This window comes from Camelus dromedarius, chromosome 12 (genome assembly GCF_036321535.1).
Source record: "Camelus dromedarius isolate mCamDro1 chromosome 12, mCamDro1.pat, whole genome shotgun sequence".
Taxonomy (NCBI): domain Eukaryota; kingdom Metazoa; phylum Chordata; class Mammalia; order Artiodactyla; family Camelidae; genus Camelus; species Camelus dromedarius.
In genome coordinates, this window is record NC_087447.1 from 60303428 (window position 1) to 60591785 (window position 288358).

Genomic DNA, 288358 nt, shown 5'->3' on the forward strand with positions numbered 1-288358 from the left:
AGGTCCTAATTGTGCAATTTGGTGGGGTAGATCTAATGGTGGCAATTACACTCTTTATTTATCACAGGGATCCTGGGATCCCCAGGACCATCAGGAGCTGCTCGGGAAAAGACGGTTGGTTTCAAATGGCCAATCAGAAATTGTGGGTTGTGATGAGGGCTCAGATTTTGGATGAAATAGTTTAAGAGATAAGAAGATTGAGTTTGTGGATGCACTTTATTATCTAAAGCTATTAAAAAAAAAAAGCAGTAGCGTATTAAGAACCTTTTGTAGTAAATAAAGCAGGCATTACCACTTTCATTTTATAATTGTGAAAGGTTAAAATCAGAGAGGTTGGGTGCTTTCCCCAAAGTCACACAGAACATGGCAGCACCAGAATTAATGTGAGCTAATCTGTGGTCCAGTGCTTTCCACCTTCCTAGGATGACTCTTCTAATCCAGAGTTGACCAGTTGTTTATCTGACTTTATCATAGACTCGTTTTCCAAAGCCTTTCTTTTTTCTAAGAGTTCTATATGTTAATTTTTCATTATAATGAATTTAATTTATTTAAATAATTTTGACACTTTTAGGAGAACTTTTTGACAATAAGAGACTATATGTTTCTTGATAAAACACTTAGAGATTGATCATATGAACCTTCATTTTGGTTTGTTTCAGTATCCTCCTGGACGTTGGCCTTGAAAACACACACACACCTGCTGGATAATATTACCTGTGTCAGTGATTCCCAGCCCATAAGCCACAGAGCCCTTTGAGAAACTACTTAATGTATGGAGTCCTGAATGTTCAAAAATAACCTGTGTTATGTGTAGACTGAGCAATTTCTGTAACTTAAACGTATATGCTTGGTATTTTACAAATGCATGCGCACACTGCTATGAAAAAGAAAACACACATTTACATAAGAGAATTGTTAAACCAACAGTTTGTGTTATTTATATTCAATAAATACTAAAAAAAAATGTACTTTCTCCTAGAAGATCTACACAATTTACTGACATTAAAACAAATTTCTTTTCGTTTACAAAGGCTATGAGGACCAGTTTTGAGGGTGGCTTTAGTACATAATGGAGGGCATCTGTCACAAAAGGCCACCTTAAAACTAGAGCAGGAATGGCTAGGATTCCTCTAGACTCTAGAAGCCCATCAACATATGGCTAAGTACCCGAAGCTGACCTCCACTCTACATCTAACAGAGATACACATAAAGTGCCAGGCACTGGACCGGGTACTCAGGGTATAAAAGCACATTTTTACCCTCAAAGGACTCTTAGTCTGAAAAGATCAGAAGAAAAACTAATAGCTTATTCCAGTGCATTGTGATGAGGGCAGTGACAAAGGTGGACCCAGGGTGCAATAAGAGAAGAGAGGAAAGTCCCCCAGCCCATCGCTGAAGGAGGCGTGTGGGTTTGCAAAGGTTTCCTTGGCATCTGAGCTGAATCTTACAGATTCTGGAAGTGAATAAAAAAGGGAAGCCTTCTTAGGAGGGAAAGAGCATGTGCTAAGCTCAGAACCCCAAGGAAGCATGACATCTCAGTATGATGGCAAAAGTTCCATATCTTGGAGAAAAAGGGTTTAATTGGAGGAAAAGGGCAAGTGAGGATGCTGGGTAGAGAAGAAGGGGCCAATTTATAATAATGATATTTAATTGCATCTAATAAAACAGCTACTTCCTAGCTGTTTACACTGAAAAGACCCAGGTGCAATGAGAACCCCGTAGCGATGAACACAGCCAGCACCCAGCTTGCGGTTTTTAATAATAACAGTTTTCACATTTATTGAGTTAACAGGTGTCAGACCTTGTATTGAGTGTTTAACATGTATTATGTCATTTAAAACTCAAAAGAGCTCTGTGTGGTGTGGCTGAGTACAACAAGGCTACGGTAAGTGAAATTCTTGAACATGTCCCAAGTATATGCTTATTCTTTTCTGCCTTTTGTCTTCCCATGGAGTCTAAGAACTAAGAGTTCATAAACTTTAGATGAAAATTTAGAGTCTGACTCCAGAGCATCAAATCCAGGGGCAGTTGAGACCTGTGACTTGTACAACTTTGCAGCCCTCAGGTATTTAGTACAGGGTCTCGGGCATGCCAGATGCACAATACTTACTGAATAAATGGATGAGTTTAAACTTAAACTGTAGAGGGTTAGTAGGTACAATGTATTCCCTTTAACTCTACGTGTGCATACACCTAAACACAATCATAATAATCATTGTCCAGCATAATGTAGCTTGGCTAATGTCCACTAATCAGCTGAATATTGAGCAAAGATGTGTCAGTTTTTACTGACACCAAATACATAAAACTCTAGGCATCTTCATGATAGTTAAATATATATATAGGTTCTGTTTAGAGATTGTTAGGGCACCAAATCATTATTCTGAAAATTGATGAATAAAGGATAAGAACTGGACATTTCCCCCACTTTTCTCATACAGAGTAACCAACTGGTGGATGAGGAAAAGTTATTATTTACAAAAGAATCACAGTTAATAAATGCAGATAGAATGGTAGAATGACAAAATTCACTCTTCTTGTAATCTTTAATCAAAATGATGGATGTAGGAAACAACTATCAGTAAATGGTAAAGCCATGGGGTAAAAGTTTGTTGGAGAACTACGTAATAGACAAAATGGTCTGACATCATCTCAACCACTGATCAAATTTAAAAACTAGTAGTGCAAAAACCAGACAAAATGTTCCCCTGATGTCTTTGAATGAGTAGTATGCAGAAACACCTGTGAAGTATTTCTTAACAGAAATGAAATCAAAATTGAACTTGAAACTAATCAAGTCTCTAGATCCAATTCCCTAACTATAGAAAATATGAGATTACTATTGAAAAATCTGTGAAATTATAAAAAAATAGGACAAAGAAACATGTCAAATGATGCCACAAGGATAAAATTAGTCAACCCTGAAAATCAGGGAATTTTAGAGGACAAAATTTGCTTTCTTCTTTAACTAAATTACACTTTAAAAAAAAAAAGAGAAATATTTATTTTTAAAAAAAAAAAACACTTAAATATATCAACCAAAAGCAATATATAGGCACTGTTTGGATCTTGGGGGGAAAAAAAACACTTTTAAGATTATTAAAGTAAATTGAACATAGACTTGAAACCAGATGATATTAAGGAAGTACTGTTATTTTTAAAATGCTAGCTATTCAAACTGAGTTCATTATGTTACACTCACTAAATGGTAGCTACTGTTACAATCAAGAGAAGTGGGGCTGAAAAAGCTGGAGAAGAAGGTTCCAACTCTCAACAAATAAAGGAGCAGTGGGAGGATACAGCTCAGTGGCAGAGTACATGCTTAGCATGCATGAAGTCCTGGGTTCAATTCCCAGTACCTCCATTAAAATAAAATTTAAAAAAAAATTGTTTTAAACTTTTACTACCTCCCCCCAAAATAAAAATTTTTAAATAAATAAGTAAATAATTTAAAATAAACAAATAAATAAAGGAGCAAAGACAAGTGAACAGATTAAGGGAAAAGAGCAAGGTTGGCTAGACCAAAAGCAATGAATAGGTGATTGATCAGTGCAAACAGTGGAAATAGAGGACAATTGTTTGTGGCTAGACCATGACATAAACTCTCAAAATCAACATGTCTAAAATTGAACCCATTTTCAATTCCCACAAACACTGTAGCCTCTATTGTTCCTTATTTTAGTGATTGGCACAAACCAGAAACCTAGATATCAACCCCAATTGTCTTTCTCTTCACCTCTCCCTCCTCATGAATGCATCAATTATACAGCTCTTAAATCCATTCACTTCTGTTTATCTCAGGGATCATCACTCTAGTCCAGGCCACATAATTTATTGCCTGAGTTACTCCAATAATATCCTAAGTATTATTTCTACATTTACTCTTGCTCCCATCTCCACATCTGTTCTCATCTCAGCAGCTTGAATGAAATGTTTTAAAATGTGTATACGATTACTTCAAAACTCTGCTTCAAATGCTTCAAAGACTGCAATCCCATCTACACACACACCTCTATGTACTACATCTCCACAGCTTCGGGGGTGACGGCCACCTTGACACCTCAGGATCCTTGCACACGCCACGGTGCTTCCACCGTGGAACCTCTGCATGTTGCATTCCCTCCACCTGGCATGCTCACAATCCCACTGTTCTCTTCACCAAGCAGACTTCTACTAATCTTTCAGCTGTCACTTGAAAGATAACTTCTGCCAGGCAGCATTCCTTGACTACACTTCGTAAGCCTAAATAGGTCCGTCTGTCATCTTTCCTAATAGGTTTTTAAATTTTCTTCTATATCAGCTTAAGAAGTAGATTTGCCTACTTGCTAAAACTGGAAACCCTTACGTCAGTACTTTCAACATTTTCACACTCATTCATAGACATACACAGAGCTGCAAAGAATTTTGAGTCCCTCAGTGAACATGTCTACAAAGTGATGCTCTGCCTTCTCACTTCAGCTCTCATAGTGTAAACAAATGTCCTTCCCATGGTCTACTTAGTGCCATTTGGGTGCTCTTGGTTGGTGATTCTGTGGTCCAAAATTGCCTCTAAGTATGGTGCTTATGTGCCGTCTAGTGTTTCTAAGCGCAAGGAAGGTGCCTTAAAGAAAACACACGTTGGGCAAGCATTGACAGGAATCATAAGCTGTTGGCCATGAGTTCAATGCTAACAAATCAACAATATATAGTAAATTTAATTAAGCAAAAAAGTTATTTTAAATATGCAGTTATAAACATTATTACAGTTACTAAAATTAAAATATTATTTTAATAGGCAATATGAGTAATGAGGGTAGAAACCTCTCTGTTGTCCTTACCAGGGCATCCCCATCTCTTGGCATATGCCTGATAACTGATGCTCAGTAAATACTTGCAGGATACTTACAGAGGCCCTGATCCTGGTTGATCATGTATTACATTAGCTCAGGTGGTAACGCATACAATGATCTTCCAAGGTAGGACAGAATACTTGCAAATTCTGTAAACTAGAGACACCTAGAGAATGGATATCTAGAATTTAAGGACGAACCGATCTAAATGGGGTTTGACATTTAGGAAGTTTGTATTAACAAAAAGACTCTAATACAAATGGGACAGAACAAATCGTGTCTTATATTTGAGAGTAATAAAGAGGTCTGTCAATTTAAGAAATTTAACGTTGTGAAGGAAATTAAGAGGACAAAGTACATTTTAGGCATTCCTCTAAGCATGCTCTGAAGATTATGAATAACAGACCTGGGAGAGCAGACACAGTAGCCCAGTGGTGTGATGGAGACTTTCTAGGTTATTAACTGGGAAGTATGACGGGGGGAAAACATTAAACAAAATTCTTAATTAAATTGAACATGAGAAGTTAAATTTCCTCTGCAAGTAGACAGAACAGAATTACAGAAGACCACATGTGGTTGTCAGTAATACAGAACCAAGACTCCTCAGGGACAAGAAGCCCCCTGTTAATCTCTCTGTGGCTCTGAAAGAAAGAAGAAAAAAGATTAACCCTCCTTGTGGAGATCATGTGATGACTCCCTGATCCCAGCCAGAGGCATTTCCATGGAAACTTCTCTTCTCTTCCTCTGCACCCACACACTGCTCCTTCCACCTAAAAAGGCTGCTTTGAGTGTCAAGGAGGTTGAATGGAGGAGCCTTGATTTTTTTTTTTTAAACAAAGGGACAAATTCCAACAGATAGGAAGAGAGTAGAAAGGCTGACATTCCAGCATCACATATAGCATGACCTTCCCTAGATCCCAGCAGCAGAGAGTCCAGACACTGCTGCTTCCCTCACAGCTTTCACTTTCCCTCACTTGTTCTTCAAATTCAGGGGACTGCCAGTTTTAAGTACAGAGCAGCAGGATAAGGAAGGATGTCTCACAGATGCAACGTTGACTTGACTACCCTCATCCTCTAACTCCTCTGCTCACCTTAGTTCAAGCCACTTAGTGGTTAAGCCCCTGCATGGATTGGTCCCAGGTTTAATTCCCTAGAGTGTGGGGGTGTATCTAAAGCTAGTGCTCCAGCTCAGCAGATGAAACAGCTCTCACCTCTGCGGTTTCCCCTACCTGAAGTAGTGTCTCCATGCTCATTTCTCTTTCCAACTTATGCGCATGCTTTAAGGTTTGACTCAAGGGGCACTCCTTTAATAAAATTTGCATACCATTGCCCAAAACTATGCAATCCTTTCCAGCATCCTCAGTTCACAAAGATGCCCCTCCAGTAAGAATCTGATGCTCTTATTACCTCTACTACTCATTTGAAAACTAGCATTGTGGTAAAAGTATATTTTTATCATGCATTTCAAATTATCTAGCTCACTACAGACACAGAAAAAAAATCCTAAAAAATGTAGGTTATCAATTATTATTTGTTGAATAAAAATATTAATCCTTATTCACTCACTCACTAAATTGAGAACTCCTTTGCAAGATCATATTGAAAACAAAATTTCAAATGAATTCCTGGTTTCCAGAAATTATGGGTGAAACAAGATGGCTACAGCATTCAAAAAAAAAGTACAAACTACTAAATATAAAATAAATAAGCTACAAAGATATATTATACAGCACAGGGAATGTAGCCAATATTTTATAATAAATTCAAATGGAGTATAATTTATAAAAATACTGGATTAATATATTATACACCTGAAACTAATATAATACTAAAAATCAACTATACTTCAATTTAAAAAAAAAGTTTCCTTTCAAATATTAACTAATAAAAGTTCCCCAAATAAAGCAGACCACCCAGCTTAGTAACAGTCAGAAAATGAGTTATCAGACAGCTGGCAAGCTGCTAGCATCAAGATAATCAGGGAAGAGCATCAGAAAGGTTTTTTTTTTTTTTTCCTTCTGATACTTTGTACTTGATGAATAAGCTGTAGATATAAGAAATAATCTCTAAGCTCTGAAAAGTATCTCTCCCTGCAAAGCTGAATTCTACAGACGCTGTGACCTATTTATGGTCTCTGGGAAACAACCTACCTTGTGCCCAAAATCTCTAATACTTCTTGACTTTTCTTAATAAAAGAAGCTCTATTCCTGGCACAACATCTCATTTTCAAATTCAAATTGTCAGTAATTTTATAGTCAATTAACTGGGTTTATTTAGATCAAGTACTATTAATATTATTATCATTATTATTACTCTTATTACCATAAGAATTAAACTGTTAATGGTGAATAGTGTTTCTCACTTTATCATAGGCCTATCCTACTGGTGGGTTTCATGCCAACTCCAGAGAAAAGTTAGTCATGTGGTTTTCAGAAGATGAAAGCTTAAGATAAAGACTGAGAGTGTTTGATGCTGGAGCGGGGAGTGGTATTATATAGGTCTTAGCCAAAACATGTGATAGTCACTGAAGGGGTAGCTGAAAAGCGAAGTGTGTGGCTCAATTAATCAGCTCCAGCAGACCTCGTGAGAACCAGAGGAAGCATGCTCCTGGCTGCTTTGTACTGCCTGCTGTGGAGTTTCCAGACCTCCGCTGGCCATTTCCCTCGAGCCTGTGCCTCCTCCAAGAACTTGATGGAGAAGGAATGCTGCCCGCCGTGGGAGGGTGACGGGAGTCCCTGTGGCCAGCTCTCAGGCAGGGGTTCCTGTCAGGACATCAATCTGTCCAAGGCACCACCTGGACCTCAGTTCCCCTTCACAGGGGTGGATGACCGGGAATCTTGGCCCTCTGTCTTTTATAACAGGACCTGCCAGTGCTTTGACAACTTCATGGGATTCAACTGTGGAAATTGCAAGTTTGGCTTCCGGGGACCCAACTGCAGAGAGAGGCGACTTTTGGTGAGAAGAAACATCTTTGATTTGAGTGTCCCAGAGAAGAACAAATTTCTTGCCTACCTCACTTTAGCCAAACATACCACCAGCCCAGACTACGTCATCCCCACGGGCACCTATGGCCAAATGAATAATGGATCAACACCCATGTTCAATGACATCAACGTTTATGACCTCTTTGTATGGATGCATTATTATGTGTCAAGGGACACGCTGCTTGGGGGGTCTGAAATCTGGAAAGACATTGATTTTGCTCATGAAGCACCAGGCTTCCTGCCTTGGCATAGACTCTTCTTGTTGCTGTGGGAACAAGAAATCCAGAAGCTGACAGGGGATGAGAACTTCACTATTCCATACTGGGACTGGCGAGATGCAGACAACTGTGAAATTTGTACAGATGAGTACATGGGAGGGCGCGACCCAGCAAACCCTAATCTACTCAGCCCAGCATCCTTCTTCTCCTCTTGGCAGGTAAGGTGGGCGGGACATACTATCTCCAGCATGAAAGAACCTTAGCAATCACCTCTTCTGGCAGGTCTTCATAAACCTCCTTTCTCTTCTCTCCATCTCCTGCCAAGTATAGAAAATGTCCCCTGTCAAGAGCTCAACAAGCCTTCCATTTTTCCTTTATTGCACACTTCACAACTATAGTTACATAGGCATGTGTGTGGTTATTTGTCTACCCTCCTTCACTAAGTCCCTAAACTTTAGTGAATAAAAAGTACCTGGTTTATCACTGTACCTCTCGGCACACAGGATGGTGCCTGGCAAATGGTAAGAGCTGATTAAGTACTTGTTGAATGAATGAATGAATGAATGAATATTTAGATGATTCAATAAATAGATGATTTAGGTCAATGTTTCTGAAATTTTCTTTGCAATAAAATTTATGCAGTGTACCAATTAAAAACACAAATTCCTGGCCCTATCCCAGAGTCATTGTTCAGAATTTTCAAAAGAGGGTCCTGGGAAGACATTATTTACTAAATGTCTCTGGTGATTATTATCATCAGGGAAGTCTGGGGAATATTACTTAGATTAAATCTTCCTTTAAAATTGTAAGAAAAATACCACATGACATCGCTTATCTGTGGAATCTGAAAAAAGAGACACAAATGAACTTATTTACAAAACAGACATAGAGAGCAAACTTATGGTTGCCAGGGGGTGAAGTGTGTGGAAAGGGATAAACTGGGGGGTTGAAATTTGCAGACACTGACTATTATATATAAAATAGTTAAACAGCAACAACAACAAATATGAGGACTCTGGGGTTCAAACAGGTAAATAATTAAAATAGCTAATATTCATTTGAGCAATTAGCAGGTGTGTAGCCCTGTTGTGTTTTTGTACATTAACACATTTAGCACTCTTATTAACCTTTCCCCATCTTAAAGATTTAAAAAAAAAAAAAAAAAGGAAAAAACAACCTGCGGTATAAAGGTATCAGGTAACGTGTGCAAAATCACAGAGCTAGTATGTAGCAGAGGCAAGATTTGTTCTCAGATGGCCTGGCTGCATGACAACCCTATACTATTTCCAGGGACATGACTGCTATGATGTCTTTAGCCAAAGGATCTGTTCCATTCTGTCTCACTTTTTCATCAGGCTGCAGAAGAAATGAGCATTTTTCCTAAATATGTGCAAACTTTAGACATACAAGATAAGGGATTATTATTTTGAAATTTAATTTCTAATTTTCCTATTCTGATTTTTTCACACTGGATTTGGGGCAAAAGATAACCAAAGACATACACTTTTAATTGTCATTTTAAAACCCTAAGGTGGAAGAAATGCTTTTCTGCCTGTATTCCAAACATTTCTAATGCATCACTGCTATCTAGCAGTGCTTTATGGACCTAAGCTCAATATTTAAGTGAGATGGGAGGAATGTGGCATTTTCGCCTGGCACTCTGCAGTTTTGAAATGTGAGTGGCTTCCAGCCCACGCTTCCACTAAGTTCACACACCATCCAAATGGGCCCTATAGAAGTTCACTGAAAAATAGCCACTGTAATATCTAGTGTCACTAATGTCAGCTATTTACCAAGAGTAAAGACTATATTTGTGCAGGAAAGGCTGGAAAAAAATGTGCTTGAAAAAAAGATCATTTCCATAAGACTTCAGACTTCCTACCTTAATTGAGAAAGTACAAAACTTTAAGTTTGTAATTTTTTTTAAATGGAGGTACTTGGAATTGAACCCAGGACCTCGTGCATGCTAAGCATGAACTCTACCACTGAGCTATATCCACCCCCATGTCTGTACTTTTTTTCTAATCATGTATTGATTGTTGAATGAATTTTTTTTCTTTATGATTGTGTTCAATTTTATTTCTAACTAAAAATTTGGGGGGTCTAGTAGGTAAACACTGGATTGAAATTGTTGCATTAGGTTCAAAACTGTTCCATGATTAAACTGTTATGTAGTAACTGGCATTAAAGATAAAACTAAGAAACAGAGTGGACAAAGACCACTGAAGAAAAATGAGCAAATAAGAGTTTAAAAAAGGAAGGTGAAATGAATCAGCATCTGTGCACACCTACCGGGAGCGGAGTGAGTGGACTCACTGTGCCAGGTGCCAGTCAAGCCCAGCTCTTACTGGCTCTTTCCACTCCTTTACACAGCCTCTCTGGTGACAGTCCTTTAATAATGAAGATTAGTTGTTTATATTGATTTAATTCAGCAGTTCCCAGTATCTAAATCAGTTAGGGAACTTAAAAATATTACATGTATTCTACCTAACTACCCTCTGCCAGAAAATCATATTCAGGGGTCCACTGTGAAGTCCAGGAATCTCTATTTTTGGAATCTTCTAGCGTGGCTCTAGTGCACGGCCAGCACTGGGAATCACTGATTTAATTAGCATGGAAATTGACTTGGTATCTCCTTCACTTTACAAACTCAGGTTCTATAGTAAACGCGCCACTAGTTTAAATGCTTTTGCCTGAATTGAACACTCCAATCAAGAACTAGACTATTTTGTGTGCGCTGATGAGATCGAATAGCTTCCAGACTTGGTGAATGCATTCATACCTTCCAAATTAATTAGACTCATTAGCCCCTTTGATACAAAGTCTCCCCTCCTTGATTTCAGATATCTTTTACTTGACACAAAAAAATAGAGGTTTTAGAACTCTATAGCATTCATTAACTCTGAGCCAAGAGACCCTTAGTTGTGTACAGTGTAGTGCCCACATTTTGTGAAAGAGGATGCTCCTACAAGGTAGGATGATTTGTCCAAGGTCACACAGCTGAGGACTAAAACCCAGTGCCTCCGACTCCAATGCTATCTCAGGTCAACCAGGTTGTTCCCTACTCATAAGGAGGCCTTTACACTCAGAAGGGATCAAATAAGCCACTAATTGATGGATGTAAATTCTGACTCGTAGTCACTTTAATTCTCTTAAAATTCACTTGCACAGACAACGGGGGTAGATATTCTGATGTGGTCCTTTCCATTCACGTTGCAATGAAAATATTCCATTGACATTTATTGGTCTACATCTCTTACTCAGGTAGAATTGACCCTCATCATTTTGCACAATCATTACCCTTTGTACAGATTTATAAGATAGCACTTCTAACTCTCCAATATACACAATTGTTTTCAAACCTGTCTTTGTCTACCAGACTGCCAGCTGCTCCAACGTAGAAACCGTTTCTACTTTATCTTTATATCCACAGAGCCCAGGAACCTATTATATACATGGAATGGGCTTTATCAGTGCATGCTGAATTGAACAAAATTGAAAATCATAGACATGTTAGCTCCAGTGCTAACATACAAAAAAATGAGACTCTGCATGGCTAGGTAGAAAATTAGATCATACTTTATAGCACTGGATCCTCGAGACCAAAGACACAATGATGCCAAAATAAGCAGCAACTTACCCAAAGTCTCGAATAAAACATTTTTGTGTATTCTCTCTACGCTTGTGTGTGTATATGTTTGTGTGTGTGTGTGTCCGTGCAAAAAAGAGAGCAAACAATATAGAAGATCAAGCAAGTTACAACCCGAGTGTCATTTAAGTGAGATTAATATTACCTATTGGTAAGTTTTTTAATTAAACAAAATAATGTATTAAAAGTTACATGCTTAATTAATGTCCGTTTTCTTAGAAAGCACATATTCAGAATTCACATCCTTTTTTGTTTATTTGTTCATTTATTTGTTGGTTTGTATACTGCCAAGAGTTCTTAATAGAAGCATGTTTGTCATCATTTAAAACAGCCCATTATTTTTGGAGGTGGGGGGTGCTTCATAACATTAAAGCACAAATACCTATGCTCAACACGGTTAGATCCAGTGCTGTGCAAGCAGCAGATAAGCTAGCCATAAAAGAAAAGGTGTATCAAGGGAAGCTGTCATGACAGATCAAAATAAAGAGGAAAAAACATTTCCTAGATGATAGACATGAGTGCAGTGTGGTCAGGGAATTCACTCATCAGGTGAAAAGCACATCACATGGAGGCAAACTGTGGGAAGAAAAAAAAGTTACATTTCAGCAGAGAGTCATGGGTTTTAGGTAACCACGGCAACAGCTCAGTGAAATAACAGCTTCTCTTTTTTCTTCATGAAAAAGATTCTGTGGAATGTCATATGGTTTACATTTTTTCCCCAGATGAAGCTTCTAATACTATAATAGTACCTTTGCTCCTGAAGCTTTTAATAACTGGTCATATGTTGCATTTCTTTAAATTTAGGAGAACAACTATCTATGTTCACCTTCTCCATGAACACTTGTTTCTTCTTTCTGTCTCTTTTTTTTTTTTTTTTTTCACTTGACTTGGGACACTTGATTTCCACACCCCCACATCGTGCTTTATAGATCACCTGTGTTGAAACAGAAAAAGAACAAACTTCTCATTAGAAAACTTCTGCCACTTACTGGATTCTACCTCTGTCACTTAACCAGATGATAATGGATATGCTATTTAAAATCTAAAAACCTTTGCTTTTTTCCTTAACAGAAATTGTCCAGTTATCATATGTATGCATTTTCTGTATCCATGAAAATACTAAATGGAATGGAAAGCAGAATAGTGCAGTGGAAAGGGTACAGTCTTTTGAGTCATGAAAACATGAGTTACAGTGGACTTTTGTAACTTACTTATAAGATCACCAGTTACTTAAATATTCCAAGACCCTTTTTCTTTAAAATTAGGGTAATAGATCTTAAAGCAGTATTGTGAAGGGATTCAATGGAATCTGTTAATACAACATGACTAATTTAGTATCTGACGTATTCTTTGAGTTCGCTGTATGGAAGCTATTATCATAATAGATCTTGATATACTGATGTTAGTTATTATAATAATGACGATTAACCCAGTGCTACAGAGCCAGAGTTAACAATTTGGTGGCTTGCCCAATAGTCTCATATTCAATAATAATACAATAGCTGTCACTATTAAACATCCATACTTGGCACTATACACTAAGTGCTTTACATAGGCAAAATTATTCGATCCTTCACAAAAAGTTGTTATAGTCCCCATTTACAGACGAAAAACCTTGATCCTCTGAGAGCTTAAGTAATTTGCCCAAGGTCACGTAGCTAATAAAGAGTCAGTACTGGAAACCACGTCTGACTGCCGTCTCCGTGATCATAACCACAGTGCTAACCATTTCTCCTACCCTGCCTCCCCTCCTGTATCAAATATAAAGACAACGATTTGAGATTAAGTGTTCCATATTACTTCTGGAAGTGGGGTAGACTTCCTCCTTGTTGCTAATACGTGCAGTCATCTGAACACGTAGTCACTTGGCAGTTCTCATTTCAGCAAAAACAGTTCCATTCAGACCTCTCTAATTTAACCGAGTCTGCTGTAGGAGTCTTTTAGACAGTAGGCTCTTTTGAAAACATCCTGAGATGGTTTATTATTCAAACAGGAATGAAAGTGATTTCGTCTGTGTACCCGCTGTGATGTCTAGTTTATCGACATCATAAAGGAATCCAATATATTACGTTCGATGCAAAAAAGTTCGGTTAGCTTTATTCAGCCATTCCTAAGCCGTGCACAGGCAGTCATAAATGTACTGCATGTAGCTTCGGAATCAGGAGGACTGTGAACTAATGGTCTCCCCCTGACTCGACAAGGCCTATGGAATTTAGTCTACTTTCCTAAGTGGTAGATGCAAGACTCGGACTCCGTTCTGGATTTTAACTTTCATGGCTTATTCTGCAACTCTCAGGAAGCTGCTTCCTCCAACAATTTACTTTAAAACGTTAATCTCCTGGTGATTAGAGATCCAAATACGGTCATCAGGAATGCCCATCTCCCTACCTTTCCCGTCTAACCTGGAGGAGGAGACAGCACTGCTTTAACACAGAGGTGTTTTCGCGCAGATCATCTGCAGCCGGCTGGAGGAGTACAACCGCCGGCAGGTTCTGTGCGACGGCACGTCCGAGGGGCCCTTACTGCGCAATCCCGGGAACCACGACCCAGCGCGGACCCCGCGGCTCCCCTCCTCGGCTGACGTGGAGTTCTGCCTGAGTCTGACCCAGTATGATTCGGGCGCCATGGATAAAGCCGCCAATTTCAGCTTTAGAAACACCCTGGAAGGTAATCTCTTTCTTCATTCATTTAAACTCTTTTTCCTTTTTTTTCTTTCTTTTTTTCTCTTGAATTCATGCTTATAATCTCTTATCCAAAACCCTGGGCCCAGAAGTGTTTGGGAATTCAGAATTTTCTGAGTTGAGTCTGGGCAGGTGGCATATATACATCTACAGCCAATAACCCTAGCGGGGTGTGGGCGGCACGCGTAACGCAAAGCATGGCTAGCTCCGCAGCGGAGCGGATGAGGGTACCCACCACGGCAAAGAACAGAGACGGTAAGCGGCCAAGTGGAGAATAAAGTCGGGATTTTCCACTAAAAACGTATTGGTGCCAAACAAAATAATACATTTTCAGACCTTTTTCTATTTGGGAATTATAGATTTAGGACTGTGGACCTGGCATACTTTTCTACGTTTTAGTGTTTGTCTAGTTTAAAATATTCTGGACTCTAGCCTCTTTGAGACAAGTCCATTATTATTCAGGATAAACTCCGTATGTCAGGTTGAGGCCCCATTTGTTATCCCTCAGAATGTCTGTGCTTCGGCAGACTCCTTTGTCCAAAGACAAAGATCGAGAGCATGTTTTGCTCCCTGGAGAGACACATTTTATCTCAAAACTAGGATGGGGTGGAGCTATGGAATGTCTTGGCATAAAGGCATGCTCAGGTGAATACAGCCACCGGAGGGCAGGACTGGAGAATCAGGAGCGCAGGCAAGCGCTGCACTCTGCTGTCTCAGTAAATGCAGGTGGATTGAATTGCTGGGTTTTTTCCCCTATTTTATCTATTATTCATTCAATCATTCATTCATTCATTCATTTAAATTGAAGTATAGTTGGTTTACAATGTGTTAGTTTCTGGGGTACAGCATAGTGATTCATTTGTACATATATATATTCCTTTTCATATTCTTTTTCATTATAAGCTATCATAAGATACTGAATATAGTTCCCCTATACAGCAGGACCTTGCTGTTTATCTGTTTTATAGCTCAGTGATAGAGCATGTGCCTAGCATGCATGAGGTCCTGGGTTCAATCTCTAGGACCTCCATTAAAAATCAATAAATAAATTAAGTGAATTGTTGGTTGTGATTCAACCTCACAGTTATCGCTGCCCTTTTTTTCTTTTGGGTCTTGTGAGAGTTATGTAAATGTACTTCCCATAGAATGAACTCCCACAGCCAGTGCTGGGATGGAGGAACTGTTGCATTTTTGTCTACTGAAGTCATTTATGTAACCTCAGCTTTCCTCTTAGACTCAAATGCTGAACTAAAGACTTGTGCGATTTGTGGATTACCTGAAAGAGAATCATATTCTCAGATAAAGCAAAGAAAATTTAGTAGACATTGTAAAAGGTAGTCTTCTGATGACGCTAAATAGGTGGTCCCTGTGGAGTATGGACTGTTAGACTCAGTGAAGAATCTTCTCCTGTGTAAATCTCTGACTACCCATGGTGTCCTGTATTTCACAGTTTATAATAGTGCTAATGCAAAATTAGTAATGGTATGTATATTGGGGGATGGGGGTGGGCTGGCGGTTTAGTGAAGTGGTTAAAGGCAATCAACCAGACTGGGATTTGATCTAAACGCTACCATTTCTTAATCTGTTACCTCGGGTAAGCTATTTAACTTCTTTGGGCCTTAATTTCATCCTCTGTGAAACGTAGATAAGAGTAATAACTTACAGGGTTCATGTAAGGATTAAATAATATAATACTTGTAAGGAACATGTAACATTTTTCAGTAAGTGGCAGCTATTACTATGTTAAACTGGAATTAGTTTTTGACAACTCAGTTATCAGTCATTAATTTTTCTGACAATTAGCTTAGGAACTAAGTATAGACTGAGTCCTGAGAAAATAGATCGTGAGGTACTAAGGTTTAGAGAAAAATATAGGAAGTAGGAAGAATAGAAAAGGAAAATTTCTTAAGTTAGACCTAGAGGGAGAACATTTCTGGAGATAAAAGCTACTGCTTTTCAGGGAGAATTCCCAAAAGCAAGGAGACAAGAGCAAAGATAGCTCCTGTTACCCCAAATGGAAGAAGGTGCAGGAACAAAGAGCATCTCTGATTTAATGAAATGCTCCCAGCCCCAAGCACAGTGCAGCTTAGGACGGTGGAACTCATAGTTGGAAGACACTTCTCAATGTCCTCAGTTCAACATCCCACACTTTGCTGAAGTGCCTGCTATGGTAGTGTCTCTATGTAGTCATCCAAAGACAGAGATCAACCTGCTTCACAAGGGAGACAGGAAGTTCTTTAGGTTAAGATGAAATCTAATTGCATTCAACTTAGAGAGCTCTCCGTGAATCTGGTACTCTGGGAAATTATGGAAGTACAAAGACATACCAAAATGGCTGTTACACAGTTTCTGACCTCGAGGAGCTCACCATTTAGGGGAGCATCATTCATCCAGAGAAAACATCATGCAAACACATAAGGAAAACACAGTATGATGGTCAGAATGAAATGAGATAAGAACCAAGAGCTAAGCCAGACGTATCTCCCAAGGTGGTGAAAATGGAACTGTATCTTGAAACATCAATAATTTCTCACCAGGAAGAGCAGAGAAGGAAAGGCATCTCCAGCAAAGAACAACATATGCAGTGGAATAGAAGTATGAAAGTGTAAGATTAGATAAAAGAAATTACAAAAAGAAATGAGAAGTTGTATATGGCTAGAATATTAAGTCTGTAGTGGTAAATAACAGAGGTATAGAGAGTTTAGAATATACCATGAATGCCAGTGTTTTTGCGTCTTCTCTGGAGTAAATAAAAAAAAAAAAAGTGTAGGCTCCTAGGAGTATGTTCACAGATCCCTAGGAAATTAAGAGACTGAAGTTTACTCTTTGTAAATGTCATTCATATCTTCCCCGTAAAAGAGATAAGTTTGAAGACCCAGTGTTTAAAAATCATGATATAATGTTCATATCTTCAAGAACACATCGAAATACCTTTGGTGAAACACTGCTGTAGACACTGGGAGTCAAGAGAGGTTTTTAAGTAGGAAATTGACATGATTCTATCTGTATTTCAGAAAGATGTGAAACTAGTGCCCTCAGCAGAATGCAGAAAGACTAATCAGTGAGCTGTTGGGAGGATGCTGAACGGTGAGGGCTTTATCTGAGGCAGGGAGAATGAGATGAAATGAGTTGGTGAGAGAACAGAAACGCTTGTGTATTCTAGAGTATGGAGTATCAGAGATACTTGGTGACTAAATATGAGACAGAAAGGTAACACTGAAGATGATTATGAAACATCTACCACTGACTTTTAATAATTGGTCCTTATTTTGTTCTCAAACTATACACCACTAAAAAATCTATTTATCCTTATCCTCCTACTATGATTCTCTAGAACATTTTTCCTGCTGCCCTTCCACCCTGTCTATTTTACTGTGACTACCTCACACATCACTGGGAAGCATCTTGCCTCTTTATTTGCTAGAATTTCTCGAGGAGCTGTCTAGGAAATGGTAAAGGAGCTCTGGGCTTTAATGAAAGGTAATGGAGGTTTTGACATTTTGAATGAAGTCTTAAGGTGATAATGTGCATACTGGAAGAGAAAGGCCAGTGGCCAGTCACCGTGAATTCTCAAAGGATGATTTAGTTTCCAGTCTTGCCTCCTGCGCAATGGACTTTCTTAGCATATCCAGAAATGATCACACAAACTGAAGAACTAGATTAAATTAAGACTTGTGTAAACCAGAATGCCAAGGGAGTTATTTAAGTGGGGTGAGACATTCTAATGATTGGGAAGGCTCAAGCCTTCCCCCATGCATCTTCTTTAGCAATTCTGAGGGAATCAGAAAGCTGAGTAGCCTGGTACAGACTGGGGTACACTGACTCAGAATGAGGTGGAGGGTTTTGAGAAAGGGTTCAGCCAGTCCAGGAAAACCTTTGTGAGCCTGGGTTACTGAACTCCCCGGAATTACCACCTTGCCAGCCTTGTTGGTAGTCTGAACACGCAATGATCCTGACCGTAATAATAACAATAAAAATCCCTATCTTTCAAACATTCTCATTTCCCACATGTTCTATTATTTAATCCTCACAACAATCCTGTGATGTTTAATATTCACTGATTAAGCGAAGGCACCATCTTCAGTTACATAGTTATTCCAATGAGTTTAGGAGACAGTCTTTCTCCTTCTACTTAAAGGAGCTGATTCAGCCCATCTGACTTGAAGAATACCCTTTTTGTTCTTTACTCCAAGTTCTCAGGGCAAATAGGACCCTACCTATTACATGTAAGAAATTCAGACAAGCGTCCTGCCTGTTACTTTCCAAGTGGGTTTACTTTGAATTACAATTCTTTTATCAGGAGATAATGTTACCTTTTTATAAAGTCTGAAGTAATAGGGAGTGCTGGATTATGGAGAAGGCTTTGTGGACATGTAAGCCTGTTTTTAAGAATTCTAAGGCAGAAGCTGCTCTCAGGGAAGAGTTAGTACTTATGTATTAGGTTCACAAGAAACAAGTCAAGCATAATTCCTATCCATACAAATGTATGCCTTTTAAATCCTTAATCAGTGCTTTGCTTTCCAAAGCTGAAGAAGGATGGCAAGACCAGACTATATTCATTTTATCTGGCCACTAGAAATTCTCTAGTCAGGATGTGGTGAGAGCCTGCTAGAAACTATGGATGTTGGAGCATTAGGGAGCACTTTAATTTTGCAAAGACAATCTTTTTTAGACCGACTGGCATTGTGCAGACACCTGGGTGGTGGAAGCTCACAGTTTTCTTTTTTTTTTCAGAAAAAAAAAAAAAAAAAACTCTTAAAAACAGTATAAGTAGTTTAAAGTTTGGGGATATTACTGCTTAGTAAACTCTTAGCAACAAATGTGGTCATGATATAACCTGGAGCTCTCTCTGTTAAAAAAAAAAAAATGGAGTGTCAGTCCCCATGAATTTATACATTTTTAAATGTCTCTTCTGCTTCTTCCCTCCTCTACCAGTTGTTCTGGCATGCAAATTGTTCTTGCCAAATGTGAATGCTGAGAAAGTATTTTATTTAAGGCATATGTCGCCTGAGCTATGAATTAAAGGGTGCTGGCAAACACCAGTTTTGAAAGCTACGCTGGAGAAACAGAGAGCGAAACATCCCATGTTGGGGCAGGGCCCTTTAAAGTGGATTGAAATACTAATTTTGAAGGCATATAGCACTATATTTGAGCATCAGTTCCAGCAATGTATCTTCTTACTCATTTAAAAAAAAATGTATTTAGTAATTATGTATTTAGGCTATTGTGAGGATATCCACATACCTGGCTCCTATTACGTATACAAGAAGTATTTTCTTTTCCCCCACTCCTGTCTTCTCTGCAATCTTCAGTAGTCATCCCGATTTCCCTTATAATTTAGCATGGGTTATTAGTCTTCATGACATTTATTTACTCATAATAGATAGCTTTTCATTTAGTTTTTTATCATTTGAATTCACTGCTATGGAAAATGGCTGTTTGCTAAAGGATAATGTCATTTTCCAATCATTCAACTTAAGGTCCTAGAAGATCTTGAAGGAGCAAATTAATAATGCATTAATTCCAAGGATAGGGTCAGGCATTAGGTATATGGAGATTTCACTTCCTTGGGACAAATCTTGGGGAAAATGCCACCACTCATTAGTAATAACCACTGCAAAGAAAAAGCAGAATTCTATTTTTATGCATTCATTCATTTAGCAAATATGAGTTAAGAGACTTCAGAAAGCAAAGACAAATTGGCTATGCTGCATGCATATGTAAGACTGCTTTGTACAAAACAAAGACACAAACCAAACTTTTAAGACTAACATTTGACATTTATTTTTAAATTGACGGATGAAATAAAAGAGCACAATACTAAGAACTTTCTTTTGGTCGAGCAATTGGTAATCCTTTTGTGCATTAACATTTATTGATTCATAAACATCAAGAGATACAATGTGTAGCACCATCCGAAATAACATTACAGTTATTAATATGCAGGAAAGCAGGCTCAGGGAAAACATAATATAGGTTTTATTCTAAGAATAAAAACAGGAAGATACAGAGAACAGAGGGAAAGGGGTTGGAGGAGGACAAAATGGGTAAAAGGGGTTAACTGTATGGTGACGGATGGAACTAAACTTTGGCTGTAGTGTGTACAGAAGTTGAAACATAATGTACAATTGAAAGTTATATAACATTATAAACCGACGTTATCTCAATGAATTAAAAAATAGAATAAACTTTTGATTTATAAATTTTAAGAAACTTACTCAGGAAAATCTTGTCTTAAATTAAAACGTCACAGCTACAAATCCAGGAGTTAACTCTAGCCTTCATCTTTTTAGAGCCAGTCAGCTTCATACCAGGGACTGTGAATACTTATCTTTCCCTTCTTCACAGTTTAATTTAGGAGGATCAAAGTCATTATTTATGTAAGTATCAATTTCAGCAGAAGTTTCAACTACAGCTTTAGCTGGCCCCAAGGGAATACTTACGAAATAGAAGCTTGTGTCCAAGGTTGAGTACATGGTGAGATACCACTTTCCTCAAGATAAAAGCCATTCAGTTGGTTAAAAAAATTCATTAAGGTCACTGCATTGTATAACTCTAGGGACATCATATAGCTTTTATTGTATTGTGCTCCAGCGAACGAAATTATCATAAAGTGTAATCTAAATGGTAGTCCCTAGGGTTGTATATTTTTACTGTGCTATAAATCTGTCCTCCTTTAAAAATTAACACTTAAAAAATGAATAGCTAGCACTTACTGAGCAGTTACTACATGTTGGGTATCTCAGTACACAATTCATCTACCTTTAACCAACCTTATCCTAAGTGGTAAGTTCTATTTATTATCCCCATTATATAGATTAAAAAATATGTCAGAAAGGTGAAGTCATCTGCTTATAGCAACAGAGATCATAAGAGTTGAAATCCAAACATAGATCATAAATGCTGGAATCCAAAATCAATACCAAATTCTGAGCGCATAATCTCATTGGAAAATGTTTAGAAACATGATAAGGACACTATGGTCCTCAAAGAGAGATCACTTGAACTAAAGACATGAGACCCTATGTAAGTCATTTAACTTCACACAGCACATTTTTTTCATCCATAAAGTGGAGATAATATTTCTGTACTATTTATCTCTGAATGTTCATGTGTGTATTAAATAAGATACTGTTTGTTAGTTGCAGGAAACCTCTGTTATATTATAATGAGTGAAGAATTTTTGGGGGGATGTATTCAAAGTATTAGCATTTTGTCATCTTTTGTCAATAATTTTAACCCAAACTATATTTTTCTTTTTCATCCTAGAGTTCATTAAGAATCTTGTGATAGTGACTGCACAGTAGATAACTTAACAGTAGAAGTTTTGAAAGCTTGTGAACTTGGACTTATAAATTTAGTGATTAAATATGTAGAAAAGAATGTACTGATAAAAAGGATCAGTTTTAATAAATCCTGAGCTATGGTAATTAATCAGGATAAGAAGCACCACTTGTATATACACCAAAGGCAACTGTGGTTCTAAGCAGTCCTTCCAAGATTCCACGCACTATTAGTTTCATAGGATATTACTGAAGTAGTCTATTTGTTCTTCTGTTAAAATATTGTAAGAAAGAAAACCCAAATAATGTGGCTTTAAAAAGGTAGATGTTTATTTTGATCTATGAAACAGTTCAGTTAGATGATCCAGAACTGTTAGTGCAGTTCTGCGGTCCTCAGTTCTCAGCTTGCTTCTCTGCATCTTCGTTCTAATGTCTTCATTCTAATCAGCAGGAAGAACACAAAGTGGGAAAAGGAGTACGTGCCCATTCTTCTTTAAAGACAGGTCAGAAGTGTCTCTCAGTAATTATATTTTATCCCTGTGATCAAACAGACATTGCCGTCCTTAGCTCTAAAGGAAAACTGCAAAATGCAACCTCCAGCTAGTGGCCATGTGCCCCCCCCCCCCCATTTACTGTCATCATTATTAGGAAAAGAAGAAAATTAGTATTGGTTAAAAAAAAAAGTAACATTCTCTGTTACAGTCCCTTTTTCTAGTATTCATTGAAATGTGTGAAATTAAAATCACATATCTTTACCACAGTGTTCAGTCTACTGAGTTTCATATAAAACAGTAATTCTGCAGTGGTAAATGAAGTGTCAAAATATTCTTTTATTCCAGACCTTTTAGTTATTAAACTTACGAGCATTTATTTTATAACTTGAAAAAGTTTTTTATAACATGTGTCAGAGTAACATGCTAGGATGTTATGGACTGAATGTTTTGAGTTCCTTCCAAATTCATATGTTGAAACCCTCTCCCTCCCCCTACCCATGTGATGATATTAGAAAATGGGCCTTTGGGATTTAATTAGGATTAGATGAGGTCATAAGGGTGGAGCCCTCACGAGCAGGATTCGTGCCCTTATAAGAGTCACAACAGAGCTTGCTCCCCGTGTCTGCTCTCTGCCTTGGGAGGATTCAACTAGAAATCAGTAATTTGCAACCTGGAGGAGGGCTCTCACCAGAACTTGACCATGCTGGCACCCTAATTTCAGATGTCCAGCCTCCAGAACAGTGAGGAATAAATTTCTGTAGTTTATAAGCCACTCACACCATGGGACTTTGTTACAGTAGCCCACACTGTCTAGGACATAGAAGCTGTAACAAATGAACCCGCAAATCTAGTGGCGTAACCCAATAAACACTGGTTGATTTCTTACTCATGCTGGGTCTAGTTTGGATGTTAATGGTTGGTGAGTGGCCTTTCACATGATCATTTTAGTGACTCTACTGTTCCCCCTCTCTCTGATGCATCTTCTGCATCTTCCTGGGAGACAAGGGAAGAGAGGGTTTGGAGGGTCCTACAGGAGAAAAATATGGGTCAAGCCTGGAAGTGGTCTATCCACCTTCTGCCCACATTCCACTGACCATGATTCATTCACCATGCCATACTAAATATGAGCTTGGTTGTGCACAGAGGAGTTTGAGAAAATGGGTTGTGACCACATTAAATGGATGTATGTTGGGTCTTTCTGTTTGAGGCTTTTCAACTTTTTTTTCCCCTTCTAGGATCCATACTCACTGGGGACTTTTAGTTTTGAGATAGGATGCCTCACTTATACTGAAGCCCCAATTCTTGGCTGAGAAAAGAATTTATTTTCTCTCACTTGCCATTGTTTTATTTTCCCCATTTTCTACAATACTTTTTTACCTTATCTCATTTTCCACCAAGTATGAAAAGGCCGTGAAATTCCATTTTCCCTAGCCATTCCATATATTTCTTTCCCAATGGCACCTCCCAAAATATATTTCATGTTTTAGGGATGAACAATTATTTCTATTAATATGCTTTGTTCAAATGAAGAATTGCCTCTCTCTTCTCTCCTCCCATCTATTGTCATCTCCTCCACGCTAATCAACACCGTAACTATTTTTCATACAAGCTGCACAGGTCTTTATATATAATTAATCCTTCCATCAGAAGAATATTGAGAGAATCACCTACTAAATGAAAACATAAGAGCCAGTTTCAGGGCCATGATCCATTTTACTCAGTCATGACCCTTGGAACATGATGGGCATGTTCCAAATAATTTTAGCTTAAATGATTTTAAAATTATGCTAGCAAGTGAAGTTACATGTTTTAGAAAGAGAAATAAATATCTCATATTTATTTATTCAACAAACATTTATAAAGCATTTACTGTGTGCAGGCACTTTGCAATATACTAGGAATAACTAGTGAATATGATGCAGATCCTTCTGGCTTGGAATTTACAGTCTAATTAATAACTGGACCATGAATAACTATAATCCAAAGGAAATAAATGATTAAAAAGAGGGAATTATAAGTATTACTAAATAGAGGGACCTAATCAAGTGTTTATTGTTAAAGAAACTCTGAGGATCTGATATCTTCAAGGATGAGTTGAAATAGGTCAGGTAAAGTACAAAAGGAAAAAGGGGGAAAACATAAATTCTTTCCAATATCCTAACAAAATCGTCTTACAAATTCCCAGAGTCCTGGTAGTTAATAACAACTGCTGACATCAATACAGCCCTACTTTTTCAGTTCCTAAAAACCTTCCACACCCTTTATCTTAATTACTCCTCTCAGAAGTCCTGTATCATATGTGTTATTATATTCCTAGATGAACGAACTGAGATTCAGAGAATTTAAGTAACTTGACAAGATCACATAGCTAATAGGTAGCAAAATTAGATCATCAACGGGGGAGGTCATGTCCCCAAGTCTTATAAACAGAGGAAGTTTTAGAGGAACCAGACAGTAGTGGTCAACACTCAGATTACCTGGGTTGAAGTCCTGATACTGTCACTTAACTAACCAGATGCCTTTTGGTCAGGTGAACCTGTCTTTACTTGAAATCCTTCATTTACAAAGTGAGGATAATCACAGAGCCTGCCTTATGTGTTATTATTAAAGACCGCATGATCTTTACAAATATTTGTAAATGATGTACAACCATCTCTGTAATGGAAAAATTTCGTTAAATTATAAAGTCACTGCCGTTCATGTTGACGCATAGTCTAATTTTCTAGCTCCATATAGAAACCAGATTCTAAAGAATGGAGTAGACCAGTATTTGAGACCTCCAGTGGACAAAAATGTTTCAGAAAAGCATTAGTCCTAAATTAAGCCAATATCCGAAGTGTAACAAAATGATAATACTTCCGACTTAGAATGACTCTCAGAAACAGCCTTTGAGATGCAATTGTATCTGTATTCTACAAACTTCTGAAGCTCTGTAAGGGGATTCAATTTGGCAAAGACAAACATTGGACTTAAGGAGGTAGGCAGCTAGCCTTCTCTATCGGTGGCACCGCCAAAGAATTCCAACTGTTGCTGTGTTTTACGAAAGGAATCCAACTGATCCAGCTGACTGAATGTCTCTGAAGCCCTGGGATAGGAAGCTTGTGAGGTACTCATCCAAAAGAAGAGGGAGAGTGGGAACCACCATAATAGGGCCTTCTCTACCCTAAAGTGGTATATTACAGAAAAGTGGGCTGTGTAAGATGCCTCGGGTTTTTTTTTTTTTAGCTTTTTTCATGAAAAGAATTAAGGGAAGCAAGGGTACTGCTACAACTAGAAAAGATCTATTGTCATCTCAGTGGTTTAATGTTTTAGTACAACTAATAGCTCTACACCAACTATGAGAGTGTAACAGAATGATTCAGAGCAGAAATCTCGTAGATAATTAGCCCAGATGCTGGCTCCAACACTTACCAGTTGAATGACCTTGGGTGAACTACCTAACCCTTTTGAGCTTTCATTTCACCACCTGAAAGTTGCTCTAATGGTGTCTTCTTTACAAAGTTACTATGAGGATTAAGTTCTATAAGAATATAATGAAACAGTCTAATGTCTACCACCGAGGAGTTGATAGCATAAAAATAGCAGTAATCTTTGTTGCCAGGTGGTAATTAAGTAGTAACAAAGAGAAATAAGAAAGTGTATGAATCATATTTCCACTTATAATTCAACTCTGATGATGAGCTTTGTGATCTATACACATAGGGGAAGTCCCTATTTGAAATTGAAGGTGGATGAAGGCAAACACATAAATGAAGAATTCAAACATATTTTCAAGTGATTTTAATCAAAGCATCTTAAAAATAATTACCCTTAATTTAAGTAGAATCTTTATTAATTATGCTTTATTTGAAGTTAGTTTTTTTCATTCATGCATATGTACACTCTCATTGTACATTTATAGCAATAACCCCATGTACAAATTTATACATATGAGAGATAAGAAAAGCAGAGTGATATAAGGAGAAAAACATGGGATTTGAGTGAGATGATTGTTATAGTTTTGGCACTAGCCTCTCAGAAGACATGTGACCTTTAATATGTCATCTAGATTTCCCCAATCCCAGTATCTTCATTTGTAGTATAATCATGCTGAAATTTCCTCTCTCTTCCTTATGTGAGGAACATCCAAAGGTATGCTGACTCATATCTAATGTGAGAGCTGACAGTATCTTTTCCCAGCTCTTTACTCAATGACATCAAGTTGGTACCTTGAAATTAACAATCATGGGAATAGCTACACCATGGAAATTGACAGATGCTACAAATCAACGTTCTCTCCATCACCACCCCCATTTCCCTCTGAGATCTGGTTATTAATCTTTTGCTAGTGTACTACTGGGAATGTCAAAATGAGAAAATGTGCCAGAAAGTGTTTCATGAACTATAACATGCGATGAAAATATGTTATAATATTCATTATGGAAAATTACCAATATACAGAGCATCTGTGACTTGCTTATGAAAATATCATTAAATGATCTTGTCTAATTAAAAAGCAAAGATGTAAATGAGCTTGTAGGACACATTTAAATGATTCAATTGACTTGTGTATTTTAGAAATGCCCTATCAAATCAAGCCAATGAGGGGATGTTATACAGAACTGTAATTGGGTGACTAATCATTCTTGTTTGCTCCTCACTATGGGGTTTCCCAGGACTAGGATGAGCTATATAATTTTCAAGGTCCAGCACAAATTGAAAACATGGAACACTTTGTTCAAAAATTATTAAAAATTTTAAGTAGCAATAGCAGAGCATTAAACCAAGTATGTGCAGGTTTGGGTGGGGAACACTCAGCTGCATGCTTATGAAGCTGGTTCTGACGCAGGAAAAATGGACGTAGGGCATGAGGACGGCCATGTCCCAGGTCTCAGTTGAGCCCCTGGGAAGGCATGCCCCACCAAATGTGCGTCCTTGGCTTCGCGCAGGAAAGAATTCAAGAGGGAGCCACAACTGAGTAAAAGGTAGATTTATTTGGAGAGATACATACTCCATAGAATGTAGGCTATTTCAGAAGGTGAGAGGAAGGCCATGAGGTGCGGGGATTGGGTGCTCAGATTTAAATAAAAAATAGGTACACACTACAGACAGAGTGCAGGCTGTCTCCAAAGAGGAGGGAGTGAGAGAGACTGCCACAGCGTGGTGCTGCCAGTTTTTATGGGCTTGGTAGCTTCACACGCCTACAAGTGGGAGGACTATTCCAGCTGCCCTGGGGGAGGGGCTGGGATTCCCAGGAATTGGGCCATTGCCCACTTTTCGACCTTTTGTGATTAGCCTTGGCACTGTCGTGGTGCCTGTGGGTGTGTTACTTATCATGCTAATATGTTACAGTGAGCATATGATGAAGCTCAAGGTCTACTAGAAATCAAACCTCAGGCCATCTCAATCCTCAAGGCCTACTGGGAGTTGAATCTTCCACCATTATGGTGTTAATTGCAGTCATTTCTTGAATAGCTGTGCCCTGCCCCTTCCCTCCTATCTCAGTTCTAGCCAGGACCCAAGACTTTCAGTGCTAAAATCAGAATAGTCTGGGGCAAATAGGGACTAAGTTGGTTGGTGACCCTACCTTTGCTTCAAAAATAGTTAGCATTAATATTAATATATTGTCAAAGTTTTAGCCCACCCAGTGCAATATACCAACTGTAGCAAGTACTGTCAGTTCAGTCATAAGTGAATGAAGAGCGGGGAAGAGAATATAGGTTGAGTAACACTTTGTCTATAAAGATGTTTGCTTGTTTCAGTCTGTGTGGTTTAGTGAACTAAATGACTCTGCTGTGACTCCCAAGTCTTCCCAAACGCACAAATCTAATATTAGAATACAGAAAGCCATTATACAATTTCACCTTAAAACAACTTTCAGACAAATTTTAAATGAAGAATGGACAATTATCCTTTTTTTTTCTTTTTTTTTGGACCATTATTCTTAATGTGTAAGATTGCTTTATAGATGTGTTTATAAAGTGGAGATAAGGTCTATGAAATGTTGAAAAAAAATCACTGGATGATGTAAGTCATGCATATTCTGTGTATTTATAACATGTATATAAAGAATATGATTACACATCATTTTCTTTACACACACACACACACACACACACATAAACATTGATGTCACCAAGAGGAGAAATTGGTCTGATGTTTAAAATAACAAACAATTTAAAGTGATGAAACATGAGATAATTCTGTTGCTCTTTTTTATTGAGTGTATGGAGATGAGCACAACTAATTACCACTGATTCATCGTTGTCTTCGTGCCCACAATGAAGACAATTAGAGCAGTGGTTCTCTAATGCAAACTTTAGTATCCATTAGAACCACCTCACAGTCCTGTTAACACCAGTGGTCCATCCGTCTTACTTTCTGATCCAGTAGCTCTTTGGTAGGGCTAGAGTATTTGCACTTCTCACGAATTTACAGATGCTGCCGGCTCTGGGACCACGCTTTTGAAAACCACAGAATTTGTGGAGCATTTGTGACCTTAACTGTCATCTGATAATTATATGGTAAGAAACAATTTCTTGCCACTCTATTTGCTTCATTGCTCTGCTCTCCGTGTAGTTGAAGGAATTTTCTCGAAACTATTTTCTAATAAACATAAACGCTAATTAATTACATCTTTGTCTGTGGAGCTAGCTAGCATTTTATTTGAGAAAACTTGAAATTGGAGTGGAAATTAATGCTTCCCTTTTACCGAGGGACTTGCTTATATCCAAAATCTTTTTATTTTTAATGTACAGTATTATATTTCTGCCACAAGTAGTTTAAATTACAAGCTTTTTAGAAGTACTCAGCCATTAAATACAACCTCATAAAATCATTGTGTGTAACCTTGTGAGGCTATGCACTTCATAGTTCCAGAATAAAGTTGTACATTAGAGAGTGAATTAGAGGGAACATAGCCAGGGGGCCTAGGGCCTAACAGTTCCTTCTCTTCAATCTTTAGATGCGCTGATGTACATTTTTTTTAATCTTCTTTTAGACTTCTTTTCTCCAATTAAATCTCTGAAACTCTATGAATTGTTAAAATAGGTTAGAGATGCTCTTAAAATAAAATTAAATCAAATAAATTAAACACACTCTGTTCTGAAGATTTAACCATGTACTTGTTCACATTTTAAACTCCAACAGGCTTGATAAAGTGCAACATCTACTGCTCAGCTTCCTAGCAAGGAGCATACCGAATTAAGTAAGATGATATGTGTGAAAATGCCTCCCCAGTGCCTGCCACACAGTAGTTGCTCAATTTTTTAAAACATCATTTTCAAGGGTACACATTGGAGCAGTTATCAACATGACAATATTTCAAGGCAGAAGTTCATGATGTGGAATTTTAAAGGCAGAAGCATTTTTGGACTGTCAGAATACAGGAAGAGAACATTTCAGTTGAAGGAAATATTATATTCAGAGGTAAAGTGTTTAAAGTGTGAGTTCAAGTTTAGAGGATAGAGAACAATTTTGCCTAAATCAGGGAATTTTAACCCTGGCTGCACTTTAGAATCACCTGGGGTGTTTTTAAAACTCCAAGTGCCTGAGCCTCACTCTGTACCAATTAAATCTGAATCTCCAGGGGTCGGAGCTAGGCATCAATATTAAAAAACAAACAAACAAACATGAAAACTCTCCGGAGTGCTATTGGGGAAGAAACAAAGGAGGAAAAGGCATGGATTGACAAGTTGACGTTTCCTGTTGTTATCATCAGCCTGGAACTGTGTTTATTAATTTCCCATAGGAATGTAGCACGGAGACTTGAAGGCGTAACACAGAGTAATTCGGGCAACTGTCACTGCCCTTCACGAAGAACTTCGAGCCGTCTTGGCATCTGTGATTGCTAACAAGCTCCCTGCTGGCTTATTAGACTCCCCTCCATGGGGAATCCTTGGACAGGAGAGAGGCAGTAATACGTTCTGTTCCTTACTGATCTTCAGTGGATGAAAAGAACAGGTCACTAAATTCATTTCATTCGTTGCTTAACTGAAAGAGATTTTCAAGGGGGTGTCAGCAAGTCAGTGTAAGCACTACCCAACTCTAGTGTACAGAAAAGAGCATGGGTTTGAAATCAATAGAGCCATGTTCAGTTCCTTGATTGTCTCAATTTTTGGCTCGAATTTAGGTGTTTTTTAACTTCTGTAAACTTACGTCTTCTCATCTGTAAAATGAGGACAATGATATTATTCATATCACAAGTAGCCCTGGGGTTTAAATGAGATGATATACACGAGAGGCATTTGATAAGTTTGATGTATAAATTATTATTTGTGCCTAGAATTTCCTCTTTGACTTGCTTTTCCAAAAGAGAATCAAATCTCAGTGAGAGAAACTACTGCTGTGGCTGTGACCATTTCTATTTTTTTCAAGGTAACCTACCAGCCAAAAAAGGACTTGCACGAAGAAGTAAAATAGAAAGTAATCTATTCACATTGTAATGTTATTCACGTATGTGACATTTTCTTTGTTTTGTCACTTAACAAGTAGTAGAGTAGAGCTCTTTCAAGGTCCTTTATAGAGTTAATGGAGAGAAGTGTTACCTTTTCTACTCCCAGTCTTTATAGGACGGTGTAAGTGAAGGACTGAGAAATATTTTATATTTCCTATTCTTCTATTTTGTTTTATTTTATTATTTTTGAGTATAGTCAGTTACAGTGTATCAATTTCTGATGTACAGTGTACTGTCCCAGTCATGGATACATATACATGTATTTGTTTTCATATTCTTTTTCATTAAAGGTTATTATAAGATGTTGAATATAGTTCCCTGTGCTATACAGAAAAAAAAATTTTTTTACCCATTTTTATATATAGTGGTTAACATTTGCAAATCTCAGACTCCTAACTTTATGCCTTCCCACCCGCTTTCTACTGTTTTGTATTTGAAAGAACACAAAGTTGGGCAAGGCTCTATTTTTAACTATGGAAAATCAAAGCCAAGGTTTTTGTCCCTATTTCTGAGGCATTTCCAGTCTCTTTTAAAGACAAGATACACAGAGTTCATGTAAAATTGTTAATGTAATCAGCCTGTCTATATCAACTATCTGGTATCTATCACAAAGAAGTTGGGTATTTGTTGCACCTGTATCTTTGGGCTATTTCTGAGAACATAACACAAGGTTTCCTGACAAACGCCAAGTGCTTCTTACAATCAGACGTCCTTTGTAACAACACTGGAGACTTTCCTAGGAGCAACATCTGGCAAGCTAGTGAAAGAAGTGAGGAAAGAGACCTGGCCTTGCTGGAATCACTCTTAGAATGGCAATCCCAGCATCACCCCGAAGCATCTCATTCATGTTGGATGAGGGCAAGCAGCCGGCAGGTTTCTGCAGAGAAATGGGGTTGAGGAGGTGCTGGGATGAACCCTGACGGTGGACATTTGTGGCAAAAGAAGCTCTTCAGCAGTGGGCATGTCCCATATTCTTGATTATCAGCTCTCATCATAGGCACTCATTTATCAAATGCAATGAACTTATAGAAGTTATAGCTGCTACTCAGGAAACATTCATTCTGTGCCAGATTCTATACGAGGTGCATCACACCTGCGATCAAAATTAATCATTGCCAGAGTCCTAGAGATGGAATTAATTATCCCTTCTCTTACCAACGAAGACACCGGTACTCACAAAATATAACTTGACAAAGGTAATGCTTTCAGTAAGTAACACAGAATTTCAACCCAGGTTCCTTAGTTCTGCAAATCTTGTTCTCTCTAGCAGTGTCGTCAAACTAGGACAGACACAAAACTACAGCTTCACTAAGACTCTCAAAAGGGTACGTGGCACAGATTTTTAAAGAACTTGATCTCCGGATTCTCCTCCCAACTGTACTTTTCTGCAGTGTATGCTTCTGTACTTCTCTAAAATCTGAGTGAAAAGTTTCCTGAAAGTTCTCCTTTGCCACCTCCCTTTTACAATCTCCCTTTGAATTTTCAGAAGACAGGCATACCTCTGAATCCATTCTCATCACAGTGCATTTCCAGGTGGGGTAAAACTTACAAGGTACCAAACAAGCGGAGAACTCAAGATACTGGTGCCAGTGTCGCTAATGTAAATGATTTTAATGACCAGGTAGCAAACTTCTTGAAGGTCGGGTGCTTTGTAAATAAATTCATAATTTGTAAGGTTGTTTTCATCAAAGAATTCTTGATTGAGTTGTCACTGATGGACCAAATTATTCTGATGCTGAATCAGTTACATCATTTTTAGCATACATAACTGAAAAGGAGTTCAAATAATTAAGTAAAATTCCCATAAAAAATCTTTTCATTACCATCTCGTTTTTTTATGAGAATAAAGTTTCTTAGGACTCTGATTTACCTTTAAAAATGTAGGATAGAATTCATGCTGAACCTTATCCTTTCTAGCAATGCATAATATCCATCCATGGGTACATGAAATAATTTTAAATTAACAATCTTTCATGAATGTTATTAAATAAATTTTCAATGAAATTTTACATTTTATATTTAACAATAATGTACCTTGTAAGATATTTAATATGTTTATGACATTCTAATAAGTTTTGTATTAGTAAAATTTTCACTGATAGCAATTCAGAAGATTACAGTAATGGTCACATGAAATTTTTCAAAGGTAATTTTAACTTTTACACATATTTTTGCTGAAGGAAAGTATGATAGGCTAAAGAATTTTTAAAAACATATTTCAAGCATAACTTACATAACATTTGGGTATATTTCCATGAGAAAATAGAATAAAAACATGAGATCAAGTGAAAAAAGGAAATCCTATAAAATTTTAGACCATAATCAAAGAGTTTGTTTAGGTATTTTGATATCAAATCATTAAGGTGGGTACATTTTTATAAAGTGATATTAAATTTTTATTTAAAAATTTATACTCTTTGCAATAGCTATACCTGAACTTTTATCCTCTGAAATGATTTGCAATTATGATTAAAGCAATTTAGAATCTATTTAAAAATATATGAGTGTATGTGAAACGTGGTTTTAAAACTTTCATTTGGTGCCACTCAAAGATAAAAGCTTGAAGACCATTGATCTACAGAACGTTTGCCTCCATGACATGTGATTTATTGCTACATAGAAAAGACAGTGAACCATTGCATTTAAGAGCTTAAACTCTGAAATAAAACAGGCTTGTATTCCAAACTTAACTTCTCTAATTTGCTTTTTAATCTTAGACAGGTTACTTAACCTCTCTAAACTCCTTTATCCAAGCCTATACAATGGAGATTTTAAAGGTACCTTATTTGTTGAATTACTCCAAAGGTTATATGAAATTCATCATGTTAAGCCTTTAGAAAAAATCCTGCACATAGTAAGTGCCATGTATATATAATCACAAAAGCTGTCATAGACAGGAGAGTTCAAAGGGGAGAGCAGTGTGTGTTCTTGGGCTAAGTTTCCAGAGAGACTCAAATTCAGTATAATCTCTGAGAATGAGTACAAAAAAATCAAAAGAAGGGGAAAAAAATCATACGTGAGGGGGCAGAAATGCCGTGAGCCACAATGGTGGGAGAGCACAAAGCTTCAAATGCAAAAGTCAAGAGCTGCACCTTTAAAAACAAAGAGCTTGACAACAAAATAATCCTAACGGTGTGAGAAGAAATGAGACTTCTCCTGCAGAGTCCTACTGCCTCACTGTTTCTTGCTTATTATTATCATTATCATCATCATCATCTTATAGTTCCTGCTTTCTTGATATTTCTGAATTTTGAAATTTAGTAATATGTCCTTGACCATATTTCCTCAATTTTGTGCCCACTTACAGTTTAACTCTGTTCACTTTGGTTCTGAATCTGAGATCTGCTTATGTTTTGTCCTTTCCCTGAATGGACTCTGAAATGGTATCTTACTCTGCCTCTTCCCCAGGAGTGTGTGAGAGAGACGACAAATTATTAAGAGCTCAGATGTTGAAATCTAAATGCTGTGGGTTAATATCCTAACTCTTCCACTACCTGTGTAGGCTTGGGAAACTCAGAACTTCTTTGAGCCTCAGTTTTCTCTTCTTTCCAATGGGGATAATTTCTGATCAACAGAGTTGCTATAAAGGCTGAAGGTCTTATGTCACAAAAAGCATTCAGCCCAATTAATGTTATGAAAATTATAATTATTACTCCCAGCAGCTAATGGAGCCATTTAATGGAGGCCTGTTTAATTTTGAAATGAATATTTTACAAAATCAAATACATTACCTGATGTCCTCCAGACTGTTGCAGATGAATTGTAATGTCGAAGGTCACAAATTTTATGCTTTCTCTGGAACCAGAAACAAGAGTTAAAGTAATCACCAGAACTGGAAAGCAAGGGGATGCATGACTGGCTGGAAAGATCTACTTCTAAGTGATGTTACACACTGAACTGAGAATGGCTGTGCTGGTTATTATAAAAGGGTCTTACTACTTTTCAGGATCTAAAGGAGGAAAAATAGGCAGAAGCAACGGGATGGAAGCACAGATTGGCTTGCCTATTCCAGCTGGCTAATCAGTCCATTGTGACCAGATAAATACCATTCAATTCCACTAAGATTTATTAAATACTCACTGGGCACCTAGAATGTGAAGAATCCCAATACGGAATGAATTTCATGATTGATTTTACTACTTTGAGTCAGGCTTTCAATTGTAGTCGTAAACCAAATGAGAAAATCACTAGATTTTCCATCATGAAGACAAACTAATTTTTTTTTTTCGATTTTCTTTTTGCCAACAGGATTTGCTAGTCCACTTACTGGGATAGCAGATGCCTCTCAAAGCAGCATGCACAATGCCTTGCACATCTTCATGAATGGAACGATGTCCCAGGTGCAGGGATCTGCCAACGATCCCATTTTCCTTCTTCATCATGCATTTGTTGACAGGTTGGTTGGCACTTCTTCATAAATTATGTGTTTATTGGTTTTAAATGCAGTAGATGTCAAGAAGATATAGGAAAAGCCAACTGGTTCGTAAAAAATGCTCAACATTGCCAGTCGTTAGGGCAATGTAAATTAAAACCAAACTGAGATGCTAGCTCCTATCTGTTAGAATGGCCATCATCAAAAAGATAAGTGCTAAATGCTGGCCTGGATGTGGTTCTCCCTTTTCTAAGGGAATCCTTGTGCATTGCTGTGAGATTGTAAACTGGTACAGCCACTGTGGAAAACAACATGGAAGATCCTCAAAAATTGTAATAGAAGTGCCATATGAACCAGCAATTCCAATTCTGGGAGTACATCCAAGGGAAACAGAAACACTAACTTGAGGACACCCTCATGTTCCCAGCAGCATTACTTAGGATGACTAAGACATGGAAACAACCTAAGTGTCCATCCATGGATGCAAGGGTGAAGCTGTCACCATTTCCACCTCACTTATATTCTGAGGAACATGGACATAATATCACATAATAAGTGACCACTAGCCAGGAAGATTATTAGGCAGATTTTTATTGCCTTCCTGGCAACTCTAATATTATAAAAATTATGTAATATACCAAGTCAGGTTTATTTAGAAATGAGTTTTTAAGAAAGTACATAAGTACCAAAATTATGATAGCAATGTAACATCGTAACCACCTATACCTGTACATAAAGATGGGAGGGAAGGGTGCTGGAAGAAACATCTTACCAGAACAGATAAGTTGAACTCTTTTTACTGAGTCACTTTTATATCATATTGTCCTTGTGACGTTTTGTGATCTTTAGTGCGATCCTCTGAACTTTTAAGAATCTGTCTTCTCCATACCTTAATGCTCCAAGCAAGGAATACGCAAACTGTGGCTTGCAGGCCAAATCACCTTACTCGTAAATGAAGTTTTTTTTGGAACACAGCCACAATCATTCATTTACATACTGTCCCTGGCTGCTTTCACGCTGCAATGGCAACGTTGAACCGAGACCACGTGGCCCACAAACTAGAAAATACTTAGTTTCTGGCCCTGTGTAGAAATGTTTGCTGACTCCTGGCAAACCGCAGAGTTTCATATTTATATATCAGGTAGGAGAAAAAGGTTATTCTTTGTCTAGTCCACCTAGATCTATGTTTATGGAAGATGCTATAGTTTGATTCAGTGATTTGGAGGCCTTTTTTTTTTTTTTTAGCAGAGATAAAGCTATTATGAAGATATACGGCTTTCAGAAGCCACTCTCCCACCTTTGAAAATTAAGATTTTCTCCTGTCTTAGAATTCTCCGTTAATCCTGTACTATTAGATATCTGTATGATTATTAAAGTGACTCCAGAATAATAAGCAAATGTCAAAGTAGTTTCTCGTTTAGCCTGCGCAGCCAAGCTGATAAAAATGCTGGGGATGGAGGTGGAGGAAGAAGCATCGTTGGAAGGGAGGAGGGAGACTTGTGGATGCCACAAAATACGAGGCACCTGGGCCTTCCTCTCAAGTCTTTTCTTACAGAGACTCGTTTCTCCAATCAGATGGTCTATTTCCAACTGTTCAATTATTCACAAATACATTTATTGAGCACATACTGTGTGCTGAGTTCACTTGCCTGAATATTCCGCATCCATTACTGCTGCTGTGCATTGATTTACCACTTTCCAAATCAGGAACATATTTTCCTTGACTTACCTAATTTCTGTGTCGTCAAGACTAGTTTCAATTTTTAGTTCCTCCATGAGGAGTGACCAGACCATGCCTATCTAAAACCATCTCTTCCATCCAAGGCTGTGTTGGAGCCAGCCCAAATTGGCTAGTGAGATCAAATTATATACATCTTTTCCCAACTTTGCATTTAGTGACCTCAAGGTGTAGCTTGAAACTAGCATTGGAGACGGTACTTACAGCAGGGAACTAGCAAGTGCTGCAAATCGAGGCTTTTCTTCTGAGAGAGGTGGTTGTTAAAATAACGGCCAGCACACTGCTGCTCCCACCCGTTAACTCACAGCACATTCTCTCTCTGCTTCTTATTTTGGATACATCATTTACATTGTTCTTATTTACTATGTCACTCGTTTGTGTTTTGTCTCTACCGCTAATCAGTGAGCTGCTCAGTGGCAAGACCCATGGCTTGGATTATATTTGCTTTTCTCTGTGCTTTGTCTAACATGTAATTAGTAGATGTATAATATAAATTTCTATCAAATAAACAAATGACTCAAAAAACCCTTAGCAAGTCACATTTACCACAGCTACAGAGAAGCCATTTTAACTTAAAAAAATTGTTTTTTCAAGTCTTGTAAAACACAAGTCATTTAATGCGGTAAACAGGTTTTAAGATGTTTAGTGTGTTTCTAGACCATTAGACCTTGTTCTAGGCACTAAGGACACAGAATAATGAGGCAAGATCACTGGCCTGAGAAAGCTTTGTCTAGTGGGAAATGTAAACAAGCAAACAAGCATAGTACATTATAATTCATGCCCACTGATAGGAGACATTTTTGGAAAGCTACATAAAAAGGATGATATATGAATGGAGCCCTGAAGAACAGCAGGCCTACAAGACAGGAGCATAACTCCTACCTCATTGAAACCCAGCACAAACTGGAAATATGAAGTGAAGAAGAAAATGGAAGCTTGGCGTCCAACAAGGAAGGAAGCCTCAGTGCTCACATGCAGAGACAGTGATGCGATTCCGATGGCCAGTCAGTCTGCAGCCAGAACGTGCCATTGTTGGGCAAATAAAGACACAAGCTAATCAAAATTCTCTCTAATAACTTTAACTTTAAAAAAAGGAAAAAAGAAATATCAGAGAATGGATCTAATATAACAATTTTAAAAGATAATATGTATTTAGAGTTACTATGCGATAGGCACTGTTCTAAATTCTTTACAGGGTTTATTTCATTTAATCCACATACCACAAGTCTCTAATGTTCTAGTATTATCTCTACTTTATAGATTTAAACAGAGAGATGGAGAAGTCCCATGATGGTACCAAGGTCACACAGCTGGTAAAGGGCAGGGTTGAGAGTCGAACGGTGCAGTCTTACTACAGAGCCACGTTCTTAACCATGGTGGAGGATTCCTTGGATGTCCAAAGTTGAGTTTTCCTTCTGACTGCTCTTAGATTAAGGATAGAGCATTTTCATTAAAAATTCATTCATTCATCAAACATATTAAGTTCTTACTATATTCTAGATACCATGCTGGGTACCATGCCTTTTGATTTATTGAAATGAATAAAAAGGCCTGACCTCCCAATGCTTACCATCCTTCAAAAAAAGACGGGGGGAAAAATGTAGCAATGTAGCACTGTCTGTAAAAGAAGAGGCGTATGACTCCAGAGGGAAGAGCTTAACTCTGTCCTGAAAATTAAACGCTTTCTAGAGAAGGCTATGCTTAGATTGGTTCTTAAAGATGAGAAGAAATTACAGACACGACAGGAAGGTAAGGAAGTGGATGTCATACTTAGGGAACAAAATAGGCAAATCATAAGACAGAGGAAAGTAAACTGAAGAAATTCTAAAATATTTAACCAGTCTGGAGAACAAGTTCCCATAAGCAAATATTGAGAAACTAGGATCAGATTTGAGGGAACTGATATGTTCTTGGTTTCTTTGAAATACTCCCTTTAAAAAAATGATATTAAAAATTTTTAGTTTGTGTTTTCTTTTAAATATAAAATATTTTTTAAAAACATAGACATACTAAAAAATTGAGGAGAATTTCCTAAAACCTATTATTCTACCATCTAAAAAAGGCTTAGAAAATTTAGAAAAGTAGAGAAAGGAACAAATTAACAAAATAAGAGAAATCTCATATCACCATTCTGCTCTTGTATTTCCAGAAAAACAAATATTTGTCTTATATACACAAAATTGCATTTGCACGTGATTCTGTACTTTTCCCTCTACTTAATAATCTGTATTAGGTATGTTTCTACATCAATACATGCAGATCTATCCCTTTCCTTTTAAAAGCTTTATAGAATCCATTGTATGTCAACAGAATGAGTAGGCAAACCACAGATTGGGAGAAAATATTTGTAAAACACACATCTGATAAAGAACTGTTCTCCAAAATGTAGAAGGAACTCTTAAAAGTCAACAATAAGAAAATGGACCTGATTAAAAAATGGGTCAAAGTCTTAACAGACAACTTACCAAGGAAGATATACAATGGCAAATAAGCATATGCAAAGGTGTTCCATATCATATGTCATCAGGGAAGTGCAAATTATAACACAGAGATACTGCTCTACACTCAAAAGAAAGGCCAAAATTGGGAACATCTGACAACACCAAATGCTGGTGAAGACATGGAGCTACAAGAATTCTCATTCATTTCCGATAAGAATGCAAAATGGTACAACCACTTTGGAAAACAGTATGGCGGCTTCTTATGAAGCTAAACAAACTCTTAGCATATAGTCCAACAGTTATGCTCCTTGGTATTTACCCAAAGGAGCTGAAAACTTATGTTCACACAAAACCCTGCAGATGGATGCTTATAGCAACTTTATTTATAATTTCCAAAACCTAGAGGCAAGTAAAGTGTCCTTCAGTAGATAAATGGGTAAATAAATGGTGGTACCTCCAGACAGTGGAATACTTTTATGTGCTAAAAAGAAATGAGCTATCAAGCCATGAAAAGACATAGAGGAAACTTAAATATTATTACCAAGCAAAAGAAACCAGTCTGAAAAGGCTATGCATTGTATGTTTCCAACTATGGAACATTCTGGATAAAGCAAAACTATGGAAACTCTAAAATGATCAGTGGTTGTCAGTGTTGAGGGCAGGAGGAATGAAAATATAGAACACTGAGGATTTTTAGGGCAGTGAAAAAACTCTGTATGATGTTATAATGATGGATATGTCTTTATACTTTTGTCCAAACCCATAGAATGTACAACATCAAGAGTGAGCCCTAAGGTAGCCTGTGGACTTTGGGTGACTGTGCTGGACATTGTAGATTCATCAGCTGTAACAGGTGTACCTCTCTAGTGGGGGTCTTGATAACGGGGGAGGCTGTGCATGTGTCGGGGCAGGGAGTAAGTGAGCAACCTCTGTATCTTCCTTTCAAGTTGGTCGTGAGTCTAAAGCATCTCTTTAAAAAGTCTTTTAAAAAAGAGATAAATATGGCTGTGGCCTACTTAACATTTTAAATAACTGAAATTATGACTGATGACACTCTACTGCTGTTGCCTAGTATCAGGCAAAGCACCATCAGGCCTCTGATAAATAGAAATGTATCACGGACAGTGAATCTCTAGGAACTTGTCATAAAGCATGTAAGTTAGAAAATATTTATGTTTATTAATGACGTTTACTTATACAAGTTTCACCCAGGAAGGCTGAGTAGCTCTTCTCATTTGAGTACCCTTCCCATGTAACTCATCAGTGAACCTAATTATTTCTAGCATGTCTCTTTTTGTAAGGTGAGACAACAAATCTTTGTGATTTTCCAGGAACTTTCCAAGAAATCACAAAGATATTCTTCAAGATTTATTTAACCTTTTCTGTACTTAGGATCTGATTGGAGCAAGGCAAAAATCAAAGTATTTGTCAGAGGAAACTTGAACACAATTAAGATAGGTTTATGACTACCTGAGAAACAATATTTCATTACATTTTTAATCAAAGATGTCAACAAAACATTTTAAAATAAAAAAATAAGGTAACAGGATTATAAAGAATCTTAGTTCTTTTAAGTGGGGAACAAGAAAGCTTTGATCTTTTTTTCTTTCTTAAATTGTCAAGGGTATAATAAAGTCAACACAAAGCTCAGGAAATTATTCTGGTTAAACACAAAATCTTTGCTATCTAGAAAGAAAAAATAATAACAGTCCTTTCTATTATAGGCAAGGGATGTAAGCAATAAACCTAGTCAATAAGGCCCTCAAAATTGAGGGCACTTCAGGATTTTTAAACAAATTTTATAACTTGTTTTTCAAACTTATTATAAACCAGGTCAAACAGAATTCACTTTTCAAATTTTGGCCTTCGTTAGTACCCTCATATCCTGGAACATGCTGGCACCTTAAGACAGATTTTAGGGGCTCCACCAGGTCATCACTAATTTTATTATAATATTAAGGTGTTATTAACACACGATGGTAATAAAAATTATCATTGTTTATCTTTAAAAAAATCAATTAAAAGAAAAGAATTCCATTGTATGAATGCACCATTATTTAGTAATCACTTGATCACTACTAACAAGCACTTTGGTTGTTTATTTTCTCTCTTTTTTATTACACAAAGTTTATATATATAATTGTGAACATTTGTGAATATAGCTAAAGAAAAAAAATTTCACATTGGAATTGAAAGGTGAGAGGTTAAGCACATTTAAAATTTGGTGATATTTCCAGACTGCCTTCCAAAATGACTGTGCCAGCTACATTCCCACAAATAGAGAAGGAAGTGTGTCTGCCACCCTGTACCCTCATCTATGCCAGATGTCTTCAAACTTATTATTTTTTCTACTCTGAAAAGTAGAAAAAATATTCAGTTGAATTTTTCTATTTCCTATGCATGTTATAGATTAATTATATTTTTTCTAAAATGTCTTTTTACATTTTTTGCTATTTTATATTAGGTTTATTTGCCTTTTTATTGCTCAATTGTATAGGTTTGATATAATTTTTATTTGGCCTCTTCTGTCAAACATTGCAAATATTTTCTATAGTTGTTGATTATCACTTAAATATTAATGGCATGTTTCTTGGTTTCCAGAAGTTACTTGTTTTTATATTATCTTTTATATTAAGTTGTCTATTTACAGCTTCAGAGTCTTTAACTCTTCGTTCCTCAGTATTCTTATCTGTAAAAAGAATGCATTGATCTTAAGCTCCGTGATTCCTTCTGGACTTTACAATCCTCTGGGTAATCTGTTTTTGGAGAAAAGACAGTAGAATGCATTAGTACAATTACAGGGCTTTAGCGGGTTTCTTAGTGACAGCTTAATCATGCTTTTAGTTATGATTAATGGGTAACTGACAAACACATAAGTCCAATTCATAGTTTAAAATTATTTTTCTCTGCTATTCAGATTAAGGTCTGACAAGGGACTCAGCTGTTGTCGGATTTGTTGGGGGTGTGGGTAAAAAACCTTTCTGGCAAGCAGAGAAGGTTGAAGAATGATCACCCTAAAAGAAAGAATAGGTTGGAGTGTTGTTTATTCCCTAGGATCAACACTTCCTCGGTGTCCCTGTAGCCTGCCACTGAGCACATGGGAATCCCAGCTAGGGACAAACCTGAAGCACACCGGTCCAGGCATGGCTGGCCTGCCTTACTCCTCAGCTGCAGGTTAATTACATCTTTGGGCATGACTGCTTGGCTGTATTTGCCGATGAGGCTTCCCCTCCATTCTACTCCCCACGCCTCCCCTGGGCCATCCTGCTGAGAAGGCTGCCCCAACACACATGCCTGCAAGCCAGATGCCTTGCCAACTTGGCAGCTCAGAGATAGTCCAGGCAGGTCCCTGGAGCTTCAGGAATGAGCAGCAGATTGCCTGCCTGCTGGTGACTGCAAGGCTGAAGCTTGCTCAGAAAACCAGAAATCCCAGGGTTAGGAAAGGAGGTGAACTCAAAAACTGGAGAAATTTTTTTAAATCTCCGCTTGGAATCAGATGGGAATGGAAGAGGGGGACCTCTCTGTTTCTTGAGCTTTCTTCACACTGTTAGATTCTCACTACCTTTAAAAATGGTCCCTTTAACTAATTCCCTAGAGCAAGTAGCAGTTACACCAGTATAGTCGTACTTACCCATGTTGTCACTCCCGATCCTGTTGCTATTGTCATCGGATTCAGCTCTGACACCAGTCTGCTTTGGCCAGGCTTACTTGTAGGTTTGTCTGTCTCTCCCACTCGATCTTGAGCTCCTTTAAGGCAGTGTCTGTGTATTGATCATCTGTGGCATCTAAACGCGGTCTCAGGCACCTACCAGAGATGCTGGCATACAGGAAACCATCATTAAATACTTGAGACTGAAGTGTTGTTGCACTTGGTTAGTTGGTGAAGAGGCCATGTACTGTCGCTAATAACCTAATGAATATCCTCCTACGATGCGGGGATCTCCCGGCCCTGCAGGATTAATGTGTCTCAGTCCTAGGAAAATTAAATTGCTTAAATTAAAATTTTTATAACTTAAAAATCCCAAATGAAAGAGGATAAGGAAACATGAGTTATCATCATTTTTGCTGAACTTTTAAATCTGAAATAGAATTTTAAGATCATAATCAAACTCCTCATTTAACAAATAAGGAAATTAGGGCTCAGAGAGGGTAATCTGCCCAAGGACACAGTTTTCCACAAAGTAGAGGGAGGAGTGTTTCAAAGCCTTGTGGGGCAGGGTAGGGGCTTCTAGAGGCAGAATGGAGTACGTAACAGTGGGTATTTAACCAAGGAAGGCAGAAGCAGTGTGACTATGGGAAGTCACCATAATTACTTAGAGATCCAAAGTTCAGGCCTGCTGAGATAGTACCAAATATCAGGTTCACGGGATGAACATGACTGTAAAATTAATCACACGGCCAGAAATCAGGAGACCAGGAAGCAATAAACCATGTGATTGGGATCACAGAATTTAGCATCAGACACACCTCATTTTGAATCTCAAGGCTGCTGCATCTAGCTACGTGATCTCTGGCAAGCTGCTTATTCTTCCCTAAGCCTTCCTTTTCTCAGCCATATAATTCTGCTAATATTAGTAGTATCTGAAGTTGTAGCTTTGATAATTATATGATTTTTTATAAATACATTTTAAAGTTCTTAGCACACAATTACAAGACAGACAAGATCCTTGCCACTAAGATGCCTACATTCCAGTAGGGGAAAGCAGGTAAACCAGGAAGTAAAGAAATGAACATTGCATTTAATTAAGCATTATAGTGTGATATTAAATATTCATTTTATTAAAAAGTTGGTTGGAAAGGCCCCAATTTAGATAGACTACTCACAGCTGGCTTCTCCAAGAAAGTGAGCTATAACTTGACACTGGGTTCATGAACCTAGTAGGTGAGTCACAGGAAAACTTTTCAAGAAAGTATTTCAGAAAGCTAGAGGGAAAATGCAAGGGAACCTGTGCAAGATGAGGTTGAAGAGACGAGCAGAGATCAGCGGAGGACGAAGTACAGTGGACAGACTTTAAATGATTTTATCAGGGTACTGAAATAATTTTAAGAAGACTGACATTTTTGAAACTTTTCCTGACTGTGGAGGTAAATGGATTATAGGGATGAGAACTGAGTAGGAACGTTGGATTACTCTATTGCACTGGTCCAATGGGAGACAGTGATTTCAACCACGCATGGGTGACACTGGAGCTGTCGGAAATAAGACCGAGTCCACGCGTATTTCAGAGGGAAAACCAACAGGAAACATGTCAATGGGCTAGGTGATGATACAGATACAGCTGAGGCTGAAAAAAAAAAGGTGGAATCAGAGGATTAGGAGCATTAGGGAGGACAATGGGGCTGTTTACAGAAGCAGAAATGACTAGGCGAGAATACCCTGAGTAAAGAAAACTAAGTCAAGAGATATCTTTTGGATATATCATGGTCTTTTCTCTATCTGGTGATTAGACATCGAAGAGAGGTTGCCAAGTAGTTGGATCTTGGAGTAGGGAACCCGAAAGAAAGAACACAGCTGGAGACATCTATGGTAATCTTTAGTCTATAGATGAACCCGGCCCATCGGAGGCTCCTAACCTCCTCCCTGTCCTTGGAATGTGCAGTCTGCCTACCACTCATTCCCACAGGGAGTCGTACCAAAAATCTAGCCTTGAGAGAGAGAGGTACTGTTGAGACCGTATGGACAGTGTGTGTTACTGAACCCAGTTAAGACCTCTCTACCAACCTTTAACACTCTGGCGGGCAGGTGCCAGGATCTACTGGTCTTACAGCTACCCAAGACGAGGTTCAGATGTAAGTTCCCTTGCTCATTAAAACTGCCACCTACCCATCTGGAGTGGTCTGCCGCTCTCTGCTGTCTCTCCCTGCCCTCAACTCGGGGGCCGATCTCAGATTACACCCGGGAAGCTCCCAGGATGGCTTGTGAAGTCACACTTCGCACTTCCCAGCAGCTGATGTCTTTTCTTAGTGTGAAAGAAAGATCTGTGGTCTGAGCAGGTTTCCAGCCCATCCTGAGCCAGCAGCCAGTTAACACCCTGTGCTCAGGAGCACAGGGGAGCCTCTCTGGGTCCAGCTGTTTCCCTTCTGACCGAGGCAGGCCTCCCCATCTTTCCATGGGTGTCCAGCCAAGCCCGGGGAAAAGAACACAAAAGTGGTTATGTATTTCTCTGTGTCTTGGATTCTCAAGAATCCTAAACTGTTCCACAGCCCACATACAGCTTAATTGATTTGTTAAAATTTCAGCTGTTTCCTTCTTCCCCAGTATTATGGCTTTTACCCTTTCTTCTCATATTCTGCCAACGTTGAAACACTTCACGTATCCTGTCTCTCCTCAACATGTTTTGTCACCCACTGGAATCAGTTTGCCTGGTTTCATATTGACTCCAGCTCTTGGATGAGGCAGAAATATGTTGCTTTTTTAATTATGACTTTTTCTTACCATTCGATTGGGAATGACATTCTCATGCAACATTTTTGCCTCTTAAGCGGAAACAAACCTGACTGCTGACAAGGAATAATCTTCTCTTCTCAGTCACAAAGTGAAGGCAATACTAGTGTCAGTGGTAAGTGTCAAGACAGAAGCAGTCAAGTTAAAATCTTGGGGCAAAGAATAGGGAGTGAGGAACAGATTCTGAGAGAGCGGCGGATAATAACTAAGACGTAAATGTGTGTTCAGATACAGAGACAGAACTGATGTCAGAGGAACTGCTGAATCAGAGTGGTATAGACCTAAGAATCAAAATTCATAAGTAAGTATCAGGGCTCAGAAATAAAGAAATTTTTTAAAAAGGCTCAAGTGCTGCTGGGGTCCCATTTTCCATCCAGAATCGCTCTTGTGGTGCACCCTTAGTACTCTGGGTTTGACGTGGGAGAGCCGTGCAGCACTTCCTGGTCAGTCCTGTGGGCACGTGTAAAGTCAGAACAAAGACCAAAATGGAAATATTATCGAATAGTGGTATTTTATTTGTATTCTGATCTTTGGCATCATGCAACTTCCACAAATGACTCAAAAATTACATCCATATGTTATTACGTCATCACAGTCTAATAATACGAGTGAGAAAGCTGATGATCTAGGTCTGCAAATGTGACTGGTGAGCACTTGGAACTTTACTAGTGCAACTCAGGGACGTAATTTTTAATTTTAATTCAACTTTTAAGTTTAATTTAATTTAAAGCAGATATGTGATTCTCTTATTGAAAAATTCATAAGTATGTTTGGAACAATTTGAGTATGTGACTATACATTTTCTTCTATAAAATGTATGAAACCAAATACATCTCAAGTATTTCTGGTACTATCTTATGTCTTCAAAGTATGCTCTATAATTACTGACTAGGTTTTTCTTAACATTGTACCAAAAAAATTAACTCATGGCGAAGAACTTTATTTTCTGTAGTTTATTATAGAAAATGACAGGGATTTGTGTGTGTGTGTGCACACGTGCATATGTGTGTGTTTGTGTGTTTCGTATCAGCTGTGAGGATTCCATGAGAGAAAATGGAAACAGTGCCAGTTACCTTAACAGAAATAATTTAATCCAAATAATAGGTTAAATAGATTAGAGAATTAAAAAGTGAAAAAGGAAACTGAAAGAATACAGAGAGAGGAACTGGAGAAAGCAGTAGCCCCTCTAGGGCTGGGGAAAGATGAGAAGAGTGAGGGGACATTGTTCAGTCAGTACAGGTCCCTCGTGCTACTTTGATGTCAGAAGAGCGGCTTCGTGGAGCAGGAATTCAAACCTCTTGAGTTGGAGGCTCTCATCGGCTGGTACTGACACTTCAGATGTCCTGCAGCATCTTACAGAACTCGCTCTCAGACTCCTTTGGGAGGACATAGCCCAATTTATGTTGAAACTTCTGAGAGGAAATGACGGCGATTCTGAGAGTGCTGATAAGAAAGCTGAAGACTGGGCTCTGCTGCCCTTCTGAGAGTAAAGAGCAGCTGGTGAAAGAAACAAAAGGGAGTAAGTCCCTCAAACTTCTAGTCTACTGCCGGTGTCTGTCCAGGGTCCAGCTAGCAAAGGAGGTAAGCGGCTAACAGAGCTTCAGCCCGAGGATCACACAGAGGAGCAGAGTAGGACATCTTTGGGACTGAGAAACACCAGTTAATAACTAGCAGAGTCCACCCACTGGCTATTTAGCCTCCAACGTGTATTCCTAGAGGATCTGAATTCTGAGTTATTTGGCCTTTCTTTGGTTGCTGTAGTCTTCCATTAAATTTTACTGTTGAATATAGAAACACTAAAAACTCCCCAGAGAACTCTCTCAATTTCTTACAGAGTGTTTCCTATACTACCGTGTGGCAGGAACCCAGACATAACTTGATAATTAGGATCATTCAGCATAGTGTCAGCAACCAATACCATTTTCCCCTTTTGTATGCATATGCTCAGGATTGAAGATCTAAAATATTCTCCAGTTAAATTTCCAATTCTATGCAATGTTTCTGTGTACCCAAGTGGAGGCAGTTCTTCTATTTTGGAAAATCATATCTACAAATCAGACAATTTCAAAATTGTGGTGACAGGAAAAAAATATAGAAGTGGATTAAAAGATGTTATTGTGAAAGGAACATTCTCATTTCCACTTATTTCTAGCACCTGTAGAGAATGCCCATGGGGGAAATATTGGTCAGTAATTCAAAGCATATACTGTCTTTGTAAGACAAGATCACAACTCTTTAGGTTGTTTTCCTCCAGCTGTTGCCCTAACTGAATCTTCAGTGGGATAATGTGACGATGAAGAAACACTTCCTGGGTCCGTGTGTGGTGGTGCTGGCAGAAGTAGTGCCCACAGAGAATGTAAATCCATATATAGATATTCATCTATTCTGATGAAAGCAGTGGTGGTATATTTTATGATGATAGAAGCTTAATATACTCAATGTACAAAGTGAGTGAATTATCCTTTGCTTCAAAAGGCTGTTGTTTTACCAGAATCTCGTAGCTGATCTCTGGTGTTAGCAGATTTGGCACTCCTTGATGGTGGTAGCTAGATCAGCCTTTGTGAGAAGGAAAGCGATGCTATTGAACCCATGCTTGACCTCCATCTTTGTGTCACTGTGGCTACTTTGTACATGGACTTATTAAGCAAATGTTGTTGAACTGGGGAAAGAGGCTGAGTGACATTAACAGAATGTATCAATGTATCCACCTTATTATTGGTAATGGTAGGGTGTATTTGAGTCTGTAAAACAATAGCTTAGTAACTATTATAGGTTCTAAATATAAAATTTTATTATTCTATAGCATGTGTTTTCCCCAAAAAATATAACTGTTTCCCCCTCAGAAACTCTTCCCTTAAGAATTCCTTCTTTAGAGAAAGGCAAGTAAAGTATTTTTCAAAGTGTCTTTTACTCTCAGACGGACAGACCCCAGAGATGTTGGGTATGCCATGATGAATCATGAGGCCCCTTCCTATTTGCATATAGACCTCTAAGCACAGAGAAGGACAGTATACATCCCTTGAAGAGAGAATGAAAAGTAGATACTTTAACTCAAGGCACTGAAAATTGAAGGCAAAGTATGCCCACCTACCCCTCAGTTATGGGAAATCAAGATACCCCTAAGTGGAATCATCTCAGATGTGCCCCGCTCCTAGGGGCCTTTGTGCAAAGTGTTTTCTCTTCCTTGAAGTTCTCTATTGGCTTCTCTCTCCCTCTTCATTCACCTCCGGGGATTTTGGCTACCCTTTGAGCTCCAGCTCAAACATCGCTTCTTATCTTTTCCTTACCTTCAGTCAAAGCTGATCACTCTCTCCTTTTTACTGTCTCTTACTTATGTCTATCCAAGTGTATACTAAAATTGCATGTCCATGTATCTGTCTTCCTCTTCAGCTGTGGTGCTTTTAAGTGCAGGGACAATATTTCTCAGGTGTTTGTGTGCAAGAATCATAGTAGCCATTCAGAAATATTTGCTGAATTTTGAGTGAGGACTTTGATTGTGGGGATTACCAAACATTAATGCTTGATTTCAGAAGGAGAATGTGCTGAATATAAGACTTCTGTTCTATGCAGAGGATGGCCAGATACCAAACTGTTAGCTGCAGTTGAAAGGGACGGTCTGTTTGGAAAGTAACATTGCTTACTCAAATAGGTTCAGTTTGGGGCAAGACACTCAACTGTCAAGAGAAGTTTTATTTTGATAAATAGAAACTCAATTCTAGAAGAACTTCACAAAAAGGTTAGTAAGATCAAAGATCAAAGAAACATGGCAGAGAAGACGAAGCACAGTTATTAGAATGGCCATGAGTGGTCAGGGTCAGTCCACGATCAGGGAAGACTTTAGTACTGTTGTGGAGATCCACCAGTCCTTCCTACTGAGATCAAGATCAGTCCTCAAAACTGGGACAAGGCTGAACCTAGGGTGGACGGTAAGCAAGATGTGGGTGAAAGGGGCTTGTAGAGGCTGGAAAAGTAGGTCCGTGCATATTTACTTTGTATACAATTAACTTTGTAACATATAGTTTGTGCACAATAAAAACAATTTGTTTTTTCTTAAATCCATCCAGCATCCATCCACTTATGTTTTGTTTTATTGGTTTATTTATTTATTCATGTATCTGTTATCCCAATTATAATTTCATAAGATTTTTTCCCCCAATATAGTCTGTGATGCACATCATCAAAGGTGCCAAAGAGGTGACACTTAAATCCTCATTTTTTTCTAGTCTAATATCTAAGTTTAAAATCTTTTCATTTTTCACACTAATTAAGCAGCACCCCCAACTTATTTTACTGGTTTTCCATTTCGCACAGTTTCCTTTGGTCAGATGTTGGCATATAGGTGATGGAAATTTTTCCTTATTTTCTTCGTTAAAACAGGTTACTGTATCCGTGAGACTGCTAGCAAAGAAATCAATTTTCTTTTTATTCTTGCTTGATATGATGCAGACAGCTAATATGAAAACACAATTTTTCCTCTTCATAGCTTTCAAGATATCAGGTGTCATAATTCTTCAAATTATAAATAGTAAAATAAACAAAGACAAAAAACCAACTTTTCTTATCTATGTTCAGGTAAAGCCCATCTGAGATTTTTTCACTTTTCACCATAGCATCAGTATATACCCCATTGCCACAATGCCACACCCTCAAAATAAATTAAATTACATAAAAATAAATACTGTGGAAACAATTAGAGCAATCTCTTGGGGGTTTTGTTTTCACAAAAAAAAAAACAGTTAAAATATTGTTAATTTTATGAGAAATGTGAATGGATTTTTTTTAAACAATCAATTAGCCAGTAGCTTTGCTGACTGCACTCAGCTTGAGATACTTAATACATCCCGCTCAATGTCTGTCTCATTCATTTTCTAAATCAGACCTGAGAGAACAGGTAATCTACTATGAAAGTGGTTCTCAGTTCTTGCTGCCTAAACCCATGGGATGCATTTTTTTAAATGCCTGGGTGCAGGTCCCAGACACAGAACTTCTTATAATAATAAATATGGAGGCCTGGGCATCAGCATTTTAATGGGTTGCAGACCACTGTATTCATGCCCATGATGAGTGGGTTAGAATTAGCAACATTTACATAACACAGACGTGCCAAAAGTAAATTTTAAGAACACAGATATCCACTAGCTTACAGCATTCTATTAACCTCTTCTCTGCACAGCTGGGTTTTTTTCCTTCAAGCTTAGCACTCTTCGTATTGAGAAACAAACTCTGTCCTGTTGTGCCTAGTACCTCGCCTAACTCTTCTTAGCCTCTTTTCCCAAGAAGGTTGTCACTATTTAAACGTCTGATAAAGAAATATACTGATACTGATAAAGAAATACCAAGCAGACTACCTAAAATGATAAACTTACCACCCATCTGTCCCTGAACCACAGATCTCACACTAAATCAGGTCCTTCTGCAAAAATAAGAATTACAAATTGTACCAACTGGACTATACTGAAGTACCTAAGGTAGCTAGGTTTGGGGGGAAATGTCATTCATGTGAAGAGTTGGAAGAAACAGGACCAAAGAATGAAGTCTTAAGACCCGTGAATCTGGGTAAGGCAAAGTCAAGCCAGAGTCCACCACATCTATTCGAATGCTCATGTTTAGATCCCTGGAGTCTCTGTTCAGGGCTTTACCTACCCAAAGCCTGGACAATGTCCAAACTTGTTTTGCTTGTGATTCTGCATTCTTTTTTCTTCCAAAGTATAATTCTACCAATTTCCCAACATATCTACTGATCCAGCCTCAATGAGTAATGATAGAAACATTTACAACTTCTTAAAATATATTCTACTCTTGATATACTGAATCTCTCCTAATGTTAATTTACAATCATCCCCATCTCCCAATTTATGGTGGTTTGACTTACGATTTTTCAGGTTTACAATGATGCAAAAGCAATATGCATTCAGTAGGAGCTGTACTTTGAATTTTGATCCTGTCCCCAGCTAGCGACATGTAGTGTGATACTCTCTTGTGATGCGAGGCAGCAGCAGTGAGCCACAGCACCCACGCAGCCACACAGTCACAAGGGTAAAAAATGACGCACTTACAACCATTCTGTACCCATAAAACCATTCTATTTTTCACATTCAGTACAATATTCAATAAGTTGCATAAGCTATTCACCACTTTATAGTGAAATAGACTTTATGTTAGATGATTTGTCCAGCTATAAGCTAATGTGCGTGTTTGAGCATGTTTAAGTTAAGCTAGGCTAAGCTATGATAGTCAATAACTTACATACAGTAAAGGCATTTTCAACTTAGGAATATTTTCAACTTACAAAGGATTTATCAGGACATAACCTTATGTAAGTTGAGAAACATATGTAATATAATGATAAGAGGATTAATCAATCAAAAGATAAGATTTTTAAGCATATATACATCTAACAGCAGTAACAAAATACATGAAGCAAAAACAGACCTAACAGAAGGGAGAAATTCGCAATTCAACTATAATGGTACTTACTCATTATTGAAGAATAATGGTAGAATGACTAGAACAAACATTAGCAAGGAAAAGAAGATTTGAACAGTACTGTATTACCAATGAGAGCTAACAGAGATATACATCGTTCCATCCAATCGTAGAAAATGAACATTCTTCTCAAGTGCACATGGAATGTTCTCCAGCATCAGCCATATGTTAGACCACAAAAGAAGTCTCAAAACTTTTAAAAGATTGAAATAATAAACTTATGTCATCAGACCACAATAGAAAGAAATAAGAAGATAATAACAGAAATGTGGAAAATCTATAAATATGGGGAGATTAAGCAACACACTTGTAAATAACCACTGGGTCAAAGAAGAAATTACCAAGAAAACTGGAAAATATTTTGTGATAAACAGGAAAAAAAACAAAACAAAACACACAAAAACATATGGGATGCCGTGCTTAGAGGGAGATTTATAGTTATAAATGGCCACATTAAAAAAGGATAAATATTTCAAATTCATAACCTAACCACCAACATTAGAAATTAGAAAAAGAAGAGCAATCTAAACCCAGTTAAGAAGGAAACAATAATAAACTTCGAATAGAAATAAAATAGAAAATGGGAAAATAATAGAGAAAATTAATAAAACCAAAAATTGATTCTCTGAAAAATCAACAAAAGTGACAATCCTTTAGCTAGATTGGCCAAGTAAAGAAAAGAAAGAAGACTCAAATTATCAAAACCAGGAATGAAAAAGGACATTACTACTAACTTTACAGGGTGAAAAACAGATTATAAGGGAGTACTATAAACAATTGTATAGCAACAAATTAGAAACTTAGATGAAATGGGCAAATTTCTAGAAACACACGTATTACCATAACTGACCCAAGAAGAAATAGAAAGTGTGAACAAACCTATAGATCTCTTTGTTTGCTATAGCAGATAAAGATACTGAGCTAGCAATCCAAAAACATCCAAGCAAAGAAAATCCCAGAGCCAAATGGCTTAACTGATGACTTCTACTAATTATTTAAAGAAAAACTAACACCAATCAAAGTCTTTCAATAAATAGAAAGGAGGCAACATTTCCTAATTAATTCTGTAATGCTAGTATTACGCTGATAGCAAAGCCAGACAAAGCAATCACAAGAAGAGAAAACTATAGAATAATATTCCTTATAAATATAAATGAAAAAAAATCTGCAACAAAATGCTAGAAGTTAGAGTCTAACAATTTATGAAGATTTACACCATGACCAAGTGGGATTTATTTCAAAAATGCAAGGTTGGTTCACCATATTAAAATCAATGTAGTGTACCATATTAATAAAATGAAAGGAGGAAAAGCTCCATGATCATCTCAGTAGATGTGGAAAAAGCCATATCCTCCAATAATTAAAAATAAAAACACTTAGGAAACTAGGAACAAAAGGGAATTTTCTCAATTTGTTGAAGAACATCTATGAGAAATTCACAGGTAACATCACACTTAATGGTTAAAAATTGAAATTATTTTCCCTAAGTTCAAGAATAAGACAAACCTGTTTGTTCTTGCTGCGCCTTTTCAACACTGTACTGGAGGTTTTAGTCAGGGTGCTCAGGCAACAAAAAGAACGAAAATTGTCCAAACTGAAAAGGAAGAAGTAAAATCATCTCTATGTATAGATGGCATGATCTTATACATAGAAAATTCTAAAGAATCTTAAAAAAAAAAAGTAGAGCTAATGAAGGAGTCTGGCAAAATTGCAGATACAAAACCAATATATAAAAATTAGTTTTATTTCTATGCACTAGTAATAAACGATCTGAAAATGAAATAATAAAATAAAGAAAATAATTCCATTTGCATTAGCAACAGAAAGAATATGATACTTGGAAATTAATTTAACCAAAAAAAGTTTAAGACTTGTATACTGAAAACTGCAGGACATTGTTGAATGAAATTAAGGATCTGTATATATGGAAAGACTTCCCTTGTTTATGAATTGAAAGGCTTATTGTTAAAATGTCAACACTCTCCAAATTAATCTATAGGTTCCAAACAATCTCTGTCGAGTGAGAAGTGAGAGGGTCATGATTCAAATGCCACACACTCTCACTGTTCTTATCATTTTAGATTTTCTCGTGTGTTTCTCCATTAGTGGTCTGCTCGTAGAAAAATTTCCAGAGACGTTAAATAGTTGGGGTTGTTTTTCATAATCTTCACCAATTGTTTGTTTTTCTGGGGAGCAGGACCGAAGAACTTCTGCTACTGTGATTCTAGAAGCAGAAATCAAGAACCCTTAAAAAAATTAAACTAAGGCATTTCAATATATAAAACAGGTATAAATAGAACTGGTCTAATTTTGATTGAGCCTGTTTGGATGGCAAGGCTTTAAACACTGCAGTGACTCTAAGCTACTCATTTATTAACTCTTGGGTTAGATCACAGCATTCGTTCAAGTCCCAGTATGTATTTGTATTAACATGGGTGTATTACATGATTTCTACATTTATGAACCCTTCTCTCTCCTTTCTAAGGGAAGTTGCTCTTCCTAAGTGCCGTTTTATTTGCACTGCTTCGATAAATCAATTAAATACATTTTTCTTCCCTTCTCATTCATATGAGTCTTCAGTAAATATCTATGTATGTTTAATTTTTTTCAACCTTCATTGATCCTTCTATTTAGTTTTGAGTCCAGACCCATTAGGTAATCAGGTCTCTGAGAAATTTTATTTTTGAATGATTATATCTAGCAATATTTTCTTAATAGCTAGAGATTCTCAAATATTTGGGGGCACAGAGGGAAAATGATAAACCCTCACCTACACAGGCAAGTTCAAGTTCAACTTTTAAAAGGAAACAGGAAAATCATATGAACTCAGGGACATGAGGCTATATGATGAAATTACCAACCCTCGTGGTTGAGAAGCATGTTAGTGGTTGGAGGAAAGGCTTCAAACAGGAAGTTTATTATTCTGACCTTTGAAAAAAGAGACGGCTTGTCAACTGGGGGCCCACAGAAGAGTCTGCAAATACGGTGATCATGCTCATTCCATCCCACAGAATTCCTCTCTGCCACTCGGCTGTGGAGTAGAATGTGTCTCCATAGCTTCTGTTTCCCTTGATGCTCCCTAATGAAGTCCTTCTCATTTCATGAAGTTTCTACTAATCACTTGGGGAAAGTAGGTAATAATTGATAACCTGGAACATATATAGAGATTCCTTAATTTTTGCTGTCATAGACACTTTGGTTGATATTCCTGACTCTTACTGAGATTGATTGTTTGCTGCTTTGGTCTTTTATATGCTTTTATTCATTGTTTTCAGAAGCTGGTTTCTCTAATATCAGACCTTTCTGTAGGTCACTGCTTGGTGCAGAAGACAGGGGTGGTTTTCTTTGTGTTAGCTCCTTCCCCACAGCGAAGATCCAAGATCCAGTAGCTTTCTCCTTTGTCTAACGTGGCAGTTTCTATTTTTGACCCCAGATTGAGTGACATTCAGATCACTGAACTTTGTTAGAAATACATTTGTCCAATTTTCCCAAATGGAATAGAAAACTAGAAGGGTAGTGAAGGAAAGAGATTTGGAAATATTCGTAAATGAAGATTTTGGCTACAGAAAAAAAAAAGTGACTAGGTGGGACTATAACTACTATTTTAGAGAAAATCACACAGCAAATAATCTCCTTTTCAGCCCTTGACCTGTCTTTTCTTGAGCTCTTTCCAACAGTCAGAATCATGTGTGCGGTTAAGATGTCAGGTTGTCGGCTCCAGGTGACTTACCTTTCTGAAGGATGTTTTGCATTATCTTCTTTGTTCATTAAGCTAGACTTGAGAACATTACATTTTTTTCTCATCTAAATGTCTAATGATATTAGTATTATTACTTCATAAATTATTCATGTATTTGTGCTCCATATGTTTCTGTAATTGTACAACATCATAAACATTCGTAGGCATGCATGGAATATTTGCTGTTCATTGAAAAGAAGCATTTGAGCTCATACGGCAGCCCCAGTGTTCAAACAATTGTGACCTTTGTTGTTTGTTTCATTTACAGACATTACTTTTGATTTTTCTTACATTTTTAATATTGGCTGTAGATATTTAACCACCCCTAAGTATGGGCACCCTTGCCTCTAATCTCACCAATAAAAAATCCTCTAATTTCTCCAACTAAAAAAAAAGTATGACACTTTCATATAAATCCTTCTGTGCACAAGATTTTTTTCAAGTCATACACCTTCTCAAATGGCAACAGTGACTCTCATTACACATGGAATAAATTCAAATGCCTTCTGCTGACACCCATAGATTTTGCTGTTTTGTTTCTGGCTGCTCACTTTCCTCACTGCTCCCTTTTTTATCCATTGGTACCAAATTAACCTCTTCATTTTTCTCATTATATGTTCTGGAGAAGACATGGAAATCAGAAGATATGCAGGCCAGGTATGGGTACTGGTAAACTGACAAATGTCCTATTAGTGATCCAAGATGAAGAGTGAGGTCCTAGTGGTTTCTATTAACAGGGACTCTTCAAGGCTGCAAGGAAAATAAAATTGATCAATGGAATTATAGCCTTGGGTAACTGTGAATGCAGATTATCTCTAGGTTGTGATGTAGGTTATTAGGTGAAGGAATAATTCTATAACTTCTCTGAATTCCCATCAAACCCAATACCAATTTCTTGCAAGGCTGAAAGTGTTAGAGTTGTGTCTGAGGGCCAGATGCCAAAGTGGCAGTGATCTCCTTTCACCTGGGGAAGGAGTTATCATCCCAAACAGAGGCGTTCTCCATCTATACAGGTAACAGAGATGTGACGGACTTTCCACTGTAACCGTCAGAATCAGGTGAATTCTGTCATGACTGGGGGAAAGCAGTAAGGCTGTTAACATCATATTGAAAGTTGATGCTTAGGACCCAGAGATACGGTATTAAAAGCATAATTTATAGAGGATGTTGGAAACCGCAGAGTCTGGTGCTCACAACAGGAATGTTGGGTCAGCGAAATGGTATTTGTGCTAATTACACCCACCTTGAACTTATTTGACTGTTATAACCATGAATGATGACTTTTACTCTAAAGTACCTAGAAGTGCCTTTCCACGTCAGATACAGGTCCTAGCGTCTTGGCTAAAGTAAAGATACAAAATATGTGTCTATAAATGATGTAAATGGCTCTCGTCCCTAAACATTGCTCATGGGAAGGACTCTGCTTTTTGCCACCTTCTGTCTCGCACTTTACCATGTATACTGCCTGTACTTGCCTGCATGGGCAGGTGTTCAGTGACTATTCACTGAATGGATGTAATAGAGCTTCCTTATTCCCAGGGGACAGATTCTAGACTCCCTCTGGGGCAGCTGTTTATCAAGTATTTATTGAGTACCAACTGTGTTCAGGCACTATGCTAGGTTTTATGAATGTGGCAGTGAACAGACTGAGCTTGAATTTCTAATACAACATGCCACAAGGTTTTCCACTCAAAGGCTCTTTTCCAACAGTCTTTGTCTTTTCCTGACTGTGCTGGAAATGTGCAAGTCATGCAGGTTTACTCTGTGTGTGTGTGTGCGCGCGCGTGTGTGTGTGTGTGTGTGTGTGTGTGTGTGTGAAACACACAATTGGAAGCACTTGTCATGCACAGCACTGAATGCAGCAGACCCGGGTATAGTCCTGCTGCTACATTCGTGAACTAAAGGAGCTGAGGAAGGTTGTGTAAACTCCTGCTTTTTGTCTGCCTGCTCTTTGTGTTTTAACGTGAATACCATTCTGAGGCCGCGCTTTGCCGAGGCTGAGAGCAGGTACAGTGATTAGGCGGCCGGGTTCTGAGCCCTGCCACTTGCCATTTACTAGCTGTGTAAACTTGGGCAAATGTTAACCATTTTGTGCCTCAGTTTTCTCATCTGTAAAATAGGGATAACAACGGAACATCCCTTGTAGGATTATTTTAAGGATTAAGTGAGAAGTACTTTGAACAGCACCTGACATACCGTGTCTTATGAGCTGATTCTCACAACTGCTACCATTACCAATACCTCTTGTGCAGTATTACTGGAGAAATAACATACGTCAAAATCCCCAGCATAGTACCAGATACATAACTACCTAATAGATGGGAATTATTGCTGAATTGATTAGTTGTTTTTCATTATTTAATGAGCCTCAGAAGCATCACTCTAATGATGAATGATAGAAAGTGACGGAAAACTTTAAGCTAAAGGAAGAGAAATCTTATATGGAAGAGAGGCGGCATAGCGATCTTCAGAAAAGCAACAATCGCTGTGTATGTTTTACTGTTGGCCCACTGATCTCTGTGGTCTCCAGTAGATGGAAGTCACACATGTTGACTTATTAGCATTTAAGTTAATGCATATTATAATAGACATGATCCACTATAATCATATTTCTAAAATTCATATTCAATCATGGTCTCTCTTTACCTAATGTACTTAGATGGCAAATTAACTCTGAGGATCAAGTTCAAGCTACCTCCCCACCTCTACAAGCCTCCACCCTTGGTATGTAGATGGCCTTTCACAATCTGACCCTTCTCACCTTTCTGGTCTCCCTTCCGATTGGTCCTGCACTTAGCTTTACATTCCATTCGACCCACCAAACCACTTTCATTTTTCAGTTACATCAGTGCCCAGGCTGTCTGTGGATCTGTGCTTTGAATGCGATGCCTTTCTCATAATCTACTCATTTCAGTTTAAATGCCATCCCTGCTGTGAAGCTTTCCTTGACTCCAGCAGTCAGTACCTGCTTCTGCTGTAATCCTATAGGTTTTCTACACATGCCCGAGAGTACCATTTACATGGCTTTGAAACTTTATGCATTTCTTTATCACGACATGGAGTGAGATCTGTGAGGGTAAGAACCATTCTTATCCATCTTTGGAGCTTGACATATAGTGGGTTCAAGGCAGAATGTTTAATGAGTAAGTAAACGGGCAACTTAGTGAAGGGAGCAAGGTAAGCTTTATCATCATCACTGCACAGGTAAGAGCACGGAGAACTTGACGGTCAGTCGGTAACATCCACTGAGAGCCAAATGAATAGCCTGCCTCCCACTTACACTGAACGTTGTCTGGGAAGGCTGGCCCTTTAGGATGCCTTTTCACAGGCTAACTCTGGCTGGCTGTGGTCTGTGAGTGCAGCCTGGCTCATTTGATCCAAGTCAATTTCTTCCTAATGCAGTGGCTCACAACGCTGAGGGCACCTTACCATCACATGGGAAGAAGCACTGTGGCTGAGTTTTAGTCCCCTCTCGAAACAGTTCATAGTAGGGTGCCTTCCACTTAATGCTACCCATAAGTGTTTGTGGGAAAAGAAGAAAAACCTCTGAAGCTGCCTTTCTTTCTTAGACTTCTAATCTTTGGCTTTTTTTAGTTTTATTATCTTTGATACTTTGGTTCTTACACTAAGTTCTGGGTATAATTGTAAAACTCACATAAATCTGACACGAAATACCAGATTGTCTATTACATTCTAGTTGAGTGAGCGTTGATAACCCTTCAGCTGTTTGCCCCAAGGTTCTCTCCTGTAAAACAAGATCAATAAAAGAGTTACCTCCTTGATTTGCTGAAGCTTGGAGAAATAAGTGAGATATACCAAGAGGCTGTGTTCCAGAAATGTCTTTACTACTAACTCATTCTCCTGGATTAGATGATAAACTCAAGAGAGCACCAATTATCGTGTAACTGTTGAACACCTACTCTGTGCTAGGCAAGGAGAAGAGGAAAATAAAAAAGATGTGGTCCCTCAGCTAGTTGGCAGCACTGCTATCCTCCAGTGTATTTGTGCTGCTCTGGAAATGTCTCTGCCTCCGTTTGCATTTGTTCTTCCCACAGTGAAAGAAAACAGGGTGATGAGAGAAGGTTTCTGAAGTAAGTGGAATGTTTAATTGATATTCAAGCATCTATTCTTCTGTCCCTTTCCAGCCCTGTTGACACACCCTGCCTCCAGATGAGAAGCTTAGTCAGAGAGGAACAGAAGTAATGTAGGATGCACTCAGGGAGACGCAAGAAGGAGAAAACAGAATTCCAGTCTGGGGTGGCTGGAGTGTCGGAGGAGGAAGCCCAGATCCATCAGCCAGCACACCTGGGTTCTCATCCACCGCAGGCCCCTTCCCAACTTTGTTCACGGTTTCCTTTTTTCCTGCTTTCTTTTTGATTATGATTCCATTTTCTCTTTCGTGTTTTAGTTCCTATCCTAATGCGCGTCCTCTCCTGACCTTGTTGCGTTGTGTTCATTTCTGTTCCCTGAGTGTAAACTGTGGGAGTCTTTGTGAGTCCTTAGTGCAGAGGAGCTCTGGGGGTAATTACTGTATAATTAATGCAGGTGTCTATTGAGCCAGAGAGCTTACATCTCAAGATGAAGGGCAAGCAGGATCCCTTCCTTGGAGAACTGCCGTAGAGAGAGATATTCTGTCCATCAGACCTTGGCAGGAGCACATGCATTCTCACAATGGCAGAAGCATTGCCGTCACCCTGTGTGAGCAGGCAGAGGGCAGAGGCTTTTACTGTCATTAGCAATGGAGTGCCGGTCAAGGCCACCCAATTCCAATCTTTTTTAAAATTTTTATCTTGTGTTGAAGTGTTGTAAATTTACAATACTCATTTCAGATGTACAGCAAAGTGATTCAGCTATATATATACACACACACACATATTTTTTCAGATTCTTTTCCATTATATATTATTACAAGAAACTGAATCTAGTTCCCTATACCACCCCGAATGCATTCAGTCTCGTCTGATTCCAGTCTTGGTTGTGCTATTAACTAGCTGTGATGTTTAGATTTGCATTTTTTTTTCCCACTCTGTAAAATGAAGGGTTCGGAAGGAAAGAAAACAAAAACTACTATTGCTTTTCAGAGACTGGGCCAAGCACTTTATGCATACTGCCTCATTTTATCCTTAAGGGTTGTTACTCTATTTTTCACTCCTTATTTCATTTCTGTTCTCATAATGACGTTAAAGTAGAAAGCACCTTGGTGCCGCCTCCATTCTGCACATGAGGACGCTGAGGCTTAGGGGATTTCTCTGATTGTGTTTAAATGAAGACATTAATTGTCATTTAATAACTAAGATTTTTTTTCAAAAGGTAACTATTTCAAAACTAGAAAGAAACAAAAAATCCAAAAGAGTAAAAAGATAGGAAACCACTGGCCTTGCTGTTACATAGCTACAGTTCAGTAAATTTTGAGCGACTAGACTTTTGACTGGATGGCTGCAGGCATCCCAAACAGTGGGTTCTCAGAGACAATGCGACTGTGTGTTCTGGCCTTTCAGAAAGATGATATCTGAGAAAAACGATCCCAGATTTTCTTATCTGCCTCACTACTCCCATAGCTTCACCTGCTATCCACAGGCTGAGGTCTTCTCAGTTTATATTTACAGAGTCTGTCTCACTCTGGCATCTAGACCCAATTATCCAGATGCCCCACTGGCATCCCCATTGGAATGTCTCAAAAGCACCTCCAAGCACAGCACATCAAAAATCACGATGATAACATCCCTTCTTCGTGTTACACTTCTCCACTGATCTATGTCTTTGGGAATAAAAATGTGGCTTCTTCTGTGACGCCTCACCCCCGAGTTCTACTGCTTGATGGCCACACATCCTCTTTTTACCTGGGCATAGTTTTCTTGCTGATTTCTGCACCCCTGTTTTCTGCCCATCAATTCTTACCATCCCCCGGGCCCTTCTCCACAGTGCAATGTGTCATCTTTAAAAACTGTGATCTACTCATGGTGTCTCCCACCATCACAGATACAAACAGTGACCCACCTCTAGCTCTTAAGAAAAATCATAAGTATTTCTCACATGTCCTCAGATGCCCCTCAGGATTTGACCCCCGTTTCCTCTCCAGCCTCATCTCAAACTATTCTCTCTACAGATACATCCGTCATTTTTTAGTTCCTTGAACTTACCGGCCTCCCATCAAAGGCCCTTGCAAATTCTATTCTCTTTTTCAGAAACACTCTTATACTTCCCTCAATACTCATTCCTCAGCACCATCAGAGACTTTCCCAAAGGCAACAGACTAAAACTGCAGATGCATTTCTGAAATGACCAATTAATATCTATCTTCACCACTAGGTATAAATACTACAAGGACAGGGAAATTCACCAAGATATGGCACAGACCCAGTGTATTATAGATGCTCATAGTATACATATTCAACTATTTGTGAAATAGTTGACTAAATGAAAAGGAATTCTATCGTATTTGTGCAGTTTTTGTTGTAGCAGTGAACGCACTAAAACAAATCAGTCCCTAATATCCAACTACATTAAAACTTCCTTGTTAGTTGTTCTGTGTTTAAAAATAAACTTTGAGAATAATTTTCAATTTACACAAACAGCTCAGAGTTCTTGTATACCCCACATCCAGTTTCCCCTATTCTTCACAACTTAAGTTAGTATGGAACATTTGTCACAATTAGTGAAACAATGTTGATATATTATTATAAACCAAAGTCTGTACTTTTATTAAGATTACTTAGTTACTATGCAATATCTTTTTGTGTTTCAAGATCCCAGCCAGGATGTCCTATTACATTTAGTGACCATGTATCCTTAGGCTCCTCTTGGCTGTGGCAATTTTTTAAACTCTCCTCGTTTTTGAGGACCTTGACAGTTTGGAGGAGTACTGCTCAGATATTTTATAGAATACCCCTCTATTGGAATTTGTCTGATGTTTTTCTCACGTAATCAGGAGTTACATGTTTGGGGGAGGAAGGTGACAGAGGCAAAGCACCGTTCCCTCCACATCACGTCGAGGGCACGTGCCACCGACATGACTCAGCGCTGCTGATGTTAACCGTGATCACCAGGCAGATGTCATATTTGTCAGGTTTCTCCAGCTCCTAAATGTCTCTACCACTCTTCCATACTGTACTCTTTGGAAGAAAGTTACTGTGCACAGCCCACACAGAAGTGTGTGTTGCTGCTGTATGTATTCAGAATATCTACATAATTATTTGGAATTCTTCCACATGGTAGATTGATATATGCATGTCTGTATTTGTGTCAGTATGGACTCATCTATATTTTATAGCTTTGGCTATACTCAAATATTTACTCTGTGGCTCAAACTGATACTGTTCCTCAGAGACTGTCTGTCTTGCAGATCCTTTAGCTATAATCTGCTGTTATACTAAAGCCCTGTTGGTACCATAGTCAAGTATAAGGGAGGGAAACTGCTCTACAATAGTCTGATTAAATTTCAGCCTTCTAGTTGGCCAGTGTCTTGGGGCTGTGACCTTCACGAGTGCTTCTTCAATGGTATAACTTTTTGTTTTTTCCCCTTTCTGTCCTCTACTCCCCTTTCCAGTCATCCCAATCTATTTCCTTGAAGCACTGACCAATTGGTTTATATTTTATTTCCCCTTACGTGAGACAGGAAGGCTGCACCAGGCTGGATTGAGAGGAATTCCCTTCCCCTAACTGGGATAAGCCTCTGGAAGTTATTTCCCCTGGATTAAAGGGCTTTGGTGTGGAGAAGACTTTGGGCACATTTCACAGTGGTCACTCTCTCCCTCCCTACCCTCTGACAGAACCAAGAGAAGATCTCTCTCAGATCTTCATTGTGAAAATCTGGCAGAGTTCCTGGAGATAAAAACCCGCAAATGCACGGGAATCCCCGTAAGACTATGACTGCCAGGAATTTCTCACCATCACCAGTAGTCCAATCTCAACCTCCAGCCAGTCATCAAAGTGTTTAAGTTTATGCGTCCAGCTGCTTCTCAGTTGAGTTCCTCCAGACACACTTATCTCTGCAGTTTTAGGGGAAGCAGTTTGCCCTGTGACCTCTGTTTTCTCACAGGTCCAAGAAAAGTTGGTGAGTTTCCATTTCTCCAGCTTTGTCTTGTTGTAAGGATGGGAGTGACCAGACTTCCATGTTGCTTTTATGTATGAAACACATCTCTTCTTGCTTCCATCTGTGCTCATCTTAACCTTTTCCTAAACCCTTTATTGTGCATCTCATTGTTCTCAGACTTCCAGAAAGCCATCTAGATGCAGTTAAAATGAATCTTTGGTAAGAGGATAATTTTCTTCCCAAAATGTCAGTGTGATTATCCAAGTTAAAGTTAGTATTCCGACGTAAGCCATCCTAGGCATGGTTTGATGAGATTAACTGAAGATGAGAACCACTGATGAAGAATTTAAGCAAGATTAATATCTTCATTTTAAAAGGTTGATAAGGTGGGTGGGCACATTAATGGTTTCATCCAGTATATCTTTTGGTGCTAAGAATTTATGTCCTTGTCCCACCTAGGTAAAAAAAAAATTTTATTTCTTGGCAGAAACAAGATTATTTATAAATTGTACTGTAGCAGTAATTTTTCTCAATTGACAAAGGGCACAATTTTTGCCTCAAGCTTCCATCTAGTAGCTCATTGGATATTGGGCTCTTTCTAAATCAGTCAAAGTTTAACAGGGATCAGGGAGAGATTAATTATCAGAGGGCCTCCTTCTCTTTATAAAAATAGATTCACCACTTGAAAACTGGTAAACATTGTTTAAACCTGTTTAAATGTTGTTTAAACATTGCTTAGTACAAATAAAATGTCTTATAAAATACTGTGTATAACACAGAGTTTTTTGTTAAAATATATACGTAATGAAATATATACATATTTTAAAAAACTGTAACAAAAATAAGGAGCATGTGATTTTTTTCTTATCTCCTTTTTGCTTGTTTACATTTTCTGAATTATATATAATGAACAAGCAATACTTCATGAAAAGAAGATAACTGTAGAAGTTAAAATAAATAAGAATTTTTAAAAATATATTAAATATTAAAATTTTTTTAAATTTAAAAATTTTTTAAATAAAAAGACTAATTCATAAAATTACAGATCTTGAATAGAATTTGGGGTTTATTTGTTAAGCCAATTCCTAAAATCTTCATTTGAGGAAATGGAGGTACACACAGGGAAATCTTGATCTCCTTGAATCCTCTGTTATCCCATTTCTGCTTAAAGAATAATAACTGTTTTTGAAGACCGAGCTCACATATACATGGCTTTGGTGTTTCTATTATAGCCTGTCTCACATCTCCCAGTGATGAATTTCTTCCAGTATGACATGAATCGTTAGGAGAAGGAGCAAGAGGAAGAAATGTTACCGGGATGATGATAGCTTTTGCTCACCATGTGTCTACCGCACGTAGCCGTATACCTTACTTGATGTTATTTCAGTTAATCCTTACAATACCCTCAGGACATAAGGATCACTCCCATTTTGCAGATGGAAAAAAGGAAAATTAAACAGGTTAGGAGATTTTTCGTATTTCCCTTGTCACAACCCACAGAACTTGGGTTTTTATACAGATTTACGTTTCTCCAAAACTTGACAAATGGTAAGTACTCAGTAAATGTACTTAATAATTGAGCTATTTAGGGAGCATTTGGTATTCATGGACCAGATCTGCAGTGTTTATCCGCACCCTGATGATCCCACAGTTAATTCACAATGAAAAACAACTTTGACCGTAAGTAGTATTTGAAGTCGAGATTCACTAAGCAAATAGAACTGTTTTTCATCATGGAAAATGTGCTCACCACTGCTGCCATGTGGCTTCCTTGTTCTCTTCTTTATTATACTTCAAAGTGTTTTTCAAAAGCATTATTCGTTTGTTTGAAAGGTTATCACTTTCTTTTTTAGACACCACCCTCTCAACGTGCACTGCCTTTTACCTCCAGCTTAACTTCTAGAGTGAAGCAACAACAGCTCATTTATTTAGCATTTTCATAACAAGTATCACCTTGGATAATCCCTTTGGAGATGGACAGGGCAGATATCCTTACTTGCATTTTTAAGGATGAGATGGCTAAGTCTTCAAGAGTTTCAGTGACTTGCGTAGAGCCATGATGACTCTTAACTCACAGGGCTCAGACTCAAGGGGAGTTCTCTGACTCCAGACCTGGGGTTCTTCCCTCTATGTCAGTTATATGTTCTGATCATTCAAAGCTATTCTCTTGGTCACACCTTTCATTTTCCACTACAAACTCTGCTTTGGCTTAGTCTCACTTCCATTCTTACTGGAATTTTTGATCCCTTAGTTTTTTTAGGTTTTGTTCCAGTCAGAGTTTTTAATTGCATACAACAGAAACTAACTCTGGCTGATTTAAATGGGAAAAAAATTTTTGCTGAGAAGATATTGGGTAGGTCAGAAGATCATGGAAAAGCAGATTGAGAAACAAGTGGGAACAAGGGAGGAAGGCAGCAGCCAAGTCATCTTCCAAAACCATGCTACAGAACACAGCCCTGCACCCCCACCCCCCGCCCCGCTTCCCTGTTACAGTGGATACCTTTACTGGCACTTCTGGCCTGGCTGCCCTTAAAAACTGGATGTTCTTAGCACAATGTCATTGCCACTGCTAGGATGGTTTTACATTGTCCTTGCTTCTTTGTGTCACTGTCTCCTGTTTCCAGGTCTTGGATGGGTATGACTGATTGTCTGAGTATTGACCATACGGTCATACTCTAGTTTTTGAGGAAGTTGGGAAGCCACTTTTTTTTTTTTTTTTTTTTGCCTCCACCATGGAAGATGGGCTCTTTCTCCCACGAAGATTCATTAAGCATACACTTCCCCAAACATAACAAGGAGGTTGAAATGACTGAAAGTCTCCTACCATAACAAAAAAATGGCCAAATTCCAGTACTGATTCCAACTTAGTTTTGTATGTTCTTTCTTTGGGCGAACTTCCTTTGAGATAAGAAACATATTTTATTTATGACTATGGCTTAATTGTCACTCAACCAATAATTACACTTGCTCTGTGGCATTCTGAAGGGTCTAAAATTGTCATGTCAGTTTCACTTATCTTCTAAGAAATTCCTTTTTCAAAGTTATCCTCTAATATTTCTCACAAATGAGTGAGCTTCATCAAGGCCTGACAGCATGAACTGGCGCTTTACAAAATATTTTCGAAGCATGAAAACTGTATTTGGCATCTGTCCAGGGCTTGAGATTTTAAGATATGCCTTGTTATTTTACTTCAAGAACTCTAAATATTTCTTTTACAAATGATGTTTCTGACTCTGAATAATCCTTTCCTCTGCAGTATTTTTGAACAGTGGCTTCGAAGGCACCATCCTCTTCAAGAAGTCTACCCTGAAGCCAATGCACCCATTGGGCACAACCGCGAATCCTACATGGTTCCTTTTATACCTCTCTACAGAAATGGTGATTTCTTTATTTCATCCAGAGATCTGGGCTATGACTATAGCTACCTACAAGATTCAGGTAAAGCTCCGTTTCTTTCCTGTGAATTTCTGACTCTAGTGTGACCAATTTCTTTCAAGAGAGCACAAAACCTTATGTTTTTACAATGTTATCCCCAAATTCTTTAAGTTAGGAAAGTGCACTACAATCCTTAACTCATCACTGGTACATTACTACATGATCCAAGTTGCAAGAATCTTTTCACATTCATCCTGCTTAAGAGATGGCATTTCGTGTATGGCAACCGTGGGAAGAGCACTGGAATTAAAACCACAAAAACAAAATGGGTTTTACTCATGACTCTATAAATTGACTTCTGGGTGATCTTGGGAAATTTTACTTCAATTCCCTGAATCTCAGTTTCTAAACCTAAAATATTGAGAACAGGATACCTCAAAGAGATAGTGTGGCAATTAAATGGATGTTTTGTGTTAACAAGCCTGGTGCAGCGTGGCACGCGGTAAACACCTAGCAGGTTTGAATCATCTTTGGGAATTTCCTGCTAGGGTCACCAAAAAAGTTGGTCAACATTTTGATGTTAAACCTGATTGATAATAATAATGATAATAGCTGTTACAATGATAATTGCTATGACTCTGATTAAGGTGCTAACATAAAACTCTAGGACTGCAATTAGATCTGGGCTTTACATAATCCCCCTGAGTAGAACCGGCAGTACCTTCTCGATAAATGAGGAACAGATAGTAATGTCTCCTCCTACTGGAGAGCCGGCTACATACCATACGTGCATTTTTTTTTTTATTCCATTCTCTCCTTTGATTATTCTTATTTATTTATATTGAAGTACAGTCATTTACAATGTGTCAATTTCTGGTGTGCAGCATAATGTCCCAGCCCTGCATATATACACATACCTGCATTATTAATCAACCATATATTAGGTAAGTATTATGATCCCTAGGATGAGATGAGGACACTGATGCTGAAATAATTTATGTGGCTTCCCCAATGTCAAACACCAGTATGTGGAAAAGCCAGATTTCAACACTACGGGATCCTCTCCATTGTAACACAAGATGGTCAGCAACTAAAAGCCAGTAAAACAACACACAGCTTGTGGAAAAGAGGAATTCAGCAAACATTGATGCTTCATTATGTTCATTGATAATTCATGGGAACAGATTAGTAAAACAAAATGGACAAACGAATGGCATTTACCAACTTCCTACCTCTTGCGCTAGACTTTAGTGGCACATAAATGACTGACATAGTCCCAGACCTTGGAGGAGCTCAGAATTCAGTGTGGAAGTCAGACAGTTGTGCAGGAAAGCCTGAAACATCAGGCTGTGTTGAGTGCAGTAAAGGAATCTTAAACGGAATCCGACAGGAGCACAGAAGAGGTAGCAGTGTTTTCTGAATATTTCAACCTAGAAAGACAAGACCAGGCCTTGAAGAACAAGCAGGCAGGTGGCAGGTAGAGAAGGACAGGGAAAATTCTAAACTAATAGAATAACAACAACAACAACAACAACAAAAAATAGGGGTATTTCCAGGATGCTAAATTCTCCTGTTTGGAGCAATGGAAAACTGCACCGAGGAGATGAGTTGAGTCATTTCATAACAGCTGACACATAATGAATATTCTTAGGTGCCAGGAACTCTTCCAGGTGTGCTTTGGGCATTATTTCCTTTCCTCTTCATAACTACCCTGTGAAGTGGCCACTGTTATTTCATTTTCCTGATCATAGATGAGAAGAAAGTGGCTTAAAGAATATAAATAACTTGTCCCAGGCCATCTGGCTAGTACGTGGCAGAGCAGAATCTCATTTTAAGGCCAACAGGAGAACCTGTGTTCTATCAACCTTTCCTTGCCCTTTGGGAAAGCATTAGCTGGACAGATACGGGTTTGATTGACCTGTTTTGCTTGATCTGAAGATCACAGCCGGTGGAAGGAATGCTAAAGCGGCCTTGAAAACATAGAGATCACCGAGAACAGGGGGTGTGGCGGCGGGTGGGCGTGGGTAGGGCAGGGGCTTCCCATGAGTCAAAATGAGGAGTGGCCTCAAGTAACATTTCCCCTTCCCTCTAAACCCACCCACAGAACGTAAAGAAAGGGGCATATTGGTAATGATTTTTCAAAAATTCACCACTCGAGTTTTATGGCTTCCATTTCAAGAACATAATAGACTCTTTCATGGGCTCCTGTTTCTGATGGTGCTACTCTCTCTGGCTAAATTCTGACCCTATTTATCCACTTGCCACACTCTCAGATATGAAATCATTTTTAGACATCCGTAGTCATGTTTACTCACTTCCTTATATGAGTTACGTGGTACTCTTTCTATATAGTGAATCTTTCCCCTCCCTACCTTGGCTGTGAGCCCTACAAAATCGGAATTGATATCTTGCAAGCTTCTCCAGGCTAAGTACCAAATGGTATCTGGTACGGGGTGAAATCAATGAATTAACTTGAATGCAAGTGATATTTACCATGAAGGATGGTATCTCTTAACCAATCCATGTAGGTAAAGCTTACTGGAAAAAATGTCACCCCTTTTAATACCAAGGTCATTTTAGATATTTTTTAATGCATTTCAAGTCTTCTATCACACTAGGTATTTTCTAGTGATTTGATTGGTTTATTTATTCTTTCTTCATACATATATTTAATGTCTACCTTGTACAAATCATTCTCTTAGGTACTATGGGTTTGATGGTAAACAACATAGTCTTTATCTTCAGAGTTTATATCCTAATAAAAGAGAAAGACCTTACACGACTACTTACCTAATGACTCATTTACTTAGAGATGTGTCTATCTCTAGGGGTCGATGAAGTGACATTTCAGAGAGCATCAGCATGACGGGAAGAATTAATTAGTGGAAAAGCAGGTCTTGATTATGGATGTTGGCCCTATTGCTAGAATAACAGAGCCATTAATGGATTTTAAACAGATCAGAGTCAAGTTTGAGTTTTTATAAGGTTGCGGTTGTTGCGGCCTGTAGGAAGTTTTGTAGTGGCTGCAAAGCACCTTCAGGGAGACCAGTGGAAATGTTGTTGCAGACATCCTGGGGAGAGGCAAGGAAGTCTGAATCGCAGTGGTGGTGGCAGGAGGCAAGGTGGAAAGGGCCAAAGAATTTGATATCATCGTGTAGATACAATTTACAGAACTTGAGAAATGATTTATATATTAGGTGAGAAAGAAGGAGATATTAGAGATACCTTGAAGCTTCTGGCCTGTGGAAATGATGAATGGTGATCAGATTCACTGAGATAGTAGCGACAGGAGCAGGGCCAGACGTGGAGGGAACGCCGAGGTGGTGTCTGTGACACAGTGAAATGGGCTGGTGTGGGACGCCAGGGTGGGCGTGTCTCTGAGGCAGTTGAACAGCCTTGACCTCAGAGGAGAGTCTGGCCTGCAGAGACATCGCAATGTGCGAGACATCAGCACATCGATTGTCATCTTTGCCCATCTTTACAATAGTAGTGATTTTTATTCTGTTTCATGGGTAAGTAGATTGAGAGCCGACAGACAAAGTGACAAATTCAAAGTCACAAAGCTCGTAAGTGGCAAATATTGAATCCCCAACGAATTCTCTCTCCATCACTGCACAGAAGAGAGGGTTCCCTTTATACCTCTCTGTCCTTCCACATAGGTTCCACCTCATTGTTCCTTCCCTAGTGTCCAAATGCGTCCTTTTTACTGAAAAGGCAACAAAAACCATTAGAGGGGAAAAGGGAGGGGAAGCCCAAAGAGTCACAATAGGGTCTTAAAGGTATTTGTTATGTAGTCTAGTTAAATTTTAAAAAATAAAATCGATTTGAAGTGTTGTATCTATTTAGAGTAGTTCTCATTCAGCTGTGGATCTACGCCGTTAATTTTAGAGACATTTTACTTTAAAAGAAGCAGCAGCAATTGCCTATTTTTTTCTAATTTATGAATTATTCTATAGCTTCTTCTGTTGTACCTTCAAGGAGTTTACTTGAAAAAAAGATAAATTTTTATTCATTGGTGAGATTGAAGCTTACTAAAAAATTCTTTAAAATTTCTTGACATTATTTGGTTCAAGCAGTTAATTGCTCAACATTTAGGCACTCGTGTTTATAATTACTTGTATCTTCCATAAAAGGCAGCTGATGTCTTTTCGCTTTAGTCAAACGTTTCTCTTAGAGTTAAATTTAGTGATGCTTTTAAAAATTGAGTAGCAAGTGATTTTGTTGTACGCAAAGCTATTTAAAAGGCGAGACCAAAAAGCTTTGGCAATGAAAGACTGAGTCCTTGATGCTGCTGGAAAATGGAATTCTGCTTTCTATATGGTACTGTTTTGTTAAGAGCTTCCTTCCTCTAGTATATCTCAAAAGATCTGGACATTTGATTTTAAAAATGAGGAGACATTTTCACAGTAACTGGAGTGTCTTATTCTGCACATGGGGTTTGATGGGAACTTCACGGATTTGTTCACCCGCCTATGTGTATATGCAGGTGCATTCCTGTTCCTTCTACCTGGGATGGCTTGCTGTCAGCATCCCACACTCAAGTTTTAGCTCATTCTTTTAGTCAGTGGGACAGTCTCCTGGGATGCCTTCCCCAGACAGATAGAGGAGGTCTTCCCCCCTTGATCCCATTGTATCTTTCACATACTTTCATTAGAGCGGCTTTCCTCTTACCGTGACTTGTTTTCCTATCATTCTCCTCTTCCACTATTGCTTCCCTCAGGCCAGAGGCTCTGCTTACTCAGCCTTTCATACGCAGTGCCTGGACCACCTTCTGGCATGTGACGGGCCGCAGGGAACACTGCCGTATGGATGCATAAGTGAATGAATAGGAGGGCGAAAGGTAAACATGATACTCACTCTCAAGGGTTTGTGATCACGCCTGAAAAATAAGGCATACATAGAAATAATGACAACACAGAGACAATTGTGCTAAGTGTCACAAAGGAGTAAAGAAAGAGTCTGAGAATCCAGAAGAGAGAGCTGAGCTGAATCAGTGATCAAAGCAGGTTTGAGAGAGAAAATCTCTCACTGGAAGCTGGTTCAGTTGAAATATTGATGGGATTATTGTGGAATAACAAGAATCAGTAACAGTTATAAATTGCAAGGCATCATACCAGGGGTTATACATACATTGTAGGGTTTAAATATTACAGGCAACCTTTCTAAGTTACAGATTTCTAATTCATTAAATTAGGATAATGATTTTGAACCACCTCCTGCATTTGTTGGGTGGACAAATAGGCATGTGAATGTGCTTTGGAAATGACAGAGAACAAAACAAACAGAAACCTACATGGTTGTTCTGAAGAGGATGGGCAACAAGAAACACTGGAATTCTAAGTAGGTAAAGATGATAGAAAACTTACGATGTTAAGAAATAACTTAAAGGTACACTATTGAGGCTGAAAACCAAATAACTGAGAAAGAAAAGCCTAAATTTTAGGGTGAAGCCATTGAGAAATATGAAGAGTGTTTCAAAGGAGACAGTCCATTCGTGACAGTAAAAATTGAGACCACGTGAAACAAACTGAAGTGGATAAATTATAAGAGAAGCTGCATAACGGAAGGACAGACATAGACATAGTATTTAAAACTTGTGAAAGCACTTGAGCTGAGCCTTAAGCAATAAGAAAATCGTGTTTAATATGGAACCTCTATGTAATCTGCGTTTTGCCAGACAACTTAAGTGTACTATACATTGAAGTGACTAATAGCAATGTAAACTAGGCATTTGTAGTCTCATTTTCAAAATGATTTTTAAATGTGTTAAAAACAGTAACTTAAGTTACCGCCCCAATTTTCTGCAAGGTAAACCCAAGATGCACTCTCTTCTTTCCTTTGTATCACAAAATGGATATAGAGTATCTTAGAATGTCTTATAGATAGTGATGGGCACATTAAAATCAAGCAAATGGATGTAATAAATTATTAGCTCCAAGGGGAAAATAATTTAAGAAAGGAAATGTAATCATAGAATAATATTTGGTTCAATTATGAATAATATTTAAATGCTAAAAGCATGAGGTGGGGAGGGTATAGCTCAGTGGTAGAGCATGTGTTTAGCATGCACGAGTCCTGGAGGTTCAGTCCCCAGTATCTCCATTAAAAAATAATAAAAATCTTAGGTGTGGATTTGACCCCAAATATACTATTATACTGAAAAGATGGAAGAAAGAAAAGGGAAGTTGTAAGAGAGCTTCAATCATTGCTTATATATGAGGAGCTCCAGAGATAAACTTGATGAATAGAGAGAGAGTGATGTTTGCCTGTTATTTAGAAATTGGAGGCCAATACCAGAATAAATAGCCAACAGAGTTACAGTGGCTGACTTGGGGGCAGGCAGTGTACAATTTACAGATCGGATATTATCAATAAACTGTAAAGCATCCCAATAAGGTGACATTGTTTTTCCTATTTCCCTGATGAAGAAACAGACGTGTTAGGAGTGTTAGCGGTAACTTTCTCAAGCTCTTGTAGCTCGTAAGTAGCAGAGCTGGCCAAGCGTCTGACTCCAAAGTGCGATGTTAATTAAGGATGATGATGATGATGATGATGATGATGACGACGACAGTGACAATAGTAGGAACACTGAGATATCTTTCTATTTCAGACCCGGACTTTTTTCAAGATTACATTAAGCCGTACTTAGAACAAGCAAGCCGGATCTGGCCGTGGCTCGTCGGGGCAGCCCTGGTGGGGTCTGTCCTCACGGCTGTGCTGGGCGGACTCACTCGCCGTTTATGTCGTCGAAAGAGAAAGCAGCTTCCTGAAGAAAAGGAGCCACTTCTCATGGAAAAGGAGGATTACCACAGCCTGCTGTACCAGAGCCATTTATAAAAGGACCAGGCAATGGAGTAGGGTCAAAAAGCCTGACCTCGCTTTAACGCAAGTGATGTTCAAGGCCCCAGGGGTGGTCCCAGCAGACATCCTTGGCCTTCCTCTGGGAAGACCATTCTCAGAATTTTAATCTAGTACAGAGTGTGCCCTTCCTCCAACTCAGGTAGAAGCCCCTATGCTCGCTTTGCTATATTTTGATCATTCCCTGAACAGTTTCCCTCAAGCCCATATTTCCAGGGAAAGGGTGCCATTTGGTAATGAGTAGCTGCTAGCTGTAGCTGAAAAAATCAGAATGATTCCAGCTCTTTCCTGCCATAGTTCTGACTGTACATTTGAAGGTCACTGAAAACAGAGGCCCGTCCCTGCAGCAAGTTCCACTAAGTGCCTGTCTCAAGATGTGCTCGTTAAATATGTTGACGGTGGCGATAATAATCCTATTAAGAATTTTTTTTAATCTCCTAGAAAACCGTATCAGAGAATGTTTAAAATGCTACAAAACATTTGAAGTGTAGAGAACAACTGTGTGAATATCAGCCTGTCTGTAGTTCTAGTAAAATAACTTATTTCTGTTTTTCCTGGCTGTTAAGACCTTAAATTGGTATGTCTAGATAATCTTGCTACTTGAATTTTTAGGTCTAGTTGGATTTCTAAAAATAGTTGAATTGATATTCCATTTGTATTATGGCAATGTAGAGCATTAAAAATTAGGACCAGGGGGTGGAAGTTATAGGGGATCCATTTTGGTGCAATGAAAGGAAAAACTGTCCAATACTCAGAGCTTTCCAACACTTGGACATCCATGGAAGATAATAAGTGGCTGCCACTGGAATTCTTCACATACAGGTTGGATGGCTAATTTGACTTGCATTCTATAAAGAGAATTTAAGTAGTCAGTCTATAGTCATACCTATTTAAATTGTCTCGGGGCTTGTAACAACGCCCTACTCAGAAGCAACGCCAAACGTGCTCTATAAAAAGTCTCTGTGAGCCTGCCACAGTATTTCAGTGTGTTTCGCCAGATTCCAAACTCCTCCCTCTCACCCAAACTCAACTGCTCTGTCCTGGTATCCCCAGTCTCTTTAGTTCCTTTATGTCTAGTTCGTATTTATCTGCTCAGTGTTTCCGAATACATACCTCAGTTTGACCACCTGACTTCTATTTCTACCCTCCTTTCTAAACAATGTCTTTTCACTCTCTCATAATGGCCATGCTTTTAAGACAGGTTTGTTCAACCCAAGCTCCCAGAAGCCTGCCTGGGTCTGGCAACTAAACCTCCACATCTCTGGGATGATATTTAAGAGGAAATCCACTGACCTGTATGGTACACTTCAACTAAAATATCCAGTAATTCCTATAAGGCCTGGAGTGTAGTGTTCAGATTGTTTATGAATGCAGCTAGAAATGATCCACGTGAAAAAGTTTGAGCTCCTAAAAATGCCTTTATCTAGAAAAGACCTAAAATCAAGACCAAGTAATCTTAAATGATTACATTTTGCTTAGTCCCAGTTTGAATTTCAAAGAAAAGTAAACATCACCCTATTGTATGCATTGGTCGAGTGATTTTGGCTAACTGTCATCTGGGACAAATGAGAATTTGCAATTCTTGTTGAAGTCATGTCATCAACTCTCAGAGATTACTAATAGCTAATAAACTCAGTTACAGGGCAACATTCATCTTCCAACCCCTTTTAGTGATCAGACATCAGTTGCTGGCTTATCTAATTTCTGATCCTAGAGGGAAAAAGTCAGGCAAGGGATGGGGAGCAGCATGTTCATTGACAAAGAGGAGGTCTGTGGAATCAGAGGGCAAATACTAGAGATTATATCCTCCACTTGATACATAACCAGAAATACAAGATTTAAAATAATTTAGCAATGGCATTTGAGGACTGGATTCAATTTAGTTGGGAGTAGGAACTAGTAAAACTGAGAGCAAGGAGTGGGAAAAGAAATTTGGATAAGTCTGAAAAGGATTCTGGAGAAGCAGTAACGGTGATTGTGGTTGCCTTTAATCTGATCTCAGAATGTAAACAGTTACTTAGGTTTTTTTTTTTTCTTGTTTGAAGTTACAGTTTCAGTCCAGATGGTATTTATTTTATTTTATTTTATTTTTATTGAAATGTAGTTGATTTACTATGTTAGTTTCAGGTGTACAGCAAAGCTATTCAGTTATACACACACATACATATTTTTTTTCCAGATTCTTTTCCATTATAGCTTATTACAAGAAATTGAATATAGTTCCCTGTGCTACACAGTAGATCCTTGTTGTTTATCTATTTCATAGATAGTAGTATCTGTTAATCCCAAACTCTGATTTATCCCTCCCCTGCCCTTTCCCTTTTGGTAACCATAGTTTGTTTCCTATGTCCTGGAGTCCAGGTGATATTTTAAATCATTTCTACAAAGCATCAGGAACAAAAGTCTACCCAGGGGATCTGTAGAAAGTCATCCTCTTCCTTATCACAAGGCAATTCCTCCCTTTATCGCTTAACTTCAACACAGAATAACATTTTGTTTCTCCAGAGGCTCAAGTCATCCACTTGTGTGGCGGCAATATCTGTGATAAGACCACCACCACGCTGGTTCCATGCTTTTCTCAATAAGGTGCCAAAATTGCATGGATGATATTTCAAGATACTTGGCAGTTTCATTAAATTCTAATGAACATTATATTCTGTGGCATTGTTTTATAGTGTGAATTTTATCAATTGCTGTTTTCCGCTCTGCTCTGTTTCCATTGCTACATTGTTAAGTCACATTTTGTTACAGAGAAAAAAATAAGCTGCTGCCGCTCTTTTTGTTCCTCTTTCTGTTTTATTTTATTTTTAAAGAGTATTTTTAGCACCCGACCTTTCCAACAAGTCAATTCTATAATTCTCCATCTGTAGAAATAAATATGTGATGGGTACAAGTCATTTCAACCAGTGTCTCTAGCAGGCTGACAACTGGCACTGATTGTGAGTGTTTTTAAATAGCCTTTTCCTTGTTTATATGGGCTTTCATCTGTAGGAACAGTTTTCTTTGTCATCATCAAAAAAGGCCTCACTGGGGCCACCTATTGTGAGCTTGTGCTATTTTGAAGGGCACGTCAGTAGAACAAAAGTCCACTCACCTTCTGATTAGACTCTTTCTGAAAGCTGCTAAAATGCATTTTTTTTTCTTTTTTAACTTTATGTTGCTGATTTTCAAAAGCATTTGCCAGTTTGTACAATATAATGAATATAAAATTGCCTTCGGAGGTCTTAAGGGCTTTCAAATCCTTCAGCTATTTTAAACTATATAGGAATACTTTAAGAATGTTCTTTTAAATAGAAGCCTTATTAAAACTCGATATAGCCCATGTGTTACCTAATTGTTTTATGAGTTCCTTTAATAGCAGTGTAAGAATTTATTCTTGTAACTTCATGTTAATCTACCAATTCTTGCACATCTCATACTCATTATTATGGTGATTTCTAATTCCTTATTTAAAAATAAAAGCAAAGATGTTAAATGTAGTGAGTGATTATGATGTTCTAAGAACTGTGCTAAACATTTCATATATGTTAATTGATCTTTAATCTTCGTGTTATCAGTATAAGTGTTATTCGTGTTTTTAAATGAGGAGACTGTGGCTTGAATGGGAGCTGGACCTTGTCTATTCTCAGCTGTTCTGTAGTTTAGGTAATTTAGCTGGGATTTGAATCCAGTGCTTCCTACATGATTCATGATTATCAATGTCATTGTTTTTCAATTATGTTGAGATGTCGTATCTTAAACTTGTTACTGAACATTTAGGTTTCATCTAGCTTTTAAATTATTTTTAGTGCTGTAACGAATATCTTCGTGCACTTGGCATCTGATTTCATTTGAATTATTTTCCAGGAGTAGAACCTCTGGGTCAAAGCAGATGAATATTTGCGTGGCTTTTGTAACGAATTGCCACAGTGCTTTTGAGAAGGGTTGCGTAGATTTAAAAATGCAGAGATGGAGTCCACAAATAAGAGATCCAAAGGAAAGCAGAAGAAGATGTGCAGGTAGAGAGCCTAGAAGGAGGAGGAAGGGGTGCAGTTCCCTCCGAGAGGAACTCAAGGCCTTAACTGCTGTTTGAAGTACTGCTTCCTTTCATAAATCTTCATTGAAAAAGGTTGCTGCCCTATGGCCTAACTCAAATCAAGAAATTCAGAGCAGCTGAAGAGAGATAAAGGTAGCTATAAAATCACAAAACAGAATTCTTCCTTAGCAGTTGTGACAACGTTAGTTCATTAGTGTTCTTGTTATTCTACTGTTTTGCCAGTTTATTAAGGTATAAAGTCCTTTGGTACAGATAGAAATATAGATACAGCTATATATACAATTACAGACGCAGGTTTTATATATATATATATATATATATGTGTGTGTGTGTGTGTGTGTGTGTGTGTGTGTGTATATGCAGGTGCAGATGTATGTAAATAAACATACATGCACATGTGGATTAGGGACTATTGATAACATTGCAATGCTGAACTTTGTGAATAAATATGTGAAACTGCCAAATAGGAAATCTATTTTTCTGCCAGAAAAATCTATAAACTTCTTATGTTTCAGTTTTACTCATCTTCTTTGATTCCCTGCTACTTCCATATAAGTGTCCTTCCTGTCCCATCGCTCTGTAATTTTGGTATCACAATCCTTCTGAACTTCCCGGGGCCCTGACTTCATTGGTTTTCCGCTTTTTCTTTCTTGCATCTTTATCACTTCCCACTCTGTAGAATCCTTAACACGTCAGCATTTAGTCACGCTCATCTTAAAAAAAATTTGCTCTCCACTGATACCATCCACTCAGCTTTCGCCCTATTTCTGGGTTACACTCAAGCTTCTTAACTGTTTTAAGCTTGTGCTCTCTATCTCTTTGTCCCCTATTTACTACTCAACCCACCCCAACCTGTCTTCTGTCCCTATCTCTCCATGAAAGTTTTCTTACCAAGATCGCTAATGGTCTCTATGTTGACAAATCAGATGACATTTTGTTACACATTTACTTGATCCCTGGGCACCATTATAAACTTCGTATTGCTCTCTTCTTTAATGCTTTTCTTGTGGTTTCTGAGAGGTAATCCACTTATGGTTTTCCTTCTTCCTCCTTGGCTTCTCTTCCTTCTCAGCATCTCTTATAGATTCAATTCTTCTACCTCTAAATTTGGAGGGTTCTTGTTTGGGGTTCTTTCAGAAACAGACCAAGGCAGAAATTTTCTTGCAGGAGGTTTGTTAAGGAGTCCTTGCAGGACTAACACCTCTAAGGGAGTAAAGGAAGCAGGGGGTGGAAGTAAGAGAAAATGTAACATAATTGAGTTCTCAGCCAACCCTGCAGGAAGCTCTGCACCTAAGATGAATACATACATATATATATATATATATATATATATATATATATATATATATATGTATTATATATATATTTGTTTATTAAATATATATAAATATTTGTTTATTTAAAGGAATCATCTACATTATGAGAGGCTGGTGAAATAAATCTGAAGTCCTTAGGGCAAGCAGTTAGGAAGGGAAGATAAGCAAACTGGAACCCCAAGAGCATGAGGAACAACCTGGTCACCAGGGGGAGTCTCTGTACTCAGGAAAGGTCAAAACCCAGTTTCAAAGGCTTTACAACAATTGTCAGGCCCACTGAGAATAATTTCCTTTTTGATTTCCTTAAAATCAGCTGATTAGAGACTTCAGTCATATCTGCAGAATCCCTTCACAGTATCACTTAGATTAACATTTGACTAAATAACTGGAAAAAATGTATGTATGCTATAAAATCCCTCCTATAGGTCTTGTGAGAGAACATGCCTCGAGGTCCATACTAGAAAGATACTAGAAAGGAGACTCCGGGAACTGTCATTCACCAGAGCCAAGCTGACATAGCAAAAACCATCACAAATGGTAAAACCAGACCCTCCATACTCCGAGCCATTCTCTGGCCACAGCCGCCGTTCATGTTCATTTACCATCAAATGGACAAACCAGCAGCTTCATGGTGGGGGACCACTGGATCCCATGGTCATGTGCCCACTGTCCCATCCTTTTTGCCATACAGTGTTAGTATCCTGTGGTCCCCACTGGAATCAGTGATCCCAGTTCTAAAGCTACATCTCCTGCAATTAGCCCTGACTTACAGAGTACAGACACCACCGAGCTCCTTAAAAATACGGGTGCCCTTCTCATCAGTAATTCGTTATCACTTTGGTAAACAGTAGTTTCTTGAAGCCTTGCCATGGAACATGATCAGCCGGCGGTTTTCCCAGCCTTGTCTATGATATCCATTCCGACCTGCTCTTTGATCCCCCCTCCAGCATCAGCCATCGAAGTTCTGACCTTGCTCCTTCACTCAGTGCGGGCCGTAAAGTTCTCAACTCTCCAGAGTGATCCTGTGAGCATGGAAGCACCATCTTCTGGGATTCATTCAAAGATATTAAATTCTGTATAATGGGAGATATTCTGATTTCCATAAAGTCTTCCTTACTCAACTTTATGGTTCTTCCCATCTTGACCAGCTCCCTCAGGATCTAGACCAATATACATTCTTACAGATCTTCCTGGGTATGTATTAGCTAAATCCTGTATCTTTTTTGGTGTATATACTTTTCCCTCTTTTAACTGACCTAGTGACTTCCCCAAGCAGTTTATGTTGTCACTTGACTGTAATAATTGGTCTGATGTCCATGAAGAGAATTGGGGACAATAATCAAAGAGGTGTATGTAGTCTTGCAAAGCAAGTTTGGTATCATTTTCAAGGAAGAGGGGAGGACCAACCTTTCAAAGGGATGAGTAGGTCACTTCTGCAGCCCAGACAGTTAAAGGGAGCTGGTGGTGCAAGATTTCCAAGTGTATCAACCCTCACATCTCCATCTTGACCCACTTAGTTCCAACCAGAGCCCTGACCTTCATGTATCAGAATAACTAAGTTTGAAAATTCAAACTTGTAGCAACTCAGCTCCCCATATAATTAAGTCCTGGACTGATCATCAGGTGTTTCTGTCCCGTAGTTGCAGGAGATGAGATACTCTTCAGAGTCTGTCAAGAGGATTTCTGGCTTTCACATTTCAGCTTAAATTGTAGGTTTGTTGACTTTCGCAAGTCACATTAAAATAATTCACCCCAGGCTTTCCTTGTCTTTTTTTCAAAGTGTCAACAGTTCTTAACAAGAGCCATCTGCCTTGAACTTCTCTAACCCTCAAGTTATGCTTTAGTTATAGGTACATTCCATTCTCCAGGCGGCTTCTTCCAGCAGAGGCTGGTGAAGTGTGTAACCACTGCCTAGTGCAGCATGTTAGGAGCTACACACACTCCAACCACTACTAGTGATGGAGTCTCCATTGCCAGTTAATTGGTAGGTTATCCAGGAGCAAGATCCTATTTCAAAGGCTGCCTCCTGAGACCATTTCCGGCACCGGCAGTCGCCATGTGATTTCCCCAGAGGTCCTTCCTGATCCAACAGCTACCTGAAGCTGGGATAGTTCTTTAAAAGAAGCTTCAGTTTTTGTTTTTCCATACCACATGTGGGCTGTCCAAGGGTAAGAGGTATAAACTGGGACAAAGGATTCCATTAGTGAGCACAATTCCTGGGGAAGGACTCAGCTAGGAGCAATTAACAACCAACACTGATGGGAATTGAAAGCATAATGATGTGATAAATCTGCTAGTGGCTCTAGAAGACAGTGTTCTTAGATGCAGATGGTGAACATTCCCATTAGAGCTTCCATAGCATGATAAATCATGATGAAAAGGCCATTCATGATAGACTATTGTGGAATAATTTATAAAAATAGTGTAGTTCAGAACAATTCTTGGTAGAAAGTGATGGATGAAAGCATAAGCTGGAATTAGGCATCTTCAGACTGGGACTTGTGGGGCTACAGAAGTGAACAGACAGAAGTCTGCCCTTCAGATGCTTAGCGTCCAGGAAGAAATGTAGAAAATATTTACACACATAAACTACAAAAAATACAGCAGATTTGGCCTATGGTCAATGGAGAAGAATTATAGACACCGAAAGATTTAATGGGCTTAATATTTAGGGAGAATTTTATCATATGACATATCAGAATCTGGGTGTTTAATGGATTTGATCTCTGTCCACTGCCGCTAAAATTCTGAGTTTAGTATTATCCTTACTTTCCTTGGAAGATAAGGAAGCTCGAATGCCAAGGGGCTAAGCAGCAAGCCCAGGATCTTACGGCTAGTGTGAGGCCAAACCTACATCTGAGTCCAAAGTTCATGTGGTTTCTCATATACCATATTGGTATAGTTTATTGCCACATGTGTGGGATTGTATGTTGTGTATGTGTGTGCATCTGATGGTAGCATTAAGTTCAAGGAAGAAAATATATTTAACTGATTTAAATATATTTCTGGTTATTCAGATGACAAGGATGTCTTTAATCAAGGTTTGAAGGCAAGACAGAAGAGTGTGTTGGAGAGTGCTGAATTGTTTCCATTGATATATGAGACATTTTCTAGCAAAGCAAAAGGAAACCCTGTTCTTCTGCTCTTCAAATGACCGTTGATCACTGGGGTGAGCGTCCTGTGAAACTTTTTATTGAGATCCATCTTCAGTTGCTGCCTAAAAGAATTTTGAGTATAGCCATTAAGTAAAAAAGAATAAAAAAGAAGTAAAAAGGAAGGCTAGAGCTAGCGATATTAATTTTTAACAAAAAATGTTTTCAAATACACATAAGAATAATTTCTATTTTGTAATGTGAGCAGTCTCAAATTTAATGCTATACTATATTTTGACCAATGAATCAACGAGCTGGTGTTGAGGACGACTCTACAAATAGGATGCTGGACATGGAAAGAGAAAAGGACAGAGGACTTGGTGGCATAAGTAACAGAGAGAAATAATCAAAATTAATATTCAAGTTTTGAAGCCTGATACTACCTTTTCCCTAGCTAGTCGAATAATTAACGTGTAAGTGCTAAAAACAAAAATCTTTTGATCGTGTAAATTCTTAACTGATTCCTTCTACTTTTTCTTTATAATATTTTTTCTCTTGAGAACAGACATTTTAAGATTCTTTCTATGCTTGTAAGTACCTCTGACAATACTCAATACTTCCTATTAGTTATGCTCCTCAGTTGTAATAGCACACTGAGAATTAGATTTAATTTAGCAAACAGTTACTGAGAACCTATTGAAAACCAAGTATTTCACCAGGAACCAGAACGTAAAGATGATTAGGACCCTAAGACTGTACACTTCACTGAAGAAGTGAACAATTATTGAAGCTGACAGGCAAGCAGACAAATAACTAGGAAACTGTAATAGAACAATAATCACCTCGGAGCAATATTTTAAGACACATTTTCATAAATAAGATCATAATACAGAAAAAATAATAAATTATCCATGGCCTACTACCCAGTTTCTTCGGGTTGGCCTAATTTTTCCAATAATAATTATAATGGTTTCCTCTTTATATGCTAGACATAATTCTAAAACTATTATTATATAATTGCTAGTTCTCATACACCCTGAAAGTGGATATACTATCTTTATTTTAATGATAAAAAAAAAAGCTTGAAGAACAGAAACCTACTCAAAGACCACAAAACTTGTAAAAGTGTAGGATCAGGACTTTTAATTCATACCTGTCTGCTACACCACACTGTTTCTAGACTTTCATAGTTATCTTTCTCTATTTATTAAAATTATCACTGTTATTAATACCAATGAGTACTTACTTTGTGTCCCTAAATACCTTACATCGATGAACTCACATAACCCTCATTGTACAGGTAACAAAACTAAAGGTGTTAAAAGTTGTTTCTTTTTAAAAATGTCCAACATGACAGAGCTCACATTAGTGGAGGCAGGATTTTAACCTAAGCAGTACAACTCTAAAATTCAGGGAATTTGTCTCAAAAGGAATTCTATTGCATTTCATGGCCAATACTGGAATTCCGTATGTCCAGAAAGACAGCAGTCTATGAAGTCAGCTGGAACCAGCCATCAACATTCATCTTGACAGAAACCTAAAGGCTGCATGATAAAGTATAATACTAAAAATAAGACATCTCATAAGCAATCAAATCTGCATCACTGCTGTGTATTGACTCTAAAACTGCTGTCTCAGGTACAGTGATTGCTCTGTATTGAAATAAATCAAATATTGACAGGAAAAATGGTAGACTGTGGTTTTCCGAAGTGCAGTAAAGAACGACTAATGGAGCAAAGTTTGCTTTTCTTGGGAATATAACCTGTTCTGTAGGTTACGGTGGGAATTATGAGATTTGATGAAAAGTGATGGGCTGGGGAGCCCAGGAAGAGAACAAAGAGAACAAGGGATACCCTGGGGAACAGCTGGTTCTCCCGACACAGACTGCACCACCATAATCCACTCAAGGAAACCATGGGAGCAGACAAGTTGAAGAAGAGGATGGGCAGAAAAAGGAGAGAAACAGATGAGGAGTATTAGAGTGAGGGGTGGTATTTTAATGATATTAATGATATTTAACAAAAGGAACCAAAGAATGTTTGAATCTTGTCCTGCCTCACTTTTGTGTCAGGTGTTGTGTAAGAGGTATATATAATACACAGTATTCAAAGAGGAGAGAATGTGGTATTAGTAACTGAGCCAGGGTCTAACCCCAACTTGGGGTTCTCTTGTAAAGCTAGGTTGTGCGTGAGACTTAAGAAATAGTCCCAGTGGGAGAGTATAGCTCAGTGGTAGAGTGCATGCTTAGCATGCGTGAGGTCCTGGGGTCAATCCCTGGTACCTCCATTAAAAATCAATCAATCAATCAATCAATCAATCAGTCAAATTACCTCCTTCACACATGCACACACACACACAAAAGGATTTTTTAAAAAACAACAACAAAAAAAAAGTCTTAAAAAAAAAAAGTAGTCCCAAATGGAATCTTCAACTTGTAATAAAAGATGTGTACAAATCTGGGGCACTTACTCACTTACTGCCCTTGATCTGTCAAACAGAGAACAGAAAGCAAAGAGAGAAAGGAGACACAACAAAAAAGACAGCAGCCTACTTTAAGGGGTCAGTCATATGCACAGAATAGAAGAGATGGACGAGAGAGCTGAAAGTATGGGATAAGGTCCTGCATCTACTTCCCTCCCAGGTACATAGAAGGACAGTGAGAAAACAAGGAATAGCGGTCCTTCAGTATGCACAGGGGATTGGTTCCAAGATCCCCAGTGGATATCAAAATCTGCATATGCTCAAGTCTCTTACGTACAATGACGTAGTTCAATGAACACAGTCCACCCTCCAAATCTGCAGGATTAGCATCCACAGTTTCACCCAATCTTGAATCGAAGTGATCTGGTTGGTTGAATCCTCAGATGCAAAACCTGTGGCTGCAGAGGTCCAAGTGTGCTGAGTCATGCAGGTTATAGCCGGGGTGCTCAGTATGACCTAGGTTTGGTGATTCTGATGAAGGACTCACAGGACTGCACATAATTGTACTCGCAGCTAAGATTTACTACAGCAAAGGATGCAAAGCAAAACCAGCAAAGGGAGAAGGTGTGTGTGTGGGGTGAAGTCCAGCGGAAACTAGGCACAAGTTTCCAAGAGTCTTCTCCCAGGGAAGTCATACGAGGCACACACAAGTCTTCCCGCAATAAGTTGTGACAGCTTTTATGAAATGTTATCAACCAGGGAAACTCATTAGAGACTCAGTGCCCGAGGTTTTATTGGGGGTTGATCACGTAGGCACCCTCTGCCTAGTACTCATCAAAATTCCAGACTCTTGGAAGGAAAACAAGTGTTCAGTACAAACTTTATTGGTTGCACCAAAGTTTAGTTACAATGAGCAGTTCAGGTGGTGGGAATGCCCCTGAAATCTAAGTTTCCAGATGCCAGCGAGTGGCCAATCCTGCAAGAAGCTCTTCCTAAGAAGAAGAGCAGTCTCAGGCTTGGTAGGTTAACTTTTATCTGAACACAAATGTATGCACAATTTTTTACACAAAATAATTGTGTCTCCTAATAGTGAATGTGGGCCAATAGCAATGTCACCCTCTAGCCAATCAAGTAAGTATTGCCTGTTCTTGAGGTGGAAGAAGGGAAAGGAGAACGGCAGACCCAGATGGAGAAGCACCTCTTACTCCTACAGAAAAGTGAGTTCAAAACCAGTAACTAGTGAAGGGTAAAGACTACAGCCACAAAAACGCACAGAATCCTCCTTCCCAGCCACCACGCCCGGGGAAAATGGATACAGCAGAGCCTCGTTATTCATGGATTCCTTATTTGCAAATCACCTACGAGCTACATTTTCTGTAACCTCAAATTCATACTCGCTGTACTTTCACGGTCATTTGTGGAACATTCACAGAGCAACAAAAAAATTTGGGTCCCTTGAGGCCTGCGTTCCCAGCTGATGTCAACTAAGGCTTCAACTCTCACAGTATAATCAAGTGTCCTTTTTTGTGGTCCATTTAGTGCCACACTTTTTGCATGCTTGTGCCTTTTGTTGGCGATTTCACTGTTTAAAATGCTCCCTGAGGGAAGTGAAGTCCTGTCTAGTGCCCCCAGGTGCAAGGTGGCTGTGACGTGCCTTACGGAGAACAGGTGCGTGTTAGGCAAGCTTCACTCAGGCACGAGTTATAGTGCTCTTGGCTGTGATTCAGCGTTAATGAATCAACCATATATATTAAATAAGAAACCATGTATATTAAACAGAAACACACATAAACAAAGTCATGTATTGCTTGGTTGATAAAAATACTGTGATCAGAGGCTCACAAGAATCTAACTGGGAGCAATGGTTCAGTATTCACTAATTCAGTGTGTCTTTGTGGCATCTAGGAATAGAACAAAACTACCAGAAAAAGCAAGACTTAACTGCAGCTTCACTTCCTATGTAAATAAACTTTACCTACAAGCCTACCACAACACCACCTGGGCTGGTAGCACACCGCGTGTGATGGGCAGCTCCAGCAACCACCTGCACGGAAGGGCTGCGGCTGGCAGGGCTGGGGCATGGGTGATTTCTGAAGCCCCAAGACAAAGGAAAACTCAGAACCAAGGATAAAAGGTTAAGGCAGAAGCAGAGCCTGGGTTCATCTAAGGACCCCAACAAATAGGCTATGCTAAGTATACAGCATAGGACCTTGAGATGCTAAGGTCTATAGCTGAGTTAAGGAACCAATAGGAAACCAAAACATATACAAGATTCCTGATACAGGTTCAGGTTAAAGCTGGGTTCAAGGAAACCGGTGAGGAGAGGAGCTGACGTCAGACAACTGAGAAGAGAAATTGTAGTCACACTACAGCTTCAGCGCAGAGCTGTGGCTCCCAGGGCTCATCTGCCAGCTGATCAAACTGAGGGTACCCTTCCTGTTACTAACAGGCAAGGTTAAAATGTACAGTAACTACTCCAAAGGCAAAGCTTCACAAAACCTACGTAGTTGTAACACGTTACTAGACATATTATTTCCCCTCTGCTTTGGGAGACCAAGATGTATTTTTTCCCAAGCATCCTATTAGAGATTTAAAATAATTAACCACTTCTCGCCACCATCGTGAAAAAGAAACAAGACAAGCAGTTACTCTAAAAACCTGAAGTCTTAATTTGTTGAGTAGTCAAAACCTCTGACCAAAGTCTTTTGTCAGAACAAACCTGGAATTTCATTTCAGAAATCACCTTGTCAAAATGCAATAAGGTGACACAGAGATCTGTCACAACTAACAGTCACTCTGAGTCAAAAAGTATTTTTTACACAATACCTTGGGTTCTATATCTGACATGCAAAATCAGGTTTGGCTTTTTGCTTATATCTCCCAGTTGATGACATATTTATCAGCAAGCTGCAAACAGGGCCTCGGTAACAGCAGCCACTTAAAAAGATTTCTGATGTATTTCATTGCCTAATAAAAAGTCTGATGAGAAACTTTTATTGTCCCACATTTTCATATTTTTGAGCTCTGGCAAACACAGTCCTGACAGCGAGGTCATCAATATGAATAAGGGAAGGCATTTTAGAGAAACTTTTAATCTTCAGAAGTAAGGTTTGCATCAAAGTCTCCTTGATTTGCACACCCCCACAAACATTTTTTCCCAATTATCTTTTGTGTTCTTCCCTCACTGGCCGCTGCTGATGAGTAATTTCACAACACTAATGCTACTAAAACAGGCACTCATGACCCCACTGTGACACAAAGCAAACAGTGCACATAGGGAATGCAAACACATAACTGCTAACCTTGCTGTTTAAATGCACTTGAACTTGACCATTGGAATGCCCATTACAGAACGCATGACAGCTTGGCAAAATACAGGAGGCAAGACACCATCTCAGGAAAACAGATTCACTGAAAATAAATCACTTGAAGGATCGTAAGGTGGTAGGAATTGATGGAGAACAATGCGGTTCCACATAGTGAAGTCACCTGTTTAAACCCTGAAAAGAAGTTACCTCTCCTAAAAGCTCTATAAATTAGAGCACTGTGGCATCCGATTTGACCCATGAATGACTTTTAGATTAAAGAAAACAATGAATAATAATTTAACATAAAGAGCATACATTTAGAGATGCAGGTAGCATGTCTTTTATTCTGAAGCAAATTATCTTTTCATCCTGCTGACACAAGAAGGCTTTCCAATTTTGTGTTCCTTACTAGGTATATTGTGGGACTTTACAGTGACCATAATCATGTATACTCATCCTGTCCACTCTAAAATTATAGGTTCACAGCCAACCCAGAAACGCAAAGTGGAATAAGTCTTAGAGAAAACGCTGGTCTGCATTTTATGGGGAAATCACACAGCTAGCTTTTAGATGTTACTAAACACTGATGCATCTAAAACTGAGTTTATGGCAAACTGCTCACATTCCACCTATGTGAATGTCAGGCACACCTGTAAGTTACACTCTTATTCTGCCTTATTTTATGTACTTCACTAATTTCAAAAAAGGGAGACAGTGATATATTGGAAAAAAATTAACAAACTCCTTTAAGCAGGAGTTTCTCTATGGAAGAGAATATTTACAGAATAGGCAATGTTCAGGTAAAACAGAAATCCTCGATGATCAAGTATAAAAACTCAACATTTAGAATTCATAAGGAGCATATTGTATTTTATTCATTTTTTGTGAAGAAAAATATGTAGTTTTGACATCTTAAAATCATATAAATATTTCAGTCTTTTAATGAGTCCAATTATGAGATTTGAGAATGATATCAAAAACAAAGAAATGAAAAATAAAATCCAAATGCCAAACCTAGCATAGAAAATTTAGAGATTGGAATTCCATAATTCCCAATTATATATCCTGCTGAACTCAGAGTTACAAGAGTGTCGAGAAGCTTGCAATTAGACCACGGTCAAAATTTCCCAGGGGAACATTTCTTAACTATCGTCTAATGCCTTCCCAAGTTAAGACCAGTGTGATTATTTGCTCTTTCGTTAAGATGCAAACAATATTAACCCATTCTCAAAATCTTAGAAAAAATTCTTGATTACTTGATTACTTGATTACTTATTAAAATTCTTGATTACTGCCAAAGGTGAACAATTCATTTACAATGAAAGGAATTTTAAGTATTTTTGTCCAACCTTTATTTGTTAGGAAAACAATGAAGGTTTTCTACAAACATACCATAACTCTACAACAATACAATTACATATAAAAATAAATGTATTTTTTTCCAATTCTTTACAGGAATTGAATCTGAGTTTAGTGCTTCTTCTCCAGCACTGTGTAAACTCATGCTTCAATTTAGCCCAACAAAAATCAGACACCACACCTAGAATGCCGGGGGTCTCACACTGTGATGAGTGGACTATGTTTCCTCCAGTTGAGAACCTGCCGCCACTGAATGCTTATTATGAAAGTTGGAAAAGATCATCACACATTATTGCAGAATGTAATTTTCATATAGGCAATTTTCTTTCAATCCATCATAAAAAATATTCTTTCTCTCTCACATACCTAGACAATACATATTTTAAATACAAATATTTGCAAAATAATGTAAGTGTTGATGAAAATATGTAACATGAAGTATCTTTCTTAAGAGTAAGGAAAAGATAAATTTATTTTATTCCCACCTAGAAAAAAAGTAGCTACAATGCAACGCTTTTTTCTTTTTTAGAATTATTTCTGGTCCTAAAATAAAGGTCTTGGTTTTAATTCAGTAGGGTGTCTCAAAACACCTGCTTTTTCCTCCATCAAACCTTAAATATGCTGGTTACTTATAACCCCTCTCAGAAATTCCTAGCTCACTTGTCATAGATCAACACAGCAATCTCCAGCCACGCTGAGCCTGACCAAATATAGTCAGGAGGAATTCAGAAGGCACTGGACAAACAAGGTGACTTTGTTGATGGGAACCTCAGAAGAGCAAAGAGAGACAGTGGTGCCGATCTACTTGTGGCGACTTCTTTACTTGCCCAGACAACAAATACTAATTCTTTCAGTTACAACAGACTGTGACTCATAAAACCTGTGCTTTTACTTTCTTAGAGTAGTGTTTTATTTTTACTGCATTGTCAAAAAACCTATTAAAGAAGATTTGCCCAGGAAATGCATCTTTCTTCACCACCCTTTCCCCTTCTCCCCAGATGCATTCCTGTAAGTTTAGCAGAGGTAGATCTTATTCCTGTTTTTACACTCATGCTCTAATACTTTTCAGGGATAAAGGTTACAAGTCTTCTGATTCCTAACCCAGGATTCTGTTCATCCCACACACTGGAGGAAGCTGAGCAAAATGATGAAATTGGCAGGCTCTCAGGGAAGAACAGAACAGCCGCCAATTATCCCCATTTTTTAAAGTGATTTCTGTTTTTCCCATCTCTGAATTTAAATCAAATTTTAATGAAAAGAGAAGAAACTAAAGGCAGTTTCCTGCTAATGCCATTTGGTGAGCAGGTAACTGCCATGTTTAAACAAGGATGTAATTGTACCTAGTGGGTACCCAGTTACGTGACTGAAGATGCCAAGCTGACTCAAGAGCTGAACTACCTGAACTGGGTAGTCCCTGGGAGTCTGGAGACTAAACCATGTGGCACATCTAATCACAGAGCACGGACATGTGTGGTAAGGTGCTTTACATTCCTGAAGGCTCACCTGGAGAGGGCACCCTGGAAGATTTAACTGCTTTCTCCCTAGCCAGTGTATTGGCTATCATATTTTTTTCTTAGCAGGCAAGTAAGCTCCCTGGTGGACATTTCTCACCACTAAAATGAATTATATTGCCACCCTAAAAGGATAACTAGGGTCAGATGAATGTGCTGATAGAGGTGAACAGATACACTGTTACGAGACAATAGAGAGAATGTCTTTCTCAGAGTCTGTGTTGTTAGGAAGATTTCACTCCCTGGATGGAAGGATAAGAGTTGAGAAATACAACCCTGCAATGACGAGTGTCAATGGGCAACGTATGCAGCTGACACAACGCACGGCCGCCTCCCCTTCTTTATTGCCACGTAGTCAGGAGCATTTATGGGGTGCTGGTTATCACCTAAATGCCAGGGTTGTCTCTGGGTCAACCAGCGCTCATTCAAGCTCTAATTCTTACAGAAGCCCGATATAACTCTGATCAAAAGTAAAGCTTCTGCTAAAATTCTAGTAGCCATAAAAATGTGAAAGGATTCCTCAAAATGAACCAAACACTGCAGTCTTTACATTTTCTCAACCAGAGTAATAGATAGTCTTGCCACACACTTGATCATCTATTAAATTATGAAAAAAAGCATTATCATGTCCTCGTGTGTTGAATAATTTTCGTTTGTTTGACTCCCTTTATTTCCCCTCCAAGTTTTGCTCCTATTGAGGCATTCCTCACCCTTACCAATTCTTAAACTGTAGCTTAACACTGCATTAAGGTTTCTGGGGATTTTGCTACAGTGTAAAATATAATTTAAAAAATCTATTTTTAGCTTTGGTAAATAAGAATAGCAATCTTCTGTATAGGAGAAAATAACAATTCTGTATATTCGCTTCAAAAAAAAAATTACCAGTATCTGTTCTAAAACAACATTGCTTAACTCTTTGCTAATTTTAAATGATTCACGTGGTCTTTTTTCTCTTCTCCTTTAGTGGACCCTTCTTTGCTAAGTGTTAGGAGTCTGCTTCTTTCCTTCGAAAACCCTCATCTAGCTAGCCTTTGCAACTCTGTCCTTTGAGAATACTACAGAACGGAATAAAGACATCAGGGTAATGGAAGGGAGATTTAGACAAGGAAGCGGCCAGTTCTCATTGTTCTGTGGCTGCTGAAGCAAATGTCAATCTCATTATGCTTGACTTCATTTATTTCCTGCCTCATGAGTTTATAAAAAGCTGACTTTCTTTTCCTGAACAAGAAGCATATTATGGTCACGTGAAGAGAGAACAGCAGTCATTTGTTTTAATATCAACATTTCCCTGGGTGGTTAGAAAGCTGGTGAAGTTACGACTTTTGTCTATGAATCTAAATTTAAAATTACACTATTCGCATTTCCTAGAAACTATACTGTTACGTATTTCTCCATTACAAACTTCTGGAGGACATAATCCCTTTACCACAACTGTCATATTTTAAAATTGCTAACTGGAAATAAGTTCTAATAAGCAAAGCATATAAGACGAACAAATTTAGAATCGAAGATAAATAGGGAAAAAGATGGGGATTTTCTGTATCTGAATCTGGAATTAACACTCAGCACCTTATTTTCCACCTAGCACTGAGTAGTTTATAGGGAGATTCAAACTAACAGAACTAGATATGACATATTAGACGTGTATATGACAGGGAGGGGCGAGGGCCTTTCAGTAGCAGAGTTTATGGACCTGGAGATCGTCATTCTACATCAAGTAAGCCAGAAAGAAACAAAAATGCCATATGATATCGCTTAGATGTGGAATCTAAAAAAAAAAAGGACACAAATGAACTACTTATTATTTGTAACTTAGATGACTAATTTCTTGAATATATGTAGGCACATTTGACTGTCCTTTATGATTGGATTACTGCATTCTGTTGATTCTTATTTTGTGCTTGGCTTTATCCCTTTGATAACTATGTAAGTTTAAAAAGCTAAAGCTCTAAATTGTTCTTAGAAACAATGATCAGTACATATATGTAAACTAAAAAAAAAAAAGAAAGGAAGAAAGAAAGAAGAGCCAAACTCAGGTTTCCACACAAGGCAAACTCAATGGATGACTTGAAGCACATTTTTCATCTTTCATTGTGCTTCCGATTCCTCAACTGCCAAATTACAGTCCTCCTAACTTCAGCATTTTATGTTCTGTAATATAACTGGATGTGAAATTATCTTGGCTAGCACAAGAAAAGGGAACTTTTCATCATGCGTGGCACTTTTAAATGGTCTCATGGTTTGCTTAAAAAAAAATCACTGTTCAGCTGAGTTAATCATCCTTAAGGAAAAAATATTTTTTTTTCTTTACTTAGTTTTTTCCTCTCTAATATAATGAATACTCTTCAGCACCAACATTATCTATTGATGACAACCCTGGCCCATTTGCTTTTAGCAAGCCTCTTTAACAATGCTTTATAATTTAAACCCATCACCTGTTGTGAATGCTCCAAGTAAACACTTGATTTGGGGGGGTTCTAAGGAACATGGATATATAGAGTCAATCAGTTCACGCTATGCTTTGTCCACGTGGCTTTTCTTTCTTTGTTTTAAGTGTTGTACAATCAACCAACTGGCATTTACAGTCACTAAATAAATAGCTATCAATCATTTCACTTTTAACTTGCATTAAAAAAAAAAAACAAGATAAGTAAGAAAAACCAAAAACACAATAAACATGCCCTAAATGTATGTGTAGGGGTGTGTGTGTGTGTGTGTGAATATGAGTTTATTATTACTGTTGATATGCAAAAATCACAGCGTTCTCCTAACCTAAAGCAGGAGACCCCAAGAAAGATTAAGAACTGAATGGAGGATTCTGTTGGATTCTTTGGGGGCATATAAAGAGAATTTCCTTTACTTTGTGCACACAGTTAATTTCTTAGTATAATGCTATAAAAAATTGATAGTTTCTTCCAAAAAAAAAAAAAGTCAGAGAATGGAAAGATACAGGTGAAAAAAATCTATCATGATGGTTATTTTGTTCAGAGGTTCTTAAAAATGGGTCTTCTGGAGACTTGGGGCCTCTCAAAATTGTATGTAATACTATGCAGGTATGCCACAACATTAATTTTCAACCAGGTTCTCAAAAAGTTACATTAATAAAAAAAAAATGGCTAGTAACTATTGATCTAGTCCAATAAGAAATCTTAAGCCCAGAATGAGGAGCAGTTTGCCACAGTCACACAGAAGCCAGTGCCATTGAACATAATAAACCCCTAAAGCTGAGACAGGAAGGGGGCAGGGCACAGCCATCCAAGGAATGCTACAGCGATTAACATCAAAATGGTGGAAGATTCAACCGCCAGTGGGCCTTGAGGCTCAGGATGATGAGAGATTTAACTTCTAGCAGATCTTGAGCTCCACTATACGCCCATTGTAATAGATTAACATGGTGAGTAACATGCCCACAGGTGCCATGGCAGTCCCAAGGCTAGCCACAAAATGTCAAAGTGGGAAATGGCCAACTTCCTGGGAATCCCAGCCCCTTCCCCAGGCTAGTTAAACTGGTCCTTCCACTTATTAGCATATGAAGCCACTGAGCCCATAAAAACTGGCAGCATGGTGCCTCATGGCCACTGCCACCTCTCTTTCTTTCTCTCTCCCTCTTCAGAGATGGAAAAGGAATGTCTATAGAATGTGTACCTACTTTTACTCTAATCTGAGCACCCAACCCCCATTCCTCGTGGTCTTTCTCTTGCTTTTTGATGTATCTCTCTGAATAAATCTACCTTTACTCAACGGTGGCTCGCTCTTGAATTCTTTCCTGCACGAAGCCAAGGACCCACACTTGGCGGGGCACGTCCCAGGGGCTCAACCGAAGCCTGGGCCACGCCCTCCTCACACCCCACATCCGTTTTCCTGCGTCAAAGCCACTCACAGCAGTGCATACTCAGATAGATTCCATTTCTTAAACTTGTGTCATCTTGTGAAGAAACTCTGTCTGCTTTATTGTTGCAAAGGTAAAGTAAGCTTACAGAGATTTCAAGGATAACATTTCAATTTTAACATTTATTGCCACTAAAATTACAGTTTTAAGATTGGGCTAACAAGAATTGGCCCCAGAGAAAGAATCCTCGGAAACAAAACAAAGCTCTCTTATGCACATATGATGAAGTCCTGGTATCATTCCTACTTACAGAAGCAAACATTTCGTGTTTAACACTCAGTGTTTGAACATTAAAATAGGCAAAGAGGCTCACCTAGAAAAGAAGACTTATTCGGAAAGATCATTCTCCTTGAAAAATCTTCCACCAGTTTTACTCAAAGTACGTATATTAATATAATCACATAAATAAATTATAACTATTAGAGACTATCATATACCAAGCCTGTACTAACTCAAGTTTCTTCTGAACAGTTCTCTCTGTTCAGTGTTTTTATGAAAATTATTTTTATTTTAGAAAGTGTGGCCAAGATGTGCTTACTGGTTATTAAATATGCCTTCAGAGCTAAATCTGCAGAAACATTGCACATTCCCCGTATCTTTTTTCTGACTCGCTTTCCTTCCACAGAAGGGAAAAGAAAGAGGTCCAAGGAGAGGAAGAACTAGCTGTACGTGATATGTTTCTGGGCATTTAATGCTAGATGGGTTAACATGCTTGATTGCTATCGGTGAATCAGAGCAAAAAATGACAGCAGCATCTATCATATTATGTTCTATACTGCAACCTTTTAACGGAGGCAAGACAAGCTACACTGCTGATTTCAGCAATGGGCACTGTCTGAGAGCAACAGATGTCTACAAAACAAAATCACTAAATCGTAGAAATACCTTAATTCTTAAAATAGCAAAGTGGATTTTTCCTCTGAACCAAGGGTATGACCAGGGAGCATAAGCTGACAGGATCACACGGCACTGCCCCAACAGGGACTTTATGCTCACTCATTCTTCATCAAGACTCAGAATACCTGACAGCGTAACAATAATAATCTTGATTCTGAACTTAAATTTGAATAATCAACAAAGTGTTGTCTCTTGTATAAAAAGTCAAAGAAACGCTTCCTATTCAGGAATGTGACTATACTCTCAAAGTCTCCAGCATAAACCAACGTGCGACAAAAGAGAGAGAACTCCTATCTCAGCGACCACAGATGACACAACACTCTTTGGTCTTCCAAGTGCAAATTACATAAAGCACCTTAAGAGGCTAAAATGAAGACAAATGACACTAGGGGGAATAAAAGAGTAAATAAAAATAACAGAGGCCAAAATGCTGAAAAGGAAAAAAAGTTATTAGTCTACATGTCCCTTTATAATTTACAGGAATGATATCTTCCTCACTACAATGCAATCATAATAGATTAAATAAATTGGGGATGAAAAGGACCGATTAAATCATTGTGTCTAACACATGCCAAGGGAGGGTAGACTTCTCTAGACAAAAGAACACAGAAGAGAGAAAAATATAAAAACAGATATTATATCAACATCTGCACGCAGTTCACTGCGTGTAAAGTCTACAGATACCAAGCAGAGGTATGAGCGTCAGTAGTGAGCAAGGTTAGACGTTGACTCAAAGTACCCGTATCAACACACAGTCCTGTGCTGCATTTTCAAACACCTAATACATTTGCCTGGAGCTCTTCTAAATCAAAGCTACTCTGTTTATAGTCACGTAGAAAATGTAATCTGGGTTTCAATGAATTTTTAATTTTGTTCAATCTTGCATCTTGTTCAACCAAAAACAATTTAAAGAGGACCAAGGCTCTCAGCCTCACAGTGAGCGGATGGAACTCCTCACCAGGGAGTTCTTGAATCTGCCATAAAAATCAACAGCGTGCATCTGATAGTTTTCTTTTAATTTGAGCAGTGAAAAGTGAGTAATCACATCAAATATTCTTCAGGGCCTCTTTGGTTTCCAGATTAAACATGTAATGTGACCTGTCATCTTGCCACATTCTCTGTACTTCCATTTTAAATAATCATAAATAAGAAAACCTTGTTACTCTTTGGCATGACACAGTTGTTTGATTCAGCTGCATTTCAAAGTCTTAGAAATTGCACTCATTCCTTCTTCAGAGTCCTGGTTCATCTCAAAGGTTTTCAGCTGAAAGATTCTTTATTGTATTCAAATCTCGTCCCATATGAATTGCTTCGGTTACTCAGTTTATGAAGAGTCTTAGAGATTGAACTGGGTCCACAGCAAAATACACCAACTGTTTTCCTGGAAAGGGAAAGGGAGAAAATGGAAAATCAGGTGGAAAATTAGGCAGAACATGACAAGAAGTCTGCTTTAGGAGTATGTCTAAGGCGTTAACAAAGTTAATTTGCTGCTTTGCATACTGAAAGTAAGTTTCCAATTATTTCCAAATGTAAGTGACCACCAGGCAGATTTTTTACTGACCTCATGCTTTTCATACTAGAAATCAAGATAATTCAAAGAATATAACTAGGAGCACACATCTGCTTATTATCTGCAGTCTGCATGTCATTGGAAAGGGCAGAAACCAAATCAAGAACAGCGACTGATAAATGTCAGCTGCCCCACATATGTGACACATAAGCAGATGTCCACCCACTCTGGGCCATCTCAGCCCTCCTCATACTACATGTTTTACAAACATTTTCTTCCCTAAAGATCCCATGGATTTTTCATGAGCAGCGGTGAATAAGAGAAAAGAGAGGAAAGCTAATACCAATTTGAAAGGATAATTTTAAGTGACTAATTTACATCCACATTGAAACAAACAGCATATTAATCTGAATACATTTTCCATTTTATTCATGCACTGCAATAATTGTAACAAATGCCAAGCAGGTTTTATTATTTGCTAGCATAAAATTTTAGTGAATAAATTAGACACATTCCTAACAAATAGAATAAATAAATCCCAGGAAATAACTAGTATTTCACATTGATCTTCCCCCAGAGTTTGTTGATTTGCATCGAATTCTTCCTAAGATAGCAAAATGATTAACAATTCTTATCCTATCCTGAACAAATACAGCATGTACTCATTACCTGAGAATAATTGGCGCTGAAACAAAGGCAGTGAATCCATTTAAATGGATACCAAAATTTATAATAAACACTGAGAAAAAGATTTTATTAAAACTTTTTACCTTGAAAAATGAAACAAAGAACTATAAAATAAACTTTTCCTTACAGCCATGACGGAGTAATAGAGACTAGATTTACCCTCTTGCATTAACAAAGTAGGACAAAGTGAATAATATATGAAACAAGTATTTCCAGATACTAGACAACAGTCAGCACAGAACTGTGATCCCTGAAAAGAAAAAAAAGAAAGAAAACAAACAAACAAAAAAACCTAAGGTGAGTCCAACAACTCTCTGCTTATTGCCTGAAGGCAATTTACAGGCTGCAGCACAGAGGAGGGAGACTCATGCAGAGGCTGGTGGTCTTACTGAGTTAAAGATAAGAATGGAGGTCATGAAGGCCAAAGAAGCTAGAACTTGTGGAACAGAATATGGAAGGGAGGCTATATCCAAAGAAAGAAGCTCTGGAGATCTGCAGAGGAGTACCCTCACGTCTGGCTGAGTCCTAATCTCCTCGTGCGTGAGAGGAAACCACGTGAAACTGGGTAAAGAACTCCCAGGGAGCAGTAAGCTAAACAGTTCTCAGAGTTTATGCAAGGTTGTCAACAATTCAGATTCCCACAAACCAGGATGGAAAGATCTATATGTAATACACTGGCAGTGGGTAATGTCCTCAGAAAGGTATTACGTTGTTTGCAAGGAGTAGGAAGGATGTTGGTAAAATCAGCCTTAGTTCGGAGGCTGCTCTGGACCTATACTAACAAACCTTAAAAGCAAGCCTTGAAAAGATCAAACTGAACCCAAGTAATAAAACTGCATGCCGGACACAAGTCCAACAATATTAAAAAGAACAAATAAAATAAAAGTTATTACTCATATATGAAATCTAAAAATTAAAACGAATACAACAAAACAGAAACAGACTCACAGATATAGAAAACATACCAGCAGGTACCAGTGGAGAGAGGGAAGTGGGGAGGAGATTAACAGGTCAAAACTGCTATGTATAAAATAAATAAGCTACCAAAATATATTATATAGCACAGGGAATATTGCCAATATTTTATAATAACTTTAAATGGAGTATAATCTATAAAAACTTTGAATCCTATGTTGTACGCCTAAAAATAATATAATATTGTAAATCAAATACATATCAATAAAAATAATCCAATTAAAAATAGGGAAAAGATCTGAATAGACATTTTTCCAAAAAAAGATATTGAAATGGCAAACTGGTCTGTGAAAATGTGCTCAGCATCACTAATCATCATGGAAATGCAAGGGAAAACCACAATGAGATATCATCTCACGCCTGTGAGAGTAACTATCATCAAAAAGACAAGAAGTAAGTGCTGGCGAGGTTGTGGAGAAAAGGGAAGCTTTGTGCACTGCTGGTGGGAATGTAAACCGGTGCAGCCACTGCGGACAGTAGTATGGAGGTTCCTCAAAAAATTAAAAACAAAACCATCATATGACCCAGCAGTCCCTCTACTGTGTATATATCCATAGGAAATGAAATTACTATCTTGAACAGTTATCTGCCCTCATGTTTATTGTAGCATTATCTAGAATAATCAAGACACGGAAACAACTTTAATCTCTATAGATGAATAAATGAACAAGGAAAATGTGATGTGATGTGATAACAAACACACACACATACACACACACAGAAATATTATTCAGCCATCAAAAAGAAGAAAATCCTGCCATTTACAACAACATGGATGAACTTTGAAGGCATCGTGATTAGTGAAATAAATCAGACAAAAGACAAATACTGTATGATCTCACTCATATGTGGAATCTGAATAAAAAAAAAAGCTCATAGAAACAGAGAGTATATTGGAGGTTGCCAGAGGCAGGTGGGGGAGGTGGGGTTTGAGGGAAGACCGACAAAGAATTACAAACTATAAGAGGAAAAAGTTCTGGGATGTAAGGTGCAGCGTGGTTAGCAATATTGCACAGTACATATGAAAGCTGCAAAGATAGTAGATCTTAAAAGTTCTCACCACACACACAAGATCTGTAATTGTGTGAGATGAGATACGCTAACTAACATTATTGTGGTAGTCATTTTACAACATACACATATCAAATCATTACATTGTACACATTAAACTTACACAACATTGTATATCAATTATATCAAATAAAGCTGGAAAAAACTATTTTTAATCCATGTAAAAGTAAAATGTAATTTATTTTCTAATGAATACAATGTAATAATAAAACATAATGTACGTAGTTTAAACACTACAATTAAATCCTAGAACTAAAAACTTCAATATACGTGTATCAAGAATAGATAGGACTGTAAAGACAGGTACATCTAGAATTATAGTTGATGATTTCAATATTCTTGTCTCACTAATTGATAGAACAAGTGGACAGAAAATCAGGAAGTGTATTGAAGACTTGGACACCACTATCAACCAATTAGAACTAACTGATACTTGTAGGGTGATCTCCCCAAAAACAATGGAATACAAACTCCCTTTTTCAGTGCACATGGAACATTAATCAAGACAGACCACATTCTGGACAGTGAAACAGTTGTCAATAAGTTTTAAAGGACTGAAGTCAAAAGGAGCATGTTTTCTTAAAACCCGTTTGAACAGGAAATCAAGAACAAATAGATATCTGTAAAATACCCATGTATTTGGAAATTAAACAGCGTACTTCGGAGTAACTAATGGATCAAAAAAGAAATCTTTTGGAAAATTAAAGATTTTTTTGCTCCGTAAAAAAATGAAAACAAAAATATCAGAATTTGTGGTATGTAGCTAAAGCGGTGTTTAGAGGGAAATTTGCAGTATTAAAATACGTTCATTAGAAAAGAACAAATGTCAAAAATAGCGACCTCCAGTTCCGCCTTAAGAAATTTGTGAGAGAAGAGCCAAAGTGAGCAGAAGGAAGAGAATAACAAAGAAGTACAAAAATTAATTCTTACATTTAATAAAACTCAGATTACTATTAAAACCAGAGCTAGATACAATGGATTACTTAAAATGACTATAACTTAACTACTGAATTTATACCACCAAAAACCCACAAAAGCCTTAATGTAATTTTCTATACATTTTGTCTATTTCTATGCATTCTCTGTTAACAATGCATTATGACAATAAGATACTGTTATTTTCTTTCTTGGTTTCACAGGGCAACTATAGAGTTAATTTTTTTTTAATTCTGCAGATTTCCCAAAGGCTTATCTTAAGTACTTCATAATAAAATAATTATTTTCAAAGCACATGCATGATTTTTTTTTTTTTTTTTAACATTTTGCCTTCCAGTTGTTAACTACTTTAGCTCCAGGAGAGCCTTGTAGAATTTGAGGAGTTCCCCAATGTCACTTTCACTAACAATGAAATCCTACAACTTTTCAAGATCTGCAATGAATCTTTGCAATTCATTTGAATTAATTTTCATTAGGTTGCTGCAATCCAACGATCATCTAGAGATTTATCTACAAACACTTTGTTGAGATGGGTAAACACAGACTTGGATGCTAACAGAAAATGTTGTTTGGGAGCAGATGTTGGGAACTAGTTCCATAAGTGTTCAATACATTTGTGCATATTTTCCTATTACACCAATACTTGTTTTTTCACGCATTTTTAAGTGTATGATCTCATATAATGAAAGCTTATTCACTCATTAGAGATTATTCACTCCTTGTATTGGAGACTCAGAAGGTTTGAATGACTCGACTCAGGGACAGAGAGACCAAACCTAGGTATTCTTAATCTGTATTGTTTTGAAAACACCATGAGGCAGCAAAATACAGATACAGTTTCAGACATTTAGTCCAGTCCCGGAGTTTTCTCTACTCCAAAGGCCACATAAAGTTAATCCTCTATTTCTCCTTTTGCCTGATGCATAAATTCAACTGACTTAAGCTATGATATACATTTCTATCATAAATAATAGGAAACTGGATCTTAGGTATAATAAACAATTTTAAAAAGACATGCAAGGAAGGGACCAGTCTCATACATAGGTGCAAATTTATATATCTCTGTTCTCTATTTCTCTCTCTTTATATTCTCTCAGCAATTTGTATACATGAAGTTAACCAAAATTGTACATCTAAAATGAAGACTTCTATTTAAATAGTGCCTTCTTTGAGTTAATGAACCCTTAAGATGTTGATCCATTCTTTTCTTAACTATGCACCATAAAAATCCTTTAAAAAAAATAATGCATCTCAGGTGCCTGCCCAGAGCAAATACACAAAATGACAGAGTTGTACGAATGTCAACAGTAGATGGTGCACATTTGTTCTTCTTAATCAGCTTTGCTGTTTAAAGAAAATGAACAACTAAATAAACACACAAAATCTCTCTCAATACGAATATTATATAACAAATGAGAACTCTTAAGAAGCAGCCAAAGACGCCAATGGTCCCAAACTAATTTCTTGCAAATGATCCTTTACTGTTTTGGGGTTTGGTTTCAGAACTGAGCAAAAACAAACAAAAACCCAAACTATCAAAGTTTCCAGCACTCTACTTTGAAAACTAGTAAAACGACGCTTGTCAGAGGTCAGTTAAATGTCATTAAAGAGGAAGGAGTCTGGTGCGTAGCAAGATCCAGGTGACTGTGACAAGATTCTCACATCTAAGGTGGATGATTTTGGAGAAAGAAAGAAAAGAAACATAACCAAGACTGGGTTGATTTTATTTTTCTTTATCCTATAGTTCACCTTTAACTAGGGCCCTGAATATTACAAAGGACCTTTGCTTTCTAGATAATGCTTCCCTCTTCAACCCCAAATTACTTCATCATGGGAAAGAAACACAGAAGTGTTTTCCAACATGGCTGCTATATGAATTACATGGGCAGCTATATTCCTTTTTAGATTTTGCTTCTGGGGTTTCACACCGTGATTCCTAGAACAAAATCTCCATAGATGAAGCCAAAGGCCATGATGAATCAGTGATTCTTTCAATAAATCACATTCACCCATAAATTTACACATTGGGGCTTTTACAGACAGCTCTCGATCTACTAAGCTGCCTCACTGATTAACAATCAAATATCCTTTTTATATTTATCAAAATGTATTTTAAAAATTATGAATTAATCAACTATATGCTAATAATTTTAATAACTTGACCCAGAAGAAAAAAAATCGCTGGAGCCTTAGAGTCAAAGGAAATTTTAAAAATTAAATCATCTATTTACATATTCTTATTGCAGAAGTGTGTTTAGTTTAGCAACAAAAGTATTAGTTCAAGTGCAAAACTATATTGAATCTTGATAAAATTCTGCAGGTTAAATAGGACAGAAATACAAGTTCAAATAGACAAAATAGTGACATAAAATTTCCAACTGCTAACGAAAGCGACAAAAGATGCAAATATATGAGGCTGGTGCCTAGAAACTATGATGTTTGGATTCTAGTAGATATCTTAAAAGAGTTACATTAATTTTAAAATGTCAGTATCTGCAATGTGTTAGAAATCACAGCCTTTGGAATTATTTAAACTTATAATGAAACTTTTTCAACGCCAACATTAAAACGTGTGAGTGGGTATATGATTTTCAAAATGCTTTTCGAACTCTTAACAGACCCTCGCTCTGCACTACGGTAATTTTACAGAAGACAAATGGGCTCACTAGTCTGTGCCCTAAAATGAATGTCATCCTTCAGTAGCAGTTTCTTCAGATCATACACATATAGTCCATAATGCTAAGATTCTTCACAGAATTATAGCTTCCAAGAAAAGAAAACGGAGATATTTCTGAGTTAGAGACTGCATATAACAGTCTCTATGAGTTTTAAAAAATGTATTCATTCTGGTACAAAAGTACAAAAAAGCTGATTTTTCAGCACATTCACGTTAGAACTATTAGAAGAACTCCCTTGTTTGCCAACATGACTTTTAAAAAATTTCCAGTGATCACCTGATTTATACTGTGGGAGTGAACATCCATTTTAATACGGGTCCATGCAAGTTTAAAAGTGGGTAGGAGAGTCTCGTTCATAAATACCTTATAGACTATTTTTACACCTAATTTTAATTATTTGGCATTACAGATACGTTAGGTGTTTCCCGCCTTGCTTCCTCCTTTGACAGTGATAATTGAGTGTTTAAGCAACTCTGTAATTTGTAAACCCATTACTAAATGATCTTTAAAAACTTCATGTAATGACTTGGGAATATTTTAATTCGATCATTAGCCATGTGTCAAATTTTTTGAGGAATAGGACTTACCCTCTATTACATTTTGCTATTTCATCAAACAGAAGTTTCCACCGAGGACGTCCAATAAAAAGTCTTGAATTCAGTGCTTGATATTTTTCTCCAATTATCTTCTGCCAGAAAGAAAGTGCTACATTTTATATGACACAGAGTTGGACAAATAACCCATTTCTCTAACATCATTTCTGCTGGCGTTGTGGCTTCCTACCAAACTGCTGTGAGGCAAAGCATGTAAGTATCAAATGGCAACCTATTAAGCACAGTCATTTAGAAGCATCATTTCCTCCCTCTTTCCCTTTAAAATCCATTATCTTCTTGAATGCCATCATTACAAATGGCTGATTTCCCTAGACTTCAGTTAGTTGCTTCATTTGTAAGTAACTGCCATGTTAAAGAATGCCTTCTAATTGCTTACTCTCAAAAAGGGTGCAGCATGTAAGTTTTATGGAAGCGTTTTTGTACTGCAAAGTTGTCGTATAATGGCTCATTGTATGAGTAAAATACTATGAACTGTCATCATAAATTTGGGGAAATGATCCCAGACATGACAGCCTAAAATAGAAAAGCTCCAAATTTGGGATCTATCAACAAACAGCTTCTAATGAATGGGCTGGTGTTTACAATGAACAGAATATGAGATCTGAATTGGCGGCGAAGAGTCAAGAGTGAGATGAGAAGAGAGGAGAAAGCGTCTGAGTCCCAGGCAGACAAACTGAGAACCAGATGTAAGTTATGCTCCGTACCTTAATTACAGGGAAACCATGAGGAATAATGACACTGACTTGCTTCATGAGAGCAGCAAAATGAGATACTTTTTACATACCAAGTATGATAGAAATCTGACTAGAAAAAATAGGGTTAGATTAGTTTTGAGGTAACTTGCTGGGAAACAAGCTGCTGGGAAACAAGCTGCTGGAAAACAAGCTGCTGGAAAACAAGCAACTAGAAAACAAGCTGCACTTAAATTTCCAGGAGTTTAAAATATTATATTCACACTTACTTGCTTAAAATGCACATGCTTGCTTCGTTTTAATGTTTTATGCAGCAGATGACCTATAGCACGTATTATGCTGAAGAAAATTTGTGAGGGGCAATCCTAAGATTGACCATAAGGGCACGAAGGAGGGCAGATATTGTTAGAGCAGGCAGATAGCTAGATATGAGCAGAGAAAGGGGGACACAGACCAAATGGCAGGAATTGGGCAGAAAGAAGGGGCACAGGCCAAGTGCAGGAAACCACACATCATGTGAGCAGCAGGGGTCCCTGGGCAGAGAAGGAAAAGCTGGAATCTTTGGGCTGATAAGGGGCCACACCTTTTGGCCTGGAGACCAACAAAGAAAGGTCAGAAAAGGCAGGAATTTCCAGTGTCCGAATGTAACCTTTTACTCATTATGCCCTCATTTCAATAAAATTAGCCTTGCAGATTAGAAGTATCCATCATGAACCGACGCCATGACACTTCTGACCCAGACTAAATAAGGACAAAAATCCCTCCTCCCTTTGGGAAGGTGGAGTTGGGATGATAATCAGGGAATATGATACCAAACCCTTCCCTCCCCAATGAATATTCCGCCCATTCATTTTTACACCCTATGTAAATAACTTGCCAAAGAAACTCAGGGCAGCTGCTCACCTGAGCCTGCCCACTCTCCCCTGAGAGTGTACTATCCATCCTTTAATAAATCCTCACTTTACCTTTTTAACCTCTAAGTCTTGTCTCTGAATTCTTTCTGGGACGGGACAAGAACCTGGAACACCAGTTGCATCTATCAGCGACAATATTTCCTTAGGGTAAAACAATGGAAGGTCCTGGAAAGCCAGATCATCCATTCACAGAACTTTGTTCTGGCATGAAAGCGAGCGGTTTGACCCAGGGGAAATACGTGCTATCTCAACATTGTCCCAGAGGCAATAACAGGATAGACTTAGAAATCTTGCATACCCCGAGGAGGGTGATTGTTCCTGGAAGGGATGGGCCTGAAATTAATCAGTTAACCAGCAAGCAGAATTTAGGGCTTATCGGATATCTGAAGCCCCACCTCTTTGATGGCATTTTTTTCTGAGCTGTGTACTCCTAATAAGTATGATGTCGACCATGCTGTCGGTGCTCTAGATCCACGAGATCTTGAGTCCCCCTGCTCCCATCTTTGCTCTTTACTTTGTCTCTTTGTTTCTGAAGTCTTACGTTGCCCATCCCCAGACACAGTCCCAAGCTGCGCTGGATGCAACAGTAACTGACAAGCATTCATATTTTGTATTCAAAGTCTTACAGAAAATGGATGAAATAAAACTTGCGGGAGCATTCACACCCAGGTTTCTACACCTATGCAGCAATTTGATGTAAATACTAGTTTCTTCACCTATGGCATGGGGCTCACAATATCATTTACCTCTTGAATCTGTTGGAATTACATAAGAAAATGTATATGAAATGCTTAGCGCAGCGTCTAGCAGTTAAGTAAATAATACGTGATGTCTGTTAGATTTTTTAGTTTCCCTTAAAGAGATATAAGCTTCATTTTGTATGACCTTATCTTCTCTCCCCGCATAAAACCTCCCCTCCCTGAACACAATCACAAAACTGTTCACGTCTGTTCTGATCTCTAGATGAGGCGACAGAGAAGAGGAGAGAGGGGAACTCAAAGGTCTGTTTCAGCTCCCTGTGAGGAGGACAAGTGAAAGGCAGAAAACAGATGACTTCAAGGACGAGCCACGAGTTTGCTGGACACGTTCCAGAAGAGGCATTCCCCCTGGGAAGCATCTCTTCAAACCACCTGCAGACATCTTCCTCCAGCCCAGCCCCTACAGTAAATCTTCTATCCTCGAGAGCCTTGTTTAATTTACAAGAACATCCAATCACATACCTGCATCCCATCTGTCTGACTGAGGTACAGCTGGATGTTGACATAGTCAGGTCTGTTCTCTTGCCAAAACTGGGAGGACATGAAAGTAAACAGACATTAAAATTGATTCTGTATACACAGACTTTCTCCTCTTCGAACATATGTGATTCTACAATTTGTTAAAACGGGTCTCGTCTTATCACAGCCAACATCTACGAGCAAATGTATATACACATGTACATAAACACGGACCACATACACGGCAGATTCTGACATTAATAACCTGCTGCCTACTGTCTATAGGTTTGATTAGTTACGATGAAGGTTGTGGAAGGGATTCGTTCCCTGTTACCCTCAAAGATACAAAATCAGGCATGCTAACTACTCCACTAATATTCCTTTAAATCCCTCCTACATAGTTCTTATTTTATTCCCTAAGAGCCTCTAAATTTTACCTAAGAGTTCACGCAGAAAGAACATGATTTTCTAAAAAAAAAAAAAAAAAAAAAAAAAAAAGTCAAAAGTGATATATAATATACATGCTAGGAACAAAACAAAACAAAACAAAACAAAACAAAACAAAACAAAACAAGAAAACCCCAAATGACTCGGTTCAAGCTCCCACCTTCTTCCTATTCAGCACTGGGTTCCCGGCTAAAAATGTATGAGGAGGGAACGTACCTGCCAAAATAAAACATCCTAGGAAAAAACCTCAAACATTTTGATATCTTGAAAAATAAACTGACAAAGAAAAATATCTAAAGGAAAAGAAATCCAACAAAGGGAGAAAAGGGTTTTTGTCCCCCTGTGCTTCCCAGTGAATTCGCTCATGACTGGCCCGGCTCTGATTGAATCCTGACTTCTAAAATCTACGTTTAAATGCATTACTCTTCTTAGGGTTTCCTTGCACCACCCTGAAAAAAGGAGAAGGTGAAAGAGAAAGAAAAGGAATCAAAAGTGGAAGAAGAGAAGGGACACAACAGGTGTGCTCTGGAGAACAGGGGTGCGTATCTGATGTGTGGACTCTGAGGAAAGACCTGGAAAGCGACCAGCACTTCTTCAACAGCCAGACTATTTCTTGAGCATCAGGGGGCACAGTAGGTTTGCCTGAGACGGTATGTGTGCCTTTGCTGGACCTTATTACGGCAAAAGGATCCACTGATTTCAAGCACTGTTTCTATGTAGCATGAAAGCAATCACTTTTTCATGGATATGCTCGGGCTCAAAGTAGAAGTTTCAGGAAAGCAAAAGAAGTCATTCTGCAAGTCGGGAGTGACTAAGTGACGTTTCCTCACTCCTCTGGCACCCGTGTCATAGTAAGGGCTCCCGGCAGGTAACTAAGGGAATGACTTCTATTGCCTTCGCTATCTGACCCTGAGATGTCTAGGGGGGTTACTCAACGTATATAGGCTTATATAGGCTTCTTCATCAGGACGACGACAGGGTTGAAAGACCTAATCTCACAGGCTTCTTCCAGCTCTAAAATTACATATTTTCTGACAGGCGGCAGCTCCAAATGGTAAAATCCCAATAAAAACATATTTTACGTTGACGGTGATAAATGAAGATTCTCTCAGCACCCATAATACTCTTAAAATATAAATCGCTAGTTAAGCTGCCTCAAGTTACGTCCAAACCCTAAATTCATTTTAAAGCCCTGTAGGAATTGAATCAGGGTTTATGAATTTTAATTGTGAGGCCAAACTGAGGAATTTCCAGATGCCAGTCATGGACAGCACCTCACAAAGCACGTGACTTGCATTTGACTTTTGTCTTCAAAAAGAAAAATTTTTTTTTTGGCAGGGGGAGGTAACTAGGTTTGTTGCTTTGTTTGTTTATTTATTTATTTATTTATTTATTTATTTATTTACTTACTTACTTACTTACTTATTTGGAGGTACTGGGAATTGAACCCAGGACCTCGTGTGTGCTGAGTATGCATGCTACCACTGAGCTATACCCTCCCCCTTTGATTTTTGTCTTAAATGTCTACCAGGATGCTGCTCTGAGATTAACCCAATAACTCTTGCATCATCAGGTGTTTGATGCCTGTGACCTCCAGAGAGAAGTGTGCAAATTTAAATAATGTATTTAATGAATTCAATGTCTCTATTTTAATTTCTCCCTTACTAAAGACAAGCAATAATATCTACTGAAGAAACACACACACAAACATACACACTCCCACATACTGAACCTGGTAACACAGTTGCAAACACAGAAAATAATAAAAGACTTTCCTTTTTTAACATCATCGTCAGAAGCACCATTGAAGAACCAGTGTTCATCCTTCTGATGTGAAAAACCAAAACAAGTATGCTGGGCTGTGTGTAGAAGATAATCATCACCACATTGTTTATACTAGCGTTAAGTTTTCGTGTTATTTACTCCATGGAACCCTAAGGGTAAAGCATAACCTATCAAAAAAACTTGAAAAGAAATATTAAGATTCAACTGCTTTGAAGGTGCAGCCATTTATGTTTTTCTTTCCTTCATTCCTTTCCTACCCTGCTGCTTGCCTTATAAATCATCTTTTATTCAAATGTGTTTTTCTGTATCTTGGATCCAATTATAGCCTGTTATTAAAAAAAAAAATGTACGGGCTCTATATCAGTTCAAGAAAGATTTTTTTTTTTTAATTAGAAAAAAAAAGCAAAGGTAGAATTAGGAAATCCAAGAAGTGAGACAAGTGGTTGATAATCGTAGGAAGAGAGGTTCAATCTCCCTAGCTTGTAGGGGAAAATACAATGAGACCGCACTCTTTCAGAGATGGGTAGATATGTAAAAGATTGGTAATAAAATGTTTGGAAGAAATTTCTCTCATGTTCTTTGGTGGAATGTAAATTGTTTCAGCCTCTTTTGGGGACCTTTTGTCAGTATATACTAAATTCATTCACATCTCCTCACAGTCTCCAACTTAGAGAGTTCAGTCTCAGGTATCAACCTAGAAAAAATACTCATAAATTTGAGAGTGCTGATTTCGCTCTTCCTGAAAGAGTTTCCTCCCTTAACCTTAAGGACAGAGCCACCTCTTGCTTTTCCTGCTACCTCACTGGCCACTCGGACCGATCGCCTTTATTGGCCATCACCCATCTTCTGTTCCTCTAGAAACTGAAGTACCCCAGGCTTGGTATTTTCACACACGCTCCCAAGATGATCTACAGTCGTTATCAGACTGCTCAAATCTAAATCCTTTCCATGGCTTCTCATCATCCCTTCCCCCAACTCCCCTCCTGATTTAGCAGGCTCTTGGTGAGTCCCAGGAATCTGCACTAATTTTTTCATTGTGGTAAAATATACATAGCATATAATTGATCATTTTAACCATTTTTCAGTGTACAGTTGTTTAGCATTAAATACATTTACATTGTTTTGCAACCATCTCCACCAATCCATCTCCAGAACTTTTTCATCTTCCCAAACTGAAACTCTGTATCCATTAAATATTAACTCCCCACTTGCTCTCCTTCAAAACCTCTGGCAACCACCAGTCTACTTTCTGTCTCTATGAAGTAGACTATTCTAGGTCCCTTATACAAGTGGAATTATACAATACTTGTCCTTTTGTATCTGGTTGCATAGTAATACTTTTTTTTTTTTAAAGCAATTTACAGAGCAATACAAATAGTATGATAGAATTTATAGAAAGTTTGTGAGTTACATCTGGTTACGTATTTTGGGTGAGGATTTTGCTTCATGTGGCTTATCTGACAAATTTGCAGCAAAGATGAATAGGTGTATTACTTGCATAACTTAAAAAGACAAAGATAGATATATTCTTAGAAAAATAAAAGGTTATCTGTAAAAAAAAAATGCTGCCTTTCACCCCTGGAAGGAATTAAACTTAGATTTTGGGATTTTTGAAATTCTGTATACTGTGCCAAAGGTCTGCTGACAACCCACTTGGAATACTGAAGGTGGAGATAAGAGATAAAGAGCTACTAGAACAAAGGATAGAAGGTGTAACAGCAATTGCTGTCTGTGATGTTTTCCTCTCTCTGTCTTCCTTCACCATCTCATGTGCATACATTTGCATCCACATATGCATATATATATGCATCCTATATGCATACATCACGAGCCATATGTATACATTTCTATGTTAAAATATCCTAGGTCAAAACTTGTCCTAGATATATACACAAATTCACAGATACCAATATCTGAAAAGGTGTGGACCAAATTATTAACAGACGTTATCTCTGTTTATTTAAGGGATTTTTTTTTCCCTCCTCACTCATCTGCACATTTTCTGGTTTATCCTATAGTGAGCACTTATTACTTCAATAATTTGAAATAAAATGGCTATCTTTTAAAATTTAAACAATTGCAAAAGGAAAAACAAACCTAATTTTACCTTGTTATACAACACACAGAGTAAGTCTGCAAACCAACGGAAGGACTGGATGTCTCTGCACACCCAAATAAAATACAGTCTTCTCAGCTTGTATGGTTTCCAGTCATCCCTTTAAAATTAAAATAACACCATAGCGATGAGGACGGCAAAAACAATTAAGAATCTCTATATCCCTGAATATTTGCTTCTCATTAGCAAGCAATCTTTGGAAAAACCAGTTATTTACATTCCAGCATCTGACATAGCACGTACTTTAACTCCCAAATGAATTTAAAATGCAATATACTGACTCAAAGATGTGGGGTATTCCATGAATTTACGTGTTCAAGCTTGTGAGTATTGTATACATATCACCCATCTCCAGCTGAATGTATCAAACTGAACAGAGTTTAGAGTCAGAGCAATGTCAGCTCTGCATCTCAGAAAAGAAAAAAAAAAAAAGTTCTCTGTTTTCAGTGAGTTCTATCACTCAGCAGGACTCCAGTGATCACCCTGCCCTGGCTTCCAGGCAAAAATGAGCCCAAATCATTCCAGAAAGTTGGCTGTTTACCCCTTCTTAATAATCATTAAAGAAAGAGATTTCACAACCACCTACTATGTAATGCATTCCAGCAACTCGCAATTCCAAGTCTGGATTCCTCCTTATAATTACGAAGTAGGCTTGAGGTTAAGAAAATATTCTTCCCTTTTTTAAACTTTAGGGGTCCAAACAATGTGCAATAAGTTTTCAGAAACAAATAATTTCTGGTTTCGAATATAGTTATTTTTCTGAGAACCTCCAAAAAGTCCCAAATCTTTATCAAGTATTTAAAATTGAAATAATATATCATTCAAACCCATCACTTCAACTTATTTCTTTTTCAGCGCTTCATAAAATGGGACTTTAAGGCAAATTGTGTTTTCTTGAAGAGTGAATGAAACAGATTTGAGAAGAACTTCCTACTGTCATTTTGTTTGTGGTTTCATGACAATATCAATCAATTAATTTTTGCCTATAATCCTAGAACTAAAATAACTGAAAAAGTATGTTCTGGCCAAGCAAACTTACCTTTGAAATTTCTATTCTTCAGTCTGTTACAGATTTGCTGAGTAACAGACCCAGGAACGATGTGCTCATCTGTCATCTCAGAAGGCCTTTCTCTGACCACATTTCCACAATAACCCTTGCTCTTTATTTCTGTATCCCATTAATCTCCCGACATTTCATCATAGTTCTCATATTTTTTGAAATAATGTTATTTATGAATTTCTCACTGGTTTATTTTTCTACCTGCCCCATTTGAATGTCACCTTTTTAAGGGCAAGGACTCTGCTCAGTCATTGCTGTATTACCAGAAACTACAAGATCAACCGGCACCTAGGTGCTCAAAAATATTTGCTGACTAATTGCATTAGTAGTGTCACTTACCACTGATGAGGAAGGAGAGAAACAGAGCAGAGAGAATGACTTTGATAGAGGAAAAGGGCGAAGGAGAGCGTAACTGTGGCACCGACATATTTTACAAGGAACCATGCTGAAAGCCACAGACCACGTTTTGAGGATCCCTGAATAATTCCCCTTATCAATCCATAAACGGAGTTCCTTGAACAACAGGTAGAAGAATTCGGTAAGGAATTACTTCTTACTAAAAGAGAGATGTCTGAAATACTGTCAGTTTGCTATTTGGACAAATAACATGGATCAAAATGACATACAGCAGGGTGTTGAGTATTGATGCAAATGGAGTTACTCCAATGCCTCCAGCCACGCAGAGGCTAACCTCATAGTTCAGAGACTCCTCAAACGGACTTCCAAAGGGGCCGTCGATGTATAGCCTGTGGAGGAGGCAGACAATGGTGGGAAAAATGAAAATAAGTTAAATTAATTTTCTCTATGTGGCAAACATGCTGCATCTGGCGTCGAGGCTTTGTGATGGCTCAGGTCTAAGTTCATTGTCTCTCACTGCGATAAGCTAAAGGAAGGGTTCTTCATGAATTATCAATATTAAAACAACTACAGCTGTTTCAAAGTGCGCCTTTTTTGAGGAAAGCATTCATTTAAAGTGTAGGGAAATGCAGACAGAACCATGAGATAGCTAAGGACTAGTTACAGCTTTGATCATATTACATTATGATATTGGAGTCAATTAAAATACCTTGTTTTACTGTGTCTGAATTCAATAATGTTATTATCAATGGTAAAGTCAGTAGCAGAACTATTTTCTGAAATCTTTACCACATGAATAGAAAAGAAACTAACCCTGTTCCTCCTCTTGCCCTGGTTAGGTTTATTAGTATAGAAACGGCTGGAGAACAATCTCAGTGCAATCTCAGAGGAATCGCTAATTACTCTAGTTGTGATTGCATATTCGTGTATGTGTGTGTGCGTTTGTGTGTGTGAGTGAAATCCTTCTTAACTGCAACGGAATTTGCTAATTGTTTGCTCAATATTCATCCTCCCATTCTTTCTTGGTAACAAAACATTCCTGTTATTCAGGGAAGCCAAGTACCCAGCCAAAATACTACACTTCCCAGACTGCCTTGCACCTGTTTTGGCTGTGTGACTATGTTCTGCCTGGTGTGATATAAATGGACACACAATTAGAAGAAAAAAACTGGAAGGCTCCTTGAAGGAAGCTGTCTCAGCTGAAAGTTACATCTCTTTATCCGTGTCCCTTTCTTTCCTCCTTCCTTGTGCCTGAGTTGTTCGTCTAAACATTTACCTTTAATGGCTGCAAAATTACTATACCCTCTGTGGACTGCCTAGTTCCAGCCACCTTTATGTTAAAAAAAAAAAAAAAAAAGACATCTCTGTATATAAGATACTGCCATTTTAAACCTTTTTTCCTATTATAAAAAATTTCTTAAAAAACAGTAACTGTCCAAGAAACTAACTTTGTGCAGTCAGCCTTATGATATAAATATCTTTTATTGTTAATCTTGTTCATCTGTCTTTTATTACATGGGAGTCTCAGACAAGAACCTAGAAGGGCAAAGAGAAAGGAATTCTTCCTCCCCAACACTTCTTAAAAGAAATAACAAACACAAGGACGTTTTACTTGACCAGCAAAGAATAAGAGAGAGGAGTCATGAACTCACTTCTTTCCTATTTGTCCGCTCTCCAAACCACACATGCTCATTCACACCCTCCCTACACCCTCAACAGCTAGTCCCCAGTTGTCTGCAATAACTTTGGGCAAGAAGACAAGAACTCGGGGTTCTGGTCATTTGCGAGGGTTGGGCTCACAGGCGTGTTACTTGTCCTCTCTAACTCTGAGTTTCTTCATCTAAAAAAACACCGATCAGATGTGATGACACAGTAAAAGCCTACTGAGAACTGCGGAGGGCCACAGATGCCAGGCGGCTTTATTGTAGCTGCGTCAGTGATGCCTCCGAGCACCATCAGGCCCTCAGAGAGTCCACCATCAGCGCAAGAAATGACTTACGTTCACTGGGAGACCAGAAACGTAGCAGCAAAACAACAACAACAACAAAACGGAAAGAGATGAGCCACTGAGTAATTGCAAGTTCAGTCCTCAAGGAGGTGATAAGGTAGAAACACGCAAGTACGAGAGCAGGCACAACCTGAGGAGTAACTTGCGTGTGTTATACACCCATACTGCACACACGCACCGCTTTCTACTTTTCACACAGGATGCTGTGTTCTTGACACTTTCTGAGGCAGGTACAGTATCATCATCCCCATTCAACAAGTGGGGGACTTGAGACCACAGGAGGGGCCAGGACCAGCCTGAAGCCCCGAGCCTCCTCGCTGGAATACTGGGGTGGGATGGGGCACAGGGTGTGAGAGAGGAGAGAAAGACCAGGGTCTAGTCCTGAAAGGCAATCTGTTAGGTTGTGCAGCTCAGTCCCAGATCTAAATACAACTTTCTGAGCAGAAGTAAGAGGCAATTTTGTGACAGCCACTGGTTATATGGGAGAATCATCTGGAACTAACCCTGCTTGTGTGTACATAAAGGTAAAAATAAATAACTTTTGTTCTTAATAGCCATGAGGTGGATAGTAACACTGAACAAATTTATAGTGTTTTAAAGATTACAAAACACACTTACATAAAGTTCTGATTTGATCTCAGACCAATCCTGTGTTTGCCAAAAATGGAGATTCCGCCACATATTCTAACTGGGTTGACATCAAAGGAAGCGTTATTTTTAATAAAGTTGCAGAATAAATAAGCCTCTGGAGCAGTGAGGTTTCTGTAAGAGAACAGCTATCTTTGAACTGAATTAGACAGTTCAAGGATTATTTTTCTAACCAAAATAAATGTATAGGCCTTATCATTCTGTTTATGTAAAGATGATAAGGTGTAAAACCAACAGCCTTCTGCTTGACTATTCTGACATCAGTAGAGCTACGTGATTGGCAGGGTTACCTGCTTTAGATGAATTATTTGTGATTAGTAAACAAGAATTAAATAACATTATTCCACTTCATTGGTCAGGAGGCTGAGGTTCTGGAAGCTGACACATTCGCTCAAGGCCACACATGTAACAAATGGCTTAGATCTACCACCCGAGTGGCCTCCATTTCTGTTTATGAAACCAAACAAACCAAAACTGTCTTCCCAAACAGGACTTCATTCTAATTCTTTCAATCCAAGAAATGCTCAATTGAATCTTTTTTCATTGAATATGAACTCTAGCTTTAGGCCCGAACATGGTTTTGCCTTAAAGTCTATTTGATCTGAAGCAATTTTTCTTTGGTTAGAATTTCTCTGCTGTACCCCTCATTTTTAACTGTCTGCCTGTCTTTATGTTTTGAGCGAATCTCTTGAGTATAGCTAGCTTGCAGCCTTGTTTTATTTTCTTATTCCAGCCTGACAGGCTTTTTGCTCTGAACTGTAGAATTCCGTTTATAATTATGTTGAATTACTTACCACAGTATCACCCTGTGCTGTTGGTCCCACTTTTTGTTTCTCCTCCTCCCCTGTCTCAACTACTTTTATGTTAAGTGTTGGTCTCTGCTTTTATTGTTCTGTAAGTAAATTATAATTTCCCCCAGGGTGAATTTATTTTTCTAATGTTGCTTGGGATTTACTGGTATCCTGAATTTGAGCTAATATTACATCTCCATCACTCTCCCCTTTTCCCTTTCGGACCTCTAAGGTAAAAGAGATGCATGAAGTTCTCACTCCACCCATCACATCTCAACCTTTCTTTCATAGTTTCCGTACCTCTGTTTCTGTGTGTCACATTCTGGGTAACTATTTCAGTTGTATCTGACAACCCCTTTATTCTGTCCATGGCTGCGTTAAAAGGCTCAAGTTTGTGATATTGTGTCTTTCACTTCTAGAAGCTCTATGGGCTCTTTCCCAAAAGCCCCTTGAGAAATATGACTGTCCCTTGTCTCTTCGCCATGATTTTAATGCTCCCTTTTATTTCTTTAGACATATTAAACATTTGTTTCATACTTTTTAAATATATAATTTTTACTAACGTGCTCATCATGTTTTGCTTCCTTATTTAAAAAAAAAAAAACAGGACTCATATTCTTTGGTGCCTTATGTATAGGAATCCTTTGAGGATTAATGTGTATCCTCCCCAAGAGAGGATTTTCATTTTCCTCTTTCAGGCAACAAGAGGATGGCATGAATCTGGACTCACTTTAAATTAAATCTTTGTCCCTGTATTTATTAGGCTATGAGCATATTACGAATTCACTCTTCCAACACAAGTAAGACAAAGCTTCTGGATGCTAAATGTCAGGGGAGACGTCTTTTTAAACTCCCCTCAGAACCAAAGACAAAAGTAAGTCACGTAAGTCACGTAAGTCCGTTATCTCCACTAGCTCCTTCTGCAGAGCAGACCGTTTCACCTCTTCCTTATTCACTGAGGCTGTTGCACCTGAGGCGCCTGGGCTGTTTGTAGGGGTCTCTGGTCTTTCTCCAACCCTCCTCAGAGGCCAGCCTTGTCTCTTGTCCACCACACTTGGTCCATTAAAACCAGCTCTAGCCTTCTGGGGATAAAGAGATACACTTTTAGGAGCAAACATGAGCGTTAGCACTCACTGCACTAGTTCAACTAGATACGACACTTCTTACAGCTTATGACCCCAGTATTTTCTTCTCCCACCATCTCAAACATGCATTAAAAATTATTAATGTGTGTGTTTAGATGTTTACGTTTTCTATACTAGTAAGATTATTTTTGATCATCTAATCTGCATATTTTTCACTCTTAAATTCACACATACACATACATAAATAGATGGATTCCCACTACTGGACTTCGTTCCTATGGAAAGTTAAGGAAATTTTTTTTTTTTTTTTTTGCCTTTCAGTTTCTTTTTTTTTTTTTCTGCACTGGCTAAAGTAGGCCTGATCTGCTAATATGTAACTTGAAATGTTTGTTAATATGCAAAAAAAAAATAGTTCAAATAATTAAAAGAAAAGCTACCAAATTCTTCAAACTTTTCACACACTAAGTTAACTGGAAACATGAATTGTAAGCTGATCAACCCCTCGTGAATTTTCAAGTATGACATCTAACCAACTTTCACACCCCATTCCAACATACTTTTAAATACATCTGCAACTAAAATAAAATTACCTCTGACAGCTTTTAGATGGAATATATTCAATTAAAATAAACACTTCAAGATGAGTTTAGATTTTTCATGCAGACTTTTATACGACAATCAGCCTTTCCAACAAAGAGTGCTATTTTTTAAATTGAATTTAATTTGTACTTTTATTTATTAAGATGATGGTGAAGCATTTTTATTTTCTGTCCACTTACCTGCCTTTAGGCTCAAATTCATTACAATTTTTTTTTTTTTCTCAAACAAATCACTCCATCTTTTTCCTAGTTCTCCTCTTTTATCCATATGGCAACTTACCCTTCCTGCTGAAAACAACGTGTATAGCAAGTTGTTACCTTAGATGCTAGCTAATTTTAGCTTGAATAAACTTATAAACCTCGAATTTAACTGTGCTATATTTTGTTGTTGCCATTTCATTTCCATTAGTGTAGAGAGCTCAATTCAATTAAGAAATAGCCCATGGCTTCTCTTATTATGACGCACCTTGTCTTCCCAGCCAAAAGAAAAAAAGAGAGGGGTAGGGGAAGAAACAGAAAACGCGGGACAAATAATCAGTACAAAATAATGCTATAGAATGTAATTCAATGTCAATGAACTAAAACCTTCAGTTCAAGGGAAAGACTGTCAGACTAGAATAAGAAAACAAAGCAGAGTGATGAGTCTTTTCAAGAGATTCACCTAAAACATAAAGGTACCAAAAAGTTGAAAGTTAAAGGATCAAGATTCAGGAAGGAAGTTCAAACAAAAGCAAAATATTTGTAATGACATTTAGTTCAGATAAAACAGATTTTAAGGGAAAAAACCACTGTTATAGATATGTTGTTACTCATTATTAATAATCAGCTGGGTGTGCTTTCAGAGTTTCCTTTGTAATCAGAGACAGGTGACCATGAGGAGAGACATCTTTACTCTCTTCTGCTTAGTGTGCTGAGTGCTAACTACTCCCTTCCCTGGTGACAGATGTGATAAAATTTGACCTTGAAAGGAATGAAACGCCCTTCATTAGGCTTTGGCTAATATAACGTGGTACGTTTCTATCCTAAACATGGTTATTGGGCCAACAACATCAATTTCACCTGAGAACTTGCTAGAAAGAATCTTAGGTCCAACCTCAGACTCACTGAATCAGAATCTGTGTTTTACTAAGATCGCCAGGTGATTTGTAGGCAAATTAAAGTCTGAAAAGCACTGCTTGCACATCTTTCCAGAGAACTCTATTAATGTCAGTAATAAGGTGGGATTTTCCCTCTGTTTTTCTTCTGTGTTCTCTGAGTATTGTCTTCTTTGAGATGTTTATACAAAGTGATGACTTAGCTGTTTCAGGATCTGGAGGATAACGTCTGCTACCTGAATATGAATCCTCCCCCAAACTGTACGATCAATGAGGAGTGCAAAATAAAGTCACACATAATTCACACCCTCAGCGTTACCAGGAGGCAGAGACTAACCTGTAGAAAAATAACCACTAAATACCAGCAGCAAAAAAGTGCTTGTAAAGGAAGACAGGCAAGGAATGTCCAAAACATCGTGGTCTCTTAAAACAAAACCTAACCAAACCAAAACAACAATATAGAACGATATTTAAAAATATAATCCAAGCAAGTAAGAATTCAGAAACACCACCAACAAAATCTCAATCTATAAAGTGACATAGCCTTTGGGAATTAAATGCAATATTACTATATTTTGTGGGTATATAGATTTTAATGTTCTGCCTCACTTTCCTCTGCCTTCATTTTTCTCTTCCCTGGGTGATTCCGGAGTAACAGAACCCCAAGAAGGTGAATTTCAGTTGGGACAAAATATTACTAGCTGCAACATTTTTCAGACAGAATGAAATAATCACTCTACTGCTGTAAGCTTCTCTCATTCTAGCTTCTAAACTCACTAATCTATTGATTAAAGGTTCTTAATAAACAAGAGGAAAATTATATAATAATTAAAATTAATAGAAGAAATGAATGGATGTAATAGATAAAATATGACACATGAAAGTGCTCTGAAAACATCAGAACTGTATAAGAATAAAACATATTTTTATAAGGACAATGAGCCCCATTGTCTAGGAATAACCAGATTTCCTCCTTGGGTTTTAATACTAACTCAAAACCCAGGAAAACTCAGACACTGTGTTAAAACAGTTCAGCCCAGTTGTTACCTCCATTTGCTTACACACAATAGCACTAAACAAATACTTGCTGAAAGGAGTTGAAGGAACAAAATATGCTCAACATGTTCATTTGCCTTTAACTTTAATTTAGAGACAATATTCTTGAGACCTCATTCACTAGAGGGGAGCATGCTCACAGTAGGGTGAAATTTTCTGTTCTCAAAATGTTCATAGCAATTACTTTCAGTACAGACATTTTAACAGCAAAAATCAGCCTTTTAAAATTCCAAGCGGGAGGAAAAAAAAACTTAAGAGGGTTATTAAAGAAAATTTAAAGAAAATGAATAAAACTACGTGTTTAATATACAGTAATATAGTAAATTAGAATGTAGGCTCTAAATGGAGTTTCAGTCATGGCTTCACCAGCTAATAGCTGTGTGACCTTGAGCAAGCTCCCTATCTCTTTCGCCTCAATTATATCCTCTGTAAATACAAAGTGATAAAATAATACACATCTCACTGGTTATTGCAAGGAGTAAATGAGATAATTCAGGCAAAGCAATGACTACTGATTTCCTACCCTTTATGTATTTTCCTCATTCCCAATTGGTGGTGGTGTTATAGTAATGTATCCTCTTAAGATAAAAAAACAAGCAAAATTGTATTTCCCACCCATTCTTACAAATGGCGGCAGCCATAATACCCAGCTGAGGCTAATAAGATGGACGAGGTTTTGGGCTGGCATTCTGAGAAGTTCCCTGAAAGGGAGACCACCTTGGCTTGCCTGCACTTTACATGCTCTTTGCCCTTCTTCCTTCTGCCTGGAGTGAGAACATGACACTGAAGCTGAAGGACACGTCTTGCCATCACGAGTGGGAAAGGGGAAGGGAGTTGCAGGCACCTCAGATGGAACATGCTGACACTGAACCAACAGAAGCCACCACTTCTCTTGGTACTTCTTGTTCCATGAGAAAAATAAGCCCCCATCAGTTTTAGCTATGTCTCTGCTTTATGTAGCTGAATGCAAATATACCTGTTAAAACTTTTGACATGGTGTCTGGACACAGTAAGCATGGGATAAAGGTTAGGTATCATTATGAAGAGTTGTAATTTACACCCATTTAATGCTGATGCAAACATACATTTCTGGACAATGGTTTGCCTTTTTATCTAATTAGCTTTTACTTTAAAAAGTTCTTGTAATTAAAAAAAAAAATCAAAAACTACCTGAGACTCTTATCTCTGAAAACTAAAATGAGGTATCATAATAATGGATGCTCTTCATTAAACGGTGAACTTAACCCAGGGTCTACCCTAAATGTTCTATCCACACCTTCACTCTTAATCTACATTCTTTCACAGGAACTTTCACAGCAAGGTATAATCTCCCTCTTACTGCAGTGGGAACTAAAACTCAAAACTGCTAAGTAATTTTCTCAAAGCCACACTTCTATTAAGAAGAAAGACTGCTATTAGATTCTTTGTAAGTTTGCCTCCAAAGCTCATCTCCTTAATGATCACATATTAATGAGTACAGTCAATTATAAATTATTTTGGTTAGTGCTAATACATAAAGGCAAAACAGAATCTGAAAAGGGCACGCTGTGCCAAGAAACTCTTGGAAAATCCTGCTTTGCAGAATGGATAGATTCAGGAGCCATCCTTCATGTAACAGTTCTTTTCTGGGAAAAAAGTGAATGTGATGAACTGTTGCCCTGGAGAGTATAGTATTACAGGTTTAGACCATTCCACTCCCAGGACGTATCGTATGAGAAAAACAACGAGAAGTGGGAGGGAGTGAAAAAGCTTGAGAAAGTCTTCACAATCTTTCTTTCTCTAATGGTCTCCAAATGTTAGTGTGCATCAGAATTTTTTGGAAGGAGGCTTGCTAAAACAGAGTGCTGGGCTCCACCACCTGATTTTCTGGGTCTGAAAGTCTGGGGTAAAGTCTGAGAACTTGTATTTCTAACAATATCTCATGTGACAATGATGTTGCTGGTGGAGCAGGTTAAGGAGGACAGAGAGTGAGCTGGTGCAGGTGGGGATTTTAAAGATGGTGACCTGGGCAGGCCCCTAAAATTTGACTTTAAATTTGGCAGGAGGTGGTGGGTGGTGGTCCACATTGTTTGCACTTCCAGAATGATGGAAGGAAAGAAACTTCACTAGCAGGGGGCTAAGAAACCTCTGTAATTAATGAGTGATTATTACCTAATGCAATCTTATGCATAATGAGAGCAACACTGTCTGAAAATCTGCTTTGATTGATACCTGTTTCTTGGAGTTCTGAATTATTCACTCAAGGCTTTACAAAGAGAAATCGTTAATTAATTTAAGGGCTGCAAAAAAAAAAAAAAAAAAAAAAACCTCTTTGGCAAGGAATTCCCATAAACTAGGCATATAATCAAAATTATACTACCATAACCATTATGAATTGATTAACTTTTAACTGCGTTTTTAATATTCATTTACACTATAGAGTTCATAAGCTGTTTCTAAAATCATGGTGTTAACTCTGATAACATATCGCTCATCTAGAGCTGAGAATGCCATTGAGGACTATGCATCACCTTTTGCAAAATGGAGGTCGTTTCCATCCAAGAACACTGAGATAGGATTTTAAGATTTTTAACAAAGGAAAAACTTCGGGCCACTTCCTCTCTCAACTGATAGACAATTTCTAAGTCAAAACAAACAAACCCTCTTCAAAACTAAAACCAGCTGAGGTCTGAGGAGACGTGTGACAGCTGAGAATGCAGGATGAGGCAAAACAAGGAAAGTACCTAGCTTTCAAAGGCACTAGACGGAGAATCCGACGTGCTTAACTTAATCTCCTAGGAAGTGTTTACTTCCTCAGCTTGTTTAGCGAGTTCGGCTGCCTGACATCCTAGCTATAGGCTTGGAATTTCCTGGAATTTATGGAAGTAGCTGGTGGTCCCCTGAAACACCAGGCAAACCATGACTGGAAGCTTGAAACTTTCAGCTCCACCTCCTATTCTCTGGAGAGGGGAAAGGATGGAATTGAAGTTAATAATTGACCATGCCTCTGTGATTAAACCCTCCAGAAAAGGGGTGTCCTGGTTGGTGAACACGTCTGTGGGCCAAGGGGGTGGCACACCTCCAACTCCACGGGGACAGAAGCTCCTGCGCTCAGGACCCTTCCAGGCCTCGCCCTGTGTTTCTCGTCACCTGGCTGTTCATCCGTAAGCTTTTCATGTCCTTTATTGTATAATAAATCGGTAAGTGTTCCCCCGAGTTCTGTGAGATGTTCTAGCAAATGATAGGATCCAAGGAGGGGGTCACAGGAACCCTGATTTCTAACTAATTTAGGCAGAAGTGGTGAATCACTTGGGGATCTACTATTTGTGTCTGGCATCTGAAGTGGGAGTGAACAATCTTATGAGACTGAGGTCTTAACGTGTGGGGTCTCTAACCCTGGTTAGTGGCAGAATTGAACTGAATTGCCAGATACCCAGCTGGTACAGAAGAATTGATTGGTGTGGGAAAAACTCTCACACATCTGGTGCTAGAAGTATTGTATGTGAGAGTAAAGGAGAAACAGGAAACCTTCCTATAGTACTACTAATATATTCTAAATAGAGAAAAAATCATGCTCAGAGAGACCTGCCATTTGTCCCGTTATGGGGACAGTAAGCCAGGCTGTGACTCAAGTGAAAAGCAATAAAAGAGACTAAAATAATGCCATTTGCAGCAACATGGATGGACCTAGAGATTGTCTAAGTAAGCCAGAAAGAGAAAGAAAAATACCATGTTGATATCACTCATATGTGGAATTTAAAAAAAAGAAAAGGAAAAAAGAGGACACCAATGAACTCATCTACAAAACAGAAACAGTCTCACAGGCATAGTAAACAATCTTATGGCTAATGGGGAAAGAGGGTAGGAAGGGATAAATTTGAGAGTTTGAGATTTGCAAATGTTAGCCACTATATATAAAAACAGATAAAAACCAAATTTCTTCTGTATAGCACAGGGAACTATATTCAGTATCTTGTAATAACCTTTAATAAAAAAGAATATGAAAATGAATACACATACACACACACAGACTGGGATATTGTGCTGTACACCAGAAATCGACACATTATAACTGACTATACTTCAATAAAAAAAGGCTTGAACTCCTTCCTTGAAGTTCTTCCTCTTCCCTTCCCTTTTCATCCCCTTCCCTTCCCTCTCCCTTTTGTCTAACAGTCATCCCGTTCTGCTGATTGTAGCTCCTAACATCCTCAGACATTTGTCTGCCTTTCCCTGTTACCATTACGACAGCAGTGGCCCTTTATCACCTCCCTCCTGAATATGAAACGTGATCTCTCAATGAACCACCCATTTCATGGCTCCGTATGTTGTTATGCTCTCTGTTCCATCTAAAAGGCCTCTTTGGTTTCATAGCACTTGTCAAAATTTTACCCAGAAGGATAATTAAACTTTACACAAATTACCTAGACAGAAAGGCACTTTATCTTCTCTCCTCCAATTGAATTTAGTGTACTTCTCTATAATTTATAAGACTTCCCATATTGCTGTAACTTTAATTTCTTCATTAAACTCTGATTTGGCTTTTCCCCTGCTGGACCCTAGGTCCCCCAAAGCTATATACTATGCTTCCTAATAACTTTTGTATTTTCAGTAATTACAACTGCTTCTGGTGCATGTAATTGTTCAATAAATATTTGAAGAATGGAAAAATGGAGAGATGAATAAATGAGAGGCAGAAGAGCCCAATTAGGTAAAATCTGAGGGCCAAACCGACCCGGTTTGAGACCAGGCTCTACCTTATGACTTTGGGTAAGTCACTTACCCTCTTTGAACTTAAGTCTCCTAATCTGTAAAATCTAAACTTGGGGAAATGGTACTAACTAACTCATAGGGAAATGGTAAAGATTAAAATGCAGATAAAGCACATAACACAATCCTGGCATGCAGAAAGTGTTAATGTTGGGTTTTTGGGTTTTTTTTTTATGAATGGGAATAATTTAGCTCAGGTGATAAATATATTAGAGATGTGCAGACTGAACGAAAATTACTGAAGAGGGAGGGCATCTGGAAGAAGAGGAACTTGAAACTTTCCTTGGGAAGAGAAAGGAAGACAACTTGGAGAGCAGATGAAGCCCAGAAAAGTCACCTGAAGTTCTGCAATTTAAGTATATTAACCAGTATCACTTTTGGAAGCCATTTTTAAGCAGCCCATTGGACATGACATTGGGTCGAGACATTGCTTTTATTGTCCAAATAATCAAAGCGTCCTTGGGTGGCAAAGAAAGCCAAGGAGAAAGAGCTCTGAATTTTGTCACAAATAACATTCCCCTCTCCACACAGCTTTGACATTGAGCATTCCAGAGAACTTGATCTTTAAGAGAACCAAACACAGATACGCAACAGTTTATTCCTCACTTTCACAATATTTTTATATGTATTATTAAACTTTCAGAGCCACTGGAATATGTTCTGCTGGTCTAATTGCCAAAATGGTTGCAAGTCCTTTGTGAGTAAAATTACACCAAACGTTCTCAACCATTTACATCCCCAAGTTGCATTTACAAGGGTAATAATATTTATAGCTACCCTCTAGTCTAAATACATTATAAAGCCAAATCCTTCAAAGTTAATAACAAAGATGCCAGCTAAGTAATGAGTAATAAAACTTAAATTTCATTATCTCCATTTCTTTCCTCTAACCTATGAATCAACACTTACTTTGTATTAAGTATGCATTCATTTTCTTCTTTTCACTCTGCTGTCTGTTTCTGACACACCTCTTCACGCTCTGAGAATTTGCATGGTGCAATGTCTTCTATGACATTCTGATGAGAACAGAAGTGCCCGGCTTTGGCAATAGGTCAAATATGAGTTTATGGATGTGATTAATTAACATTATTATATTTTAGAACAATGGTTCTCAGCACCATCACAGGTAATATTTTTTTTTAAAAAAAAGCTTTCCATTAAAACACACACATTTCAAGAACTAGTCAATTCTCCTCTTTATGAATATTTTTCTCTTAAATATAATACCTTTTTCCATGTTTTATTGTCTGTTGGGTGTCTCTTGATCGAATGCTTAAGATTGCAGGGACACTATGCTAACTAGAGAGCCCACCCTCAGTCCCAATTACCGCGGCCCACTCATCAGCCGGCATTAACTAGTGCAGAGTGAGTCTCCTTTAACTAAAGGAGGTCAGCTACGTTACTCTCTGTAAATATCACTCTGTGACACTGCATAATATAGGGCAAATAAGTCACTTCCTAACCTACGTTTTAGCTCTTAAAACGTGTCTCTCACTAATGGAATCTATATTCAGTGAGTCAGTAAAAGAACCAGAAAAATCAATGTAAATAGGGAGACTGCATCATGAATGAAAGCAACAAATACTAATGGTTTGGTTAAATTTTTGGCTTTCCAGAAGATTTTGTGTGTCCCCAAATGACAGATTCCTTGACTTTTAGTTATCTTCAATAATGAATAGGGTATATTTGAGAGTGAAGATAAATGAGAGAATAAATGAGAGTCTTTAAAATCATGAATAGTACAAAATTAGTTTGAATTAGGTCCAGACATACACAAATCCCCGCCCACTTGTATTTACTGATCGGTCCTTACCACAACTTCCTCTTCTTCTACCCAGCATTCTTTACGTGGGCACTGTTTAGGGTTTTTGCTCCTATGCCCTTTCCAGGACCAACTCAACACTCCCTAGGCACAGCACAAATTGAATTATATTATCCTTTCTCTATCCCACAAGCACCTCCTAAAATTCTGCCAAACGAGACAATTAACCAGCAGCAAGAAGATGAAAGCACTTAATATTCTGTAACTTAAACAAACTAATTGTATTTAAGCCAGATTTTTATATAAATATTATTCAGACCCAGAAACCTTTAATTAGCATGCTTTCATTTGATAGTTCAGAAAACTGAAGCTCATAAAGATGTTAAGTGGTCATCTATGCAGTGCCATCGGCATCTGGCAGTAATTTAGAAATATTGAATAAACAGTACTTCTCTAAATATTAATAAGGGCGGGTGGACAAAAGTATCTTGACATAAGAGCTCTCCTGCAAGATAAATGAATAATCTATTTCCTTATGGTGTTTGGAAACATGCAAATCTAGTTAATTCTGTATGCAATTTGAAGTAAATAGCAATAAATAACATTTGCAGCTAAAAAGCAGTATTTCCTAGGTGTCAAGGTCAGTTAAAATATTTTTATTACTTCACTTAATCTTTATATCACCTATGAATGGTGAGTATCTCTCTCCTTTTATGCACGTGGAACTGAGGCACAGAGGGTTAGGTCGCCCAGGTCACAGTCAGCAGGTAAGACAGTCTGGGTCAGGGTCCACACTTTTTTTTTTGGTCGGGGGTGGAGGAATTCACAAATCTGTGGACCGTACACACCAGTGAGGATTCCATGTTGCTGGGGAAGGATCCGCACTCTTAACTGCCATAATATGAGGTGTATGGCATCAATGGGTGATTTTCATTCTTCTAATCTATAGATGTTAAAAAGATGTCAAAAACCCCAAGGGTTAGACACTAACAAAGACACTGTCAACATGGCATCTCTGTTAAATATTAGAACGGGTCACATCATGAGAAAAGTCACTAAGAACAAGATCACTATGAGAAATGTCATCTAAAACAAGAAGGATACACGGAAGATGCTATAGCTAAGGAAACCTAGGGAAACAGCTGCCAGCAGATCAGCAGATATCCAGCTGAGAAACCTCTCTGATTTCCCCTTGAAGCAATGATGTCAGTCAGACAAGAAGCCTCCGAGGCAAAAAAGCAAGTATCATTGGCCCGTGCAGATCACAGCAGTGGGCAAAAATACCGGTAGACATGCATGGACCCCTTCAGGCACCTCCACGCCCCTTGTCAACACATACACGAAGAATAATGTACCCATGCAAGGCTGGTCCAGGCACATGCATGTCCCTGTGTGTATTAAGAGAACATTAGAAGATTATTGCTGGAGATTAAACCTGGGTTAATCTCTAAACCTGAAACAATGAACAGACAGTTCAGATTCTACATTTATTTTGTGATCAGAATTAAGTAAATATTATCAAAGCTAAGCATTAGGGGAAAAAAAAAATCCCAGAAAGTGACGTTCAGGGAACACCGGAATAAATTGCCAAACTGATCAAAGAAGGAATCATTTAGCATTGTGATGAGTTTTGATAAAATATGTGTAAACCAAGCTCTAATTCTTTAATTTGGTAACCTTCTTTATTCTGTTTCAGGTAGTAGTTTATTCATTCTTTAGCCCGCTGCACACTCGACAGTAAAGAAAGTCAGATTACTCAAAAAGTAGAGGGTACTCCGGGCTTCCATAGGAAGGATCAAGATACCAGCATACATTGTTTTTTAGGGAAGAGGATGCCTAATAAGATCTGCTATCTGCTACTCGGGGGGGGAGGGTATAGCTCAGAGGTAGAGCGCATGCTTAGCATGAACGAGGTCCTGGGTTCAATCCTTCGTACCTCCATTAAATAAATAAGTAAATAAATAAACCTAATTACCTCCCCCCAAAACAAACAAACAAAACCCAGAAAAAAAACAAAAACAAAAAAACCCTGCTACTTATTCTCTGGGAAGATGAAGGCACACTGCTTCAACCAGTAAGTACACTTGTGGCATCTAAGGAAAGGTCTGCCCCACTTAAGAGTCATCAAGATGGTAAAGAAGAATATATAGAAATGGTTAAAAATCATATCTAGCACATGGTGATTTTGAAAACCACTTTTTAAATATAAATACATCTTTACATTTGAAGGATAGTAAACAGGAAACCAGATGAGGGATCAGTCACAAAGTATCCGTCCCCGTTGATACAGCATCAAGCAAAACGAAGCACGACCAGACACTGATGGAGTTACCCTATGGTGTGCACTCAGCGACAGCTCCCCAACCACAGCTAGGGTACACGTGCAGCGAGCTTTTCTCTCTGACCCAGCTGTGAAGAGTTGAGACACTGCACAGCAGGACATGCCTTAGTTAGTTGGGTTGGGTTACTCGGGCTTTTTCAGAAATCCTAAAATAGGAAAACATTTTGTCTTTGCCCTTCCAAATCTCTCCCATCCTCATGCCCATTCCCTTCTCAATACCCAGGGAACTTTTACTGCTTACTTGGGATAATTTCTAGATTGGATGAAAGGCAGGATTTCAGAGTCTTGACTAGATGGAGGAAGCAGTAAATCTCGAAACCGTTCTGTCAAAAGAAAAATAAACATCAAGCTATTTAAAAAAAAGCATAAGATCATTTCAAAATACAATTATTTCCTAGTCTTTAAATTTGTTAACTATTTTAACTATGCAGCTTTTATTAGAAATTTACCCACCATTTTATACACTCTTAAACTACGTCTTTATTTCACTTTAATGACTATGCATATTTTTATGATTAATATATCACAACAACAGCAAATATAAAAATAGCAAGTATTATTAGTATAGGTTAATACTAAAATCTTATAAAGGAAAGGTGAGAAGAAACACATATGACCCATAAGTATACCAAGGAATCCACAATCTCATTAGTAACCTGTGAAATGTGAATTAAAACTACACACCGTAAGATAGCATTCGCATTACGTGGCAGTCAATTGACAGAAATTAATCTCCTAAGACAAAGTGCTAGAGAGGATGTGTATCAGCATAAGTTCTTATGTATGTCTGGAGGGAATGAAAGTTGGTGCAATAGCTTTGGAAAACAATTTGGTATTATCTTTTAAGTTTAACCTTTGCATAGCCTATGAGCCAATATTTCCATTCCGAGGTATATATTCTGCAGAAACTTTCATACTGTCTCAGGCAGCAATTAACAGGATATTCAGAGCAGCACTGCTCAGAACGACATAAATGGAAACAACTCAATTGCTAATAACTGTAAATCCATCACTAACTGAAGGAGAGCGGCTTCCACGAAATACTGAAAATCTACACTTGATGACAGCTATCTTCTCCAGGCCACTGAATAGTTAGATGTAAAATGTTTGTGACCACAGTGGTTACAAAGTGGGGCTGAGGCTCAAGATGTAGATTTTATCTTCATATTTATGAAAACATATTGAATCAGATGTTTAACTGACCTAGACTTTGCACTTTGTTTTCACCACCGACAGTTCTTGTAACACACTTGGAGAGGAAGTAAGATTCACACAGAGGTGGCTGTACCCTACAGTCCACAGATCCAAGAACGCACTTTATTTTTCTCCTTTAAGCATACCTACTCGTTGACATGAGTTCATATTTTTCAAAATAATTTTATTAACTGACGTACTGCTACTTTTCATCAACAAAACTATTATAATAAAATGACTAGTAAGTTTCTCTGATGATATGACCCTTGCTTTTCAGTCTCCTTTCCAATCGATGTAGTATCCCATTAAATGAGTGATTTGCAGTGTTTCTCTTTTTTCTTTTTTTACCCTCCATTTATCCCTTTCCTAAAATGGGTCTTGAAAAACATAAAGCCGAAGCCCAACGTCAAATGTGCACTCTACACATCAAGTAAAGAACTGTTCACTCAAACAGCTACATTAAATATGATATATCTTTGGATGCTAAGAATTAATATAAATTAAATGTTTACTGAATGATTCCCAAATTGATTTAAATGCAAAGAAAAAAATCATAATTATTAATAAAAACAACCATAATATAACACAGCTACAATTCTCCACTTACATAATCACAAAGTCCATTTGGTTGTAAATCTGAAAGAAAGCCTCTGGAGATAACACTATATTGATAGCACTAAACCAACAAACCAACCAACAAACAAAAACAACACCCCCCACACAGCAAAAGTAGCATATGAAAGAGTGCTCATAAAGCTACCCAAACAATGAAGTCCACAGTTAATAGCCCTACATTTGAAGCATCCTTTAATCTGAGCGTCATAAACGCAAGGACTACCAAGTGAATGTGAAGCCTCCTGAGCAGCTATCGTGACAGTCAAATAAAAGTTCATATATACACAGACAGAAAGCCTACATAGCACCTTAAATTGTGCTTTTTAAAACTTCTATCTTCATCATTATATTTATAAATTCCTAAATGTGAAAAATGAACTTTATGAAAGTATAATGAATGTTTATTTTTATGAGAATAAAAATAAATGATAAAATTATCCTAAGAAAAATCCAAGTAAAAGAAAAGTTGTTTATAATTCTTACATTAATCCTTTAGTCTCCTAGATTTTGACCATTTAATTAGTATCCCATTCTTTATCTAATGCTAAGGAAAAGATGAAAATATATTGATGTTTCCATTGTTAAGTAGCAGAAATTTTTAAGTAATACTTCTTCTATTGGAGCAAAATGTCACACCAGATGATCTGCTTTCTCAGTAGGCCCAGAGACTATCTCTAAAGAAAAAGGCAGTCATCCAAAAACTAGAGCTCAGTCCTTTCACAGGGCTTCTGAAAACAATGTCATTAAAGCCACTGAAAAGAACCGGAGGATTTTCTGCAGACTGATATCTTGATGAGCTGACTGATGAGGTGATAATGTCCGAACATGATTCTCTACCAGTGGGGGACAGATCTTAGTTAACACAAGCTTCTGCAGACTTTCACCCCCTCTTCCTTTCTCCCATTCAATCAACAAACGGATTCTGAGGCTACCAGATCTGGATGACATACTGAGCACAATTACATTAACATGGGGTCTCTGGACAATCAACTGTGAGACAATATTTATTTGAAAGCGAAGGTGAGAAAAACAAAATACTCTTTCCAATTCTAAGTCAAACTTTTCTGTACATTCACTGTAACTCAAGCTCTTTATTTTCCCCTTTGTGGAAAACAGTCAATCTGCAATCCTCCTCAATATGCAGAAGGTAATAAATGCAATAAAAATCTGCATAACAACAAAAATAATATGCAAAAATATTCCTGGAATGAGAAAAAATTAAAATCTTCTCCCTAACACTATTAAAAGAAAGAAGAAAAAAAGAAAACAATGCAGTCGGCAGGCAGCCTCCAGTCCTCAGATATCAGAGTCTGCCTCAGGTGCAGGGGAAACGCCTTTCCCAGAACAGCTGGAATCCAGTGACTAAACAGAGCAGCCAGGGGTGTTTCAGCTGGACACAGGCAACTCTGATGGGCAGTGTTTGCCCCAGAGCTTCCCATCACTTTGGCTGAGGCTTTGTAGAGACCACATGGTGATTCAGCTTCTTCCTCGACCCAGTCCCACTTAGCTTCCCCCTCCCTTCACAGGTACTGATCCCTGAAACTCATTTTCCATCCACAAATTACTCCTCAAAGTCAGTTTCTGGTGAACCCAACCTGCAACAGGACAGACCTCCACTTTGTACTCAGAGATCCTGTCACGTTCTTAGTTTCTACTGGGCGAGATGCATGTGTGTGTAGTTAAGTCAGAATAAATCATTTCCTTTCTAGTCCTTTCCAGAAGTAACATAACTAACACCTTCACTGCAAGTACAAAAGTTCATTGTTAAGAAGAAATGCTCTCAGAAACGCCCTCAGACATGCATACTTTGGAACAAGTAATATCATCTAATCTGGGCTGATGGTGGAAGAAATAAACAAGTGGCCCTTCAGGCCATGCGGTGTACTAGCCAGCTGCACCATGCCCCGTCCTGCAGTCCATGAGATGCACACAGCCATCAAGCCTTCAGGTGACAGTGTCAGTGGGAAATGTAGAAAATTATAATTTACACTGATATGAAAAATATATAGGAAATAGAGGTTAAACATTCAAAAATATATAGAGTAGACTGGACACCCTTATAGTCCTTTATTATGAAATATAATAAATCAATTCAACAGTAATAAACCAAGAAAAGATAATGATTAATAAAAAAGTAAATGTTAAATTCATTTGCTTTTTTCAAGAAAGTTGGTGATGAGCATGTAACCTGAACAAAATGTTTGTCAATATTCGTCATCCACGCTGGAAGCCATCACGATTTCACTGAACACACGAACACTGCTGATGATGAATCAGCTTCTACTTCAAAAGTTACTCATTATTTTAAGAAAACAATGCCCAGTGATGGTAATTTAACACAAATATGCAGAAGGTGCAGGAGGATCAATGCCATGGAAAAAGAAGTAACTTGACAATAACTGGGATCCAGGTGGCCTGGTCTTTGTGCAGTGCCAAGTTAAAGACTGGCTATTCATCCAAAGACAATAGGGCAATTCCAACTTCATAGGATTGCTCAAAAACAAACCATTAATACACAGGAAGGTGAGTAGGAGTGAGAAGAGAGTACATTTTAAGTGTCCATAAACATCTTTTAAAAATTTTTAAATTTTATTTATTTATTTTTTTATTGAAGTATAGTCAATCACAATGTGTCTATTTCTGGTGCACAGCACAATGCCCTAGTCATGCATATACATACATATTTTCGTTTTCATTTTTCTTCATTAAAGATTATTACAAGATATTGAGCATAGTTTCCTGTGCTATACAGAAGAAACTATTTTTTATCTATTTTTTTATATAGTGGCTAACATTTATCAATCTCAAACTCCCAGATTTATCCATTCCCACCTCCTTTCCCCAGTAGCCATGAGATTGTTTACTATGTCTGAGAGTCTTTCTGTTTTGCAGATGACTTCATAGTATCTTTTAAACTCTCTTACACTCCTTCCACTGATGGTCTATGTCAACATCCTCTACTGCAAGGCAACGTTTAACCCCCAAGGATCTCCTGTTACTATTTTCAAGTTAAGAGGAATAGGTACTTGTATCACTTTTTTTTTCTCTCCTATCTTTCCTTTCTACATTCAATTTTCTGTTCTTCTCACTCTTTTTTTTTTTAATGAAACTCAATCCCTTCCAATGAAAATTCCTCTCTCTCACTTCTCTAGTCATTTTCTACCCATCCCCTTTACTGTATCACAAAAACCCAAAAAGAGTCCAAAATACATCCTTCTCTTTGGAAAGGGAATTGCACAGAAGAAAGCAAGTTGGTCAAGCCCAGGTTCTGGTTCGTGAGGTAGGCGCTGGGGGTGAGGTCTTCAAACACGTACACTTCCACAATTTTTATAGAATTACAAAAGCATGGGGTCTGCCTATTGCAGTTAAAGAAGAAACAACGGCATGGATGAAGAAGTAAATTTAAGACTAGCAGTAAGACATGAGAAATACTTCTTTCTACCTAAAAGTACAAGAGTAAATTAAGACAAAAATAATATAAAGGAGGGAGAAGCAGGAGATTCTATTAATAATGGGATTCTGACAGTGCTGAGTATGTTTATTCCTGTCATGCATTCTGGAATTAGGGTGGATTCAGGGACCCACTGGGCTTATCATGACACAGACTAAAGTCAAACAGTATGGAGATTCCTCAAAAGACTAGGAATAGACTTACCATATGACCCAGGAATCCCGCTCCTGGGCATATATCCAGAAGGAACCCTACTTCAAAATGACACCTGCATCCCAATGTCCATAGCAGCACTATTTACAATAGCCAAGACATGGAAACAGCCTAAATGTTCATCAACAGATGACTGGATAAAGAAGAGGTGGTATATTTATACAATAGAATACTACTCAGCCATAAAAACTGACAACATAACACCATTTGCAGCAACATGGATGCTCCTGGAGAATGTCATTCTAAGTGAAGTAAGCCAGAAAGAGAAAGAAAAATAACATATGAGATCACTCATAAGTGGAATCTAAAAAAAAACCAAAAAGCAAAAAAACAAAACATAAATACAAAACAGAAACAGACTCATAGACATAGAATACAAACCTGTGGTTGCCAAGGGGGCGGAGGGTGGGAAGGGATAGACTAGAATTTCAAAATTGTAGAATAGATAAACAAGATTATACTGCATAGCACAGGGAAATATATACAAGACCTTACGGTAGCTCACAGAGAAAAAAATGTGACAATGAATATATACATATGTTCATGTATAACTGAAAAATTGTGCTCTACACTGGAATTTGACACAACATTGTAAAATGATCATAAATCAATAAAAAATGTTAAAAAATAAAACTTCATTAACTTCCCGTAAGACCTTACTGTTATTGGTCTACTACAGTAATATTTTATTTCCTCAGGAAACAGTGTCACATTAGAGTTAACGTTTCATTCCCCCAGAGTTGAATATTTCTCTTCCACCCATGCACAGTCAACCCGTCCAAAGAGCCGCAGAGTAACAGGGTCATTTTACAGTTTTACACTTGACACGTTGAAGGGTTGTTCTCAGAGGGACTGGACTATCCCCTTATTAAAGGAGTTCAGAATCTATAAACTGACTCAAATCTGGGAACTGGATGAAGGGCTGTGACTCTTACTGAGATGATTCAGGTCATGCTTCTGTTTGCCAATCCCTGAATTTTCTTTTCACTTGTACAAATCAAGTAAAACTTTACGAGGCTGCCCATATATTTGTGTCCTAAGGACACCATGGTCAGTTAGTCAACACCAAAGATCTCAACAGGTCAGTCCATTCTGAACACTATTCCAGCCATGCTGCCAATAATGGTAGCCACACTCATCTTGGCTTTATCAGTTACGTGCTGCCCCTTAACCCTTGCCTCTCAGGGACCTCATCAGCTCCAGAGCTCAAGGAGCCCACTTCAGTGACAGCCTCTCTCATTAGTCATTCTCGGCCTGCAAACTGTCACCAGAGAGCCTTTCAAAGCTTCGAGAATGCCTATCACAATGTATTTCTCAAAGCTGCAGTGGAAGAGTCCTTTACATGAATCCAGTTAAGGGGTTCATAGTCATCATATATAAGAAGTTCTCTCTTGCTTTCCAGTCTCTCTAAGGTGTTGGATAACTTCATCCACAATATATCTAGGAAGTCTATAGGCATGAATACCAAAGAGTCAAGAAAAAAAAATGTTTAAGATTTGAAACAGGAGGTTAAAAGTCATTAACTTTTATTTCACCTATATCTTGTTTGTATTTTTAAGAGAACTTATGTAGGAGTAATAGCTTTTAAAAAGATAGATATGTATACTATCACACACACACACACACACACACACACCCCTTCAAGGGCACTTGTCATTCACACACCCTACATTACAGTTTTTGTAACACTGTCCCCTTTTCTACCTCCTGAGGAAGACACAACACTGATGCAGAAGCAGCGTGCACACACACACGCACACATATATGCACATGCTGCTTAAAAGAGAAGGTACGAATTAATTTTTCCCAAAGCATTTGGGAAGTACTATTTAAATATACAACCAAAATTTGTACATCTAATTTTTTTTTTAGCAAACATTTGTGATCACGTACTAAAAATCAGGCACCCAGTTGGATCTTCAATAAACTAAAGGTCTAGTAAGGAAGACGTGTGTTATCAAAAGCTATGTACCCTGCAAATAAATGCATACTCCAAATATCCAGAAAAACAGAACCACCAACTCTGCCTGGATACACTGGTAACAGAAAGCAAAAGAAGCAGGGAGGTTTTATGAAAAGGTGAAACGAACCAAAAAAGAAGTCCTTCTAATCCAAGATGCCAGACGAAGCAAATAATTTTGCTAGTATTTTTGTTGACTTCTACATAACCTTTAATGACAGAGGGTTTTAAATTGAGAGTAAAACTAACACTTTGAGCCCAGTGAACTTTTATCAGCTAAATCACACTTTATTCATTCTTCACTCTCTCAACAAACTTCTATTAAGGACCTATTGTTTGTCACACACTATGAAGAAAACAAATTCTTATTCTCAAGGGCAGACCCTTTTATCACAAGAAATGCCAGGACAACAAAAGAACGGCAATGCTATTACAGCGCGACGGTGTTCAGGGCAGGCCGCCCCAGAACTTGCCACTTTGGTATGTGGATTATTTCAAGCTAAAGACAATCAAGTCCCAACTGACTCAGGAGGAGCTTTTTACCCTCCCCTTAACTGCCTAGAAGGATTTAGATAGAGGGCCTTACTAGGAAGAGCTATTACCAGAGATAACTTTTTACATCAAAAAGATTTATCTGCATGGCATGGAAAACATTTCCTTACCAAACATTTGCTATTCCCATCTTTCCTTGAATTACCTTCCTCCCCTTTGAAGATACCTGGTGATGGCTTACAAGCTTCAAGTGCTTGACTGCCAGGGAGCCTCATATCTTTGGGGTTCCCGTACGTAACTAAATTAAATTTGGTTTTTTTTCCTTGTTATGCCAATTTAATTATTAGGCCAGCCAAAGAACTTAGAAGGTAAGAAGGAAACAGTTTTCCTCCCCCTATCTATTTGAAAAAGAAATGAGAATATAATTACAAAATTACTTAAAGAGGGAAAGCTGTTACCCCAGGGATTCAAAGAAATTAATGGTGTGTCAAAATTCAGTGTTTAATTTTCCTTAGGAAAAAAAAAATATGCACACTAATCTTAGGAAAAACAAATTACTTCAAAAAATGAGAATTAAAAGGCAGATTTCCAGTAGTCCATCCAAACCAACTAGAAAGTTACAGACTATAAATTTTCCTTTCCTGAAAAGTTTAATTTCAAGTGAATGTTCTTTATTACCATGGTAACTCAGTCCTGAGTAACAATAGTTGCTATTTAAAATACTGCTTTCAAAGCAACATCAAAGGCATTCAAATTAATACTATTTTAGATAAATCAGAAAATCTAGTTGTAGAGGCAAGACTATTTTCCCATTAAAGATATAGACAAATCTTCTGTTGATAAAATTCAAAATGGAAATGGACTGCAATTCTAGAGATTAAGAAAACCCAATCAGCGGCATGGCCTGGTTATATAAAACTACATCTCTACAAATATCCCCATGTCAAAGGGATATTAAAAAAAAAAAACCCAAAAACAGAATCCTATACTTGTCTTATCCAAGGGGGAAGAAAAACAAGCCCACATGGGCAACTCAGAAGATGAGAACACAGAGCACAATATAAACAACCAGAGTCCATAAAGGAACCAGTCCCCTGAAAGGAGCTAGAGAGAAAGCCACCACTAAAATCCCACACTTGGCATTTATCTTCCACAATATTCCCTGTGAGTTTTTCCCAGCTATCCCCAAATTAATCTGTTACCATTCTTACTTGATGTGCAATTAAATTACCCTCATTTTAAGGTATATTTTTCTGGAAAGAATCACCAACTTTACATCAGCAACGGGCGGGGAAATGAGACGACTGCACCAACGCCACACATTGTAGGTGAGGAGACTCAAAGCCAGACTGGTTGACGGACTGGCCCGGGGCCATATGGCTAGCAAGAGCCAAACAGATTTAAAAAACGGAAACAAAAAGAGAAACAGAAACAACCCTCCCTCCAAAAAAGAAAAACACTCATAGTGGAGTGTTCCTCCTCCTGCATCATACGGCTTCTGCCTCATTCTCAGGAGAGAAAATCCTGTCCTCTCTTTTCTCCCCTCTTCCCTCCCTTTTCTTCTTGCCTGAGGATTACATAATAGGAGAAAAATGCACCAGGGTCCTGTACAGTTTGTCTGCCTCCACACCTGGTGCCTTCAACAGTGTAAGGTCTGCAGGTAGGCAAAGAGGCATTACACAAAGGAAAACTATTTAACAGATCCTTTTATTTTCAGGGCAAACCCAGTGATAAAAGTCTATTCCTTTAATATTCATTATTCCAGTTCCTACTTGTTAAACATACTATTTTTTTTTTTAAAAAAAATCAAAAGCTGCTTTTGAAAGAACTGCAAACAGACTTCTTGGCCTCTAAATACATCAATGAATCAATGTCTATAACTGACTTTCTTATAAAATATAAATTCTCTTCTATTGCCACAGAGTCGAAACTCCAAAAATTGACAGGATGAGAAAAAAAAAAAAAAAAAAAAAGAACAGAGATTCAAGGAAAGTGAAAGCAAATAACAGAGGGATTTTTAGATGCACACATTATTGTTACTAAGCTTTCCACAATCTACCTCTTAAGGCAAATGTTTTCTTTTCATTTGTCACAGCAAATGTGCTTTTTTGACAATGTTGGCATTCAACAAAAGAAACACCTCAAAGTGATCAAGGCTCAGCTTGATACTAATTCAGTCCCTGCTTTCTGCACAAACTCTGAACACCCCCTGGGCGTATATTCAAGAAGGAATAGGCAATTTTATCCAAGACCCAGAGAAACTGAAGGTTTTTTTCTTTCTAATGTTTTTATGAAGTTCTAACCTAAAACCCTGGGCAACAAAATTAATGGTATGAAATATATGGTCCTTTGAAATCTATCAAAACCAACTGTGCCCTGGGAGACTTCTCTGTTCTTAACCACAGGACCTCCTGGTCAAAGACCAAGTATGTGAAATGATGGATTAGGAAAGAGCAACAAGCAAATATTCAAATTCACTTCCTTCGTCAGGTTGTTTCAATGGACAAATACGGGTTTTCCTCCACTTCTCCGGTTTTCTTTGGCATATGCATCCCCCACACTGGGGTTGCCTGTCCATTTAACTAAGCCCTGTCCAAAATTTCAGGGCCAACTCAGATTCCCATTTCTTGAAGACACCTTCACCAACTATGCCTCCTAGTATTAATTTTGTTTTTATTTTTATTTTCAGCGTAATTAGGTTAGGTGCTGGAGCAGAGGTTCCCAATCTCCTGTGGACTACAGAATCAAGTTCAATTTGTTTGGCTTGGTGTTCAATATTCTTTAAAAAAACTGGCTCCTACAAACAGCCTTATCTCCTAATATTTCTAACTGTGAACTCTAAGCTCAGCTATGTCATCATCTTACTGTTTGCTAACAACACCATGCCTTTTATGGCAATGTAATCCTCCTTCCTAAGTGCCCTTTTCTGCCTAGAAAGCTCCTATTTTAACCTCTGTGTTCCAGCTCAAACATGTCTTACCACGCCTACATAAATTTCCTGATTTCCTGTGGCAGAGTAAGTTGCATCTTCTTAAAGAACCCTAATCACATATTCTTGAGAGTAAAACGTCAATATTTTGCATCCTCACCAGCAACAGATATTATCAACAAAGAAAATATTTGTTAATTGAGAGGTGAAATAAGTATTATGGCTATTCTAATTAACATTTATTTGAATATTATTATGATTTACTCTGTTTACAGAATATATCCATCTATTTTTTTCAGTTTATTTCTTATTTAAAGGAGCTCTTTATATATGGAAGGTATTAGTGTACATTTGCTGTAAGTATTTTTGTTGTTGTTGTTGTTCAATTCCCTTTTATTTTTTGGCATGATTTAAAAGTTTTGTGTCGTTAAATCTACTTACTTCTCTCTGTGAGTTCTTCCATAATAGAGTGGCCTTTCACAAGGAGACTTTATTTTCTGTATTTTCTTCTGACACCTTTACAGATTAACTTCTTTACCTTAAAGCACGTAACCTATCTGGAAGTAATTTCTGGTCACCTAAAGATTTAATTTTTTATAGTTAAGTGACACATGCTTTAACTGTTTAAAAACTAACACTTCATATTGATTTATGGCACTTCTCTTTTTCATATGATATGTATTTTCATGTATTAAAGGGTCTGTTTCTAGGCTATTGTCCTTTGTAAATACATTTCTTGTCTCTTTTGCTCTAGTACCACAGTGCTTAAACTACTTGAACTTTATAGGAGGTAGTGTAATAAATTAGCACATACTTTAGCATAAGCTGAGCCTGAGTTCAAATCTCAACTCATCCACTTAATAGCTTCATGTTCCTGGGCACGTTATTTAGCCCTGTGAATTCTTAGTTTGTTTGTAAAACTCATTTCACTTTATGTTTTCATAGAGCCAGTCCTATCTTGTTATTCAAATTTTTTCTAGATTTTCTTGTTACTCATTTTTAATTGTTTTCTTCTACTTTCTTCAAATAATTAATATCACTTTTTATTTTGAGTTCTGATTTTAATTGAAATTATATCAAGCCTATAAATCATTTTGGGAAGAATTAACAGTTTTAAATATTTTGCTTTTATAGCTACAAAAACTGCACGTTCCTCTCAAATGTTCTATTCTTTAAAGAAATCTTTAATTGTCTTTATATCACTTGATTCTCAACTCTCATCAAAGTTACATCGATTTTTTTCCTTTGTGACTTCTTTTTAATATGAAAAAAACAGTAAACACCAAATAGATGCCTCTGACAGGTTTAGGATCTTTTTTTTTTAGAAGTTTATATTATATAAGCCAACGCCTCTAGCAAAATAAACAAACAAGTAAATATAATATGGAGTAAATACAATTAAGAACCTCTTTGTAAAAGATGATTTGAAAAATCTTGCCTCTGTTTCTGCTCTGTGGAAAAAGCAAGAATGAGTATTTGTTTACGTAAATTCATTCCCAGGCCTAGAAAAAGATAACGTCCCATTTCTACTGGGTTTCCTTCTTAACCCTGGTGGTCTATTTCACTCCGCTGGCTGCCAGCTTTGATAGTCTGTACGGCTGAGCGCTGTATCTCAACCAGCAAAAACACAGCATTCCAAACCACCACTGAGCAGGCCGTCATTCCAGCGTCAACAAAACATTTTCACTGTTATGGTGAAAGTGTAATGCCAGAGGAATACATCACAGATAAGAAGTAGCTAGGGGAAGAAAGGATGATAAATCACTTGACTATTCCTGAATGACAGTCTAACCCTTAAAACGTGTTTTCTTATTTGCTTCAATCAGAGACATCCCTTTCTGCTAGGTAGCGTCACTGCAAACACCGGGATATGCCAAGTTCTCTACGTGTATCTTCTCTCCTTCCTCTTCCTTCCTAATGATGTTGACAGCTACATCCCAAAACATATGACTAGTTTCTCAACAGAGTGCCAACGAAAAATAAGATCAACTATTTTTAATTTCTTGCACGCTGCAGCAGACCATCTTAACTCTTCCTCACTTACTTTATTACCTACTCACGTGTGTTTCTTGGGGCTCCTTGGCATTCCATGTCCATTATTTAACTGTCCCTTCCAAATTCTCTCAATATCTCATTTCATGGAAGAGCTTAGTCCTCCTACTCCATTTATATCTGTTTATGAAATCCCACCCTCCTCCTTCGTTCAAAATCGTATTAAGAGCAAGAGCGTTTTTACTAGACTCTCTTCCCAAAGTTCCCTTACCCAATTACCTTTGAATCCGTGGAAGCTAAGTATATTCCTTTGTCATGAACATACTTACTGTCTTAGGTAGGTTTGTTTGGATGACATCAAAGAAACTTGTCTATATGATTATAACCCATTAAGTTACAATTTTGCTTTAAAAATCACATTTTTTTTTAGAGAACAGGAACTATATTCATTTAGCCTCCTTTATAAAGTGCATAGCAATCACATCAAACAAATGAGTACTTAAAAATGTTCCTCAGGGTAATGATAATGGCACAAAATCCTTGTCTTTCTGGCTTAGGAATTATTTAGTCCATTAACACCAGATCAGTTTGGCAAAACAACATATTCCTTCTTGACCACCCAGTACATTATTGTCATATTTTTGACACTGCTTAAGAAATTACGTTACTAAGGAAATTCTTCACTATTCCTATTTCCTTTGTTATTATATAATAAAATCAAGCAGAAAATAGTAGATAACAGAGAATCCAAACTTAGGAACAAAATACTTCAGAATAAAAACATAACAATCCATGCAAACAAACCACTTTGAATGATGACTCTACTTCTAAGTCCAGAAATTGTACAATTTGCTTACTTTCAAAATGAAAAAGCAACATTTTTTTATTGGATGGAAAACAAAAATTTTGTACTTTCCCTATCTTTGGGGTTGTAAAAGGACTGAACTGGAATAAAACTTAATGAGTAGTGAATTGCAATCATTTACTAAGTAGTCTCTGTATTTTCTGTGGCATTATAAGTGAGCTGTCATCTCCTGAAAAATGACAGCATAGATTTCATGTTCATAAACTGAGAAACCAAGGGGAGAACAATTTATCCTCTCCCCTGAGAACAGATGGGCATTTAAATTGTAATACGAATTTCTCCTTTCGCTGATAGAAAAACTTCCTTGAATTGTGAGGCTATGAAATATGGAATCTAACCACAGCTCATATTTATTGAATGATTTATTGCATTATGATAGCAAATGAGTTATGTTAAATTCCATTTAATTAACTAATTGAATGTCCTCAATGATTTCTACAGAGACTCACATGAGGCTGGAGTTGGCAATGTTTCATTATACACCATAATACATACTTTAAAACATTATATGTTAATCCTCATTCTGCCCGCATCTACCTAGACAGGTATATAAGTAATTGCACATGTATTTGCTACACATCTCCCACTGCTAGTAACAGGCAAATCAGTATAAAGTCAATCACTTGCAGAATTCAGGGGGAATTTAGAAATTGGAAGAATTTAGAAATAGGCCTATTTGCTATGTGCTTTTTTTGTACCCTCACTCTCTCTACTTATTGGTCTCTGTTTTACTCAGTAGTTCACAGCAATCTGTACCATCCCCAAACTTCTTCCCGGAGTTTTCCAAAAAACATGATTTTTATAAGGTAAAGCAGTAACCCCCCCTCCCCAACAATTACTGTTCGGTCTCATCCCCCTGGCCACCAGAGATCATCCCCTCCCGGAAGCTTTTATCTCCTCAGCCTCCTTGACACTCTGATGAATCTCTGATTTGGTGTCTTTCCTTCTCACCTCATCTTTCTCTTTTCCAATCTGTACACAACCAGCATGGGGACCCATGTATAGTACAAATTTGGTTTCAGTCCCTGTTTAAAACCGTTCAATTTTTTACTAACATCTTTATGGTAAAGACCAAGCTATGCAGCAATTCCTGCCAGCTCCCTCATAACACGACCTCTGGATGCCACCCTGCCTGCCCTCCAGCAGCAAGACATTCTCCTGACACTCCATGACAATTCACCCTTCTGAGCTATTACTCAAGCTATTTTTCTCCCTGGAATAACCTCCCACTCTGGACAAATTCTGTTTATCCCTAACACTCATTTTGGCCTAGAAAGTCTCCCAAATACCCCTCCCAATGCATCTGCGTCCTCTGTTTTGGTGGACACAGACTGCATTTGTTTATGTGTGGGACGCCTGTCCCTCCTGCTTGATTTTTCATGAAGCAGAGGATGTGTCGCCTGCTTTCCTTCCTTCCTTCCTTTCCTCCTTCCTTCCGTCCTTCCCTCCCTCCACTTAACAAATATTTACATTTACTAGGAACAACCATGTGAATAGGCCCTTGAGTACAATGGTGAGCAAAAAGAGGTCCAGGCCCCTATCATGATAATGCTTATAGCTTATTGGAGAAACTTGTTACACCAATGATCAACTCCGAATATACAGTTACCAATGGAGAGAAGTGCTCTTAAGAAAAGAAATGTAGTGATGGCAGCATATAAGAAACATGACCTGAAATTCTTAGAGGAAGCAGGTCCTGAGCTATGATTTAAAGATACTAGGGACCTATGTGGATAGGGGTGGGAAGGGGCAGTGGAAAGTGACAGGTACATATAAATCAAGATATATAGATATATAGATATATGGTGGGAGGTAGCAAGAGAAACAAAAGGAACAGAAAAACTAATGGTGTTGTTGCGCAGAGAAGAAACAAATTGAATCAAGATGAGAGGTAGGTCAGGGCCCGAGCAAGGAGGCTGTTCTAGGCCATTGTAAGGATTTTTTTCTTTATCCTAGGAGCAATGGGAAGCTATTAATGTGTTTGAAGCGAAAGAAGGGATTTAACTTGATTCACGCTTTGAAGTTTCTATGGTTACAGTGCAGAGAATGGATTGGAGATGACAGCTATAGTGAATTTAATCAGGAGTGGACCAACGCTGGTTAAATCCAACTCCCCACCTGTTCAATAGCTCACTGAAGAAGTGGGCAGACCATGTCTGGAAAAAAACTCCCAATTATTCTGACTTGTCTCACTTTAAATTTTGGACCGAGCACCTCAGTGAGCCTCTTAACATAATTCAGAAGGGCCACCACACTTCACTCATCAATTTATTATTTCAAATGATACATTACACCTTCTTCCTTTTCCTCAAAACTCAATGTACTTCCCCCCTTCCTCATTCTCAGTGATAACCTTAGTATTTACTTCACCAAAAACACAGAAGGACTCAGAAGAGAAATTCCATTTCTCTCCAACCTATCTGTAGCCGTGCTCTGCAACCAACTCCTCTGTCTTCCTATGAAGCATGAACTGCCCAGCTGACTTATCTAGGGTCAACTCCTCCAGTGGTATGTTGGTACCCAGTCCTTCTGGAATCCATTAGGAGACCCTCAAGGACTTTGCTCCCCTAATTATACCCTCTATCTCTCCAGCATTATCAATGTTTCCATTTCTATTTCATTCTTATTATTCATATTGTTCCCAGATGTATATAAACATAATAGTTCACATTAAATATATGTATATATTTATGCTATACATACTCTAACTTATATCTGCCTTGTCCCGATAGCCTCCCCACTCAACTACTACCCTATTTCTTTACTTCATTTTATATCCAAAATCCTTAGAATTTGTCCAGTGGTGTTTTGGCAAATATTTGATAGCCAGGTCTTTACAATTTTTTTAATTCCTGCTTTATGGTGTTTGTCAATTTCTTTGGAATAAATCTTCACATTGTAGAAGATCTGAAGCTATCAAACATGACTTCACTGAATGCAGAGTTGGAAAAGACAAACCCAATGGCCCCCTGCGCTCACACAAGCTGGCCCCAGCACACTGCTGGGCTTCTCTGTGCTTACCATCTCTCATTCTTCTCTTACTACTGTTGTCTCTGCAACCTGCCTCAGTCAGGCTTCTGTTCCTAGCACTCCATTAAAAACATGATTCTCAAGGACATTAATTCAGCCTCATTTCACTCCACTTTTCAGCAGCATTTGTTTCAATCGATCCAGTCCTCTTTTCTGAAACACCATCCTGTGGTGTCCAGGACGCAGACGTGCCTGGTTGCCTTCTTATCTCAGTAGCCACTGTTTCTTCGTCACCTTTGTTGAGCTCCACGTGTTGAAATGTCTCAGGGCTCTGTCCTCTGTTAGATTTCTTTTTTATCTATATGCACATTTTTTAAGTTAGTTACTCTCATGGGACAATGCCAGCTCTTAGAGGCAGTTCTGAGAGCTTTTGGAGGCAACTTGGTTCTCATAATGCTGATAAAAAAAATTACTGAAATTTAGAGAATAGGGGTCAGAGACAGCAGACATCCTGCAATGCTGTAGAGAATAGCATGCAACAGGAGCTGTCTCACAACCTAAATGCTTTTTAGATGACTTGCTGGACGTTCATGTAAATGAAAAATTCACTAATAATTATAAAAGATGCAACATTTTTGCATGATTTGAATAGTCATTGAAATTTGTAGGATTGTAACCACCCTGTAAAATGAAATAATATTGCACTTTGTTGTGTCCAGAACTCAACCAAAAGATGTTCACCATTTCGGAAAAGCATATCATAAAGAAATTAGTGCTCACAGTATTTGAATTGTATTGGGAGCCTGCATTTAGAACTGTCTTATTCATGACCACTCTGTATGCGGGTACAAGTCACCTATTTCAATATGACTTCTAGTGTAGTCATGCTTGAAAGTTTAACTACTGAATGTAAATAGTTCACTATAAATTATTTACATAGCTCCTTTACACTAGGATTAAAACATTATATTGATTTTTAAATAAATCATTTGTGTACATAATATCTACAAATTGCATTTTAAGAATGTAAAGTGGGCATGTAAAGTGTTATAAAATAAGGTGTTGGATCTCACATGATGGAGAATTACTGCCCTGTGTGATCCAATCTAGTTCAAGGCTTTAAATCCATGAAGATACTAAAGATTCCCAGATGAAGATACTAACTACTATATATAAAATAGATAAATAACAAATTTCTACTGTATAGCACAGGGAACTATATTCAATATCTTGTAGTAACTTATAGTGAAAAAGAATATGAAAATGAATATATGTATCTGCATATGTGACTGAAGCACTGTGCTGAACACCAGAGACTGACACAACATAGTAAACTGACTACACTTCAATAAAAATACATATTAAAAAAAAAAAGAAGAAGCTACTACCATGCATACGAGCTAATGGGACAAAAGGTGTAGAAGAGGCTACCAGAACCCATAAACCAGGGCCATATGGCAGGAGACAGAACCACCACTGAGGCAACTCAAAATGATGATACATCTCCCCTCCATCAACAAAGTTTAAGCTGTTTTCTCAGAAGTTCCACCTCTCCCCTCTTCTCCCTAAACTCAGTCTTTTTAAAAAAAAAAAAAAAAAAAAAAAAAAAAAACCTCAGCCTGTCAAACACTAGACAATATGTATTACAACAAAATGGATAACCATTCAGAGGGAGACTCCAAAATCATGCCTTTTATCTCAATCCAATTAAAATCCAACTCCCCCTAGAGCAGACAGAGTCTGATCCCCTACTCCCCTCTCTGATCTCATTTCCCACTACTATCCCCCTCACTGTCTCCATTCCAGTCTCACTGAGACTCCTGCAGCTTCTTGAATATCCAAAGTTATTCCCACCCCCAGGGACTTTGCATGTACTGTTTCCTTTGCCTAAACATGCTTCTTCCTGAAATCCACTTGATTTATTCCCTCATCTACTTACATGTCTATTCAGGAAGTCCACGCTGAACACTCTATCTAATACAGCACTACCACCCTCCATCATTCTTACTCCCTTACCTTTCTCTGTTTTTCTTTATAGAAGTTGTCACTGTCTAACATGTTATATATTGATTTGTCTTTTTGTTTGCTGGAGGTCTCTAACAGACTCCAATATGGTCTGTACGAGGGCAGGGACCTTGTCTGTTTTCATCAATGCTGTATCTCCAGACACTAGCGCAGTGTCTGGCATAAAGTAAGTATTTAATAAATATTTGATTATTAGCCAGAAGAACAAATAGTTTCAATGTTATCTTCTACAAATGACTAGCCATTATAATCTGCTAGTCATAGAAACAACAATTTGCTAGTCTCGTTACAAGAAGAAGAGTATTTCTAGCCACTGTAGATCTTTTCTTCTGGCACGTCCTTCAACAGCAGTACTTTCATTGTTTTGTTTTTTCACAACCAAAAGCCATTCACCGGTACATACAGAGCAAGGTAAATGTCCTAATTGTTCTAAAACATGTCATTATGTGATAATAACAATATTACAATTTAGAGTAGTCATAATCTGACTTTAAAGAAGCTCCCCAAAATGAAGAAATACTTAAAATTTTTTACACTTACTCTGTTTGAATCTTTTCATAAACAATCAGCTAGATGGAATATGAAACAAGGCCAGCTAATACAATGATGTAAAAGTAAATAGAGACGGAGAGACGAGTTTTCACCTCTCTTTTGGCCCAGTCTTTAACTAAAGCTCTATCTAAGATTACTTGTAGTGTGAGTATCAATGGATTATGTGGTCAAGATGAATTTATAATATTATATGGCCCTGTTTTCCCACTTTTAACCCTCAAGTTATCTGCATCTTTTGATTGTACCAAGAGTTACCAATACACAATGTGGAAACTGATAACCAAGATTCAAGGAAAAACTGTATGTGACACATACAATAAGCCCTTTGTTGCCTGTTTATCCAGTTACTGTCAATCCATTAATCACTGGATGGAACAATGACAACATTTTTAGATTAATTACATGTGGATATTAGGTATGTACTTTTTTAGAGTAAAACTCAAAACTTCTCTAGAGTAAGCTGCTACTTATACCATTAAATCAACCAACAGTGTAACATCTCAGACACTACTCAATAGTAATAATATTTAATGAAGAAAGTAATAAGACATTTTGGACCATGAGAATGATAATCAAACCAACTGGCAATCAGAATGTGATCATATATTTGAAATTGGAAGGCACGATTCATTCTAGAAAGGCAACAAAATACTAATTCAATGCAAAGAAAATCTACTTGGATCATTCACTCTGCTCCTCTGCCATCATCATTTCAAGGAAAAACCTAAACTGTGTGTAAGAAGTCTCAAGAATCTTCTAAATTTAATGAGTCTTTTACACACTTAGGAGATGCAACTAGAGGTCTGGTTAAAATAAAAAGGCAGACAACAAATCCAAGACTCTGACGCCTCCTTGTCCCATGTTAGATGCGCTCTTTGATCTCTACAGCTGGGTAGTCCTGGATTAGGCCCCTGAGGAGGTCTTGACCTGTTCTTGATACCTGCCCAGGCAGAACATGTTTCAGGAAAGAAAAAGTCACTGTGAAATCTCTTTAAGTCAGCTTAGAAAAGTAAACCTCTGACTTTCAACTTCCTAAGCAGCTCTTTGATATTTTCTGTACCTATTGCTCTTAATACTGAGAAATACCTAATAATCAATTCTTTTAGAATAAGAAAAAACAATAATCTTTTATCTCAGCAGGGATAGTCCCATTTTTGCTTCCAATTATAATTCTATTCTTTTTAAAACAGCAAAAATATTTTTGAACCAAAGTGCCAGAGAGTGGCAGAATTATTTAGTGGTGCTCTGCATGAATGCTTGACATTTTTTTCCAAATCAACAAATATTTAAAGTCAACCACTGAGAAAGTCTATTAATTGAAAAGCATCTAAGCGTGGAACTGAACTCTCTGAATAAATAGAATGATCTTGTTTCTCCCTCAATGGCACAATATATAAAAAAAGGAGGATAAAATTAAAACTATTAAGTGTTCCTAATACAGAAGATTAAAATAAATGATAAGATAATGATTTAGCTTAATGAGCTACTGACAACAAAAAATAACCTGATGAAGAAACTGAGTAACAATAGCTAGTAATAAGCCAATGATGAAGTTTCTGCTTACCCTGATGAATTAAATTACGACTGCATTATGCTTGTTTCCCTTCAGATATAGAATTCTATCAATTACCATTCATTACTGAAGTTAATTCTTACTATCTTGGGATTATTACCAGAGAAGAACTTCACTCATTCTTTATTTGTCAAACAGCACAAAACAAGTCTGCTTATATTAACTAGTTCTGCGCTTATCATGAAAATTACTACTTCCATACTACCCCAGTATTTTTCCAACAGTGGACTACCATGATCTATTTTGAATGCTATCAAATGAATAATATAGATTTAAGCCTGATTTTCTGTGATTCCAAACAGGTCATTACTGCTCAAAAATCTTTGTATTAATAATTTTTTCCCCATTAAATTCTATGTTGCACATTTTCTCCACTTTCTTCAAGTCTCCAATTCCAAGCTGACTGCCCTTTCTATAGAAACAGAATTTTATACACACGATTCTTTTAACTGTATCAGCCCTTTCAACAGTCCTTCCTAAAATTCTTTTAACTGTATCAGCCCTTTCAACGGTCCTTCCTAAAATATCCCTTTCCTGTCACATAATAACTTGTCCTTGTCTGATGTTTACAGAAATTAGTTCCACCTTTCCAATACTAACTTCTTAAGCTGTGCTTGTAAATACATTCCTTCTCGTCCCCAGTTTCCATTCCGACTCCTCCGGTGACTTTTCCTCCTCTGCCTCCCAGTACCAATAAGTCTGTCCTTGATTCTAATCCATTCAACAAGCAAGTTATCAATACCATTTTCATTATGACAATCTAAATCCTTCACAGGTTCCCCAACATCTCTAAGTTGTTCTAGTATCTTGTCAACACATTCAGGATCTTCACCAGGTTGGCTCCCCCAGAACAGCATCTTTGCTTGCTAGGCAGGTTAGCTTGCCCTTCTCAAACACAGTCTACTCACTGCCTTACCTGATTTTTGACAGTGCTGTGGATTTCACTTAAATGATCTCTCTTCATTGGCTTGATTTTCAAGGTTCATTTCAAACTCTATCTTCTCTGTGAAGCTTCTCTTATTGTCCTAGATTACATTGAATCTGCCTTTTTTTCCTGATATCCTATAGTTTTCACAAACCAACCCCTAGTTTGGCACTCAATTAAAAATTATTTTTATTTACATTTGCATCCTTTCCTTTGAGAAATCTATAAGATATAAGAGTGATTGATACGTCTTTTATTTACTCAGAACTCTTAATACAATGCCTCTCTCAGATAATAAAAATTTATTGAATAAATGAGTGAAATATCATCAATAGACCTACTATTATGAATGACCACTATTTAAAGATGTTGTAGAGTTGCTCTATATACAGATCATACCACATAAAAAGTCATGCAAGAACCAGAAGATTCGTGTGATCTCAATTCCAGGTGTTGATTACTTTGAAAGTAAAACTGACCACTAATCACGTTTTCTAAAAATCATGTTTTCTAAAAAACGCATTTCAGTTTTCCCACTATTGCCAGCACCTCAGACAAGCAGGTAGAGGTCTATGATTTACAAGCACAGTGAACAATACATTATTAACAATTACTGATATCAAAAGTATTCCAGTTCCAAAAATGCACCTCACAAAGAAAAAAAAAACCGTGAATGTCAAAACTGGACAAGCAAAGTAGGAAAACAGAACAACAGCTTGAGAACACGTGCACATTTCTATACATGCTGGTAATTCCACTACTTCAACACATTCTCATTATTTTCAAAGCATGTATCTTAAAACTCTATGTTCTACATACCTGTCCAGTCTCCTACTATTTTAAGGTGGACCCCAAATGTTGCCTTGGTTTCAGTAGGACACTAAAAAAATAAATAAATACTAGAATCAATTCTGAATAATAATTATGTATTACCAGAGTATGATTTGATTACCACTTTTATTCTCACAGCAAATCTCCAAAATCAATAGAAAAGAGAAAGGAATGGACTAAAAAAATCTATACAGATCCTCATTAGTGGAAGAAAGAAAGTAATGCTAACCAGTCAAGAAGACAATATGTTTCTCTAAAAGCCCTTAGGTATTTATATAAAACAAAATATATATACATACATACAGAGTCTAAACCTGCCAATATATTACATTTAACCACAAATCTTGCCTAAATGTCTTTTGAGTTAAAATATTTAAGAGGACACAGCTTTTAAAAATGAAGGAAGAAATGGAGATTAATGATCTTAGTGTGTTTTTCTCTCCAGATATCAATATACACTTCACATCTTAACAAATTTCAGGGAAATGAAAAAAAATAATTATCAGTATGACCTGAATTTCCACGTCCAAGGAGGAAACTCCTAGTGAAAGAGCTCTATTCATCCCGCCCCTTGAGTCTCTGCAGAAATCTGGAGTAAATGGGCAAGGGCAGCTGGGGAGGGGAGTGAGCTGCGGTACTGGTGGTAAGAAAAAGTATCTGTGGTCCCCCGTTCAGAAACTATAGAAAACAGCCATAGAGTGAAAAATGAAAGAATAATTTTTAGCTCACAATATGGAAATGCAGAATCCCCTTTTGTTTTACAGAATTCCAATCCCTTTCGACAATTCCGAAATTCAAAATTTCTGAAAAATGAGGTTTTTTTCATAACTGATTTGGTGGTACTAGCTGACCTGAATTGATGGTAAGGTACTGACAGGAGGCTAATAATTCTGTATAAAAATTCATACAGAAGTTTTTTTCCTACAGAAATACCAATTTGTTTAAGAGTGCTACCTCAGATTCTGCTAGAGAGCTTAGGTAACATATTATATATGCATACCTTTTAAAATTCTCGAAGTTCTGCATTCTGAAAATACATCTAACATAAGGGTTGTGGGTAAGGGATGATCTGCATGTGACTACCCAGTGTTCATCGAGTATCACGTACCAAGGGCAGTGCCAAGTGCCTCGTGTCTCATAATAACCTCACAGTAACCCTGGAGAGTTGTCTTTCATAGTTAAGGAAATTGAGCAATTGAGACTTAAAAAAAACTAACTTTGCTCAAGATCATACAACTATTAAAAAGACAGGACAGAGTTTGGATCCAGGTCTGTCTGACTACATAGTTCTTAAGTATGGCAGGCCACCGTCTCCACTAAAGACATGGAAAATGGATAAGGACTGCATGAGACAGCAAATGGAGTAGGAGGGAAAGAGGATTTGTTGAAGATGAGTAGAATCAATGTATGACACTATGAATTAAGGGGAAAAATGGGCCAAAGTTAAAGCACAGATGAAAGAAAACGGCAGTGGTTCAGAAGGCCCGGTGATAGAGGATGTGTTACATGAAGCCAGTTGAAGAGCCTCAAGCTCACTGTGTCGACCAATGAAAATAGGTCACATCACATAAGGATGCTCTAGGCAGAAATAAAGGAAGATGATGACACCGTGGAGATACGTAAATAACGCATCAAAGAAGAAAGGTAGCTTGGAAATTAGTAAAAACACTAAATAAAAAGGTAAGTATTAATCATTTGTTCATGACAAGTCATAAACAAACTAAAAGACACATGATCTAGCATATATTCATGGTAGACAATTAATGTAACATGGAATCTCCAAACTACTCTTCCTTGGATTACAGGATTAGTACTGCCAGCAGTAGTATAAAATATTAAAGTAAATGAAAATATTATAAAATGATACTATTTAAATCTAATTTATGCTATTAAAATGATATTACTTCATTTATAATTATGACTAATATTCAATTATTTATTTATATTCCAGTTTTTAATAACTCTGAGATCAATCAGTTTTGTCATTAGCAAATCCCCAAATAAGATGATGTGATCTGTAAAAAACCACCCACTACTTTTCCTTAAGGCTGAGCAGAGCCTCTATGCTGTAAAAGTTGTAGGTCCCAGAAAGCAAGAACGCCACAGAGTTCCAAGCTGACCAACTGATAGTCTGTATGTCTCTTGATGTTTCCCTGACCGTGAGCTAAGTCTTAGGTTTTGGAAAGAAGGTCTAAGCCAAGGAGATAGAATAGGGAGCAAAAAAAAAGTTAGTCTTTGTATGTCTGAGTGTGCACCTGGCTTGATTTAATCTTACAACATATTTCAAAGGCAAATGCACATTTTGGCGAATATTCCTATCTCTGTTCTATTCTTTCAGTGCGACGTTGTAAAAGGTAATTACGTATGATGTTTAACATCCCCTCAGGTCTTACAGGAGCCTACAGAAGTGCTGGCCAGGTGTACCAGGATGTCTGTTAAGGCTTTTCCGGTTGTGAACAGATAAAACACAATACTGTTTTTCTCAAACTCCTGGGAATGATGCCTTTATAAATTGTTGATACATTCTCAAACTAGCTAGGAATTAAGAAGGCGGATTTTAACAGAGTCTTTGCTCAATCACATCATCCCAAATTTGAAAGGGGCCTGCACAGAACAACACACAGAATGGCTTCAGCACGTGTGGTTTGAAACAATGACCGAAGATCTTAGAATCACGTTTTAGTAGCTTTGAACAAATACTGTTCAGATTCACAAATGTTGTTTAAAGCACAGCGTAGTGATTCTTTAATCTTTTTAAAAAAGTTTAGAAAACTTCTCAAAGGGAGGAAATAATACAATATTCACATCTATGGGTATCTTGCTTCTCTTAGAATATTAATAAAGAAAAATGCTAACAAATTTTCAGTTACAAGCAGGATAATACAGGTAGTTAAGTTCACACCATTAAAATAAAAACATATGTTAGATTTTTTTTTCTCTATACATAGAAATACATGGAAGATAATATATAATATACTGTTAAAGATATTAATTTCTGGGAAGTAAAATTGAAGGCAGAAAATAACAAACACATCTATTTAAAAAATTATTAGGTCTTTTAATGTTTATAATTTTAAATATTTTTAAAGTTGAATTTAAAATATAAACATTAAAACATTGCTGAGTCTTACTTTAGTCTCACTTAAGTTTCCTAGATGAAGAGAATGGAGCTTGGCCGATGTTGACCTTAATATAAGTACCAGAATACACGTCACCTAGTTTAAGACGAAGAAAATAAAGTGACAGAATTTGCAACAACAGATCTGGAGGAATGTGCACTTTGATATACTGGAAGAAAACAACCATTTCCTTCAAATTATCTGTTCAAAATGGCATTGGGTTTTACTGTGCTCAAATGACTAATCATTTTATAACTGTCCCACAAAAATATCAACAGCTATTACATAATCATCTTACATTTGAGAACAAAATGTAAAAATGATGTCACTTTCCAAGCATTTATTCAACATGGAAAAGAAATTTAAAAGCCACAATGCGTTTGTTTTTATATCAAGAACTTTGCGATTAAAGAATAAAAATAACTTGAAACTGGATGTTACTATATTAAATATTAAATTTCCAGTGTAACAAATTTGTTAAACCAGAAAAAGTAATCTGAGCATACAATGTTCTTTAATCATTATTGTCAGGTCTTTATTTTTAACCTTCTTTTCCAAAGCTCTAGTTTCACATTCTCTATGCCTGTGAGACAATTTCCATCTGAAATTCACTCTAAATGTAATATATCTAAGATTGCTGTTATCTTACTTCCCAAATTAGCTTCTTCTTCTGGTTCCCTTAGGTCTGGAGATGGAACATACATCCTACCAGAACAGAGGCTCAAATCTCAGAATAATACCAGGTATCTCTCTCTTTTCCTGCCAGTATTCAATCAATTTTCAAGTCCTTTTCAAATAACATATCAAAGAAAATATCTGATCACTGCTGTCTCCTATTCATTAATCTTTTCTGTGTCCTCCTATGGAAAAACACCCCCCATTCTTTCTTTCCTACAGTCTACAACCAAGCACGCTTGTTCCAAATTCTTTCCATTTTATGTTCCATGCTCCTCCTTGATTCGCTCTAATCCAGCTTAACCAACATGGATCAGTTAACACCTATTCTCTCCTTTTTTTCTCCACTTACTAGTCTACTCATTTAGAACACCTTCATTCCCGTTTCTCATTCTGAACACCAGCGATTCCTCAAGGCCAATCTCAAATGCCACCACTTTCATGAAAACAGAATTTTCCCTGCTACAGAAATTCCTCACTGTTCCCTGAACTTCCAAATTACTTGACTTTTATCCCCTTAATGATGGTCTGCCTCTTTAATTCTGTGTGATTTTTTTCCTGTATTAATATGCTGTAAGTGTCTTCAGATCAAGAACTGTTTCTAAGTCATTATCACATATTCCATAGCATCTTACCCTTAGTTGGTATGCATTCACATATCAGTTAATAAGATATTGGAGAATTAACCTGAGAACCAATAAGGCTTCTTCAATGATGGGCAATTCTCCCACAATCTATTCAGACATTCAACAAATATGTATCGTGTATTAAAAAGTTTCACAGACTATACTAGGAGCTCGTGTAATTTCATAAATGAGGATTGTTCTAAAAGTAAGAGAGGAGACAATGAGCCAGGGGCACAAAATCCACCACAACTGATGCAACATTGTGACTCTAAACATTTTGACAATGGTAACATTTCAATGTTTACTTGTTTACTTTACGGTAAAAAAATTATTGTTTACTTGTATATTTGTATGAAAAACATGCTAAATATTAGACAGGAAGACACTGAGAAAGTATGTAAACGAGATTTTTGCTAACTTCAGTGGGGTGTGTGCATTTATCTCAGCTCCCTTGAGAAAAACAAAACACTAAAATGACACTTTAGCAGTACAATAAGGTGGACCACAATAGCAAAGGTCACATGGGGAATGAAAACAACAATGGAGTGTCAACACACTTTGAAAGGTGAAATATGGATGAGATGGTGGTTTGGGAACTGAGTGAAAAAAACATCCAAAGCTGAAATCCCACTACCTTCCACAGGGGGTCATTTTGAGAAGCAAGCCCGTCTTCTCCGCACAGCACTGGGAAAACTCAGGTCTCAGAGGCAACAGAAGAAAGCTGGGGTTGGGCTTATAATTTTAAAAAGGAATAGTGCTCATGTCTGTATATGGGATAGCTTGACCCCCAGATTCACCTCATCCCAAGCACAAGCCAGGCAACTACTCCCCCACAAACCCAAAGACAAGCAGTTCAAGTGGAGGTGAGACAAGAAGGGCTCACGATGCAGGGAAAGCCTGTACAGTGGAAAGCAGAGCTGAGATGTCATTCATTCGCTCAGCAAATATGTAATAAAAGTAGACCAGTGCCTTCTCAAATTTACATATCCAAAACTGAGCTCTACAAATCCCCATCAGACCTGCTCTCTCCACGGCCCTCCCGGTCTCAGCCAATGCAGTTCCGGTTGCTCCGACCAAAAACAAGCAAACAAAAAAACTTGAGTCTTGTATGTCTTCCGTAACCAGTCTATCAAGAAATCCTGCTAACTTGAACTTCTAAATATATTAAGAACCTGACACCTCCCACCAGCTCCATGGTCACCACCCTGGGCCAAGCCACCATCATACCCCGACTAGATGACCACAATAGCCTCCTCGCTGGTCTCTGACTCTTCTTCCCTTCATCTAATCTTAACACAGCAGCCAGAGTGCTCCTGTTAAAAGTGAGCCAGATCGTGTCATTCCTCCACCCAGAACCCTCCAATGGCTCCTTCCTCATTCAAAGAAAAAACCAAAGTCCTTGCAATGTCATATAAACCCTACATAATCTGACTCCTCATGACTTCTCTGACACCATCCCCTACCATCCTTTTTCTTAGTATATTCCAGACACATTGATCTCTGACCTCCCTTCCCCACTCACACACACATACACACACATTCACAAAGATACAAGTCAATAAATATCAAGTATAATCCAAGGTGAAAGCTGCCTGGTTTTGAACAGAAAAATGACACGATCTGATTTTCATTTTAAAAGAATCACACTGGCTACTTCCTAAGATTAAATGGTAGGGGAGTAAGGGTAGACAGATGGAAACCAGTCAGGAGGCCAGCCAGGTGGTAGAAGATTGGACTAGGGTGGCCGCTGTGGAAATGGGGACCATACTTTGACAGTAGAGTTCAAGAAAATTTGTGAATGGACTGTTGACTGTATTTTTTAAAAATGATAAAAGTCAAGAATGATGTCCAGCTGTTAGCCTGAGCAGCTTGGACAACTGAGCTGGCATTAACTGAAGAGGGAGAAGACTGTGGGTGGAACAGGGTGGAAGGTTGAAGCTTAGTTCAATTTTAGACATGTTTATTTAGGATGTTCATCAGATATTCAAGTGGAAGTCCTTGGTAGACAATCAGGTCTAGAACCCTGAATTCTAGAGTTGGGGCCTCGGCTGGAAATGCAAATTTGGGAGACGGTGGCATGCAGATACAGCAATAAGACTGGATAAGATCACCAGAGAAAGGAATTTAGCTACAGAGGAAAAGGAGTTCAAGGAACGGACACTGGAGTGCTCTGATACTTAAAGGTTACGGGATAACAAGGAACAGCAAAAAACAAAAAAAAGACCAAGTAGAAGTACCCAGAAACCTACAAGAAAAACCAGATGAGTGGGTGTCTTGGAAGCAAAATGAAAGCAGTGTATCAATAAACGAAGCAATCAGCTGTGCCAGACGATGCTGAGAAGTCAATCCAATTAAGAACTGGGAAATGGCCATTGGATTTAGCAGTAACATGGTCAACAGAAATGTTTACGTAGAGTGGTATGAGCAGAAGTGTGGATTTAAGAGAGAATGAGAGGAAAAGGATTAAACCACTGAGAAATGGTGCAGTAGCTGGAAGGAGATGCTAAGTCAAGAAAGGAGCTTTTATTCATCATCTTTAGGTAAAAAGAGGCACCCCAAATACCACATGAACAAATCAAGTTTAATATTAAACAACAGGTCTGCTCTGAATACATTGACCTATTTAAGTTCATATTTATCCTGCAGGCTCACATTAGGCACTGAAGGAATATTTTCTTTTCCCCTGGAAAAAAGTCAAAGTAGAGCAGTTAGATAATGTCTAAATTTTTAGAGAATTCAGATGCCCTGTTCGGTTTCCTGAACATGAGTGACCTTTGGGAGCAATTTTCACCACTGTGCCTGCTCTGTGGTTAAGACACATCGTTGTCTGGCTAATCTATCATCTCTCCCAGCTGAGTTTCTAAGCTGTCCAAGCAAAAGATTTGTGAAGCACTAGAGAAAAGCAATTCTTAAGAGTAAAATAAATGAGATCAAGACTCAAGATCAAAACAGCAGATGCAGACTTCCTGATTATATTTAAACCCATGGAATTAAAGAAATAATAACAAAAATAGTCTGCCAGTCTTAAGAAATCCATGGCCATTCCTGTCTGGTTTTCATTGAAAACTGGAAAGACTATTCCCACAGTGACTGGTTGAGAGGTTAAAAACAAAAAGCAGAAAAATGATGGCAAGTGCAGGCATGCTATGTAAAAGCACAGACAATAACAAACTAACCACTAGACTTTCCTGTGACTCATGGAAAAATATGTGAAATCAGGTTATCCAAGCTTAAAAATAATGAATCATACAACTTAGAATACAGATGTCAGGAAAGTAGATGTGAGTTTCTGAGTAAAAATAATAATGGAATGATATAGAGACATTTATGTAAATGTCAATCAACTGCTACCATAAAAAAGCAGATTCTGCATTATTTCTTTAAGAATCCGTGAAAAATATTAATAAACATAACCAATGTCTTCCTCAGTTAAATACTAAGAGACGTTACATTCTGTAGTCAGCAGGTTTCATGCTTTCTTATGTTTGAGCTTTTTAAAAAAAAATCATCTCTGATTTATATCTCTAAATTAGATGAGAACATATCTTAATAGGCTTGTTTTGGTAGAAAATCCAAACTTTGGTAATTACACAGCACAGCTAGAAAACACTTTGAGAGATCAATTACATAGCTGGAAGACAAAATGAAAAATCTACTGAAGTTTTAAGCCAATAAAGGTCCAAAGAAGGAGAAGAATAAACAAAACTTGAATTTTGGTTCCCAAGTTGTCATCAATTGTGTTACTTGGTTTTCTTTGATCCTTTAAACAATTTATGCTTTAGATACTTCCTTCCCCCAACAACAGCCAAAAAAACAAATAAATCTGGTGTTTGGACTACAAATTTTTAAAGTTTAATGAATTTAGATAAACTAGAATTTATATGTCTCAAAGTTAAGATTAAGCTTTAAAAATAGAATTATCTCACAAAAGGTAAATTTTCATACACCTTTTATATATTTATAGATATATAAATGTATATAAACCTATAAATTTAAATACATATATTTAACTGTTATTTGCAGTGGAAACTCGTGTTCAGGTCTTCTTCCCTCCCACCTCTCTTGCCAACTTTCAAGATCAAAACACTTATTTCTCCAATCTCCCAGCTGCTGAAAGTGTTTCCTGCTGAGAACTTATTACCAAGACCCTCCCCAGGAATTGCCATCCACAGAAGAAGGCTTCCCTGCCCATATCTAAGTGTTAAGTTCAATGACAGTAATTGGGGAGAATAAAGATTTGGTCTCCTAACTCCAAGACAGGGCAACTCTGAACTATCATTTCACCTGTAAGCACCTGTCCGACCTGCTGAGGCCTCTGTTGGGATATATCTCAGTTCATCATCTGCCTTGCCTTCTTCGTCCCTCACCCCTTGCCAGCAAACCTCTGAGCACAGTCCCCAGCAAACCTCTGACATGCAAATCTCTACCCCTCGACTGTTTCCCAGGAAACCCAACCTGAAACATCGTTCATCCTAAAGGCTAGTAAACCACAAGAGGCAAGGTATCAGTCCCCCAAGGGACTGTTTCTAACCCAGTCTGTGACCCGAGCTTAGTCAGTCATTGCATGCTGGAGAATGAAGCAAAGAAATTCAGTTTATTCCTGTTTTGATTGTCCAGTCATTACTGGAAATAAAAACCATAACACGGTTTCTTACTGACTGAGAACTTACTATATGCCAAGCACTCTGCTTAGCATTTGATTATATCTTTTTAATTCATATTCACAATAACTCGAGATAAAAGTTACTATTATTATCCATATTTTATAAAGAAGGAAATCAAAGGTTAAGTGTGTTAATTATCTTGTCCAAGGTCATAGTACTAATGAGTGGAGGATCCAAGTCTCCAAACCCAGCTGTCTGGGGTTCCAAAATCTAGTGTCTAATACTACACTGTGCCCTCTGATCTCCATCAACTTCTGTCAGCAAACGTGCCTGCTAGTTCCACCCTGAGACAATGCAAATGCCAGAGCAGAAAATAATTGCAACTTCCTGGGAAAACCCACCAAATTAGCAGGTCTTCTTGGGCAGCAAAGTCAATATCAAGTATAAGAAATGCTGAAGCATTTTAAGTAATTAAAACTCTAACCTGTGGGTTTCTAACTAAATCAGTACTTAAAACTTACCATTACTTTGAAATAATGAAAAATACTATGTTGCTTCTGTGCTTTATCTTTGTACTAATTTTTTGGGGTATTTTCAGTTGTAAAAGCTTCACCTCCACTTAAAAATGAGATGAAATTCAAGCTACTGAATCTGTGATCAATGTATACGTTATAGATTTGATTTTTCCTTATTCTGGCACAGTATATTAAAATAAGTATTAGACTTTTCTAGCAGGGGAATTTATTTGACTTTTCAACTCTCTCCACAATATTAGAAGATCTTAGCAGTGTGGACAATCTAAAACTCTCGACTGCATATTTGTCTTGAAAATTGATTTGTATAGTTCAGTAAATTTCTTTTTTAAATGGTAATTCTTTTTGTTGACTCCACTAAGTACGTCCAAAAGCAATAGGAATTTTAGAAATATGGATGCCCTGAACATGGATGGGTGGTGAGACAGAAGAGAGACAGTGCAGAGGAGCTAAGGACACTTCAGCAAGGCAGGGGTCTGTGTTTACACCTCACCTATGCCACTAACTAGCTGTGTGTTATTTAATATCTCTGAGTCACTTTATTTTCTGCATCATATAAAATTAACAATACATGTCTCATAGGAATATAGTTGAACTAAATACTGTAACATTTTCAGGAACCTCTTAGGCATTTAATTAGTAGGGACTATTATCCTTGACAAAGATGGATATGTACACACTTTTCAGTGGGAATCGGCATACGGGAAATTATTTTGTTTTGCTTTGTTTTATTTCAAAGGAACCCTTAAGGGAACCATCCAGTGAAAATGTTTGAAAAGCATGCATTTTACATGTAAGTGTCAAATAGAAGTAATTGGACAAAAAAGGAGGAAATGGCAGGAAAAGACAGTACATTCACATAACAGCGTAATGTAAAATTTAGCTTAGAAATGTTTTTGCCTTACTTAAATTCATTTCCAGGCAGCAGTAAGATTCTCCTCTTTTCCCATGAAAACAGAAACTCCCTTGGGGGATGGTATGCGTAAGCCAGCTAGCATTCCCCCCAAATCTGGGAGGGCTACAATCCATTTGCTAAGCCTACAGAGTACATGGTACATGGATGGCCTGATAAAAAGAATTTCCTTTGCCTTAGAATTTCTTTTGGATGCCAACTATTGTTATAATTAAAATATCTGTGAGATAGAATTCTTCTTAAAACAATTAAACCTTAAGTTGAGCGTTCATAGCGCATAATCAAAACATACAACAAATGATGTTTAAAATAAGGTAAATGTGAATACAAAACCTAAACTTGCAAAGTCAAGATCCGTTTCCACCTACAGGTTGCTGGCAAACCTAAGAAATATTGATAACATTTGTCAAATGAGCACAAAATTTAGGAACAAGTAATTTCCCATCGTTAGTCCCGAGAATGGGGCAGTGGAGGTGAAAAATGACCTGCTGGCTCTGACCAGCTGTTCTCCATCAATTGTTTCCCTTCTGTTTGGTGGTTCTTCCTCAAACACCTTTGCCATTAGCTCATTTCCCTTCTTCTTAGCTAAAGAGAAAGCCACCACAACCTTAAAGATTAGACTCAAAACCCGACTGGAAGGCTACTATTTGACTAAGAGCCACTTCAACCACAGCATTTCCTCTTTCTTCTTAATTCCTCCAGCTTTTTTTTCCCCTCTGGCTTCACCTTCCAGGTAACAGAAGGGAGGAAAAGACAATCTATGAAGTATGTGTCAAGGTAGGTCCCAAACACTAATTATATATTACCTTTATATTTATAAATATATTTATCTGTTTACTCTGTGTACCAGAAATTGTGCTATAAATGTATCTTTGCAAGGGCTCTCGGAGCCTATGGTCTAGGAGAAGACAGGCATTAAGCACATCATTTCATGACACTAACTGTTGAAGAGAGTAGACGGGGTCTTATAAGAGGAAAAGGTCAAGAGATTGTGTGGTGTTTAGAGTGTGAGTTAAGTGGAAAAGCAGTGGTTGGTTCCAGGGCAAAGAGACTAGTTTAGACAAAGACCCAAAACTGGGAAAGTAGAAAAGGTTTAAATAAAGGGTGAAGAAAATTTAACAGGATTATTTATGAAAGAACATCTCAAAACCATTCGTATGGTAAGAGGCACTATAAATTTTCAGAAGTGATATATACTAAGCACTATTTTCCAAACTCTTTTAGGTCTTTTCTTTCTTGTTCTTCTTAGAGAACTTTCATGTTCTTTGAAGAGAACGGAAGGAGTGGCTTAGAAGAAGCAGAAGGAACAAGGAAAAATCCTTTCTTAATTGAAGAAAGTAAGAGAGAAGAGAAGCTGTGATGGACATCGGGTCCCAGGCAGCCAACCTCTTTGCCTCCATGCAGCGCGCTCCTGAACTTGAATCTTCTGAAACAAGCCTGCACCGACCATGTGACAAAGGTTTTACACACATTATTTCATCAAACTTATATTGACAATACGCCTTCCAGATAAGTATCATTAGCACTATTTTGCAGACGATGGAACTGAGGCTTAGCGGGGTCCAGAGATCCACTCACAGACAGAACTAGTAAGTGACAGAGTTGTGACTGAGTTGCAAAGTTCATGCCCTTTGTGTGAATATTTACCCCTCTTTTACTGCACATATAATTTGGTCTCCTTTCTCAATTCTCTCTCCTACTTCTGATCCTTGCTCTTCCGTCTGTGCCCTGCATTCCCTTCTTTCCTTTTCTTTTCCTTCCAGCTGTGCCTCAAGCCAGCTACAGGGATATCAGAGCTCTCACCCAATCGGCTTTCGGGAGGCAGGTCAGGCCACATAAAGCATCTGCTTAAAGCCCTTTCATGTTCTACACAATACTTTATTTCTCCTTTGCCCTGTGCAAGGGTCCTAGGCCAACTGAAAGAGATTAGAGCTAGAAGCCTCTGCTCATTGGGTACCATAGGTGAAAAGTTCCTGGATTTTCTGTTTTGAGAGAGAGTAAAAGTTTTCAGTGATAGAGTTCATTACACTATTCTCAGTTATTTTTCTGCCCCTCCCAGTAACTTGTTCAACTTTATTTGCATATCATAAGCATATATTTAAACATTTGGTCCCCATCTCAGTTACCCTTGTTAGAAATTGAATAAAATCTTAACCCCCATCATCCGTGGGGACTATTAAATAAATTACAGTTTTTTCCTACTGTGACATATTATGGAGTCATTAGAAAGAATGAGGCTGTACAAACACAGTAACATGGAAAGTTGGCTATGGCGTATTGTTCAGAGTGAAAAGAGAAAATTATAAAATAAATGATCCAGCAAACAAAGGCCAAATGCCTATATATGCCAAAATACATAGGAAAATGTTTAGAATATATGTCAAACTTGAGAAAAGGACTGGGGAGTGGGGAAAATGAGGGAAACTTCCAATGTGATCTTACATACTTTTGAGTTGCTTACTTCCTTATAATGCACTCATACCGTTTGTATAAGGCAAAAAATAATGTGAATCAATGAGCCGAAATATTTGATGATGCCATTACTTAGCTGGACTTTTCCCCCATTATTTGTTTCATTTTATTTTTCTGACTTTAGTTTTCTTTTCCTTCTTCCTACACAGCCTGGGTGCCAATTACACTGGGCTTTTTCTTTTCTAAACATGTTCTTAGGTTTCACCTCAACTCAGAGTACTCTCTTTTTCCTGAAATGTAATCTCTTTAAAGAAATCAAGCACATATTATATTTTGGTACATACTTCATAAAAGGAAGAGTGAAAATATCCAGTAAATTTTCTGCATTTTGAATCAACAAGGTTTAATAAATTAAATATACTAAAACCTGAAGTTTAAAGTTGTAGAAAAACAATAAATAGTTACAAAGTTTCTGCATAGATCATTATTTCTTTGTAAAAAGATGGCTCACTTAAACATTAAGTGTATTGCAACAGCCTTGAATAATTACTAGAATGAGGTGGAGTACACAGACACTAAGAGAAAAAAACACATTTCATTCTAAAAATTAAAAAAAATCAAGAAACAAGTTTCTTACCATTGTGAGGGTAAACGGATGGTTCTCTAATGCAGACACGCTGGGACAATGTAGAATAATATACTAAAAAGCAACAAAAAAATTTTAAATGACCCAAAATGAAGTTCAAATATTTCAATGATGCTAATTTTCAAAAAATATATATAAAGATAAAGGATATTTTAAAAGTTGCTGGACACTGACTCACCTGGCCAGGTCTTGCTTTAAAATTTTCCTTGACCATTCGAATCTCCATGACATCTGAGGGATGACTTATGACCGAGATGATGGTGACTGGTTTATTGCTCCGGATACACCTATAAAGTCTTTCAGCACAATACAGGCACAAAGGTCCAGAAATCCAAAGCCAAGTCTAATGGAGAATTTTTGAAATACACTTTAGGAAATACTTATAGAAAGCTTTTTGTCCTGGCCAATTGCTTATTTGATGCATTCCAGTAATAATAGAATAATAATATTTTAATCTGTATTTTGAATAATAAAGTGTAAAGAAAAGTGAGTGAAAAACAACAGATGCTCACTGCAACTTATTCAAAGAGTAAAGAATAAAATAAAAGGGAAAGTAATGTCAAGATCCTACCCTCAAGCCATTGCCCAGGGTATAACTACCATTGACAGGTGAGCATGCATAGTTCCATACATCCTCCTTGCACACAACAAATATATAATGTATATATGCAATATCTTTCTCTAGAGAGAAGAAAGGGAAGTTAAAAGCTCAAATAAATCTGAAGATGATTTTAGAAAAAAATATGCCAGTCCAATGTTTGTTAAAAAAGAAAACTCTAGATATTTTTAATATGCATAATTTATATGCATAATGTCCATGTATAAAACATATACCCAATGCAGGATATGTCTCTGCACATATTTTAAACATAGGTATACTAAGTGTGTTGTTCACAGTTTATTTTTACATACTATAATACAAACAGAAGGTAATTAGATAGAATTTGGAAACTGTGACGATTTCACATGTGTGCTGGAGGGACAGCCCCGATCCCAGGATAACAGCAGAGCCTGGGTGGCCAGCATTCCTCCTGCAATGGCACACTTTCTCTCCCTCAACAGTTGAGACCTCCAACCCAAACTTACTTATTTCTAACGGAGGTCCTGAGGAATTAAACCCAGGACCTTGTGCACGCTAAACATGCTCTCTACCACTGAGCTATTTCCCTCCCCGCTGCCAACTTATCTTCATGGTCACTTTTTTAAACCTTAGATACATTGTTATTCCAGATCTTCCCCCTTCCATGCAGACAGATCATACCTCTTCCTCACGTTTAGTTAGAAACTGTGTGAAGAGTAAGTAACACAGGTCAAACTCTGCAACTGTGGGACAGTCACGTACCCTCTGAGCGTCAGGTAGCCCACGAGCAAAACGGGAGTCAGGATACCTGCCCCTCCCCTAACGTATAGCGTTGTGCGACGCCCAGAAAAGTTCTGAAATTTGTAACGTTTCATAGCAACCTAAAGGATTATTATTAATCAGAAACACAAGACTAACACACTCATTCCAAAGTCATCTACAAATCACTCTGCCTTTTGACTCCTCTTTCTTCTTAAAACAGACACTCAGCATCACTATTTCCTGACTTCCACTTGGTACCGACCAGGAGTACAGAGTGCAGTCTCCTTGTGGGCAGCTCGTAGCCACAAGGCAAGATTAAGATGCTATCAAACTACTAGCTGGGGATTTGGGGAAGAAGTTTTGTAAAACCAAGTGTTTGAGTCAAAGACCTGGTTTTGCACTCTATTGCTGCCACGTGTTTGTAAAGTTTGGTCAAGGTATTTTGAGTATTTAGGCCACAAATTCCTCTTCAGAAAATTGAGGATGATAGTAATTACTTCAAGGAGTTACTGTGAGTATTAAAAGAAATTATGCATACAGTAAGCAGTCAATAAATTGGTTTTAAAACTTGGTATTTACAATAATATAATGTTGTACAATAATTTTTAGTACTAGTACTAATTCTTTCGCTATTGTTTTTACTATTCAGCCTATTTTTCTCAATGCGTGGAGAAAATATCTTTGTCACATTTCTTGTGGCAAATGCCAGTGCCACAGTGTGCAAAGATCAAATGGTCAGTTAAGCAGGAACTTTCTATATTCTATAATAGCATAGGTCTTTCTTCTTGAACTGTTAGCTGCTTACAATGGAACAATAGGTATTAACTTGCTATTGAAACATCCTGAAATGTTCTCTTCTGCAAGAATAACTGCTTTATATACCTTCAAAAGCATGTTTATATGCAATTATTATGGGAACACGGACTTTGCAGAGACCATCAAAGACTCAGAATTAATCTGACCTGTGGAAAATTAGCTTGGAACCTGGGCTCTTCCATACAAATCTTCACAAATGTGTTCTGGGTAAGCTCATCTGGTTTTGAAATTCCTTCGGGGAAAGTTTCACGAAAACGTTCTGCGCGATCCTCTGGTAAGTGAATATCCTGGTAGTGGGTTCCATTCCGATTGATGCAGCCAGGAGGGTGGGTATCTAAATTAGTTTGATACTTCAGCAGCCCTCTAAAATTAAATGAGGGAAATAAATAAAAATAAAGAAGCAAAAAGGAGATTGAAATCAGGCAGAAACAGTATGAGAAAGTAACCTTTTTTTCTTGTTAACTTTACATAGCCTTCATCCAAAAGGTACTTCTCATATACCTTACTTACGAACAACTGAGAATCTTAACATTTTAAATAAATTCTTAACTATGAGACTAACACAAAACATTTAGTGCCCCTCCCTTAAAATGCCACAAATACATGGTAGGAAGATACGTGCCATCTTTCCAAGTATTCTTGAATTTGATAGCCTTTACTTCAAGTCTATTAGGCATTCAATCACACACAAGTTTTCACTTCAATAAACCCTATAATGATGAGTACTTTCGATACATCTTCAAACACAAATGAGAAAGTACACGGGTCATATCTGATTTGGCTAAGACTGGATACAACAGGCCTTGCAGATGTACAGAGAAGCGTTAGACAAACATAACAGCAGCAACTGGAAGCCTGCGTCTCCTCTGCTCTGAAAACAACACACAGCAATCAGACCCTAACCCTGTGTACTCTTCCATTTCGCCATAAACAGGACCACATAAAAGGCTCAAAGTAATGAGTCAGGAAGGAGCTCTTAAAACTCTAAAAATCCCATTCTGATTGTTTCATATTTTGTGAGATTTAAGACAAGCCATCCAACTTTCTGTGTTCTGTATTTCTTATCATGAGGACTTAAGATCTACCTCACAGGGACAGTGCAATCAATGACAGATTATACAGAACCTTTTTTTTTTTTTTTTGCATAAGCAAATCTTGAAGAAAAGAGCAAGATTTTGAAATGCACTGAAAATGTCTTAGTGTGTTTTATTTCAATTTTGAAGATAGTAAAATTTTGGTTTCCAAAATTAGTTTTCCTGATTGGCTAAGAGTGTGTTAGTGTGTTTTTAAGTTGCCCTTCACACTCCCAAATAATTAATTTTAGTGCATTATAAAAGCGTATCTAAGTACATCACAGCTATAATGATTTTACCAATGATTTGACAAAGAATACTTTAAAACAACAAAAACCATAATAAGAATAATGATACTAAATAGTCCCAATATACGAAAGTTAGGAGACCGATGATCAAGGCAGTCTTTGGTACACAGCCATGGGCCACGTGTGGCTACTGAGCAACTGAAATGGAGTACAGGCAAAACCCGGAACTTTTCATGTTATTTAATTTCAATCAGTCTAAATTGCACAGCCATAGCACAGCTCTAATGGGCATAATTAGACATGAAAGCAACAAGAACAACAAAAAAAAGCAAAATGGGCAATGCTACATAGACGTACGGTGAGAGAGTATACAGCGATGATAAACTCTGATTATGACATTCCGGAAAGGGCTTCCTGGGGGAAGCAACTGAAGGATGTGGAGACCCCAATGGTTAGAGAAGAGGAGAATGCCATCCCGACACGAGGGAGCAGGATGAACAAAGGCACGCCCTTTATTCCCCAATTAGTAGAAGGGATAGTATCTTCTGCATTCATATATCCCCCTTATGACCACACTCCCTGCCAAGTCTCACCAGCTCCCCCAGCAGGTTTCTTGCAAGTAGTAAATCATCAATGCATTTCTAGTGAACTGATTTTAAAAGCAAATAATAACTACAATATTGGTTTGAATATAGCAAGTGCATCCTAAAGTTAAAACAAAGGGAATATTCTTGTATTTATTGTTGTATCTTTTACAATTAAATGAAAAGTAATTTGAAAGCAGGGAAAAAAAGGGAAAAAGATGTTAGTGAGTGGAAAGCAGAGAGTCTTGCCAAGTTAAGACAGTGATGGTGTCAGGGGTGGGGAAAGGAGGCATACAGACTGTGTGGGAATAGGAACACTTACTACTAATTTTTTTTTTTTTAGTTATGTTGTATTATATTCCAAAAGAGAGATTTTGAAGTATCTCTGGAATGTCTAGTGTTCCTCAATCATGAGAAGTCAAGCATTTTATGGTGTATCACAATGCATGGTTGGGATTTTAATGCAATGCACAATGCACTCAGCAGGATTTTAAGATGTGCTCTCACACTCAACAGTATTTCAAAAAATAGATTTCTTTCTTTTTTTCTTTTTTTTCCTCAAGAGGCATGATATTTATACTATTATTTTTTGAATGCTTGGCTATGACAAAGTCATAGAAAACAATACAGTACACAGAATAAACCATATCAGGTTAAGACATAGAAATTAAAAAAACATTTTACGGCAAAAGTTAACCATCACAAAAACACCAGGCCTGCCATAAGGAGAATCACAGAATCATCTCTACTTTAATTGCATGTTACATATTTCTAACAAATTCAGTGTCACTTATGAGATCTTTATGTTTGTGACTTTAATCCATTCTTAAAGTGGAAAAAAATAATCCTTGTCCCACGAGGAACCTACTTTTTACCTAATAGTCTATAACATACAAAACGTTTCTTTTCTTTGCAGAAAAAATATAACAACTTGTTTCTGACAGCCCTTTTTACTTTGCTTCAAATATGAAACAAGAGCTTAAGAAAATTCATTCAAATTCAATATTGCAAAACCCATTGGAATTCACTGGATTCTGTGGAATCCTCTAGAATGTACACTAGTTAAGGTCAAGGATTTGTCTTGTGCCTCTACTGTTTTTCTGGTGTCTAGAACAGGGCCTGTAATCTGTAGCAAATTTTCAATATTCATCGAATGGATTTGTGAATGCCTGGAAGTATGCAAACAATGTTTTCTTGTGATTGTTGCTGAAACACATGATTGAGTTAGTTGGTTTTAACAAACACAGTAGCTTGAATTCATTCTAACTTCAATAAAGATGTCTAGGCTTTAGCAAATGACATTTAGCAAAATTAACCATGCGTGTACATTCACCTTTGCAGGGAATAGCATTAAATCAGTCTGCAACTTACAGCCTCTCTCTTCACCCTTAAGTATGGCTAAGTCCAACCTGAGATCTCAGCTCTGCGCTGACCCTGAGCCAGTTCTAATCTAAGTAGTTACGTATCAAGAGAGTCAAGCCTACATGCTAGCAGCATCTAGAGACAGAGAGCTTTCCTAAGCTAAGGATCTGGCGCACCTCAGGAAACCCGCAGCATCTGGATGCTCAACCAAAGTTTTAGTCTCACCCTCACTTTGGGCTAGGCAGATTCTTGCCTGATTCTTTCCTGGGCTCTTGCTATTGATAACCTGAGTGTACTTGCATCCTGCAGCTTGACCAGGGCACTACTGTGTCTAGCTCTTGCCGGTGGTGTTGCCCAAGAAGACTGGGCAACACAGATAGAGCCAACATCATCAATGCATGGTCTGTGCAGTCTCACGGAACCCCGCTCTTAGAATGGCCTTGTAATTGGTTCAACGCTCTGTCATCACCATCTTGAAATGCTTAATAATTTTTCATCAAGGGGCCCCACATTTTCATCTTGCAGTGAGCCCTGCAATTATGTAGCCAGCCACAGACACAGCGCAGATGGCAAAACTAAACCTTGGAGTCTAGGGACATAGGATCAAGAGCTGAACCTTCCCTAAGTGTGTGAGTAAAACAGACCATTTAAAGAAGTTTCCTCAACTGAAAGAGAGTGATAATGTCCATTACTCTCTACTTCACAGGTATATAGAGGACAGGGCTTTGATCTCTGGGAAAGGAAAAAATATCCTTTCCAGTATTTGTTACTATCGCCTCTGCAATTAGGCTTTACTAAAAGGGCAGTGGGGGATAAAAGATGATTTCATATTTCAGAAAAACACTGATGTACTGAAAATATTTCTTAAAGTAAACGTCGCCCTTGTTCCTTCTCCTTCGTCTCCAACTCTCTCACCCTGTACCTCTAGCCAGAACCACTTGTTACGGTAAATAAGGTCCCAGGAGAAAAGTTGAGGTTAAAATTATGTGAACAAGTATTTGGTCTGAAGCTCACTATTTCTACCCTCAAGGTGGGAGAAAAAGTAAACTCACAGTTTAAAAGATGAAAAATTCACTAGTAGCTTATAGCATAGATTACCTCATGTACATGAAAATGTGCTGTATACCCCATACCTCTCTGTACATACGACATCCTTATGGGAAAAAACACCACATGATCTCAATTTCCACCCTCACACCTGGACTTTAGCATGAAACGTTAGCAAAAGTAAACAAATCATAAGACTTTAGTCCATAATTGTTACACAGAAATCACTTTTTACATAAAAATGAAAATTAATCCTATGAGTGGGAAATTAGAAACGGGAAAAAAACACATACTTGCCTTAAAAGATCATCATTGTAGACAACATTATATTTATTAACACATGGAAAATAATGTAAATATTACGTGAGGGAATTTTGGATTCCACATAACAAAGGCTTAATTTCACAGGAATTTTATTCACCCTATCTATTTTAGGTGAAAAATTCAAGAATCAGTAAGTGAAAGAAAGCAAGTGAAAAGAGATGAAAATTTTCCTTCCATGATCCAAAGAAATTTTAGCCACAGAAGTACACAAAAATATCCAACAAAAACATGCCAGTCTACAATATAACCAAACTAGTCAAGACTTACAAGCTAATTCCTCTGGCACAGGAATGGATGTACCAGTTGCCATAATAACTTATTATCTAGACAACACTAAATATACGTGACAGGCCCAAAATGGGAATCCAAGTTACACTGAAACAAACACACAGATTATCTTTTTATTGCTGTCTGCAATACTTTGATAACTGAGGAAAATTGGAAGGGCCTAGAAGGACAACACATTCCTAGCTAAAAGCCAATTAATGTAATTCCAGTTAATCCAGCAAAGAGTGAGTGATGACTTCCGAAAGGGATTCCGCTGGCAAAGATGAGTAAGAAACATTCCTAACCTCAAAAACACTAACGTTAACCTAAGACACATCGCCCTGCTATATTTTCTTTTCTCTTTCATATTGGAACAAGGCCGCAGAGAACACTGGAATTTTTTATTAGTCCAACTACAACCTTCAGCTATAACCTGACTTTCTCCCTTTTACCTAAGGTTTTATATAGTGTATAATTTTCTGTACTTTTGGATATACGGTGTTCATGTGAATTTCTCTCCCCCCGAACATTTGTAGGTTGTTTTTTTCTCCCCCTATGCAATTCCCATTCTTCTGTTTAATTTGTGTTGTTAGCAGTGGTAGGAACCACTCTGAGCTTGGTAACTGACTAAAAGACGTGCGCAACCCATTCACTGAATGAGCAGCTACAAAGACGTACTGCGGCAATAAGAATGCTGATTAAAGAATCTCTTCCACTGTATTTTTATTGGCTCTAGTCTAGAACCTAGATTTTTCATTGTTGTTTTCAACTTATGTGGAAGAATTTTGGAGACTAAAGTACCACATAAATACAACTGTATTATTGTTATTCTACTTATGTTCTATAACAATGTTGTACATTTTAAGAAACATGTATAAAGTAGCACAAAAAAAGAAAGTATTTTCATCCTGCTCTGTCTTCTGAGAAGACTAAATTTCACCTTCAGAACCTTGGAATCTACGTAATTTGTAACAAAACTGAATTTCTTACTCAAAACATGCAAGCATATCCACACACACACACACAAACTTATATGGGTAAATTGGGAAGATAGCCTAGATCTTCATATCACCTGAATGTATTTTATTCACAAGCCTGAGTATCCTCCAAACCATGAATAAACAATTCGATAATTTAAGTAAAGGTTTCGAATAAAATGCATAGATTCTGGGGTCGGACTACGGGTCCAGCCCCCAGCCCTATCAGGTACTCGCTGGGTGGCTTTGAACAGTCATTTAATTCAACCTTCTGTGCCTTATTTTCTGATCTGTAAAATGAGGATAATAACAGTAGTTACGTCACAGTCTGGTATTCTCTTAAAAAAAACTCAGAATCTAGCATAAATAAATAAATAAATACATACATACATACATACATACATACATACATACATACATACATACATACATACAGACACAAGTGAACTTACTTACAAAACAGAAACAGACTCACAGACATAGAAAACAAACATGGTTACTGGGCTGGGTGGGGAAGCGGATGGGTAGGGATAAACTGGGAGTTCGAGATTTGCAGATACCACCTACTATATACATAATAGATAAATAACAAGTTTCTTCTGTAGAGCACAGGGAACTATATTCAATATCTTGTAGTAACCTATAATGAAAAAGAATATGAACATGAATATATGTATGTATATGTATGACTGAAATATTATGCTGTACACCAGAAATTGACACAGAATTGTAAACTGACTAGACTTCAAATAAACAAACAAACAAACAAATAAATAAATAAATAGACTTGGAAAGAAAAAGAGACAAGGAAAGGGAACTAAAGGAAGTGTAGGGAAATGAATCTGTCCTCCTCAGTGCTAGAATAGCTTTGGCTCAACATAGAGCTTCCAGGACCTCCTTTCCCTTGGCTTCACCAAGTTCCCATTTGACATGCTAGTAAGAGCAGATGCCTCTCCCCAGAAGGAAAATCCCACACGCTCTCCTCCTTCCACATCAGGCAAAAGGAGCCCTTGGGGTAAGAGGCTTCTAGAAGAGAAGATTCTTGGGGATCAGCAACCCTAACACTTAACTGTACTGCATAAATACCTCCACCCACCAATAGCACATTCTTCATTTCCTCCTCCTACGGTCATAGTAGGAGGAAGATAAACCAGGACAACAAGCCTAAGCTCATAAGTATTTGTCTAACCAGGGTTAACTTCTTGAGTTTCAAATCCTATGAAGCCGACAATGCCTTTGGTTCTTTGTCATTGTTGACAAAGGCTGTCCACTGTGTTCCCCGGGGTTTAATGAACAAATCTTTTTAGAAACATGCAATAGGAAATCATTCCTTTTAAATTCCCTTAAAAAAAAAAATTCAAGCAGAAAACAAATCATGCTCTACAACGAACTCTTGCCAGCAAGCAGGCCCTAAAGGCAGAGAGCTCTGTTTAAAAGAGAAATCCAGGGATCACTGTAATAAAACAGTCTGAGAAGTTCAGCAGAGCTGGCTCAGTCATTTACTATTACTTGGCTGTCACTGTCGTCCACACATTTGAGGAGGACCTTCCCTCTCCCTTTTCCAGAATTCTCACATTATATTTCCTCTCTTACATAAATAAAACACAAAATACAATTACTAACCATGCAACACTCCGAGCTAGAGCCAGCGGGAGTGTTGACTATCTTCAGATTGAGAGGCTAGGTGCCAAATCTCATTTAAAACGCATTCCCTCCACATGCTTTTCAAAGCAGTAGAGTTAGGCTCTTGGCGGAGGTTCTGTGACGTTCATAATTGCTTTTCCCTCCAATATCCCTTTTATCAGTAAGTGAAAATGGTGGTATATATCTCCTCCTGATGAGTTTTTCAAATGAAAATGAGGAAAGAAATGTCCAGTTACATTCATGTCTGGGAAAAGGAAACAGTTTCGGCTTTAAAAAATTTTTTCTGAATGTCTTCTGAATTGAAATATCTTTAATACAGCATACAAATAGCAACCTCCTAGAAAGGTATATTAAAAATCAGAAAAAAAAAATATCCTCAGGAGAAGACTTGTCTTGCAAGTCCCAAGATAAACCTTTATTGTTAAAATCAATCGAATTTTAGAGACCTAACATAAAAATTGTTGACCTGATAAGCAGTTTTCATTGTAAGTTCATCAAATTACGTTGCTAATAGAAAAATCTGGGCTCTTCAAAAATGCTGTTTTCATCAAAAAAAAAAAAAAAAAGGATTCTTCAAGAACAATTAAATGTGGAGTTTCTTTCTTACATGGCTATTAGTATTAGTATAAGCACAATTTTTTCTTGCTAACATTTATTAAGTATATCTATATTCTGACTACATTGCCGCATGCAACTATTTAAATCTGACAACCCTATAATACATGCATTTTATTATTAATCCCATATAATAGACAAACAAAAAGACAAATTATTTGTCAAGGTCACACAGCTATTAAGTGATGTAGCTCTTAACTGCCATGCTATGTTGACCTCCTAGGAAGGAAAGTTAATGTATTTTAAAGATCCAAATGAACACCAAAAAAAAAAATCTGACTTTAGTGTATATGAAATGTGATTTCTTTAAGGTGTTATGCAATAGAATTGTTTATAAATACTAATGAAAAAAATCTAAAACATAGGTAATAGGAATGAAAACTAGGTTAAGCTAAAGGCGTGCATAATCACGGAACAAGACAGCTGGATCCTAAATAGTATTAAGTGTAATATTTTGAGCAAAGAAAGTAAGACTTCTGCTTTGCCAATAAAGCTCGCATACCCCAAGAGAATTGCATTTGTTTTGGTTTCTGGCTTTAAAAGGGATACAGGGAAGCCACTCCAAACAGCAGCCAGCTTCATTCAGTGGTTAGGAATGTGGGCTCTGGAACCTGACACCTGGGCTCGAACTTAAGCTCTTCTATTTACTAGCCATGACTTTCAGCAAGTTATTTACTTCACCTCTCACTGCCCCATCCTCTATCCTGGACAATGGGAATAATAATAATAATATTAAACCGCATATTTTACCAGAGTTGTTGGGAGGATTTAGTGAGATTAACCATTAGTACGATAAAAACTCAATGAATATGAACTATTAATTTATTCAAGGGAGAAAATTCAGAGTCATGATGAGACTTGAAATATCGTGCAGGGATTTTTCGAGAAGAAGAGGAACTCAATATCCATGGCCTCCAGAGTCACAGACTTTTAAATCACTGGATAGAAATGAAAGTAAAACAGATTCTGTTTGAAAAGAGAAATAACTTCATGAAAACCAGAGCTTCCTGAGGACAGAATGTGCTTTTCAGAATTAGTTCTTTACTTAGACATACTGTAGGGAGACTCAAGGAGTTTTGGTCAAGATTATCAGTTAAGCTTCTTTCAAAATTAGATATTCTATGAAAATAAAATTGACCTTAGAAAATCATACAAAGCAATTGCTCCTTCTTACTACAAAAGTCTGCTTACCTAAGGAAACCAGTCTAATTTCTAATTGATTCATCACTGAAGTCAAAAATTATCTAAAATTTCTAGTCCACATTGATTCTTCAATTCTCTAAACTACTAGAATTCTTGAAAATCAAATACATCTATTTTATTGGAAACACTTGGAAAATAGGCACTATAAAATTGCCTCTGGCTCCTTTAACTGATGTTTTAAGTTACAAACTAATTACCAACGCTGGAACACTAAAGATCATACATTACCTTGTCTTTCTGTACCTTAGTAAAGTACTTAGCACATTGATGGAGAAAGGAGCAAATGCCCAGCAAATAGTGATTTTCTGTTCAAACCCAAAGCGTACAGTTGAACAAAATCTCAATGTAAATTCAAGAAACTTGTTTGAATAGTTGCACTTTACTCACATAACCAAAAGCTAGAGAAAGAAATTATCAAGGTGTTTCATAAGTAAAGATATGGCTTAAGCCCTCAACATTGGCACAAGTGATAACTCCAATACATTTACTTACGGATAGATCCTTCAGCAGTAAAAAGAACATTGTGAGAAATGATCCATTCTGAGAAAGCTGTAAGATTTGTCAGTCGTATTTTTTTCCACACCAGAAGCATAATCTATGTAGCTTTCCTCAAAATTAAACTTCTTAGGGTTACAAACTTGTAGTTATAAGATGAATAAGGTCTGAGAATCTAATACACAGCCTGGTGACTACAGTTAATAATCCTCGTGTACTGTTTATTTGTACTGTATTGTACATTTGAAATTTGCTGGGAGAGTAGATTTTAAATGCTCACACCAGAAAACAAAAGATAGCTATGTGAAGAAATGGATTTGTTAATTCACCTGACTGTGGTAATCATATCACAACACGTATTTATATCATCACAGTGAACACTTTAAATATATACAATTTCATTTGTCAACTACACCTTAATGAAACATTAAAATTCATAGAAAAATGCACACTAATAGAATGCTTACAGTATTGTGTATTTGTTGTACAACACTCATTTCAGTGTTAGAATAACTTTTCTTCATTTTTATCAATAACATGTAGAGAACTATTAATTCACTTGGCATAACTGATAATAGATAACTCATTCTGTAGATGCCTTTGGTTATTTCTTTCCATAAATTAAAGTTACTTTCTGTTTATGACACCTGTTCTGCAGAAGTAAAATCAACATTTAAATATACCTTATTTTACTTCCCTAAAAATGGAGAAAAAACTCAATACTCCCTAAACTTCAGAAGTCTGTTTGAACTCCTGAACCTTTAAAAAATAACTCTCTTTTGAATTACAAAGAAACAGATTTTTTCAGAGTTTTAATTTCATACATCATAAAGGCAAAAGAATGCATAATTAATAATGCTAACAGATCACTGCATTTTCCCCTCTTCTGTTACAGCTAGAGAGAGAGAGGAAGAGAGAATAATCCCAGATAAATCAAGATATTAACCTTTTTAAAAAATCTCATATGTTCATGTGTGACTGAAAAATTGTGCTGAACACTGGAATTTGACACAACATTGTAGAATGATTATAAATCAATAAAAAATGTTAAAACAAAATCTCAAGACCAAATTCTTAGAAATACAGAACTTTCTAAAAGAAAAAAAAAATAGAGTCTAGCAGTAAAAACAAAAAAAAAAATGAATTTTTGATTCAGAATCCCAGGATTTGAATCCAGGATCCCACAGTTAAGTCAGCTTTAGCAAGTTATGTACTCTCTTCTCTCTATGCTTGTTTTCCCACCTGTAAAAGGGGTTTAACAACATTATTTATCCTTATAAAACTGTAGTCCTTGAATAACATAAAGCTTCTAAATCATTCTGAATTTATGCTTGGTATATAGCACACATCATGTAACTGTTTTAAATTACTATTATCATCAGTAGCACATCTGTCATAGTTCATTTTACGATAAAAGCCCTGGACAGGCAAACAAGCCATTTAAAGAACAGAATATAAAGCAGATTTTCTCTGCTAAGGGCTTTGTCAGTGTCCTGATGCTCCACAAGAATATGTTTTACCTACAAAGGGAAAAGAGCAGAATCCAGAACTGCCATTGACTGTGACCCTCTTCCCTGTGTGCCAGGAATGGCCAGCTGGCAGCAGGCATTATAATATGTGGCCATGTTTCCAATGCTCTACAATTACACATTCTAGAACCACGGTACAGAACAAATTGAGCTGGAACGCATCAGATAGAGATGGTTATAATACTGTTCTATAAACCAGTGGCCTCCAAAATTGGGGGGAAAACATCTTGAACATGCACCTTAAAATCAATATATAATTTATGTACATGACTTACTGTACTGACAAAGTACCTTATAAAACATACTGAAGAAGAAATTCACCGCAGGTCTGAATCTTTCCCCCAGTGCTGTTTCCCTGGAAACATTTTGGGTTAGGATAAATGGGGAGTGCCCGCTGTGTCACCAGCCAGCACTATTTATTATTGGTGGAATGCATCTGGACCAGGAGGATGACGAGTGACCTCAACGTCCTGATGCCGTGTGTTCTAGGGGCTGAGGGCATCCCTGGAGGAGATTTGGACTGTTACCAAAATGCTGGTTCCTGTGAAGCATGAGCCTTACCCAAGGCAAGGTTCTCCTTGTCTGTCCATATGGTCTCCTCATCTTAAAACTGAGTTACTGCACGGGAGGTAAGGGAGAGAAGGTGGAAAATGGTTCCTGAACAACCAGAGAGACTCCCACTGAAGAAGCAGCTGCCATCATCCTGGTGACATCTACATCTGCTGTCCTGTATCCCTCCACTAAACCGTGAACCTGATGCCAATGGCCTATGGTGTCATGTTAGTGTGAGTGTCAAGACAAAAACCACAAGTCTCCCCGGGGACCATGCAGACATATGCTTATACAAAAATATATTATTCCCTTCCTCTAACCCAGTGAATTATTTTAAGCACCATACATCTGAGTACACTGCTTGGGTCCACATGCTTTTCAGAGTATTTGGGATATATTCTTCGTAACACCTTGGAATACTATCTTTTTTCCCCTTTGTGATTTTCTGGTGTTTTTGACAGATCCTGGTCTTTGGTCCTTGTAAATCTTTGGCTTTTGCTGCAAATATTTACTGCCCCTAGGCCTTTATGAAACTAAAAACTAGTAACTCCATGGTTACAAACTCTGCAGCAGCAAGACACAAGGAATTCCTGAAAATTCAAATACTAAATATCTTCTTGAAGTTCTTCAGTTCCTACTAATTTTCTTTTAAGAATTTACCGGGATAGAATTCTAGGGGGCTTTAAAAACTACATCATGGCAGGAGAAGTAACTTTGTCTTTAAGTTTTAATATACTTTTATACTTTTAACACATGCGATATGGAAAACAGAACTATTTCTTCTATTTTGACACTAAACCCTCAATTCCAAGTAACCAAACAGTTTTACCACTCCCTATAAAAATTTCTACGGATTTATCTTTTATTGCCCCATTTTTAGGCACACATGGTTTTAAAAGTATTTTTTTAAAACTTACCCTGAAACATGTAACATCAGCAGCATGTAGAAGACAAAGAAGAGATTATGAGTGTACCAGAAGATGTCATAGTAAGAAACTCTGGAAAAACAAAGGACTCGATTTCAGTTCCACTGTATACTCTATCTCACTAAAAAGATCATGCATCCTTTCAAATACATGTTACAACTGAAAGTTAAAATCTGAGTTCATCTGAGATTTATCTATTAATACGAAAGTATGAACATGACTGCAGAGAGAACTGACAAAATTATGAGTAACACTTTGTCATTTTGAAGACTCTTTGTATTTCAAACAAAGATACATGAAAAATTAAAACCAAGTGTTTATTTTTTAAAGTTATTATTATTGAGAAGGGGAGGGTAGAGCAGAGTGGTAGAGTGCCTGCTTAGCATGCACAAGGTAGCCAGTACCTCCACTAAAAAAATAAATTAAAAAAAATTTTTTTTAGTTATTATGATATAAGGCTAAGGAACAGGAAATGGTCCACTGTCCTTTATATCAATATTTTCAATTTTCAAATGATTTCTAAAACAACTAAGGTTTCTATCCCAATACAGATTCTGAGAGTAGTTCAAAGGAAACCCAAGTGGAGAGAAATTAAATAAATGCTCATTAACATGTTATATTATTTTTCTGGGCAGTGTATAACTTTGAATAACACCTTGTATTGTTGTCCTGGGGGAGGACAAAGAGTCTGAAAAGGAAAGAGCTTAGTAAACACAACCTATAAGATGTTTGAGAGCAGTGAAAAGACCAATAGTGATTTTATTTCTATGTCTGGGTGGATATTCATATATGAGAATCTTGGAGTTGGAGGGCAGGTATTTATAAAAGCTTAGATGATTCTGATACAACCTCCAGAATCTTTCAGAACCCCTGATTTAGGCAATAGCCCACTGATTCACCTTTACCTCATTCATAGTTTCTGCTATCATAAACAAGGTCATGAACATCCTTGTAACATGTGCTTTTTGCACGTATCTGACTCTTTTTGAACCTAAATGCCTAGACAGTGGAATTACTACATCAAAGGGCACATATTCCGTCAGATTTTGATACACATTGCCCATTGCTGTCTGAAACATCTCTATCAATTACGAACCCGACCATGGCGTAGGGGTGTCTGTTTCGCCAAACCCAGACTCCACTTTATAACTCTTCAGTATTTTGTGAAAGTGGAATTGAGTATTATTTCATTTGTGTGTTACTCACTTATAATTCTTCCGTGACTTAAATGCTTATAATAATTACCCTTTCTACAGTATATTTCTCAATTGTCGTGTGTTAATTATTCAAATTTTAATAATGTACTACTTCCATGTAAGTTTAATAATTTTCCCAGTAACATGTTTAGGTGTCAATTTTTATAATGTGTATTGACATGCAGAAGTTTTAGTTTCCATATTTTTAGATAGTCAAATATTTCTTATATTTTCCCTTGTCCATTATAAGAGCTGATAAATATCCACTTAAAGTTTCTTCTAAATCTTTAAAAATGATATATATATTTTTTTATAGTTAACCCTGTAATTTATCTAGAACTTCACTCACTTAAGTTTTACTTTCCTCATAAGTGTGTAAAGGCACCTTCATTATTTTACAAGTTCTTACATAGAACCAGGTCCCTTACAACTATTATTTGGTTTAATGTCTTGGTCATTTTTGTAAGTCAGTCCTATTCTGTTCTTTTTTCCTTGAAGTATAGTTGATTTACAAAGTTATATTAGTGTCAGGTGTACAACATAGTAATCCCCTATTCTGTTTTAAGTTATTGAAGCATAATCATTTTAATGTTTAATAAGCCACATCCCCTCTGCTATTCCTCTTTGGAACATGTACTTAGATGATTTTTCAGGTGAACTTCAGAATTGCTCTGCTAACTTCAAAAAACAAACAAAATAACCTATCTTGGATTTTGATTGGAATTGCAACAAACCTATAAAATCACTGGGGAAGAATTCAATCTTTGCAGTATACAATCTTTATTCAAAACCACTTATTTCTCTCAGTGAAGTTCTGTAGTTTTTTTCTATATTGCTTCCACCTAGTTTTTTAAGTTTATGGCTAGATATTTTATGTCTTTGTTGCAATTGTGAATGGTAGCTTTTGTATTTTATTAAATTTTCAAACTAATAATAGCTCTTACATAAGAGCAATTTTTTATTCTTTGTTTTGTACTCATTTACCTATTGCAACTCTTTTATTTGGTATAACACTAATTTTTTCCACAATTCTCTTGGATTTTCTGGCTACACAATTATATCTGTCTGTCTGGAAATAATGATAATTTGTTGTTTTATTCTTTCTAATAATTTTAAATGTTTCATTTCTTACCATATATAAATTACGGTGAAATTAAAAATATCACTTTGGCTTTTTCATATTCATAATTTTCTTAGAAATGTATCTCATGTTTCACTAGTATGATCTCAGTTCTGGCTTTATTACCTTTTTCATTCTATTCAGGATATTAATTCTTTGTTTCCTCTGATTATTCTAATCCAGAATTAGAATTCAGATTTAATAACTGTCATTTTAAAATTTATTGAGATGAAAATATGTTTGTATTCCTGTCATCTGTTATTAAAATGTATTACTTACTTTTACAGATTGACCCATGTTGAACCATCATTGAATTACTAGACTACATTCAAATAGCAGATCAAACACTAGTCATATTTATTCCCTTAATTTTTCATTATAATACTTTATTCCTCACTGGCAAGGAAAAAGGTAGAAGAAGGTTATCTCCATGATCCATTTAAGAATGCCATGATTCTCACAATAAAGCTTAGAGGAAAAAGCAGAGTTGGCTTTATAATCTCCTTTAAACAAACACACACACACACACACACACACACACACAAACCCTGAAGATGAGAGAAGTTCACTGAATTGTTTATGAGCACTAATGTAATGGTCCAGTTGAGAACAGATTCTATTCTATTTTTCAGAATTCTCTCTCAACTAATAATTTTTCTAGATGCAGAACATGCATATATCTTCAGTCTTGTAAATAAATGTCAGATGCTCTACTTTTCCTTTAAGAACTCCTAAAGCTGAAAAAGTAAGTATTTTTTATGAATGCTTTACCTAACCAAAATAAAATCTTCTTCCCATCAAATGCGCACCTTCATGATTGATGTTAGAAATTTACCTCTCTGTAAGATGATTATTAATTCTTAAGAAAAGCCTCAAAAGTATTCTTATCACTTGACCCAGTCATTCCACATCTAGGTATTTTGCCTTAGGATATAATTGAAAAAGTATGCAAAGACAGATGGATTAGGATGTTCGTTTCAGAACTGAGATACTGAAAAAAATGGAAACAACCTAATAATCCAATAATAGGGGACTGGAAAAGGAATGTGTAACTACATGGTGACATGCTGTGCTGTAAGTAAAGAGAATGATAGAGAAACATTTATGAACGTGAAAAATGTTCCTAACAGATTTAAGTAAAAAGCAGATTTAAAATAGTATGTATAATATTATCCTATTTTGGTAAAACAGAGATTTGTGAAGAGAAAGATCAGGAGTGTGAAAGGGAGAGAAAGAATGATTTTGGTGGAGGTAGGAGATGAAAAATGAGTGAGAGAAAAAAGGAGTAAGTTTGTAAACATAAACACTGGAAAGTTTACGATGTTAACGTCTGAATGGTGGGTTTATGTGGGAGGTTTTAGTGGGTTTACGTGTGCACAGATGTGTTCAGAAGTCCCAGGATAGACTCATTTGAATGTGATGTTGGGCAATATTTTCCAAGCATGTGTGTGTGTGTGTTCATTAAATTTCACATCTCAGCAATTAGACGACTGAAGACTTTTGAAGATTAAACACATTATATACTTTTTGCTTTCTTAACCAAAATGTTTGACCAGAAATCTAACACACTCTAAAATATTAAGAAAACTAGAATGGGGCCATCAGAAAACACGTGAATGTGCTCGTGAAATTATATATATGCAATTGCTCAAAATCTCTTAGCTGGAAGAATGAATGGGAAGGTTACTTTAGCGGATGTCAACTAACCAGGCTTCCAAAGCTTTGTTTAGAATATACCACATTAAATCACAGCAAAACAAACTCATATCAGGAAATGTGTTATAAGATATTTTAAATGATACATTCCTGTGCATCCATGCTGAATTCAATCTCGTGTCTCACGGAGACACAGGATCCTTCAGAAGGAGGACCCTGAAGAACTCAGATTTCCCCAGTCGTCAGAACATCTCCGTACCCAATTCCTTACAACCCAGAACATGTGACTAAAAGATGTTTCAAAAACAGGAAATATACAGAAATGCCTCTACTTCCCTCTTAGTTACACAGGACAGTCCATTAATGAGAATATTGCCTTGGCTAAGCGCTCTGGTTACTCAGGACTTTTTCTACATATGAAAATGAAGATAACCTGAAGGAAATTTAAATAATCTGACCAAGAAATAGCGAAATAATGTCGGAAACTCACCGTATCGCGTATGTTGAAGCTGTCATCATCAGAAATAGCACCAACACCATGCAGACGCCTGTCAGGCCAGGAACTACAAAAACGTACATAAGTACGTGTTAACTTAGGTCACACTGGGGGAAAGAAGTACAAAAAATTATTACCTTAAAATTCAAAGCACTATGTCGCTCTGTGGGAAGCCCGATTCAAATCGTGGATCTCCTTGTATGCTCCCTCTCAAGAAAAACTCTTTAATTAGCACTAGTTTCAAGGTACTTAAGACACAGCTGAGTCTATTCCACCTTTAACCCAAGAGTCCATTTTTGTTATTTTCAAATATTCCACTCAGATGGTGACTATATGCAAACTTCTACAGGGACATATGGTACCAAATGTCGATAATTAATACAATGGGACAGGGCTGACACTTGATATCCTTGTTGTTCTGGTTTCTCTACTAAAACCTCCTTACTCTCCGCCTCCCAACTCCCAACCCCTTTGGAGCTAGTAGCTCCTTCAGTTTCAATTTCAAAGCATTTCTTTTGAGCTTCACTGTCTAGAATAATTTTAAAGATAAAAATAAACAGAACCTAAAGCTTTCTCAAAACCACAACTTCAAATGTAGAACGAGAAATGGTCAATTTCAAGAAAAAAAAAAGTTACAGCGCTGATGTTTTAAGTAGGCTGGCAAATCTGTTTCCTTAGTGTGGAAAACACATTGAAATCAGGGCTTCTGATACAACATAACACTCATTTCTTAAAAAAGAAAATATACAAACATGTCGATTTTCAAAATTCATACTGACATGACACATTGCTACAAATCCAGCATTGGCTCATAGAGCATGTCCACAATGAACAGGTGATGTGCTCCATCAGAAAGAGTGAAAATTACAAGTCTCATTTCTTATTATCTTATTACAACCAAACAAAATGCCGTCTGTAAGTTAACTTTACTTACTCTTACAATCACATAAGCAACTGTAAGTTCTCAATGCCCTTGCTGAGAGATTCCTCCTAAATCTATGTAGAAAAACTACTGAAGTAATTCTGTCTCCAAAAGTGCAGACACCCCCCGAATCCTCTTCCTGCCAAGGAACCACCTATGAGACAGGAGGGCCGTCATGGACTGTAAGCCACTAGCAGAAGCAGACAAGCTGGGCAGGATATAAAAGCAATAAATGCATCACTAGGATTACAGACTGTTTAGCATCGTCGGAAAATAGCGTTAGAAAGCTCAGTGCGGTAGAAACAAGCTTCCACTTGCAAAGGGCCACATGAGAAATGAGGGAGTTGGTCTTTGGACACTTAACACTGCGCACTCTCCTCTTCACTCTTCCTCATACACAGATTGGAAGCCTAACACAATCTGCCTTTCCCTGATGTGCCTGTCCACATCATCGCTTCTCTACACGTCTTTCATAGGGGACTCCCTTTCCCATCGCCTTCCCCATTGCCCCAGGTGAGTCCTCACTTCCTAGGGGCAACAGAAGAGCATGATAACCACATGAGCTCACACTAAAGGACGAATAGCCTAGAAAAACACTCTTTAGAAAGAACAGCATGACCAAAGCCTACAGAATGACCAAGCCTTTCCACTCACAAGTACTTACCCCCAAAAAACTACAAATATATAACCACACACAAAGACTTGTTCAACAAAGTTCAGAGCCACTTCATTTGTCATACTCAAGGCCTGTAAACAATTCAAATCTCCATCAACAGATGAGTGGATAAACAGTCATGGTATTATCTGTACCCGGAAAATTAATCAGTAGTTTTTTTTAAAAAATGAACTGTTGATAGATACTGCACAGATATGTGACAGCACAGATGAATCACAAAATTATTACACTGAGTGAAAAAAGCCAGACCACTCCCAAAAAAAAAACCCCAAGAGAATACAAGCTCTAGGATTCCTTTTATTCAACCTTCTAGAAAATTCCAAGCATTCTTCAGTGATAGAAAGCAGATTCGTAGCTAGGAGGGGCAGAGGGCAGGATGCATTACAAAGGGGTGCAAAGAAACTTTTGAGAATGAAGGACATATTTGTTATCTTGATTTTGATCATGGTTTCACAGGTGTATACACATGTCAAAACCAATCAAACAGCATGCTTTGCATATGTATCATCTAGAGTACTTCAATTAGAACTCAATAAATTTGAAAAAGGAAAAAAAAAAGGAGGTCTGTCTCTCTGGCTTCAAGTAATCAAAAAAAAAAAATCTTTATTTGACCAAATGAATAAATAAACGGTAGAACCCCAGATGGCTCTCTAATGTGGAATTTGTGGTTGGAGAGGCCTTTCAAGCAATTTTATTGAGGCCTCACTAATGTCTATTGTGTCTACATACAAGGTTCCCTATGTAGTCCTGAACATGCCAAGATTAGTTATGGACTGTCTGCAAATCACTTCATCAGAAGGACACATGAGAAAACGGAATATGTTTAGAACAGAGGCATAATTTCCAAAGGGTGTTATTTGAATGTGAATGCCTGTCAATTTCTATTACTCAGAAATGCTGTAACCACTCCTTGAAGAGTCACAGGGCACATTAACGTAAAGTTTCTGAGAAGTACTAAAGTCAAGAAGCCAGTTTAAATTTGAGCAGATATTTCCTCAAACATTTAACTAGAGCACTCCTTTTAGAGCAGAACACAGAAAACATACTGCAGAGACTCAGAGGGTGAACAGTTGACCTCAGTCATGTGAATTCAAGATGAAGGAGAAGCCCCAGGCAGCCTGGGGTATGTATGTACATTCTGGAATTATGGTCCTGTTACCCCAGTCTCACTGAATCTCATCTGCAAACTAAGAAGAATCAAGTCAATGTTTTTTACTCTTCTTTCAGATTTATGAAGTTGTCTTTCAGCTCAAGAATTCATTTTTCCTTCCTATCTCCCAGAAGTATAAAAAGACCAGGGCTTGTACTTCATAAAGTAATAGACTTCAGATCAATGAAGAAGAAAAACTTACTCATAATTAGCAATGACAAGAAAACACTATTACAATTAGAGTGGTCCAAAAAAAGGAGTGGGGTAGGTAACTTAAGAAGCTACGATTTCCTGTCACTGGAATTAAACAAGCAGAGGCTGGCCAACCAATTGTCTGGGATGTTGCAGAGAAAATCTATGCAATCAGTAGTAGAGTTTACAAACAAATGATTTTTATCTGTTCAGTGAATATTTTCTGGGCATATGTAGTGTACTGTTAAGTGCTAGAGAAAAAAAAAAAAGAATCCTGGTCTAAAAGAAATCCCAGTCCAGTGTGGGAGACAGGATAAGCAGGCAATTGTAACACAGGGCATTAAGCACTAAAAGAGAGTGAAGCTTTGCGTGTTTCTGAGGTACATCAAAGGGCATCCTAACCCAGACTTGGATGACAGCTCAGCTAAGTCCCAATAGATTAGCCTCTAACGCTGCACATATCCCAGGAGTCAGGAAGCACAGGTTAGAAGTTATTGGGCCAGTCTAAGTTCACTGGGAAGAGTTACTCGCCAAAGTGAAGTACACTGTGAACTCTCCAAACCTATACTTGTTTCCTTGGGGAAAAAAAACATGCTTGTTATGCCTTTAATCTATGCATGTTAGGTTAATTAATTAGTAGCCCTTAAAATGAATGATTGTGCTATACTGCCATTTTTAGATGAACCTGAGAGATCATTTTCATCCATACTCAGACGTGGTCAGAGATACATCTTGTATTCATTATCCTGTTTTTACCAACATAATTGTGTTTGGTTTTGAGGGGTTTTCTAATTGATATGGAATATTGTGCATTTTATTCTCATCATGCAAGGTACTACCAAATCTGGAGATGCATACTATAAAACTTATTTTACATCATGAATTCTTAATTGGAATGTTTTAACATTTCTTATTTAGTGGGTCTAAATCCATATTTTATGTCACTTGTGGGGCCACAGGCTTTGTTTTCTACAGGATGACCTTAACTTCTCAGTTCTAGGTTACACTGAAACACTTTTAAAGACAGAGAGGGAGAAGATTCTATGTAACATTACACAAACTAAAATCCAAGAAATATATAAACTAATAGAAAATATTCTTTACCACTGAAACAGCTAAAAACGCATATATTCCTTCATCAGGAACTTTGTTTTTCCAAGGTGTTGTGCCTGACAATATTTAAAGATAGCTATGAAATAGTTTTAGGCAGAGATGTAGTCATAACACAAAGCTGGATTAAGGGTATCCACAGAAGACAGTGTCACTCATCCTATTACCATCCTTAGATTCCACTTTGCTCTCTCACCTGCTGCTATTCAGCAGGGTCTACCAGATGCCCTGGGAGCTCTCGAATCATACGTAGGGAGCCTTGTGTTCCAGGCCGATGACCTGGGAAGTAGATGACTCCTGATGGCCAGCATAATATTTCTTTCATGAAATTTTATCGAACTGGGCCACGAAAATGATGCTGACATGCTGATTTTGTAATTCAAGTTGTTTGTATTGACAGAAAGCACACACAAAATATTTTCTCTGCGCGCCCTAGAGGCAGCCCTGTTCCGTCCTGGAAAAGCTCACTTTCAAGTGGAAAACACAGTAAATGTAAGAAAATAAATTATTCATAGTATTTTTACTATGTATCTCTAGGGACCCAAGCTAAGAAGAGACTGGCTCTGCCTAGCAGAATTAGGGAAGAATTTGTGCATAATGGGGCATGTCAGCTGAGGCTTAAAAGATGAGCAGGAGTTGACTGGGGAAAAAAGAAAGTAGGCTAAGAGAGTCGGCAAAAGGTAGGCAGTGTGAAAAGTGACGCTCAAGAGCTTAATGAGATGCTCAGTAAGGGTAAAACAGTAGTAAGAAGGTTAATGAAACACATTGCCAGGTCGCATCCTGGACTCTCTCTAGGACGGAACCAGGAATCTGTGTTGTTACGTGTCATCTCTACTTAGCCCAGCACACGCGTGGCACCCTCTGGGATGGGACACAGGATGATGGTATTTCATGCTAAGTGGACAGATCACTTGCTTATAAGAAAAGGATTCATTATACTAAATTCCTTAATGTAATATCTTTGTTATATAAGAAATCCTTTTATATATTTGTAAACTAAACATTTTAAAGCATTTCAAATGTTCCAAGGCTTCAACTATACTCTGTGCTATAGAAGATAACAATAAAACAAATTCCTTGTTTATTTCTCTGTGACCCCCAAAATACATTGATTCTTCCATGAGGTTTTGTTTTTCTGCTTTTTCTCCCTTCTACTTCTCATCCAATTCTTCAGGCTTAAACCAAAAACATGTTTTCAATGAGAAAAGTTGTAAACAAAACTAAATTGCGTTCCTAAAGAGAAAACTGTGAAATGTGTACTTTGCAAATGGCAAATATCATATATCTACAGGCAGAAAATGCAAATATTATAAATCTAAATACATACTTGTGACACAGAGGGGGGAAACACCTGAATCATTGTTATTTTTCATCATAAAATTGATTCAAAAGAAAAACAATGGTCCTTAATAAGGTGTTAGAGTCAAGCCTTTATGATAGACCATCTCAATTACACAATGGTCCTTGTCCCTGAAATATATGCTATAAACCCCCAAAATACAGTTTTCTTTTCACCATTATAAATGTAAAGTTGAGAAAGAGAAAGAAATTCGTAAGAACTGTATTAACATCAGGGCAAATTTTTGAGATGTTCAAATGTGCTTTAACAAATTAACAGTCTAGACTGAGATTTCACGGACAATATGCTTGAGAAGGAAAAACAAATTACAAATGAAAATGGAGGCACTGAAATTTCAAGAAAAATAATGTATTTTAATGACTGTTCCTCCCCTTTTGTTACAGGTTTTAAGATCACAAAACATCCTACTAAATTCCTGAATTATAAGAACTACATTGATACTCAAGAGTGTTCGGTGCTTCTTTCCAACACCTTGAGGACAGAAATCTATTTCATGTGTATGATCGCCAGTAGCACTTGCCACAGCAGTGGGCACACAGTAGGTCCTCAATCAGCATATGGCACTATGTTAGTTCATTGAAAGAATATACGAAAGGCAAATGCATTTGCTTACTTTTACTCTTTACTCACTTGAACCCCGACTGTCTGCCCTGTCCCTGTTTTCATTTCATTCATTTATGCTTGAGCTCTGAATCATTTGTTCGGATATGCAGATTTTCCAGGTGTTGTATTTTAACATACATCTAAACGCTGTGTGATTTGGTGATGCTTATTTTCGAAGATTTTCCTGAATCTTCAGAAGAAGCAATGAACAACAACTTACCAGTTGTGAAGAGAAGTTTTCTAGGATCCTGAGAAAAAGGAAAAGATAAAATAAAACATTGATAACATGAGGTTCTACAGTCTGTGAGAGGTAAGAGCCATGTATTAAGTATGTAAGATACTGTTCTCCCCATGGAAACAAGAGGGACTCAATTGTGTTTCATACTGTTTTATGATGCTAGAGGAGATTTTAACATGTACAAAATTTAATTCCAAGAAATTTATTCATCTGAAAAAGGAAGAATACTAGATGAGGAGTCAGAGGCCTAAGCTTTCATCTTAATGGTTAATTATAAGCTAGTGGCAGTGGCCTGAAGCCCATCTTTTGATCATTTTGAGATTCAGTATCTTTGGCTATAATATGGAAACATTAATATATACTCTGTCTACCACAATTGCCAAACTGTACCTACAAGGTATCAGAACAGTGAGAATCAAAAGTGATAAAACACCCAGGGATGGTTTGTAAACTCAATACAAAGGATACTAGCTGAGAACTAAAATGTTTCAAATGCTACTGTGAAAAGCAGTGATGATATTCAAATAAGGAGGCTGGGTCCTTGCTATTCAGAAATACAAAACATTAATATTATTATTGTAATATTTCCTTTAAACTACATCCTTGTGGTGTAATAGACTGAAGTCAACTCCCTTCCCATCTTCTGGAAAACTTAGATCAATTCCCGGTAGATCTGTGGAGTATTTTTTCATCCTAAGGGTGCCTAATATTGCACAACTTCTTAATTTCTTTCCTTAGGCCTCCATTGAATGTGGGGTCAGGCCAGGGTATTTACAAAGTAGGAACGCATTTAGATGACACCATTTCAGGGGTCTTGAATAAGGATCCAGTGCCCAAGGATAGCTCCTCATCCAGCTTGGGTCAAGTGACTTCTACCCCTGGGGTTACAAACATGACTAAAGGGTAATCTAGAGTAACCTAATATATAAACAACTGGGAAAAACACGAGATGGGCTGAACAAAGTGGTAATACCAGAAACATGAATAAATAGCTATGGAAACTCAGAAGATGGAACAATTAATACTGCCAGGGAATGAAGAAGGAATGTAGGAGTAAGAGACTGTTTTGCAGATGACAAGACGAGGCAGACTGAACGAGGCCATCATGAATGCACTACCACCACAAACTGAAGGATGGAGGGGACCCTGGAAATCTGGAGAAGGCAGAGTGAAAGCAGAAAGCAAGAACAATAAGATGCATGGCACAAACCCATATTTTCCAATGCAATTCACAGAAGAATTTGACTGTTTGTGTATGTAATACCTGTGTGTGTGTGTGTGTGTGTGTGTGTGTGTGTGTGTGTAACTTTTCATCTTCTTCATCTAGCACATGGCCTGACACCTACCAGGTGTTCAAAAACATTTATTAAAAGAAAGAAGAGAGGGTGGGGGAAAAATGGGAAGGAAGAAAGGAAGGAAGGAAAGAAAGGAAGATGTAAATTAAAACGGTTACCATTTTTCATTCATCAGATGGGCAACACTTTTTTAAAAAACAAATGAGGTATAGAAATAAGTATTCTGATAAACTTGGTGTCAATTGGTGAAGCCTTTTTGGAAGGCAATTCGTCAATCGACACTAAAAATGTGGTACCTTTGAAACCAAAATTCTATTTCTATGAATTTGCTTGGCAGAAGTGTACAAAAAAAAATGTATTGGCACGTAGTTGATGACAAAAACCTGGAATCAAGCAAAACATCTGTGAATAAGGAAAAGACTAAAAATAAATTATGGTGCATTCATGTGAAGAAGATGAGATAGGTGTGTAATTTCCGATACAGCAAGTCATAATACATATATTTATGGAAACAAGTAGATTGCTGAGGAATACGTATCATAAAATACCACTCAAATATCTTACAAGAAAAACAGAAACAGGCTCAAAGACATAGAAAACAAACTTATGGTTACCGGCAAGGGAAGAGGGGTAGGAAGGGATAAATTGGGATTTCGAGATTTGCAGATACTACCTACTATATATAAAATAGATAAACAAAAAGTTTCTACTGTAAAGCACAGGGAACTATATTCAATATCTTGTAGTAAACTATAATGAAAAAGAATATGAAAAGGAATATATGTGTGTGTGTGTATATATATATATATATATGTATGACTGAAACATTATGCTGTACACCAGTAACTTACATACATTGTAAACTGACTACATTTCAACTAAAAAAGAGAAAAAGATCTCTTACAAGAAAGCATCAAATTATTAACTGGCTATTTTCGGAAGAGAAGATGCACTTTTCATTACTTGGGAGTTTTAAAATACTTTATATGGAGCATATACCTCTTTTAAAGTGAAATAAATTTAATGACTAAAACCTCTAAAATGACTAAAAAACTGGAAATTAAGCAAAAGTATATTACACTAAAATAATAAAATTATCATAGTTGTTGAAGTTGTGAATTATAAAACAAAAGAGAGAAGCAAAGAAGGAAAAGGTACAAAAGGAAACTGCATGGCAGGAGTGATACACAAGTAACCCATGGGATGCGGGCAGAGGAGGGCAGAGGGATGCGGGCAGCAGTGGGAGACAGGGAGAGCGGTGACTCTGGTCTGAAATCACTGCATGCGAGGAGCTTCCACTGGCATGCTCAGGAGCTGGACTTCTCCGTGGCTCCTAGTGCTGTGGGCACTCCACAATCACCTGTGAGCTTTTTAAAAATATTAATGCCTGGCTCCCACTCAGATCAGTGAGGTCACACTGGTGTTTTAAAAAACACTAGGGGAGTCAAGGGATTTATTCAGGGCAGCTCATTATTTTGGTTTCGTGATTTATTTGTTTGTTGTTACCCTGACTTCTGTTCTGTCTCGGGAGGGAGGTCAAGCACATGATCACAGCAGTGTTACTCTAATAATTCTGGTGACATGTAAGGGGAAAACAGTGGGGAGGACAGGGAACAGTCTGGTAAGTCACTACCAGACTCAGCAGAACAGGGTGGGGTTCTGATCACAGGGGACACCGAACATTTCGGGGTTGACGCAGTCTTGGCTGTGGGAACGAAAGGCAGCCTGAGGACCCGATGGCAGCGCGGAGCAACAGAGGCCTAACCAGGGCTGTGCACGTGTGGCCACAGGGCTCCGGCCCGGCCGCCTGCCCGTATCAGTTCATTTCATGGGCAGCTCCACATGGAGAAAAGCACCCCTACATCAGATACTACCCGCCACAGAACTCAGCTCAAGGTCACCTATTGTTAAGGCTTAAAAATAAACTAAAGTGGGGAGGGTACAGCTCAGTGGTAGAGTGTGTGTCCCAGGTTCAATCTCCAGTAGCGCCATTAAAAACTAAATTAAACCTAATTAACCCTCAAAAAATAAAAAAATGAATAAAAACAAACTAAGAGTGTGAAGCATTAAAACTCAATTATATTTTTAAGGCAAATCAACCAATGGTCCAGGACCCTCAAATCATCAACCTTCTTTTCTGCCCTTTTTCCCACACGCACAGCATCTGAATTACTGAAGGATTCTCCCCCTGTCATGGTACTGCCGCCAGCCTCCGCTGAGTGACAGCAACTAGACAAAGGCTGTTGGACGCAGCAGGCAGACCTGAGTGGCAGCCATCTGAATGCCACAAAACATAAAAAGTAGACACTCTCCGAACTTTCATTTTCGGCAGGAGAGACTGTGAAATAGTAATTACCTATATTTTTTATTGAAAAGGAATAAAACTCAGCTTGACAAGTGCATTTTAAAAGCATTTGAAAGGAGCCACAAGGTGCAAATTTTCTGTGAAAATCACAGACCCTCATTAGTCATCTCACGACAAGTGAAAGGGAAATGAGAAGACAGCGGCCACCCACCTCATCTCGGTGTCTCGCTGCGTTCAGCTCAGCGAAATCCTCCCGGTAGTTCACTGTGAAGTGGAGGGCATTCACCAGGTGGGCGGCCACGTGCACACCTGCACAATCACACCGGTGGGGGTCAGTGAGATTTTCACATATGCTCTGGGAAGAGGAGTCACTTCCTCTCCTTCAGCAAATAAACAGGGTTGAACTTTGACAGCTCTAAGAGCAATAAAATGTTCGATTAAAAGAGAAGTTTTAAAAGCACAAAGACTCTTAATTATAGACAGTTCTGGTATTAGAATCATGTAAAGGGAAAGGAGTTTCAAAGGCTGGAATAAGAGAGCCCTAGTAAGTCAGAGTCAGAAACACACACACTGACACACAGGCACACACGTCTGTGTATAATAATACGGGCATCTATTTATTCCCACATACAGTAGTCCTCCCTTATCCACGGTTCCATTTTACTGCAGTTTCAGCTACCTGCAGCCAACAGCAGTCTGAAAATAGTCAACAGAAAATTCAAGAAATAAGTAGTTTATAAGTTTTAAATTGCATGCTGTGCTGGGTGTGATGAAATCCCCAGCCGTCCCTCTCCATCCCACCTGGGACATGAATCATCCTTTGTCCAGCCCATCTCACCCGTTAGTCACTTACTAACCGGCTGGGTTATCAGATCAGCCGTCCGAGGGAACCCAGTGCCTGTGATCAAGTGGCCCTTCTTTGACTTAAGAATGGCCCCAAACGGCAAGAATAGTGATGCTGGCATTTCAGATATGCCAAAGAGGCCATAAAGTGCTTCCCTTAAGGGAACAGATGAAAGTTCTCAACTTAGCAAGGAAAGAAAAAACCTCCTGTGTCAAGGTTGCTGTGATCTATGGGAAGAATGAATCTTCTATCTGCGAAATTGTGAAGAAAAAAAGAAATTTTCACCTGCTTTGCTGTTGCACCGCAAACTGCAGAAGTCACCGTCCACAGTACATGTTTAGTTAAAATTGAAAATCATTTTGTACAATGAGATATTTTGAGAGAGAAGAGGGACCATATTCATGTAACTTTTATTACAGTATATTGTTACAACTGTTATATTTTATTAGTAGTAACTGTTGTTAACCTCTAACTGTGCCTAATTTATAAATTAAACTTTATCATAGTTGTGTTTGTATAGGAAAAAACACAGTATGTATAGGATTGGGGACTATCCTTGGTTTCAGGCAGCCACTGGGGATCTTGGAAAGTGTCCCACGTGGATAAGGGGGTCTGGCATATTTTAGATTTTCCACATCTTTTGCTTCTCCCATAGCTCTAAACCAGTTACATATTTTGTATACATCACTGGCACTCAGCCTAAAATACAGGCCTGCTAAAAGGCTTTTAACCAGGTGAAATTTTTCACAATCCACAGATTCAAATCACAGTCTCTACGGCCAATAGCAAAAGTGTTGGTAACCACCTGATGGGACAAAGACTCAGGAGACTACTAATCACCACTTAATAACCTACCCACAATGGCACAGCCAAGAGTGGTCAGTTGACTCAGAGCTTAGACCAGAAATAAAAGTGTCTGGAAATCACGAGAGAGTTGAAGACAAATTCATTTCAGCATGGTCAGGGGAAAGAAAAGTCTCTTGAAAAGGCTGCATATTAAGAAGCAAATGACCTTTTGTGTTGGACTATCATACCCTCCTCCCATCCCAACTTTCCTTGTAGGTGAAAAAAGATTTGAATTAACAGCACGTTACTTATGACTGAAACATTATGCTTTACACCAGAAACTGACACATTATAACTGACTATACTTCAGTTTAAAACAAAACAAAACAACACGACACATTACAATGTATTCAAAAGAACAATACTTAGAAAGCTCTTTTCTTGACCACGTTGCTTGCCTACGAATGACTCAGTTTACTTCTCTGCAAAATGATGATAACAGAAGAGACTTAAATAAGTGACTGAAAATTGCTTACTAAACCGTTATAATTTACACCAATAGATGGAGCATTGTGATTCAAAGGAAGACATGGCTTGGAAACTAGAAACCTCTTCAGCTCCTCCCACCTAGCATGCGAGGTGTATGTGGACAGGCCAAGAGCTCTGAATTACTCACAAAGACAAAGGAAAGCGAGAAAGAAGGGCTGGAAAGCTAAATAAACTGAAAGCTATTTCAAGGATTTATAAAATCCCATCAGTGACCAAATTAGAGGAGGGACAAGGGTCCCATCAAAATGGAAAGGAAGCTGAAAGTCAGTTATCTAACAAGCAAGGACAGGGCTCCAAAGACACAAACACAGGGTACCTGTGGCCCAGGTACAAAACATTACTGAAGCAAAACTGCCCGTGTCCTGTATCTTCAGCACTTCTAACATCTACAGGAAAAAGATCCTTTCATTTTAAAGATTTATATGTTAACTGCATATTTTATGGCTCAAAAGTGCAAAGGCATCCTTAGAGGAATTGACATTTTTTCTGAATTCTCCTGAAAAAAAGCCCTAGCTAACAGCTGGAGGAGATATAGCCTTAAGGGACACATTCATTCACCTTCTTTAAAAGCCTTTTTAGGTTAAAAGAATTCAAGGCTCCTAATTTTAAGCAGCAGAGAGAAAACAATGCAATTTGCATGGATTTTCTCATTTAATTCTCAAAACAATGAAGTAGGTAAAGTTGTCCCATTTTACAGATAAGAAAACTAAGGTTAAGAAAGACAACTTAGCTAAAGTCAGACCCCTAGTGAGTGGCAGAATTCAAACCCTCTGGAACACGTACCCATTCATGGCAATACCCTGCACCATCTCAGTCTTTTCCCCAACTGAAAGGAATATTTGGACACAACTACAGCTTAGAACAAATCAAGCTATGAACGTGCCAATGTTTCCTGATCCTCCTCCATTTTTGACCTTTCACTCTCTTGAGCCCTAATCCAACCCTAACCCTTAACACCCTTGGTCCTCATCTCATCCTGGACTCTGACTCCATCCTCAGCCTTGAATTATACTGGAGTCTTAATCCCACCCCTGAGCCTCTCCCCTTCTCTCACTTCCAGAGGTGGGAACTACCAATGGGAAGATGTCCAGGGACAAAACACCGGGAAAAGATGCCTGTTTCAACAATATGTAGCAATTTTTAAAAAGCTGAAGGTTTAATGATTTCTTGGTAACAGCTATACCAAAACACTCCTGAATCAAAGCAGCCATGCACAAATACCCAGACCAAGCGTCCCCAGTACCAAGACAGCGAGGTCCTATCCAATAACGGCCAGATGAAAATGTCATGTGCTACGGCACTGAGCTAATAAACCCCTGAGACTGTAAAGAATAACTAATTCTACCCTAAGAACTTCACACACATGTTCTCATTTTAGTCTTAAAACCATGGGGTTGGTGCCACTGTCAACCCATTTTACAGTCAGAACAACAACAACTGAGGATCAGGGAGAGTATGTCTCGCAGAGAGACAAAAGGGCAGCTGGGGACACAGCTACACAACCCGGCTCCAGCATCCGTGGACTTAATCAGTATGTTTATTACTTTCTGTTTCAAAAATTGAAAAAGTATAATATAAATGCTCAGGATAAAAATTTATTTTAAAAATGACTCTTAAAAACCAAAAGATTATCACTTGATATATGTATCACTTTTACCTTGGAATTAAGCAGGATCAATTTCCACAGATTTTTGACATTTGTTCTTCTACCCAAGTATTAATATCAAAGAAACATTTAACAAATATAATTTTGGATGGATTCATATTCTATAAATGCAAATTTTGCATTCAAGTTTTCATGCGTTTAAACTCCCATCATATTATTACTTTTAGAGGTTAAAATCTTTTGGTCTCCTTCCCATCTTTCTAAATGAAATCACTTACTTTTAAAAAACAATCAAGTACCAGCCTGGCGGCCCAATTTTGCACATTATAATGTTATACACAAGACACACATTCTCTGTAGTGCCACTAGGGAAATCTCTTTACACACATGGAAGAGAAAATTAAGAAAAAGAAGAAAACCACAAGTTGGTGACAGTAAATAATTTATAGAACAGTCAAAATGCCATTCATAAAATGTTATTCTAACATATTACTTAACATCTTCGATTGGTTTTCTTACCTGAGAAAATACAGATAGTAACACCACAGGTTATGTGGAATGTCCTGCTTTTGTCCAACAATCTTCTGGTTCTCCTGCTCGGGACCTAAATAAAAATCATTTAATGTGATAAAAGTGATGCAGCAAATAAAATACATCCATGATGCTTTGGAAATATGGCAGAGACCCATCAACTAAAAATTGGTGGGATGAATAACAATCAGTCCAGCCAATGGAACACGCATACCATTCAAGAGAACGTGAGAAGGCTTATCCTTGATATGGAAAGATGTATAAGATATATTATTAGGTAAAAATGTTACAGCACGTAGACTACACTGTAATCCTATACTGTTTAAAATTAAAGGCACTATATGTTAACATTTTTACTGGCATTTACCCCCATCAGTCAACAGCTGTCCTGGCAGAGAAATATTAGGGGAGACCTTAACTGATTGCTTTGCATATTTCTGGAATGTTTTAATTTTACAGTATCTATGATTTCCTTTTGTGGTCAAAAAATAAGATTTTTTTTTTAAATGAAGCAATTTCAACCACAGGATTAAATGCCCGCTTGATCTTATGCAAAAGTAAAATGTCAAGCATTTTTGAATGCCTAAGTTTCACACTGGGGAACAATTCTTTAAGGCTTATTAAATACTGAGAGACTTAAGTGGGCACTTTTCATTTCCTGGCATTTATCTTCCGTTTCTTTACACCAAGCCAATGGCCAGCCACAGGGATCAAAACCTAGCATTTTACAATGGTTGGCAACCTAGAGAAATAGGTATTTCCACAGATGACTGCATGACTAAAAGTAAAGCATTTCTAAATATAATTACGTGAAAAAGTTGAGAAGTTTTACTGCCATAAACCCACTCACCTGAACTTCGCAGAACATCAAAGTGGCCTCATGTTAACAATTTCTTTTAAAATACAGTATCGATCCAGCAGTGCCTAACTATTTTAATGAAGAAAGAAACTCACACACACACATACACACAACACAGGCACACACACAACACACACATGAGGATAATTGAAGAGAAAAAACAATTTCAGTTGAATTTGAACTTTCAAAGGGCTTTTCCGTTTTCTTGAATCCATCGTTTTGCAACACTTAATATTATACATGACATCACATCTTAATCAAGACATCTATTTCGAAGCGAATGCTATAAAAGTCACTGCAATATAGAAAGTTCTGTCCATTTTTGAAAAATTAGAAGAAATGTGAAATTAGCAAGGAGTAGGGCAGAGAATGATAAAGTTGAACAATGTTTCTGGTTTAAAAAAAAAAGACATCTATTTCAAGCCTTTTACACAGCTCAAAACAGGTATGTGTTTCAAGAAGAAACTGCCACCAACACCAGCAGTCTCCCTGTGTGTCGCTCAACGACCACAGGGCTCCAGTTTGCCCACTTGAGTGTAACACAATGGAAATACACGATCTCAATGAGGGACAGCCTAGTAGGAAGAGCTCAGAACCGGGGCTGGGCTGAGCTCCACCATTCAGCCGTCTCATTATCTCGGTCAGATTACCTAAACTCCCTATGCCTCACTCTCTTCCTCTGCGATACCCGCAGAATCTCCGTGGGGATGCCCAACCACAGATGTGAAGCGCTGAGCACCGTGCCCGGCACTCTGTGATCCGCTGCCCTTCTGCCTGCTGTGGAACAGCTCGCTGATCATCATGACAGGTGACGAGCTCTTTACTATTGTCTTTGAAGAAATCACTTCACCCGAAAAGTCAGACCATGAACACCAAGTAGGACTCACAGGCCACTTTTACCCTTGATTTTTATGCTGGATTTTTTTTTTTTTCCTTACCTTCTGGGATCCTCGAAGGTAAGCCAGGAGCGTCCGGCACATGGGTAAGAGGATAAGGCTGCAGTTGAGGTTGAGAACAGACGCGGAAGCTCTGCTTAGACACAATCCTAGCTGAACAAATAAGGCGAGGGTCAAAACACAGTCAAGGACAAAAGTCAACTACAACCATACTGCAGGACTCACCCTGCAGGATCACAGCAAACGCTAACTCCTTCCAGAGTCCTGACCAACCTCCCACTTTCCTCTCTGCGAGAGAGAAACAGCTCCTTCTGCCCTGCACTGCCATCAGACTTGGTCTCCTCTCATTTCTACCGGTGTTTTAATCACCTGACTACATTCTTTCAGTGCAAAGTCATTTTCTTATCCCACCCCCACCACACTGCTCTGGGTGAGCCCTAGAGAGCGTCGGTCTATTCTGCACCTCCACATCATGCAGTGTGGGATCCTTTGCTCATTGATAAGGTGCCAAGAATTTCAAACAAAGGATTGTCATTTCTGTTCTCTCTAGAACACTCAGCCTCTGCACAACTCCCTTCCACACCGCTGGCTGCCTTGCAGTTCTTCACCACACTGGCTGGACTCACGTGTCAGGGTTCATCTTAAGTACTACTCTTCCAGAGTACTTCCCGGACCCCAAACCAGGGGGATCCCAGATCAGCTGTGCCCCACACAAAGCTAATCATAACCACACCCCACAACATATTCTTCTTTTTATAAACTTTGCTTTTTATTGAAGTGCAGTTGATTTACATTACTTTCAGGTGTATAGCAAAGCAATTCAGTTATACGTATACATACACATATATTTTGTTAGATTCTTTTCCATTATATGTTATTATATGTTATCACAAACTGAATATAGTTCTCTGTGCTATACAGTAAGTCCTTGTTGTTTATCTAGTTTATATATAATAATGTGTATCTGTTAATACCCAACTCCTAATTTATCCCCCCCTCCACCCTTTCCCCTTTGGTAACCATATGTTCTCTATGTCTGTGAGTCTATTTTTGGCTTGTAAATAAGATTTATATTTTTTTTAAGATTCCACACATAAGTGTTATCATATGATATCTGTACAACATATTTTTCAAAGAATCAGTCCACTTTGGTATTGATGCAATCCTTTTTGGTGACTAATTTTAAATCAAACTCTTGCTGGATTGACATCTGCTGTTTTCTTGTACTATCTGCATGCTCCATATGAATAGTGTAGCACCCGAAAAGAAGAGATGGGGTCAAACCTACGCACTTGTCCTGAAATAAACATAAAACTACTTTAAGGATATTAACTAAGAAATACGGGTAAATCAGATGCTTTTCTTATCTTAAAATTTTTCCAGTCCCTGAGAATCCCAATTTAACTCGCCAAAACAGCAATTCTGTTACATAGTGTTTACTGCCAGTATATGAAATATTGTTCCTGAAGGGGGGACAGGGTAATAAGTCATGTCAGGAAAGCAATAATTTGCATTGACTTATATAAAAAGTAATTAATTTTTTCACCTAGGCTATTTCTACACCAAGAGTTTGAACACCTTAGGGATACAGTTCAATGAATATACCAGTAAGTGGACAAATAGAAAAAATCCTCTCTGGATGATCTAAAAAAAAATGTTAAATAGAATTTTGTCACCTAACTAAGCAAAATTATTATCATTTCAGAGTGATAGGTTTTTGTTGTTTAGGCCTCCAGAGAAATAGAATAATTGCTATTTCTTTGTGATCCAGCATTTGCATGTGATAAGAAAATGAGAAAATTCTAGCTCGAGGGATTTTAGATGGTAATTTTATCTGCAATTTTAATGTACTATGACACCTCACTTAAAATATATCAGCTAAAATCTACCATATACCTTCAGGACTTAAGAGATACAAATAAATTATCCAAATTTTCTTTGTGGCTCAGTGCTTTACAGAAAATTCTTTTATTTTTGCATTTTCTAGCCATTTATCACATGTCTAGAAGTGTTTTATTGCTGTGTTTACATTAAATCACAGGAATTTAATTCAAAGTGGCTTTAAGTGTCCCCTTGGGATAAATGGAGTTTATTTGGGCATTCCACTTCCTTCTTATGATGCTGCAAAATCTAACCGGAAATTTTACCAAGGACCCACTTCCTCATATATGTTTGTTACTGAATATACTAAGTTCTTTAAACCAAGATGAAGAATTCTTTTTATTTGGTTATCAAAGTACAGAACTCCCTCACTCAGAAGCAGTGGAGAGAGCGAGGAAACGGAGAGAGATCTCAGTCAGGTGGCAAAATCATAGGAAACCATTGTCTCTACTTACTACACAGCTAATATTCTACAGCTAAGATTTGTTTTATTTAGTCATGAGTAATTCATGACCTCCATAAGAATCAGCGACTTCAAACATTCACTACAAAGAAATGACGGCTGAAGTTTTGAGCCTAGCCCACGCCACGCGGATGATGGGTTCTACCATTCCTAGAGAGCTTAACCTGCTACCCTGGGTTTCAAATCTCATTCAGATTAATTATCACTAGATGGCAGCGTTACTTTCATGGTTCAAATCCTACCTGTCAAGGTCTCAAACGTATCTGAGAATTCCATAGGTGGTTTTTAAAACTATAAATTTATTTTAGAGGAGTATGTACCAATAAAACATAGTTTGGTCCTTGCTATGGACTGGATGTTTCTGTCCCCCTCACCCCTGCCAAATTCGTATGTTGAAACCCTAATGTGATGGCATTTGGAGGTGGAGGCTTTGGGAGGTATTAGGTTTAGATAAAATCATGAGGGTAGAGTCCCCATGATGGGATTAGTGTCCTTATTAAGAAGAGGAAGAGACCAGAGCTCTCCCTCCACCACGTGAGGACACAGCAAGAAGGCAGCCGATTGCAAACCAGGAAAAGGACTCTCAACAGACACCAAATCTGCTGGCGACTTGATCTTGGACTCCCCAGCCACCAACACTGAGAGAAATAAATGTTTGTTGTTTAAGCCACCCAGTCAGCAGTATTTTATTATGGCAGCCTGAACTAAGACAGTCTTAAAGAAAATTCTAAGAAAATACGGCATTTGAAGCAACTTATAAAAGAATGTAACATCTGGGTACAGCAAGCGCATGGTTATTTTCGTAAAATCTCAAACACATGTTCGTCGTTTTTTTAATCTTAAATCTGTTACTTAGTAACTATTCACCTTGGGCTAGTTAACCATCCTTGTCTATCAAGCTGATGGAGTAAAATTTTCTTATCGGTAAAATTAATATAATATGATAAGATATAATGATCCTAGCTGTTTCAGGACTGTTGTGAAAAGTAAAACTGGCTTAAAAAATGCGAGCACTATATAAAATTAACTTACTGACTTAGGGTCACTGTATCACATCCTTTCTCTAAATGTTCTCTTCTGTGCTTCCACAGGAAGTGTTATCTTTCATTCTATTACATCTGTTATTCATTCAACACATATTTATTGTGACGTGCACATGTCACGAGACACCAGGAGTTCAATAGTGAACTAAAAACAAAAAGATACCTTTTTCCTTAGGATGTTATATTTTAGTAGGGGAAACAGATATGAATCAAATAGCTACATAATCAAAGGTAAATTGTAACCAATACACAGTGACCAATGCTGTGAATGAGAAATACAGCGTATCCGCATGTGTAACAGGAGATGTGATCCAAATAGGAAGGTCAGGAAGGCATCTTCCATGAAGTGAAAAGTGAGCTGAGATCTGGAGGGGAAGCAGAAGTCACCTAGCAATGAGAAGGACATTTATGCAGAAGAAAACAGCATAAGAACTGCCGTATGGCAAATGGGAGTGTAGTGTATACATGAGAAATTAAAGAGTAGGCCAATGTGATTGGATTGGAAATGGAAGACGGCACAACATAAAACTGAGGAAGCAGGTAGGGGCTGACCTTGCTGGATTCTGGAGGTCACATTAAGAATATGCAGAAACTAACAATACAACATTGTAAATCAACTATACCTCAATTAAAAAATTAAATTAAATTAAAAAGAATGTGTGTCTTTATCCTAAAGTCCAAGTAGAGTGTGTGTGTTTTAAGGAGGGAGGTGCTGAGAAGAGATTAGTATTTGGTAATGCTAACTCCGAATTGAGGATGGAGAACAAATTGAAAGGACATCATTTGGGCAGTGACAGTACTGGGTGCAGTTAATCATCACAAAAGTCAACTTTTGTTTGAGACAAGAGCTACATTTTATGGCAATAATCGCTGAGTCTTCCACAGAGAAGGGATTCAGCTTTGACTTAATATTTCATTTATCAGTAAATTTACTTTGCTAAATAATACTCTAAAATATATACCTCTAAAACTGGAGAACTAACAGGGACTAACCCACATCCCACGATCCGCCCAGTGTCTGAGCCCTTCTACAAGGGTGCTGACTGAAGGTAATCTACCTTCTGTGGAGTATCTGCAGGGACAGCAGACTGTTCTACTGTCAAAAACTTCCGTTTTGTTGTCTTACACTTACATCAAATCTGCATCTCTGTAACTTCGACTCACCAGACTACTCTGAATAATAGTATTTCCAAAATAGACATTCAAAAACTGAAGATAAAAGGGGCATGGTTTCCTGGCTCAATCTTATTTTCTTCAGGCTAACTTACTGTCTTCAGCTAATTCACTGGCTCTAAAACTCCTGATATGATTTTAAGACTCTCTCACCATTTCAGTGGCCTCTCCCAGTTCACCAGAACTCAGTACTGAAGACCATCCTCTCCCTCCTCAAGGACACAATCTGCTGATGGTGAAGCCCTGTCATATAGTGGGGCGACTACGTTGCTTAATGGCTCATCTTGTGTTTACGACAATTTTCTCACATGAATTGCTATCAAGCAACAACCCCTTTACCTTATAGTGGGAAGAAAGAAAGAAAGAAGAAAAAGAAAAGAAAAGAACGAAAGAAAGAAAGAAAAAAAGAAAGAAAGAAAGAAAAAAAGAAAGAAAGAAAGAAAGAAAGAAAGAAAGAAAGAAAGAAAGAAAGAAAGAAAGAAAGAAAGAAAGAAAGAAAGAAAGAAAGAGAAAGAAAAAAGAAAAAAGAAAAGGAAAAGAAAAGAAAAGAAAAAAGAAAAGAAAAGAAAAGGAAAGGAAAGGAAAGGAAAGGAAAGGAAAGGAAAGGAAAGGAAAGGAAAGGAAAGGAAAGGAAAGGAAAGGAAAAGAAAAGAAAAACAGAAGTGTGAGAGAGCAGGTCCAAAAATGTAAGAATTTATGGGCATCAGCCCATGTTCTATAGGGTGTGAATATTATATTGTGATAGTTTCCCTTCTCAATTTTGCCTTAGTTGAAAATTTTATGTTCACATTTTCCTCATCTTCATCTAAGTTCTTGACAAAGCTATTAAAATGCAACAAAATTCTATTAAATAGTTGACTCCAGAGAGGACTTGCAAACTACCTTTTCTGGCAAATTAATTTTCAAATGAACATTTTGTTTTCACCTGGAAATTTTCTCAGCAATTTTAGGGAAATATAAAACAACATTTTACATGTCAATATCTATGCAAAACTGGTGTTCAGGGTGATCTGAAAAGGCCAGAGTAGTATTAATAGGCAGCTTCAATAATTGGTCATTCTTCTAGCTACTTCTTGGTGAGTCAACACTTAGTCATTTCCAGGGAAAAGTAAAATTAAAAATCATTATCGAGGCTTATAAAAGATTTTTCATATTCAGATTTGGTATTTTGCAGTTGTCAAAAATTATGTAAATTTGTACTCATTAAGGTCAATTTTATTGACACTTTTCCTCCAAGGAAATATTTTTAATCAAACCAAGTGAAGCCTACACAACACCTAAATGTTACACGGTTCATCATCACAGAACTTAGCTCTTGCACGGGGCCGCACATGTCATCCAGCCCAAACTTCCTTTTGCTTCTCCACGCACTGCTGCTTTGGAAAGACACAAGGATTAGCACCCAGGCTTCTCTCTCTGCCCTCTGTCACCTCCCTAAGGACAGACCAGAACACGTCCCTCCCTAGGACCAAGATGTGAATTCAGACACTTTGCAGAACACTCCTTCTAAATCAGAGTGCTTTCTTACTCTTTCAGTCGTTTGGCCTTCTACCCAACCAGTAGGTTTTCCTGTCATTTTATGCAAATCTTCGCCCCAAATTTCTCTGATCTAACTGCACACTGAAATTCCTTGATGGACTATTTTAAAATAAACATATCTCTGTGGTACTTCCTTAGGATTCTGCTTCCTTAGATCTGGAGTGGGGCCCTCAGGAGGTACAACCAGGCTTGGCAGTCACTGCTGTGGAATACACTTTCAAGGCAGACACACCTGAGTTTGAAGCACCTTCACTAGCCGTGTGGCCTTCGGTAATTTTACTACCCTTTCTGTCTGATTTTCCTCATCTGTGAAAAAAACGAAAATAATACATCTACTGCATTATCGATCATAATGTATTAAATGATCATATATACATACACACACTTAGCTTGGCATCTAGTGAGAAGTGAACAGAAGCTATTGTCATCATCCTGGTCCCTGGCCACCCACACACCAGATCTAGTTTCAGAATTTAAATGCTCTTATGGTATAGCTTCCTGAAAAATCACTCTTTCCAGGACTTTCTTTCCATGCTCAGCACTCATTATAGTTGGAGTTATGGGAGCTGAGCTTTACTCTACTCAACTCTATCTAAAGAATTCAGAGAGTTCTAGCGTGCAATAAACATATGGTAGATGGTGAACAAGTGAGCCTCTGAGCTAATCCTTCATTTTGGAAGAAAAAAGAGAGGAAAGGAAAGAAGAAAGAAAGAAAAGAAAGAAAAGAAAGGAAAGAAAGGAAGGAAAGGAAGAAAGGAAGAAAGGAAGAAAGGAAGAAAGAAAGGAAAGAAAGAAAAAGAAAGGAAAGAAAGAAAGAAAGAAAGAAAGAAAGAAAGAAAGAAAGAAAGAAAGAAAGAAAGGAAGGAAGGAAGGAAGGAAGGAAGGAAGGAAGGAAGGAAGAGAAAGAAAGAAAGAAAGAGAGAGAAAGAGAGAAAGAAAGAAAGAAAAGAAGAAAGGAAGGAAGGAAAAGAAAGAAAGAAAGGGAAAGAAAGGGAGAAAGAAAGAGAAAGAAAGAAAGAAAGAGAGAGAAAGAGAAAGAAAGAAAGAAAGAAAGAAAGAAAGAAAGAAAGAAAGAAAGAAAGAGAGAAAGAGAGAAAGAAGGGAAGAAAGAGAGAGTGAAAGAAAGAAAGAAAGAAAGAAAGAAAGAAAGAAAGAAAGAAAGAGAAAGAAAGGAGAGGAAGGGAGGAAGGAAGGAAGGGAGGAGGGGAGGAAGGGAGGAAGGAAGGAAGGGGGGGCAGGGGAGGGAAGGGAAGGGAAAGAGAAGGGAAAAGAAAAGAAAAGAAAAGAAAAGAAAAGAAAAGAAAAGAAAAGAAAAGAAAAGAGAAGAAAAAGAAAAATCAAAACCAAAAGTGATTATGCAAGAGATCTAGTTCACATCCAGGATCAGAACTCAGACCTGCTCCCTCCACCCTACACACTTCCCAGGACTGCAGCCCCGCCTCCACATCCCCAGCGCCCACCATTCTAGAGACGGGGATCTGCTCCATGGAACTGAACCACACGCAATTTAAAGAAAACCCTCGGGGCCACTATAGCTCTCTGATGAGACCATATAGGTCATCCAGTCCAACCTTCTTTTCGATCTGACTTATATTAGAAGTCTGTAAATAAGCAAACTGATGATCCCATAAGGCTACTCAGTTATCCTTTTACACTGTATGACTCAGGGCAGATTCTGGTTGCATTACTCAGACTAGCTAGCCCACGCCGTCCCTGCACAGCTCAGTTCCCTACCCCGGGCTCACGCTGCTGCCTATCCTTCTGATAGTGATGGCTTCCCACCTCTTCCAACCTCCGTGCTGACTACCAGATGAACCCTTTATTAGTCTTCAAATCTCAGCCCAAGGGTCGTTTTCTCTCTTAGGCCTTGCTACGGCCCATATCCTCACACTTACCTTCATTTACATCCCCAAATTTTCCCTTTTTCAGATATTCTGAAAAATTTGGAGCATCTTTCTCGATACTTCCTTCCTGCCTTGAACCATACCTCCTTTGGAACATTTAGCCCATTATGTTGTAATGGATGGGGTTTTGTTTGTTTGTTTGTTTGTTTGTTTGTTTAATGGAGGTACTGGGAATTGAACCCAGGACCTGGTGCATGCTAAGCCCTTGCTCTACCACTGAGCTATACCTTCCCCCTCCATTATAGTGTAATGGTTTACCTATTCATCATACCTTTATCTCCACCACAAAGCTACAGGTGGAAGCAAGGGAAGTGGCAAAGCCCAAACGCCTCTTATCCTTGTGAACCTCAAAAATGCATGGTCATCACTAAAGAAAATTAATCTGAAAAAAATACTCCTTGGGGAAAATATTATTTTAGCAATGAAAGCCAAAGAAAGTAGTCATGAGACAAACATACAGGCAAGAAGAGATAACCAGTAAAGCAGTCTATATGATTTTTCTAGGGCAATGGTGGGCAATTTCCACTGCCTTTATAGTAACCAAAAGGGTCCACAGCATAAAATCAGAAGAGTTTATTTTTCCTAGGCCTATAAATCAAAACTGTAGTCCTAAGTTAAATGTTCAGTTTGTACCATTAATATATCACGATAGAGATATGAATTTAGAAGATGATGAATGTTCCATGGGAACAAGGTTGCATTCAAAAATTTGAAAAATGACATTTCAATGAAGGGCTACTTCAAAAGTGGGTTACCTATTTTGATAAGGTTTCATATGGAAACAACAATGAATAACATGTCATGAGCAGCCAGAAAGTAGTGAATAATAATTGGAGTAATTATTTCTTAAAAAAAAACAACAATATAAACAACCAACCCAGTGCTCTTGGGGTACATCCAAAAGCTCATGAATGTCCCTTTATGCCATCATAAAAACTGTAATTCATTCCAAATGATCCTAGCTGGTTTGTGTCAACTAATTGCCCTGGAGACTTTTAACTATGATGTAATTCTTGACTCAAGTTGACCTATCTTCCCAACTAAAAATTGCTTTTTTTAAGACAACTGTCTCTAAAAGAAGCTATCAGTCAATCCTAAAGAAGGAAGCTGGAGAAAAAAAATTTTCCATATAACTAAAGGGACCACCCAAAGTTATCCTGATACTTTATCGAGATATCCCTACGCTTAACTCAAATCTATCCTTTTATGTGTCATCCTCCTTCATTCTACCCTTTCCAGAAATGAATTTTCTTCCATGTTCAGTGGGAATGTGGTCTCTCCTTAGAAGTCTGCTATGAGTCAGAAGGAAATGTAGCTATTACAGAGAGAGAAGAACAAGGCGAGATTGCTATTTCTGTCCCGATTTCATATACCTTGCCTTTCCTGTGCCAAAAGCCCAGAGAACAGACGAGATTCGCTTCCAGACCATGTGTCTGTTTGAAAAGGTTAAAGTTCAACATGAATGGCATTCAGAATTGCATATGAACACATTCATGGGTTTCTAAAGGCCATGCTCTCTAGTGAATGGGTCAGCAGATCAAATGGTATGAAATTTTTACCACAGCGAGCTCCTGTGACCTCTACCAAGGTCACCTGTCTCCAAAACCTAGAATTGAAGAATTTAGCCAAACAGCAATAAAAAATGCCCTCCACTTTTCCTCATAGAACTGTTCTAAAAGGTAAAAATGTCAAGTGAAAATGATTTGAACTTTTTAGCTGACAAACATTATTAAAATGGATTTTTTTTAACATAAAAATTCATCTGTGACATTCGTGTGGATATTTGTGCCCATCCCTTTTGCTCCACTCCTCTCTAAGGCCCAACAACAAGAATCTCAAGAGCTACAGAACATCAGAGGGTATGTCACTGTTACATCTCCCTCCTCCCGCAGAAGTGCTCCATGCACAGGGAAAAGCACTGGGGAATGGAGTTTACTTTGCAGAGATGGATTGACTAGAGAGCTGACAAAGGCTTTGTTTCTCCCACATCACAGGTCCAGCACATCCGGTCACAATTACTGAGTATTTAGTCACCTCTCAGTGACTCTTCATCAGAAACAATTGTTGTCATATCTTTCTTCTCATCTTTAAATCATTTTAGATTTCTCAACATTTCTCCTAAAATTCAGATGCCAAAACAGATTTACTAGTAGCTTGAGCATATGGAATAATTTCTGAAAGGGAGGTACACTCAGAGCAATGGTACCCCTTCACTTGGTTAGAATTTTAATCAGACCATCCAAAATGACATATGTTAAAACTCATATATTGTATATAGGATATTCAGTATTAAGATTTTTTGCTCATGTCTGTCAAACACAACCTACTTAAACATATCTATTTTACAATTGCTGAACTCAGTCCTATTAGTTAATAACTTTTTAAATTGAATTAAATTTCATAGTTGTCTTTAAGTTGTAGCTTTTTCCTTAAAATACTACCAATCTTAGCTAACTCAGCATCTTTTAACCATAACTTCCAAGTTTGAATCAGGTTGACTTTCCTCTAGTCTTTCTTTGAAAAAAAAAAGCAAAACCATATATGTATACATATACAAAATACATATATGTGTGCATACATATACTGTTGTCTCCAAGAAGCTATCAATTCTAAGAATAAGAACTCTGGATGCATTAAAATGGCCCAAATGTCTAACAGAGTAAGTAAATTAAACATGGGCTGAATGAATGGATCATTTGTTACAGACCATTCACCTAAACTTCCTGATGCACACGTATTTAAGCATTCCATAGCAGACGCAAACTATGGAATATTATTTAGCACTTAGAGGAAAAGGACCAAAGAAATACACAGTCACACAGATAAATTTTGAAACATAATACCAGATGGAAAAAAGCAAGAAAGAAAATGAGTCCTATACACAATGCCATTCTTGTGAATTTAAAAAAAAAATGCACATAAAACACTAATGGAAAAATGCATGTCATCACAGTATTAGAAAAGTTTCCAATGTTGGGAGGAAAAGGGGATTGGGGGATGTAGAGTGATGAATCAATCAGTAGACAAATAAATGATGAAGAATGTAAACAGGGGCCTTGCACAGACCCATGAAGACAGCATGCTGTGAACTGAGGTATCTGTTTGAATACTCTGTACCTGACATCAGGAACATAGTTTTTCAAATCCTTTGTTTTTACAGAGAGGAGTCACTGCTAGTGTCCTCTAAAATCAGTCCTCTTCATGTGAACCTCGAACTTTGGTTTGCTTGATGGAAAGTTTAAAAAAGGCCAAGAAATTTGGAGCTAAAATTTGAAAACTACTGCCACTTGAAAAGCAATTAATTGTAAGCTTAAATATTTTTAAAATCATAATTAGGAAAAAATATACACGGTCATTTACAAAATGTTTTTTTAAATACTTCAAAATTTCTACATTGTACAAAATTAGGCATTAACTTCTCTTTTAGTCACTAGTGAACATTTCCAAATAGATTTCAATATCAAAACATTCTTAACGTCAATACTTCCTGAAAGAAATGAGTCTAGAATTGTCATGAATTTGTCTACGGTAACTTGCCATTAGAAGTAAGGGAAGCAACACAGTTTATAGACTTTACACTCATTTCTTTCTCATCTTACTTAATCCTCTCCTCAAAAATAATAATAATAATAGTCCTATAAATAGAAATTAGGTTAAATATGCAAAATCACCATTTTTATAAGTAATATCGGACTTCTCACGTAGTTCAATTTAATAATATAATTCTCAGTTTAAAATTTAGGAAACTAAGGCTTTGAAGATTTCAATAAATTACAGATAAACTTGTTAAGAGGTAAAGTCAAGATTGCAACTTAGGTCAGTTTGTCCCCGAAATCCATGTTCTTTTCATGACATTATATTTTTGCCACTGATACTCTGAAATTTTCACAGCTATTATTAATTTAATAATTGCTCCATGCTTAGGAAAATGCAATAGCAGACACTTGGTCTTATCAAGAATTACAATAAACGTGATTTAAGACATTAACAGATTAAATTTCATATATCTAAAAGCTGTGTGTTGAACAAATTTTCTCCTTTAAGGATGACACACTCAAGCTTTAAAACCAGTACAAGTCTCAGTTTTCTTCAAACAAACCAAAGTTAAGGAAATCTTGTAGATCTATTACGATCCAGGAAACTAAACTCTTCCAAGATTTTCATCTGACTCATTTTTTCATTCTCTTACTTTAAAAAAAAATATACAAGATCAAAATAGTTGAACAGTTCAGTTATGCATTCTGCACAGTCCTAGCCAAGGTCCAAGCCCCAGAAAACTGCTATCATAGGTGACAAATATAATACAGATAATGCCCAACAGCAAATGCCACTTCTCAAATGGGAGAAGAACTTGCATGTTGAAGCTCTACATTCCTGTGGCTTAACATGAGTCATGTTTTTCCAGTTGGAATCCATTAATATAGGCTACTTATGGCATTTGCTTGGTTTTCCCTTTAGATATTCTGAGCTATGGGGGAGACAAAGAAAAGAAAAACGTATCTTCACCTTTGTTAGCATAACTCTAAGGACTTTACATGTGTGCTTTGGGACCCATGTTTTTCAAACCAAAAGAATTATCAAAGCTCAAAGGCCCAAAGTGACTTATCAAAAGGAACTTGGCCAGGGACAATCAGTGAGAGGTAAAAACTCTCTCATCATTCTATCTCATCAGGATTCTCAATAGACGGTTCTTATTTTCTTGCTCCACAACTGTTTCTTCTTAGGGCATCCTCACCCAGCTTGCAATCCACGTTCCCGTGAGAGGGAGGGTGACAGGGAGTTCACTCAGAATAAGACGCTAATCGGAAAGCACATAAGAGAGAGTGTACTGGGGAAAAAACAAGGTCAACAAAAGAGAACCAAAAATACAGGGAGAACTGAAACTTGTTTGGATCACAACCATGTCAGATCCTTCCAACAGACCTAGGCTTTCTCAGATTCTAATTTTTTAAATTACTTGAAATTTGCAATCAGCTACTTGATAATCCAATCATAGGAAAAAGGATTATTGTCAGAAAGGCATTCACCTTAGATCATTTCTTAACTTTATCTTGGTGTAGATGTGCCCATTTTTTAAAAAATCTCAGATATACAAAATGCTTCACTTTGTGTGCATCACTCAACTTTTCTTGCCTTGAACTATATCAGACCCCTGATATTCTTGGTATGTGTCTGAAGTCCCTTAACAATTCCCAAATCCATGAAAATCATCAAAGCACGCAACTTTTCCCTATAAAACATGTGCTGGACTCACTAGGAGTCATGGTCAAATTCAACTTTCCAATCTCTAAAAATGTAAACAAATTCTATTGATCATGAAAAGTCCATCTTCTCCTTTATCTGCTTTTTCTTTAGTCCACTGCCAGGACTGAAAAGGAACTCCTTTCCACAAGACTGATGATTTACTACATGGACTTTTATCACATCACAAATTTGCATTAAGACGCGGATACTAAGAAGGGAGGCGGGCTCACGCCGCAGCTACGTGATCTTCTCTTATACTGAAGTCTCACTCTTAGTCCATGCTTTGCCGAAATTATTCATTACAGCATGTCACATCCCTTCAAGATTCCACTTCAATAACCAACACTGTAAATGTAAAGCATGTTGGATGTTAGGGGCCATGTGCTGCTTTCCTGTCATGAAAACGAAATCTCATTTCTTGGTCCAAACTATGCTTTCTGACTCCCAAAGGATCTCTGCTGGAGCCTTAAAAGCTGGGAGGAATGAACAGGAGACAGAAACAATATGTAATGACCACTACTTTTGCATCTGCGATGCTTTCAATACCTCAAAGGAGTTCACTATCTGTTAAATCATATCTAATCCTCAACACAACACTCTGAGATAAGCAGAAAGGTTAAGTGAACAGTACGAGAATGAGAGAAGAGGGGAGGAAAGAGGACGGCTGGCACTTTTGGAGCTCTGCTTACGTAGTAGGCTTTGTGCGAGGTCCTTTAATCCACGAGCAAATTATTTATGCTCTCTGTGTTTAGCCTCCTCTTACGTAACAGAACTTACCTTGTAGACTAGTCAAGGCTCTGACACTGAATGTATAAAGCATTTAACACGTCTGGACCAGGAGAGTATTTCAGTGAATGTTGGCTCTAGCTATTGTTAATTATTAATTAATATTATTATTATTTCTTTAAATTTTCTTTAAGGTTCACAATAATCTTGTGAGATAGGCATTATTTCCCTTGTTATCTGTTGAAGACTCCAAGGTCAATGAAGATTAATAAAAGCCTTTTTGAAGGAAATGTGTTCTACCCCAAGCTGAAATTCCTCTCAGCAATCATAACCAAGTTGCTACAAATTTTGTGCCAATTCCAAATAGCAGTGGAGAGCCTTTCTTTGTCCAGAAGGATCAGGGGAGCAGCCAGAGGTCAACCAAAGGAAAGGAAAAATCTCTCCGTCCAAACACCATCTGCCGTGTGCTCAGCAAATTCCTTCCAATTTTATATTTCTCTTCATTCCTTTTAATATTTTTATTTACAAACACAAATAATGTATATTACTATTTAGTACTATTAACAGTATTAATACCATTAATGCTAAATAACACTACTTAATATTTACAGCAATAGCAAAAGCACATTATGCACCAAATGCTAAGCATCTCGCTTGCATTTTCTCATGTAATCTTCACAAATAACCTAAGACGAAGGTTTAAGCCTAACTTTATAGATGAGTTAAACTTAAGCTCAGAGAAGTAAGGTACCCAAAATCATAAAGGTTGATAAATGCCTGAGCTAGGATTCAAATTCATATCCATATAGCTCCAAAGCTCATGACCTTGTCAATAAGGAATTAAGGATGCTTGATTTTCCTCTGCAGCATTACCTACGCACTTTTAAAATCAATTTTATGATCAACTTAGCGTGATGAACTAGAAATGCTGACTAGAGTCGGAAGACCTACCATCTACATTCAGCTTTGTGCTGAGTCCATAAAGAAGGCATTTCCCTACACTAAATCTGTCTATCAAATGAGACAGGTGAACTAGAACCATCTCCTTGGTTCCTATAACATTCTGCAGCTCTACAAACTTTGTTCCCCCACGCTGGATGCTCCCCCGGGGAAAGTTACAGCCCCCAGTACTGTGAGGAGGTAAGTGGCTGTGGCTGAAGCCATCCTTTGTAATGGAAGTCCGAACAAATGCAGTAGGAACCAGTCAGGATGGAGTGTACAAGTCTGCTTAGGTTTAGGGATAAATCTATACACTATAGTCTTACCTGTACTTTTGATAGAGGACTTATCAATACAAAAACACACAAACATACATACAAACTGGGGAAAGTTACCTAATGACTCAGAATCTCAGTTTTTCAATTCTGTACAAAGTGGTCATCCCTACCCTCTGGGGTTGTTATAAGGATTGAATTAAATATATAAGGATTAAATGAGATAATAAAAGGAAAGAACTAACTGTATCTGACACATAATATGTGATTAACAAATGATAACAACTGTTATTAGGTTAAATCGCATGAAATGGCTGATATTTGATTTTTGTCCTATCAAAATGGCAAGTCCATTTACTACATCCTGATACTAATGCTGCCTAGAGGCAGAAGAGCCCAGTGGTTAGGAATACAAGTTCTAGAACCAGGACGTCTGGGCTACAGACCTGCCTCCGTCATTCACTAGTAAGTTACAAAACTTCTCTAATTCACTTTCTTGGTTACAAATTAAAAATTAATAATATCTACTCCAGAAGATGGATGAAAAGATTAAATATATTAACCCAAGTAAAGCTCTTAGACTAACACCTGGTACTTAGTCCTCAATGAATATAATCTGCTGTTGATGGTATTAACAATGAAATGAATGAAGTAGATGTGAAAATCTCTGAAACTAATTCCACCTTCCAATTCTATGCTGTTTTGGATGGTATTGATAAAGAGAATTACAAAGTGGGCATTTAGCTGTATATAACAAAGAGGTTAAACATTGTGCTAAACTTCTGTCAAACATCATGGAATCAGAAATAATTTAAATAAAAATAAGTCTCATAATCCTTAACAATTTGTCTGAAACAAGTCTAAAACAATTATAATGCTGAAAATGTATGTTATCTTGGGGGTAAATCAATATTTTCCCATAACTTCTTAAATTGCTAAACTTTTTAAATATCATTTTACTTTTTTCTATTTGGGAAAATATGTAAGAAGTCTAAGTAAAGATATCAAAGCTGTCTTTCAAGTCTAAAATTCTATGAGTCTATTGTAAATAAAGTATATGATTGCATCAGAGAAGTGTAACTCATTTCATCTGCCAGTAAACAGAAAGTAAACTGTTTTCAATTAGCAGAATGTTAAGAATAAACACAAACAAAAAAACCCACCTAGTTAATAACATCCTCTGAATTGAAACCACACACAATATTCTGTGCAATGAAAGGAAAAGAGTTAATGATCAAGCCTTTTTCAAAATTGAAAGGAGGCATATAATCCTTCTCAGCAGAATCAAAGCTGCCTAGGCCAGCTCTAAAATCAATGCTGACTTAAAATCCCAGGTCCATTTGTCCAGAGATGCCGATCTCCGACCTTAAGAAACTCACATGACATCAGATTTCTGTCTCTGAAAAACGTTAATTATGATACAACTCCTAGGACTCTTGGGAGGGTCAATTGTTAATGTTTCCAAATCACTTAATGGATAATGATTGACCGAAGAAAGCTCATCATTGTAAGATTAGGAAAAAACCTCAGTGTTCACAACTTTCTTCCAATCAACAGAGGCATCTCAATAAGAGATTAAAACAAGAGAAAAGATCATCATGACCATGCAGCAGGTTGAAAATAATAATTGTGAGACAAAGCAAAAAAATTAAATTCCCATCACGACACCATGGGAATAACTAGGTTGAAACTGAATGGTCCATACACAAATACTAGCTTGTGGGAAAAAATATATGAAACCAAGACACACTGAATCTGGTGCATTCTCTTCTCAAATTAAAATGTTTGTATCAGTGAAATGATGTCCTTTAACTGCTAAAATTCCAGAACTACAACTCAGAAACAGGTAAACATGAATAGGAAGGCGTCTATAGGTAGGACCCGGAGTTAACTGCCCTAACATTTCAAAAAATTTAGGAAGCTACATTTCTCAGAGTTGGTCGCAACACATTAGTACATTCTATTAAAGTACTAAATACACTTTCCATTCCTTGAAAATAGATACATCAAAAACAGAATTCATTTTAAGTAATCAATGGAGTCCTTTATTTAAAACATTGCTATGCAGAGGTGAAAATTATTTGTTTGGGGTGTTTTGTTTTGGCTTTCTTCAAAAGGCTTTTTTCTCTCTTAGCTAATTTTAAGATTCTAATATTCACAGCATGTCATAATTAAACATCTCCTAGGACGTGCACAGTCTGATTAGCACATTAACTCAGGCATAAACCAGCCGTGACTACTCTGCCTCGAGGTCTGGGTCAAACCACTCTGTGAGAAAACAATCATGATGAAAACTCCTACTAAGACACGTTAAACCCCAATATCATTTCATCTCCCATCATTTAAGATTTTCTTTTCCCAGGCAGTTCTTATGCAATTTTTTTAACCCTTAATTTTGGTTTGAGGATAGTCACCTAGCCTACTAGTAGTTAAGAATGCCAGTTCTGAGAATTAAATACTTTTAGGCTCATTCTCAAAGGCTCCCATCTCCAGAAAGCTCAGAAGATTAGGGAGAAGCCAGAGATATTTTTATAGTTACACACCAATAACTACAGCCCACAATTTCCCATCCACGGGAGTTAATCCTGTTCAGGACACAGGGAGCAAGAGGACTACACGTAAGTCCTGATGACTTTTTATCGGGCTGATTGGTGACTAGCCGTTTGCTTTAAAGCAAAATGGGAGGTGCACATGGCCATGAAGGTAGGAACATCTCCTCCCACCCAGCACCTATACTGTCCAAAACGGGGGCCACCAGCCACACGTGGCTACTGAGCATGTGAAATGTGTCTAGGGCCACCAAGGAACTGTATTTTTTAGCTTTATTAATTTTAATTTTAATTTAAAAGCTGATATTCATTTGTGTTCTTAGAAAATCTTTAAATATGTTTGGACCAACTTGGGTATGTGAACCCACTTTTTCATCTGTAAAATTTAACAAAATTTCAACACAGGCCAAGTATTTCTGATGAAAAGTCAGTGTCTGAATTGTGATGTGCGTAAGTGTAAAATATACACTATATTTCAGAGAATTAATAGACCAAAATAATGTGAAATATCTCATTAATAATTTTTTTAAACATACTGACCACATGTTGAATGCTTCAATCTATTGTAATACTTTGGATATATTATTCCAAATAAAATATATTGTTAAAGTTAATGTCACTGGCTTCTTCTTACTTTTTTGAAGGACTACTGAAAAATTTTAAATTACATATGACTCATATTATGTATCTATTGGGCAGAACAGATAAAAAGTAATAATAACCAGTGGCCTAAGTATCTAAGATGGGCCAGTGACGTGGTTTAGAAAATCTAAAAATGAGGAAAAAGCCAAAGGTCAGACAGCACGGCATTTAAATCCGAGCTCTGACACTGACCATCCAAAGGGACTCCAGCAAGTCATTCAGCTTCCCCAGTCTGTATTTACCCACGTGCAAATGAGAAGAATAGTTTCCAAGCTTAACCAAGATATTTGTTAAGTGACTAGTACATCATCAGTATAAGTAAACATTTGAATAAATCATTTTTCAGCAGAAAGCAGAGATTTCAGACTGCTACAAAGAATTTACTGCTTCTCAGTGTCTGAGTCTTTCTGCAAATGAGCTATACATCCTGTGGACTTTTTCTTCCCATAATACTAGCCCAACTTTATTATTACCTTACGTTTTACAGATGAGCAACAGTAACCTTAGACTAAATGCTATTATCCAAATATTCAGCAAATGGAAATCCTGTTTCCATTTGTGTTTTAAAGTGGTAGCAATCAAATGCATTTCCAGAAACACCATCGTGACTTTTATGAACTCAAAATTCACCTAAAACAGACTTATAATATCAGAATACCAATGCCCTTTTCAGGATTTCCACAGTTCTGTCATGGTGGGATCATGTTCTTGTGAGTGTTTGGTAGGCTCTAAGATAAACTGCTCTGAAGCATAAAGTTCATGATATATAATTAAACATGTAAAACTTGGGAGCCAGCAATACTTATTTTAAAATTAATTATATCCCACTGTTACACTGTATTTCTTTGCAATTTGAAAAGTGCCTGCAAATTCTTATATTATGAAACAATACCACAACATCAAAAGATTAGAAAAGAGAAGCCAAGGATAAATCAAATTAAATACTCCTTCATTAAGCTCTTTTTTCACTAAAAGGCCTGATAATATCTATTCCAAATGGTGTAGATAAATTAATGACTAGAAAATTCATATAGGTGATTATCAAAACGTGAGAAGTCTGTAAGTCATCTTTCTTCCTTTGGCGTGATGCCAAGAAGAAAGCTGTTCCTTTCCGCAGTGACTCTTCAGAAAATGTTGACGACTCACTATGATCAACCTTACGTTTCCATAAAAACTAACTTACAATGACCTCTTTCTTCTTCAATCTGCTTCTTGCACTTTTCACTCATAGCCTCCCATTTAGACCTTTTATCATCTTTTTCTTCATTCATCTGATCAATGTTTATTGAGCCCCTACTATGTCCCAGCTATTTTGCAGGACTCACCATTAAACCTCATTCTCATGTTATTCAAACAAAAAGCACTAAAGTGGGATGGAAGTAGAGAAAGATGAAACATTTAACTCTTTTTAATTTGTGTGTGTGTGTGTTATGTGTATGTACTCTTCATATCCGACTTGTCACCAATGTAAATTTGAAGTTGTTACACTGCATCCAAACTCATAAAAATGAACTTGTTGGTTTTCAACATAATGAGCTTCTCAATAAGTTATTATTTCAGCTCATACTATTCCACAGAGCTGAAATCCGAAGGTCAACTGTGGCTTCTCAAGTTGTCTAGTCTTAGATTTTAAATTATTACAAATACGTCCTGATCAAAATTTACCATTTTTGATGGCAAAATTTACCAACGTAACTCTCAAGAGTTTACTCCAAGTTGTTCACCAAGTTTCATAATAATTTTCAGTGGGGCTATATCTTCCACTGAAAAACCTCACGTTTGCTAACTTACACCTAGGAAACGAATTAACATGATAGGCCAATAGACCTTCATGTGTTTATTACAGAAACATTTTTCTTGTTTATTGAACTATCAGTATTTACTTGTTGGATTTTTCCATTAGCTCGTAAGTAACTTGAGGGCAAAGGTGAGGTGTTCCTCTCTAATGTGGCCATTTGAAAAGCAAAGGTTTCAGGACAGTTTGCTGGGTGACTGGATGGAAGGTTGGTTGGATGAAAGAAGGAAGGAAATATTCAGATTTAAGAATGAACAATAAAATGAGTTTACTCTTTGAGACTACTTTTATCAATCTATTAGTTAAAAATATAAGTATTGGGTGATTACGATGTGTCAATGTTGGTCCATCAGTTGTAGCAAATGAACCACTCTGGTGAAGGATGCTGATAATGGGGGGAGGCTATGCAGATGTGGAGATGGGAGGACATATGGGAAATTTCTGTACTTTCCCCTCAGTTTTACTGTGACCCTTAAACAGCTCTAAAAAATAATTTTTAAAAATAGTTGTTAAACTTTAAAAATAGCAATTGTATGAACAATAGATAATAAACAGTAATTTACTGTATAAAATGAAATATAAATTAGTTCAGCCTCAATTTATTGCAGACTTAACATGTGCCAAGCACTGTTAGAGCCAGGAGCTGAAGTTCAAGGAGAAATAAGGTCTGTAACTGTAAAGCAGGAAATGGAAGGCCGGTTCCACTGAATTCATCTGAGCTACTCACAATTTTAAATAGTCATTAAACCATGAAAAAGAAAACAGTGCATCTCCTACATCAAATGTATTTTCTTCCCCAATGAGAAGGAATGGCAAAATCTGCTTTTTCAGATGCCCTAAGAGTTTTCAGTCTGCTTTATACTTATGCTGGTTGCTTAGAAAAAGCTATCTCCTTAGACAAAGTGAGAGGTCCTCAGTGCCATTGTTTGGAAGTCAAGTAGGAAGTGGATGGAGAGGAAGAATGAGAGCAGAAACATCATAGAACAGAGAAAAGAAAAAATAGCAACATTAGACAAATCAGAGCAAAATTTTGCACAGTATCATTCTTCCATTAGACCAGAACACTGGACCCATAATCAGCCAGGAACCTGGGGCAAGCAGTTGAGAAACGCCCATAAATGAACAGCTGCCTTACGCACACTTTGTGAGAACTGACAGTAAGAGGAAACAGTGCAGATGCTCTCTGGGTGAGCTTCTGGGCAGGCTGAGGTCTTGATTAATGAAAACAAAAAGCCTAGTCGTGGGTGGGTCCTCCTACTGAGGAGACCCTTCAGGGCACTTGATGGCTGGCAAGAAGCAGCAACTTTTCTCAGGCACTGCTAGTCCAGTCTGGCAGTTCACTTTAGGAAACACTCCCTTTGATCCTTAAAAGAGTCAACGACTTCAACCCAGACCAGTGTAAATGATAAGCCAAGAAAACTCGACAACTTTAGAGAATAACAAATGTTTCTGACGTTAACAACCCAATGCTTTTTTTAACGAATGGAAAAACGGACCAAGCCTGGTAGCAACGTCCGCCCACGCTAAACCCATTCACCAGATCACTCCAGACCACTTACCCCCAACATCTCGTGGAGGTAGTGATACTCTGGCCCTTGGTTATACAGCAGGAAGGTTTTCCAGAAAAGCAGGACATTCAGAGAGAGCCAGATAAGCTAAATCACACGAAGGGAGAGAGAAAACAAAAATTAAAAATAAATATCACCTGATGAATGGAAGTACATTCCTTGGACACAATACTTTCAGTGGAACCTCAATGAGTAATTGCAGAAAGCATTCTCAGTTCTCAGAGGAGAACCTATCTGACCTCACTCAGCCCCCGCGCACCTGCGATTACGCATCTGAGACGCACGCAGGTCTTCTAAAGATCACAGATAGCTCCTGCAGGACAAAAGGAGACTAAGGAATGAGGGACATCACCATGTCCCAAGCGCTGTATGTTGTTAAACTTCAAAAATGTCAATTGTATTAACAGCGCATAATGAAAAATAGTACTTTAGGGTATAAAATAAAATCCAACAGAAGCAATCTGGGAAAAGAGCAAAGGTGTGTTTAAAGGGTTAAGAAAAAGGCAGTGTTCGCTAAAACAGGGATTCCTTCTCCCTGCCTCCACATCCGCTCTCCCCTCAAAGTGGAGCGAAACTCCCAAGCACTGGGAGGAAGGGAGGGAGGGGATCGTTATTATCTCCAGGTACTCCCGGCAGAAAGTTCTGTTAGTGGAGCATGTTTGCCTCAGAAGCAAAACTCCGGCTTCCAGCCTCCCACCCGCGCACGCTCAGAGAATGAATCAAAACCGCGGCCCAAGAGACCGGGCGCCGGGCGAGCGTCGCCCGCCATCCTACCAGGCAGAGGTGTTTAACCCCTTCGTTGGCCAGCCAGCTCCTCCAGGACACAGCCATGCCGCCGGCCCCGCCGCACCGCGACAAGGATGGGCGGCCGCCGGGCAGCGCTTACAGCGGGGCGGCCCGCGGGGGGTCAGCCGGGCGGGGACCGAGGGTCAAAGACTGAGTGTAAGCCCGGAGCCGGCGCCGAGCCAGCCCGGGCGGGGTCTGCGCCCCGGGGCCGCGCGGGGTCCTCGCCGCGCCCTCGGCGGCCGGGCCGCCGGCTCCCCGCGCGCGCGCGCGCGCCCCCCGGCTGCGCGAGTCCGCCCCGCCGCGCCGGCCCCTTTGTCTGCGGGCGAGCCCGCTGCGGTGGCGGCCGCCGTGCAGGATGTCCTGCGCTGGGAGCCGGGAGGCGTCCCCCGCGGCCGCAGCCCCGCCTGCCCCGCTCCGAAAGACCGGCGGAGCTGTGCAGAGTGACACTCGGCGTGGGGACCCTGGCCGCCCCCTTGTGCGTGCACACACACACACACACACACACCTAGCTCTTTCGGACTGCTCGTTTTTCCCCAAAACAGTCCGACTCCGAGAGACTCGGTGAGGCAATCTGAGCCGGAAATAGCGTTTTGCGTGCTAACGTCCCCCTACCCCGCGCATCCTCGGCACCTCATCCCACCCCCAAACAAACGCCCCCGGGACAACCCGAACCTGAAGGCTCCCTCTGCCTCCCCCTTTTCTCTTCCTCATCTCTACCCCAAAGCCACACTGATGCGGAGCTTTTAAGAAACTTCTGAATCAAAAGAGCCCAGGGGAGTTAACGGTTAAAACTGGCGTTAATTCTCAGGGGCTTTAGGGGAGCTCAGATTCACTCTGTTTAGAAATCTGCGTTTTACTACCTAGTATCCGTATCCTCTCAACTCCAGAGGCCCGGTGAAGGGTGAGAAAAGTGTGGAATCGACACAGACTGTCTATTATAAACGGCAACGTATTAGCATTAGGGGAAGAAATAAATTTTTTTTTGGTTGGGGAAGTAATTTGGTTTTTATTTATTTATTTATAATGGAGGTACTGGGGATTGAACCCAGGGCCTCCTGCACGCTAAGCATGCACTCTATAAGGGAGCTATATCCTCCCCACCCAAGGTCTCTTTTCATTTTAATGAAATACTTTTTACAGCACATGCTATACCATATAATTAAAATTTCATTAAAAGCATACTTCCCTTACAATGTAGTTATCTCAATTAATTTTTTGAACTGATTAATGACTGCAACCCTCAGTCCAAAACATGAATAAATCCATAACAAATCCCAGTTGCATTTCACATAGTACTCTAATAGTCTTGTCATCTCTCTTTGACATATGACCTTCCTGTTTCATGCATGCTGCCTCAAATCTTTCTGGGGTTAGGGAACATATTATCCATAAATAACACCCTGTTCTTATTGACCATGTGATACCTACAGGAATAGAGAAAGAACACAGGGACGACCCAAGGAGTGTCACCACTGGAAGCAGGTAAAATTCTGGGACACACTGGTATTCCTCAGATTATACCCTTAAGAAACCACCCTCCAATCACAACTTCAATAGATGGGAGGTGAGGAAATTCTGGCAAAATGGTTTGATTCTTGTTATGCATTGAGAGGAATGAAGCAATTGAAGAATGGTGGAGTAAAAGACATTTTTTTAAGTTTATTTCCAGAAAAAAAAAAGGACAAAAATAATGGATCCAACCATTGCTATGTACTTACTGTGTCAGTCACTGTCCTGGGTACTTGGTATTCAAACTCTCACTCTGTTCTCATAAGAGCTCTCCATGTGGATATCATGCCCTTGTTTCAGAGATGAGGAAACTGAAGTTAAAAGAGATTAAGAAACTTGCTTGAGGGGGTGGGAGAAATGGGCAGATGTCGTTTAAAGGGTAAAAGCTTCCAGTTATAAGATGGATAGTTTCAAGAGCTCTATTACACAGCATGGTGATTACAGTTATATTGTACTGTATTGTGTTATATGCTTGACAGTTACAGAGTAGATCTTAAACATTCTTTCTACAGAAAAGAAATGGTAGCTATGTGAGGACATAGAGGTGTTAGCTAGAGCTTGGATGATAATCATTTCCTATGTATAAGTGGATCAAATCAACATGATGTACAATCTAGACAATGTTGTATGTCAGTATATCTCACTAATGCTGGAAAAAACATGTTAACTGGAAGAAGAAGAACATCACAATAAAGATGAAAAACAATAAATTAAAAAAGAAGAGAAACCTGCCTGAGATAGCAAAACAGGATTTTTCTGACAGTTCAAAAAATTCATCATCGGATACCTTTGTGAAACCCTTTTGTAAAATAATGGAATGGTATATAAACATTGACTATTCTATTCATCACTACTATTTGATAGGAGCTCTGTAAAAGGGGACCAGGACCTGGCAGTTTACAAGAAAACAATACTGCGAGCCATCCCCAGGGGACAGAGCAACTGCTATGTTGTGCAGGAATTCTCATTAATGAGAGTCTCTTCAATATAACTTTCTCGAGGCCAGATTGCTTAAGGTACGTAGTCACTGTTTTTCCCAAGATGAGAAAGGTTGTCCTTGAAAGTAATGCAGAGAGTTCTGTAGCTGTGTCAGTACTCCAAAAATCATAGTTAAAAAAAAAAAATCACACTTCTACCAGGAAAAAAATTCGCAGGGAAAAAAATCAAACGACAAAGACCTTTGCTCTTGGCTGAATTAATAGTAAAAGAGTAGTGATCGTCCTATGCTAATTATAAACTCTGTTTGGCAGTTAGAGATGTTCTTGATCAATTATTTATTGTTTGATAAATGCAGAAGCTTTCTTTTTTGGTTGACAGAGTCCTTCAAAACATGAAATCCGTGGGGAAGAATTGACAAAAGTTCCCCCCTTCGGCCTGCCTTATTACTCTGCTCCTTCATGTGTTCAGCTCAGAGGCACACCTTGGCCTTGAAGCTTCCCCCAGCCCACCCCGCCTCTCCCTGCACACAGACTCATCCTGCAGTCTGCATTCTTCTGTGCATTCATAGTCCTCCACACACATGGTCATTACTGCACTTTCCACATATCAATTTAATTGGGTGTGTGTGCTTGTGTGTCTAATTCCCTTCCTCAACTCATCAACTGACCTCCTCAAGGACAGGGACCCTGTCTCATTCGGTTTTATTTCTTAACCTCTGTGACTTGATTGAGTTGACTATTTAGGGGATCCCGTACCTGCCCATCAGCAGTGATCATTATTAAACTCAGCATGAACAAGGGTTCGTGTATTTTTCTTACAAACAGAAAAGAAAGGAGGGAAAGTCTGTCCCAGTATTCAGTGTAACTGGTAGAGTGGACCAAAGAGTCCTAAAGATCTGAGTAACTGACAGCCACATTAAAGAGAAAAGGAAGCTAGGACCCTTGGCAAGGATGAAGGGCCCCCCAGGGAACCAGTGAGAAACGGCCCAAAGGTTTAACATTCACAAGTCTGGGGACAGATTCCAGACAGTGACTCATTGCCATTTCTACACAAAAACAAGTGCAAACCGTCTTCTGCTTTGGTCCTTTAGGAATGTCTACTGTGCACTCACACAGCTAGGTCCATTCCCTGAGAAGTGCTGAAGAAGCTGGAGAGTGGTCCTTACACCCTCAAGGACCGGATACTTTGTAGGAAAATAAGACTTGCAAATGTGGAGGCAATTTAAGAATGCTGGACTGAAAAGGCTCAATAAAAGTTTGTTGAATAAAATGGAATAATAATAAATTTTTGTTCAGAATTGCCCTACATAGAATCCTTTCCAAACTTCTGAATTCATAGACAAATCAAATTTCAAAGAGCAAAAATAAATGGAATCCAATGCAGAACATCCAAATTTTTGCTGCAGGTAAGGACAATTTTTAAAGTGAAAAACAAGCAAATAAACAAAAATACCATTGCCATACTCATTAAATAAAATTTATTTTTAACAAAAAAAAAAACTGTAAGAAATACTGATTACCTTCAGCTTCTGTAGAACTCATTACATTTTCTCTCTCTCTCTCCCCAACCCTCTCTGATTATTTTTATTATTTGGTCCTTAAATCTATCCTATAGGTAGGCCCATTCTTATTTTCATCCTAATTTTGTACGTGAAGAAATTGAGCACATGGATGGTAACAGATCTGCCCAAGGTCACTGAGACATTAAGTAGTCAGAAGCCAATCCCCAGAAGCCAATTCCCACGCCCCTCCCTCTGCACCATTTAGTCATTGCTAAGCTAGGACTTCCGTGTGTTCTGAGCCTTATAGCTTTAGACCCCAGATGGAATCATGGTTGGCAACTCTCCCCAGTCACCTGAAGTCTGTCGGAACTTAACTAGTGTGCTACTAAGACAGAGCACATTCTCAAAAAACTGTCTTGTCTATTATTTATATTATTTGTCCTTTTATTGTGCAGCATTTCCTGAATGCAGCCATTAACAGAATAATTCCTGGATGTTTGTGTTTTGTTATTCTTAAAGTTTTATATAGAAGTGTCCCCGGAGGCCAAAAAAAAAAAAAAAATTAACACCTGTTTCCATGTTTCTCGTTGCATCCTCAAACAGATTTGAAATATTGAGGAAATAAGATTGGACTTCTTTCCTAGTCTCACTTCACTTTCTAAACTTATCATAAAAATCTTAAGCCATAACTATTATAACCCATGTTAAATAATATGAATTTTAGAATCATAAGAACATCAGAAAGGCTTTGCAGAACATTATAACTTTCACTTAGTTTATTAGAGAGGAGATTGAAATCCTTTTCTCAGCCCTTGGACCTCACCAGTACCCCCACTCCACCATACTGCTGGGCCTTTGCACAGTCTCATAGCCTGTACTCAACCTTTTCATGAGCTTATTTGATTAATATCTGTCTCTCTCATAAAATGTGAACTCCCCAAAGGTAAGTTCAGTTCTGTTTTTGCTCATTCTTATTTCCCTGGAGCCAAGTACAGGGCCTGAAACACGAGTAGGTGTTCAGTAATTATTTGGAGTGAAAAATGGAAGCCCAGAGGACGATAAATTTCCCAACTTCTTTTACAATAATCTTTACACACTATTTCCTTTTATACACTGACCTGGGACACCATACTTCTCTAATTCTTTCTCTTTCCCAAATACATCCTCCTTTCTCACAGCCTCATCCCACGTGTGGATGGTATTCTGGCTTTCTGGTACACCGGACCCAGTGCTACTCAGCCTCCAAATCCAAGGCGAGTATTCTTCCTCCTTAGAGGCTCATGCGGATTCTTCTCAGCTGGATCAGGACCCTCCTGTCTGTAAGCCTGTGTCCACTGCATGTAGCCCTCTCTCAGGGTAACTATCAGGCTGAATTTGTTGATGTGTTTTCTAGGTTGTTCCTCCAACGAAACTGTGAGCACTTCGAAGACAGGAAATTTTTCTTCATTACCTAAAGCCTGACATATGGTAAGTGTTCAAAACATATTTAGTGAATGAATGAATTAATAAATGAATAAATGGATGAATGAATGAATGAATGAACCTCTAGTATGCAATAACAGTTTAGGTTCTGTTCCATTTGGAAAATCAGCACTCACAAAATCTTATTCTAACTGCCCAGGTTTTACCCTAGACTTGATGGAAAACAAGTTCAGGAACATAAAAGACAAAAAGAGTTGACTTTCGTCTTTTCTAACTCCTCAACAACTTTCCATGGAATTTAACCTTCAAATAAGCATTTTTCCTACCCTCCAAGAATCTGAGACTGGAAATTTCAAAAGCATTTTTTGTTTTTTTTCTTACATATTGACTCACTTTTTATTGTTTATTTTATCTACTGACAAAGCAACTTAAATGTCTCTATGTACATATGCAATTGTGTATAGCCTGGCTGATTAGAAGTAATCAGTATCCTAGAAAAATATTGTGTGGGGTCAAATGTTAAAAAGCAGAATGATCTTACAACTTGGAGTTTCAGATTCATGCTCTACAACTGAAACTTTTGGCAAAGAAGAGAGATTTGCATCCTTAATTCCTTTTTCTTTTTTTTTTTTTTCCCTAAGTTCTATCAGTTCTTTATCCGGAGCCTCTTTTAACTCAGATTCCCCCTGAAGGCAGCACTATGCCTCTACTGACCTTTCATGGTCTTGGTTCAGATTTACGTATGCTCCGTTATTTATATTTGTTCAATAACTGCACAGTGATGTAATTATCTGCTATCCAAATATTTCCACATCATTGAGATGTCATTGGAGTGGCAAAATCTGCAAATCTTCCACTATTCTCCTCTTCTTCATTTTGATAACAAATCACCCTGAGTTTCAGCTGGATCTCACCTGCCCAGCTGGCAGTTACATGTCTTGGGCTCCCCTGCAGCCAGTCATAGGTGCTGATTGTGTCTGCCAATGTGAGGCAAGGAGGGGTGTGCCTTTCCCTATCACAAAGGAAATCGCTTGCACCCCATTTTCTCTTTCCCCCTTTCCCACAGGCTGGAAACATGTTTCAAACATAAAGGGAAGGACAATACTTTGAATGTTAATGAAGAAATAAGGTATCAAGAACCTTGTAGGTGAGTCACAGCTTCCCCTCCCCTCCCCCATATACCTTGCTTCTTGCTTATTGTGAGAGAAAGAAATAAAAGTTTACTTTATTCGAGATACTATATTTTAGGTTACCTCTGCTTAAATTGTACACTGTTATTATAGAAACCTGGCTCCTCGAAGTAGGATAGCATCACTACAAAAATCAAAATATGTGGCCCTGGTTTAGCCAGCTGTGTAGCAGGTGGAGAGATGTTCAGGCTAGGAAGAAGTGCTCTTTATAATGCCCTTGAAAATATATGCTAACGTGGAAAGAGACCAAGTTACTCCCAAGCCTGTAGCTCCAGGAGAATAGGCTAAAAAAAAAAAAAAAAGACAGATTTTTGGTGGATGTTGGCCGCTACTTGGAATTTTTAGCAAAGTGCTACAAGAGATGTGAGATAAAGTTAGACAGGAAATGGCTCATTTGCAAATAGAGATGAAAGGGAATATAGCTCTACTAATGGAGTCTTTCTGCCCTTGACCTGCACTTTAGTGGATGAAAATGCCATTAATTTGGGACCTTAAAAGGTTGGAAAAGTCAACTGCTTCAATTCCACAAAGAGAATGATATAACAGTTTCATCGGAGCAGGCAAGGGGCAAAGGTCAGTCTAAGAGTATTAGCTTCCCAGCCAACTTGCCAAGACTGTGGTTTCAGATGGCATTAGGGTGGCCGACCTTAAGTTAAGGGAAAAGAGATCTGAGCAGAGCAGAGGAGACAATAAATTCAAGAGAAGTGTCTGTAGGCTCTATGGGAAGTTGTTCAAAAGTCTTTGAGTGATTATTCCACATGGAAATGCCTAGAAACAAATAGGCAAAAAGCCTACTAATATTTTTTGTTTTTCCAGTTTTATTGAGATATAATTGACACATCACTGTGTAAGTTTAAGGTGTAGAGCATAATGGTTTCATTAACATATATTGTGAAATGATTACTGCAGTAAGTTTAGTTAGCATCTTCTATCTCCTATAGATACAATTAAAAAGGCAAGGAAAAAAAATTGTGTATGTGTGTGATGAGAACTCTTAGATTTGCTCTCTTTACCATATGACCCAGCAATTCCACTCCTGGGGATGTACCTGAAGAAAAAAAACAACACTAATTCGAAAAGATACCTGCACCCCAGTGTTCATAGCAGCACTATTTACAATAACCAAGACGTGGAAGCAGCCTAGGTGTCCAACAACAGGTGACTGGATAAAGAAGATGTGGTATATATGTACAGTGGAATACTACGCAGCCATAAAATAGAATGAAATTCTGCCGTTTGCAGCAACATGGCTGGACTTGGAGGGCATTATGCTAAGTGAAATCAGTCAGACAGAGAAAAATAAATACTGTATGATATCACTTATATGTGCAACCTAAAAAAATATAACAAGCTAGTGAATATAGATAAAAGAAGCAGGCTCACAGATATAGAAAACAAACTAGTGGTTACTGGGGTGGGGGGAAGGGGCAATATGGGGGGACAGTGGGAGGTACAGACTATTGGGTTTAAGATAGGCTCAAGGATGTGTTGTACAACATGAGAAATTTAGCCAATATTTTGTAATAACTGTAAATGGAAAGTCACCTTTAAAATAGTATAAAAATTAAAAATGTTTAAAAACTAGGGGGATTTTTGTAGCTTTATAAACACTACAAAAACCCATACATTTTCTAATGTCCATTATTAAGAATGTAAGTCAACCAATTTTAAAATAAAAAGGGAAAAAATCTTGTGGAAAAAAAGGATTTACTCTCTTAACAACTTTCATATATAACACACAGCAGTATTGGTAATATTGTACTTATATCCCTAGTATTATTTATCTGATAACTGGAAGTTTGTGCCTTTTCACCATCTTTCTTCAATTTCCACTCCTCATCCTCACTGCCACCACCCACTGACCCCCACCTCTGGTAACCACAAATCCAGCCTTTTTCTATGAGTTTATTTTTCCTGTGTGTTTTAGTTTTGTTTAGATTTCATGTCTGAATGAGATCATACAGTATTGAGATCATACAGTATTGTCTTCCTCTGTCTGAATCACTTCCCTTAGCATAACACCCTTGAGACCCATCCATGTTGTCACAAATGGCAGGATTTCCTTGTGTTTTTTTATGGCTGGATAATATTTCACTGTATCTGCATACCACAACTTCTTTATCCAGTCAACGGACTTTTAAGTTGCTTCTATGTCTTGGCTGCTGTAAATGGTGCTGCTATGAACACGGGGGTGCAGACATCTTTTCAAGTTAGTTGTTTTGTTTCTGTTGAGGTCTTGAGGGAATTTTATTACCAAAGAAATCACAAGCCTGGTATTCAAGAGCCTATGATACATTTTTAACGTCATAGTCTCCTAAAGCTGCCCTAAGTGGAACACACTCTTTCTTGCTGCTTTCGGATGTGGATAGTGGGTGAGAAAAAAACCTCACTCATCTCCTCAAAAACAAATCAAGATACAGGGGACAGTAAACAGGGGAGCTACTTCAGGGCTAGGTTAAGGAATTTACTCCACCAGCAAGAAGCTTTCACAGTTCCTGCCCAGGATAATTTAACATCTGCTATGGACAAAATTTACTGTGAGCTCACCATTTTTTGCATTTCTGAAAGAGTAGATATGGTAATTATATATAACATAAATGTGGTAAAATATATATAACATAAATTACCATTTTAACCATTCTTATGTGTACAATTCAGTGGCATTAAGTACATTCAGACTGTTGTGCAAACATCACCACCATCTCCAGAACTTGTTCATCTTCCTAAACTGAAATTCTGTACCTAGTAAATAGTAACTCTCCATTCCCTTCTCACCATCACGTGGTAACAACCATTCTACTTCCTTTCTCTATGAATTTGACTGAGAACCTCATATAAATGGAATCATTCAATAAGTATCCTTTTGTATCTGGCTTATTTCACTTAGCATAATTTATTCATAGCTTCACCTTGCAGAATTCAACCCTAGCAATGCTCATCCATGTTGTAGTATATGTCAGAATGTCATTCCTTTTTCATGGCTGAGTAATATTCCTTTGTGTGTATTCTTGACTGGAATCTTCCACAGGTGATATTGTGGCTCTTCTCAGGGTATCACAGCTAGGGTGGTCTCAACTTAGTTATCCTGTTCTTATTCTACCATTGTATTTTGGAGTTAGAGAAGACATTAAGTTGTGTTTAGTTGATGGGTTATCAGATTAAGAGGAGCCACTTACAGAACCTGATAAAAAAAGACTACCTATGCTCCTGATTTTCAGCTGCTTGCAGTTACTAGATAGGATTCAGATGGGCTCCCTTGTAGAAGGTTTGAGCATGTTTATGAAGAAAGATAAAGATACACAGATACCTGGGTGCCAAAAAGGGAAAATTGCAATGGAGACTGCTAATTGTCCATGGATATTCATTCTCCCCTGGTCCACTTAACCATGGAACCTGCAGCCTCTTATCTAAGCATTGAACTACCCAGCAAGAGACTGCATTTCTCAGCTTATCTTTAAGGTAGGAGAGTGCATGTAACCATGTTGGGGACAATCAAAAGTTTGTAGAAGTGATGTGCTAAACCTTCTAGTCACATTCATTAAATAGGAAATTGCCTACATTTCATTTCCTCTCCCTTTCCCCTTTCATGGGACTAGAACAAAGATGGGCCCATGAACTGTCTGCACCAGGAGAATGAGGACCACACTCTGGGAGACTGTAGAGTAACACAACAGGAGAAACTGGGCCCCTGCACAACCTCCTGGAGCCAAATCCTTGCTGGCCAGGATTGGATGGACTCCTACATGAGGGAGAGGAAAAACTTAGCACCTTGACGAATTCATGGTATTTTTGGAGTTTTTATGTTACAGTAGCTTAGTCTATAATGAAGTATTATAACTGGATTATAAAAATAAGGGTTGATAATGGAGGAATATTTTTGATATTAAAAAGCACAACCATGTCAACATTTTAAATGTTTCCATTACACCTTTTTAAAAAAAAATTTTAGGGAAGTATAGTCAGTTTTTCATGTGCTTATTTCTGGTGTAGATCATAGTGATTTAGTTACACACGTACATATATTCCTTTTCATATTCTTTTTCATTACAGGCTACTACAAGGTACTGAATATATTTCGCTGTGATATGCAGCAGGACCTTGCTGTTTATCTGTTTCATATAAGGAGTTAGTATCTGTAAATCCTGAACTCCCAATTTATCCCATCACCATCTACCTTTCCTCCGAGGAACCACAAGCTGGTTTTCTATATCTATGTCATTACATTGTAGCTTATTGATAAATAAAGGACTACATCTTTTGTCTTCATATTCCTAATATTTATCCTATTGCCCGACATGTAATCAGTGAACACTTCTTTCATTTATTAATCAAATAATTCACACAATGACAATAGCAAAGTAAGAATGGTTGTATGCTTCAAACAGCTTTTTAAATGCAGGTTAGTTCTGTCCCCTTTACCTATTAATTGTAGTTGTTTCCCTAGTGTCCAGCCCAGTGCTAGTGTTGAATTGAATTATTATTCATCATATCTGTCCTATCTAAAGAAAAACAAATGCCCTTGATCCCTATTTGTTTGTCCTACGAAATTCTAATCATTTATTTTAACAACAAATTTAGAACAACAACAGACTAAGTGGTAAGTGTGGAGAAGTGTTTGTTAGCAGAAGATTTAAAACTTCCTTTTCATATTTTTATAGACACAGCCACATTTTCAGTGGCAAATTCCATACTACAGTGCAATATTCTAAAATATTATGAGGTCACGCAGAAATAAGGCCTCAAATAACCTCTCCCACACAGACTTAATTCAAACAAGAAAAGCATCCAGTTCTATTTGTGATAATTATCTGAGTGGTAGTACTCATTACTATGGTCTCTAACAGAATATAAATAAGGAATATGTGTGGAGAACACTGAACACAGAAACAATATTACTGGACCACAGTATTCAACCCAGCGAAAGGGAAACAGCTGCTCGTTTTGGGGGGATGATTATCAAATTGCATTTCCTCCTTTAAACTCATTAGTATTCAATGTCGTATTATTTTCTTCCGTAAGCAAAAAAAAAAAAAAAAAAAAAAATCAGATTGTGGAACTGGAAAAGCTATGGTAGGAAGGCAGTCTGATATTTTGGGCAGAGCAGTGAATTTAGAGTTAGGCGACTTTGGATGAGTCATTTAACCTTTCCGAGTTTCATATTCTTAATATATAAGATTAGGGGGATGGGCTAGATGATCACTAAAGTTTCTTTTTTTTTCTGATGTTAGAGTTTCTTTGACTCTATGTTTATTTATTTTTATTGAAGTATAGTCAGCTTACAATGTTGCATCAATTTCTGGCGTACAGCATAATGTTTCAGTCATAAACAAACATACAAATATTCCTTTTCATATTCTTTTTCATTACAGGTTACTACAAGATACTGAATATAGTTCCCTGTGCTGTACAGTAGAAATTTGTTGTTTATTTTATAGACAGTAGTTAGTGTCTGCAAATCTCAAACTCCCAATTTGAATCTTTAAGTTTCCCAACTCCTCTTATAACATTAAAAACTCATCCAACATATATTAATATATACTGTGTTAGATTCCAGGTTGTATCAAAGCTGAAGATAAGTGACCAACATAGACATGATCTCTGTCCTTCTGAAATTACAGCCAAGTGGAAAGAAAGATACATTAATTGTTATCACACTAAATATTTAATTACGTTTGTGGTAAAAGCAACTAGAAATGTAGACAATGCTATAAGATATAAAATAAACAAACTGATTTTAGTCCAAAGTGCTAGGGAATCTTCTCTGATTAAGATATTTTTAAGCTGATGCCTGAAAGACAATAACCAGGCAAAAAGGAGGGAGATTAGAAGGGAAGTCAGAGACAGAGGAAAGAGCATGAGCAAATTCCCTGCGACCAAAAGGAGTTCTCCACCCAGTTCAGTTCCTGAAAGCAAGCCAGCGTTACTGGAGCTCACAGAGTGAAAGCGAGGGAGGTACACGCTGAGACTGGAGAAGTAGACAAGGTCAGGTCACTTGGAACCTTAAAGACAAGCATATTGTGAATATTGAACTCTTTATCAAGATACTCAGGAAGAGACAGAATGGTTTTAAGTAAGGATTTAATGTGATTGGTTTTGCTTTCAGAACATTACGCTATCACAGAGGAATATTGCAGGTGGCAATTGTGGATATGAGAAGACCAGATCAGAGGCTACTGTAGCAGATAGGTGAGAGATGATGACGATTTGAGCAGGGTCCTTATACTTTAGATGGAAATAAATGAATAGATTTTGTACATATTAAGAAGCTAGGATCTACCAAAATTGTGATTAATTTGGATACTGCTGTTGAAGAAGTATGAGGTTTCAAAGGTCATACTCTAGTCTGAGCCTTCGTCAACTCGCAGATGTGGATGACACGGACTAAACTGGACGACACCAAAGGAATGATCACTTTGGAGAAGGAAGGAATTCGGATTTCACTTTGAAATAGTAAGACTGTGCTGCCGATGCAACACCTGAAGATAAGGCTGAGTAACATTTGGATACAGAGGTCTAAATTTTAACATTTGGGATTTGTAATATATATTATTTTATATTATAAATTTAGCAGTCACTGACATATATATGGTATTTAAACTGATGAGAGTGGATTAAGCTGTCAAGGTAGAAAGCATAACAAGAAAAGAGAGGAGAAGAGAGAAGGGAGGGAAAGGGAATGGGTAAAAGCCCAGGGCAGAGCACTGACAGTTAACATATAACACTCACATAAAAGAGGTGGAAAAGCCAAGGCATCTGAGAAGTGATCAGAGAGGTAGCAGAGGTTGGTGGGGGTGGAGGTGGGACAGAAGCACTTAACTGTCAAAAAGCCAAAGTAAGATGGCACTTCTAAAAATAGTGTACGATCAATTATATGAAGAGCTGCTGAAAAGTCAAATAAGGTGAGAACTGGAAATATCTACTGGTATAACTGACGCAGAGGTCACCGGAGAGCTTAGCAGAGTAGTTTTGGTTGGGTGGTAGAAGCCAAAAGTGAGCGGACTGAGAAATTAATAGGAAATAAGAAATGGAGATGGGTACCTTTTCAGATATTTGGCTATAAAGGGTTGAAGAAAGATTGGACAGTAATTGAAAGGGGTGAGAAAATGCATGGCTCTTTTTTTTTTTTAATGATGGGAGGATTTAAATGGTAATACAAAGGCACCAATAGAAGATAGATAATACAAAAAGTAGAAGAAATTAAGAAGGTAGTTGATAGGAAATATTCCTAAAATGACAGAAGGGTATGAGGTCCATTCTCAGGTAGAGTTTAACTGAAAGAGAGATACACTCTTTAACAGAAGGGAAAGAAGATGAAGATACAGGAAGATTTATAAAGGTGGAAACAGAAAATTGAAGTTGTCTCCTTCTGATGGCTTCCATTTTTTTTCTTCTGAAAATTAGAAAAGTTTTACCTGCTGAAATTGCTGGAAATGAGATGACAGATCAGAAGTTTGAAGAGAATGGAGAAGGTTTAAAATAGTAGTTTTAGAAAGGAAGAAAGACAGCTAACTAGAGAAACACAGGATACTGCCGGTCCCTGTTGAGACAGTTAAAACACATTGTCCTGAATCATAGAACAACCTCTCTACCTCACTGTGCAGTTGTATTTAAACGAATTTCAGGAGCACGAAGCTAGTAACCCAGGGAGAGAATTGTATTTACTCAAGTGTGATATTTTTCTGGGCAAGGGTGCAAAAGTGCTTGAAACAGGAACGAAAGAGTGTATGCTAAATATGTAAGAAGTAAAGAAGAGGAGGTTGATGGATAAGGAAAAAATATTTGGGCTGATTAACTGGATACTATGGAATTCTGGATAGCAGAAGAGATGTAATGTAAATAATTAGGAGGCTGATCTCCAAAACGGTGGAGGTTGTGCTCAGATGATTACAGAATTAGAGCTTTTCCAATTGGAGCAATTTTGAGGAGTGTAAATGTCCAGTTGGTGAGCATAGTAAGGGTTGGTGACAATAAAAGGGAAAAGAAAGCCACTGGATATGAGAAGGGCCTTCTGTCTCTACTCTTGCCTCATAAAGTGCTCAGTCTCTCCTATCTTTAAACAAAAGTTTAACAAAAATTTAGAACTTATTTTGAAGTGATACCAAATCATCCAGCCCAAGATGAACGTTGGTCTTGGAACAGCACTGATGAAGGAGGAAGAAACACTAAGTATCTGCTAGGCGTATGAACAGTTGTTCAAGGAACGCTTTCTGAAGGAGGTGACACCTGAGCTGAGCCTTACAGGATAAGCACTAGTTATCAAGGTAAAAGGAGGGGGTGTAAGGAAAATTTCCAGACAAAAGAACAAGCATATGAGAGATGGTTAAATCTAGTATTCATTCATAAACTGTGCTTCCATTCAAGGAAAGCTCTATACTGGTCACCCCAAGAAACACAAAGACATTTCCGAACAATTCTCAAATGAAGAATGTGAATGGGGAACCTTGCTATTATATCTGGACTGACGCTAGATCACAAGCTTAAAGATAGGGACCAGGAGTATTTTAAACATCTCTGTTCACTCAGTTCCTAGAACAATACTTGGTGTATGGAAGGTATTTGTAACATAATTGTGGAATAAGTGAATGAGTAAATTCAACTAGTCTAATGATAGTCTAAGTCACAGCATAAATTATATTTCAGGGAACTTGTGACTATCTTTATGAATACATTTGGAACTACTGCAGAATTATGCTCATTTATACTTTTAAACAATGATCATACAATCTTTGTTTGAACACCTCCAATTTTGGACAATTTATTGCATTTTAAAGATAGTTGGTTTTGGACATTTCCAGATGTTAGAAAGATGTTTCTGCTGTTGTGTCAAAATCCCTTGACTTTAATTATCATCTCAATTCTTCTGTCTTACCTCTGAACTCCACAAGCAATAGAGACTGTAATTAATCCCTCTTTGACATGGTAACAGTTCAAACGTACCAAGGTAGCTATATTACTTATCAGCTTTCCTTCTATGCCCACCTTGCTGCCACACCAAGCCTCTTTCCCCTAAACTAAGTATGGGGATTCCTCCTTCCTTTTCTCAGTTACTCTTTACTAGCTGGTACTCATCTTTTAGGTCTTTTAGATTAACTACTGCTTCCTTAGAAAGCCCAACACAGGAAGATTAGATTCAATCATTATAAACTCCTGCATCAGCTTAATGTTTTCCATCATGGTGCTTTCAAAGTTAGAAATTTTTCATGTCTGTCTTCCCTGCTAGACACAAAGTAGCTTAAGAGAATTGGGCTCACATGTGGGAAGACACAAAATCACTGGGTAGAGAAGGATTAAACTCAAATGAGACAGATAATTGTCAAATGAGCAAACAAACAAAAATAAAATTAGAACTGGCACAGGTCATAACAAAAATGATAGTGCCTGATGGAGAGTTATATGGGAATAATGGGACGCAAGGGTCTGGAAAGGCCCCTCTAAAAACCAGATATTTAAACACAGACACTTAAACCTGATATTTAAGAGGAGTAGAATTTAGTTATGTGAACATTTGGATTCAGAATGTTCCAGAAAGAGAAGGCAGCATGCGAGAGCTCTCAGGTTTAGCACGCTAACACGGCTAGTGTTCACCTAGTGACAGGACAACTGGAGGGACTATTCAGTGAAGAGAGCATGTTGTGTTATTTGATGAAGTGTAACGTTAGGGAAGCACAGGTATCATGAAACTGGATAATCTAGTAGTGCAAAAAAACTTGACTGATACCAGTTCTACAAAATAGGGTCATTATTTGTAATTAACATAAAAACATTAAAACACAATTAATTGGATTTTTGCTTCCAGCCAGAATGGTGAAACAAGGAATGCATTTAGCCTTCCTCCTGAATCAACTGAAAAACCAGACAAAATATATAAAACAATGCTTTCAAGATATTGGACATGAGGTGATGAGGGGCAGTGATCCCTAAAAATGGGAATTAATATAAGGTCAATCCTATGACTGCCCCAGCTATTCCTTCAGAGAGTTTCTAGGTTGAGGTGTAGGGGGTGAGGATACAGATGGAGCCCAAGAGACTTCCTGATTTAACAGGATGAGGCTGAGAGTCTGGGAGACCGAAGGATTTCACACAGAAGAGAAACTGCACAAAGAGAGAATTACAGAAATCTTCAGAGGCTGCCCTTGAGTATTGATCAGTGTATGCTTGTGAAGAAATCACCTGAGAATGGAAAAAGAATCACAAAAAGATAAGAGGGAACACCACCCTGTGATCAAACAGGGTCAAGCTGGAAAATACGTAATTCACAGGATTCTGAGTAGAGTACACAGAAGGATCAGGTGTGAATTAGCCTTAGGTTAAATGCCATTTTGGTTCACAAAATAAAACAAAATTAGTATACAACAGGATAACTGTTTCCTTGTAATTTAACTGTGGCCTTGAAAAAATCCTCAAGAATATTTATAGGAATATAAAACTGTTTAACAACAAATAAGGTAAAATACAATGTCTAGCATCTAACATAAAATACCCAGGCACGCAAGTCTGCAGCTAGCAAATACATCTTTCATAAATGAAGGTGCAGTAGCTACATTCTCAGATACACAAAAGCTGGAATAACTTATCATTATCCGACCCACACTACTGTACATGTTGATGGAGCCCTCCAGGCAGAAGGAATATACCAGATGGAAATATAAATCCACACAAAAGAATAATAGTCACTGCAAATGAGAACTCTGTGGGTAAGTATATAAAAATTTTTCCATATCATTTAAATCTTCTTAAAACATAAATTGACAGTTTGAACAAAAATACTAAAAATGCAGTGCGGAGTTTGTAACATATGTAAAACACCTATGAAAGACCTTTATACCTCAAACTGTTCTCATTATTATTAATTTTTTTATGGTGATCTGTGATGTTACTATTATAATTGTTTTGGGGCACACGAACCATGCCCATATAAGATGGCAGATGTTAATGATAGCTATTGTGTGTGTTCTGACTGCTCCATTGACAGGCGGTCCCTGCATCCTTTTTCCCTCTTCTTGAGCCTCCCTATTTCATAAGACACAACAATATTGAAATTAGGCCAATTAATTGCTCTAAAAATGACCTCTAAGTGTTCAACTGAAAGGAAGAGTCACACGTCTCTCGCTCTAACTAAAACCTAGAAATAAGTTTAGGGAGGAAGGCATATCAAAAGTGAAGACAGGCACCAGCCGGCCAAGTCGTGAATGCAAAGGGAAATTTCTTGCAGGAAATTAGAAGTGCTAGTCCACAAATGATAGGAAAATGAAACATCCTTATTACTGACATGTAGGAAGTCTTAGTGGTCTGGATAGAAAATCAAACCAGCCATAACATTCCTTTAAGCCAAAGCTGAATCCAGAGCAAGGCTTTAATTCTTCAACCCTATAAAGACAGAGGGAGGTGAGGAAGCTGTGGAAGAAAAGTTTGAAACCAGCAGAGGTTAGTTTATGAGGTTTAAGGAAAGAAATCATCTCCATAACATCAAAGGGCAAAGCGAAGCAGCAAGTGCTGATGTAGAAGCTGCAGCAAGTTATCCAGAAACTGTAGCTCAGATAATTCTTGAAGGTGGCTACACCAAACGACAGATTTTCAATGTGGATGAAACAACCTTCTACTGGAAGAAGATGCCATCTAGGACTTGTAGCTAGACTGTAAGTCTAGGACTTAAGATGCCATCTAGGACCACTCTCAGAGCTAGAGAGCAGAAGTCAACGCCTGGTTTCAAAGCTTCAAAGGACAGATTGACCCTCTTAAGGGATAATGCAGTTGCTGACTTGAAGTTGAAGCCAATACCCATTTACCATTCTGAAAATCCTAGGGCCTTAAGAATTATGCTAAATCCACTCTGCTTATGCTCTAGAAATGGAACAACAGAGCCTAGATGAAAGCACATCTGTTTACAACATGGTTTACCGAATGTTTTAAGCCTCTGTTGAGATCTACTGCTCAGAAAAAGATTCCTTTCAAAATATTACTGTTCATTGGCAAGGTACCCGGTCGCCCAAGAGCTCTGATGGAGATGCAGAATGAATTAATGTTTTCGTGCCTGCTAACACAACATCTGTTCTGCAGCCCATGGATCAAGGAGTAATTTGGGCCTTCAAGTAGTGTTACTGAAGATTTCTATTCCATAAGGCTATAGCTGCCATATGATGAGTCTGGGCAAAATCAATTGAAAACATTCTGGAAAGGATTTACCATTCGAGACGCCACTAAGAACATTCGTGATTCATGGGAAGAGGTCAAAATATCAATATTAAAAGGGGTTTGGAAGAAGTTGATTCCAACCCTCATGGATGACCTGCAGAAGTGGTGGAAATAACAAGAGGACTAGAATTAAAAGTGGAGCCTGAAGATGTGACTGAATTGCTGCAATCTCGTGATAAACCTTGACCAGATGAGGAGTTGCTTCTTATTGGTGAGCAAAGAAAGTGGTTTCTTGAGATGGAATCTAATCCTGGTGAAGACGCTGTGAAGACTGTTGAAATGACAATAAAATATCTAAAGCATCACATAAACTCAGCTGATAAAACAATGGCAGGGTTTGAGAAGATTGTCTACAACTTCAAAAGAAGTTCTACTGTGAGTTAATTGCCGTCAAACAGCATTGCATACCAAAGAGAAGCTGTTCGTGAAAGGTAGAGTCATTTGTTGGAGCAAACGTCATTGTCTTTTTTAAGAAATTGCCACAGCCACCCCAACCTTCAGCAACCACCACCCTGACCAGGCAGCAGCCACCAACCGGGAGGCAAGACCTCCATCAGCAAAAAGATTACAACTCGTTGAAGTCTCAGATGATAGTTAGCATTTTTAGCAAGAAGTATTTTTTAAATTAAGATAGGCACATTGTTTCTTTAGGCACAGTGCTATTGCACACTTAATAGACGGTAGTATAGTGTAAACATAACTGTTATATGCACTGGGAAACCAAAAAACTAGTGTGAGTCACTTTACTGGGATATTCGCTTTATTTCAGGGGTCTGGAGCCAAACCCACAATATCTCCAAGGTATATGTATTACAAGAAGATTGAACATGTGTGTATAGGTATATAGGTGACTTTTTGTTAAAAGTCTTCCTCAAATCTATCCCGTGCTGCAATTCCGTGTCCTAAATGGACGAGGTTACCTCGGTTTGAATGTCTCGTGTAATATTCTGATTTATTGTAATTACTTTCATTTATTCCTCTCTTCTGCAGTGCCCAGCTTAGTACTTTGCACATGGTAAATATTAGCTAATTCATCTTTGAGTTCAGTAGGAGTAAGATTCCAGAGGCACTTATTTTTCCCCCAATGATAGCAACAATGAGACTTTAAAAACAAAAAGACTTCTTAGAAACCAATCACAGTTTAATTCAAAGGTCAAAGAATCTAAACAATTTGGAAATAAAATCCAAATTGTTAAGCGTTCTCTGTCCCTTAAACCAATTCAAACCCAGTATCTGCCTTCATAGTTGATACAGAGGAAGGCTTAATTTTATACTAAGGACCCATTCATTTAAAATGCATACAACCAGGAAGATCAAATAAGCATGCTTTTAAAAATGGTAATGCAATAACTATTGCTGTACAAATTAACTTTCTCTTAACCCCCAAGATACTGTTAGATATAAGAATCTTAATAACATGCAGTTTTACAAGGCGCCAGTCCACACTTTCAATACGTACAAAAACAAGCAGGCTCAAGTTATAAAATTCTGGTTTTTGAAGTGAAAAAAAAAAAGTGAATGAAGGGCTGCAAATGGCAAAATATCCTTCTTTCTTATCGAGTTGTATTCCATTACATATACAGGCTTCATCTTCTTTATTCATTCATCTGTTGATGTGCACTTGGGACACTTCCACGTCTTGGCAATTATTAAATAATGTTGCTGTTAATAGCGGTATGTATGTATCTCTTTGAATTAATTCTTATTTTGCCGTCGGCTTTATTCCTTTGATAACTACGCAAGTTTAAAAAGCTAAAGCTCTAAACGTTCTTAGAAACTGAACAGTACATATATGTAAATTTTTTAAAATACGTGCAGTATATTGTGTCTATGTATTTACATGCAATATATTATATGTATGCAGTCATACTGTAACAATTCTACCTAATAAAACTGAAATATGAAAAAAAAAAAAAAAACAGGCTCAAAAGTGACTTGCCCAAGTCCTACAGTTGGTATGCCCATACTATGGATGTGATGTGGCCTGTACATGAACGCTAGCACTCTGAAAAGCGCTACCTCGGACTGGTCTAGGGGCAGACAGCCCAGGTCACAAGTGTACGCTGATCAGAGCTTGCCAATACATTTGCTGGTTACTTTAATTTCAGCACTTCTGAACCATTTTTTTTCGTTAGCCTCCCTAAGAAAACTCATGTTAAGAAAATGAAGGTAGTTGTAAAGATATTTATGATTGTCATACCCTCTGGACTGTGCCAGATTCCAACCACTGAAATAAGACATACTTATGTGACAAAAAAACAGATCATAGAGTCCCATTCTCTCAGGCTTGAGCAGAGATTGCCCAAGTAGGGACATTTCTTTGGAAAGATTTATGAGCTGAAGTCAGGGAGTGAGGCCTGGAAACTAATATCAACAATCTAGTGGGGCGGGTAATAGTTCAGTGGTAGAGCACATGCTTAGCACGCACAAGGTCCTGGGTTCAATCCCCAGTACCTCTATTAAAAAAACAAACAAACAAAAAAATCTACCAGGCATCATGTCAAGCCTGTTATAGATGCTGTATGATACAATGATCATGACATTCTGTAAGGTAGCTATTATTAACACCATTTTACAGATGGAAAAACTGAGGATATGTTAACCTGCTTGCCAAATTCACAAAGCAACAAGGTAACATTGTCATTATTTAAACCCAAGTTTGTATGACTGCAGAGGGTTTCCAATATACTATACAACCTCCCAGACAAAAAGATGCAGTGCAGAGGAAACATGTAATGTTTTCATATTATTCAAGAATTATAACTCCGATCCAAACTCAGATATGATGTCACTGAGGACTTTATGAAAAGATGTCTCTTAGATTGCTTTTATTTTTTTAAATGATGAATGCCATGATTCTGCCTCTCAAAAAAAAAAAAAAAATAGAATCAGAAACAATAAGCAGAATACATTTGTAAAGAATAAATCATTCTGAGCAAATCTAATTACTTTCTTTCTTCCAACAGAATTACATGGCCCAAAGATAATGGAAGCACAAAGGACACAATATATCTTGATTACAAATATAACAGATAGTGTTTCTTAGACATTAACTAGCACAATTAATTGAAAATAGTCTCAATCATGAATAAAAATTGACTTCTATGGAACAAAAGGTCAGTGTCATATAATGTCAGGGACCAGTGTGGGCTGTCTGCCTTGCTTAGCCCCAACTGCCATTTGTAATGGTTCTTGGAGAAGCAGCAGTTGTCTGGAATTTCAAAGCAAGACAAATGCTTCTGTCTAGTGCCAGCTCTGCCTATCTAGAAGACCCAACCTGCATTAGATGGAGATAAAAGGGGTGGGGCAAGGAGAAGTTACACACTAGGGAAATGAATAGCGACTGTAAAGCAAAGACATAGAGACTCAGGAAAGAAGTGTGCAAAACCACCCCGGGGAGCCACGTGACCTGCAGAACTTCACTATTGAATTTGAACTAAATTTTACAACATACCAGAGGAAATAATGTATCCGTCAGAGTCAGCCTTGAAGGCATAGACAAAGGAACCACCGGGAGAGAGAGTGAACCATTTTAGACTTAGCCAAGTTCAGTAACCTGCCCAAGGGCATCCCGTCATTCTGGGATTGAGGGAGAATTAAACCGCGGACGCATCATTGTCTCTCAATTTTAACCACATGAACTTCTCTGATGCGACTCTGAGTAAAGATGAAAGATGCTGACTCACAGTTCTCTCCCTCCGTTATGCCAGACACCGCTCAGCCTCATAAATCTAAGCCATGACCTGGAGGTGGCTGAAAGGTACGCAACCACCTGTAATGGAGATAATGAGAACCTACGGAGTAGTAAATAGACAGCTTCCTGCTTTCTTCCTGGGAACCTGTGGATCTTGAAGAAATGGGTCTTTAATTAGGAAGCATAAAGACACACCTGCAATGCACCTCTTGGGCCCCTAGCCAGTCTAGAGATGGCCAGGCTTGCCAAAGTGATCACCTCTCAGGCTTACCCTCGGAGGCACCCTCCTCATTAAGATTCTACACAGGGTGACGATTTGAGCTACTTTAGGGAGGAAGACAAGGAACATTCTTCATTCTAATACTCAGTAATACCTAGTACATCAAAAGCAATTTAATAAATGTTACTGTAAATACTAATCACATTACTTCCAGCTCCAGTAACACTTTCAACAGCTATGTTTTTCCTCCTCCTCCTCATTATGGTTACAATTATGATTAGCTAGATCCTACGGCTAATATAGGATGGTATTACCATCCCCATCCATTTTTCACTCAAGGAAATAAGCTGGGAATGTTTAAGTCAATTGTCTAAGATTAAAAGGTTGTGAAGCAGGAACTCAAATCCAGACTATCTGACTTACAGGCCTTGCTCTTTCTTCCATACCATAACCATTGCCAGTGAGAAGAGTGTGTTGTGCGAATCTTCATTTGGCAAACAGTGACATAGTTCTTGGAGAACTTGAAGATGTGCATCTGAACTACATAAATGGGATAATGTCGACTTCTGAAATTACCAGTCTAAAAGTAAGCTGAACTGATGTCAAATATTTGACTGAAACCCAAAAAAGCAAGGCAGATCCAGAGCCAACAAGAGCAGCTTGGCCCTTCATATTCTGAATTTTTGCCATTGTTTAAAAATATAAAGACAGAATGTAACATGTTGAAAGTAAAATGTCAGCCAGCGTCCTTAGTCAAAAGTGGGATTTGCTCTATTTTTATAATGTTCTAAAATGATGTTATGCAAACATTATGACCTACAGAGTATATTATTTGATTTCTTACATTGGGGATTAAAATATGCAATAAGATGTTTTAGTTTAAAAAGCATACTCCTATTTTCAGGGAAAATCTATCCCTTGAATTGTTACTGTACAATGCTTATGAACACCCTTTAAATATCTTCTATATAAGGAATTGTACTAAAAATATACATATTTTCTTTTTTCTCCCCCAGCTTATCAAAAGCAAGTTTAATTTCTTCATTGAAATACAGATACTATGTTGGTTTCAGGTGTGCTACATCATGATTTGATATTTGCAGACATTATGATCACCACAATCAGTCTAATAACAATCTGTCACCATACAAAGTTATTACAATATTATTAGCTGTATTTTTATGCTATATATTTTACCCCTGTAACTTATTTATTTTATCGGGGTGAAATAGGCTAAGAAGATTAAGAGGCGAGTTTAATTTTAAATTATAAGTTTACAGGAAAAGACCCTGCCCCCAAATTTGGGAAAACATATGTCAGCCATAATGATTCTTTCATCTCAGATCGGTTCCTAATCCTAGAAGCTGAGTTCATATCCGAGCACATGTGACATGGAGGAGGCCAGCATATGTATAACTTCTGAACCAAATCTCTATTACGTCTTCTTCCCATGGTAGCTTTCCTGGACCAACTACCTAATTTAAAAACATCAGATTCATCTTCCTCATTCAATACTAAACCAGAAAATGGTTTAAAAAAAAAAAAAACCAACTAGTGCTTTTCAGGTCTTTTTCTCTGGACTCTATGCTGGTTTCTTTACAAGTTTGGTACTTTGCTCAGCAGGAAATGGAAATTGTGCCACATTAAAAGCCATAAAGACAGAAAAACTCATCCAAATGCAGTTCCCCTCATCCATGTACTGAACAGCTTCTAAACTTTGCCTGCATTGGTTGCTCTCCAGAGCCTTCACATAGTTGTGTTTTCATATTTTTGTCTAGAGTTTATAACTTTCATCTCTAGGCAGGTTAACCAGTAAAATCTCTTGTCCATGTCTTGAACAGAAGACCCCTCAATATGATTTATGACTTTTACTTCTTTTTTCATTAAGTTTCTGACAATTGTCTTCAAAATTTTAAACCATTCATTAAATTATCTTAATGAGTATCTTTTAGAAGCAAGATAAGGGCATGGAATTAAAATATACAAACTACTATGTATAAAATAAATAAGCCACAGGCTATATTGTACCATACAGGGAAATATAACTATTATCTGACAGTAACTTTGAACGGAGTATAACCTATAAAAATATTTGAAGTAATATAATATTATAAATAAACTATACTTTAACTAAAAAAAAGTTATCAAAATTTGAATCTAAAAAACATGTGCAAAGGACCTGATAAGGCATTTTTCCAAAGAAGACATACAAATGGCCAGCAGGTATATGAAGAGCTGCTCAGCATCAGTAGTCATCAAGGACATGCAGAACAAAACCACAGTGAGACACCACCTCACACCTGCTAGAATGGTGATCAGAAAGACAAAGGTAACAGATGTTGGCAAGAATGCGGAGAAAAGGAACCCTTGTGGACTGTCAGTGGGAGTGCCAATGGGCATAGATATTTAGAAAACTGGGTAGGAGTTCCTCAAAAAATTAAAAATAGCACCACATTATGAGCCAGAAATCCCACATCTGAGTATATACCCAAAATAAGTGAAATCAGTATCTCAAAGAGGTATCTGCACTCCCAAGTTTATTGCAGCATTTATTCACAGCAGCTAAAATATGGAAGCTACCTAAATATCCTTGGATGGATGGATGGATGGATGGATGCATGGACAAATAAATTGTTTTAAATACATATATATCACATTGGAGTATTATCAGTCTTAAAAAAGAAGGAAATCCTGCCATTTGTGACAAGTGAATGAACTGGGAGGACATTATGTTAGATGAAACAAGCCAGATACACAAAGACAAAGACAAATACTGTCTGATTTAACTTATGTGGGAAATCTAAAATAGTCACTCTCATAGAAGCAGAGAGTAGAACGGTGATTGCCAAGATCTGGGGGAGAGGGAAATGGGGAAATGTGGGTCAAGGGGTACAAGTTTCAATTTTGCAAAATGGGTAAGTTTTGGTGCCCTAATGTACGGCAATGTGACTGTACTTAACAAGGCTGTATTGCATGCTTGAAATGTGCTAAGAGGGTACATACTAAGTATTCTCACCACGAAAAGAAAAAGAAAGAAAAGGTAAGAAAATGATATCTATGCGAAGTGATGGAAATGTTTATTAGCTTGATTGTGATGATTATTTCACAGTGTATATGTATATCAAACATCAAACTGTACACAAATACATGCAGTTTTGTCAACTTTATCTCAACAAAGCTGGGAAAACACTGAAAAAAAGATAGGATTTAGTATCTTTTATAAACTAATGTAAGTATTTAAGGAATGATGACATACAATAATAAAATTATCAAAAACTAGCAAATGTAAGATGGCAGTGTAAGTCAACACCTCACTTTTCAGTGTGCAAAGTAAATAGATGTTATCTGAATTATAGATAGACTTATAAACATTTTGTTAATGATAATAGAGATGACCACTAAGAGAAATAAAATTAGAAGTGTTTGAACGTAATTGCCACTGGAGAGTGAGGCTGGAGACAAAAGAAGAAGGGAAACCTACTCCTTTTCATTTTACGTATTTCTGTGCTCTCCTTTGTACATTTATAGATGCATTACTTTGAAAATAAAAAAGAAACCATAAGTGCCGTTTTCCTAATACTGAAGGTTCTTTCATAATATTAAGGACTATATTCCTAAAATTTCAGGCCCACATATAGGCAATGATTTGTTTAAACATATCTCAATGCATTTCAACAAATATGTGTTGAGCTTCTACTATGCTGAAACGATTTCATTCTTCCCGTAGGTCTCGGCTTAATTTTTCTTTTCTTCAAGAGGTAATTAATAACTCCCTAGCTTAGGTTACATCTTCCTGGTCTCTCCTCCCATTTTATGTGTTTATTTATTGCCCGTTAGACTATAAACTCTGTAAGGGGAAGGACGAACACCTTTTAGCTTTTTCCTTCTCTGAAATAGTATCAAAGCAACTTCTTAAATGCAACATTGGGCAAATGCGGAATAAAAACTGTTAAATGAGTCAGAGGGTCAGCACACTTTAACAAAATGACCAAAGAGAAATCGTAGTGCTTTAAAAAAAATAGAACAAGCAGCTTTGCATAGAAGTACATGCACAATACTCAAATAGATTCTAGACGGTCATCTCTCTGGGATTCCTGCTTTGAGGAACTGTATATTGAACACCTAAGAAATTTTAGAGGAAATTATTCATTACTTACACAGTCTTTCTTAATCTTTACAAAAATGTTGTTAGGTGCGTATAACTACCCCAATTCTGCAAGTGGTTCAGCAACTCACCTTAGGTCATCCAGCTAGAAAGATTTAGAACTTGAATTCCTATTCATATCTACCTTATTTTAAAGGCACATTGCCCTTAAACTCTCTTTTAAAGCATATAATTTTATGATGCTTTGACATTTGCCCAAAAAAAGAAAATATACATCCTATGACCTCACCCAATTACTGAATTTACTGAAATACTCAGAGTTTGGGAGCAGCATGACCCAGACCAGATGCGCAGTACGTTCTAACAGGGTATTTATTTAGCAAAGTCTCATAAACTTTTATACTTAGATTTGTGCTCTAGCTGTTGTGGTCTGTAAGGTGACTAGAAGAAAACTAAAATAACCTTCATTTTTGTCCTGTTTCTGCCTCTACACAACATGACAGCTATTGCAAAACAAATGCTGTTCCAAATGATTTTTCAGCAAAAGGTCATCATTTCAGGTACACTTAGGTCTGTGTACATCTTTCTGCTTGGACCACCACTGTGGAAATGAGTCCGCTTCTGTCTAGCAGGAAGTTCTGAAAAATTGTGCTCAGAGTCTAAATTTGGCAATCTACCTATTAGAGCACGAAAAATGACTTTTCTTGTTTTAAATTTATGAACTTCTCCTCTGCTGTGACTCCTAAATAAAAAAATCATTGGCAAATATAATTTCAGAGACTTCAGAAATAATAATCTCAGCTCTCTGCAGATTACAAAAGTAATAGATAGTCATTATAGAAAATTTTAAATGTACAAAATGTATAATGTTCCAGTAGCTTTTGTAATAGACTATATTCAGTTTTAATAACCTCTAATATCAGTACTAATAGTGTCACAGTAAGAAAATTTACCAACAACAATAAATCACCAGACTTACATATTAAAACTCAATTATAAATACAGTTGAGGCATTGCAGCTTTTGCACTAGAAAGAATCTAATCAACACTCGGATTTAGATAGCAAAATACTGTTTTAAAAGGACTATTATCATTATTATTTCATCTCTTCCCTGCAACATTACTCCATCATCATGATGAGAAATCAGAGTCTCCGATTTAACCAACGTCATACACCTACTCTTGCAAAAAAGAGATTTGAAACCAGTCTGCTACTTGAGAATCAGAACTTCATGCTACATTCCCTAATATACCCCACCTGCCTGATCTTGGGGTCACGGTTGCCCGCATGGAATCATTTAAGGAGACACCAACAGACTCTCATACCCCTACTACTTCCTTTCTGGTCTTCCAGTGGTACATGATAAGCCACCATTCGAATTGGTCTTTGAATTAAAAATATTAGAAAAGTCCCCTGAATTTCAAACATTTTTGCTGTTAAAAGTAACATTAATTTATTTGCCTGGCATAAATTCATTCAACTGGCTTTTTAATCCATTCCACTTCTAATCCCGTTGTCACTGCCTTAGTTTAGGCATTCATCATTTGTCTTTTACATAATTATAATAATAATCAGTTATTTCCTCAATAAATATCTGCTACATTCCAGGCACTGTTAAGTGCTGGTAATCAAAAGAAAAATAAGACACATGCTCAGCTCTCAAATGGTACTGATAAACTCATGAGATTAAAGCAGTTTAGAGGAGGAATCCCAATCAAACCTCCAACCCTCCATTTTTGCACTCTTTACATCCTACAAGTTTTCCTGAAATATATATATAAAATCTTTTTGTTCTGTCTTTAAAACTTATCTTTGACTCTCCATTCAAGCTGATGGCATGGATTTGAGCACGGATGCAAGAGACAGACAAAGGCTTGACTCTGTTATGTATTAGCTACAGGATCTGAGTCAATAATCTTGTCATAATCTTCTCAGTTTCCTGTGGTTTCTAAGCCATTTCATAACTTCTTTCAGTACCTGCCTCTTGTGGAGTTTGCATGAGGATTAAGTGAAATAATATATGCAAAGCATAGAGCAAAGTGCCTGACACAGTCAGGGTGTGACGGATGTCCAACATGGTTGTCATTTAATGAGCTGGCCCTCCTGTCTGCAGCCTCACGACACATCCCGTCATTAAGTGCCCTCTACGATCCAGCCACACCAAACTCCTTGTAGAACCTGTAATGCTTTCTCTCTCTCGTCTCTTTACTTTTGCACATGTCCTTTCATTCTGTCCTCTTGCTTCACTAACAGGCTAACTCATCCATCTTTAGGGATTCACCTCCCCTAAGGTTCTCCTTTGGTCTACTCCAGTGGGTTGATGCCCCTCAGAGGAAACATAACGAGAAATTAGGAAAACAGTAGAAATTAGAAAAACCAAATGCTTTGTTAGGATCACTCAGCAGAATTGAAGCTAGAACCTGTAACTGGCTATACTTCAATTCAAAAGAGAGAGAGAGAGAGGGGCTGTGGAGAAGAGATCAGGGCACTGGGACCCCACAGTGAGGTCAGGCAGTAAGGTCTTCCCTCTAATGGGGTAAAAAGGAGATATTTGACTTCCTCTGTGTCCACCTACCCCACTTCTTCTGCTTTCTCCTCCTATTCACCCTCTCCAGACACCTGGGGACTAATTACTCGAACACCTTAAGAACCTTAACCAAACTCTTTATGAAAAGGTGGGTGGAGTGGCATTTGTTCCAGAGGCAGCCGGGAACGGGAAGCCACTGCTGTGTTTGTCATCTGCAGATTCCCACTGGAGAAATCATAAAGCTTATCCCCAGACTCTCCCGCCCTACTGGGAATTCCACCAAAGTATCATTCCCTATCAGGCAGGAAAAAAAAAAAAAAAGGAGTCTCATAAAGGTTTTATGCGTCCCAAGTTCCAAGACTGCTTCTTTTAATTAAAGATTTTTCAGAAAAACTATATTCAATATCTATATCATCTGTATTTCTCTATATATAATGTAACTCTTTTCCTTCCTTTTAAAGAACAAACTTAGAGAGATGAAACTGCTATTCCTTGCTTATTGTAATTTCTGTGTAGAAATTACCTTGTCTGTTTCTTTCCATGTACAATTTTTCTCTGTATTTTTACTATCACATAGCCCTATAAAGCCATGTTACTGTGTATGTTATTAAGGATAAATATTTGCAGACTAAGTCATGTTTTGTTGATAACCTTTGATTTCATACAAGTTAATTATTTCCAAAACAATAACTTCATTTCCAATTTCATCTGCTTTGTTCTCTGCTATATTTCACACCATTAATCAGCCTGTCCTCAAAATTGCTCTGTCACGATGTTTGTGGCAAACCTTGTGCTCCTCCTATGTGTTGCTATCATGTGAAATGCTTTACATGTATTATAGAATTCTGCATTGTCAAACTTGTTTCTAACACAATCCATGACAATAAATACACTTTACTCCCCAATACATACTTTGCATATCATATACGTGTGTGTATAACGTGTGTATGTGCTGGAATTTACCTCCAGAGTTCTAAAAAAATACTTTTAGTATTAATTACTATCCTTTTACTTCCTGTTATAAAACACTTCAAAGAACAAGTGACACCTGAATAGAATTTTGAAAGGTGAGGAGCAGGATGAACAGAGGTTTGTATAGAAGTACAATGAGGCATCACATGGAAGTTCTGTAAGAGTCTCTGAAATAAAACGTTTCAGTTATTGCTAAAGAGTCTTGTCTTAACTTCAGTGTGTGTGGGGGAGGGAGGGAGTTGATGTGTACTATGTAATATTTAACAGCCATTATAATCTGTATATTACCATATTGATAACTGCGCTGACACTTTCTAGTCGTCGGTTTATTTATTCAAGACTTTAGCTCAACAAAAGAAGGTTTAAATAATGACGTGGGAACAAAAAGTAAACTCATGTTATTTGATAGTCTGTGGGACTCAATAAATAATTTGTGTGCCTTGGTGAACCTTTGTGAACATGGCTGTCGTCCCTGAAATACACAGACTATTTCAAGAAAAGCGTAGTCAGCAAAAGCTTATATCTCTTATCAACTAATTTTGTCCTTGTGTACCTTGGACCCAGCACCTAGCCTACCATGTAGTTAACATGCCAGAAATAGTTATCAACTGAATAAACAAAATGATCAAATCAATGAAAAGGTATGATCAGAGCCCTAAGCCAAAAGGAACATAATAAGGTCCTGGGAGGAAGGTATGGGGAAGAGGGGTTGGGAAACAGAAAAGAAACCTACCTCTTCAAGAGTAATAGCAACATTAAAAGTCCAGAAGGAGAAATTTGAAGGAAGACATTCTAATGCCGGAGGAGGCAAGATAAAGAAACTAAAATCATTCGCTAAAAAACAGGGTTCAGGGGAAAAGTAATTGTCAGGATTAACTGTACAGGTATATAGCCAGCTCTCTATTTGTATACGTTAAGCCTTGAATACAACTCAACTTCCATCCGAGACAGATCAATAATAAACGCAGTGAACTCAAACAGGCTTGGCTTTGAAACATGAAATCCCCTGGCACTATTATGGGACAAGGAGGTGGGGGCAGAATCAAACACAGTAACAATGCTCTGGGCAGGAGTTCATGCAAATGTGCATGATATTTTAATGAAAACACGAGGTTGCCAATGCTAGCTTCACGTGTGCAGTCACATCACCATGACAACCAGAAGCTCTCTAGAGTTCAGATGTGGAGTAATGACTTGCTTATGCCTGAACATTTAACAGTTTTTCATGCTGCTAACAAAGATTAAGTTGAAAAAGAACCCTGAGCCAATTCTGACAAATACGGGAAAAAATTTATTTCTGAAAACAAATGTTTAAGATAATTGCTGGCTGTATTTGGTTCTTAATTCTGAGATCAGTTCCAAGGTGTGTGGCAAGACAAAAGCCTAGCTTGTAAATTTTTGGTGAATTGCTAGAATTCTTAAGTGAAAATGACTTTGCAGAATGAACTTGAATAACAATTACAGCCAGGGCAGTGTTGGAAGCACTTCACTGACAACTACTTCTCTGGGAAAGGAAAGACCCAAGCCAGGTCAATTAATTACATCTCTAAAGAAATCTTTTCTCCTGGAAGACTTCTTGTTTTTAATTCATTCCACATCACTGACACATCTCTGAGTAGTAAATCACATCCTTTAAACACTTTTCATGTTCCCTGGTCCCTTGCCTGCCTTCTGTTGACTCTTGAAACATAAATAACTGCCAGGTACTGACATAATTTGAGGAACAAGAAAAAACATGTTTTAGTCTTTTTTTTTTTTTTCCTACAGCCGAGACTGACCAGTTTATAGGCATGTGCACAAAGGTAGCCCATACTTCATGCTCCTTGAACTTAGTCTCCTTCAGCATCTACCCAGGATACCCCTGAAAGAAAAGAAGACTTTAGGAGTAATTCCTTGGTGGGAGTGGGGGCTGGGGGTGGGGTGGAAGTGGAAAAATTGCTGTTTGTAGGAACTAGCTCCTGAAAATTTAACCAGTGGCTCTCCCGGGCTGCTGTGAGCTGGCTCCCTCCTACCACTGGAATGCGAGCAGAGGGGGCCAGAGGAATGAGACAAAGGAGACAACATACAGGAAGTGTCAGAACTGAGAAAGAGCTCGAGGATATTAAACTCATTATTAGCACTCCTACCATGCTGATGCTCCTCACCTGTTATGTGCTGAATTGTGTCCCCACCAAAAAGACATGTTGGAGTTCTAACTCTTGATCTGTGAATATGATCTTATTTGGAAATAGTCTTTACCTGTAATCAAATTAAGATAAAGTCAACTAGAGTGGGCCCTCATTCCACATGAGTGGTGTCCTTATAGGACAAAGGAAATTAGGACACAGTCTCCCTCAGAGATGATGGCCACATGAAGATAAAGACACACAGGGAGGATGCAATGTGAAGACAGAGACAGAGATTGGAGAGCTGTAGTTGCAAGCTAAGGAATGCCAAGGATCGGTGGTCACCATCAGAAGCTAGGAAAACCCAAGGATAGATTTGCCTCTACAGTTTTGGAGGGAATATGGCCCTCCCAACACATTGATTTTGGACCTTTGATTTTGACACATTTGATTTCTGTCCTCTAGGACGATGAGGCAATATATTTCCATTGTTTTAAGTCACCCAGTTCGTGGTCCTTTAGTACAGTAGCCCTAGGAAACTAATACACTACCTAGCTCTTAACGTTTATTCTAGCCTGTTCTGAATACCTCCTGTGACCATTCTGTAAAGAATTAAAATACATTTAAAAGTTTTTATTGAAGCATAGTTGATTTACAATGTGCTACTTTCAGATGTACAGCAAAGTGATTCAGTTTATATACACTTTTTCAGATTCTTTTGCATTATGGGTTATTATAAGATATTGAATATAGTTCCCTGTGATATACAATAGGTCCTTGTTGTTTATCTATTTTATACATAGTAGTGTGTATCTGTTGATCCCAAACTCCTAATTTATCTCTTCTGCCCCACTTCCCCTTTGGTAACCATAAGTTTGTTTTCTATGTCTCTGAATCTGTTTCCTGTTTTATAAATAAGTTCATTTGTATCTCCTTTTTAGATTCCACATATAAGTGATATCATATGATATTTGTCTTTCTCTGACTTACCAGACTTAGTATAATAATCTCTAGGTCCATCCATGTTGCTGCAGTGTTTTTTCATTCTTTTTTATGGCTGAGTGTGGTATTGGTACAAAAACAGACATATGGATCAATGGAAAAGAACAGAGAGCCCAGAAATAAACCCACACACCTACATTCAACTAATCTTTCACAAGTAAGCAAGAGCATAAAATGGAGAGAAGACAGTCTCTTCGGCAAGTGGTGCTGGGAAAGCTGGATAGCCGCATGTAAATCAGTGAAGTTAGAACACTGCCTCACAGCACACACAAAAATAAACTCAAAATGGGCTAAAAACTTAAATATATGACATGACACCATAAGACTCCTATAAGAGGACATAGGCAAGACATTCTCTGACATAAATTGTAGCAATGCTTTCTTAAGTCAGTCTCCCAAGGCAAAAGAAATAAAAGCAAAAATAAATAGGACTTAATCAAACTTATAAGCTTTTGCACAGTAAAGAAAACAATAAACAAAATGAAAAGACAACCTACAGAATGGGCTAAAATATTTGCAAATGATGTGACTGACAAAGGACTAATTTCTAAAATATACAAACAGCTCATATAACTCAATATCAGAAAAAACAAACAACCCAATCAAAAAATAGGCCAAAGACCTAAACAGACATTTTTCCAAAGAAGACATACAGATGGCCAACAGGCACATGAAAAGATGCTCAACATAGCTAATTATTAGAGAAATGCAGATCAAAACTACAATGAGGTATCACCTCACACTAGTCAGAATGGCCGTCATCAAAAAGTCTACAACTAGTAAGTGCTAAAGAGGTGTAGAGAAAAGGGAGCCCTCCTGTACTGCTGGTGGGAATGTAAGCTGGTGCAGCCGCTATGGAGAACAGTATGAAGATTCCTTTAAAAACTAAAAATGGACTTACCATATGATCCAGCAATCCCACTCCTGGGCAAATATTCAGAAAAGATGAAAACTCTAATTCAAAAGGATATATATACCTCAATGTTCATAGCAGCACTATTTACAATAGCCATGACATGGAAGCCACCCAAATGTCCATGAACAGATGGAACGATAAAGATGCTATACACACACACACACACACACACACACACACACACATACACACAAAGAATTAAAATACGTTTAGTCAATAGGCATAGATACAGTGACATTCTGTGCTGCTTCAGTGTGCAAGTAGAAGGTAGAAGAAAGCAAAGTGACACGGATAGAGTGCAACCTAGCAGATAAATAGCTGGGAAGCACGGATTCTGTCCAAATATAACAAATCACTATTTTTGTCAGGAAATTATTCTTCCACCCATTAGTACCATCTATGTAACTCTCCCGGATATCCATCTTGCAGCATTGCTGTGATGATTGGAGCTAATGTAAATGTCAAAACATAGGTTCTTAAAAATGAAGGTAAAATAATGATAGTGATAGTAATAATTGCTAATGTTACTCATGTTGTATTCATTAAGTTGATTCGTTTCTTTAGGCTTCAGTTTCTTCATATGAAATTCTTCCCTCTATACCTTATATATCTTTATTCATTCACCTAGTAACTATCTACATTGTAACAGACACTGTCCTTGGTGCTGGAAATGTACAGCAGTAAACAAACAAACAAACAAACAAAGACCCTGTCTTTGTGGAGCATACATTCTAGTGGGAGAGACTGATTATAAACAGATAGTAACTTCACAGAATGTCAGAAGATGAGAAGTATTATGGAGAAAACAGCAGAAGAAAGCAGGGTCGAGAGTGGCTGGAGGGTGAGCAGTGGCCTTTGCCATTTTGTATGGAGTTGTCAGGAGCAGGGTGATTTTGGAGATCATGAAGGATTGAGCCATGTAGATAGATGTTCGAGGGAAGACCATTCCAGGCAGATGAAACAAGTACAAAAGCTCTGAACTGAGGCAGTGCCCATTTTGTTAGAGAAACAGCAACGGGGTGAGTGTGATGGAGGAAAAAAAGAGTTACTTCCAAAGTTGTCTAGGTGTTAGGACACCCTCATCCAAGACATTAACCAACAAGCACCTGTAGTCGCTCGATGCGTACTAAATATTCCTCATGTTCATCAAGGGTAAATATTCTTCTTTACAAAGTCTGATGAAAACAGTAGCAATACAGATGCAGGTGCACTTGAGACAAAAAACTGACAGTGAATAAACAATTGTGGTTTGAGGGAAATGAGACAGAGTCCAAGGAAAGAACAGGACCTTAGAAAGCATTGGAATGCTTAATTCCACGGACGCTTTCATGTGGGAAGCAGAATGTCAAATTCCAGGGGCTGAGACAGAGAACTTGGAAAGGTGTCTCTAGAAACAGTTCAAACAAAATCTTGGAGAAATGAAAGGTCGTTGTAGGCAGCCTACTCCTCCTCCTCCGTCTTCTCCTTTTCTACCCGCTCAAGCACTCACCAATGTCACTCAATAAATCCTAATGAAATTCCATCTATGCTTCTTTCCCTCCTCCCTTCCCTCCCCTCTTCTCTTTTCCTTTTTCATTGTGACTAGCCAAGTTCAGGAGCTTATGACTTTCCTGGCCTCACTCCTAAATCATGAAAATAGCCTCATTAATAGTTGCCATCTCTCCAACCTCTCCCTGATGGTCCTAGGAATTCATCACTTGGAGAAATGAGCAAAGGGAAACGGTAGCACGTCGAATATTTAATCTTCTGAGAAGAGCTGTAGTGGAGGGCAGTGTTCTCCTAGGGAAGCACAGAGTTTCTGGAGCTTCTAGCACCACCAACGCCAAGTGATTGGCAGCGGTGTTTCCCTTACAGAAAACCCTCAATGGGACTCTTCCTCCTCCACAAATTCTATGCTCTATATTTTCATTCACGTGCCATTTCTCAGTGAATTCCCTTACCCAGAACAGAGTAGGTAAGAAAAAATATTTAAGCAGGGAATTATCCATTTGTTTTTTGTCTTTTGGGGTTAATAAAGAGATCTCAAGACAGCAGGTAGAATAGAATAAGGCTCAAAAGCCCTGAGGATGCTGACTTTGGTGTAGACTATTTCTTAATATTTATCGAAGACTCTTTGAAAGTTCCACAATATCTCAGCTATCGTGAAGGAAGGGAAGCAAAGGAAGGGGGCTTTGCCTGTGTCTAGGCTAAGGAATTAAGAACAGAGGAGCCAGCCTGGCAGCAGCAGCAGTAACCTGAGTAAGGCGGCTCCGAGTAGAAGATGCTCCCCAGGGAAACCAAGCCAAAGCTTGTTTTCTGTCTGGTTCTGAACTGCAGAGATTCTGGGGTGTCTTCCTTTAGGGCCAACCAATCTCTAAAACCCTAGTTTTCATTCAGAAACTGGATGAGACTAAAGAAAAAGTTTTATGAAAACAAGAGAACCAAAGGAGGTTGTCAGCACAGAGTGGTACTGTGTGAAGTCAAATGGTGTGCCTTAATGCTGTTCAGCTTTTGATAGCTCAGCTAAAAATCTGAAATAAATTCCTGCTAAATTACCAGAAGTTTCTACTCTTTAGGAAGATTGAAAGGGTACTTTGTGTGTGGGAGGGGGAAGACTTCGTGCCACTCTGACATCTGGCTTGGCTTCTAGGGTCTAAGCTTGAGCAGTGACGGCTTGAGAGACTGATAGACTCCTAGTTGACCACTTACCTCTCCCTCTAAATCTCAGCTCCAACCTCAGTGATCTCTCTCACGTACATTTTTGCCTTCCAATGTTTTCTTTTTTTTCTTCCAGTTTTATTGAGATGTAACTGACACATAGCACTGCACAAGTTGAAGGTGTACACGTTAAGATTTGACTAGCATGTATCGTGAAATGATCACACATGAGGTTCGTGAACACTCATCATCTGATATAGACAAAAAAATTAAAGGAACAGAAAAAATCATTTTCCTTGTGATGAGCACTCTTAGGAGTTATATATGAAAGTCATTAAGAGAATAAATCCTAAGAGTGCATCCCCTTTGGTTCCAAACCCAATCACAGTGGACCAGGACCACCAGGACCACCTTATTTGGTAACGTTGGCTTCTAACTTAATTCTGCCTAGACCCAGAGACCTTCCAAAAGCACTGCTCAACCTGTCAGACCTATTTTGGAATGGCAAGTGCCCACAGAGCAGAGGCAATTCCAAAATTCCAGGTTTCTCTCTGGATTTCTGTTTCCTTTCAGCAGTTGATGCTGTTTGTCATTACTTCCTTAGCTATCTGATGACTTTAAGAATATGCCATCACTTTTTTTCAACTTTTTTGTTATATTATGCCAGAAGTTTTTTTCCAAATATTTAGTATGCTGTTACAAAATGTCAATAATTACCTTTGACAAGCCTTTTCCTCTTAATTAGACTAGTTCTCAAAGAGTCATTTTATTTTTCTTTGCACTTTTAAGTAACTGCCTTGGACTTGGGAGGCAAAAAGTCAATTTTATTGAGTAAATCATTCATCATACTTGAATAGCTCCAAGGAAAATACCACAGTACATAAATAGTGCTATCTCAAAGGTCCATATGTTTAAAGGTAAGCCTTGGTGAAGACAGAACATAGTGTTTCTATGGCAGTGTTTTAATAATTCAAGTCATTACCTGGTACAGCAAGGAGTCACTAAAGACATTACTAGCAACAAGTGAAGTGTACGTATCTAGTGAAGCTAAGTGCTTGTTAAGGAATTGAAGTGTATTGTAATACATTTTGTATTTTACACTGATTTTCCAAGCCGGGCAGAACCCAATAATTTTTTTTCTTTTTCTAATGGTATAAAAGCTTGGTCCACCCAAGAACCAGCTTCGTGAGCAGCAATCTACAGATCTGTCCTAAGAAAAGAAGATGAGTGAAACGTTAAAATGGAGAAGCACCATCTAGAGGGCGAGACCTCTTTCAACCTTCCTGCCTTCCTTCCTTCCTTCTCTCCCTCCTCCTGCGTCTCTCCCTTGCCTGTCCTTTTCCTTCCTTCCTTGCTCTTCATTGATTTTCATGGCCCCTTTAATACCTTTAAGTATCAGAAACCCACTGGATCCTTATTCCAATCTGGGTTTCATCACTTCAGCAAGTTGCCGAGCATTTGTTGTCACAGATGACTAATCTATAAAATAAAGTTACTAGAAAAGTAAGATTTAATATGCTTTGCAGTTCCAATAGTCTGTACATCTCCAAATCCTCCGTGTCCCTACACAGCTCTATTTTGGCCACATTTGTTGGTCCAGTTTTGGACACATCATCCAAACTGAACAAATGATTCCCTTCTCTGAAATGTTTGGACTTAGAACCAGATACAGCCACAGTCAGTAACTCTTTCCAGGGGTCAAGTTGTAGGATGTAAAGATTAGCAACTACTTGCAGCCAACTTTACTCACAAGGGGAGAAAGTTTTAAGAGAAAGATAAATTTAAAAAATTTAAATCTAGGCATTATAAAAACAATTCTGTAGTTTTGACAATCTATTCTTGTTTAATTCTGAGTGATGCTATATAAGCTATATTTAGATTTAGAAGATTAAGTCATACGATATACAAGAAAATCTGATTTTTAAAAAAAATCTATTATGTGAGCCAATTTTCTTAAGCCACTTACATATCTTGCTGAAAAATAGAATGCTGAAAAGAGCTCAGATATAGAATTTAGATAAAGGGATCCAAGCAAGAGTTACTATTTGAAGATTGTGTATTATGAATCAGAAAATTTACAAATATTACTTGCCATTCATGAAATAACCCAGAAAGATAAGAATTAATATCTTAATTTTACACAGGAGGAAATTGAGACTCAGAAAGATTAAATCAGCTGCCAAATTTATACAGCTAGTAAATCACAGAGCTGGGATTTGGGTCCAGACTTTTATGACCAGAGAACCCAAACATTTTCCATTCTATGATTCAGAACTACCTCTCAAGATGTCACTATGTATGTCTTAACCTCTACAATTAGAACACAGTTTGTTTGGAAGTATAGGGATGAAATAATGTATGAATTAAATTCATTTATTAATAAAATACTTAAAAACAAACCCAGGAAAATTGACTTTCCTAAGAATCATACAATATTCTGAGAAATATGTATGATTTTGTAATCTATAAATTGCACATTTCTTATGGAAACCAAATTTGAGACTAGGTATTAATGCACATCTATCAGTTTTGTGGGAGTTGCTTTGAAATGTTTGACTGTTTCAATTACACAATACCATATGTTTTCTTGGGGCTCTGGAAGATGAGTTTCTGTGGCCCACACTGATTCTCAGAGTTGGATGTCCCAAGCCTGCTCTTTTTGAAGACTATGCTGGAAATTTTTACATGTGCCTCATATGCCAAGTTATTATTTAACTTATTGCTAGTGAATCTAGCTACCATGTACTACAATTAATAGTCTCAACAGCACTGACCTATAGGTACTGCTGTTGACACTTTATGTTTATGTAAACTACCATACAGGAAGATTTTTTTACCCAAGACAATACAGCTTGTAAATTCAGCTAACGAGCCCAAAGCTATCCAACTGTAAGGTGAAGAGTCCACAGCTTCAAATAACTTCAATCAATGTTGGTTCCAAAGATTTATTGTGGTCAAGAGAAACATTTTAAAAAGACGTAAACACAGTAAATCAAATTCAGTAATTATTCTTGGGAGTATGGCCTCAAAATTGTACATATTACACGTTGATATAAAAACATATTTCAAAGCTTCCTTTAAAAACAATACAGCAAAAACTTATGGCCACACAAAAACCTGCACACAAATGTTTACAGCAGGTTTATTCAAAATTGCTAAAATTTGAAAGCAACCAAGATGCTCTTCAATAGGTGGCTAAACAGTCAGACTTACGTTGGCATGTCATTCAGCAGTGAAAAGAAATGAATTGCAAAGCCATGAAAAAACATAGAAAAACTTTAAATGCCTATTGCTAAGTGGAATGAGCCATTCTGAAAAGGCTACATACTCTGTGATTCCAACTATATGACATTCAGGAAAAGACAAAACTATGAAGAGAAAAATGAAGACAAGTGGTAGACAAGGTGGGGAGGGGAAGGGGGAAGGGGTGAATAGATGGAGCACAGGAGAATTTTAGGGCACTGAAACTATTCTGGCATGACACTGCAATTGTAGATACATGTCATTATACATTTGTCAAAAACTCATAGAATGTACAACACAAGAATGAACCCAAATGTAAACTGTGGACGTTAGCTTACTATAATGTATCAATATTGGTTCATCAACTCTAACAAAATTACCACACTAATGCCAGATGGTAATAATAGGGAATATTGGAGGGAGTGAGGGGGAATATGAGAACTCTGCACTTTTTGCTCAATTTTTCTGTAAACGTAAGACTACTAAAAAATACTCTATTCATTAAAAAAATATACAGTAGATGTCAATGTTGCAGAAATTATGAGTATATAAGCACAGACCAAGTTTTAAAAATGACTGTTTAGAAGATATGCAAATAAATTCTGCTGTTTGAAATAAAATTCTCAAAAATTCTTAGATTGCAGTGAGGTTATATATCTTGGAAAATAATGATGATGATTATAAACTTGAAAGATGAAGATCTCCATGAAGGGGTTTCATGCAAGAGTTTGAGTCAATTTGAGAGGGAAAAATTGTGCTATTTCTTAACTATTATATTGTTTGAAGAAGTATGTGATTTAAGTATGTAAGTGTAACTAATGTAAGGACTTAAGCAAAACAATTAGCTAACAGACTATCTCACATGCATTTCACTGGTAAGTACCATTATATTTTTCTTGGGCAAAACCTTTCTACTTGTAAATTTCCATCGGGAAAATAGAGGCTTATTCTACTCAAGGGGATTACATTTTATTCATGAATGTATGGCATTTGAGTCCTTATCTTACCTTGGGTTGTGGTTTAAACACTGTAGGGCAGACACAAAATAATCAAGACACCAAGATATGGTTCCCACTCTGAATCCATAAATATGGCCCAATGATAAAGGCTTAATGGATAAAGGCTTACTGATTTTCCTTAAACCCAGCATCCTTCAAATATACTGGACCCTTGGATTGTTCCTTGTGCCTGGAAAGTCTTTGTCACATGTCTCAGACCCCAGCTTCTCTGAGATTATGACCTGTCTTTCTTCTTCAAGCTGGAAGTTAGGAGAGTTCAGCCTTGAAACTCAGACCAGTACCTGGACTCCTGCGAGCAGCCTGCTAACAGGTATTCTTCCAAAGGTTTTCCTGAAAATCTACCTGTTGCTACTTAGAGATTTTGCCTCCACCCTCTACCCACCCCCACTGTCAGGAAACTTCTCTGAATCCTACACTCTGCCCTCTAGGCCGCCCTTCCCCTCAGCACCTGTCACTCAGTTTCTTTAGGCAGTGCCTGTGCCTTCTGTGTAGGAAGGTTTTGTGCCTGGTCTGGTCCCAGACTGCTATAAATAACTAATCCAAGCACAGGCAGCTCCTAAGATATGACTGCATATAGCATTAAAATAATCTATACTTTAAAATTTAAAAACACACAAGCAAACTGACACTACTAAATTAAAAATGCATAACAAAATAACACGTCTTTTTTTCTGCCTTATCAAACTGGCACAACAATATTAAATTACAAGTCAATTGGCTTAAACAGGATCAGAAAATGTGTACTTGAAGCTAATTACGTTTTAAAATATGATTAACGATCTTAGAGAAAACAGAGGTGTTTCTAATATAACACATTCCAATGTCCGAGAAAGGTTATCCTCAGCACTGTATAAACTCAAGTGAAACTTAATATTGTTTATTTTTAACATTTCCAAGGGTTATTAACTAACAGACCGTCCGGGTTGGAAGAGACTTTCGAGGTCAGCAATGATTTCCTTTTTGAACAGGATAAGTGCAGTAAACTTATAACCTTTTTAAAATAAAACTGATTAGCTAAACTAATTCCTTTCCCACACTGAGGTTCTGTGCAATCTATTTGAAAACCTTTGCTGCATCTATTCCTGTTGCAACAAAGAGAAAGGTTTTCTTGCCATCTTTTTGTGGTAGCCTTTTCATAGCAAAGTTTTATCCTGAAAGGAACATCTAACATTTTTCAATAGGAATAATACTGTAATGAATTTGCTGTAGTAAGTTGACTCCTCTGTAGTGAAGACTTTGCCCTGAGTGATGCTGATGGCTTTTAAACCCCCACCAGCCGCGTCCCCACCTCTGTTGTGACATTACCTTGGGAATCACTTCGGTCCCTCTATTGTCTGTCTCCCTGCCCGAGTGAACATTCTAAGGGTCGCATCTTTGTTTACTCAGAATCCACGGTGCTTTGCACATAGCTGGGTTTCAATAAATACTATTTAAAAAATAGGATAAAGGAACACATGAAGGAAAGATGAATAAACAAGTATTTGTATCAACACGCAACTGAATATATATTTGAAATTGAGTCAGAGTCCAAAATCAGCAACACCTTTGAAAAATAACCTGACTTTCATAGTCTTCCTTTTTTCCTGGTATCTCGCCGGTAGAAGTACCATAAGCCAAACACTGCCTCTCCTTTTGTGTGGTGAGTTCCTACTCATTCTTCCCCAGACAAAAATGTGACATTCATGTGACGCCTTTCTCTTTCATTTCCAAGGGTAGGACTTTATTCCTATTTCTATTTTTCTCACATTGTATTGTCATTTTTCTCCTCCAGCATTATCTGCCCTGAGTGAATGTTCAATGTGACTCTTTGTGCATCATTCCAAGGTTATTCACTCTGTGTTTGTAACTTTGGATTTAAAGTTTCTGTCCTTGACACATTCTCTATGCTCATAGGTACTTTTGATGGATATATATTTATTTTTTACTATTATAAGTTTTTCACCATAGGTAATTAACCTTTTAAATTAACTTATGTTACTTTTTACTCAACCACATCAGCAAAACTATTACAAAGTAGTAACAGAGGTCTGAAAGCTTTGGTAAATAAATAAACTCACAAGTATATATATATATATATATATATATATATATATATGGCATCAATATTGAAAATGCTGTTGAGTTTTAGTAATTTAATTCACATTAGGTTCAATGGTTTGCATGTCAGTTAACAATGGACAATCTTAAGCTGACTGAGGTAACCACTTATAGGGAAGTAAGGAGTATTTCATATTTTAAATAGGACAGCCTAGCATAAATAGTACAGCATAGCAGTATTCTTTACAATTGCCAAGACATGGAAGCAACCTAAGTGTCCATCAACAGATGGATAAAGAAGACATGGTGTATGTATATGCAATGGAATACTACTCAGCTACAAAAAATAAGGAAATTTTGCCATTTGCAACAGTATAGTTAAACTTGGAAGGTATTATGCGAAGTGAATTAAGTCAGACAGAGAAAGACAAATTCTGTATGATATCATTTATACGTGGAATCGAAAAAAATAAAACAAATTAGCAAATATAGCAAAACAGAAACAGACTCATAAACATAGAGAACAAACTAGTGGTTACCAGTAGGGAGAGAGAAGGGGAGCCCTATAGGGGTAGAGAATTCAGAGGTACAAACTGCTATGTATAAAATAAATAAGCTACAAGGTTATATTGCACAACACAGGAAATATAGCCAATATTTTATAATAACCATAAATGGAGTATAACCTTTAAAAATTGTGAATCACTATATTGTATACTTGTAACATATAATATTGTATATCAACTCTGCTTCAGTAAAAAATAGTGCAGTCTTGTTTTCATTGTTCTAAGTAGCAGTGTGTAGCTTAACAAAGTCAGCAGATGAAATGTCCAGAATGAAATTCTCTACCTAAAAATACATAACTAAAGATAGATATATAGATAAATAGATAAATGGATAGATAGACAAATAGAAATATAGGTAATGTATATACATAGATGGATATATAATTCTATCTATCTATCTCTAGAATACTATACTGTGAAGCGAAATGGGAGCCTATTCTTATGCAATGAATTTTTTCATTATCTGTTGGCGATCTAGTAATCCTTGGGACATGCAAGGCCTTGTAACAGAGGGGTTTTTAAGATCTTTCTGGTAGCATCACCTTTGTCCATCCTCTCATGTTCCCAGGTTTGTGATCCCAACCAGAGCTTCCCTATTACTGACCAACCAAATGTTACACTGCCAACTTTTTGGCATCACCTGAAGTTTCAGCCTATACTGGCTTTGACAGAAACTGACACTAAGAATTTTTTTGGAAACTTGAGTCATAAAATCCCATTAGACTTCTTAGAAATCCTTAGTCACTTTCCCAAAGATTAGCCTTTCAGTTTGACCACCTTCTGACGGATCTTTATTCCCATGTATCTCATTGCTTTCTCTTCCCAGCCCTCCTGATTTTTGCTGCTTCTCTTCCTCCTCAAAATGTTCACCATACCTTCTAAAACCCACCATTCACAGCAAGTCTTCTCCACACTATATTCTCAACTACACAACCAATGATTCTCCAATTCCTTACATTAGTTGAATTCTAGAATACCGTAGAAGACTCAGCTTTGCTTGTATCCTTCTAGAGCCCAGGAAAGCCAACTTTCTCTGCAAAGGGCCGCACAGTAAACAACTTGGGCTTTGTGGGCCATACGCTTTCTGTTGCAATTGCTCACCTCTGCTGTTGTAACATAAAAACATCCATAGACAATATATGAAGGAATGAGTGTAGCTCTGTTTCAGTGAAAGCTCATTTACAAAAACAGAAGCAGACTAGACCTGGGGGTGTACCGATCCAGCTCTAGTGTAACAGGTGCTCATCCTCTCATGCCCTTTGCGTCACAAAATGAAGCAGTTGAATCAGGAATCTTCAGTGCACTGATCTCGCAGCCTTGTGTTAATCATCCTCTGCTCCATTCTCATCACTGTTCTCTATCAGTTTCTTGATCAGTCCTGAAATTATTCTAAGAATCTGGCTGTTTATTCACACTGTTCTTCTGAAACCAAGGCCTATCTAGTGTCTGAAATTTCCCTGGTAATCACTTAATATCCAAATTTTCAAAGGCAACAATTTAAAATCTTTGTGTTTCTCATCTCTGATTACCTTTACTTACAGTCCATTTCCTCTGCCCTTACTTTGACTGTATCTTGGATCATTTCATCACAATGAAATGCTCTAGAGCAGAATACTAAATGATAACATTTGAGGGAGTAAGGAAAGGAGAGGAATGCAGAGGTGTCTTGACGACTCAGATTTCTGTCTAAGACTGTTACAGTGGTGATATCATTACAGAGGAAACAGAAAATTTTTGTCAAAAGCTAGCATGCTCAATTTTAAAGTTATGAGTTCCAGATAGTAAAGAAGGATTCCAGAAATGAAGATTCTGAGAGTCAAGCGTTAAAAGGAGTTTACTAGGTGGAAATGAAATATGAAGACAGACACCTGGAACACAAGTTGGGGAGAAAAAGGACGTAGCACCTAGCAAAGGAGACTGTAAAGGATTCAGACAAAGGAGATCAAAGAGAAAGAAAATAACCCTGTCATAGAGGTGTCCTCTAAACCAAGGGAGGAGAATAAGAGAGGCGGAAAAGAAAAAGAAGAAGTTTCAAATAGAACAAGAACCAATAGAATCATTGGATCAGTGTCTTAGGAACAATATCACTGGAATTTTGGAGATAGATCAATGAATAATTTATTTGAATAGTTAAATGGTTCAAGCTATTTTTATGTGTCCAATTTTGTTTATCAAATAAGATAATGTTTTTATATTGATTTGTACCAAAATATCCCTATATATGTATATCAATATAAATAGCTCTCCTGTTGGGTTTTGGGGTTTTTTTGGATGTGCATTACTGTTAGATTTTGAAGACACTAAAGAACAGGTAGCTACATTTTCAATATGCTTTTATGATGATTTTCCATTTTAAAATACAATCACCAGTGGCTTTATTTTTTTCATTGCAATTCTTGCCCTCTGATTTATGAAAAAAAAAATAACAAATACTTTCTTTGTTATTTCTTGTATGTACTCTCATGCTCCCTATTCTTATCATAATATTCAACGTGATTACAATTAGTTATTTTCACAGTAGTGAAAAATAATCATTTGCTTTTACTCTGCCAAACCTATGCCACATAACAACAACAACAAAAAAATCCTACCTTTACAATCTTGTTAAAATTGAAATGATTTTTAAACTTCTGTTGTTTGATGTTTTCTGATTCAAATACATTTACATTCATAGCAAAATATAATAAATGTTAGTTGTGCAGTAAATGCTACTTAATTGTCAATATGAGAGGAAAGTAATCATTTTAGGCTAAAAGTAGCCAAAAAATTTATTTTTAATGTGGCTTTCAAAAATGTTGTAAGAAAAAGAACAAAGGTATCTAGAAACACATTCCAGAAATGACATGTCTGGACTAAAATTGTTTCCTATTCTGACATGACAGAAACATTGGTGACTGTGCCCATTTTAAGTCTTGACAGGTCATAAGGTTCCTTTGCACCCATGCAATAATGAATTACTAATTAATAATAAGAACTTGCTTCTTCAGCAAGTGCTTGCCTGTCCCTGAGATAGGTCAATGTGGAATGAAACTTTTCATCCAGGTTTGGGCTGCAGATTTCTGCACTGAGGTTACCAACCAAAAGATTGTTGTTTCTTAAAATGACTAGTCAGTGATCTTTGTGAAGTAAAATGGTTGGCTGATTTCATCCTGTTTCCTTTTGCTTAAGAGGTCACCTGAGGATGTGAGGGAGATCTCTCTTCAGCAGCATTTATTTTCTACAGCAACCTGAATTAGTGGAATCTGTGGGCAAGTCAATGACATTTATTGAACATGAAGAATAAATACAGTGCCATGAAAACAGGGGCAGTGCTCCTATCCACAGAGGAAAAATTATAGACTCAGTATATATACAACTGACATTAACTAAAAGCATTTGGTTGCAGAGGGGTCCTCACCTCCATTTTCACTATAGACAATTTGTAGTTGGGTAAAAGTGCCCCCAAATTCCTTGCCACTCCTTTTATTGAGAGGTGGAATTTCTTTCTCCACCCCTTTAATTTAGGCTGACCCAATGACTTGTTTTGATCAACAGAATCTGGCAGTAGAAACTGTGTATCTGTCAAGACTGAATCTAAAGAGATCTGCAGCTTATAGGTTTGAGCACTTGGATACTCCCTCTTGGAGCCCATCCACCATGCTTGGAGGAGCCCCAGCCATGTGGATGCCTGCGTGAAAAAGAGTCATGATCCTCTGGTCTGCAGCCCCATCTTCATCTGAGATACAAGACAACAGTCAGTGTCAAATGCAGCCATTTGAGTGAACTGTCTTGGACAATTCTAGCCCTGCAGTTCCACCAGATGATGGCAGAACCAGCTCACATCTGGTATAGGATGGCAGAAGAACCACCCAGCTGAGCCCAGGTAACACAGAGTAATGAAAAGTGATTAAAAGTTGTTGTTTTAAGCCACCAAGTATTAGGTGTCATGTTACACAACAATATATAACTGAAACACCAATTGAATTGTTATCTGAATATTTTGCTAATTTAATTTCCTAAGGATGCTTGCCTGCTAAAATTTTGAGTTTTTGTTTATTTATGAGATTCATTTGATGAGAACACATGGACTTAGAAATCAATAAGATCTAGTTTAAATAAAGACTGTATTCTTTAGTACCTATATGACTCTGGGCTAGGTATTAAATTTTCCTAAACCTTAATTTCCACATCTGCAAAAAAAATAAATAAATAACATCTATTCCTATTGTTGAGGATTAAAAAAAAAATTAAAGAAAAAATTTAGCACAGTCCATGATTCACAGTCTGTGATCCACTTAAAAATACCCGTTTCCTTCTGATTTACTACATTCACATGTAGCCATATTTATTTTTATTTCTTGGGCTCCTAGCTGCACATATTTCCATTTTGTTACCTCCCAAAAAGATTGAAAAAAGCAAACATCAACAAATAAATTGACAAACTCATAAACAAATGATTCTGCTTGATGTTTGGAAATTGCCAAGCCATCTTTCTAAGTTCCCTCTATTTCAAAATATGGCTCTTGTAACTCTTTGGGCAGATACAAATAAACTGCTGTAATAAACCTGAGTTGCCAATCTTTTTATAGCAGCAAGTGGCTCCTGGAAAGAAAGGATAGCATGACTGCGAATTACTCTTTTCACCTCCCTCAACACTAATAGCAATTCATTCCTTATTTCCCCCTCCTCCACGCCCCATTCATGACTTTAGCTACTGCAAATGTCCTTGGTAATTTGATAAGCCGCCTCATTGCTCCTGACAGTTTCTTCTTTCAAAACTGCATTGTTCCCTGACTTGCCACAACTCCTCTCCTTACAAACCATTCTGCCATTGCAGGTGTTTTGAAATCCAGTGTAATGATCCATCTCCTTTAGGAAGCTTCCTAAATAGAACCCATTTTATCGTAATCTCTTTCTTCAAATTCAGGAAATTTAGATTTCACAAATTGGTTAGGAGGCTTTTAATATGGTACTATCTTGTGACATGGCTTTTGTTCTCATGTTATCGATAACTGTCCCACGACTATGTTATTTATTCAGTCGGACTAAAAGCTTCTTGAGAGCAATGTCTAATACTTACCAAATGTGCGATACTGAGAAATTTACTTAACCTCTTAAAACCTGGAAAATGGGGGTCCTAAATCTGTTCTCTCTATGTTACTAGAATTTAATGAGATAAAATGCATGCAAAATACACAGTTTAGCACATAATTATGTTCATTACAAGCCAGTTAGTGTCATGTGCAGTTTTTGAATATGATGGCTGACAAATGCTCACTAGGGAATGGACTGAAAGATACAATGTTTGACCGAGTTCTTGATGGGCTTATAGTGTGAATTAGAAAATACTGTTGCACAGGGCTGATCTGACACCTACGAAATGTAAGCCACTGCTGCAGAGACGATACGTGGAATACCAACACCCATTCCTTGGTTTCAGTGATTGTTTCTTTCAGAAATACCCTGAGAAAATCAAATATACCTTGGATTTATACCCTTCGGCTATTAAAAACTTAATTCTGATTGTTTTAGTTCCAACACAGGAAATAAAATCACATGAATGAGAGTGACGTCTCACTCTTGGCTACAGGCCTGAAATAATGATCCTGGACAATTGAGGACAACAGGAACGCTCTAAAAACATCAGTGAACAGTGGTGAAGAGTAGTAGCAAAACAGAGCCAATATGAGGAGAGTGGGTAGGAGGGAAAGGTGAGCTGAATAATCGTTAACGTCAACTTTTGCCTACTTTGCCATTTTTATGACCTCAAGTGGACCTGAGTTTGTAAAGGACCTAACAAACATGGAGCCCAACCACATAAGTCATGATAGAGGTGGCTTGGTATTTATATTGAAAAGGAGAGTTATTTACAGCAAAGTGGGAGGAAAGAGGGGAGGGCACAACCACTGAAGGAATGACACAGCATCTGAGGACAGGGCAAACTGGTTAGAACCAAGATGGCGGAAGACTTGACTTCCAGCAGACCTTGAGCCTCAGGCACACCCATAAGCACCATGATGATTCCTAGGCTGATCATAAAAGGCCAGAAAGTGTGTGGAGGCCCAATTCCTGGAAATCCCTGCCCCTTCCCGAAAGTAGTTGGAATAATCCTCCTACCCATTAGGATATGAAATTACCAAGCCCAGGAAACCTAACAATGCCACACCTTGTGGTCGCTCTGTCTCTTGCTGTCTGAGACGGCCTGCACTCTGTCTATGGGGGGGATCTACTTTTACTTTAAACTAAACACCCCACACCTCTCAGCTTCTCTCCCTCTCACCTTTCTGAGATGGCTCACTTTCTGCCTATGGAGTGTGTATCCCCTAAGCCGTTTTCCCTTCTGAGAGAGACAGACCACACTCTGCCCAAGGAGTGCATATCTCTCTAAATAAACTTGCTTTCACTTTACCATGCCTTGCTCTTCAGTTCTTTCCTGCGTGAGGCAAGAACCTATTCTCCCACAACAACAGCAAGAATATTTTATGTGCTGGTCAAAGCAAGTTACAAACTGCTTGCATAGCTTTATGTAGCCTCTGCCCATTTGTCCTTTGCTCCAGCCTTGGGAAATGCTGTAAGAAAACAGCAACAACAGCAGAGGCTAGTACTTGCTTGTTGAGAGCCCATGCGCACATCGTTGTCTTTTGCGGCTCTGTTTTATAGTTTCTGTAGAACCAGGGCCATTGCTTAAAAGGGTTGGCTACCATGTGGTTTTGATTGGCCTCAGTCAAAGAATATGGAGTTTGAACACAATAAAAAGATTTCATCTTCATCTCTTCTCAATAGGAGGGGACTAAATGTTACATCCCTCGTTACAGGGATTTAAACTCCAGGAGCAGCGAGTACAGTGTGGGTCACAAGGTGGATGATGAGGAAAACGATGCCGCTGTGTATGGATGGTCCAAGCCCCCAGACTAAGATCACCAGGGATATCTGTTGATCACACAAAGCTGGATTTAGAAAGCTTGCTGAGCACAGCATTAACAAGAGTATTCATAGTTCTCAAAAGGGGAAATTGAGGGAAAGGCACTTACAGGAATTGGAGAGTAGGAGGAGAAAACACACAGTGGTTTTAGAGCAGAAGTCAGTAAACCTGGTTTGTGCAGGGATGGGTCAGAATTTATAAACAAGGCAAATTAGTGATAGTCAGTGGTCTTCTTGAAATGTAAGAGTTCAGAGTGAGGGGAAACCAATTCATCTATGGTCTTATTTTGAAACATGGGTCTGAATGAGGTGATGTTAAAGCAATTTGGGCTTACGTGTGCTGCAAACTACGATTTAGTACAGACAGATATGGAAATCATAGTACAGTTTGTTTTGTAAATTGTCACTTCTGTTTTGACTTCTCAAAATGTACATAATAAGCCCTTAAAAGTAACTTTCAGCCTGACCACAGGGGTGGATTTCTAACAAGGGAGAATGAGAGGAAAACAAAAAAACTTTTGTGTTTGAAGAAAAAATTCCAAATTTTTGTGTGAAAAGCCAATGCTGTTATTATTTTGTTCATTCTGCCCAAGAGGCTTACCAAAGAAATACTTTGTAAAAATACATTGAATGACTACAAAGCGGAAGGTAACTTCCATTTTTGGAATATATCAGACGTATTTTTGTAGAAGAGAGTTTGTCAGGAACATCTGGCATTGTGAGTGATTCAGCCATAGTTTATCAGCTGTTTCCTCACAATGTCATCACCTTGACGGGAAAAGCGGGTGCATTTGCCTGTGAGTCTCCGGAAGGTATTGTGAGCGTCCCAGAATATGACAGAAGCAATAATAAACCATTTGAGAAGCAAAATAAGCATTTTTTCCCCCAGATGCATTGGCAAGGAGAGCTTGAAATATCTGAGAGAGGATGTAAGACAGCAAATGGATGTAGCAAACACGCTGCAAAACCAGGGAATCCCCTCATTCACTCACAAAGAAATAAGCAGGAAACACAGGGACTCCATTTGCAATCAAACCTTTCTGAAAATCTCTGAAGAAGCTCGGCTGTGAAAACATGTTTCCAGCTTTATTACCACAATTGTAGCAAAGAAAAATGATGCCCCAGTCTATTAAAAAAAAAAACAACCAAACATTGTTTGAGTAGAAACAAATTATTTTCCTATGTAATTAAGTATATTTGGTTATAAGCACTCAAATAAACATCATACTTTCTGGTTTCACACACTAGTAAAAAAAAAAGAACAGTGTTTCAAACTAAACCCAGCACAGACAATTGAAATCATTTATGATTCCAAATCATAGCATATGCAAAAATCTATTACTATAGGTTATTTCATGAAGAGTATTATTTAGGGAGAATAATTACTTAAATTTTTTTTTCTTCATGACCAAATGAACTTGTGTTAAATGTGTAATTATAGCTCAGGTACTCTTTAGAGTTTAAAATTCATATAAATATGTATACAGAGTGTAAAATTCATATATATTTTTATATATATATATTATATATATATATATATATATATATAATATATATATATATTTTAAAAGTTTATCCTCACAATAGCCTTGGAACCAGACAGAAACACCTCTGTGCTAATCAAGAATATTTTAATTTCAAGAAACTCAACTCAAACCACTTTCAGGAAAAAAGGAAGACAACTGGTTCATATCACTACAAAACCCAACAATGGTCACTGCTTCAGTCATGGCTGGATCCGGGGGCCTAGAGCGATGTAAGTCTCCTTCCTTCCCTTCACAGTACTTTCTTCTCTTATTTGGCTTCATGTTCAGTCACTGGTTAGATATCTGGCCACAACAGCAGCCCTTAGCTCACACTACAGCTTCCCTCCAAAAGCTCCCCTTTTTCTGACATGCACAGATCACTTTTCATAGTCTCTGAGTGGCCTTGCTTGAATCAGGCTCTCATCTCTGAACCAGTCGCTGTGTCCAAAAGGATGAGGCACATCGACGGTCATGTGGTCACGCCTGTAGCTGGGGAAGGGGGTGGCTATATAAGGAAGGACTGATTTTTCCAAGAAAAGAAATACTGGGCAAACAAATAATACATGTTCAGTACAACCTCCAATGTACAAATGAGCAAATTGAGGCCCAAGGAAATTAAAGAAACTCGTGACAAAGGCTTAGATACCCTTAGTTTAATCTCTTTTAGTTGAATCATGAGATTCATCATAATCTAACTCCAGATCATCTCTACAAGCTTACCTACTCTATTCTCTTAGATAAATCTTTCAAACAGTAAACATCTTTCAGGTTCCTGAGGCCCCATGATCTCCCTCATCTCCAGGCTTTCTAACTCTTTCCCTTTGGTGCATTCCTCATCACCTCTTAATTCTAACTTCAACAGGAAATCATTATGCCTTTTTTAAATGCCTTTCCTCTAACACCTTTCACCATTTACCGCTACTGCCATCAGCTCTTACAGATCCCTGTACTTGCACAAACAGAGCTCATAGCTAATGGGTGTATAATTACTTGTCCACCTGGTTGCTGGCCTGCCAAACCATCAACTCCATGAGGAGGCTCTCAGCCCAGCAGTGCCAGCCACACAGTTAGTGCTCCATAAATATCTACTGAATAAAAAAAAAAAAAGAAAGAAAGAAAAGAAAAACCCTGAGTACTGGTACAGTCACGAGAAGCCACGGTTTTTTGTTCCTGCACCAGAGTTCATTAAATCACAGCACACAATCTTCTTAAAGGGCATCAAAGTTTAAAAGAATTAAGACGAAATTGTTAAGATCAATTTACTACCACAAACAGTGCAGGAACAGCAAAATTGAGCAGTCTCACCCCAGCCGTTAGAACTCAGCTCCTCCTAGACTTGTGGTGATTTTGAGTGTCTCCTGCACTTTCCCTGATGAGAAAGGGCATTCTCAAAGCATGGAGACAAAAGAAGTGTTAGCCATAAATTAGAAGTTTGAGTTAATTGCTGGAACGTTTGTACCTCTAAGAAGAAAGTCCCTGCTACTCCCTGGCTGATTTTTTAAGTGAAGTGAAAATTAAGTAAATGAGATAGAACCCAGTATTAGTCAGTTTATGCTAACTGTCATGAAGGGGGGGGGGGGGGAGATGGTTAGAGTTAAACAGAAATAACTTTGCTTCCCTGTTAAAAAAAAAAAAAAACTTTGTCGCAGAAAAGTCTTTTGAAAAATGCCAACATCCATTTATGATAAAAAAAAAACTCAACAAAGTGGACACAGAGAGAACATACTTGAACGTAACACAGACTGTATACAGCAAACCCACAGCCAGCATCACTCTCCTCGGTGAAAAGCTGACAGCATTTTCTCTAAGATCAGAAACAAGACAAGCAGCTTGGTTGTTTAACGTTGATTTGAATTTTATAAGTCAATAAAGTAATAAATCACTTGGAGCTGGCTTTTTTTTTTTCACGTGGAACTCAATTACGGCTGATGGCTACTGGATTATTATATCCTCTAGCACATGGGATCCTTGCACACGAGGGCCATGCCTCATTCACATTTGCACTTCCGTCACCTGGGTGTAGGCATTCAGCATGTCCGTTAAAAAGGTTTAGCTAAACTTGGAGTAACTAGATGTATTATGGTTACCACTTTGCAATGTATACTAATATCAAATCACTATGTGGTACACCTGAAACCAATATCATATTGTATGTCAGTTGTACTTCAATTTAAAAAAAAGCTTAGCTAGCTCAAATCAAGCCATGTATGGTCGTCACTATTTGCTGAGCAGGTACTGAGAGTGTGATACCGGGGTTAGTGTTAGGGAGAGACGCCATGACTCCCATTTCCCTCTCCGATCTCATTCATACCAACCTCACTCCTTCTTTGCCAGCCACGCTGGCTACTTCTATCCATGGGTTGTTTGAGACCGGACTATCCCTCCCAACCTTTCTGCCTCTTAACTTACTGTCAAGGAAAACTTTCCTTGCTTTGGACTTGGGCAAATCTCCCATATATAGATCCTCAGAAGAAGATGCACTTTAAATAGCTTTGGTTAGAAATATAGTTTTACATTTATTCTTGTGATGATTGGTTTAACCTCTGTCCCCTCCAGTAGCTTTAAAACTAAAAGAGTATAGGCGTCCCATTTATTTTCACACATCATTGCATCTCCAAAGCCTAACAACCTGCCTGGAACATTAGAGATCCAATATGTATTGCTGAATGTAGGCATCAGGCGGGGACTGGCTTTAAGGGGATAATAATCAAGTTAGTCTGTACACATTTTTAAAATGCATTAAGTCTTCTGTTTTTATTGGGTAAATCTGGAAATCATAGATGAGTCATGGAGACATTCAGGGAAGGCTTCATGAAGGAGACAGTACAAGAACCAAATCTTATTTGAAAGATATCTACAAATATACTAATCTACTTTTGTTGTAGTAGCAAATATTCCCATTGTCAGTGGTTTATAACAACAAACATTTATTTCTTATATTACACGAAGACTGTGCTGTGGCTGCAGCTCTAATGAACAGCATGAAGCTGGCTTGGCTCAGCTCAGTCCAGCCCCACCTGTATCTTCATCCCGGAAGGCATGTAAATGGCATAACCCACTATCTGGGACCGGTGGTTTCAATGGCGGAAGGGTGGAATTTAGAGGCACTGGGCCACATCATGTGTGCACATTTCCATTCGCCAAGTCATGTCATGGGGCCAAGGCCAAGGTCAATGGGAAAGGAAATGTGCTCATCAACCGTAAGTAAGGAGCATGGGAGGGGGGATTTTAAGAACTGGTAAGAACAAAAGGACAGGTGGGAGAATGCTTTTGTAAATGAATGCTTTGGGGCACTTCAGCTTATTTTTTATTAAGCTTTCCATTTTAGAATATTTTTGGATTTTTAGAAAAGTTGTGAAGGTGGTACAGAGAGTTCCATACACCTGCATCCAGGCTCCCCTATTGTTAACATCTTACATTCACATGGTGCATTTGTCATAACTGTTGAAGCAATATTATTAGCGAAAGCTCATATTTTATTCAGATTTCCTTAGAGTTAACCCATTGACTATTTTCTGTTCCAGGATCTTATCCAAAAATCATATAGCATTTAGTCATTATGCCTCCTTAGGCTCCTCTAGGCTGTGACAGTTTCTCAGATTTGTGTATGTGTGTGTGTGTGTGATGACCTTAACCATTCTGAGGAATACTGGTCAGGTATTTGTGTATAATGTCCCTCAGTTGAGGATTTACTGATGTTTTCATCATGATCAGAATAATTCTATGGGTTTTGGGGAAAGAGCATAGAAGTCAAGTGCCATTTTTATCACTTCACATCAAGGATATGTGCTATTAACATGACTAGTCACTACTGATATTAACCTTGATCACCTGCCTGAAGTAGTGTTTGTCAGAGTTTTTCTTTGTTAAGTACCTTTTTTCCCCTTTTTCCATATTGTGCATTTTGAAAACTATTACCATGCCCAGCCCATACTTAAGGAACAGGGAGTTTTGCTTCCCCTCCCGAGAGTGGAGTAGCTGCATAAATTACTTGGAATTCTCCTGCACAAGAGATTAGTCTATTGCCTCCATTTATTAACCTGTTCAATCATTTATATTCATCAGTATAAACTCATGGATATTTACTTTATAAATAAAGTTTGATGAAAAAGTTAGATTCAGATTATTTATACCAAATCAATCAGTACATCAATACATAAATAAAAAAAGTCAGTAATATCTGTGGATGTTAATCTTGTTTTGTTCTATTTTCCTATATGTTTGTGACGAAGGCTTGTCTAATGGCGAATGAACTTTGAAAGGCCACTGGGGGCTATCTAGGCAGACAGCGAGAACTTAAGTAATAATGGTCTTCTAAATGCAGGTGTATACTTTTCACCTAGTGATACAGAATGAGCTGCGGGACGTGGGAAACAATTGCCACTGCTAGAGTAATGTCTGCAGGGGCAGTAAGAAATAGGAAGACCCTTCTCCCAACTCCTGCCTGTCATTCTTTTTCTAGTGCTGGAACATGAGTCTCTAACGTGTGGCTTCCGGGGTGCCCCCTCCACCCCAGCCTCACAGAGTGGAGTCTAGAAGTATGGATTTGGAGCTGAGAATCCACAGACGGATGACTGACCCGTCTCCCTCTGGAACCCCTCTGCCCTCCTGCTCTCTGGGTCTGCTTCACAGATGCCTTCTTAGAACTCCCTTTTGTGTTTTCCTACTTGCATTCCTTGTTTCCTGGGTCAAAAATCGTCCCTCTTTTCTTTTCTTTTTTTTTTTTTTTTTTTGGAACTAGTCCTTTTTTCTGGGACACATTATTCTATAGTTTAAGAGACTACTCTGATGGACTAGATATTATTACTGGAACACCATTTTCAAGTTCTCTTCCTTCCCTGAGTTTGCATGATGGCTTGCAGGTCTTGGGGCTAGAGCGTCTCTTAGGCCTTCTCTCCTCTCCTTTTAAAACTTTACAGGCACAAAAATAACCAAAAAAGAGCAAAAAAAGGAAAAATAGTTGTCTTCAAATGTCAAAATAACTATTACATGGAAAAAGCATTGAAATCAATACATAGTGCTTCAGAGAGCTGAACTAAAACCAAGAGATGAAATGCTGAGGTCGAATTTGACTCAACATAAAATTATAAAAATTCACTCAGTTCATTCACTTAATAAACAAATATTAATTAAACAACTATTACATGCTAAGCATTCTCCCATCAAACAAGATGGAAAAGGTCCCTTTCCTTGTAGATTTTACATTTTAAAAGAAAACACGAAACAATTAAACTAAAGAAGGATAATTTCAAAGATTGTTAAGTGCTCTGAAGGAAATAAGTAGACTTCTATAATTAGCTATGTTGGTGAAGAGGGTGGAAAAGCCATTAAAGAAAGGAAATTTTCTAAAACTAATTAAGAGCCATCTTATCAGGTAGTGAGCACTCTGCCACCATAAACATTCACACTGTATAACATCATTAACATTCACTGAGAACTTTGTATCTGCCCAGCATTCTCCTAAATGTTCTACAACTCATTTAATCCTCAAAGACCAATGACAACAACAAAAACAATAAAAAATAAGATCTTGTGGATACAATTATTATTCCGAAGAAATGAAAAAACAGGTAAGTTAATGAACCTGTCTAAGTTTATAAGCAAGGTAGCAATAGAGCCAAACTTTGAACTTAGATGGACAGATTCTAAAGCACATACTCTTAATCACGACATTCATTAGCCACTAGGTTTGTAGAACACAAGTCTGGATGCTATTCATTCATTCAGCATCCAGCAACCTTATCCAGTGACCACTCTGTGCCAGCCAGGGTGCCAGACGCTGGAATCAGAACCCTAAACAAAGTAGCCAAGAGCCCCAGTTCTCACAGAGCCTAGTCTGTGCTTTAGGGGATGTCACTGGTTAATTTCTCTTGGAAGCAGACATTGAGCTAGAGTGACAAGTGAAAGTTTCAGAGAGGTGTAACAGCAGTGCTAGGAAAAGGGAGAAAGCAGGCTTGGGCAGGGAGAACCCAATGGAATGCCAATCTAACAAAATCTCTGCCAGCCTGGCAGGGAATTTTGGAGCAACTACTTCCTACCAGAAATGTGCTGTGTTCAGCAGCAGCTGCTCAGTCCTTGTATCACAGCCCATTCGTAAGCCAAGGGTCACCCCAAGAATGGGGTGACCTCTGCTCAATGGATGAGGCTACCTTGATGGTGCAAGCAACTAGAGGTTGTCAGCTAATCTCACTTCTTCCTTCCTGAAAATTCATTCTGGAAGGCAAGCTTAAGCTGCACATCTCTGTGAATGCCACAGGAGCTTCCCCTGTCCTGGGTAAGAGCATCGACTATATTATCAACTGGAGAAGTGTTTCCAAAATGCCCAGAAGTATACTTAATCCCTTAACCTGCCAATCTTGAGTCTTCTTCCTAAGGGACATTGGTTGCAACACAGTAGCACCTCTCTTCCCTTGAATCCTCCTCTCTCTTACTCCTGGAATCCAGAGTATGGAATTTCAGAGAGTTTTCATTTCTGCCACATAGTTTAGATGAAAAAACATAAATGAGTTTCAAAATTTCTTTCAATGTTTCTCTGACTCTAGTAAAATTTTCTTAATTGATTTTATGTCTATCAAGTATCAAGATATAAACCTAGAGGAAATGTCTCTGGACTTTTTTTTTTTTTTTTAAGCAAAGTCCGAACTCTAATCATATGGTCTCATCCTAGCTCCTGAAAATACTGATTTACAACTGTTGGTTTTGTAACAGAGAAGAACAAACCTGACTCCATATTGGATCTATTCCCTTAGCTCTAACCTTTGTGTTCTGTTGCCTGTGCTGAGCCATGCTGGCTCTGCATCTTTGTAAAAGAGTGTTGCCTATAGCCTGAAATATACATGATAGACCAATTTCAAGGCTCTGCCTCCCAGGCATGACCTTTAAAGCTATAACACTTTTCATTCATACAGAGATAAAAAGTTGCAGAACAGAGAATAACATTTGTTTTGTTGGAGGTTTACAGAAACATTGTGACAAGACTTGTGTGAACAGCTACAAGAGCAAAGAACTGTCACATCCCCTCCAGGGTCTGGCTAATACCAAGAAGTTTGCAACAACAAGCCACACCCCCTCCTTTTCTATTATAATAGAAGCTTGAATTCTAACTTGGGTAAGATGTTTCTTTGGGACACTAGTCTGCCATCTTCTCGATCTGCTGGCTTTCCCAATAAAGTCACTACTCCTTTCCCCAAGACCTCACCTCTCAATTTATTGCCCTATTGCACGGTGAGCAGTGGGAGCTTGGACTCTGTAACAGTTTCTTAGGCCCATGCCTGCATCTGGGGTCTACTGAAACAGAGATGAAGTCTAGTACTTTCTGTGAACATTTGAATGACACATGTTCTAGAAACTTGATGGCTGAGTTACCAAAGGACTGGATTTTGAGAGACATGTTGAATATACATACCTTCTTCCACCATTATATTAATGACATTTACATGTAATTTTGAAGCTAGGAAATGAGGACCTTTTGTAAATATAAAACATGCAAAGACAGGCTAAGTGTGGAGCTGTCACACTTTAAATGTTCTGCTACAGAGTAAATGTGAGATAGTGTAGCTGTTAGATTTTTGTCCAAGGACAAGATCCCGGGCTTCTAACTCACTATAAAGTAAATAAGCTTAGTGTAAAATGTAAAAAAAAAAAAAAAAAACCAAAAAAACAGGTTAAAGCAAATATACAGAGTAACTATGGTAACTTCATTTTTTAAAGGAAAATTAGAATAAGTATTTTCATTGGTTTGAAAACAGGACAAATTATTAAAAACTGGTCTGGTTTGGGAAAATTCATAATGTTGAAATAGCTAACACTTATTGCATAGACTGTTAGGCATGATTATAGACATTCACTTACTCACAGTCACATCCTGGGGCAAGCCAAATCCAGTGACTGACTGAGGTGGGGTTGCAATGGCACAATCGTTGTGTCCAAAAGTGGAGCAAATTTAATAGGTTATTTTAGCCCTGGAGCTACCTGCAGGATTTGTCAGAGATCTCACCAGGTCTGCCTTGCAGTTAGACTCATACCCAGTCCTGCTTTCCCTCCCTTCCTTCCCCCAATCTTGACCATAAGGGCACATCCTAATAAAACGCTGTGCACTAAACTTTGTCCCAAAGTCAGCTTCCTGGAAACCAACCCATGACAGCATGCCAGCATGTGAAAGGCTGTGGAAAATGAAGGAGATTTTCTCTAATTCCAGAATCCCCTTCTGCATTAATAGAAAGGAAACAATAATGATGAACGTGGCAATGGCTATATGTGTCAGGCATTATTCTAAACACTATATATTTTAAATAAGAATATCTTCCCAGAAAATGTGTGACATTGGTAACTGTATCCCTATTTTACAAAGGAGGAAACCAGATCACACAGAAATTAAGTAACTTGGCTAAGGTTGCACAAACAGATGTAATTTGGTGAATGGAGGTAGGTCTGCTCTATTCTATGTATAACTATGATTTGCTTCCAGAGTAAATTACAGAAGAGCTGAGGAGAGACCTGGCTGGGTGCTTTTTTCCCTTTTCCCAGGCTCTTCCAGGCCACAATGCCATGAAGGTTGTTGAAATACCCTAGCTCACATGTATGGATGCACTCTGAAATTGACACAATTCTCCTTTCTTTTGTCTTCTTTGACTAAAGACTAATATATTGGTCTAAATGTTACGTCCAAAAAGAGATAAACTAATTTTCTAACCTATCAATTATCTAAACACTCAAATAAATCCTCAAATGAGAAGTCAGTACATTTAAAAGCGACAAATAATGAAAAGACAGTCTTTTCCAATTTGCTTTGAGCAATGCTCTCATACTGAGACATTTACTAAGGGTGGCAAATAAGGTCAGAGAGTCCTGTGTAGGAGATGGTACTGACAGGGCAAAGGAAAATTTCACCAAAGGTCTAAAAAATGATCTGAGAGTGACCTGGGCATACTAATATAAACAGAGTTGGGATGGGTGTTGGTGATAAATAGTAACAAGTAAATTTTTTGGTAACATCCAAATCATGTATTTAATCATGTAATGAGCATTTATGTAGTAACTACTATACACCCACCAGGGCTATCTTCTTAGGACGGCACAAACATAGCCTGTCATCGCCTGTGTCTCTAGGCCCCGCTCAGCTACTACCCGTTTGATATCAATGCTTTATTCACTGTGTATCCTCAGCACCTTTTGCAAAATGTGATGCAAAGTAGGCACAAAATAAATGTTTGTACTGTAATTGAATGAATGGAGGAGGCTTCCTGTGGATAGTGAAAACAAGTAAATACTCTCATTAAGGTATTCTACATTTCAGGCCAACAAGAACTAGAGTGATGACTATAGTTAGGCTTAAAGGTGCCACTTGCATTGTCCAGCAAGTAGTCACAGAGAAAAAGGAAAGGAGGAAGGAAGGTAGGAAGAAGGAAGGAAGGAAAGAGAAAAGAAAGACAGCTTTTGCATATAAAACTGGGAAGCATCAGGTTACATCTTAAAGGCAGACTGTAACTCTCCAGAGAGAAATAACTTACAGCCAAGAAATTAAATTTTAATAAAAACTTATTTTACCTTATGTTGTATTTGATTGACCATACACTTTGATTTCTTATACATTGACATGTTAATCAGCTAAACACAAAGATGCTACACTGACTTTAATGGTCACACTTTTCTCCTCCCAGTGAGGGTAAGGTTGAAAGGAGCGCTCCTTCACATTCGCACATGATTAACGTCAACGCTACAATCGTCAGTTCAAACAGAACATGATGCACGTTGGTGAGAACAAATCTTAATCCCTTCAGAATTCAAAACAGAAATATAATGCTGCTAGTTGCTTTGGGAAGAGTTAGAATTTGTAATTAATATTTGGGCAATGGACTTCTGTTTAATTACAGCCTTGCTCTACCCAGATGCTGGTGCTGAGGGAGGAATGAGAACTCCTTTCCAAACCATTATCGGTCAAGGACACCATCCTCTGTTTTCAGGGCTTAGGAGTGTCCTGGGAAGTTGAGGGAGGAGGAGTCACACACGGATAGCTCAGGTGTACTGCACAAATCTCCTGGCTGATCAGCACCTCTGCTAGAAGGTTCTTACACATGGACACATGGACAGGTAGGTGATGATGTGCTGTCCTGACCAACAGTGCTGAGATCAGCTAACGTGGCATCTCATATAGGTGATGTGCAATACATACGCAAATGGCCACAAGCCTAGGCTCCAAGCTTACTCTGGCATCCACCAGGCTTCCTAGCACGGGTTACTGAAATGTACTTGGCAGTCTCCTGATGATAATTCTGCATTTCTCCTCATACCACCCTCCAAACGTCCCTCTTCTCAGGCCCTTATGACTTCCTCCACTTTCCATCCAGATCTCCTCCCTGCTCTGCTCCTGCCTTCCAGTTCATGACTCTCAGCTAGTGTCCCCCAGGAGTGGGGCTAGACTGAAACCTACCATAAAGAAGATACCTAAGCAAACAGGTTTTTCCCACTGTTAACAGAATTTAACTCCCCCAACAACAACAACAACAAAAACAATAAAATACTTTAACAAAGGGGAAAAAATGTTGATAATGGTTCAATCTAGGAGATAAGGATAGTGGATTTATTGTGCTATTTTCTTTGCTTTGATGTATGCTTGAAATTTTTCAAGATGAAAATTTAAAAATTAAGGTTAAAAAAAAAGAATTTAACTCCATCAAGAAACATTTTGAGTGTTAGCTGTCTACCCTTAGGTTAGTTTCAGTCTCAGATTCGTCTCCTATTCAATGTCCTGTGGACTCATAATTGGCTAAGAAGTCATGGGGGAAGTGGAAAGTGTATGTAAAACACTAAAAGAGCTCTTTTTACTATAAACGTTGTAAATTATTGCAGTACAAACAAAGGTTTTATAGTCATGTGGAACAGTCATACTAAAATTGAGAGGGAGGTACTCTCCACACTTCTCTGTGAGAAATGCAGCCCAACTTAAGGTCACTGGCTTTGAAGATCATCGTGAGCACCAGTTTGGTGCCTCCCGGACTCCAGCGTATCAGCAGCACCTGAGCTCAGTAGCAGGTGCCCCTTGCATTGCTTATCCATGGAACAGGAGCGGGAGCATAGATTTACCCATGGCAATTGGGAGGAGAATATTTGTGGAGCTGTTATCAGGAAATGGGCTGAGAGAAAGAAAGACAAGGGAAACATAGGCTGCATACAGGTGAAGAGGGGAAACGAGCAAAAGATAATCGAATGAATCCTAAATGGTAGATAACTGAGACAGCAGTGAGCAAACAGAACACAAGCCGGCATTCGCTCACAGTATTCAGTCTGGCTGAAATGGTTGTATCGAGGGGTGAAATAGAATGAAGACCATAAGTCTCAGTTTGATTGCTTGTGCTTGGCTGATGTCGAGATACACCTTTTGTCGAATGGATTTGCCAAAGATCAGATGAAATAGCAGATAAAATTTAGCCTGCTGGGATATAATGCTGACGGGAAGAAATAGACAAACTGTTAGGATGTTATCCTGATGACTTACGGTCCTGCCTGTGCTTGGACACTGGAAACAAAAAGCAACAGCTTTGGTCATGAAGATGGACTTATTGTAGAAGTACAGTGTAGGGCATTAGAAGGGTAGCCAGCAACCTCAATTCCCCAGGAAATGTGCATTCACTGCAAAACAACTATTATGGGATGTACTATGTTCAAAGGGCAAGGACGTCCGCATGCACCGTAGGGAGCTGAGTGTTGGGATTTAAATGTGGACTTTGACTTAGGGGCATGAGGATTCCACTTCCTGCCTGTACAGAGGGACAGGTGCTCACCACTGCATCAAAGGCATGTGTTGTCTAAATTCCTCTTCACTGAATCTAAGCCTATCACCCATTCCAACGCTAGCTTGGAGTTCTTAGAGTTAACAACAATGCTAGCTTAGTGTTTCTAATTTTTGTGGCATAAAACCCTGGTAAAAGTAGATAAAACAATTACCAACAGAAACTGAATATAATAAAAACCTAACTTTGTGCTGCAGTACTCCCAGGAAAAACATATATAAATATCTAATAAAGTTGTACTATAGGAAAGAGAGGCTTTTGAAGAGTTGGTGAGAAGAAATGTTCCAAAGGGAATTAAAGGAGACTCTTTTCATTAAAAGTACAAAATGGAAGAGGAAAAAAAAAGAAAAGATTACAACAATGAGAATAAAAGAAGCCGTTTTCTTAAGCGGTGACACTTAAGAGGGTTTGGTTTCTGGACCACAAATTTTAAGGGCACATAAGGTTACTGGAAAATAGCAGAAGGCGACCTTGTGGCCAGTGAATTCCTGGAAGGCATGATGTGCAGGGATCAAAGGACAAGTATGAAGGTCAGGAGGTGAGAACTTACAGGTACCAGGAAGATGGGTTCGGTGATTTTAAAAAGAAGAAAGAAAAAAGACCAGAGCCTCCCTTTGTTCTGAGACTCCATAAATTAAATCACAGGCCAGGAACTTGGCAGCAACGCTGCAGAGACAGGGAGGAAAGAAGGGAAGGTACTCATCAACTGCCTACATAATCCTCTCAGCTGAAATGTGTGGGTTTTGTTTAAGAGTGCTAACATACCCCTATCCCCGTAGTGCCTGCCACATGCATGGTATAAGAATACTGCCTGGTGTATTATATTGCACCCTCCTTTATTATATGATACATGCATAATAAAACACTAACCAAAGTGGGGTTATTTATACAATTTTCCATCTGCAGCCCTTGAACCCATCAAAAGAAAGATAGAAATTACAAGCAAAATTCAAATAGGCTCTCTGAACACTTTGGAAATTTCATGCAATTAGATTGAGCCCAGCCAAATGGTCCAGGATATTCCCCCTACTTTAAGCGTCATCTCCTTAATTTGCATGTAATAGATTCACAGGCTCCAGGGATTGGGGGGGAATGTCTTTGGGAGCCATTATTCTGTGTATCTCAACAACTCACAGTGTTGTGTGAGGAGACGATGTTAAATGCTTGCATAGACAACACAGAGTAAACCCTCAATAAATAAACATCAGGAGTTTGGAAAAGAGACTGAGTA

At 37.8% G+C, this 288358-nt stretch overlaps 2 protein-coding genes across 7 annotated transcripts; one reads left to right on the plus strand and one right to left on the minus strand.

Moving 5' to 3' along the window:
• Positions 1-7386: 7386 nt before the first annotated feature.
• On the plus strand, positions 7387-74167 carry TYR (tyrosinase). Its single transcript, XM_010979466.3, is given in 7 exon segments — positions 7387-8249; positions 14131-14347; positions 34821-34968; positions 67082-67263; positions 73811-73996; positions 73999-74058; positions 74061-74167. Coding segments are annotated over 7 exon segments (1719 nt in total). The 5' UTR covers positions 7387-7430.
• A 20925-nt stretch (positions 74168-95092) lies between these two features.
• Positions 95093-223640, minus strand: NOX4 (NADPH oxidase 4). 6 transcript variants are annotated; one of them, XM_064492797.1, is made up of 18 exons: positions 223621-223640; positions 222321-222416; positions 200631-200737; positions 198822-198906; positions 194729-194826; positions 190900-190927; positions 184661-184733; positions 180190-180270; positions 167499-167715; positions 165373-165537; positions 165186-165248; positions 151655-151715; positions 129321-129402; positions 113216-113335; positions 111521-111629; positions 107185-107253; positions 104332-104432; positions 95093-97268 (listed from the first exon to the last, which is right to left on the minus strand). In XM_064492797.1, exons 3-18 carry the CDS (start codon positions 200670-200672, stop codon positions 97148-97150), a joined length of 1515 nt encoding a protein of 504 aa, XP_064348867.1. In that variant the 5' UTR covers positions 200673-200737; positions 222321-222416; positions 223621-223640; the 3' UTR covers positions 95093-97147. The 6 variants fall into 6 exon arrangements, with proteins under 6 accessions (XP_064348867.1, XP_031316389.1, XP_031316385.1 ...); XM_031460529.2 differs by having other exon boundaries at positions 200631-200741; XM_031460525.2 differs by lacking the exon at positions 223621-223640 and adding an exon at positions 223104-223258 and having other exon boundaries at positions 200631-200741.
• Positions 223641-288358: the final 64718 nt, after the last annotated feature.

What these genes read in the sequence shown, in the direction of transcription:
- NOX4 (XM_031460525.2), bottom strand. Translation starts at nt 223,160, where the DNA reads ATGGCTGTGTCCTGGAGGAGCTGGCTGGCCAACGAAGGGGTTAAACAC. An exon ending in GGGTTAAACACCTCTGCCTG is followed by an intron (nt 222,417 to 223,103) that starts GTAGGATGGCGG and finishes CGTGTGATTTAG; the next exon opens with CTTATCTGGCTCTCTCTGAA. An exon ending in GCTTCAACATACGCGATACG is followed by an intron (nt 180,271 to 184,660) that starts GTGAGTTTCCGA and finishes TTGTTTTTCCAG; the next exon opens with AGTTTCTTACTATGACATCT.